General features: G+C 41.5%; 4 protein-coding genes across 12 annotated transcripts; 2 read left to right on the forward strand and 2 right to left on the reverse strand.

Annotated features, from left to right (window-relative positions):
• The first annotated feature begins 15,070 nt into the window (after positions 1 to 15,070).
• On the forward strand, positions 15,071 to 16,811 carry LOC105471149 (polyadenylate-binding protein 1-like 2). 3 transcript variants are annotated; one of them, XR_011618479.1, is made up of 3 exons: positions 15,087 to 15,864; positions 16,156 to 16,222; positions 16,456 to 16,811. XR_011618479.1 is itself a non-coding variant. In XM_011723504.3 (2 exons), exon 1 carries the CDS (start codon positions 15,221 to 15,223, stop codon positions 15,821 to 15,823), a length of 603 nt encoding a protein of 200 aa, XP_011721806.1. In that variant the 5' UTR covers positions 15,071 to 15,220; the 3' UTR covers positions 15,824 to 15,864; positions 16,156 to 16,811. The 3 variants fall into 3 exon arrangements, 1 of the variants encoding a protein (XP_011721806.1); XR_981015.3 differs by having other exon boundaries at positions 15,088 to 15,864; positions 16,156 to 16,274; XM_011723504.3 differs by having other exon boundaries at positions 15,071 to 15,864; positions 16,156 to 16,811.
• A 57,795-nt stretch (positions 16,812 to 74,606) lies between these two features.
• LOC139360596 (poly(A) binding protein cytoplasmic 1 like 2B) lies at positions 74,607 to 77,172 on the reverse strand. 3 transcript variants are annotated; one of them, XR_011618094.1, is made up of 3 exons: positions 76,440 to 77,172; positions 76,082 to 76,148; positions 74,607 to 75,848 (listed from the first exon to the last, which is right to left on the reverse strand). XR_011618094.1 is itself a non-coding variant. In XM_071088355.1 (2 exons), the coding sequence occupies exon 1, from the start codon at positions 77,081 to 77,083 to the stop codon at positions 76,481 to 76,483; it is 603 nt and encodes a 200-aa protein (XP_070944456.1). In that variant the 5' UTR covers positions 77,084 to 77,172; the 3' UTR covers positions 74,607 to 76,148; positions 76,440 to 76,480. The 3 variants fall into 3 exon arrangements, 1 of the variants encoding a protein (XP_070944456.1); XR_011618093.1 differs by having other exon boundaries at positions 76,030 to 76,148; XM_071088355.1 differs by having other exon boundaries at positions 74,607 to 76,148.
• Positions 77,173 to 77,984: 812 nt separating this feature from the next.
• On the forward strand, positions 77,985 to 207,910 carry LOC105470440 (doublesex- and mab-3-related transcription factor C1). 5 transcript variants are annotated; one of them, XM_071089122.1, is made up of 10 exons: positions 77,985 to 78,253; positions 78,335 to 78,471; positions 79,160 to 79,384; positions 134,313 to 137,808; positions 204,129 to 204,286; positions 204,586 to 204,644; positions 204,959 to 205,092; positions 205,985 to 206,045; positions 206,230 to 206,377; positions 207,362 to 207,910. In XM_071089122.1, exons 5-10 carry the CDS (start codon positions 204,223 to 204,225, stop codon positions 207,472 to 207,474), a joined length of 579 nt encoding a protein of 192 aa, XP_070945223.1. In that variant the 5' UTR covers positions 77,985 to 78,253; positions 78,335 to 78,471; positions 79,160 to 79,384; positions 134,313 to 137,808; positions 204,129 to 204,222; the 3' UTR covers positions 207,475 to 207,910. The 5 variants fall into 5 exon arrangements, with proteins under 5 accessions (XP_070945223.1, XP_070945222.1, XP_070945224.1 ...); XM_071089121.1 differs by having other exon boundaries at positions 77,985 to 78,471; XM_071089123.1 differs by having other exon boundaries at positions 77,985 to 78,471; positions 79,270 to 79,384.
• Positions 142,360 to 143,245, reverse strand: LOC112423650 (uncharacterized). The gene is made up of 3 exons (XM_024787632.2): positions 143,116 to 143,245; positions 142,763 to 142,926; positions 142,360 to 142,501 (listed from the first exon to the last, which is right to left on the reverse strand). Exons 1-3 carry the CDS (start codon positions 143,218 to 143,220, stop codon positions 142,360 to 142,362), a joined length of 411 nt encoding a protein of 136 aa, XP_024643400.2. The 5' UTR covers positions 143,221 to 143,245.
• Positions 207,911 to 225,750: the final 17,840 nt, after the last annotated feature.

Raw genomic sequence — 225,750 nt, forward strand, 5'->3', positions numbered from 1 at the left:
GAGGGTCCTGACTGTTAGAAGGAAAACTAACAAACAGGAAGGACACCTACACCAAAACCCCATCAGTACATCACCATCATCAAAGACCAGAGGCAGATAAAACCACAAAGATGGGGAAAAAGCAGGGCAGAAAAGCTGGAAATTCAAAAAATAAGAGCGCATCTCCCCCGGCAAAGGAGCGCAGCTCATGCCCAGCAATGGATCAAAGCTGGACGGAGAATGACTTTGACGAGATGAGAGAAGAAGGCTTCAGTCCATCAAATTTCTCAGAGCTAAAGGAGGAATTACGTACCCAGCACAAAGAAACTAAAAATCTTGAAAAAAAAGTGGAAGAATTGATGGCTAGAGTAATTAATGCAGAGAAGGTCCTAAACGAAATGAAAGAGATGAAAACCATGACACGAGAAATACGTGACAAATGCACAAGCTTCAGTAACCGACTCGATCAACTGGAAGAAAGAGTATCAGCGATTGAGGATCAAATGAACGAAATGAAGCGAGAAGAGAAACCAAAAGAAAAAAGAAGAAAAAGAAATGAACAAAGCCTGCAAGAAGTATGGGATTATGTAAAAAGACCAAATCTACGTCTGATAGGGGTGCCTGAAAGTGAGGGGGAAAATGGAACCAAGTTGGAAAACAGTCTTCAGGATATCATCCAGGAGAACTTCCCCAACCTAGTAGGGCAGGCCAACATTCAAATCCAGGAAATACAGAGAACACCACAAAGATACTCCTCGAGAAGAGCAACTCCAAGACACATAATTGCCAGATTCACCAAAGTTGAAATGAAGGAAAAAATCTTAAGGGCAGCCAGAGAGAAAGGTCGGGTTACCCACAAAGGGAAGCCCATCAGACTAACAGCAGATCTCTCAGCAGAAACTCTCCAAGCCAGAAGAGAGTGGGGGCCAATATTCAACATTCTTAAAGAAAAGCATTTTAAACCCAGAATTTCATATCCAGCCAAACTAAGTTTCATAAGTGAAGGAGAAATAAAATCCTTTACAGATAAGCAAATGCTTAGAGATTTTGTCACCACTAGGCCTGCCTTACAAGAGACCCTGAAGGAAGCATTAAATGTGGAAAGGAACAACCGGTACCAACCACTGCAAAAACATGCCAAAATGTAAAGACCATTGAGGCTAGGAAGAACTACATCAACTAATGAGCAAAATCACCAGTTAATATCATAATGGCAGGTTCAAGTTCACACATAACAATCTTAACCTTAAATGTAAATGGACTAAATGCTCCAATTAAAAGACACAGACTGGCAAACTGGATAAAGAGTCAAGACCCATCAGTCTGCTGTATTCAGGAGACCCATCTCACATGCAGAGACATACATAGGCTCAAAATAAAGGGATGGAGGAAGATTTACCAAGCAAATGGAGAACAAAAAAAAGCGGGGGTTGCAATACTAGTCTCTGATAAAACAGACTTTAAACCATCAAAGATCAAAAGAGACAAAGAAGGCCATTACCTAATGGTAAAGGGATCAATTCAACAGGAAGAGCTAACTATCCTAAATATATATGCACCCAATACAGGAGCACCCAGATTCATAAAGCAAGTCCTTAGAGACTTACAAAGAGACTTAGACTCCCATACAATAATAATGGGAGACTTCAACACTCCACTGTCAACATTAGACAGATCAACGAGACAGAAAGTTAACAAGGATATCCAGGAATTGAACTCATTTCTGCAGCAAGCAGACCTAATAGACATCTATAGAACTCTCGACCCCAAATCAACAGAATATACATTCTTCTCAGCAACACATCATACTTATTCCAAAATCGACCACGTAATTGGAAGTAAGGCACTCCTCAGCAAATGTACAAGAACAGAAATTATAACAAACTGTCTCTCAGACCACAGTGCAATCAAACTAGAACTCAGGACTAAGAAACTCAATCAAAACCGCTCAACTACATGGAAACTGAACAACCTGCTCCTGAATGACTACTGGGTACATAACGAAATGAAGGCAGAAATAAAGATGTTCTTTGAAACCAATGAGAACAAAGATACAACATACCGGAATCTCTGGGACACATTTAAAGCAGTGTGTAGTGGGAAATTTATAGCACTAAATGCCCACAAGAGAAAGCAGGAAAGATCTAAAATTGACCCTCTAACATCGCAATTAAAAGAACTAGAGAAGCAAGAGCAAACACATTCGAAAGCTAGCAGAAGGCAAGAAATAACTAAGATCAGAGCAGAACTGAAGGAGATAGAGACACAAAAAACTCTCCAAAAAATCAATGAATCCAGGAGTTGGTTTTTTGAAAAGATCAACAAAATTGACAGACCACTAGCAAGACTAATAAAGAAGAAAAGAGAGAAGAATCAAATCGACGCAATTAAAAATGATAAAGGGGATATCACCACCGACCCCACAGAAATACAAACTACCATCAGAGAATACTATAAACACCTCTACGCAAATAAACTGGAAAATCTAGAAGAAATGGATAATTTCCTGGACACTTACACTCTTCCAAGACTAAACCAGGAAGAAGTTGAATCCCTGAATAGACCAATAGCAGGCTCTGAAATTGAGGCAATAATTAATAGCCTACCAACCAAAAAAAGTCCAGGACCAGATGGATTCACAGCTGAATTCTACCAGAGGTACAAGGAGGAGTTGGTACCATTCCTTCTGAAACTATTCCAATCAATAGAAAAAGAGGGAATCCTCCCTAACTCATTTGATGAGGCCAACATCATCCTGATACCAAAGCCTGGCAGAGACACAACAAAAAAAGAGAATTTTAGACCAATATCCCTGATGAACATCGATGCAAAAATCCTCAATAAAATACTGGCAGACCGGATTCAGCAACACATCAAAAAGCTTATCCACCATGATCAAGTGGGCTTCATCCCTGGGATGCAAGGCTGGTTCAACATTCGCAAATCAATAAACATAATCCAGCATATAAACAGAACCAAAGACAAGAACCACATGATTATCTCAATAGATGCAGAAAAGGCTTTTGACAAAATTCAACAGCCCTTCATGCTAAAAACGCTCAATAAATTCGGTATTGATGGAACGTACCTCAAAATCATAAGAGCTATTTATGACAAACCCACAGCCAATATCATACTGAATGGGCAAAAACTGGAAAAATTCCCTTTGAAAACTGGCACAAGACAGGGATGCCCTCTCTCACCACTCCTATTCAACATAGTGTTGGAAGTTCTGGCTAGGGCAATCAGGCAAGAGAAAGAAATCAAGGGTATTCAGTTAGGAAAATAAGAAGTCAAATTGTCCCTGTTTGCAGATGACATGATTGTATATTTAGAAAACCCCATTGTCTCAGCCCAAAATCTCCTTAAGCTGATAAGCAACTTCAGCAAAGTCTCAGGATACAAAATTAATGTGCAAAAATCACAAGCATTCTTATACACCAGTAACAGACAAACAGAGAGCCAAATCAGGAATGAACTTCCATTCACAATTGCTTCAAAGAGAATAAAATACCTAGGAATCCAACTTACAAGGGATGTAAAAGACCTCTTCAAGGAGAACTACAAACCACTGCTCAGTGAAATAAAAGAGGACACAAACAAATGGAAGAACATACCATGCTCATGGATAGGAAGAATCAATATCGTGAAAATGGCAATACTGCCCAAGGTAATTTATAGATTCAATGCCATCCCCATCAAGCTACCAATGAGTTTCTTCACAGAATTGGAAAGAACTGCTTTAAAGTTCATATGGAACCAAAAAAGAGCCCACATCTCCAAGACAATCCTAAGTCAAAAGAACAAAGCTGGAGGCATCACGCTACCTGACTTCAAACTATACTACAAGGCTACAGTAACCAAAACAGCATGGTACTGGTACCAAAACAGAGATATAGACCAATGGAACAGAACAGAGTCCTCAGAAATAATACCACACATCTACAGCCATCTGATCTTTGACAAACCTGAGAGAAACAAGAAATGGGGAAAGGATTCCCTATTTAATAAATGGTGCTGGGAAAATTGGCTAGCCATAAGTAGAAAGCTGAAACTGGATCCTTTCCTTACTCCTTATACGAAAATTAATTCAAGATGGATTAGAGACTTAAATGTTAGACCTAATACCATAAAAATCCTAGAGGAAAACCTAGGTAGTACCATTCAGGACATAGGCATGGGCAAAGACTTCATGTCTAAAACACCAAAAGCAACGGCAGCAAAAGCCAAAATTGACAAGTGGGATCTCATTAAACTAAAGAGCTTCTGCACAGCAAAAGAAACTACCATCAGAGTGAACAGGCAACCTACAGAATGGGAGAACATTTTTGCAATCTACTCATCTGACAAAGGGCTAATATCCAGAACCTACAAAGAACTCAAACAAATTTACAAGAAAAAAACAAACAACCCCATCAAAAAGTGGGCAAAGGATATGAACAGACATTTCTCAAAAGAAGACATTCATACAGCCAACAGACACATGAAAAAATGCTCATCTTCACTGGCCATCAGAGAAATGCAAATCAAAACCACAATGAGATACCATCTCACACCAGTTAGAATGGCGATCATTAAAAAGTCAGGAAACAACAGGTGCTGGAGAGGATGTGGAGAAATAGGAACACTTTTACACTGTTGGTGGGATTGTAAACTAGTTCAACCATTATGGAAAACAGTATGGCGATTCCTCAAGGATCTAGAACTAGATGTACCATATGACCCAGCCATCCCATTACTGGGTATATACCCAAAGGATTATAAATCATGCTGCTATAAAGACACATGCACACGTATGTTTATTGCGGCACTATTCACAATAGCAAAGACGTGGAATCAACCCAAATGTCCATCAGTGACAGATTGGATTAAGAAAATGTGGCACATATACACCATGGAATACTATGCAGCCATAAAAAAGGATGAGTTTGTGTCCTTTGTAGGGACATGGATGCAGCTGGAAACCATCATTCTTAGCAAACTATCGCAAGAACAGAAAACCAAACACCGTATGTTCTCACTCATAGGTGGGAACTGAACAATGAGATCACTTGGACTCAGGAAGGGGAACATCACACACTGGGGCCTATCATGGGGAGGGGGGAGGGGGGAGGGATTGCATTGGGAGTTATACCTGATGTAAATGACGAGTTGATGGGTGCAGCACACCAATATGGCACAAGTATACATATGTAACAAACCTGCACGTTATGCACATGTACCCTACAACTTAAAGTATAATAATAATAATAATATATATATATTCATATGAGAAAAAAAAAAAGACACACAAGAAGTGACAAAAGCGAGCATCCTCGTCTTGTTTCTGATCTTAGGAAACAGCTTCCAGGTTTTCACCACTGAGTATGTTAGCTGATGGTTTTTCATAAATGCCCTTTATCATATCAGAGATTTTTCTGCTATTCCTAGTTAGCTGAGTGGTTTTCTAATTGTAGAAGAGGGCTAACTTTTGTCAATTAAATGATTTTCTGCATGTATTGAGATAAGGCTGTGCCATTTTTTCTTCATTCTATTAATAAAGTGTATTACATTGATTGATTTTCATGTGTTGAACCATTCTGGTATTCCTTAGATAAATCCCACTTGTTCCTGGTTTATAATTATTTTAATGTATTGTTGCATTTGGGTAGCTAGCATTTTGTTGAGAATTTTAAAATCAATAGTAATAAGGTAGTAGTAGTCTATTTTTTTCGCTGGTGGGATTCTTTAACTAGCTTTGACATTTTATTTTCCTCTTTTTAATTTGGTTTTGAGATCTCCCTCAGGAGGATGGCTAAAAACTCTAGCCCTTCCAGTCAGGGCTTCAAGGTATTTGGTCATGAATGTTTACAGTATATCTTTTACAGGATACTTCTTTATCCTGGTGAATGGCCTAATTCCTAAGGGTCTGAACCATGACCAGATTTCCCTCTCACAGAAAACTTGTTTTCACTGGTAGACATCATGTGGCTCCTGTCTGATCTGTGTCCAGTTTATTCCTACCAAGATAGATACTCTCTAGGAGAGCCCTGACCCAGAAAGAAGTTAGGTTTAGGGGTCTTGGTCAGGTAAGACAGGGTAGGCAACTCAACAATACACATAAAATTAAAGAAACAGCATATTCATTTAGTTGTTATTCATTGCTTTCTTTCATCATAGTTTTGTAGCTTTCCTAATATAGGTCTTGTATATATTTTGTTATATTTATACCTATGTATTTCATTTTTTGAGTATGCTAATGTAAATGGTATTTTGTCTTTTTAATGCACAAACATCAATTTTATTTTTCGATAATGGCAATAAGCAATGCAAAAAGGAAATTAAAACAATTATATTTATAATAGCATCACAGAATAGCAAACAAATATATAATTGTTTATAATATTTATTATAAACAATTCTATTTATAATAATATCACAAAAAATACTTACCAATATATTTAGCAAAATAAATGCCAAACCTATGATCTGATAACTACAAAACATTGCTGAAAGACATTAAAGAAGATAAATGGAAGAACATTACATGTTAATAGATTGGCAGACTTAAGATGTTAAGATGCCACTACCCTCCAAATTCATCTGCAGATTAAAATTCCACTTCATTTCTTGTATATAGGAAAACAGCTGACATTTTTCATATTAACCTTGTATATATATTTTTAATTGTTATTGAGTCGAAGTTTCACTCTGCTGCCCAGGCTGGAGTACAGTGGCGTGATCTCAGCTCATGGCAACCTCCGCCTCCCAGGTTCAAGCGATTCTCCTGCCTCAGCCTCCCGGGTAGTTGGGATTACAGGTGCAGGCCACTGTACTCGGCTGATTTTTTGTATTTTTAGAGAGACGGGGTTTCACCATATTGGCCAGGTTGGACTTGAACTGCTGACTTCAGGTAATCTGCCCGCCTTGGCCTCCCAAAGTGCTAGGGTTACAGGTGTGAGCCACAATGCCTGGCCATTAACCTTGTATTCTTAAACCTTGTTATAACCATTTATTAGTTCCAGGAGGTATTTTTTGTTGACTCTTTTGGATTTTTTTTACATAGACCTTGTCATTTGTGAACAAAGACAATTGCATTTATTCCTTCTCAATATATATACTTATATTTTTATTGTCTTATATAATTATCTAAGACTTCCAGTAAAATGTAGAAAGCAGTGGTGAGAGGGGACATTCTTAGCCTTGTTTCTGCTATTAGAAGGCTAGCTTCAAATTTCCAACCATTTAGTATAATGTTAGCTGTATTTTATTGAAGAAACTATTTACCAAGATGAGGAAGTTATCCTCTATGTCTTGATTATTTGGGGTTTTGCTAATGAATGAGAGCTGGATTTGGTCAAACACTTTTTCCTCATCTACTGATATAGTCATGTGATTTTTCTTCTTTAGCCTGCTGAGGTGATGGGTTACATTAATTGATTTTATTTTAAAAAATTAAGTAACTGATGTTATAATCAAATATATATATGTAATGAACAATATGAAATTTAGATATATGTATAGATTGGGGAAAGTAAATCAAACAAATTAAAATATTCATTACTTCACATATATTTTGAGATGAAAATATTTAAAATCTACTTTCCCCAATTTTTAAGTACACAATACAGTGTTACTAAATATAGTTTCTGTGTCATACAAAAGATCTCTTGCACTTACTCCTCCTGTCTGCATTAATTAATTTTGGATTTTTTTTTAATTTAACTTTCATCAGGATTAACTGCCCTCTAGTGGCCCACCTTAAAATGTGAAGAAATGTGGCCCTTGTGGCCAACATTATTAGAGATTCATTAAAAGGTAAAAGGCTTGTGTTGCTTTTCAAAGCCCAAAAAATTCAATTAAGGTTTCAGAAGTGGATGTCAATGAACAGCAGTCTGTTTGGAAAAGAGGATATAGAAAGATGGAGGAGAGGCTAAGGGAAGGGGAGGGGTGCTAATATCCTTATTTTATGGGAAACTGACGAAGGTGTATGCTAGAAACTGAGAGTTAAGCATATCACTTAAAGTTACTAGAGTCACCAACAGAAGAACTAAAGATCAAAAGATATAAAAATTGCCAGAAAGAAAGAGAGGGCAGATTGAAGATAGTGTGAGTGAGTTAAATCCTCCTCTCTGGTAGAGGATGGTCACTTGATGATGTCTGAAGTTGGTGAATTATTGAATTAGCAGATTAGGCATTTTCTTTAGATATAAGGAGGTAATGGTCAGAACACTGCAAACAGAAATTGTTAAAGTGGTCTACTCTGGGAAGCACAGTTGGAGAGCAGGAAATGATGGGACCTTGAATCTTTGCTTTTTATCATAAGCTCTTTTGTACTTTCTGATCATCCCTATTATATTTACCATGCATATATATATATATACATGTGTGTGTGTGTGTGTGTGTGTGTATTTAAATTAAGAACAATTATTTGGAGACAGTTCTAAAAAGATGATCTGTATGGGAGGAAGCTCCAAGGTTAATCACCTTGACATTAGCAAGATTTTACCACATCGAAGGAGATTTCATTTTACATGTATTAAACAAAGTGAAAACCTAAAATTGATCAGCAGCTCACGATACTGGATATCAGCCAACTCACGCTTCAGTAATCCATGAATGCATCCCATCACAATGGTGAATATTGGTAATATTGTTCCAGAGACATCATGGAGACATCAAAGTGTGTTCGGTAGCCTGTAGCAAAGAAGCTGAAGGAGTATATTACCTTACAGTAAATTACCTCTCAAATGGCCCCCAAGATGTTGCTCAAAAGGATGAATAGCAGTTGACAGAAAATTCTCTCCCATCTCAATATCCCATTTTTGTTGAGATCATGTTATTAAATCTTCTGGGTGGTTTCCTTGAGTACAGAAAATGCCATGCTTTCATGTGTTAATTAATGTGCAAGACCCTGGGCCTCCAGAAAATAAGTAAGTGGATCATAAAAAGGTCCTGTGGTTGGGACTAGCACGGAAAAGCTCAATGAGAGTGTGAGCTACGCGAGTTCAGGCCAGAGAACCCAGAGGATCAGACTCCCTCTGTACTGACACTTTGCTCCTGGTTAGAGAGAAAATTTCAGGCTGCCTGGAGCACCAGAAAGACAAGACACTGGACCTTCAAAAACCAGCTGAACAAGCACATCCCCAGGACAGAGGGCAATAAGATTAATAAGGAGTCTCTTGTATTGGGCATTGAATGCATGTCAGGCACTGTGAAAAACATTTACCATACATTATCACTTGTTATCCTTATAAATATCCCTTTCTACAGATGAGGACTCCAAAGCCAAGATGGAAAAAAAGGGGGTTAAAGTACCTTGACCAAAGTAAGCACAACTATTAAGTCACGGCCTGGGGTGTATCTGTAGGTATATTGTTATAAAATCAGTTCTGTGAATTGCCTAAACTTATAACAAAGAAGGGCATGAGTTAAAGCTTTAAGCGTGTGTTAGAAGGTGAATTGGTTCTCAGAGAGAAAAATATCTGGAATGCTGTGTAAAAACCATCAGTCAATACAGCCCTTTGGCTCGGTTTCTAAGCAGAGCTGGGGCAAAACTACTTGTTACAAAGGAAATTTGTAAGATGCTTAATTAAGGTTTCTGAAATTCAAACTCTGAGCACACACAGAGGCTCAAGAGTGGTTAAGTGTTTTGCTCTGAAATTCAGCTTACCAGCCAATCTGGCTCCAAGGCCCATCTCCTTTTGTTTGCACCAAAATGACGAAAACAAACCTGCTTTTCTTGCCTGGTAGTAGCACATTCTGGAAATCCCCTTAAATCTGCTTATATAGATACAACTCATACTTGTTAATGGTTGTATAATAATCCTCAGAATGGCTGCACTGCCAATGTATCAGTCATTCCTCAACTGATGCATACTTGCTCTGTGCCCTAATTTGCCCAATATGAATGTTTCTGTGATAAACACATACATATTTCATCATGTCCTGGGGTTCTTATCTCTCCAGGACTCACTACCATTCCATCCCTGCCCCATATACAAATCTGTCTCCGTCAACTCTTCACTTTATAAGGACCCAAAGGACCGTTTGCTAAATTTGTTGTATTGACTCAGGACAACTTAGTAATCATTGTTGTCATTTATTAAACAACAGGGGCATATCCAAACGCTTTCCAATCCTCCCGAAATAACAGCCTAAGGCTGACGGTTTTTGTTGGCCTGTATCTCATAATTATTTTTATTTAGAGGAATTTGGTAGTGGTGGGGTTGGGGTGGGAGGTGGCGTGTGGACGGTGCGAATTGACAGAAACAATTTCCCTACACCAAAATACAGGTGTTTTCATTCTCTATGCCCCCAAACACCCTCCCTGCAGCTATGCAACGAGCAATTCATGGGAAGAGGCTTCCTTACATAGACCCCTGTTTTTGGTGTTTTGATTTACTTTTGTGTGTAGAGTTGATCTGTCCCTCTTCCCATTGGTGTCCTCCCCCACACCCACCCCCAGTCCTCTTCCTTCTTCCTTCTTTTCTTCTCTTCTCCTCTGCTCTCTGAACTGCATTCCCACTCCTTCTGATTTCTCCCTCCTGAAAGGAAAAGGGAGATGGGCCACATGAAATAGCAGAGCAGTGCCTACCCCACTCTTTGAAGTTCTCTGCATCTGAACCTCTCTCTCTTTTGAAAGCTCCACTGAGAAATTATCAGCAGGCGAAGTCCAAACCCAAGCACACAAAGTTGTTGTTGTCCCATTTTAAACCAACTCCCATGCATTGTACAGCTAGGAGCATGAGAGCAGAGTCTCAACGAGGACATTGAGGCTGGTGATGAAAAGCCTTGGCGAGAAGTTTAGACACGTTTGGACATGCAAGGACTTAGAGAGGAGTCCTGTTCACTGTCCAGTCCTTCTGAATCTCCTTTGCTGGCTTTTGTTCTCCACCCAACTTCTAAATGTCAGAGTATCTCAGGGAGTAGCCCTGTACCTTCTTCTCCTGGCTATACTCTCTCTGGGTGATCCTATTCAGTTTTGTGACTTTAAACCCTAACTGTGTCCTGTTGTCTCAACAATTCTGTTTCTCCAGCCTCTATGGATGACAAGCAGACTTCAGTAACTAAGCCTGTGCAAATAGGAGTTCTTGACACACACACCCATCTATCTTTCTGCCTTCTCCAAATCTACCATGCCCACTCTCTGTCTTTCCTATGACCGTACATAGACCTCTGATGAGGATGTCCAAGAAAACACTCTCGTAGTAATCGTTCATTTCTTAAGTTTGTTCCCTGGTTGCCTCTAATCCACTCGCAAGTGCTGTCTCTCCCACTTCCAAAACACCATGTGAATCCATGCACTAGTCTCCACATTGAGGCTTCCAGTCTGGGACAAGCCCCTGCTCTCTCTGGACTGGACTACTGCAAGAGCCTCCTAACTGGTCTCCCTGCTTTCCTTTGTGCCCTGCCCACTTGTGATATTGCCCACACAGAAGGGCTAGAGAGAAACCACTCAATAAGCATTAGATTATGCTACTACCTGCTTCAATCCTTTCTCTGGCTCTCCTGAGCCCTCTGAAGAAGAACCAGACTCTTCATCATGGCACCACCCACCACTGCACCTTCCTCCCTTTCTTTCCTCTATCCCCGCTCACACTGGGCTCCATGCAACATTGGCACCCTTTCTGCCCCCACTCCCACCCCCAGTACCCTCTCTTTTCTGCCACAGGGCCAGGGGAATTGCTGTTCCCTCTGCTGGGCAGGTTTCCCCCTTGGTTCCTTGAAAGACTGGCGGCTCATCATTGTCCTCAGAAAGGCCTTCCCTGAGCTTCGTGTCTCCCGTTTTGCCACTTTTCTGGGGTTCTAGGCAATATGTACCAAATCACCTTGTTTATATGCCCGAGAGCATTCACAGCAACCTTTAACTGTTTTCATATTCCCTCATCTGTCCATTGTCTGTCTCCCCACTAGAAAATGAGCTCCCTGAGTGCAGGGACAGTCTGGCTGGCAGAATACTCGGTACATAGAAGACCCTCCAGGAATATTTCTTGAATCACTGAATAAATAAAATCAGCAGCACTTCCTCCCACAGGAAAGGAAACTTCCCCTCCCTCTGTTGAGGCTCCACAGGGTTCTTTATTTTTGCCCCTGTCACAGTGTGTAGTGGTCAGAACACATTCCATTTGCAGGTGGCAGAAACTGACCACAAAGCAACTTTAAAAATAAAAAACAAAAGGGAGGTGGAAACTCGACTCCATGGAAGCCCCTGAGAAAGGACTTGGGGAGCAGTCCCAGCTGTGTCCTTGTCTCTTTGGTAGCCCTGTTCCTGTTGCTAGAGCTTCAGGATCCTAGGAATTGTTTTCAGGTTTGGGGATTTGCTAGCCATAGCATGACTTCCCTGAACTTCCTTCTCCTGCTGTTTCACTGATTTCGGTTGGCTCTGTGTACTGGAAACCAACACCAGAGAAGGAGATCTTGTTGAGTCCTGGTCCTCGACTTGGTCTTCCTTGTCATTTCTGTTTCCTAACAATGGGCCGAGAAGCTCTTCTCATCCTCGCCACATCCCCTACCCCTCTGCGAGCATGGCTTCCCCCTTGGCCTCTGCCTTCTCAGGTCCCTCTTGGACACCAACCTGGAAATGGCGAGGCACAGCTTCATCTGTTCCCTGCCTGCAAGCAACCTAGACCCCCAGGAGATGGCTCTTAACAGCAGTGACAGTGATCACCTTGGTCAGGCATGCGCTGTACAGCAGGCTTTTCCTAGGTCTCTGTCCCTTGCCTTTGCTGGCTCTAGCCCTGCCTACAGGCAGAGAGCTGGACTTTGCAAGCTGGAGAGGTACATGTCTGTGTGTCTGCTTCTCAGCCACCTTGGGATGCTTTCCAGCCAGCGATGAAGAGTTCTCACTGCCTCGCACCCCACAGTGACTCAGTCACTTCCTCAGGTTCACGGTTGTTCTATCATGTATGACGGACAAGATCCAGCCATCACTGCAACCACAGAACACGGCTTTACTTACCCAAACAAGGCAGAGGAGGAGAGGATGAGAGAATATGTGCCGGGCAGGTGAAATTCCATGGCCACCATAGTCCAATCACATAGCACTTACAGTCCTCTGCTGACACTTCTGTTTTCTGTGGGGGCAGGCTGAGCTTTAGCAGAGTGCAGGCATCCTGAGGGAAGGCACTATGGTTTTCTCTTTTTAAATATCTGGCCCCACTGGCTCACGGTAAATGTGAGACCCCTATTTATGGAATGAAAAGGGACAGAGGGAAGGATTGTTCAGACTCTTTTTGAATTGGTCACATCTGACTTTCTTCCTTGTGTTCTGTCAGCCCTGTCTTGGTTTTGTACGTGCGTGTACGTGTAAATGTGCACTTATACATGCACATTGATGTTTAATTTGTACTCATTCTAAAGTTCTGATCATACTGCTTCCCTCCTTGAACACGCTGAGTGGTCCCTGTGACCTTGGGTATACAGTCGAAGCACCTTAGCTTGACTCTCAGGGTCCCACACCTTCCAGCCCTGTCTGCTACCATGTACTCTTGGAGACCATGAGCTCTGGCCCTGCCAGATTATTAGGCATGGCCAGAATGCCTTCCTTCCTGCCTTGACATGGTGGACTGCTCCTCATGTTTCAGAGCCCACCTCGGGGGTTCTGTCTTTGGTGCAGCCTCACTTAATTGCTACCAAGAAGAGTTAGGGGTTGGTTCTCCTTTCTGGAGGAAGCGGGACTGTAGCTTCTGTTACATTCAGCTCTCATGGTGGCTCCCTTGTCTATACGCCCAGCATCTGGCTCTGTGTGGCCTCTCTGCTCTCACCACACACACACTGCTCACCTCTTCTCACCCTGCTCCACACCTCCGACACATCGACACTCCCTGCTCACTTAACACATTGTGGGCCCCTTAGCCCCCAGTACCAAGTACCTGATAAGCTTTCCATAAATATTAGCTGGTGATCTGGGACCAGGCACTTCATTCTAGAGAGAGAGCTCAGGTTTTGTTTTGGTTTATCTTTTGAACCTGAATATGTACTTCTTGGTCCAGGTTGGGAACCTCAGCGCCTTGAGAGCAGAGCCAAGAATAAACAAGTGCCTGGCTCTGGACCAGGCCCTGTTCCCAGCCCTGGGTTTGGCTTTCCTCACCTTATCATTGAGGACAGTACTAGGGACAGGGTGCTCTTGATTCCACCACTTCCAGACTGCATGTCCTGAGGCCTTGAGTGTATCCTCAAGGCCACCCCAGCCTCTCCTGCAAGGTACTTGATTTAATCATTTAAACGTTCCACTATGTGGAGAGAGGGGATACAAATAACGCTCCCTTCCGAATCGAACCCTTATCCCTTCGGTCTACAGCGCAGCCCTTTCCCTGGCGCCCTTTTCATAAATATCCAGGCGACCCGAGGGGCTGAGCACTCCCGCCCCCGCTCCCGCTCCCGCCCCCGCTCCCTCTACTGCTGGCGTCCTCTCCCACCGCCCGCGGCCCCGCGGCCCCGCGGCCCCGCGGCCCCGCAGCAGCCACAGGGGGAACCAAAGAGACAGAAGCCTTCCCAGCTGCCCGGACGACAGACGCCAACACCCCCCGCCCCCCACCACACGCTGCCTGCCCGCCCGCGCCCCGCACCCTGCGCGCTAGCCCACGACCGAGCGGCGGCGGCAACAGCAGCTGGCTGCAGGCTGCTGCGACTCGCACCGGCGCGCTCCTGGCAACACCTGCCATCCCAGGTGACTTGAACTCGCCAGTTCGGTTCCCCTGCGCCAGCTCCCGCTTGCGCATCGGGTCTGGATTCCGGCACCCACCGGCCCTCCTGCCCTCCCCCGCCTCTCCGTCCCCCAGCTCGTGGGAAGGGAGGTCGCGGCAGCGGCCCGGCAGCAGCGGCGACCGTGGCGACAGCAGCGACAGTGGCGGCGGCGGTGGCGGCAGCGGCTGCGGCGGCGGCGGCGGCGGCGGCGGCGGAGGCTGCGGCGGCGACCGTGGCAGAGGCCGTGGCGGAGGCCTCCGTGGCGGAGGCGGAAGCAGAGGTGGAGGCTGAGGTGGAGGCCGAGGCCTCAATAGAGGAGGCAGCATCCGAGGCCACCCCTGGGGAGGCGGAGGCCGCCCGGGCGGCATCGGCGGTGGCGGTGGCGGAGGGCAGCGCGGCCGAAGCCGCCGCCGCAGCGGAGGCTGCAGGGACCCCCTTGGGGGAGGCGGATGCGGATGCGGATGCGGATGCGAATGAGGGGGTGGCGGCCGCTGTGGCGTCTGCGGCGGCCGCCGCCGATGCAGATGCGGATGCTGAGACCCGCGGGGGCTGTGAGGGGAACCCAGATTTTCCGATGGCCTCCCTGTACGTGGGCGACCTGCACCCTGAGGTGACCGAGGCAATGCTGTACGAGAAATTCAGTCCAGCTGGGCCCATCCTCTCCATCCGCATCTGCAGGGACAAGATCACCCGCCGCTCATTGGGCTACGCATATGTCAACTACCAGCAACCGGTGGACGCCAAGCGGGCCCTGGAGACCCTGAACTTTGATGTCATAAAGGGCAGGCCAGTGCGCATCATGTGGTCCCAGAGGGACCCGTCGCTCCGCAAGAGCGGGGTGGGCAACGTCTTCATCAAGAACCTGGGCAAGACCATCGACAACAAGGCGCTGTACAACATCTTCTCGGCGTTCGGCAACATCCTTTCCTGCAAAGTGGCCTGTGACGAAAAGGGGCCCAAGGGCTACGGGTTCGTGCACTTCCAAAAGCAGGAATCCGCGGAGCGGGCCATCGACGTGATGAATGGCATGTTCCTGAACTACCGCAAAATTTTCGTCGGGAGATTCAAGTCGCATAAAGAACGAGAGGCCGAAAGGGGAGCCTGGGCCAGGCAGTCCACTAGTGCTGACGTCAAGGATTTCGAGGAAGACACCGACGAGGAGGCCACCTTGCGATGAAGACATCCCAGGAGCTAGCCAGCCAGCAGAGCCAAACCTTGGTTCACACCCGGTTTACAACCCCCCACCCCCAGCCCTCCCCCGCCAACCCACCAGCAGTGTATTTATTGTATTGGGAGTGCAGGTCTCTCTCTCTCTCCCCCTCTCTGCTCCCCCCTTCCTATTTTCTCTCGCCACCTCTCCTCTCCTTCCCTTCCTCTCCCCCGCCCACCCCTACCAAGGGCGTTGTGAATAATCTTACTAATCTGTGCCATTTGTAGGTTAAAGGCTGCCTCTTCTCCCTGTGGTTTGGTTTAAAAAGCATTTTCATTCTCTCTTTGTTTACTGCACAGGTGATGCCATTTCATGGTAGAAACATCAGAAAGGAGAAGGATGTTAGATGAGGGAAGAAACAAGAGAGTAATTGCTCCCCTGGTCCTACTCCCCAGAGAGAACCACTTTTACCTTTTTGGTGTGCTGCTTTTCCAGGCTCTCTTCTCTCCCTCTCTCTCCTTTGCTCACCCCCACCCCGCCTTCCCTTTTAACACACTGTTATAGAATGGTTCATGTATGTGGTGTTTCTTAACCTGCTTTTCAGCAACTAAAACCAAACAAAAATCAACCCATTGAACTTCTTTCCATGTTATCAACAGGCTTATGAAACGTCATCTTCAGTGCCTGCAGAGTGCTCCAGTGTATCCGTGGACCTTAACATTTCTGTAATCATTCCCACGTTGTTGGACATTCAGGTGGTGCCTAGTTCTTTCCCTGTGTTTAAGACCAACATTGCGTGCTCTGTGCTTTGATGAGTGAATCCTTCCTTGTCAAGCCAAATCTTTGCCAGCATCCCGGTGGGGTGGTCTCCTTAACTGTGGACTTGCAAGATCCACATAGAGACATTTTAAAGACTTTTCCTGTGTGTTGCCAAAAGGCCCCCTTCATAAGCATTGTACCGATTTGCACTCGTGCCGGCCAGCGCAGCTAGTAAAGAGTATGCCCGTTTCCCCTGCATAGTCTCTTGGTCACCGTAATTGATGGTATGTGTGTGTGCATGTGTGCGTGTGTGCCTGTGTGTGTGTGTGCGCGCCTGTGTGTGTGTGTGTCTTGGCCAGCTTGGCAGGCTGCAAAGGGTATTTCGCTGTCCTCGGTGGTTTTGCTGGAATCAAGCACTGCTTATGACCCCATGCCCTGTGCCCAATTGCTGTCCTTTTCCCTGTTGTCAGAAAAGTAATTCAGCGTCATTGCAGGAAAAAAAATAATCACAAAGCAGACAAGTCACCAGAAGAAAATTAAAGTCACCAGTAATCATTTCTGATGATTACACACACATTCCAGAAACATTTTCGTGCACACCTCTCTGAGATTTTCAAGAACTACCTGAAACATTTTTGTCCGTAGGTCTAGTTTTTTTCTTATGCATATATCATATATGTATATTATGGTGTACAGACCGTTTTTATATCTGCTTTTCACACGTAAATGTGTGTGTATTTATACATACGCATACTCTTGAACTTCATTTCATGTCATTAAAGATGCTTTTAAAATATTTTCTCTGGCTCTTAATATTCTATTGAATTCATGACTAGGTAGAAGGTTAGATATATATGTGTACATATGTATCTATGTCTATATCTCTGTGTGTTTGTGTGTCTTATGTATGTTTTAACTCTTTTCTCATTGTTGAACATCTAGGTTGTTTCTGTTTTTCCTTTATGTAATCTAAAGCTGCCATGAAGTTCCTAGTGCACAAAGCATGCTGACTTTCAAGATTATTTCATGATGAGTCATTGCTAAAAGTAGAATTCATGTGTCAAAGTATATGGGCAGTTTGAATGTTTTTTGGAAGGGAGGAAGAATGTGTTATTCAATGGCCATCTGTAATTATAGTACAAGTTCATCTTCATGAGGTGCATCAGTGTTGTTACAGGACCCAGATACCTGGATGATTTTCTGCACTTGCTATTACATTTGTTTCTGCAATTCACCAGTATTTTCTCAGGGACATAGGAACTTTTTTGTTTTTATTTATGTTATACATTTATTTTTATACAAATTGTACCAAATTATAATAGAAACTATTTTTTTAAATTGCTAATGTAAGAAAAGAAAGTTGAAATCCTAATACCCCTCCTAATACCACTACTTGACAAAATAAATTTTCAATAATAGGTATCTACCTACCTTTATAACACAATATGCATTGTTTCGTTAGAGGGTGTTTCACTATTACAATTATCCGGGATCATCTCTGTAAATCATTAAATATTGTCCTGCAATTCTGTTGTTACATATATTCTGTCATTGGGATAAGCTATGATTTCTGCAACCAAGTATCCTTTGGGGCTATGTTTAAAAAGATTCTGATTTTTTTTCCCTTGTAAGATCAGTTCTATGATGAACAACTTTTTACCTGAATGTCTAGGTATATTTTACTGTTTTTTATTCCTTACTAGTGGAATAACAGAATAATAGACATGAACATGTTAAATATTTTTCTTGGTCTTTGTATCCACTAGTTCGTATCCACTAGTTTATATCCACTACAGTGGTGGATATAAACATGTAGAAAAGTGCATGTATCACATCCCATCTTCTTAAATTGATCAAAGTATTTTTTAAGTTTTGTTAAGCTGAAAAAGCTTACCAATTTTTCTATTATTTCATTTTATAAACATTTTTAAAGACAGAGATCTAGTACATTAAAATATAGATCAAAACCACTTTAGATTTTTTTTATACAGGCTGCTACTATCCATCCATAAGCATTTAAAACCAATTATAGAATTATACTGAGCATATTTTGCCATGATTTGTTTTTCAGTATCTTGCAACATCTAAAACATCCATGGCTATTCAGTTTTCTCCTGAAACAATCATTGTGTAAAACTGGAATTTTATTTAGGAGTTTACCTATTAAGGATATTAAAGTAGTTGTTAAGATTTCCCCCATTAAACCCAAGGTATGATGAACAATTTTGCAGTTGAATTGCCTCCCTCTCCTAGGGCAAAGCGTTTGATATTCCTTTGCTTTGCACGGGGTGTAAATGAACAATTAAAAAATTAAGACAAGCATCAGAAATAATGATTTTAAGAGAACAAAAAGGAGCACCTTTTAAAAACCACTTAGAAATAAAACAGTCTTACAAACTCTAAAGTGAATAAAACAGAGCCCCTGCCTCGGTGGAAGAAACAAGCTAATTTATGATGTTTAATACTTTGATGCAGACCCTTCATTCAGTTCAAAGCAACTTTGACAATTTGGCAAAGCTGAAAAACAAAGAAACCCTTGTTTTAGGGTTTATTCTTGTAATAGCAATAAGGATTGCTATTATTTCTTAATATAAGTTATATGTTAAAATACATCTGTTACTTTATTTGTTTAGCCCATCACAGAAGGGGTTCGGAAATAACCCTCTATGCACCAAAGCTAACAGCTACTGGTATGACACGAAGGGTCCATGTTCAGTACACAGAGAGATCTGTCCTTAGCTTTAATCCAATCAGAACAAAATTATTCTTATCATTACTGGGAAAATAAGCTAAGAGTAATGCAAGAGAGAGAGAGGCAAATCAGTTTATCAGTTTCTACAAAGAAGACAGCTGGAATTCTGATGAGGATTGTGTGAAATATATAGATCGATTTGTGTACTATTATCACATTAAAAATACTGTTTTCCAATTTATGAACATAGAATGTTTTTTGTATAGAACATTTTTCTTTCAACAACGATTTGTAGTTTTCAGAGTAGCAGTTCGCAATTACTGGGTTCAATTTTTTAAGTATTTAACTCTTTTGATGCTATTGTAAAAAGAATTGATTTCTTAATTTCAGTTTTGGTTTGCTCATTGCTACTGTATAGAAATACAATAGATTTCTGTATATTGACCTTGTGTCCTGCAACATTGCTGAAGTCATTTATTAGTTCTAATATATATTTGGTGAATTTTCTAGGATTTTCTATATAAAGTCATGTTATTACAAAGCTATAGTAATCAAAACAGTTTGATAGTGGCATAGAAACAGACACATAGACCAGTGGAACAGAATAGACAGCTCAGGAAAAAAAACCTAGGCATATATGGTCAACTAATCTTCAATAAAGGCACAAAAGATACACAACAGAAAAAGGATAGCCTCTCCAATAAATGGTGTTGGGAAAACTGGATATCTGAATGAAAAAAAAAAAAAACTTGGATGCTTATGTTACACCATACAGAAAAATCAACTCAAAATAGATTAAAGGTTTAAACATAAGACATGAATCCATAAAACTCTCAGAAGAAAACACAGAGGAAAAGTTGCTTTGGTCTTGGTAATGATTTCACGAACATGACACCTAAAGCACAGACAATAAAAGCAAAAATAAACAAGTGGGAATACTTCACATTAATAAGTTTCTAAGCAGCATAAAATCAAAGAATGAAAAGGCGACCTAAGGAATGAAAAAAAATTGGGAAACATATCCAATAAGGGGTTAAAATCCAAAATACATAAGGAACTCACACAATTCAATGGCATTAAAACAAAAACAAAAACAAAAACAAAACAACCTGAATTAAAAATTGGCAAAAGACCTAAATGGACATTTTTCCAAGGAAGATTTTTAAATCACCAACAAGTACATGTAAAGGTGCTCAACATCACTAATCATCAGCATCAGGGAGATGAAAGTCAAATTCACAATGAGACAACACCTCACACCTTTAGGATGTCTATTATCAAAAAGGGAAATGATAGCAAATGTTGGCAAGTATGTGGATAAAAGAGAATCCTTACACATTGTTGGTAAGAATGAAAATGGGTGCAACCATTATGGAAAACGGTATGTAGTTTTCTGAAAAAATTAAAAATAGAACTACCATATAATCCAGAAGTCTCACTTCTGAGAATATATCCAAAAGAAAGAAAATCACTATCTGGAGGAGGCATCTACAGTGCCATGTTAATTGCAGCATTATTCATGATAGACAAAATATAGAAACAACGTAAGTGTCCACCAGCAAAAGAATAAAGAAAATGTGGTGTTTATACACATGGAATATTACTCAGCCTATGAAAGAAGGGAAGTCTGTTTTTTGTGACAACATGGATGAACCTGAAACACATTATCCTATGTGAAATAATCCAGACACTAAAAGACAAATACTGCATGATCTCACTTATATGTGGAATCTGAAAAAATGAACTCATAGAAATAGAGAGAAGGGTGGTTACCAGGGGTTGGTGGCGGGGTTGGGGAAAATGGGAAGATGTTGGTCAAAGAGTACAAATTTGCAGTTATAAGGTGAGTAAGTTCTGGAGACCTAATGTACAGCATGGTGACTATAGTTCATAATAATCTATAGTATACTCAAAATTTTCTCAGATAGTAGATCTTAAGTATTCTCACCACAAAATAAAAATTGTGTGAGGTGATGAGCATATTAATAAGCTTGATTGTGGTAAACATTTCACAACACATACACATATCAAAACAACAGCTAGTACACCTTGAATATGTAAAACTTTATTTCACAATCATATCTCAATTAAGTGAAAAAAGATCACATCATCTGTGAATAGAAGTAATTTTAATTCTTTCTTTCCCGTCTGGCGGCGTGTTATTTCATTTTCTTGCCTAATGACCTTAGCTAGAACGTCCAAATATGATGTTAAATAAAAGTGGTAAAAATGAATATCCATGTCTTGTTCCTAATGTTGGAGGAAAAGTACTAAGTTTTTCACCATTAAGTATGATGCTTACTGTGGGGTTTCTGTAGATCATTTTTTCAGACTGAGGAAGTACTCATCTATTCCTGAATTACTGAGTGTTATAAAAGAGTTTTAGATTTTACCAAATGCTTTTTCTGGATCTGCTGAGATAATCCTTGTGAGTTTTTTCCCCCATTGTTCTAATTATCTGGTATATAACATTAAGTAATTTTCAGATATAAAAACAATGTATAACTCCTTGGATAAATTCTGTTTGGTAATGGATAATCGTCTTTATGTATTATTGAATTCAGTTCGCTAGTATTTTTAATCTAAACATTATTGTGGTAAGGTATGCCATAACATGAAATTTACCATGTTAACCATTTGTCAAGTTCAGTGGTATTAAATACACTCACAATGCTGTGCAACTTTCACTACTACACATCTCCCAAACTGTTTCATCATCTCAAGCTGAAACTCTGTGCCGACTAAAAAGTAACTAACTATTCCGTATTCCTCCCTTGCCCCAGCCCCTGGTAAACACTATTCTGCCATTCTGTCTGTAAAAATTGACAATTCTAGGTGGGTCATACAAATGGAATCACACAACATCTGTTCTTTTGTGTCTGACTTGTGTCACTTAGCATAGCATCTTCAAGGTTCCTCCATGTTGTAGCATTCATCAGAATTTCATTTTTTAAGGTGAAAGAATATTTTGTTGTATGTATGTACCACATTTTATGAGAAAGTATTTTTAATTGTGGTGAGAACACAAAACGTGAGTTCTGCTCTCTTAACAAAAAGTTTAAATGTACAATACGTTATTGTCGACTATAGATACGATGCTATCCAAGCATATCTCGAGAGCTTATTCATCATGCTTGACTGAAACTTTATGCCCATTGATTTCATTTTCCCACATTCCTGCCCCTAGCAACAACCATATCACTCTTTGATTCTATTAATTTGACTATTTTAGATACCTCGTATAAGTGGAATCATGCAGTATTTGTCTTTCTGTCACTGGCTTATTTCACTTAGCATAATGTCCTCAAGATTCATTTATGTTGTCACATATTATAGAATTTTGTTTGTGTTTTTAAGACTGAATAGTATTCCATTTCATGTATATACTACATTTCTTTATTCATTCATCCATCGATGGACATTGAGGTTGTTCTCCCATATTTGCTATTATGAATTATGCTGCAGTGGACATAGGAGTGTTAATTTACCTTAGAGATCTTGATTTCAAGTCTTTTGGATAAATATCAGAAGTGGAATTGCTGGATCATATGGTAGTTCTCTTTTTAATTTTGCAAGAAACCTCCATATTATTTTCCCTAGCAACTGTACTATTTTGCATCACTACCAACAGTGTGCAAGTGTTCTCTTTTCCCCACATCTTTGCCTATATCATTGTCTTCTGTTTTTTATAATATCCTTTATGAGAGATGTGAAGCAACATTTCATTGTGGATTTGGTTCGCATTTCCTGGACGATTAGACATGTTATTACCTTTTCATATACCCATTGGCCATTTGTATGTCTTTTGAAAAAACATCTGTTCAAATTCTTAGCCGATTTTTTAAATTCAGTTACAGGTTCCTTTACAGTTGAGTTGTAGGTGTTTCTTATATATTTCATAAATCAATCCCTTATCAAATGTGAGGTTTGCAAATACTGTCTCTCATTCTGTAAATTGCATTTTCACTCTGTTGTTTCCTTTCCTGTTCAAAAATCTTTTTAGCTTAATGTAGTCCCACTTTTTTATTTTTTATTTTTGTTCCCTGTGCTTTCGGTGTTATATCCATGAAATCATTGCCAAAACCAACGTTATGAAACTTTTTTCTTATGTTTTCTTATAAGAGTTTTACAGTTTCAGGTCTTGTTTTAAGTCATTTTTAGTTGACTTTTGTGTATAGTGTAAGATAAAGATGCAATTGTATTCTTTTGCATGTCAATATTCGGTTTTCACAGCACCATTTATTGAAGAGGTTGTCCTTTCCCCAATGTATATTCTTGGCACCTATGTCATAAGTGAATTGATTGGAAATGTGTGAATTTATTTCTGGGTTTTCTATTCTGTTCCATTGGTCTATGTGTTTGTTTTTATGCCAGTATTATGCTGATTTGGTTAACATAGCTTTGTAGTATGATTTGAAGTCAGGTAATGTGATCCTTCCCACTTCAATGAAACTGATTCCATGTTCTCCTGGGGTATAGAAAGTTTTCAATTAGTTTTTGGTTTCTCGAAAAGGAAATTTGTCCATGAATTCAGGCTCAACTGGTGTGTTTGTGGGGGAAAGGAGAGTTTCTACTTCACCATGTTGTGAACCCTGGGTTTTGCTACTATTTTGTTGATGATTTTTTTTCCCTAAAGAAATGAGTATATAAACATGTCTACATTCACAAGACATATTGTTTTGTAGTCTTCTTGTGATATCTCGTTTGGTTTTGTTATCAGGATAATATTGGCCTAATAAAAGAATTGCGAAGTGTTTTCTTCCTCTCTGTTTTCTGGAAAATATGGTAATAATTTGGTATAAACTTTTCTGTAAATGATTGGTAGCATTAACCTACGAAGCCATCTGAGTCTGGGCTTTTCTTTGAAGAGAGTTTTGAAGATTTTATGTACTAACTCAACCTCTTTATTTATTGTAGGTCCATTCAGATTTTAGGTTATTTTTTGAGTCAGTCTCTAGTTTGTGTCTTTGAACGAATTATTCCATTTCCTGTAAGTGATCTAATACATTGGCATACTATTGTTCATAGTTTTCCCTTACAGTCCTTTTTAAGTTTGTAAAGTTAAATTCTATATACTTTTCTTCATCCTTATTTTATTAATTTGATTCTTATCACTTTTTTCTTGGTCATTTTAGCTAAATGTTTGTCAATATTGTTGATCTCTTCAAACAACCAATCTTAGGGTTTATTGATTTTTCTCTGTTGTTTTGCTGCTCTCTATTTCATTAATATCTTAATATCTTCTGTAATCTTTTATTATTTCCTTTCTTCTGCTTGCTTTAATATTAGTTTGCTCCTCTTTTTCCAGTTTATTAAGTGGAAGTTCAAGTTATTACATTAGGATCTTCTTTCTATCTTAATATGGCATTTATGGCTATCAGTTTCCCTCTAATAACTGCTTTAGCTGCGTCCCATGTTTGGAATAATCTGTTTTCAATATCATTCATCTCAAAATATCTTTTTTTTATTTTTTAATTTTTTATACTTTTTATACATTTTTATTTTTTATTTTTTATTTATTTTTATTTTTTAAATTATACTTTAAGTTCTAGGGTACATGTGCATAATGTGCAGGTTTGTTACATATGTATACTTGTGCCATGTTGGTGTGCTGCACCCATCAACTCGTCAGCACCCATCAACTCGTCATTTACATCAGGTATAACTCCCAATGCAATCCCTGCCCCATCCCCCCTCCCCATGATAGGCCCTGGTGTGTGATGTTCCCCTTCCCGAGTCCAAGTGATCTCATTGTTCAGTTCCCACCTATGGGTGAGAACATGCGGTGTTTGGTTTTCTGTTCTTGTGATAGTTTGCTGAGAATGATGGTTTCCAGCTGCATCCATGTCCCTACAAAGGACACAAACTCATCCTTTTTGATGGCTGCATAGTATTCCATGGTGTATATGTGCCACATTTTCTTAATCCAGTCTGTCACTGATGGACATTTGGGTTGATTCCAAGTCTTTGCTATTGTGAATAGTGCTGCAATAAACATACATGTGCATGTGTCTTTATAGCAGCATGATTTATAATCCTTTGGGTATATACCCAGTAATGGGATGGCTGGGTCATATGGTATTTCTAGTTCTAGATCCTTGAGGAATCGCCATACTGTTTTCCATAATAGTTGAACTAGTTTACAATCCCACCAACAGTGTAAAAGTGTTCCTATTTCTCCACATCCTCTCCAGCACCTGTTGTTTCCTGACTTTTTAATGATCGCCATTCTAACTGGTGTGAGATGGTATCTCATTGTGGTTTTGATTTGCATTTCTCTGATGGCCAGTGATGATGAGCATTTTTTCATGTGTCTGTTGGCAGTATGAATGTCTTCTTTTGAGAAATGTCTGTTCATATCCTTTGCCCACTTTTTGATGGGGTTGTTTGTTTTTTTCTTGTAAATTTGAGTTCTTTGTAGGTTCTGGATATTAGCCCTTTGTCAGATGAGTAGATTGCAAAAATGTTCTCCCATTCTGTAGGTTGCCTGTTCACTCTGATGGTAGTTTCTTTTGCTATGCAGAAGCTCTCTAGTTTAATGAGATCCCATTTGTCAATTTTGGCTTCTGTTTCTGTTGCTTTTGGTGTTTTAGACATGAAGTCCTTGCCCATGCCTATGTCCTGAATGGTATTACCTAGGTTTTCTTCTAGGGTTTTTATGGTATTAGGTCTAACATTTAAGTCTCTAATCCATCTTGAATTAATTTTCGTATAAGGAGTAAGGAAAGGATCCAGTTTCAGCTTTCTACTTATGGCTAGCCAATTTTCCCAGCACCATTTATTAAATAGATAATCCTTTCCCCATTTCTTGTTTTTCTCAGGTTTATCAAAGATCAGATGGCTGTAGATGTGTGGTATTATTTCTAAGGACTTTATTCTGTTCCATTGGTCTATATCTCTGTTTTGGTACCAGTACCATGCTGTTTTGGTTACTGTAGCCTTGTAGTATAGTTTGAAGTCAGGTAGCGTGATGCCTCCAGCTTTGTTCTTTTGACTTAGGATTGTCTTGGAGATGTGGGCTCTTTTTTGGTTCCATATGAATTTTAAAGCAGTTTTTTCCAATTCTGTGAAGAAACTCATTGGTAGCTTGATGGGGATGGCATTGAATCTATAAATTACCTTGGGCAGTATGGCCATTTTCACGATATTGATTCTTCCTCTTCATGAGCATGGTATGTTCTTCCATTTGTTTGTGTCCTCTTTTATTTCACTGAGCAGTGGTTTGTAGTTCTCCTTGAAGAGGTCCTTTACATCCCTTGTAAGTTGGATTCCTAGGTATTTGATTCTCTTTGAGGCAATTGTGAATGGAAGTTCAATCATGATTTGGCTCTCTGTTTGTCTGTTACTGGTGTATAAGAATGCTTGTGATTTTTGCACATTAATTTTGTCTCCTGAGACTTTGCTGAAGTTGCTTATCAGCTTAAGGAGATTTTGGGCTGAGACAATGGGGTTTTCTAAATATACAATCATGTCATCTGCAAACAGGGACAATTTGACTTCTTCTTTTCCTAACTGAATACCCTTGATTTCTTTCTCTTGCCTGATTGCCCTAGCCAGAACTTCCAACACTATGTTGAATAGGAGTGGTGAGAGAGGGCATCCCTGTCTTGTGCCAGTTTTCAAAGGGAATTTTCCAGTTTTTGCCCATTCAGTATGATATTGGCTGTGGGTTTCTCATAAATAGCTCTTATAATTTTGAGATACATTCCATCAATACCGAATTTTGAGAGTTTTTAGCATGAAGGGCTGTTGAATTTTGTCAAAGGCCTTTTCTGCATCTATTGAGATAATCATGTGGTTTTTGTCTTTGGTTCTGTTTATATGCTGGATTAGGTTTATTGATTTGTGTATGCTGAACCAGCCTTGCATCCCAGCGCTGAAGCCCACTTGATCATGGTGGATAAGCTTTTTGATGTGCTGCTGGATCCGGTTTGCCAGTATTTTATTGAGGATTTTTGCATCGATGTTCATCAGGGATATTGGTCTAAAATTCTCTTTTTTTGTTGTGTCTCTTCCAGGCTTTGGTATCAGGATGATGTTGGCCTCATCAAATGAGTTAGGGAGGATTCCCTCTTTTTCTGTTGATTGGAATAATTTCAGAAGGAATGGTACCAGCTCCTCCTTGTACCTCTGGTAGAATTCGGCTGTGAATCCGTCTGGTCCTGGACTTTTTTTGGTTGGTAGGCTATTAATTATTGCCTCAATTTCAGATCCTGCTATTGGTCTATTCAGGGATTCAGCTTCTTCCTGGTTTAGTCTTGGGAGAGTGTAAGTGTCCAGGAAATTATCCATTTCTTCTAGATTTTCTAGTTTATTTGTGTAGAGGTGTTTATAGTATTCTCTGATGGTAGTTTGTATTTCTGTGGGGATGGTGGTGATATCCCCTTTATCATTTTTTATTGCGTCGATTTGATTCTTCTCTCTTTTCTTCTTTATTAGTCTGCTAGGGGTCTATCAATTTTGTTGATCTTTTCAAAAAACCAACTCCTGGATTCATTGATTTTTTGGAGGGTTTTTTGTATCTCTATCTCCTTCAGTTCTGCTCTGATCTTAGTTATTTCTTGCCTTCTGCTAGCTTTTGAATGTGCTTCCTCTTGCTTCTCTAGTTCTTTTAATTGTGATGTTAGAGTGTCAATTTTAGATCTTTCCAGCTTTCTCTTGTGGGCATTTAGTGCTATAAATTTCCCTCTGCACACTGCTTTAAATGTGTCCCAGAGATTCTGGTATGTTGTATCTTTGTTCTCATTGGTTTCAAAGAATATCTTTATTTCTGCCTTCATTTCATTGTGTACCCAGTAGTCATTCAGGAGGAGGTTATTCAGTTTCCATGTAGTTGAGCAGTTTTGATTGAGTTTCTTAGTCCTGAGTTCTATTTGATTGCACTGTGGTCTGAGAGACAGTTTGTTATAATTTCTGTTCTTGTACATTTGCTGAGGAGTGCTTTACTTCCAATTATGTGGTCAATTTTGGAATAAGTGCGATGTGGTGCTGAGAAGAATGTATATTCTGTTAATTTGGGGTGGAGAGTTCTGTAGATGTCTATTAGGTCTGCTTGGTGCAGAGATGAGTTCAATTCCTGGATATCCTTGTTAACTTTCTGTCTCGTTGATCTTTCTAATGTTGACAGTAGGGTGTTAAAGTCTCCCATTATTATTGTATGGGAGTCTAAGTCTCTTTGTAAGTCTCTAAGGACTTGCTTTATGAATCTGGGTGCTCCTGTATTGGGTGCATATATATTTAGGATAGTTAGCGCTTCCTGTTGAATTGATCCCTTTACCATTACGTAATGGCCTTCTTTGTCTCTTTTGATCTTTGATGGTTTAAAGTCTGTTTTATCAGAGACTAGTATTGCAACCCCTGCTTTTTTTTGTTCTCCATTTGCTTGGTAGATCTTCCTCCATCCCTTTATTTTGAGCCTGTGTATGTCTCCGCATGTGAGATGGGTCTCCTGAATACAGCATACTGATGGGTCTTGACTCTTTATCCAGTTTGCCAGTCTGTGTCTTTTAATTGGAGCATTTAGTCCATTTACATTTAAGGTTAATATTGTTATGTGTGAACTTGATCCTGCCATTATGATATTAACTGGTGATTTTGCTCGTTAGTTGATGCAGTTTCTTCCTAGCCTCGATGGTCTTTACATTTTGACATGTTTTTGCAATGACTGGTAGCAGTTTTTCCTTTCCATGTTTAGTGCTTCCTTCAGGGTCTTTTGTAAGGCAGGCCTGGTGGTGACAAAATCTCTAAGCATTTGCTTATCTGTAAAGGATTTTATTTCTCCTTCACTTATGAAACTTAGTTTGGCTGGATATGAAATTCTGGGTTTAAAATTCTTTTCTTTAAGGATGTTGAATATTGGCCCCCACTCTCCTCTGGCTTGTAGAGTTTCTGCCGAGAGATCTGCTGTTAGTCTAATGGGCTTCCCTTTGTGGGTAACCCGACCTTTCTCTCTGGCTGCCCTTAAGATTTTTTCCTTCATTTCAACTTTGGTGAATCTGGCAATTATGTGTCTTGAAGTTTCTGTTCTCGAGGAGTATCTTTGTGGCATTCTCTGTATTTCCTGAATTTGAATGTTGGCCTGCCCTACTACATTGGGGAAGTTCTCCTGGATGATATCCTGAAGAGTGTTTTCCAACTTGGTTCCATTTTCCCCCTCACTTTCAGGCACCCCAATCAGATGTAGATTTGGTCTTTTTACATAATCCCATACTTCTTACAGGCTTTGTTCATTTCTTTTTCTTCTTTTTTCTTTAGATTTCTCTTCTCGCTTCATTTCATTCCTTTGATCCTCAATTGCTGATACTCTTTCTTCCAGTTGATCGAGTCGGTTACTGAAGCTTGTGCATTTGTCACGTATTTCTCGTGTCATGGTTTTCATCTCTGTCCGTTCGTTTATGGCCTTCTCTGCATTAATTATTCTGGTTATCAATTCTTCCACTCTTTTTTCAAGATTTTTAGTTTCTTTGCACTGGGTACGTAATTCCTCCTTTAGCTCTGAGACGTTTAATGGACTGAAGCCTTCTTCTCTCATCTCATCAAAGTCATTCCCTGTCCAGCTTTGATCCATTGCTGGCGATGAGCTGTGTTCCTTTGGAGGGGGAGATGCGCTCTTATTTTTTGAATTTCCAGCTTTTCTGCCCTGCTTTTTCCCCATCTTTGTGGTTTTATCTGCCTCTGGTCTTTGATGATGGTGATGTACTGATGGGATTTTGGTGTGGGTGTCCTTCCTGTTTGTTAGTTTTCCCTCTAACAGTCAGGACCCTCAGCTGTAGGTCTGTTGGAGATTGCTTGAGGTCCACTCCAGATCCTGTTTGCCTGGGTGTCAGCAGCAGAGGCTGCAGAAGATAGAATATTGCCGAACAGCAAGTGTACCTGTCTGATTTTTGTTTTCGAAGCTTCCTCTCAGAGGTGTATTCCACCCTGTGAGGTGTGGGGTGTTGGTCTGCCCCTAGTGGAGGATGTCTCCCAGTTAGGCTACTCAGGGGTCAGGGACCCACTTGAGCAGGCAGTCTATCCGTTCTCAGATCTCAACCTCCATTTTGGGAGATCCACTGCTCTCTTCAAAGCTGTCAGAGTCGTTTTCGTCTGTAGGGGTTTCTGCTGCTTTTTTTGTTGTTATTGTTGTTGTTTTTGTTGTTTAGCTGTGCCCTGTCCCCAGAGGTGGAGTCTACAGAGTCTGGCAGACCTCCTTGATCTGCTGTGAGCTCCACCCAGTTCGATCTTCCCAGGGCTTTGTTTACCTACTTAAGCCTCAGCAATGGCGGGTGCCCCTCCTCCAGCCTCGCTGCTGCCTTGCGGTTGGATGGCAAACTGCTGTGCTAGCAATGAGGTCCCTCCGTGGGCGTGGGACCCTCCCAGCCAGGTGTGGGATATAATCTCCTGGTGTGCCTGTTTGCTTAAAGTGCAGTATTGGGGTGGGAGTTACCCGATTTTCCAGGTGTTGTGTGTCTCTGTTCCCCTGGCTAGGAAAAGGGATTCCCTTCCCCCTTGCACTTCCCAGGTGAGGCGATGCCTTGCCCTGCTTCAACTCTCGCTGGCGGGGCTGCAACAGCTGACCAGCACCAATTGTCCGGCACTCCCCAGTGAGATGAACCCCGTACCTCAGTTGATAATGCAGAAATCACCTGTTTTCTGTGTCGCTCGCGCTGGGAGCTGGAGACTGGAGCTGTTCCTATTCAGCCATCTTGCTCTGCCCCCCCATCTCAAAATATCTTATAATTTCCTTTGTGATTTTTGCTTTGACTCAGTGGGTTTTTATCAGTGTGTTTAATTTTCATATATTTGTGAAAATTCCAAATTTCCCTCAGCTATTGATTTCTATTTTTATTTCATTTTATTTGGAGAATATACATTGTATAATTTCAACTATGTTAATTTATGTGGTTTGTTTAATGCTCTAAAGTATGGTCTACCCTGGAGAATGTTCCATGTGCAATTGAAAAAATGTTTGTTTTGCTATTGTTTGGTGGGATGTTCTCTAGATGTCTCTCTGGTCTATTTGGTTTATAGTGCATTTCAAGTTTTCTATTTCAATGTTGATATTTGCCTGGTAGTTGTGCCTATCCATTATTAAAAATGATGCATTGAAGTTGCCCACTATTGTTGTTGAATTTTATATCTCTCCTTTTAATTTATCTTAGTTTTCGCTTTATTTGTTTTAAGGCTGTGCTGTTTGGTGAATGTGTTTATAATTTTCTTCCTTCCTGAGGTAGTAAAACATATTTCATTATAATATCTCCCCTTATCACAGCAATATTTTTACTTTAAGTCAATTTTGCATATTAGTGTAGCCACTCCACACTACGTATGCTTTCTTTACATTTATTTATACCTTTCAATCTACAGTGTGACTCCTGTAGAAAATACATAACTGTATTTTGCTTTTTAAAATCTCATTTGATTATCTCTGCCTTTTGATTACATTGTTTATTTAATCTATTCACATTTAATTTTATTATTGAAAGAATTGGATTTACACCTGCCATTTTACTGATTTAAAACAAATTTTATGTTTTTCTGTTCCCATATCTCTTCTTTACTGTTGTTTTTTGTAGTAAGTGAATATTTTCTAATGTGGCATTTTTATTACTTTACCAATTTTCTTCACAGCATATTTACCTTAATTTTTCACTGTAATTTTTTTATTGTTTGCTTTGAGGTTTGCTATATACTTTTTTAAAATTAATTTTTAATTTTTATGGTCACATGGTAGGTATATATATTTATGGGATACATGAGATATTTTGACACAGGTATAAATGTGTAATAATCACATAAGGGTAAATAGGGTATCCATCAACTCAAGCATTTATCATTTCTTTGTGAAACAAATATTCCAATTTTTAACTATTTTAAAGTGTATAACCAATTATTGTTTACTGTAGTCATCCTGCTATCAAATACTAGAATCTATTCATTCTCTCTAACAAAATTTGTGGACTCATTAACCATGCCCACTTTCTGCCCCCACCCCACTACACTTCCCAGGCAATGATAACCATTATTCTGCTCTCTATCTCCATGAGTTCAGTAGTTTTAATTTTTAGCTCCCACAAATGAGTGAGAGCATGTGAAGTTTGACTTTCTCTCCCTGGCTTATTTCACTTAACGTAACGATCCCCAGTTTCATGTTGTTGAAAATGACAGGATAACATTTTTTTAAATGGCTGAACATTACTCCACTGTGTATATAGATCCCATTTTCTTTATTTATTTACCTGTTGATGGACACTTAGGTTGCTTCCAAATCTTGGCTATTGCGACTAATGTTGCAATAAACATGGAAGTGCAAAAATCTTTTCAATACACTAATTTTTAAAGGTATACACACAGCAGTGGGATTGTTGGATCATATGGTAGTTTTATTCTTAGTTTTTTAAAGAACCTCCAAACTGTTATCCACAATGGTTACACAAATTTGCATTCCTGTCAAAAGTGCATAGGGGTTTCCTTTTCTCCACAACCTCATCAGCATTTGTTATTGCCTATCTTTGGATAAAAGTCATTTTAATTAGAGTGAAATGATATCTCATTGTAGATTTAATGTGCATTTCTCTGATAATCAGTGATGTTGAAAACGTTTACATACCCCTATTTTCCATTTGTATATCTTTTTAAAAGAAATACATATTCAGCTATTTTACCTATTTTTTTTTTTATTATACTTTAAGTTCTGGGATACATGTGCAGAAAGTGCAGGTTTGTTACATAGGTATACATGTGCCATGGTGGTTTGCTGCACGCATCAACCCATCAACTACATTAGGTATTTCTCCTAATGTTATTCCTCCCCTTAGCCCCCAACTCTCCAACAGGCCCTGGTATGTGATTTTCCCCTCCCTGTGTTCATGTGTTCTCATTGTTCAACTCCCACTTATGAGTGAGAACATGTGGTGTTTGATTTTCTGTTCCTGTGTTAGTTTGCTGAGAATGATGGTTTCTACCTTCATCCATGTCCCTGCAAAGGACATGAACTCGTCCTTTTTTATGGCTGCATAGTATTCCATGGTGTATATATGCCACATTTTCTTAACCCAGTCTATCATTGATGGGCATTTGGGTTGGTTCCAAGTCTTTCTATTGTGAACAGTGCTGCAATAAACATGCATGTGCATGTGTCTTTATAGTAGAATAATTTATAGTCTTTTGGGTATATACTCAGTAATGGGGTTGCTGGGTCAAATGGTATTTCTGGTTTTAGATCCCTGAGGAATCATTACACTGTCTTCCACAATAGGTTGAACTAACTTACACTCCCACCAACAGTGTAAACGCTTTTCTATTTCTCCACATCCTCTCCAGCATCTGTTGCTTACTGACTTTTTAATTATTGCCATTTTAACTGGTGTAGGATAGTATCTCATTGTGGTTTTGATTTGCATTTCTCTAACGACCAGTGATTATGAGCTTTTTTTTATATGTTTGTTGGGCACATAAATGTCTTCTTTTGAGAAGTGTCTGTTCATATCCTTTGCCCACTTTTTGATGGGATTGTTTGTTTTTTTCTTGTAAATTTAAGTTCCTTGTAGATTCTGGATATCAGCCCTTTGCAAGATGGATAGATTGCAAAAATTGTGTGCCATTCTGTAGGTTGTCTGTTCACTCTGATGATAGTTTCTTTTGCTGTAGAGAAATTCATTAGTTTTAATTAGATCCCATTTGTCAATTTTGGCTTTTGTTGCCATTTCTTTTGGTGTTTTAGTCATGGAGTCTTTGCCCATGCTTATGACCTGAATGGTATCACTTGGGTTTTCTTCTAGGGTTTTAATGGTTTTAGGTCTTACGTTTAAGTCTTTCATCCATCTTGAGTTATTTTTTTTGTATAAGGTGTAAGGAAGGGGTCCAATTTCAGTTTTCTGCATATGGTTAGCCAGTTTCCCCAACACAATTTGTTAAATAGGGAATCCTTTCCCCATTGCTTGTTTTTGTCAGGTTTGTCAAAGATCAGATGGCTACAGATTTGTGGTGTTATTTCTGAGGACTTTGTTCTGCTGCATTGGTCTACATGTCTGTTTTGGTACCAGTACCGTGCTGTTTTGGTTGCTGCAGCCCTGTAGTATAGTATGAAGTCATGTAACATCATGCCACCAGCTTTTTTCTTTCTGCTTAGGATTGTCTTGGCTATATGGGCTCTGTTTTGGTTCCATATGATATTTAAAGTAGTTTTCTCTAATTCTGTGAAGAAAGTCAGTGGTGGCTTGATGGGAATAGCATTGAATCTATAAATTACTTTGGGCTCTATGGCCATTTTCACAATATTGATTCTTCCTATCCATGAGCATGGAATGTTTTTCCATTTGTTTGGGTCCTCTCGTTTCCTTTAGCAGTGGTTTGTAGTTCTCCTTGAAGAGGTCCTTCACATTCCTTGTGAGTTGTATTCCTAGGTATTTTATTCTCTTTGTAGCAATTGTGAATATGATTTCACTCATGATTTGTCTCTCTGCTTGCCTATTATTGGTGTATAGGAGTGCCTCTGAGTTTTGCACATCGATTTTGTATCCTGAGACTTTGCTGAAGGTGTTTATCAGCTTAAGGAGATTTTGGACTGAAGTGATGGGGTTTTCTAAATATACAATCATGTCACCTGCAAACAGGGACAATTTGATTTCCTATTTTCCTAATTGAATATCCTTTATTTCTTTCTCTTGCCTGATTGACCTAGCCAGAACTTCCAACAATATGTTGACTAGGAATGGTGAGAGAGGGCATCCTTGTCTTGTGCCAGTTTTCAAAGGAAATGCTTCCAGCTTTTTCCCATTCAGTATGATATTGGCTCTGGGTTTGTCATAAATAACTCTTATTATTTGGAGATATTCCATCAATGCCTACTTTATTGAGAGTTTTTAGCATGAAGGGGTGTTGAATTTTGTCAAAGGTCTTTTCTGCATCTGTTGAGATAATCATGTGGTTTTTGTCATTGGTTCTGTTTATGTAATTGATTATGTTTATTGATTTGCATACGTTGAAGCAGCCTTGCACATCCCAGGGAAGAAGCCTACTTGATCGTGGTGGATAACCTTTTTGATGTGCTGCTGGATTTGGTTTGCCGGTATTTTATTGAGGATTTTCACATTGATGTTTGTCAGGAATAATGGCCTGACATTTTCTTTTTTTGTTGTGTCTTTGCCGGGTTTTGGTATCAGGATGATGCTGGCCTCATACAATGAGTTAGAGAGGAGTCCCTATTTTTCTCTTGTTTGGAATAGTTTTAGAAAAAAAAGATACCAGCTCCTCTTTGTACCTCTGGTAGAATTCAGCTGTGAATCCATCTGGTCCTGTGCTTTTTTGTGTTCATCGGCTGTTAATTAGTGCCTCAAATTCAGAACTTGTCATTGGTCTATTCAGGGATTTGACTTCTTCCTGGTTTCATCTCAGGAGGATGTATGCATACAGGAATTCAGCCATTTTTTCGAGATTTTCTAGCTTATTTGCATAGAAGTGTTTATAGTATTTTCCGATGGTAGTTTGTATTTCTGTGGGATCGATGGTGATATCCCGTTAATCATTTTTTATTGTGTACATTTGACTCTTCTCTCTTTTCTTTATTAGTGTGGCTAGTGGTCTATCTATTTTGTTGATCTTTTCAAAAAACCATCTCCTAGATTCATTGATTTTTTAAGGGTTTTTCGCGTCTCTATCTTTTTCAGTTCTTCTCTGATCTTAGTTATTTCTTGTCTTGTGCATTTGTTTGCTCTTGCTTCTCTAGTTCTTTTAATTGTGATGTTAGGGTGTTGATTTTAGATCTTTCCTGCTTTCTCCTGTGGGCATTTAGTGCTATAAATTTCCCTGTAAACACTGCTTACCTGTATCCCAGAGATTCTGGTATGTTGTGTCTTTGTTCTCATTGATTTCAAAGAGCTTATTTATTTCTGCCTTAATTTCGTTATTTACCCTGTAGTCATTCCAGAGCAGATTGTTCAGTTTCCATGTAGTTGTGCAGTTTTGAGTAAGTTTGTTAACCCTGAGTTCTAATGTGATTACACTGTTGTCTGAGAGACTGTTATGCTTTTCATTCTTTTGCATTTTCTGAAGAGCGTTTCACTTCCAATTATATGGTCAATTTTAGAATAAATGTGATGTGGTGCTGAGAAAAATGTATATTCTGTTGATTTGGGCTGGAGAGTTTTGTAGATGTCTATTAGATCTGATTCAACCAGAGCTGAGTTCAAGTCCTGGATATCCTCGTCAATTTTCTGTCTTGTTGATCTGTCTAATGTTGACAGTGGAGTGTTAAAGTCTCCCACTCTTATTGTGTGGGAGTCTAAGTCTCTTTGTAGGTCTCTGAGAACTTGCTTTATGAATCTGGGTGCTCCTATATTGGGTGCATATATATTTAGAATAGTTAACTCTTCTTGCTGCATTGATCTATTTACCACTGTGTAATGCCCTTCTTTGTCTTTTATGATCGTTGTCAGCTTAGAGTCTGTTTTATCAGAGACTGAGATTGAAACCACTGCTATTTTTTGCTTTTCATTTGCTTGGTAAATATCCCTCCATCCCTTTATTTTTAGCCTTTGTGTGTCTTTTCACATGAGATGGGTCTCCTGAATACAGCACACTGATGGGTCGTGACTCTATCCAATTTACCAGCCTGTGTCCTTTAATTGGGGGCATTTAGCCCATTTACATTTAATGTAAATATTTTTATATGTGAATTTAATCCTGTCATTATGATGTTAGCCGGTTATTTTGCTTGTTAGTGGATGCAGTTTCTTCAAAGTGTCAGTAGGCTTTACAATTTGGTATGTTTTTGCAGTGGCTGGTACCGGTTTTTTCTTTCCATATTTAGTGCTTCCTTCAGGAGTTCTTGTAAGGCAGGCCTGGGGGTGACAAAATCTCTCAGCATTTTCTTGTCTGTAAAGGATTTTAATTCTCCTTCAGTTATGAAGCTTAGTTTGGCCCGATATAAAATTCTGAGTTGAAAATTCTTTTGCTTAAGAGTGTTGAATATTAACCCCAACTCTCTTCTGACTTGTAGAGTTTCTGCAGAGAGATCCCCTGTTAGTCTGGTGGACTTCCCTTTGTGGGTTTCATGGCCTTTCTCTCTGGTTGCCCTTAACATTTTTTTCTTCATTTCAGCCTTGGTGAATCTGATGATTATGTGTCTTGGGATTGCTCTTCTCAAGGAGTATCTTTGTGATTTTCTCTGTATTTCTTAAATTTGAATGTTGGCCCGTCTGGCTAGGTTGGAGAAGTTCTCCTGGATAATATCCTTAAGAGAGTTTTCCAATTTGGTTCCATTCTCCCCATCACTTTCAGGTACACCAATCAAACGTAGGTTTGGTCTTTTCATATAGTCCCATATTTCTTGCAGGCTTTGTTCATTCCTTTTCATTCTTTTTTCTCTAATCTTGTCTTCATGTTTTAGTTCATTAAGTTGATCTTCAATCTCTGATATCCTTTCTTGCACTTGATGGATTCAGCTACTGATACTTGTGTATGCTTCACAAAGTTCTCGTGCTGTGTTTTCCAGTTCCATCAGGTCATTTATGTTCTTCTCCAAACTGGTTATTCTAGTTAGCAATTCATCTAATTTTTTTCAGTTGTTTACTTCCTTTCATTGGGTTAGAATATTCTCCTTTAACTCAGAGGAGTTTGTTATTACCCACCTTTTGAAGCCTACGTCTGTCAGTTCTTCAGTTTCATTCTCTGTCCAGTTTTGTTACCTTGCTGGCAAGGAGTTGTGATCCTTTGGAGCAGAAGATTCATTCTGGTTTTGGGAATTTTCAACCTATTTGTGTTGGTTTTTCCTCACCTTCATGATTTATTTACCTCTGATCTTTGATGTTCGTGACCTTCAGATGGAGTTTCTGTGTGAACATCTTTTTTTGTTGATATTGATGCTATTCCTTCTGTTTTTTAGTTTTCCTTCTAACAGTCAGGCCCCTCTTCTGCAGGTCTGCTGGAGTTTGCTGGAGATCCACTCCAGACCTTGTTTGCCTAGGTATCACCAGTGGAGGCTGCAGAATAGCAAATATTGCTGCCTGTTCCTTCCTCTGGAAGTTTTGTCTCAGAGGGGCACCTGCCAGATACCAGCCGGAGCTCTCTTGTATAGGGTGTCTGTTGACCCCTGCTGGGAGGTGTCTTCCAGTCAGGACACATGGGGGTCTGGGGTTCACTTGAGGAGGCAGTCTGTCCCTTATCAGAGCTCAAGCACTGTGCTGGGAGATCTGCTGTTCTCTTCAGAGCCAGCATGCAAGAAAGTTTAAGTCTGCTGAAGCTGTGCCCACAGCTGCCCCTTCCCCCAGGTGCTTTGTCCCAGGAAGATGGGAATTTTATCTATAAGTCACTGACTGGGGCTGCTGTCTTTCTTTCAGAGATGCCCTGCCCAGAGAGGAGGACTCTAGAGAGGCAGTCTGGCCACAGTGGTTTTCCTGGGCTCTGCCCAGTTGGAAATTCCTGGTGGTTTTGTTTACACTGTGAGGAGAAAACTGCCTACTCAAGCCTCAGTAATGTCGGACCCCCCACCTCCCACCAAGCTGAAGCATCCCAGATCAACTTCAGACTGCTGTGCTGGCAGCAAGAATTTCAAGCCAGTGGATCTTAGCTTGCTGGGTTCCATGGGGGTGGGATCCATTGAGCTAGACCACTTGGTTCACTGGCTTCAGCACCCCTTCCAGGAGAGTGAACGGTTCTGTCTCTCTGGCATTCCAGGTGCCACTGGGGTATGAAAAAAAAAAAAAAAACTCTTGCAGCTAGCCCAGTGTCTGCCCAAATGGCCGCCCAGTTTTGTCCTTAAAACCTAGGGCCCTGGTAGCATGGGTGCCCAAGGGAATATCTTGGTCTGCAGGTTGTGAAGACCATGGTAAAATTGTAGTATTTGAGTAGGAGTGCACCATTCCTCATGGCAGGGTCCCTCATGGCTTCCCTTGGCTAGGGGAGGGAGTTCCCTGACCCCTTGTGCTCCCTGGGTGAGGCAATGCCCCACTCCACTTTGGCTTGTTGTCCACGGGCTGCACCCTCTGTCTAACCACTCCCAGTGATATGAGCTGGGTACCTCAGTTGGAAATGCAGAAATCACCCACCTTCTGTGCTGATCTACCTGAGATCTGCAGACTGGAGCTGTTCCTGTTTGGCCATCTTGCCAGCCACCTTATTTTGCCTGTTTTCATGGGATTACTAGATTCTTTTCCTATTGATTTTCTTGAACTCCTTATGTATTCTGGTTATTAATCTCTCATCAGATGGATAGTTTGCAGATATTTTCTCCCATTTTGTGGATTGTCTCTTCTTCTTGTTGATTGTTTCCTTTGTTGTGCAGAAGCTTTTTAACTTGATGTAATCCCATTTGTCCATTTTTGCTTTGTTTGCCTGTTTTTGGGTATTGCTCAAGAAATAATTGCCCAGACCAATGTCCCAGACAATTTCCCCAAAGTTTTCTTTTTAGTACTTTCATAGTTTGAGATCTTAGATGTAAGTCTTTAATCCACTTTGATTTGATTTTTGTATAATGGCAAGACATAAGGGTCTAGCTTTTATTTTCTACATAAGGATATCCAGCTTTCCCTACACAATTTATTGAAAAAGTTGTCTTTGCTCCAATGTCTGTTCTTGACGCTTTTGCCAAAAATGAGTTTACTGTAGATGTGTGGATTGATCTTTGGGTTCTCTATTCTGTTCCACTGATCTATGTGTCAGTTTTTATGCTATTATAATGCCATTTTTGATCACTGGAGCTGTGTGGAATAATTTGAAGTCAGGTAATATGATTCTTCCAGTTTTGTGCATTTTGCTCAGGATACCTTTCTTCAGAGTCTTTTATAGATCCCTATACATATTAAGATTCTTTTTCTAGTTCTGTGAAGAATGTCATTGGCATTTTGTTAGGGATTGCATTGAAACTATAGATTGTTTTAGATAGTATGAACATTTTAACAATATTGATTCTTCCAATCTATTAACATAAAATTTCTTTTCATTTTTTGTGTCATCTTTGATTCCTTTAATCAGTATTTTACTGTTTTCATTGCAGAGATCTTCCAGTTCTTTGGTTAAGTTAATTCCTAGGTATTTTATTTTATTCATAGTATTTTAAATGAATTACTTTCTTGATTCCTTTTTCAGATTGTTCACTGTTGGCATGTAGAAATGTTACTGATTTTTTAATGTTAATGCATCTTGCAAATTTACTGAATTTATCAGTTCTAATAGGCTTTTTGGTGGAATCTTTAGGTTTTTCCAAATATGAGATTATGTCATCTGCAAACAAGGATAATTGGGCTTCCTTCTTTTTAATTCAGATTCACTTTGTTTCTATCTCTTGTCTGATTGCTCCATCTGGGACTTCCAGGACTATGTTGAATAACAGTGGTAAAATTGCACATCCTTGTCATGTTCCAGAACTTAGAGGAAAGGTTTCACTATTTCCCCATTCAGTATGAAGCTAGCTGTGGGTCTGTTATATAATACTTTTATTGTGTTGAGGTTTTATCTTTCTTTACCCAGTATTCTGAGGGTTTTTATCACAATGGATTGTTGAATTTTATCAAGTGCTTTTTCGACATCAATCAAAGAGATCATTTTTTTTTTGTCATTCTGTTTACATGATGTATCGCTTTAACTGATTTCTGTATGTTGACACATTCTTGCATCCCTGAGGTAAATCCAATTTGCTCATGAGGTATTTGACCTGCAATAAAAGGTGCACACTCAGTCTTGCCAGGTGTCTACAGTTAAAGTGAGGACATTGATTGGAAAAGAATGAGACGATACAACTTGAAATGGGGACATGTGGGAGGATGCTGATGAAGCTGGAGACACTGAGCTCATAGAGTCTGATGAGATTTTCTGTCAGAAGAAACAGCCAACCCACCCCCAGTGGTGACAACATCCCCTCCCCCACCTATGCTGCCATCAGTCTATCCACCTTTTTCTGAGGAGATTAACCATGCAGTGCCCAAGGCAACAATGATGGCCTCACCTGAGGCAGTTGCCAGGAATGACAATGCTAATTCTTTTCAGGACCCACCCCCAACACCTCTGTTTGTTTCTAGACCTGTAACTAAACTAAAGTACTGGCAGGCCCCTAGAGGTGAGGTTCAGAGTGTGACCCATGAGGCGGTATACTATACATCAAAAGAACTGCTTGAGTTTTCTAATTTATATAAGCAGAAATCTGGAGAAAAGGCATGGAAATGGATATTAAGGATGTGGGATAATGGTGGAAGGAACATAAAGTTGGATCAGCCTGAATTTATTGATTTGCACCCACTAAGCAGGGATTCTGCATTTAATATTGCAACTCAGGGAGTTAAAAAAGTATCTAATAGTTTTTTGGCTTGGTGAGCTGAAATATGATCAAAAGATGGCCCCCTGTGAGTGAGCTAGAAATGCCTGATCTCCTTTTGTTTAATGTAGAGGAAGGGATCCAAAGGAATGGGGAGATTGAGATGCTATAGTGGATTAGTCACTTTAGACCTACTCATCCCAGGTGGGAGAGTCCAGAAGACATACCCTTCACCAATACCTTGTGAAATAGATCGTGAAGGGAACACCTGCATCCTTGAAGAGCTCTGTGATTGCTATTCTCTGTATGGCAGCTCTTACAGTGGGAACTGCAGTCACTCAATTACAAAATTTAAGTGGGATGGGAATAATTGCATCCTGAGGTGGCAGGGGCCAAGGAGTGGCCCTCAACCTTCAAAGGCAAGGTGGCTGTAGCTACCATAATGGACAGCAAAGGCAAAGCAGCAATCTGAAAACTCTGACTTGTGTAGAACTCTGGCATTGACTAGTTAATCATGGTGTTCCTAGAAGTGAAATTGACAGGAAGCCTCCTGCATTCTTATTTAATTTGTATAAGCAGAAAACTTTCAGATCAAGTGGACTAAATGCTAATTTGAACTATAAAAATAGAGAATCATGTCCCCTCAATCAATTTCCAGATTTGAACCAGTTTATAGACCCAGAACCCCTTGAATGAAAGGGAAGCCATGTCCCCTGGAGGAAGGACCCCACTCTACTACTGACAATTTATACTGTTAATCTTTCTCCAATCCTTCCCCAAGAGGACCTTCAGTCTTTTACCAGGGTAACTGTGCATTGGGGAAAGGGGAAGAAGCAGACCTTTGGGAGACTACTGGACACTAGCTCTGACCTGACGTTGACTCCAAAGGATGGAAACGTCATTGTGGTCCTCCAATTAAAGTAGGGGCTTAAGGAGGCCAGGAAATTGATGGAGTTTTTGCTCATATCCAACTTACAGTGAATCCAGTGGGTCCTTGGACTCGTCCTGTGGTCATTTTCCCAGTGCCAGAATGTAAAATCAGCATAGATATACTTAGCAGCTGGCAGAACTCCCACATTGGCTCCCTGATTGGCAGAGTGAGGGGTATAATGGTGGGAAAAGCCAAATGGAAGCCATTAGAGCTGCCTCTACCTAGAAGAATAGTAAAACAAAAACCATATTGCATCCCTGGAGGAACTGCAGAGATCAGTACCACATCAAGGACTTGAAAGATGTAGGGATTGTGATTCCCACCACATCCTCATTCAACTCCCCTATTTGGCCCATGCAGAAAACAGATAGATCTTAGAGAATGACAGTAGATTATCATAAGCTTAACCAAGTGGTGACTCCAATTGCAGTTGCTGTACCAGATGTGGTTTCAATGCTTAAGCAAATTAACATGTCAACTATTATGTAGCCATTGATTTGGCAAATGCCTTTTTCTCCATTCCTGTCCATTAGGCCCACCAGAAACAATTTGCCATCAGTTGGAAAGGCCAGAAATATACCTTCACTGTCTTAACTCAGGAGTATACCAACTCTAGCTTTGTGTCATACTCTTGTTTGGAGATATCTCCATTGCTGTTACCTTCCACAAGATACCACACTAGTCCATTAAACTGATGACATTATGCTGATTGGACCCAGTGAGCAAGAAGTAACAAACACACTGGACCTATTAGTAAGACATTTGTGTGGGTGGGATGGGAAATAAATCTGACTAAAATTTAGGGGACTTCTGCCTCAGTGAAATTTCATGGGGTCCAGTGATGTGGGGCCTGTTGAGATATTCCTTCTAAGGTGAAGGATAAGTTGTTGCATTTGACCCTTCCTATAACCAAGGAAGAGGCACAATGCCTCTTGGGCCTATTTGGATTTTGGGGGCAACATATTTCTCATTTGGGTGTGTTCCTGTGGCCCATTTATTGAGTGACCTGAAAAGTTGCCAGTTTTGTGTGGGGTCTAGAACAGGAGAAGGCTCTGCAACAGGTTCAGCTGCTGTGCAAGCTGCTCTGCGACTTGGGCCACATGACCCAGCAGATCCAATGGTGCTTGAGGTTTCAGTGGCAGATAGGGATGCTGTTTGGAGACTTTGGAAGGCCCCCATAGGTGAATCACAACAGAGGCCTCTAAGATTTTGGAGAAAGGCTCTGGCATCTTCTGCAGACAACTACTCTCCTTTTGAGAAATAGCTCTTGGCATGTTACTGGGCTTTGGTATAAACTGAATTTTTGACCATGGGTCATCAAATCACCATGCAACCTGAACTGCCTATCATGAACTGGGTGCTTTCTGACCCATCTAGCCATGAAGTGGGGCATGCACAGCAGCATTTCATTATCAAACGGAAGTGGTATATATATGATCGGGCTCCAGCAAGTTCTGAAGGTACAAGTAAGTTATATGAGGAAGTGGCTCACATGCCCATCTTCTCCACTCCTGCCACCCTGCCTTCTCTACCCCAGCCTGCACCAGTGTCCTCATGGGGAGTTCCCTATGATCACTTGACAGGGGAACAAAAGACTGGGTCCTGGTTTACAGATGGCTCTGCATGATATGCAGTCACCACCTGGAAGTGGACAGCTGTAGCACTACATCCCCTTTCTAGGACATCCCTGAAGGACAGCGGTAAAGTGAAATCTTCCCAGTGGGCAGAACTTTGAGCAATGCACTTCATTGTGCACTTTTCTTGAAAAGAGAAATGGTCAGGCATGCGACTATATACTGATTCATGGGCTGTAGCCAATGGTTTAGCTTGATAGTTGGGGGCTTGGAAGAAGCATGATTGCAAAATTGTTGACAAAGATATTTGAGGAAGAGGTATGTGAATGGACCTCTCTGAGTGGTCAAAAACTGTGAAGATATTTGTATCTCATGTGAGAGCTCACAAAAGGGTGACCTCAGCAGAGGAGGATTTTAATCAAGTGAATAGGATGACTTGTTCTGTGGACACCACTCAGTCTCTTTCCCCAGCCACCCCTTTCATCACCCAATGGGTCCATGAACAAAGTGGCTATGGTGGCAGGGATGGAGGTTACACATGGGCTCAGCAACATAGACTTCCACTCACCAAGGATGACCTGGCTCTGGCCACTGCTGAGTGCCCAATTTCCCAGCAGCGAGACCAACACTGAGTCCTTGATATGGCATCATCCTCGTGGTGATCAGCCAGTTACTTGGTGGTGGGTTGATTATATTGCACCTCTTCCATCACGGAAAGGGCAGCGGTTTTTCTCCACCAGAATAGACACTTACTCCGGATATAAGTTTATCCACCCTGCACTCAATGCTTCTGCCAAAAATACCGTCTGTGGACTCATGGAATGCCTTATCCACTGTCATGGTATTCCACATAACATTGCCTCTGACGAAGGCACTCACTTTATAGCTAAATAAGTGCAGCAGTGGGCTCATGCTTGTAGAATTCACTGGTCTTACCATGTTCCCCATCATCCTGAAGTACTGGACTGATAGAATGGTGGAATGGCTTTTGAAGTCACAATTACAATGCCAAGTAGGTTACAATACTTTGCAGGGCTGGGGCAAAGTTCTCCAGAAGGCTGTACATGCTCTGAGTCAGCATCCAATATATGCTACTGCTTCTCTCATAGCCAGGATTCATGGGTTCAGGAATCAAAGGGTGGGAGTCCTATCACTCACCATCACCCCTAGTGACCCACTAGCAAAATTTTTGCTTCCTCTTTCTGCCACATTACATTCTGCTGGCCTAGAGGTCATAGTTCCAGGGGGAGGAATGCTGCCACCAGGAGACACAACAATGATTCCATTAAACTGGAAGTTAAGATTGTCACCTGACCACTTTGGGCTCCTTCTATCTTTAAGTCAACAGGCTAAGAAGGGAGTTACAGTATTGGTTGGAGTGATTGACCCATACTATCAAGTTGAAGTCAGTCTACTACTCCACAATGGAAGTAAGGACGAGTATGTATGAAATACATGAGATCTTTTAGGGTGTCTCTTAGTATTACCATGCCCTGTGATTAAGGTCAATGGGAAACAACAACAGCCCAATCCTGGCAGGACTAAAAATGGCCCAGACCCTTCAGGAATGAAGGTTTGGGTCACTCCACCAAGTAAAAAACCATGACCTGCTGAGGTGCTTGCTGAAGGCAAAGGTAATACAGAATGGGTGGTAGAAGAATGTAGTCGTCAATATTAGCTATGACCACGTAACCTGTTGCAGAAATGAGGACTGTAATCATCATGAGTATTTTCTCCTTATTTTGTTACAAGCATGTTTGTGCATGTATATACTTATATTAAGAAAACACCTTCATTTAATTTCCTTTATTTTTCCTTTATCATGTGACATTAGATTTATTGACTTCCTATCAGAATTTAAGTGTTGTTAATTTTGTGTATTAGCATTTAGGTTAAGGATTGGTGTGTTTCCAGTTGTACAAAGGACAGCTGTATTATGTTAGGCATAGTTTTGACCTTTTTAATGTATTTATTTGAAGATTATGCATGATTTCAGGAGATTGTATGGGTTCAACTTAACAAGGGGTGGACTTGTGATAATTAATATTGAGTATCAACTTGATTGGATTGAAGGATGCAAAGTATTGTTCCTGGGTGTCTGTGAGGGTGTTGCCAAAGGACATTAACATTTGAGTCGGTGGACTGGGAGAGGCAGACCCACTCTCAATCTGGGTAGACACCGTCTAATCAGCTGCCAGCATGGCCAGAACAAAGCAGGCAGGAGAGGGTGGAAGAGCAGACATTCAGAGTCTTCTGGTCTCATGTTTCTCTCGTGCTGAATGCTTCCTGCCCTTGAACATTGGACGCCAAGTTCTTTAGCTTTTGGACTGACTCTTGGACCTACACAAGCAGTTTGCCAGGGGCTCTTGGGCCTTTGGCCACAGACTGCACTGTTGGCTTCCCTCTTTTTGAGGTTTTGGGACTCGGACTGGCTTCTTTGCTCTTCAGCTTTCAGATGGCCTATTGTGGGACTTCACCTTGTGATCATGTGAGTTAATATTCCTTAATAAACTCCCCTTTATATATACACCTCTATCTTATTAGTTCTGTCCTGTTAGAGAAACCAGGCTAATACAATGGGAAATAAGTCTTTACAATATTGTAGTATATCTCCCCTGAGAACAGTTGGGTCGTTTACTTTAGTTCCCATATACATGGGCCTTCCAGTTATAATGTCATGAGGGGATAGATGATGTTTTCCATAAGGGATAGATCACAATGTAAATAGTACCAGGGGGAGTGCTTTTGGCCAGGGGAAGTGAAACAACTCTAGGAACTTAGCCAATTGTATTTTAATTATTCCATTGGTCCATTCCATTAGCCCTGAGGACTAGGGGTGGTAGGCACAATGAAAATATTAATATATGGGAGAAGTTTTGAAAATATTTTATTAACCTGGTCAGTAAAATGAGTTCCTTTATCACTATGAAGTTCAGAGGGGACTCCCAATAGTGAAATACTTTTCTTGAATAGGATTTTTCCAACTGCCATTTCAGTCCATTGCCTGCAAAGAAAAGCCACAACCCATTGGGAAAATATGCAGATTATTACAAAAACATAGTTGTAACATTGACATGATGTCAGATGGATAAAATTAAATTTCCATGTATCAAAAGGTCCAGCTGCAAGGAGAAAATGACCATGGGCCTTTTGGAGGGGATTCCCTGGGTTATGTTTTGGACAAACAACATGCTGAAAATAAACCTTTTCTGCCACCATGAAGGACAGTTTCCAGTAATATTTTTTACACCAGGATATTATTTTATGTGAATTCCAATGTGTCAGATTATGAATATGTTCCATAAGGGGCACCTGACATCCTATTGAAATAATGGGTTTAGTATTAATTATGTCCATATCATATTTCAGTTTCAGGATAAAAGTATCCTCCTTTTTGTTTCCAAGTAGATTTTTCTTTTGGTGGGGCTACGCCTTGGGACTTTTTAAACATGATTTTAAGTGACTCAGGTTTTATGGCCATTCTGTGGATCTGGGCTGGGTGGCTCAAATGCTGCTCTTTTAGCTGTAGTGCCTATAAATTGGTTACTCCGACTTTCAGTGGTGTCCAACTTAGAGTGACCTGGAACTTTCACAATCATGAAAAGTTTTGATTTTAGAATTGTTGCTAACAGCTCTTACACTTTTCCATTTTTATGGGTTGTCCCAAGTAGGTTAAAGATCCTCTCTCCCTCCATAGCATCCTAAAGTCATGGGCAACCACAAAAGTATAGTGACTATCAGTGTATATATTCATAGTCCTTTCTTTTGTAATTCAATTGACAAGCTCAGGTCAGGGCAATCGATTCAGCCACTTAAGTTAATCTGGCTTTGGGAAGAGGACTGACTTCAATGACCTCTAACGAGAAAACCATGGCACTTTCCTCTCTAAAACTACCATCCTCCCATCTTAAGTAAGACCTATCTGTAAACCACTCTATCTCAGCATATTCAGTGGCATCTATTGTAGGTCCATCCTGGAGGTGAGAAATTGGTCAGCTGTGAGAATACATTCATGAGGGGTATCATCAGAAGGACCTGGTAATGTAGTAGTCAGGTTAAGATTGTTAGAAGGAAAAATGGTAATATTTGAAGATGAAGTAAGTAAAACTTCATAGGAGCTTAACCTATTGACAGACAGGTATTGAGCATGGTGAGAGTTTAGAAGGGTTTCAAGAGAATGTGGTGCAAACATGGCAATAAAGGAACTCATAATTATTTATTCAACAGACTTGTACAGAAGGGTAGTGGCTGAGATGTCTCACATACTGGGAGGCAGCCCTTGAGCCACTGGGCTTGGCTGTTGGCTATAGCATCCTATAGGTCTCCGATGATTAGCATGTTTCTGAGTTAGTACCCAATATGAAGAGGGAGAAAGGTAACTTGTAATTAGGGTGCCCTATGGCTGGAGTATTTGTTAGGGTTTAGTTTATTCATTGTACGACATATTGTTCATCTGGACCCCACATGGTGGGATCAGGCTGTTCATTTTTTAGGTATGTATACAGAGGTTGAGCTATTAGGGAGAAATTTGGTATCCAGTTTCTACAATAGCTGGCCAGTCCCCAAAACTCTCTAAGTTGTTTCTTTGTGATGGGCATTAGGAAAGCTAAATTCCTGTCTCTATTAGGGGTAATGCTGAATCCCTCCACTGAGATACTGTGCCCCAAATACTTAACTTGGGGCAAGCATAGCTAGAGTTTGTCTTTGGACACTTTGTGCCCCTTATTAGCTAATTGAGTAAGTATAGACTATCATCCTGAGAAGAAGAGAGTGTGTCTGAGCAAAGAACATCATCTACATATTGATTGAATGTCGAGCCCTGGGGAATTCTTAAATTCTCTAAATCAGCTTTTAATAGTCGGGAAAAATAAGTGGGGCTCCCTGAATATCCTCAGAGCACCACACTCCAGGTATATTTTTCTTTACAAGTGAAGGCAAATATGTATTGGCTGTCTGAATCTACAGGAATGCTAAAGAAAGTACTACAGAGACCCACAACTGAGAAGTACCGGCTGGTAGCAGGCATAGCAAACAGAAGGGTATGTGAGCTAACACTAGACACTCTGCAAGACTGGGAGCTCAACTTGCATTGTAATTAAGCCAATGGCAGGATGAGGTTGTGCATTTGATTTCAGCAGTTTCAACCTTATGGCTCTAGTTGTTAAGAGCACACCTAGAAGAACTTATGTCATTTATGTGGTGCTTGAGCTGAGAATTCAAATCCTTGAGCTCATCTTCTTTTCATTACTTTGTCCAGTAATATTAGGAGCAACCAACTAACATTAGTATATTCCTTAGTTTTCTGAATGCGTTTAAAAGTATCATATACAGAGTAACTTAGCTCCTTGCTTCTTACAAGTGGTTGATTAGGTGAATTCAGTGCAAATACTTTGTGTATCTCTATAAACAGTTCGTGTCACAGACTATCAGTGCTCCCTTTATTACTAGGAATAGTCATTAGTGTTTTTAAATCTCATTGGATTAGACAACCAATTCCAGAAACCCTAGAAAAAAATTCAGAAATTTTTTCCTAAAAATTCTGTTTTCTAGAACAACTCTCAGTACCAAAAATTGTTATTAGTCATGATTCTCCCAAGACATAGAATGAATAGGAAATGTATATTATGGGAACTGGATCGTGTGATTATGGATGCTGAGAAATCCCACTATCTGCCATCTGCAAGCTGGAGAACCAAGGCTGCCAGTGATGTAATTCAGTCCAAGTCTGAAGACCTGAGAAGCAGAGGGACTGCTGGTGTAAATCCCAGAGTCCAAAGGGCTGAGAACCAAGAGCACCAGCATAGGAGGGCAGGAGAAGATAAATATCCCAGATCAAGAAGCAAGGGAAAATTCACCCTTTATCCACCTTTTTGTTCTATCTGAGCCCTCAGTGAACTGGATGATGCCTGCCCACACTAATGAGAGCAATCTTCTTTACTCATTCTATTAATTTAAATGCTTATCTCTTCTGGAGACATCCCCACAAACACACTCCGAAATAATTTTTTGTCAGTTATCTGGGCATCCTTTAGCCCAGTCAGATTGACATTTAAAATTAACCATCACAATCTAAAATCGACAACCACAATCTCCACCGTAAGCAATTTGAAGAAGAATGAAATAAACCCAAAGCAAGAAAAAGGAAGGAAATGAGACAAGTATAGCAGAGATAAATAGAATAGAGAACAGAAAAAAATAGTCGTTAAACAAAATCAAGAATTGGATCTTAGAAAAGATCATAAAAATGGACAAGACTTTTGTCAAATTGATGAAAAAAGGGAAGTCACTGATGACTAAAATATGAAATGAAGAGGATATTATTACCAATTTTATAGAATTTAAAAGGATTATAAGAAAATACTATGAAAATTGTATACCAAAAATGGATAACCTAGGTACATGAAAAAAATCCTAAAAACACACAACCTATCAAGACCAAATGATGAAGAAATAGAAAATATGAAATGACCTAAAATTAACAGAGATTGAATCAGTAATCAAAACCCCACCCCCAACAGAAAATCCCAGATGTCTTCACTGGAGAATTCTGTCAAACATTTAAAGAAGAATTAAGACCGATTCTTCTCAAACTCTTCCAAAGAATTGAAGAGGAAGAAACACTTCCAAATTAATTCTACAAAACCAGCATTACCTTGATACCAGGTCAAAGACACTGCAAGAAAAGAAAATTACACACCAATGTCCATGATGAACATTGATGCAAAAATCCTTAAGAAAATACTTGCAAACTGAATTCAACAGCACATTAAAAAGGTTATACACCAGGAACAAGTGGGATTTATTACTGGAATGCAAGAACTATTCAACATACAAAAATCGACAAACGCAATACACCATATTACCAGAATAAAAACAAAAGCTACACGATTATCTCAACTGATGCATCATGGTGGTTTGGATCTGTGTCCTGCCCAAATCTCATACTGAATTGTAATACCCAATGTTGGAGGTGGGGCCTGGTGGAAGTTGACTGGATCATAGAGGTAGATTTTTCATGAATGGTTTAGAACCACCCCTTTGGTGCTATTCTTGTGACAGACTTGTAGTGAGATATGGTTATTTAAAATTGTGTAGTACCCCCTCCACCCTTCCTCCTGCTTTGGCCATGTGAAGTGCTGGCTTCTCCTTTGTCTTCCACCATGATCTAAGCCAAGCAGATGCTGCCATGATTCCTGTACAGCCTGTGGAACTGTGAGCCATTAAACCTCTTTTCTTTGTAAATTTTCCATTATCAGGTATTTCTTCATTAGTGAGAGAATGGACAAATACAATGCGGAAAAAGCATGAGCCAAAATTAACACCTCTTGCAATAAAAACATTCCACAAATTAAAAATAGAAGAAAATTACCACAACATAATAAAAGTGATGTATTAAAAAAAGTGAGCATCATACTCAATGGTGAAAAACTGAAACCTTTTATCCAACATCTGGAATAATATAAGGATGCTCATTCTTGCCACTTCTATTCAACACAGTAATGGGAGTTCTAGCTTGAGCAGTTTGTTGAAAAGAGAAGAAGGAGGATGAGGAGGAGAAAAGGAAAGAAGAAAGGAAGGAAGAAAGGCAGGAAGGAAAAAAGGGTGTCTAAATTTGAAAGGAAAAAAAATCTGTTCACAGGTTACATGATCTTATATCTAAGTAACACTAAAGATTCCACCAAAAAGTATCATAATCAATAACAATTTCAGCAAACTTAAAGGATATACAATCAACACACAATCAGTTGTGTTTCTATACACATAGAGTACATAAACTAAAGGGAAATTAAGAAAGTAATTTCATTTATAGTATACAAAAGAATAAACTACTTAGGGATGAACTTAACTGATAAGAAAAAAAGCGTACATTGAAAAGTAAAAAAAAAAGAATATTTGAAATAAATTAAAGAAGAAAACAATTAATGAAATGATATTCTGTGTTTATGAATATCATAAGACTTGATATGGTTAAGATGTTAATACCAGCCAAATTAATCCACAGATTCAGTACAATTTTATCAAAATCCCGTCAACATCGTTTGTACAAATAAAAAAAAAAAAATCCATCCTAAAACTTACTATGGAAATACCAGAACAATTCTGAGAAGAAAACAGTGGGAAATGTCACAAGTCCTAATTTCAAAACTTAATACGGTGCTACAATAAACAAAATATTATAGTATTGGCATAAAGACAGACATATACACCAATAGCACAGAATAGAGATCTCAGAAAGAAATTCTTGCATATAAGATCTAATAATTTTTGACAAGGGTGTCAAGACCATTTGATATAGGGAGTACAGTCTTTCCAGAAAATGGTGTTTGGAAAACTGAATATCCACATACTAAACAATGAAGTTGGATTCTTACCTTAAACCATGTACAAAAATCAACTCAAAATGGATTGGTAACATCAATGTAAAAGCAGAAACTATAAAACTCTTAGAAGAAAATATAAAAGCTTCATAGCATTGGATTTGGCAGTAATTTCTTGGCTACGACACCAAAAGCACAGGCAGCAAAAAATAAATAAATAAATAAAAATAGATAAGCTTCACATTAAAATTAAAAAAAATTATTCATCAAAGGATACCAGCAATGTGGTGAAACCCACAGAATGGACGGAAATATTTGCAAATCATATATCTGATAAAATGTAGTATGAAAACTATATAAGGAACTCTTACAACTCAACAAAAACCAGCAAAAGAAAAAAAGAGACATAATCCAATTTTTAAAATGGGTAAAGGATTGAAATAAACATTCCTGCAAAGGCACACAAATGGCCAATCAGCATATAAAAAGTTGCTAAACATCACTAATTATTAGGTAAATGCCAACCAAAGTCACAATGAAATTTCAGTTCACATCCATTAGGATAGCAATTATCACACACACACACACACACACACACACACAGAGAGAGAGAGAGAGAGAGAGAGAGAGAGAGAGAGAGAGAAGATGGAAAGAGAGAATAACAAGTGCTGACAAGAATGAGGAGAAATTGGAACACTTATCCATTGATAGCAGGAGTGTACAATGGCACAGTAACTATGTAGAATAATTTCACAGTTCCTCAAAGTATTAAAAATATAATTACTGTATGATCCAGCAAGTCTGCTTCTGGCTATATACCCAAAATATTTAAAAACAGTAACCCAAACAGACACTTGTGCACCAGTATTCACTACGGCATTATTCATAGTTAATAAAAGGTGAAAACATTCCAAGTATTCATTGATAAATGAATGGATAAACAAAATATGGTATATATTACATTGGAATATTATCCAGTTGTAAAAAGGAAGGAACTTTGACACATGCTATATAACATGGATCAATTATGAGCACACTGTGTTAAGTAAAATCAACTAGTCATAAACAGGGCAAATACTATATGGTTCCACTTATGTGAGGTACCTAGCGTAGTCAAATTCATAAAGACAGACAGTTGATTTGTGTTTGCCAGCATCTGAGAGGAGAGGAAATGGGAGTTATTCCCTAATGAGAGCAGTTTCAGTTTGAAAACTTTCTGGAAAGAGATGGTGGTGTTGTTGCACAGCTGGAGTGTTAGTCGTCTTAGTGGCTCTTTATTCACCCTGGGCGAGTGCACAACGGCAAGGTGGCATGAGGGAGGCCACAGTGGAGGAAGGGCTTGGGTAGGCTGGTGCTTGACTGTGGGTCCCCTCTGCTAGAGCACTCTACTGGTTTGGCACCATCTGTTATCACAGGAGCTATGCTCCACTACAGATGTTCCCACACCAAATCCTTTGGGCTCCACACTGGCTAGAGTTCTGCCCCTACCACTTCTCTAAGCAGCTCCCTCTGACAACTCGTGTCCATGGTGGTCAAGGGGTCTCCACCTGCTGAGATTCAGGAGGCTTGTGACAAGATTGGATGGGTCCTTGCCTGCTCAACTTATCCCTTCCGTAGGAGTCGTTATGGGCCAGGTGTGACTCCTGGTGCATGGTAGCCCGGTGCAGGGTTCCCAGCTTCCCCCGGCTTCAGCCCAGCATCTGTGTCTTCCTCCATCTGCTCTCAATGCCTTCCCTCTTGAAGATCTGCTAGAAGTGCACCAGTCTTCCTGATGTCCTGGTACTTCAGTGGGAGATGTTCCTCCTGGCTACCTCTAGCTGCCCATCTTGGAGAGCTATCAGCACTTTGACCATATGATCCCATTTTTTCCTGGTCTCTATGTTTCTGCTAAGAAATCTCCTGTTAGTCTGGTGGGGAATCCCTTATAAGTGACTAGACACTTCTCTCTTGCTGTTTTTAGAGTTCTCCCTTTGTGACTGGCTTTTTATGTTTTGACTATAATGTGCCATGGAGGAGATCTTTTTTAATTGCATTTTTTCAGAATCTCTGAACCTCCTGTATCTACATGTCTAAATCACTTGCTAGAAGGGGAAAATTTTTTTACTATTATTACATTAAACAGATTTTTCTACCCCTCTCCTTTCCTCTTCATCTTCTGGGATATCAAAAATTTGAGTGTTTGCTCACCTAATGGTGTCCCATATATAACATAGGCTTTGTTTATTCTTTTTTACCTTTTTAAAAGAATTTTTGTCTGAATGGGTTATTTCAGTAGACCTGTCTTTATATTCTAAAATTCTTTCTTCTGCTTGATCTAGTCAGGCCAGTCCTTAGGTTATTAGGAGCCAGAAGTGAGTGGATTCCTTCAGAGGTGGTAGAGGCAGTTTTGGCGGGCTCATCCTAATGTCCCTAGGAGCAGCGCTTAGATACCAGTGATGGTAGATGTGGTATGGCAGTCCCCAGCCCCCCAGGATAATATGCTCTGGAACTACAGAGGTCATAGCTAAGCTGGGAAGGCCTGAACTAAGCCTTCCTGTTGGTGAATGCAGGTATGTGCTTTGGTAGGTAGAGATGGCGTAATCTTCAGGCCCCCAGAATAGTTCTTTGGTGGGGGCAGCAGCAGCTGTACTGCAGCCCTGCTGCTAGGGAGGCTGGGGTTCCTGTTTAGTGGCAGCATCCATAGGCAGGTGGCTAGCAAGGACACACCTCAGCCTCATATGCGGTAGCCTGTTTTCAGGGCACATGTAAATGTGCAGCACTTCTGCTACTGGGAGCAGCAGTGTCACTGCCAATGGCTCATGCTTTGGCCTTGGCAGCAGCAGCCAGCACTAGCAGTGTCTGTGGGTGGGGGACGTTAATGGGCTTCAGGGATATGGAGATACAGGGGCTGCTGGGCCTCAGGGCCTGATGCAGCCATGTGGGGCCTAGGCTCACAAAATGATGCCGTGCTATATCTGCTTAGGGCTCAGGTGGTGTTTGGGACCCAGCATGAGCTCCTTCTATGTAGAAATGCCATCATGGGGTCTCTAGGCAGCTCTCTATTTTATCTCAGAACCTGCAAGGGTCAACGGACTCTCCTGTGGCTAGGATTACAGGAATCTGTGGTGGGAATTTGAACAGTGGGGTTCTCTCACTTGCTCTTTCCCCATATTGGAGAGCCACTTCAGGATCCCTGCCCATCCCAGAGAAGCAAGCTGCCTCTCTTTTTATTTCTTCCTTGACTTAGGTGTTTTCCTTACTTCTCTGCTGAATGCCAGTGTTCTCTCTTAGACGATCTATTGAAAGTGTGATTATCTACTTGCTATTTTGGTTTTCTTCACGAAGGAGGTAACAGATGCCTCTAATCAGTCATCTCAAAGCCCTTTTTAGTAACCATCAGAAATTGTATTTTTTCTAATGTGTGCATTTAATCCTATAAATTTTCTTCTAATTTATTGCTTTAGTGCTTCCCACAGCTTTGATGTGATTTATTATTATTTTCATTCAGTTCAATAGTTTCTTTGTCAAATTTCTCTTCACATGTCCCTTTTGACTTCTGGATTATATGGAAACTGTTGTTTACTTTCCAAGTGCTTGGTGCTTTTTCTGCTACCTTTCTGTTACGAACTTTTAGTTTGATTCCATTGTGGTCCAAGAACATACTCTGTATGATTTTCATTATTAAAATTTGTTGAGGTTTGTTTTCTGGCCCAAAATATTGTATATCTTGATATAAGTAACACTGGCATTTGAACTGAATGCATTCTGCTGTTGTTATCTGCAGTGTTCTGTAAAAGTTGATTAGATCATGCTGTTTGATGGCATTGTTGATTTCTTCTACATGATTACTGATTTTCTTTCTAGATCTTCTCTCAATTGTTGAGAGAGGGGAGTTAACTAAAATTGTGGGTTTCTCTACTTCTTTTTTTAGTTCTATCATTTTTTGCTTTATCTATTTGCAGCTTTGACGTTTGCTCCATACACATTTAGGATTGCTATATCTTCTGGTGAACTGACCTTTCTACCAAAACATAGTGTGCCTTCCTCTCTCTGGTAATTTTTTTTTGCTCTTACGTGTACTTGATCTGATATTAATACAGCCACTCTTGCTTTCCTATGATTAATGTTTGTACCATGTATCTTTTCTATTATTTTATTTAAAACCTGTCTATATGATTATACTTAAGGTGAGTTTCTTCCAGATAACAGAGATTGGGTCAAGGTTTTATTCCACCGCCAATCTTTGTATTCTAATTGGCATATTTAGGTTATTTCTATTTCACAATTTTTACTTGTTAGTGTTTTTGTCTGTCATTATGCTTTTGCCTTTCTTTCATTCTGTTTGTTCTCTCTCTGTTTTCTTTTTCTGCCTTCCTGTGGATTACTTAAACATTTTTTAGAATTCCATTGTGATTTATCTGTAGTGATTTTGAGTGTATCTATTTTTATATCATTTTAAATAAGTGTTGCAGGTATTTCCTGTTTACTTAAAAAATTATGGTAATATATACAGAATAAATTTTGCCATTTCAACCATTTTCAAAGTGTACAATTCCATGGCATTAATTACATTCACAATGTTATGTCACCATCACCACTATTTATTGCCAAAAATTTTCAGCACCACGAACCAAAACTGTAAATTCATTAAGCAATAACTCTCCTTTTTTGGAAGGAGATGTCAGAAGGAATAGAAGTTTCCAGACTTTCCTCCCCCCTTCAATCAAATGACCAACTAGAACTATCCACAGACAAAAACACCTTATTGAAAATCTCAAAATGTGGAAATAAGCCCGAGTCACCTGCACATTCCATGGAAGAGAATAGAAACCTGCATTAAATATGTAGGCAAAATGGCTTTGTTTGACTACATCACCACTTCCTTTACCCCAAGTTGGCTCTGTGCCACATAGAGAGGATTCCCCATGGTAGTCTACAGTGGGAAAAGAGTTTTGGGGAGGCAGATATCCAGCTTCCCTAGCATTCTCTGATGCTTCCCAGGAGGCTCACTGCATTTGTAGGGAGAAACTACATGAATAGACCCCCTGGGGCCAGATAGAAAAAACAAAGGAAAAGGAAGGACCCACAAAAATAGCATACAGATTTTGATGAAAGCTCAGTGTACCTGCCAGCAGTGACACTCAATTACAGTATTAGCTACAGTATATCTCACTCACAATGTTAAGCTGGTCACTCCCAGAAAAAGTGGAAAGTACTATCTTGCTTCAATTCCAAGATGGCCAGCCTCCAGGTCCAGCCTCAGACCCTACCCCAGGCTCACTCTTAGGAAGAAGACCCCCATAACAAATTTTCACAACAAGCAGCCACTAGATTTCTGACACCCAAGAGCTTAATCATCATTCGTCCACAGCCTCACAGCCCATCTCCAGACCCCACTTAGGGAGGGAGATGACTTTTGACAAGAAGTGGGCACAAGTTCTGCACAACTGAGAGTTTAATCAGGGCTCCTCTTGACCTCAAACTTTACCACTAGACCCACCCAGGGAGGGAGAACCACTGCAGTGAATTCCAACAATAAGCATGTATTAATTCTGCCACACCCTGGAGTTTAATCCCTGCACCTCAGAGCTCACTCCCAGACCCCACCCAAGGAGAGAGGCAAATTTCAACTGTGCATTTCTACTGCACATAGCACTTGGTCTATTTATTCCAATCTACTTAACTGTGGTGCCTCTTGGCAACTCTCAACTGCTGAACCCAAATGGCAGTATCTTCCGTCCAGGGAATACATGCTGTAGTCTATTCTGAATCAGGAGATTGCAATGCCCTTACACCAGCTCAACCTGGTAGCAGATGTTAGCTAACGGTCTTGCTGGATAGCAGAGTGTAGCCAGCTGCCCCATATGAATTCAGAGAAAAGTCAGCAGCAACCCAAACATCTAAAGAACCTGAAAGCAAGCTCTGTATGCCCCAGGTCATCATCAGCTGGCCCATCCAGAGCCATAGCCTAGACTAACAAGTGAATGTCTATCCTTGCCAAACAACTCCTGTAAAAACCAGAAAAGATGTCTGTCTCAACAAATACACCCACACAAGGGCACAATACAAAGATTCAGAAAATCGAGAAACCTCTGAAAGAAATGAACAAAGCTCCAAAAATGGACACTAAAAAAGGGAAATTTACGAAATTATAGAAAAAGAATTCAGAATATTCCTCTTAAAAATCTCAGTGAACTCCAAGAATATATGAATACTAAGTGAAATTTGGAGATCAATACATGAACAAGAGAAGTTTGACAAAGAAACAGAAACAATTAAAAACAAATAGAAGTGCTAGAGATAAATAATGCAATGACTAAACTAAAAAAGGCAATGCAAAATGTCTACAGCCAGCTAGATCAAGTTGGTGGAAGGATCAGTGAACTCAAGGACAAACACTTGAAATTACTCAATCAGGGAAGTAGAAAGAATAAAGGATGAAGAAAGCCTACAGGAATTATGGGACATCATCAACAGACCTAACCTATTGCATAATTGGCACTGCAGAAAAAGAAGAAAGAGATACAGGGCTAGAAAAAAAATATTAGAGAAATAATTGGTGAACACTTTCCCATTCTGGGGAAGGAAGTCAACATCCAGGTACAAGTATTGCAGAAGTCACCAATTAAATTCAAACGAAGGGGAGTTCATCAAAACATACTATATGCAAACCATCAAAAATCAAAGACAATGAAAACATCCTGAGAGCAGCAAGAGATAAAATATGCATTACACACAAAGGTGTCACAATATGACTATTAGTGGACTTCTTGAGATAGTAAGATGATATATTCAAGTGTCAAAGGGAAGAAACCTGCCAACCAATAATACTTTATGCATCAAATCTTCTCTTCAGAAATAAGGGAGAAATAAAAATGTTCCCATACAAACAAAATCTAAGGAAGTTCATCAGCACTGGATGGTGGATGCTTTACAGGAATTGCTACAAGAGAGTTATTTAAACTAGAAAAAAAAAAGGCTGTTAATTAATAGCAGAAAACTTACCAACGCATAAAACCTAGTGGTATAACTAATACACAGTGATATTTATAATACTCTAAGACTGTAATGGTAGTACGTAAAGTAATGTTATCCCTAGTACAAGCATAAAAGGACAAAATTGCTAAAAACAACTATAGCTAAAATGAATTTTCAAGAGATGCATATTGCAAAATAACATAAATTCAGACATGAAACCTTAAAATGTGGGGAGTGAGTAAAAGTGTAGTGTTACTGTATGCAGTCAAAGTTAACATGTTATCAGCTTGAAACAAATTGTTATAAATGTAAGGTGTTCTATTTATGCTTCATAATAAACAAAAAACTCAAAACTCTGTAGGAGATGCACAAAACAAAAGTAAAAGTAATTCCAAAGTACCACTTCAGAAAATCATCAAACCATAAAACAGAAATCAGCAAGAGAAGAAAGAAACAAAGTATGTGAAAAACAACCAAAAAACAATTAACAAAATTACAGTGGTAAGTTCTTACCTATCAATAATTATCTTGAGTAAAAATGGACCAAATACTCTAATCAAAAGATATAGAGTGAATGAATTGATAATAAAATAAGACCCAACTGTATGTTCCCTATAAAAGCCACTTTATCTTTAAGGACATATATATACTGAAAGTGATGGGAAAGAAAAAGCTATTTCACACAAATGAAATTCAAATGAAAGCAGGAATAGTGATAGTTATATTAGAAAAAACAGACTTTAAGTCAAAAAGTATAAAGAGACAAAGAAGGACATTATATAATGATAAAAAGGTCAATTCATTAAAAGGATATAATTGTAACTATATATGCACCTTACAATGAAGCACCTAAATATTTTAATCAAATATTAAAGTCTCGGAAGGGAGAGATAGATTGCAATACAATAATCATGGGGGACGGCAATACCCTATTTTCAGTATTGGACAGATTATTCAGACAGAAAATCAAAAAGGAAACATTGTACTTTAGTAACATTTAGACCAAATGGAGCCCATAGACATATACAGAATGTGCCATTAAAAAACAACACAATACTCATTCTTCTCAAGTGCACAAGGAACACTCTCCAGGACAGATCATGTGTTAGGCCACAAAATGAGTCTTAGCAAATTTAAGAAGATTGAAATAATATCAGGTATCATTTTGACCACAATAGTATGAAAATAGAAATCAATAACAGGAGGAATTTCAGGATATACTCAAATACATGGAAATTAAACAATATGCTCCTGAACAACTAACAAGTCAACGAAGAAATTAAAAAGGAAATTTTTAAAAATCTTGAAACAAATGAAAATGGAAACATACTAATACTTGTGGCGCGCAGCAAAACCAATTTTATGATGAAAGTTTGTAACAATAAATGCCTATACCAAAAATAGAAAGATCACAAACAATGTTACACCTCAAAGATTTAGAAACAAACAAATAAACAAAAAACCCATTAAACCCAGTGTTAGCAGACGGAAAGAAACAGTAAAGATCAGAGCAGAAGCCAGGTGCGGTGGCTCACACCTGTAATCCCAGCACTTTGGGAGGCCGAGGCGGGTGGATAACCTGAGGTCAGGAGTTCGAGATCAGCCTGGCCAACATAGTGAAACCCCGTAGCTACTAAAAATACAAAAATTAGCCGGGAGTGGTGGCACACACCTGTAGTCCCAGCTACTCAAGAGGCTGAGGCAGGAGAATCACTTGACCCCGGGAGGCAGAGGTTGCAGTGAGCCTAGGTTGCACCACTGCACTCCAGCCTGAGTGATGGAGCGAGACTTTGTCAAAAAAAAAAAAAAAAAAAAAAAGAGGGGCTGGGTGCGGTGGCTCATGCCTGTAATCCCAGCACTTTGGGAGGCCGAGGCAGTCAGATCATAAGGTCAGGAGTTCGAGACCAGCCTGACCAACAAGGTGAAACCCCATCTCTACTAAAAAATACGAAAATTAGCTGGGTGTGGTGGCACATGCCTGTAATCCCAGCTACTCGGAAGGCTGAGGCAGGAGAATAGCTTAAACCCGGGAGGTGGAGGTTGCAGTGAGTGGAGATTGCGCTGCTGCACTCCAGCTTGAGTGATAGAGTGAGACTTTGTCTCAAAAAAAAAAAAAAAAATCAGAGTAGAAATAAATAAACTAACAAGAGGCTGAAAAAAAAAAAAGATCAACACAATTAAGAGTTGATTTCTGAAAATGTAAATAAAGTCAACAAACCTTTATCCAGAGTAACCAAGAAAAAACCAGAAAAGATCAAATCAAACCACAAATGAAAGTGGAGACATGGCTGACACCATAGATATACAAAAAAATTAGAAGAGACTGTATATGTCAAGAAATTGGATAGCCAGGAAATGGATAAATTCTTAGACACATACAAACTAACAAGACTGAATCATGAAGAAATAGAAAATCTGAATAGACCAATAATGAGTAGGGATATTGAATCAAAAATAAAAAGTGTACCCATCAAAGAAAAGCCTAGGACCTGATGGCCTCACTTCAAAATTCTGCCAAGTATTTGAAAAAGAACTAATACCAATTCTTGACAAACTTGTTCAAAAACTCAAAGAGAAAGAAATACTTCCAAATGCTTTTTACAAGTCCAGCATTACCTTAATACCAAGCCAGAAAAGAATATCACAATAAATTTATTTTTTACATTTCTGGAGATTGGGAAATCCAAGTTCGAGGGGCCACATGTGGTGAAGGCCTTCTTGCTATGTCATAACATGGTGTAAGGCATCATATGACAAAGGGGCAAGAGAATCTCAGCTCAGATATCTTTTTCTCTTCTTATAAAACCATCATTCCCATTTTGGGGCCTCCACCCTGATGACTTTATCTAATTCTAATTACTTCCCAAAGATCCCACCTCCAAATACCACAAACATTTGGGGATTAAATTTCTGACACCTGAAATTTGGAGGACATACTCAACGCCAGAAAACAAACTCAAAACACATTAAAAATTATGCACCATGAGCACATGGGATTTATTCCCATGATGCAAGAATGTTTCAACATTTGCAAATCAATAGTGTGGCACATTACATTAACAGAATCACGGATATAAATTATATGATTATCTCATTAGATGCAAAACAAGCATTACACAAAATGCAGCACTATTTCAGAATTTAAAACACTCAACAAACTAGATATAGAAGGAATTCACATCAACACAATAAAGACCATACATAATAAACCCAAAGCTAACATTATACTCAATGGTGACAAATTGGAGCCCTTTCCTCTCTAAAATTAGTAATAAGATCAGGATGCCCACTCTTATCACTTCTATTCAACATATTAATAGCATTGGAACTCCTTGCCAGAGCAATAAAGCAAAACAAAGAATTAAAAGGCATCCAAATAGGAAAGAAAAAAACTGTCACTGTTGCTGACAACAAAATATTATATATATAGATGATGTAGTTTGGATGCTTGTCCCCTCCAAATGTTATGTTGAAATGTGATCCCCAATGTTAAAGATGGAGCTCAGTGGGAGGTGTTTGGGTCATGGGGCCAAATCCTTCATGAATGGCTTAGTGTCCTCCCCAGAGTAATGAATGAGTTCTTGCTCTATTAGTTAATGTGGGAACTGGTTGTTTAAAAGAGCCTGGCATCTTTCTTGCTTTCTCTCTTGCCATGTAACATGCCTTTTCCCCCTTCACCTTCTGCCATGATTGCAAACTTCTTAAGGCCTTCACCATAAGCAGATGTTGGCACCATGCTTCTTGTACAGTCTGCAGAACTGTGAGTCAAAATAAACATATTTTCTTTATAAATTACCCAGTCTCAGGTATTCCTATATAGCAACTCAAAATGAACTAATATAATAGGAAACCCTAAACACTTCACCAAAAATCTGTTAGAACTGATGAGCAAATTCAGTAATGTTGCAATATACAAAATCAACACATAAAAATTAGTAGCATTTTTCTACACTAACAAACTTTCCCAGAAAGAAATCCAGAGAACAATCCCACTTACAGTAGCTTTAATGAAATAAAAAAGTTATGAATAAATTTAACAAAGGAAGTGAAAACTCTTATGCCAAAAACTGTAAATATTAATAACAGAAACTGAAGAAAGCACAGGCAAATGGAAAGATATCCTGTGTTCATGAAATGGAAGAATTAATATTGTGAAAACATTCTATTTTAACTACCAAATTGACTACCCAAATCAATCTATGGATTCAATGCAAAACCTATCAATATACCAATGTCATTTTTCATATATATGGGAAAAACAATCTTAAAATTTACATGGAATTACAAAAAGCTATGAATAGCCAAGACAATCATAAATAAAAACAGAACAATGACAAAAATAAAAAGCTGGAGGCATCACATGACCTCATTTCAAACTATACTACAAAACAATAATAATTAAAACAGCATGATACTGGCATAAAAATAGACCCACACTGACCAATGGAACAGAATTGATAGCCCAAAAATGAGCCCATGCATTTACAGTCAACTGATATTGGACAAAAGTAGCAGGAATATAAAATGGGAAAAAGAAAGTGTCTTTAATAAATGGTTTTGGGAAAAAGAAAAATGAAATTGGACCCTTTTCTCACACCATATACAAAAATCAACATAAGATGAATTAAAGAACTAAACATAAAACCTGAAACTGTTAAACTACTATAAAAAAATCATAGAGGAAAAACTACATAACATTGGTCTCAGCAATGCCTTTTTACATTTGACCCCCAAAGTGCAAGCAACTAAAGTGAAAGTAGACTAATGGGATTACATCAAAATAAAAAGCTTGTGCACAACAAAGGAAACAATTAACAGAGTAGGGAAACAATGTACAGAATGAGAGAAAATATTTGCAAACTATACATCTATCAAGGGGTTAATATCCAAAATACATAAGGAACTAGTCTGATAAGAAATGGGCAAAAGACATTGATAGACAATTCTCAAAAGAAGACATAAAAATGGCTAACAGATACATACAAAAATGCTTGACATCACTAATTATTAGGAAGATGCATATTTAAGCCACAATGAGGTATCACCTCACACCAGTTAACATGGCTATTATCAAAAAGACAAAAGGTAAAACAAATGTCAGTGAGGATGCAGAGAAAAGGGAATCATTGTATACTGTTGATGGGAATGTACACTAGTAGAGCTATTATGGAAAACTCTATGGAAGTTCTTCAAAAGTTAAAAATAGAATTATATAACTCAGCAATCCTACATCTAGATATTTACTCAAATATTTGAAAGCAGTTATGTTGAAGAGATGTCTGCATATCCATGTGCATTGCAGTACTAATAGCCAAGTTACAGAATCAATCTAAGTGTCCATCAGTGGATGCTTGGATAAAGAAAATGTGGTATATATACACAATGAAATACTATTCAAACTTTAAAAAGGATGAAATTCTGTCATTTGCAACAACATGGATGGTATTGGAGAACACTGTGCTAAGTGAAATAAGCCAAGCTCAAAAAGACAAATACTGTGTTCTCACTTATATGTGGAGTCTTAATCCATTGAACTCATAAAATTAGGGAGTAGAATCATAGCCACCAGAGTCTGGGTGTTGGGGGAATAGAGAGACGTTAATCAAAGGCTACAAAGCCTCTGATAGGAGTAATACATCTGCTGCACAGCTTGGTGAATATAGCTAATAACTGAGTGCTGCACATTTCGATACCACTGAGAGTAAATCTCAAATGTTCTCATCACAAAAAGTCAAATATTTGAGGTGATGGATAGATTAATTAGCTTAATTTAGTCATTCCACATTGTTTTAAAAAATTACAACATCATTTTAAACAGTGTAAATATAATAAATATGCAGGTTTCACATCCCATAAGCACTGTATTTTGAGTTTAGTTTTAAAAAATCTATGTATAAGTGAGCCCATGCAATTCAAATACCTGTCCCACAATAGGACATTTGCAAGCTGAGGTGTAAGAAAGCCAGTTTGAGTCCCAAAACCTCAAAAGTAGGCAAACTGACAGTGCAGCCTTCAGTCTGCGGCCAAAGGCCCGAGAGTCCCTGGCAAATCACTGGTGTAGGTCCAAGAGTTCAAAAGCCAAAGAACTTGGAGTCCAATGTTTGAAGGCATGAAGCATCCAGCATGAAAGAAAGATGAAGGCTGGAAGACTCAGCAAGTCTTCTCTTCCAGCCTCTCCTGACTGCTTTATTCTAGCTGCACTGGCAGCTGATTAGATGGTACCCACCCAAATTGAGGGTGAGTCTGCCTCTCCCAGTCCACTGACTCAAATGTTAATCTCCTTTGGCAACACCCTCCCAGACACACCCAGGAACAATACTTTGCACCCTTCAGTCCAATCAAGTTGACACTCAACATTAACCATCACACCCATCTTGTTACAAAAAAATAAAATAAAAATGAAATTAAAAAAAGGTTTTGATAAAAGATCCATTCCACAGTGCATTCCCTGGCGATGAGGTTTCTGTTCATAATTTACAGCCCAGAGGTTTTGTCTGTTGGAAGAGACACTTAACCAAAGACTCCCTCCAACCTTGCCAACTCCAGTGGAAAGACCTATATTAGGTACTATTGACTAATCTGTGTACAGCAAAATTAGAGGGTATGGACTCGTTCATTCACATCTCTCATCTTAAAAACGCACAACTTTCTGAGTGAGCTGTAACTCCCACCAAAGATTTTCACCTCCAGTCACTAAACAGTGATGATCTTTGACCCAGAACTAGAAGGGGACTGACTATAGCTGTTTTGGACTGCTTTAACTCAAGACTCTGAACCAGGTCTGTATACAAATTAACACCTATGTTTATCGTATAATAGTCACTATAATTATTGTCCTAAAGATACTGGCAGTTTTTATAGTCTTATGCAGAGAGGAACATGTGCCTTGTCTGTTTTAATGTCCTTTTTAGTAGTTAAAATGAATTTCACAACTTCACTTCTACTTATCCTCTGTCCATATGCTTTCTTGCCACTGCCACCCACTGTTGCCCATGAAACAAACCTGTTTCTACAATGGGCCCAGGATTATGTAGACAGATTACAATAAGATGTCTGATGGATATGCAGACTCATGCCTCTTTCCAGTGGCTCTAGCCTGCCATGGTGGGTATCTCCCTTCCAAGGTCAGCACTGGATAGAATACCAAAATTTTAATACATCACAGAAATAATCTGGCATCCTTAGCACTGACATAAGAAAAGACAATATGTATCATTGACCTATTAATAACACAGAAAAGGACAAGGGACATGGAGAATGCTTTTCAATGTTGTGAATGTTGTGGCTCCATTATGTTGTGAATGTTGTAGCTCCATACATTATGTTGTGACACATACCATGGTGTCCCTGCCACCTGCCATGGTGGATATCTCCCTTCCAAGGTCAGGACTGGATAGAATACCAAAATGTTATTACATCACAGAAATGATCTGGCATCTTTAGCACTGACATAAGAAAACACAATATGTATTGTAGACCCATTAATAACACACTAAAGGACAAGGAAATGGAGAATGCTTTTCAATGTTGTTAATGTTGTGAATATTGTGGCTAAATTATTATAGTACAAAGCACTGACTGGCATGCCACTGACTGGATGCAGTGACTGAGCATTTATTGGCTAGCTAAAAATGGGATATATGGCCTTGTGGCACTAACTTATGGATGTGGTTGCTCTTACTCTCACTGGACACGTTCTGTATTCCAATGGTACAATCACTTAGCTTCTATCTTTATACCATAAATGAGAATTGAAAATTTCATATGGCATATAGAGGACTTAACAAATGAAACCCAAAAGGCCCTAATTTATAGTTGATTAGTATCTCCTTGCTAAACAATGAGGTCTCACTTATGAGAAAAGCTGTGCTGTAAAATTGTATGACCTTGGACATACTCCCTTCAGAAATAAGGTAGAAATAAAAATGTTCCCATACAAACAAAATCTAAGGAAGATGATTTTCCCAAGGGTATCCTGTACCACCATAAAAACTGACTGTTGTGTTTATAACCCAGATTAATCAATAACATTACTTGACTTATGACTGATATGAAAACACAAATAATCAAGCTTTCAGACCCAAAACTCTCACGAATCAACTGCTTAAGTGGTTGGTTTGGGTCCTGGGGAATTTGGTGGCAAGAGCTACTGATTATAATAGGAATAATAATAACTTATGTTCTGCCTTGTTTTTTCTTACCATATTGTTAAGGCATATGTTTCCAACTAAGTCAACATGCAACCAAAAAGTTAGAATAATGATTGCCCCAAAATTTGCTCTGATTGAGGAGGCGGTAGCATAGCCTGAACCAGTTTTGAGGATTGCTTTCCCTTTGTTGCTATAATCTGGCCTTGGTTCCTTTTCTCCCCTGTTTTTTCTTTCTCTCCTCCTTCTGTTTCTTTCTCTCCATGAAACATGACCTCCTAGGAATGAGCCTTCTTGCAATGAGGGACCTAATCTTCTAGGAATAAACCATCCTAGTGACGAGTGATCAGATGAAACCTGTGAGTAGAGATTCATTTTCTTCTGCAATGCTTTCTCTAGAAGATTTTGAAGAACAGTGGGGAAATGTGAAAGAAAAACAGAATTTAGGGACCCCAAATTCATTATGCCAAAGGGAGAGTTAGGCTTGGGAACTGAGTCATGCCAAAACAAACTGCCTTCCTTTTGTTCTTAAACAGAGAGCTGCAATGACAGAAGGCCACATATCCCCCTGAGTGGCCTTCCTCACAAACTGCTCAGAAGGAAATTCTCTGTAGGCCCCAAAATCTTTCATGATACATATATCCCCAATAAACTAACCTTAAAACAGAGTTCTGTTGAATCTCGCCCTGACAATGTAAATTAACAGCTTACCTTTACAGGCATGGAACACAGACAAGACTAGAAGCAATCTTTTTGTCCACCCTGAGACAAATGCATAATTGACTTCATCCACTACTTTATGGTTACTTTATCTTATGTAAAATGTAGATATACTGAGTGTGAGATGAAGGCGTAATTGACAATCATCTTTTTGGTTTACAATCCTATACCAGTTTCACCATTGTACATTAGAAGCACAAAACTTCTTTTGTTTTTTATTATACTTTAAGTTCTAGGGTACATGTGCACAACGTGCAGGTTTGTTACATATGTATACATGTGCCATGTTGGTGTGCCGCACCCATTAACTCGTCATTTACATTAGGTATATCTCCTAATGCTATCCTTCCCCCTAACCCCCAATAGGACCCCGTGTGTGATGATCCCCTTCCGGTGTCCAAGTGGTCTCATTGTTCAATTCCCACCTATGAGTGAGAACATGCGGTATTTGGTTTTCTGTTCTTGCGATAGTTTGCTGAGAATGATAGTTTCCAGCTGCATCCATGTCCCTACAAAGGACACGAACTCATCCTTTTTTATGGTTGCAGAGTATTCCATGGTGTATATGTGCCACATTTTCTTAATCCAGTCTGTCACTGATGGACATTTGGGTTGATTCCAAGTCTGCTATTGTGAATAGTGCCGCAATAAACATACGTGTGCATGTGTCTTTATAGCAGCATGATTTATAATCCTTTGGGTATATCCCCAGTAATGGGATGGCTGGGTCGAATGGTATTTCCAGTTCTAGATCCTTGAGGAATCGTCACACTGTTTTCCACAATGGTTGAACTAGTTTACAGTCTGACCAACAGTGTAAAAGTGTTCTTATTTCTCTACATCCTCTCCAGCACCTGTTGTTTCCTGATTTTTTAATGATTGCCATTCTAACTGGTATGAGATGGTATCTCATTGTGGTTTTGATTTGCATTTCTCTGATAGTGAGTGATGATGAGCATTTTTTCATGTGTCTGTTGGCTGTATGAATGTCTTCTTTTGAGAAGTGTCTGTTCATATCCTTTGCCCACTTTTTGATGGGGTTGTTTGTTTTTTTCTTATAAATTTGATTGAGTTCTTTATAGGTTCTGGATATAACCCCTTTGTCAGATGAGTAGATTGCAAAAATTTCCTCCCATTCTGTAGGTTGCCTGTACACTTTGATGGTAGTTTCTTTTGCTGTGCAGAAGCTCTTTAGTTTAATTAGATCCCATTTGTCAATTTTGTCTTTTGTTGTCATTGCTTTTGGTGTGTTAGACTAGAAGCACAAAACTTCTTAATTTCACAGTGTCACAGTTAGCGAGGAATTTGCCTCAGTATGAATTTTGCATTGGGTCTCACCCACATCTGATTTAAATGAGGCTCTGGGCTTTGGGCTTTTGAGTTGATGCCGAAAGGAGTTAAAACTTTTAGGACTATTGGGGTGGAATAAATTTTTTTATATTGTGAGCAGGACAGTAATTTAGTGGGTCTGGGGTGAAATGTTGTGGTTTGAATGTGTGCCCCAAAATTCATGTGCTGGAAGCTTAATCCCAAATGCAACAGTGTTGAAAGGTGAGGCCTAATAAGAGGTGATTAGGTCATGAGGGCTCTGCCCTCATGGATGAATTAATGTTATCATGAGGGTAGGTTAGTTATTTTGAGAGTGGCTTTGTTATAAAAGTGAATTTGGACTCTTTTGCTCTCTTGCTGTCACCCTCTCTTACCCTTACACCTTCCACAATGAGATAACACAGCATGAAGATCCTCAGAAGATGCCAGCACCATGCTCTCTTAGACTTCTCAGCCTCCAGGGCCAGGAGCCAAACAAATGTATTTTCTTGGTAAATTACTCAGCCTATGGTATTCTGTTATAGTCATACAAAACAGGCTAAGGCAGCATTATTACCATTATGGAAAGCAAAATCCAAGCAGCAATCAGAAGGATCTGACCCACACAGACCTATGGCATTGGCTAATTAAGCATGGTGTTCCTAGAAGTGAAATAGATGACAAGCCTATTAAATTTTTACCTAATCTATATAAGCAGAACATTTCTAGGTTAAGTAAACAAAATTTTAACCTGAGCCATAAAGTCACAGCCTGCTTCTCAATCAAGTCCCAGATTACAGATCCAGAACCTTTGAAAGAAGGGGAGGCGAGGTCTCCTTTAGGAATAACTCCAGTACATTACTGAAAATTTGTACTGTTAATCTTTCTCCCAGCCTTCCCTAAAGGACCTACAGCCTTATACCAAAGTAAATATCCATTGGGGAAAGGGAAATAATCAGACTTTGCAGGGACTGCTGGACATTGGCTTTGAACTGACACTAATTTCAAGGACCTAAAATATCACTGTGGCCTTCCAATAAGAATATTGGCTTATGGAGGTCAGGTGATCAATGGCGTACGTCACTGTGGGTCCAGTGGGTCCCCAACCCATCCTGTGGTTACTTTCCCAGTTCCAGAATGCATAACTTGAGTAGACATACTTACATGCTGGCAGAATCTTCACATTGGCTCTTTCACCTGTAAAGTGAAAGCTACTACGGTGTGAAAGGCCAAATTTAAGCCATTGGAACTGCCTCTACCTAGAAAAACAAACCAAATGCAATACCTCACTGGAAAAATTGCAGAGAGTAGTACCTTCATGAAGAGCTTGAAAGATGCAGGGGTGGTGATTCCCACCACATCTCCATTTAATTCTCCTATTTCACCTGTGTAGAAGACGAATGAATCTTGGAGAATGACAGTGGATTATTATAAGCTTAACCAACTGGTGACTCCAATTGCAGCTGCTGTGCCAGATGTGGTTTCATTGTCTGAGCAAATTAACACATCTTCTGGTATCGTGTATGCAGCTATCTGGTATCTTTTCCTCCATCCCTGTCCATATGGCCCACCAGAAGCAGTTTGCTTTCAGCTGGCAAATCCAGAAATACACCTTCACTGTCCTATCTTGAGGGTATACCAACTCTAAAGCCCTATGCCAGAATTTAGTTCAAATGGATCTTGATCACCTTCCCCTTCCACAAAATATGCTGGTCCACTACATTGATGACATTATACTGATTTCACCTAGTAATTGAGTAGCAGCAACCACTCTAGGCTTATTGTTAAGACATTTGTCTGTCAGGGAGTAAGAAATAAACCATAAATAAAATTCAGGGGCCTGCTACCTTAGTGAAACTTCTATAGGTCCAGTGGCATGTTGAGATATCACTTCTAACATGAAGGATAAGTTGCTACATCTGGCCTCTTCCACAACTAAGAAAGAGACACAATGCCTGGTGGGCCTATTTGGATTTTGGAGGCAACACATTCGTCATTTGGGTGTGTTACTCTGGCCCATTTACCAATTAACCTGAAAAGTTGCTAGTTTTGAGTGAGGCCCAGAACAAGAGAAGGCTATGCAACAGGTTCTGGCTGCTCTGCCACTTGGACTACATAATCCAGCAGATCCAATGGTGCTTAAAATATCAGTAGCAGATAAGGATGCTGTTTAGAGCCTTTGTCAAGCCGCTATGGGTAAACTGCAGCACAGGCCCTTAGGATTTTGAGCAAGGCCATGTCGTCATCCACAGATAACTACTCCCCTTTTGAAAGACAATTCCTGGCCTGCTGCTGGAACTTAGTACAAACTGAATACTTGATCATGGGCCGCCAAGTTACCATGTTACCCAAGCTGCCCATCATCAACTGGGTTATATCTGACCCACCAAGCCATAAAGTTGGGCATGCACAGCAGCACTCTATCATAAAATGGAAGTGGTATATATGTGATCAGGCTCGAGTATGTTTCAAAGGCATAAGTAAGTTACATGAAGAAATGGCCCAAATGCCCATTGTCCCAATCTGCTCCTGCTATATTGCCTATTTTTTCAAAGTTTCCTGGGTCTACAACTTGCAGGCAGTAGACTTCTCAGCCTCCAAAACCATGTGTGCCAATTCCCAAAATAAATCTGTTTCTCTGAGATATACATTGGTTCTGTTTTTCTGAAGTACCCTAATACAGAGATCTTTCCCTTTAATATGCATGCATATCTACATTTATAAAAGTGTGAAAAGGAATACAACAACACTTTAAATGTGGTTTTTACCCAGTGGTAGGATTACGCTGCTTCTTCATTCTGTTCAACTATACATTATGATTCTAGGATTTGTTTGCCCAGAAAACAGAAATGAAAGAAAAAAATGTTATTACAAATCAAATTTTAAAATATAAATTACATATTTATCCACTGAAAACATAGCAAAATTGAAATAATTATAATACCTAGTTTAGAGCCTTTTGCAGAGAACTGGGTACCCTTTTAGAATGGAAATAACAGAGTAACCGTGTAAGTTGACACAACTTTATAAGTGGGAATTTGACTATGAAGTATAAGTTCTTAAAAATGATCTATAATTTTGTTTTTAATGTTAGAAGTATCTGTTATGGAAACGATTATGGATATAACTGTAAATTTAGGTAAAAGACAGTCAACATAGTGGTCTGAAATTAAAGGATAATTGAGGACAAATAAAATTTCCAACAATGTAGGAATGAAAAAAATGAGCGAATTCATATACATAATAAATATTCAAAGACCATTTTAAATGATATTAAAAAAACATGAAAATATATGAGGTCTATTATTAAACAAAGATTCCAGGAAAATGTAAAGATGTAAAGCATGATTTGGTATTGTGTATATATATATATGTAAATCATAATATGTAACAATATGTACATATTGTACAATGCTGTCTCTCTCTCCGTGTGTGTATATATATATATATAGGTATGTATGTATATGTATATAATATAATCCTAGAAAGCTACTGACCAAAACATTAAAAGCAACACTAAAGATAGGGTTATAGGTAGTTTTAAATTCTTTTTCTTATAGCCAGAAATTGCTAATATTTTGTAATAAAACTTTATTTTCTATTTAATTGAAAAAGTGTAAAAATTAAAATCATATGTACTATATAGCAGCAATGGGGTACTCCATATTTGTTTGTAAGAATGTTTGTTCAGGAAACAATACTGAATGAAAGCAATGATTTCAGCATCAGAATATTCTTAGCAGCTTTGGTTTCAATGAGGAAACACCAGAAACAACAAACACCCAAATCTATCAAAATTGGAGGAGAGATGAAGGTGAAATCTATTGAAATAGATCCATGGCATAGATCAAAAGGTTGGCAATTATTATATATGGATAGGAGAATGATTACTAATTTTTATTTTTCCTATGAATGTTATTTGATTTCTTTTAAAAGTGAAGTTTCATTATTTGAATAACAAAACAAAACTTTTAAAAAAATTAAAAAGAAAAACAAAAAGTGAGATATGGTCCTCATAGCATTACATTGGCAAAAAAAAAAAAAAAAAATCCAAAGTTTAAAATATCCAAAGAGATACTTGTGCAGGAAATGGACATTCCCTAAAGTACTAGTGGAAATATAAATTGGTGTATTCAGGCTACTTGATAATATAGTTAAAGAATATTAAAAGGTTTCTACTTTTCAACACCCCTTTTAAGTATTTATCTTAAGTAAATAATACAAGAATGCTGCTGCAGAATTATTTACCACAGATTCATGTTTCTGGGAAAAATTTAGAAACTACTTTTTAAAGCCCAACGTGAAGAAACACTTAAAAAAACAATTCTGATCCACTTATACAATGGCAGTGAGTTGCAGGAGAATATTTAGTAGCAAAGGATGTTTTAGATGTATTTACAATATACTTAAATAAAAATTTTGACAGAATACTTTCACTATGAACACAGAATATACATTTAGTATAGAATATATTCAGTATGATTTTATAATGGTTTTAAAATTTACAAAAGGCAAAGCCTGCAAAGGCATAATCTCTTTAAAGTGGCTATTGTGCATATATAATATGTGTGTCTTTTTAAAGTAACGCACTTGTAAAACGAAATAATTTTTTAAAACTACAAGCCTAAATATTTTCCCATAACTTAAAAAAATACTAACTTAAGGAGATGGTAAAGGAAATATGCATTCTCTTACACTGTTGGAGGGCATAAACTTTGTGGAAGAAGCATTTGGCAGCAGAGAGCAAGGTATATAAGGCAATTAAATATTTCTTGATGCCAGCAAACATTCAGCTCCAAATGTGTTACGGAAAAGTCATAGCCATTTAAAAAATATATCGAGGGCAGGATTTTGGAAATTATAGTTCATCTGTAAAATGAAACACTAAGTAAAAATAAAATTATAGGAGACTATTAAAGAATTTGGAAAGATGGTAAGTAAAATTTCTTATGCTGAAAATATACCATAATGAAACATACATCCTATATTACATTTTTGGAGGTATTAGTTATTTTCATGTATGTCTCAAATGCTTCAAAAGTTTTTTCTATTTTCGTCAAGTGGTAGAATCAAGAATGATTTTCAATTTTTTCTTTAGAATATTTTAAAAAATGCTTTTAGTTGATAATGTATTGTCTGCATAAAGATGAATGTTTAAAACAAATAGAAACAAAAAATCTCAAATTATAAGTAATTTAATATCAAGTCTCAAAAACTGTACAGGTATCCAGGTACACTCACAATATCTGCGTAGTTTATGAGGCTAAATTGGTACTATCTTTATCAATGGTCACTTACTAAAGAAGGAAAAAAAAAGATTTTAAGCCTCCCAATCTTTTCATCCTTCAATTATACTATGAACGTTTGTTCAGGAAATAAACATGAATGTAATGTTTGTGCACTGTGATCCTGTTGGCAGCTTTGGCTTGTGTAAGAAAACAAAATGAAACAACCCAGATGTCCAACAATTACTTAAAACAAATATATCCCTATATCTATATCTAATATGTACATATATCTATCACTCTATCCAGCCCAATCACACATTAGAGCACTAAACATCCATGAAAACTATTTTAGAAGAATATTTAATGACATGAAAGTTCAAGAATATCTATAAATCTATGTCTATAATATATATTTATGTGTGAAAAAGCAGATATTGAAACAGTATATACAATAATTTCACATATATATCACATAAAAATACGGGGCAGATACAGATGAAAATGTTTCAGGAATGTATAAGTAATCATCAGAAACGATTACGGGTGACATTAATTTTTCTCTGTTAACTTGTCTGCTTCGTGATTATTTTTTTTTCCAGCAATGACGCTGAATTACTTTTCTGACAAAAGGGAAAAGGACAGGAAGTGGGCACAGAGGAAGGGGGTATTAAACAGTGTTGGATTGCAGCAGAACCACCGAAGACAGCGAAATACCCTTTGGAGCCCGACAAGCTGGCCAAGACACACACACAGACACACACACGCACGCACACACACAGGCACACACGCACACATGCACACACACATACCATCAATTACGGTGACCAGGAGACTATGCAGGGGAAACGGGCATACTCTTTACTAGCTGCGCTGGCCGGCACGAGTGCAAATCGGTACAATGCTTATGAAGGGGGCCTTTTGGCAACACACAGGAAAAGTCTTTAAAATGTCTCTATGTGGATCTTGCAAGTCCACAGTTAAGGAGACCACCCCACCGGGATGCTGGCAAAGATTTGGCTTGACAAGGAAGGATTCACTCATCAAAGCACAGAGCACGCAATGTTGGTCTTAAACACAGGGAAAGAACTAGGCACCACCTGAATGTCCAACAACGTGGGAATGATTACAGAAATGTTAAGGTCCACGGATACACTGGAGCACTCTGCAGGCACTGAAGATGACGTTTCATAAGCCTGTTGATAACATGGAAAGAAGTTCAATGGGTTGATTTTTGTTTGGTTTTAGTTGCTGAAAAGCAGGTTAAGAAACACCACATACATGAACCATTCTATAACAGTGTGTTAAAAGGGAAGGCGGGGTGGGGGTGAGCAAAGGAGAGAGAGGGAGAGAAGAGAGCCTGGAAAAGCAGCACACCAAAAAGGTAAAAGTGGTTCTCTCTGGGGAGTAGGACCAGGGGAGCAATTACTCTCTTGTTTCTTCCCTCATCTAACATCCTTCTCCTTTCTGATGTTTCTACCATGAAATGGCATCACCTGTGCAGTAAACAAAGAGAGAATGAAAATGCTTTTTAAACCAAACCACAGGGAGAAGAGGCAGCCTTTAACCTACAAATGGCACAGATTAGTAAGATTATTCACAACGCCCTTGGTAGGGGTGGGCGGGGGAGAGGAAGGGAAGGAGAGGAGAGGTGGCGAGAGAAAATAGGAAGGGGGGAGCAGAGAGGGGGAGAGAGAGAGAGACCTGCACTCCCAATACAATAAATACACTGCTGGTGGGTTGGCGGGGGAGGGCTGGGGGTGGGGGGTTGTAAACCGGGTGTGAACCAAGGTTTGGCTCTGCTGGCTGGCTAGCTCCTGGGATGTCTTCATCGCAAGGTGGCCTCCTCGTCGGTGTCTTCCTCGAAATCCTTGACGTCAGCACTAGTGGACTGCCTGGCCCAGGCTCCCCTTTCGGCCTCTCGTTCTTTATGCGACTTGAATCTCCCGACGAAAATTTTGCGGTAGTTCAGGAACATGCCATTCATCACGTCGATGGCCCGCTCCGCGGATTCCTGCTTTTGGAAGTGCACGAACCCGTAGCCCTTGGGCCCCTTTTCGTCACAGGCCACTTTGCAGGAAAGGATGTTGCCGAACGCCGAGAAGATGTTGTACAGCGCCTTGTTGTCGATGGTCTTGCCCAGGTTCTTGATGAAGACGTTGCCCACCCCGCTCTTGCGGAGCGACGGGTCCCTCTGGGACCACATGATGCGCACTGGCCTGCCCTTTATGACATCAAAGTTCAGGGTCTCCAGGGCCCGCTTGGCGTCCACCGGTTGCTGGTAGTTGACATATGCGTAGCCCAATGAGCGGCGGGTGATCTTGTCCCTGCAGATGCGGATGGAGAGGATGGGCCCAGCTGGACTGAATTTCTCGTACAGCATTGCCTCGGTCACCTCAGGGTGCAGGTCGCCCACGTACAGGGAGGCCATCGGAAAATCTGGGTTCCCCTCACAGCCCCCGCGGGTCTCAGCATCCGCATCTGCATCCGCGGCGGCCGCCGCAGACGCCACAGCGGCCGCCACCCCCTCATTCGCATCCGCATCCGCATCCGCCTCCCCCAAGGGGGTCCCTGCAGCCTCCGCTGCGGCGGCGGCTTCGGCCGCGCTGCCCTCCGCCACCGCCACCGCCGATGCCGCCCGGGCGGCCTCCGCCTCCCCAGGGGTGGCCTCGGATGCTGCCTCCTCTATTGAGGCCTCGGCCTCCACCTCAGCCTCCACCTCTGCTTCCGCCTCCGCCACGGAGGCCTCCGCCACGGCCTCTGCCACGGTCGCCGCCGCAGCCTCCGCCGCCGCCGCCGCCGCCGCCGCCGCCGCCGCAGCCGCTGCCGCCACCGCCGCCGCCACTGTCGCTGCTGTCGCCACGGTCGCCGCTGCTGCCGGGCCGCTGCCGCGACCTCCCTTCCCACGAGCTGGGGGACGGAGAGGCGGGGGAGGGCAGGAGGGCCGGTGGGTGCCGGAATCCAGACCCGATGCGCAAGCGGGAGCTGGCGCAGGGGAACCGAACTGGCGAGTTCAAGTCACCTGGGATGGCAGGTGTTGCCAGGAGCGCGCCGGTGCGAGTCGCAGCAGCCTGCAGCCAGCTGCTGTTGCCGCCGCCGCTCGGTCGTGGGCTAGCGCGCAGGGTGCGGGGCGCGGGCGGGCAGGCAGCGTGTGGTGGGGGGCGGGGGGTGTTGGCGTCTGTCGTCCGGGCAGCTGGGAAGGCTTCTGTCTCTTTGGTTCCCCCTGTGGCTGCTGCGGGGCCGCGGGGCCGCGGGGCCGCGGGGCCGCGGGCGGTGGGAGAGGACGCCAGCAGTAGAGGGAGCGGGGGCGGGAGCGGGAGCGGGGGCGGGAGTGCTCAGCCCCTCGGGTCGCCTGGATATTTATGAAAAGGGCGCCAGGGAAAGGGCTGCGCTGTAGACCGAAGGGATAAGGGTTCGATTCGGAAGGGAGCGTTATTTGTATCCCCTCTCTCCACATAGTGGAACGTTTAAATGATTAAATCAAGTACCTTGCAGGAGAGGCTGGGGTGGCCTTGAGGATACACTCAAGGCCTCAGGACATGCAGTCTGGAAGTGGTGGAATCAAGAGCACCCTGTCCCTAGTACTGTCCTCAATGATAAGGTGAGGAAAGCCAAACCCAGGGCTGGGAACAGGGCCTGGTCCAGAGCCAGGCACTTGTTTATTCTTGGCTCTGCTCTCAAGGCGCTGAGGTTCCCAACCTGGACCAAGAAGTACATATTCAGGTTCAAAAGATAAACCAAAACAAAACCTGAGCTCTCTCTCTAGAATGAAGTGCCTGGTCCCAGATCACCAGCTAATATTTATGGAAAGCTTATCAGGTACTTGGTACTGGGGGCTAAGGGGCCCACAATGTGTTAAGTGAGCAGGGAGTGTCGATGTGTCGGAGGTGTGGAGCAGGGTGAGAAGAGGTGAGCAGTGTGTGTGTGGTGAGAGCAGAGAGGCCACACAGAGCCAGATGCTGGGCGTATAGACAAGGGAGCCACCATGAGAGCTGAATGTAACAGAAGCTACAGTCCCGCTTCCTCCAGAAAGGAGAACCAACCCCTAACTCTTCTTGGTAGCAATTAAGTGAGGCTGCACCAAAGACAGAACCCCCGAGGTGGGCTCTGAAACATGAGGAGCAGTCCACCATGTCAAGGCAGGAAGGAAGGCATTCTGGCCATGCCTAATAATCTGGCAGGGCCAGAGCTCATGGTCTCCAAGAGTACATGGTAGCAGACAGGGCTGGAAGGTGTGGGACCCTGAGAGTCAAGCTAAGGTGCTTCGACTGTATACCCAAGGTCACAGGGACCACTCAGCGTGTTCAAGGAGGGAAGCAGTATGATCAGAACTTTAGAATGAATACAAATTAAACATCAATGTGCATGTATAAGTGCACATTTACACGTACACGCACGTACAAAACCAAGACAGGGCTGACAGAACACAAGGAAGAAAGTCAGATGTGACCAATTCAAAAAGAGTCTGAACAATCCTTCCCTCTGTCCCTTTTCATTCCATAAATAGGGGTCTCACATTTACCGTGAGCCAGTGGGGCCAGATATTTAAAAAGAGAAAACCATAGTGCCTTCCCTCAGGATGCCTGCACTCTGCTAAAGCTCAGCCTGCCCCCACAGAAAACAGAAGTGTCAGCAGAGGACTGTAAGTGCTATGTGATTGGACTATGGTGGCCATGGAATTTCACCTGCCCGGCACATATTCTCTCATCCTCTCCTCCTCTGCCTTGTTTGGGTAAGTAAAGCCGTGTTCTGTGGTTGCAGTGATGGCTGGATCTTGTCCGTCATACATGATAGAACAACCGTGAACCTGAGGAAGTGACTGAGTCACTGTGGGGTGCGAGGCAGTGAGAACTCTTCATCGCTGGCTGGAAAGCATCCCAAGGTGGCTGAGAAGCAGACACACAGACATGTACCTCTCCAGCTTGCAAAGTCCAGCTCTCTGCCTGTAGGCAGGGCTAGAGCCAGCAAAGGCAAGGGACAGAGACCTAGGAAAAGCCTGCTGTACAGCGCATGCCTGACCAAGGTGATCACTGTCACTGCTGTTAAGAGCCATCTCCTGGGGGTCTAGGTTGCTTGCAGGCAGGGAACAGATGAAGCTGTGCCTCGCCATTTCCAGGTTGGTGTCCAAGAGGGACCTGAGAAGGCAGAGGCCAAGGGGGAAGCCATGCTCGCAGAGGGGTAGGGGATGTGGCGAGGATGAGAAGAGCTTCTCGGCCCATTGTTAGGAAACAGAAATGACAAGGAAGACCAAGTCGAGGACCAGGACTCAACAAGATCTCCTTCTCTGGTGTTGGTTTCCAGTACACAGAGCCAACCGAAATCAGTGAAACAGCAGGAGAAGGAAGTTCAGGGAAGTCATGCTATGGCTAGCAAATCCCCAAACCTGAAAACAATTCCTAGGATCCTGAAGCTCTAGCAACAGGAACAGGGCTACCAAAGAGACAAGGACACAGCTGGGACTGCTCCCCAAGTCCTTTCTCAGGGGCTTCCATGGAGTCGAGTTTCCACCTCCCTTTTGTTTTTTATTTTTAAAGTTGCTTTGTGGTCAGTTTCTGCCACCTGCAAATGGAATGTGTTCTGACCACTACACACTGTGACAGGGGCAAAAATAAAGAACCCTGTGGAGCCTCAACAGAGGGAGGGGAAGTTTCCTTTCCTGTGGGAGGAAGTGCTGCTGATTTTATTTATTCAGTGATTCAAGAAATATTCCTGGAGGGTCTTCTATGTACCGAGTATTCTGCCAGCCAGACTGTCCCTGCACTCAGGGAGCTCATTTTCTAGTGGGGAGACAGACAATGGACAGATGAGGGAATATGAAAACAGTTAAAGGTTGCTGTGAATGCTCTCGGGCATATAAACAAGGTGATTTGGTACATATTGCCTAGAACCCCAGAAAAGTGGCAAAACGGGAGACACGAAGCTCAGGGAAGGCCTTTCTGAGGACAATGATGAGCCGCCAGTCTTTCAAGGAACCAAGGGGGAAACCTGCCCAGCAGAGGGAACAGCAATTCCCCTGGCCCTGTGGCAGAAAAGAGAGGGTACTGGGGGTGGGAGTGGGGGCAGAAAGGGTGCCAATGTTGCATGGAGCCCAGTGTGAGCGGGGATAGAGGAAAGAAAGGGAGGAAGGTGCAGTGGTGGGTGGTGCCATGATGAAGAGTCTGGTTCTTCTTCAGAGGGCTCAGGAGAGCCAGAGAAAGGATTGAAGCAGGTAGTAGCATAATCTAATGCTTATTGAGTGGTTTCTCTCTAGCCCTTCTGTGTGGGCAATATCACAAGTGGGCAGGGCACAAAGGAAAGCAGGGAGACCAGTTAGGAGGCTCTTGCAGTAGTCCAGTCCAGAGAGAGCAGGGGCTTGTCCCAGACTGGAAGCCTCAATGTGGAGACTAGTGCATGGATTCACATGGTGTTTTGGAAGTGGGAGAGACAGCACTTGCGAGTGGATTAGAGGCAACCAGGGAACAAACTTAAGAAATGAACGATTACTACGAGAGTGTTTTCTTGGACATCCTCATCAGAGGTCTATGTACGGTCATAGGAAAGACAGAGAGTGGGCATGGTAGATTTGGAGAAGGCAGAAAGATAGATGGGTGTGTGTGTCAAGAACTCCTATTTGCACAGGCTTAGTTACTGAAGTCTGCTTGTCATCCATAGAGGCTGGAGAAACAGAATTGTTGAGACAACAGGACACAGTTAGGGTTTAAAGTCACAAAACTGAATAGGATCACCCAGAGAGAGTATAGCCAGGAGAAGAAGGTACAGGGCTACTCCCTGAGATACTCTGACATTTAGAAGTTGGGTGGAGAACAAAAGCCAGCAAAGGAGATTCAGAAGGACTGGACAGTGAACAGGACTCCTCTCTAAGTCCTTGCATGTCCAAACGTGTCTAAACTTCTCGCCAAGGCTTTTCATCACCAGCTTCAATGTCCTCGTTGAGACTCTGCTCTCATGCTCCTAGCTGTACAATGCATGGGAGTTGGTTTAAAATGGGACAACAACAACTTTGTGTGCTTGGGTTTGGACTTCGCCTGCTGATAATTTCTCAGTGGAGCTTTCAAAAGAGAGAGAGGTTCAGATGCAGAGAACTTCAAAGAGTGGGGTAGGCACTGCTCTGCTATTTCATGTGGCCCATCTCCCTTTTCCTTTCAGGAGGGAGAAATCAGAAGGAGTGGGAATGCAGTTCAGAGAGCAGAGGAGAAGAGAAGAAAAGAAGGAAGAAGGAAGAGGACTGGGGGTGGGTGTGGGGGAGGACACCAATGGGAAGAGGGACAGATCAACTCTACACACAAAAGTAAATCAAAACACCAAAAACAGGGGTCTATGTAAGGAAGCCTCTTCCCATGAATTGCTCGTTGCATAGCTGCAGGGAGGGTGTTTGGGGGCATAGAGAATGAAAACACCTGTATTTTGGTGTAGGGAAATTGTTTCTGTCAATTCGCACCGTCCACACGCCACCTCCCACCCCAACCCCACCACTACCAAATTCCTCTAAATAAAAATAATTATGAGATACAGGCCAACAAAAACCGTCAGCCTTAGGCTGTTATTTCGGGAGGATTGGAAAGCGTTTGGATATGCCCCTGTTGTTTAATAAATGACAACAATGATTACTAAGTTGTCCTGAGTCAATACAACAAATTTAGCAAACGGTCCTTTGGGTCCTTATAAAGTGAAGAGTTGACGGAGACAGATTTGTATATGGGGCAGGGATGGAATGGTAGTGAGTCCTGGAGAGATAAGAACCCCAGGACATGATGAAATATGTATGTGTTTATCACAGAAACATTCATATTGGGCAAATTAGGGCACAGAGCAAGTATGCATCAGTTGAGGAATGACTGATACATTGGCAGTGCAGCCATTCTGAGGATTATTATACAACCATTAACAAGTATGAGTTGTATCTATATAAGCAGATTTAAGGGGATTTCCAGAATGTGCTACTACCAGGCAAGAAAAGCAGGTTTGTTTTCGTCATTTTGGTGCAAACAAAAGGAGATGGGCCTTGGAGCCAGATTGGCTGGTAAGCTGAATTTCAGAGCAAAACACTTAACCACTCTTGAGCCTCTGTGTGTGCTCAGAGTTTGAATTTCAGAAACCTTAATTAAGCATCTTACAAATTTCCTTTGTAACAAGTAGTTTTGCCCCAGCTCTGCTTAGAAACCGAGCCAAAGGGCTGTATTGACTGATGGTTTTTACACAGCATTCCAGATATTTTTCTCTCTGAGAACCAATTCACCTTCTAACACACGCTTAAAGCTTTAACTCATGCCCTTCTTTGTTATAAGTTTAGGCAATTCACAGAACTGATTTTATAACAATATACCTACAGATACACCCCAGGCCGTGACTTAATAGTTGTGCTTACTTTGGTCAAGGTACTTTAACCCCCTTTTTTTCCATCTTGGCTTTGGAGTCCTCATCTGTAGAAAGGGATATTTATAAGGATAACAAGTGATAATGTATGGTAAATGTTTTTCACAGTGCCTGACATGCATTCAATGCCCAATACAAGAGACTCCTTATTAATCTTATTGCCCTCTGTCCTGGGGATGTGCTTGTTCAGCTGGTTTTTGAAGGTCCAGTGTCTTGTCTTTCTGGTGCTCCAGGCAGCCTGAAATTTTCTCTCTAACCAGGAGCAAAGTGTCAGTACAGAGGGAGTCTGATCCTCTGGGTTCTCTGGCCTGAACTCGCGTAGCTCACACTCTCATTGAGCTTTTCCGTGCTAGTCCCAACCACAGGACCTTTTTATGATCCACTTACTTATTTTCTGGAGGCCCAGGGTCTTGCACATTAATTAACACATGAAAGCATGGCATTTTCTGTACTCAAGGAAACCACCCAGAAGATTTAATAACATGATCTCAACAAAAATGGGATATTGATATGGGAGAGAATTTTCTGTCAACTGCTATTCATCCTTTTGAGCAACATCTTGGGGGCCATTTGAGAGGTAATTTACTGTAAGGTAATATACTCCTTCAGCTTCTTTGCTACAGGCTACCGAACACACTTTGATGTCTCCATGATGTCTCTGGAACAATATTACCAATATTCACCATTGTGATGGGATGCATTCATGGATTACTGAAGCGTGAGTTGGCTGATATCCAGTATCGTGAGCTGCTGATCAATTTTAGGTTTTCACTTTGTTTAATACATGTAAAATGAAATCTCCTTCGATGTGGTAAAATCTTGCTAATGTCAAGGTGATTAACCTTGGAGCTTCCTCCCATACAGATCATCTTTTTAGAACTGTCTCCAAATAATTGTTCTTAATTTAAATACACACACACACACACACACACATATATATATATGCATGGTAAATATAATAGGGATGATCAGAAAGTACAAAAGAGCTTATGATAAAAAGCAAAGATTCAAGGTCCCATCATTTCCTGCTCTCCAACTGTGCTTCCCAGAGTAGACCACTTTAACAATTTCTGTTTGCAGTGTTCTGACCATTACCTCCTTATATCTAAAGAAAATGCCTAATCTGCTAATTCAATAATTCACCAACTTCAGACATCATCAAGTGACCATCCTCTACCAGAGAGGAGGATTTAACTCACTCACACTATCTTCAATCTGCCCTCTCTTTCTTTCTGGCAATTTTTATATCTTTTGATCTTTAGTTCTTCTGTTGGTGACTCTAGTAACTTTAAGTGATATGCTTAACTCTCAGTTTCTAGCATACACCTTCGTCAGTTTCCCATAAAATAAGGATATTAGCACCCCTCCCCTTCCCTTAGCCTCTCCTCCATCTTTCTATATCCTCTTTTCCAAACAGACTGCTGTTCATTGACATCCACTTCTGAAACCTTAATTGAATTTTTTGGGCTTTGAAAAGCAACACAAGCCTTTTACCTTTTAATGAATCTCTAATAATGTTGGCCACAAGGGCCACATTTCTTCACATTTTAAGGTGGGCCACTAGAGGGCGGTTAATCCTGGTATCAAGCTTGAATCCTTTCTTTTACTGGATTTTATGAACTCCTGAAAGGTATGCCACATTTGAGGGTTTTTTTTTTTAAGTTTATTCATTAAGTATTTTTTTAATTTTTTGTTGGTACATAGCAGGTGTATATATTTATGGGGTACATGAGATGTTTTGATAGACATTTAATGTGAAACAAGCACATCATGGAGAATGCAGTAACAGTCCCCTCCAGTGTTTATCCTTTGTTTTACAAGCAATCCAGTTACACTCTTTTAGTCATTTTAAAATGTACAATTAAGTTGTTATTGACTGTAGTCATCCTGTTTTGCTATCAGTAGTGTGTCTTATCCATTCTTTCTATTTTTTTATGTACTTATTAACCATCCCCACCTCACTCGCCAACACCCCACTAGTTTTCCAGCCTCTGGTAACCGTCTTTCTACTCTCTATGCCATGAGTTGAACTGCTTTCGTTTTTAGATCCCACAAATATGTGAGAACATGCGATGTTTGTCTTTCTGTGCCTGGCTTATTTCATGTAACATAGTGATATCCAGTTCCACCTATGTTGCTGCAAATGAGTGGATCTCATTCTTTCTTGTGGCTGAATATTACTCAATTGTGTATATATACCATGTTTTCTTTATCCATTCGTCTGTTGATGGACACTTAGGTTGCTTCCAAATCTTAGCTATTGTAAATAGTGCTGCAACAAACATAGGAATGCAGATATCTCTTCACTTTACTGATTTCTTTTCTTTTTGGTATATACTCAACAGTGGGGTTGCTGGATCATATGGTATATCAATTTTTTGTTTTCTGAGGAACCTGCAAACAGCTTTCCATAGTGGTTTTACTAATTTACATTCCTACCAACAGTGTACAAGGGTTCCCTTTTCTCCACATCCTCGCTAGCATTTATCATTGCCTGTCTTTTGGATATAGGCCATTTTAATTGAGGTGAGATGATATTTCACCGAGGTTTTGATTTACATTTCTCTGGTGATCAGTGATGTTGAGCATCTTTTCATATGCCTGTTTGTCATTTGTATGTCTTCTTTTGAGACATGTCTATTCAGATCTTTTGCCCATTTTAATCTGATTGTTAGATTTTTTTTTCCTATACAGTTTCTTGGGTTCATTATATTTTCTGGTTATTAATTCTTCCTCAGATGGATAGTTGGCAAATCCATTCTGCGTGTTGTCTCTTCGCTGTGATGATTGTTTTATTTTCTTGCAGAAGCTTTTTAACTATATGTGATCCCATTTGTTTGTTTTTTCTTTGGTTTCCCGGGCTTGTTGAGTATTACCCAAGAAATTTTTGCCCAGTCCAATGTCCTGGAGAGTTTTTCCAAAGTTTTCTTGTAGTAGTCCCATAGTTTGAAGTCTTAAATCTTTAAGTATTTAATCCATTTTGATTTGATTTTTGTATATAGTGAGAGATAGGGTATGGTTTCATTCTTTTGCCTATAGATATCCAGTTTTCTTAGCACCACTTATTGAAGAGACTGTCTTTTCCCCAGTGTGTGTTCTTGCCACCTTTGTCAAAAAACGAGTTATCTGTAGGTGTGTGGGTTTGTTTTTGGGTTCTCTATTCTGTTCCATTGGTATATATGTCTGTTTATATGCCAGTACCATGTTGTTTTGGTTACTGTAGCTCTGTAGTATATAATTTGGAGTCAGGTAATGTGATTCCTCCAGGTTTGTCCTTTACCTTAGGATAGTTTCGGCTATTCTGGGTCTTTTGTGGTTCCATATAAATTTTAGGATTGTTTTCTCCATTTCTGTGAAGAATGTCATTGGTATCTTGATAGGGATTGCATTGAATCTGTAGGTTATTTGGGGTAGTATGGACATTTGAACAATATTCATTATTTCAGTCCATGAGCATGGAATATCTTTTCATTTTTTGTTGTTGTTGTTGTTGTTGTTGTCTTCTTCAATTTCCTTCATCAGTGTTTTACAGCTTTTATTATGGAGATCTTTCACTTATTTGGTTAATTCCTAGGTATTAATTTTATGTGTGGCTGTCGTAAATGGGATAACTTTTACAATGTCTTTTTCACATTGCTCACTGTTGGCATACAGAAATGCTACTGATTTTTGCATGGTGATTTTGTATCCTGTAAGTTTACTGAATTTATCGGTTCTAATAGTTTTCTGGTGGAGTCTTTGGGTTTTTGCAAATATAAGATAATGTCATCAGCAAAGAAGAATACTTTGACCTTTTCCTTTCCAATTTGGATGCCCTTTATATCTTTCTCTTGTTTGATTGCTCTAGCTAGAACATCCAGTACTATGTTGAATAACAGTGGTGAAAGTGGGCATCCTTGTCATGTTCCAGATCTTAGAGGAAAGTCTTTCTGTTTTTCTCCATTCAGTATGATACTAGCTGTAGGTCTCTCATATGTTTCTTTTATCTCCAGTTTTTGTGAGGGTTTTTATCATGAAGGGATATTGAATTTTATCAAATGTTTTTCAGCACCAATTCAAATGATCATATAGTTTTATCCTTCATTCTGTTGATATGATGTATCAAGGTGATTGATTTGCATATGTTGAACCATCCTCGCATCCTAGGGATAAATCCAACTTGGTCACGATGAATGATCTTTCTATTGTATTGTTGAATTCAGCTTGCTAGTATTTTGTTGGGGATTTTTACCAATATTCATCAGAGATATTAGCCTATAGTTTTCTTTTCTGATGTGTCTTTTTCTAGTTTTGGTATCAGGGTAATACTGGCCTTGCAGGATTAGTTTGAAAGTATTCCCTTCTCCTCTGTTTTTTGAGATAGCTTCAGTAGGATTGGTATTAGTTATGGTGTAAGGAAGGGGTTCGGTTTCAATCTCCTGTATATGGTTAGCCAGTTATCCCAGCACCATTTATTGAATAAGGAATCATTTCCCCATTGCTTTTTTTTGCCAGCTTTGTTGAAGATCAGATAGTTGTAGGTGTGCAGCCTTATTTCTGGGCTCTCTATCCTATTCCATTGGTCTATGTGTCTGTTTTTGTACCAGTAACATGCTGTTACTGTAGCCCTGTAGTATAGTTTGAAGTTGGGTACCATGTTGCCTCCAGCTTTGTCCTTTTTTCTTATCGTTGACTTGTCTTTTTGGGCTCTTTTTGGGTTCCAGATGAATTTTAAAACAATGTTCTCTAGTTCTGTGAAGAATGTCAGTGGTAGCTTCATACGAATACCATTGAATCTATAAATTACTTTGGACAGTAGGGCCATTTATTGATATTGATTCTTCTTATCCATGAGCATGGAATGTTTTTCCATTTGTTTATGTCATCTGTAATTTCTTTGAGCAGTGATTTGTAGTTCTTTTTGTAGAGATCTTTCACTTTTCTGATTACCTGTATTCCTAGGTATTTTATTCTTTCCGTGGCAATTATGAATGGGAGTTTGTTCCTGATTCGGCTCTCGTCTTGACTGTTGTTGGTGTATAGGAATGCTAGTGATTTTTGTATATTGATTTTATATCCCGAGACACTGCTGAAGTTGTTTATTAGCTTAAGAAGCTTTTGGGCTGACACTATGGGGTTTTCTAGATAGAGGATCATGTCATCTGCACACAGGGATTGTTTGACTTCCTCCCTTCCTATTTGGATGCTCTTTATTTCTCTTGCCTGTTTGCTCTGGCCAGGACTTCCAATAACATGTTAAATAGGAGTGGTGAGATAGGGCATTCTTGTCTTGTGCCAGTTTTCAAGGGGAATGCTTCCAGCTTTCGTCCATTCAGTCTGACGTTTGCTGTGGGTTTTTCAAAGATGTCTCATTATTTTGATGTATGTTCTTTCAATACCTAGTATATCAAGAGATTTTTAACAAGAAGGATTGTTGAATTTTATCAAAAGCCTTTTCCACATCTGTCAAGATAATCACGTGGTTTTCATCTTTAGTTCTGTTTATATGATGAACTATATCTATTGATTTGCACACGTTGAAACAACTTTGCATCTGAGAAGTAAAGCCTAGTTGATTGTGTTGGGTAAGCTTTTTGATGTGTTGCTAGATTTGGTTTGCCAGTATTCTGTTAAGGATTTTTGCATCTATGTTCATCAAGGACATTGGCCTGAAGTTTTTTGTTTGTTTGTTTGTTTGTTTGTTTGTTTTTGTATGTGTCCCTGCCAGGTTTTGATATCAGGATGATGTTGGCCTCATAGAATAAGTTAGAGAGGAGTCCTTTCTCCTCAATTATTTAGAATAGTTTCTGCAGGAATGGTACCAGCTCTTCTTTGTACATCTAGTAGAATTCAGCCATGAATCTGTCTTGTCCTGGGCTTCTTTTTTTTTTTTTTTTTTTTTTTTTTTTTAGGCTGTGTGGTACAGACTCAATTTCCAACTCATTATTGGTCTGTTCAAGGATCCAACTTTTTTCTAGTTCAGTCTTGGGAAGGTGTACGTGTCCAGGAATTTATCCATCTCTTCTAGATTTTCTAATTTGTGTGCATAGAGGTGCTCATAGTATTCTCTGATGGTTACTTGTATTTCCATGGGGTCAGTGATAATATTCTCTTTGTCATTTTTGATTGTATATATTTGAATCTTTCCTCCTTTCTCCTTTATTAGTCTAACTAGTGGCCTATTTTATTAATTTAAAATAAATAGCTCCTGGATTTGTTAATCTTTTTATGGCTTTTTCTGTCTCAGTCTCCTTTGGTTCAGTTCTGATTTTGTTTATTTGTTGTCTTCTGCTACCTTTGGGATTGGTTTGCTTTTGGTTCTCTAGTCCTTTTAGTAGTGATGTTAGGTTGTCAAAGTGAGATATTTCTAACTTTTGATGTGGGCATTTAGTGCTATAAATTTCCCTCTTAACATTGCCATAACTGTGTCCCAAAGATTCTGATATGTTGTATCTTTTCTTCTCATTAGTTGCAAAAAACTTTTCGATGTTTGCCTTTACTTTATTATTTACCCAAAAGTCATTCAGGAGCAAATTATTCAACTTCCATGTAGTCGTGCGATTTAGAGTGAATTTCTTCGTCTTGATTTCTAATTTGATTGTGCTGTGGTCCAAGAGATTGTTTATTTTGATTTCAGTTCTTCTGCATTTTCTGAGGAGTGTTTTACTTCTGATTATGTGATCAGTTTTAGAGTATGTGCCATGTGGCAATGAGAAGAATGTACATTCTGTTGTTTTGGGGTGGAGAGTTCTGTAGATGTCTATCAGGTCCATTTTATTCAGCACTGAGGTCAGGTCCTGAGTGTCTTTGTTAATTTTCTGTCTCGATGATTTGTCTAATATTGTCAGCAGGGTGGTAACGTCTCCCGCTATTATTATGTGGGAGTCTAAGTCTCTTTGAAGATTTCTAAGAACTTGCTTTATTAATGTGGGTGTTCCTATATTGGGTGCAGATATGTTTAGCATAGTCAGATCTTCGTGTTGAATTGAACTCTGTATCATTATGTAATGCCCTTCCTTGTCTTTTTTGATCTTTGTCGCTTTAAAGTCTTCTTTGTCCGAAACTAGGATTGCAATCTTTGCTTTTTTCTGTTTTCCATTTGCTTGGTAGATCTTTCTCAATCCCTTTATTTTGAGCCTATGGGTGTCATTGCAAACAGTATAAAAGTGTTCCTATTTCTCCATATCCTCTCCAGCGTCTGTTGTTTCCTGACTTTTTTTTTTAATTTATTTATTATTATTATACTTTAAGTTGTAGGGTACATGTGCATAACGTGCAGGTTTGTTACATATGTATACTTGTGCCATGTTGGTGTGCTGCACCCATCAACTCGTCATTTACATCAGGTATAACTCCCAATGCAATCCCTCCCCCCTCCCCCCTCCCCATGATAGGCCCCGGTGTGTGATGTTCCCCTTCCTGAGTCCAAGTGATCTCATTGTTCAGTTCCCACCTATGAGTGAGAACATGCGGTGTTTGGTTTTCTGTTCTTGTGATAGTTTGCTAAGAATGATGGTTTCCAGCTGCATCCATGTCCCTACAAAGGACACAAACTCATCCTTTTTGATGGCTGCATAGTATTCCATGGTGTATATGTGCCACATTTTCTTAATCCAGTCTGTCACTGATGGATATTTGGGTTGATTCCAAGTCTTTGCTATTGTGAATAGTGCTGCAATAAACATACGTGTGCATGTGTCTTTATAGCAGCATAATTTATAATCCTTTGGGTATATACCCAGTAATGGGATGGCTGGGTCATATGGTACATCTAGTTCTAGATCCCTGAGGAATCGCCATACTGTTTTCCATAATGGTTGAACTAGTTTACAATCCCACCAACAGTGTAAAAGCATTCCTATTTCTCCACATCCTCTCCAGCACACGTTGTTTCCTGACTTTTTAATGATCGCCATTCTAACTGGTGTGAGATGGTATCTCACTGTGGTTTTGATTTGCATTTCTCTGATGGCCAGTGATGATGAGCATTTTTTCATGTGTCTGTTGGCTGTATGAATGTCTTCTTTTGAGAAATGTCTGTTCATATCCTTTGCCCACTTTTTGATGGGGTTGTTTGTTTTTTTCTTGTAAATTTGTTTGAGTTCTTTGTAGGTTCTGGATATTAGCCCTTTGTCAGATGAGTAGATTGCAAAAATGTTCTCCCATTCTGTAGGTTGCCTGTTCACTCTGATGGTAGTTTCTTTTGCTGTGCAGAAGCTCTTTAGTTTAATGAGATCTCATTTGTCAATTTTGGCTTTTGCTGCCGTTGCTTTTGGTGTTTTAGACATGAAGTCCATACTGCAGATTCAATGCCATCCCCATCAAGCTACCAATGAGTTTCTTCACAGAATTGGAAAAAACTGCTTTAAAGTTCATATGGAACCAAAAAAGAGCCCGCATCTCCAAGACAATCCTAAGTCAAAAGAACAAAGCTGGAGGCATCACGCTACCTGACTTCAAACTATACTACAAGGCTACAGTAACCAAAACAGCATGGTACTGGTACCAAAACAGAGATATAGACCAATGGAACAGAACAGAGTCCTCAGAAATAATACCACACATCTACAGCCATCTGATCTTTGACAAACCTGACAAAAACAAGAAATGGGGAAAGGATTCCCTATTTAATAAATGGTGCTGGGAAAATTGGCTAGCCATAAGTAGAAAGCTGAAACTGGATCCTTTCCTTACTCCTTATACGAAAATTAATTCAAGATGGATTAGAGACTTAAATGTTAGACCTAATACCATAAAAATCCTAGAGGAAAACCTAGGTAGTACCATTCAGGACATAGGCATGGGCAAAGACTTCATGTTTCCTGACTTTTTAATGATTGCCATTCTAACTGGCATGAGATGGTATCTCATTGTGGTTTTGATTTGCATTTCTCTAATGACCAGTGATGATGAGGCTTGCCCATTTTTCTACTGGTCTTTTATGGAATTCTAGGGCATCTTTTGCAGCATTTGAATCTTGAATCACAGTTAGGAAGGCTTTCCCTGGAGCTCTAAAGTTAGAAAGGAATTCTTCCACGTTGCTTTTAAGTGCTTTTTATTATTATGTTTTACATTTAAAAAATTGATTCCTCTCTGGTTTATCCTGGTATACAGTGTGAAGTATGAATCTACTTTATTTTTTTCATACGGCTACCTGGTTGTCCCAACTGTTTACTGAATTATTCACCTTTTCTCCAACCAATTTAAGATGCCATCTTCATCATATCCCAAACTTCAATATGTATTTGTTTTTACTGATGAATATTCTATTCTGGCATCCCCAGTGTCTATTGTATTCACCTTTATGTCCATGTGTACCCATTGTTTGGCTCCCACTTATAAGTGAGAACATGCAGTATTTGATTTTCTGTTGCTGCATTAATTGACTCAGGATAATGGCCTTCAGATGCATTCATGTTGCTGCAAAGGACATGATCTCATTCCTTTTATGGCCACATAGTATTCCATGATGTATATGTATCACATTTTCTTTATCTGATCCACTATTGATGGGCACCTCGGTTGACTCCATGACTTTGCTATTTTCAGTAGTGCTGCAATGAGCATACAAGTGTGTCTTTTTATATAATGATTTCTTCTTTTGCTTCGGGTTTATGTCCAGGAATGGGATTGCTGGGTTGAATGGTAGTTCTATTCTTAGTTCTTTGAGGAATCTCCAAGCTGCTTTTCACAGCGGTTGAACTAACTTAAATTCCCACCAATAGTGTATGAGCATTCCCTTTTCTCCCCAGCCTCGCCAGCATCTGTTATTTTTAGTCTTTCATAACAGCCATTCTGACTGGTGTGAGATATCATCTCATTGAGGTTTTGGTTTGCATTTCTCTGATAATTAGTGATATTGAGATTTTTTTTCACATGTTTTTTGGCCACTTGTTTGCCTTTTTGAGAAGTGTCTGTTCATGTCCTTTGCCCACACTCTAATGGGGCTGATTTTTCTCATTGATTTGTTTAAGTTCCTTATAGATTCTGGATATTAGTCCTTTGTCGAATGCACAGTTTGCAAATATTTTCTCTCATTCTGTAGGTTGTCTCTTTATTCTGTTGATGGTTTCTTTTGCTATGCAGAAGATCTTTGGCTTAATTAGGTCCCACTTGTCAATTTTTGTTTTTGTTGCATTTGCTTTTGAGGTCTTAGTCATGAGTTCTTTACCTAGGCCAATGTCCAGAAGAATTTTCCTAGGTTTTCTTCTAAGATTTTTATAGTCTGAGGTCTTACATTTAAATGTTTAACTTGTCTTGACTTCATTTTTCTATATAGTGTGAGGCAGTGGTCCAGTTTCATTCTTCTGCATGTAGCTAGCCAGCTATCCCAGCACCATTTATTGAATAGGGTGTCCTTTCCCCATGGTTTATTTTGTCAACTTTGTCAAAGATCAGTTGGGGGTAGGTGTGTAGCTTTGTTTCTGGGTTCTCCATTCTGTTCCATTGTTCCATGTATCCATTCCTGCACCAATACCATGCTGCTTTGGTTACTGTAGCCTTGTAGTATAGTTTGCAGTCCAGTAATGTGATGCCTCCAGCTTTATTCTTTCAGAATTGGTTTGGCTATTCAGGCTCTTTCTTTGGATCCATATGCATTGTAGAATAGGTTTTTTCTTAATTCTGTGGAGAAAGACGTTGGTAACATGTTAGGAATTGTGTTGAATCTGTAGAGTGCTTTGAGTGGTGTGGCCATTTTAATGGCATTGATCCCTCCAATCAGTTTTTCCATTTGTTTACATTGTCTGTGATTTCTTTTATCAGTGTTTTTTAGTTCTCCTTGTAGAGACCTTTCACCTTCTTGGTTAGATGTATTCCTAGGTATTTTGGTTTTTCAAGGCTATTGTAAATGAAATTGCGTTCTTCATCAGGATGCTTTTCCTTTTAACTCTCTAACCTCACCTCCTCTTGTTCTATCCCTCATTCACTCGGCTCCAGCATTAGTGACCTTGCTGTTTCTCCAACATGTCAACCGCATGTCTGCTTTAGGGCCTTTCTTTAATTCTTGTCCCTGCCTGGAACACTATTTCCCCAGATATTCACTTGGCTAGTTTCCTCACCTACTTCCAGTCTCTACTCAACCTCCACCATCTCAAGGAGGTCAACTATGATCACCGCATTTAATACTGCAGCCTAACTACCTTTCCCCAAGTACTCTCTATCTCTACTAAACTTTTTCTTTTTTCTTTCATGGCACCGATCACCTTACAACATACAATACGTATTTTACTTATTTAAGTTACTTTTTACTGTGTGTCTCCCTCTGCTAAAATATAAGCCCCAACCAACAAGGGCAGGGATCTTGGTCTGTTGTGTTCAGTGATATGTCCCAAGTGCCTAGAAAGGCACCTGGCACATGGTAGGGATCTAGGAAATACTTGTTGACTATAAATGTCTAGTTTGGTGTGATCCTTCCAGAGGTTTTTCTATGAATTTACATATGTATATGCAATCCTAGAAAAAATAATAATAGCAATGGAATGAGTTTTTATATCTCATACATGAACTTCAAGACAACTCAGGTGTTGCCTCCTACCAACCTGTTCCTAAAATTCCCCTCAATCACAGCACCTAGTACACTGTATTGTAATTGTCTAATTACTTCTCTGTCTCCCTCACTAGACTGTGAGTTCCTTGTGGGTAGGAACCATGGTTTTTCCAACTCTGTATCCCCAGGGTTGGCTCATAGTGGCACATAATAAACATTGAATGGATACATTTATGAATAAATGACACCTTGCCTGGAAGAAGAGTAATTCCACTTCCTTGATATTGTGGTCGTCTATTTTAGAGCTGTGTCTTATTCTAAGCAAGCTCAGTATATAAGATATATGAAAACTCAGGCCAGGCACGGTGGCTCACACCTGTAATCCCAGCACTTTGGGAGGCCGAGGTGGGTGGATCACAAGGTCAGGAGTTTGAGACCAGCCTGACCAACATAGTGAAACACCGTCTCTACTAAAAATAAAAAATTAGCCAGAGGAGGTGGCATGCACCTGTAATCCCAGCTACTCAGGAAGCTGAGGCAGGAGAATCACTTGAACCCAGGCAGAGATTGCGGTGAGCCGAGATCTCACCACTGCACTCCAGCCTGGGTGACAGACGGAGACTCCGTCTCAAAAAATAAACAAATAAATAAAAATGAAAGAAAACTCAGCTTTACTCAAAAGATGTAATGGTTTGCTTTGAAACTGTGAGGTAGTTAATTCACAAAGCTATTCACTGGAGGATATTTTTTCTAAATACAATGGCCTTAAGTGCAGAAGAACAGAAGGGTGCCATAATAAGACAAATCCATCCTCCCTTCATCCCAGGATTAGTGTTTGGCAGAGGCACGAATATTACATGTCTGAAGGTAAGGTTGCCTGCCTGATGTCATCCTCAAAATGCTAGAAATGCAGGGCCACCCCTACCCCAGCATCCCAATTTCTGGTATTAACATGTTATCAAGAAGGGGAAGGTAACTAAAGTTTACTTAGATTCTATTATGTACTAGATATGTTCCACATGTTAGTCTTATTTAATCCTAAAAAAGAACTCTTCGAGGAAGACAATGATATTCCTATCTTATCAATGAGGATGCTGAGCTCCGAGTGGTATATTGCCTATGATCACACAGAACCAGAATAAAGGCAAACTAAAGACTTAATATTAAGTGTGTTTCTTCGAGTCAATTCCCATATTTCAGACTCACTATTCAAACAGTGTCGTCAAGCTGGAGGTATGACCTAAAGCAGCACAGTGTTGAGAGTCCTGTTCTAGACATAGGTTATTCAGTAAGATAGGGACACAAATATAGACCGAGGATTTTCACCAGGATGGGTGGATTGGAAGGAAGTTGTTGGTGAGAAACGTTCAGTATGCTGGCAGAGTGGGAAAGAGAGGTTGTGAGGGTAAGTGTAACCCAAGAAGCAGAAGTGGGAGGCAGGAAATGTAGCAACTGCCTCAGAGGCAGCTGTCATGATGGTACTGAAAGAAGATTGCTGCCAAGTGTTATTTACGAATTGTGGCTTAGGGTTTCCCAGTGCCATGCTGAATTTAGTTTGTGATGTTCTAAAAGATGGCAGTAAGGTAGGTACGGGGCGCAGATTGTTTCTCCTGTAGTCCTGGATTTTTTTCTCTGTTTCCCTTTTGGGAAATTTTTAATTTCTAAAAAATTTTGTAGAGAGAGGGTTTTGCTGTGTTTCTCAGGCTGGTCTCAAACACCTGGTCTCAAGTGATCCTCCCGCCTCAGCATCCCAAGTACATGGAATTACAGACATGAGCCACTGCATCAGGCCTTGGAAAATGTTATTGTAGTAAAGTATATATAGCATAGAATTTACAGTCTTAACCCTTTTATTATTGTTATTATTATTATTATACTTTAAGTTCTAAGGTACATGTGCACAACGTGCAGGTTTGATACATAGGTACACATGTGCCATGTTGGTTTACTGTACCCATCAACTCGTCATTTACATTAGGTGTTTCACCTAATGCTATATACCTCTGCCAGCCCCCCACCCCCTGACAGGTGCCGGTGTGTGACATTCCCTGCTCTGTATCCAAGTGTCCTCACTGTTCAATTCACACCTGTGAGTGACAACATGCGGTGTTTGGTTTTCTGTCCTTGTGATAGTTTACTCAGAATGATGGTTTCCAGCTTCATCCATTTCCCTGCAAAGGGCATGAACTCATCCTGTTTTATGGCTGCATAGTATTCCATGGTGTATATGTGCCACATTTACTTAATCCAGTCTATCATTGATGGACATTTGGGTTGGTTCCAAGTCTTTGCTATTGTGAATAGTGCCACAATAAACATATGTGTGCATGTGTCTTTATAGTAGCATGATTTATAATCTTTTGGGTATACACCCAGTAATGGGATGGTTGGGTCAAATAGTATTTCTAGTTCTGGATCCTTGAGGAATCACCACATTCTCTTCCACAATGGTTGAACTAATTTACACTCCCACCAACAGTGTAAAAGCAATCCTGTTTCTCCACATCCTCTCCAGCATCTGTTGTTTCCTGACATTTTAATGATCGCTATCTGAACTGGCGAGATATGTAGTTTTGAGGATTGTGGTTTTGATTTGCATTTATCTGATGACCAGTAATGATGAGCATTTTTTCATGTGTCTGTTGGCAACATGTATGTCTTCTTTTGAGAAGTGTCTGTTCATGTCCTTTGCCCACTTTTTGATGGGGTTGTTTTTTTTCTTGTAAATTAGTTTGAGTTTTTGTAGATTCTGGATATTAGCCCTTTGTCAGAGGGGAATATTGCAAAAATTTTCTCCCATCCTATAGATGGCCTGTTCACTCTGATGGTAGTTTCTTTTGTTACGTAGAAGCTCTTTAGTTTAAGTAGATCCCATTTCTCAATTTTGGCTTTTGTTGCCATTGCTTTCAGTGTTTTAGACATGAAGTCCTTGCCCATGCCTTTGTCCTGAATGATATTGCCTAGGTTTTCTTCTGGGCTTTTTATGGCTATAGGTACATTTAAGTGTTTAATCCATCTTGAATTAATTTTTGTATAAGGTGTAAGGAAGGTATCCAGTTTCAGCTTTCTACATGTGGCTAGCCAGTTTTCCCAGCACCATTTATTAAATAGGGAATCCTTTCCCCATTTCTTGTTTTTGTCAGGTTTGTCAAAGATCAGATGGTTGTAGATGTGTGATATTGTTTCTGAGGACTGTGTTCTATTCCATTGGTCTATATCTCTGTTTTGGTACCAGGACCATGCTGTTTTGGTTACTGTATCCTCGTAGCATAGTTTGAAGTCAGGTAGCATGATGCCTCCAGCTTTGTTCTTTTGACTTAGGATTGTCTTGGCAATGTGGGCTCTTTTTTGGTTCCATATGAACTTTAAAGTAGTTTTTTCCAATTCTGTGAAGAAAGTCATTGGTAGCTTGATGGGGATGGCATTGAATCTATAAATTACCTTGGGCAGCATGGCCATTTTCACGATATTGATTCTTCCTATCCATGAGCATGGAATGTTCTTCCATTTGTTTGTGTCCTCTTTTATTTCCTTGAGCAGTGGTTTGTAGTTCTCCTTGAAGAGGTCCTTCACATCCCCTTGTAAGTTGGGTTCCTAGATATTTTATTCTCTTTGAATCAATTGTTAATGGGAGTTCACTCATGATTTGGCTCTCTGTTTGTCTGTTATTGATGTATAAGAATGTTTGTGATTTTTGCACATTGATTTTGTATCCTGAGACTTTGCTCAAGTTGCTTATCAGCTTAAGGGGATTTGGGACTGAGATGATGGGGTTTTCTAAACATACAATCATGTCATCTGCAAACAGGGACAATTTGACTTCCTCTTTTCCTAATTGAATACCCTTTATTTCTCTCTCCTGCCTGATTGCCCTGGCCAGCACTTCCAACACTATGTTGAATAGGAGTGGTGAGAGAGGGCATCCCTGTCTTGTGCCAGTTTTCAAAGGGAATACTTCCTGTTTTTGCCCATTCAGTATGATATTGGCTGTGGGTTTGTCATAAATAGCTCTTATGGAGAATACTGAATTTATTGAGAGTTTTTTTAGCATGAAGCATTGCTGAATTTTGTCAAAGGCCTTTTCTGCATCTATTGAGATAATCATATGGTTTTTGTCTTTGGTTCTGTTTATATGCTAGATTACATTTATTGATTTGCATATGTTGAACCAGCCTTGCATCCCAGGGATGAAGCTCACTTGATCATGGTGGATAAGCTTTTTGATGTGCTGCTGGATTCGGTTTGCTAGTATTTTATTGAGAATTTTTGCATCAATGTTAATCAGAGATAATGGTCTAAAATTCTCTTTTTTTGTTGTGTCTCTGCCAGGCTTTGGTATCAAGAGGACGTTGGCTTCATAAAGTGAGGTAGGGAGGATTCTCTCTTTTTCTATTGATTGGAATAGTTTCAGAAGGAATGGTACCAGCTCCTCCTTGTACCTCTGGTAGAATTCGGCTGTGAATCCATCTGGTCCTGGACTTTTTTTTGGTTGGTAGGCTATTAATTATTGCCTCAATGTCAGAGCCTGTTATTGGTCTATTCAGGGATTCAACTTCTTCCTGGTTTAGTCTTCGGAGGGTGTATGAGTCCAGGAATTTATCCATTTCTTCTAGATTTTCCTGTTTATTTCCGTAGAGGTGTTTATAGTATTCTCTGATGGTAGTTTGTATTTCTGTGGGATTGGTGGTGATACCCCCTTTATCATTTTTTATTGCGTCTATTTTATTCTTCTATCTTTTCTTCTTTATTAGTCTTGAGAGCAGATTACTTTTATTGATGTGCGTGTGTTGAACCAGCATCTTAGATCCCAGAGATGAAGCCAACTTGATCATGGTGGATAACCTTTTTGATGTGCTGCTGGATTCAATTTGCCAGTATTTTATTGAGCATTTTCACATGGATGTTCATCAGGGATATTGGTCTAAAAATCTCCTTTTTGGTTGTGTCTCTGCCAGGCTTTGGTATCAGGATGATTCTGGCCTCATAAAATGAGTTAGGGAGGATTCCCTTTTTTCTATTGATTGGAATATTCTCAGAAGGAATGGTACCAGCTCCTCTTTGTACCTCTGGTAGAATTTGGGTGTGAATTGTCTGGTCCTGGATTTTTTTTTTTTTTTTTTGGTTGGTAGGCTATTAATTATTGCTTCAGTTTCAGAGCCTATTTTTGGTCTATTTTGATATTCAACTTCTTCCCGGTTTAGTCTTGGGTGGATGTATGTGTCCAGGAATTTATCCATTTCTTTATTATTTTCTAGTTTATTTTCATAGAGGTGTTAGTAGTATTCTCTGATGGTAGTTCGTATTTCTGTGGGATTGGTTGTGATATCCCCTTTATCTTTTTTTATTGCAACTATTTGATTCTTCTGTCTTTTCTTCTTTATTAGTCTTGCTAGTGGTCTGTTTTGTTGATCATTTCAAAAATCCAGCTCCTGGTTTCATTGATTTTTTGAAGAGTTTTTGTGTCTCTATCTACTTCAGTTCTGCTCTGATCTACTTATTTCTTGCCTCTGCTAGCTTTTGAATTTGTTTGCTCTTGCTTCTCTACTTCTTTTAATTGTGATGTTAGGGTGTCGATTTTAGAACTTTCCTGCTTTCTCTTGTGGGCATTTAGTGCCGTAAATTTCCCTCTACACACCGCTTTAAATGTGTCCCAGAGATTCTGGTACGTTGTATCTTTGTTCTCATTGGTTTCAAAGAACATCTTTATTTCTGCCTTCATTTTGTTATGTACCCAGTAGTCATTCAGGAGCAGGTTGTTCAGTTTCCATATAGTTATGTGGTTTTGAGTGAGTTTATTAATCCTGAGTTCTAATTTGATTGCACTGTGGTCTGAGAGAGAGTTTGTTGTGATTTTTGTTCTTTTACATTTGCTGAGGAGTGCTTTACTTCCAATTATGTGGTCAATTTTAGAGTAATTGCAATGTGGTGCTGAGAAGAATGTATATTCAGTTGATTTGGTGTGGAGAGTTCTGTAGATGCCTATTAGGTCTGCTTGGTGCAGAAGTGAGTTCAAGTCCTGGATATCCTTGTTAACGTTCTGTCTCATTGATCTGTCTAACATTCACAGTGGGGTGTTAAAATCTCCCCTTATTATTGTGTGGGATTCTAAGTGTCTTTGTAGGTCTCTAAGGACTTGCTTTATGAATCTGGGTCCTCCTGTATTGGGTACATATCTATTTAGGAGATAGTTACCTCTTCTTGTTGAATTGATCCCTTTAACATTATGTAATGGCTTTCTTTGTGTCTTTTGATCTTTGGTAGTTTAAAGTCAGTTTTATTAGAGACTAGGATTGCAAACCCTGCCTTTTTTTTCTTTCCATTTGGTTGGTAGATCTCCCTCCATCCCTTTATTTTCAGCCTATGTGTGCCTCTGCACATGAGATGGGTCTCCTGAATACAGCATACTGATGGGTCTTGACTTTTTATCCAATTTGCCAGTCTGTGTCTCTTAATTGAGGCATTTAGCCCATTTACACTTAAGGTGAATATTGTTATGTGTGAATTTGATCCTGTGATTATTATGTTAGCTAGTTATTTTGCACGTTAATTGATTCAGTTTCTTCCTAGCATCCATGGTCTTTACAATTTGGCATGTTTTTGCAGTGGCTGATACCAGTTGTTTCTTTCCATGTTTAGTGCTTCCTTCTGGAGCTCTTGTAAGGCAAGCCTGGTGGGGTGGTGACAGAATCTCTCAGCATTTGTTTGTCTGTAAAGGATTTTATTTCTCCTTCACTTACAAAGCTTAGTTTGGCTGGATATGAAATTCTGGGTTGAGCATTCTTTTCTTTAAGAATGTTCAATATTGGCCCCCACTCTCTTCTGGCTTATAGGGTTTCTGCTGTGAGAGCCGCCATTAGTCTGATGTGCTTCCCTTTGTGAATAACTCGACCTTTCTCTCTGGTTGCCCTTAACATTTTTTCCTGCATTTCAACCTCGGTGAATCTGACAATTATGTGTCTTGAGATTGCTCTTCTAGAGGAGTATTTTTGTGGTATTCTCTGTATTTCCTGAATTTGAATGTTGGCCTGCCTTGCTGGGTTGGGGAAGTTTTCCCAGATAATATTCTGAAGAGTGTTTTCCAACTTGGTTCCATTATCTCTGTCACTTTCAGGTACACCAATCAAACATAGATTTGGTCTTTTCACGTAGTCCCATATTTCTTGGAGGCTTTGTTCATTCCTTTTTATTCTTTTTTCTCTAACCTTGTCTTTTTGTTTTATTTCAATAATTTGAGCTTCAATCACTGATACCCTTTCTTCCACTTGATCGATTCTGCTGTTGAAGCTTGTGCATGTGTCACGAAGTTCTCATGCCATGGTTTTCAGCTCTATCAGCTCATTTAAGGTCTTCTCTACACTGCTTATTCTAGTTACCCGTTCGTCTAACCTTTTATCAAGGTTTTAGCTTCCTTGTGATGGGTTGGAACATGCTGCTTTAGCTCAGAGAACTTTGTTATTACTGACCTTCTCAAACCTACTTCTGTCAACTTGTCAAAGTCATTCTCTGTCCAGCTTTGTTCTGCTGCTGGTGAGGAGCTGCAATCCTTTGGAGAAGAGGCACTTTGGTTTTTAGAATTTTCACCTTCTCTGCTCTGGTTTTTCCCCATCTTTGTGGTTTTATCTACCTTTGGTCTTTGATGTTGGTGACCTACAGATAGGATTTTGGTGTAGATGCCCTTTTTGTTGATGTTATGCTATTCCTTCCTGTTTGTTAGTTTTCCTTCTAACAGTCAGACTCCTCAGCTGCAGGTCTGTTGGAGTTTGCTGGAGGCCCACTCGAGACCCTGTTTGCCTGGGTATCAGCAGCAGAGGCTGCAGAACAGCAAATATTGCAGAACAGCAAATATTGCTGCCTGATCCTTCCTCTGGAAGCTTTGTCCCAGAGGGGCAGCTGCCTATATGAGGTGTCTGTCAGCCCCTACTGGGAGGTGTCTTTCAGTTAGGCTACACCGGGGTCAGGGACCCACTTGAGGAGGCACTCTGTCCATTCTCAGAGCTCAAATGCCATGCTGGGAGAACCACTGCTCTCTTCAGAGCTGTGAGACAGGGACGTTTATGTCTGCAGAAGTTGTCTGCTGCCTTTTGTTCAGCTATGCCTTGCCCACAGAGATGGAGTCTATAGAGGCTGGAGGCCTTGATGAGCTGCAGTGGACTCTGCCCAGTTCGTGCTTCCCAGCCTTTTTGTTTACCTACTCAAGCCTCAGCAATGGTAGACGCCCCTCCCCCAGTCAGGCTGGTGCCTCGCAGGTCAATCGCAGACTGCTGTGAGCAAGCAGTGAGCAAAACTCCGTGGGTGTGGGACCCACTGAGCCAGGCACGGGAGAGAATCTCTTGTCTGCTGGTTGCTAAGACCTTGGGAAAAATATAGTATTTAGGTGGGAGTGTCCTGTTTTTCCAGGTACAGAGTGTCATGGCTTCCCTTAGCTAGGAAAGGGAAATCCCCTTACCCCTTGTACTTCCAGGGTGAGGTGATGTCCCACCCTGCTTCACCTTGGCCTCAATTGGCTACACCCTCTGTCTAACTAGTCCCAATGAGATGAACCAGGTACCTCAGTTGAAAATGCAGAAATCACCCGTCTTCTGTGTCAATAATGGTGGGAGCTGCAGACTGGAGCTGTTACTATTTGGCCATCTTGGAACGGAGACCCAACCCTTTTAAAGTGTACAATTCAATGGCATTAATTACATTGGCAATATTGTGACACCATCACCAGTATTTTTCCTTTTGTGTCTGGCTTGTATCCCTGAGAATAATGTTTTCCAGGTTCATCCATGTTGTAGCATGTATCAGAACTTCATTTCTTTCCATAGCTAAATAATATTCCATTGTATACACCTGCCATATTTCATTTGTCCATTCATCTGCTGATGGACCCTTGGGTTGTTTCCAACTCTTGGCTATAGTGAATAACGTTGCAGTGGACATTGGTGTGAAACTATCTGTCTCACATTCTATTTTCAGTTATTTTGGGTGTATTTTCATAGGAGAGAAATTACCAGGTCATAAGGCATCCTATGTTTAACTCTTTTAAAATTTATTTCTAACTGATATAATAGCTGTGTATATTTATGGGGTACAATGTGAAGTTTTGATCTTTGTATACATTACAGAAAGAACTCTTTGAGGGATGACAAGCTTTTCCACAGAGGTGCACCATTTTACATTCCAGTCAGCAATGTGCAAGAATTTCAACTTCTGTACATCCTTACCAATGCTTCTTATTTGCTTCATGAAAAGTTGTTTTTAAATTATAGATGTGTATGTAAAGTGTTAATGGTGGTATCTCATTGTAGTTTCCATTTCCATTTCTCTCATTTATTAACATGGTTGCTGAGCCCATTGATTTGAGACCTTTCTTCATAGAGGTGTTTTTACTGCTACGAAATTTCCCAAGTCTTTTTTTTTTTTTTTTTTACCAGCATCTCACAACTTTTGATACGTTGTGTTTTCCTTTTCAGTCAGTTCAAAACACTTGCTAATTTTCATTATGATTTCTTATTTGATTCATAGGGTAATTGAAAGCACATTATTTGGTTCCCTAATATTTGTAGATTTTCTGAATATCTCTCTTGTTAATTTCTAAGTTAATTTTATTGTATTTGGTTGAAGAACACACTTTGTGTTACTGGAATTGTCTAAAATATGTTGAGACTTGTTTTATGGCACGGAATACAGGCTCTCTTGGTAAATGTTCCACGTACTCTTGAAAATAATGCATAGTCTTCTGTTGTGGTGTGAAGGGTTCTACATGTGACAGGTCAAGTTGGTAATAGTGATGCTCGAGTCTTCTATATTGTCATTGAGTTTCTGTCTCCTTGTTTACAAATCAGTATATAGAAGGGTATTGAAATCTTTGTCTAGAATTGTTGATGCAGCTATTTCTCTGTGTAGGTCTATTCATTTTTGCTTCATGCATCTTGAAGCTCTGTTTTTAGGTGCACAAACACAGAATTGTTATCTACTCATCAAAAATTCACTGAGTTGTCATTATGACATGATCCTCTTTATCAATGGTAATATTCTTTGTTCTGAAGTCTACGGTGTCTGATATTAATATAACAACTACGTCTTTATTGTGATTAGTCTTAGCATGGTATACTGTCCCCACCTTTACGTTTAAGCTATGATGTGTCTTTATATTTAAAATGGGTTTCTTATGGACAATATACAGTTGAGTCTTGCTGTCTTTTCCAGTCTGGTAGTTTTTGTCTAGTAATTGGCATGTTGGGAACATTTATATCCAATGTAGTTATTGATATGGTTAGGTTTAAATTTACCATCTTGTGTTACGTTTTCTATTGGCCTCATGAACTTGCTCCCCTTTCCTTCTTTTTGGCCTTCATTTTTGAAAGACATTTTCACTGGGCATAGCATTCTAGGTTAGCAGTATTTTTCATTTAGTACTTCAAAAATGTTGCTCCAGTGTCTTCTTACTTGCATTTTTTCTGATGAGAAATCTGCTGTCATCCTCATTTCAGTCCCTTTGTATGTAATGTGTGGCCCCTCCGTCATTCCTGACTGCTCTTCGGATTTTTTTCATTTTGACTGGTTTTGTAAAATGTTATTGTGATGTGCCTTAGTGTAGCTTTCTCTATGTTTCTTGTGCCTGGTGTGTGTTGAGCTTCTTGGATGTGTGTGCTTAAAGTTTTTAGCAATTATGGGTAGTTTCCAGCTGCTATTTATTCAAGTATATTTTTTCTGTCCCTCCCTCCTTTATTTTGTCTCTTTCAGGGCCAACAATTGCACATATATTTGGCTGTGTGACATTGTCCTGTAGTTCTCTGTTGCTCTGTTCATTTTTCTTACATTTCTTTCTTTATACAGCTTATATTCCCATGTCCTTAAGTTCACTAATCTTTTTTTCCTGCAATGTTTAACATACTGTTAATCCCATCCAGTGCATTTTCCATCATAGATACAGTAGTGTTCATCTCCAGAAGTTTGATTTGCATTTTTTTTCTGTATCCTCCATGTCTTGACTTGACTTTTGAGCATATGAACTACAGTTATTATAACTTTTAATATTCTTCTCTTCTAATTTAAGCATCTGTGTCAATTCTGGGTTACTTTCAGTTGACTGATTTTTCTCCTTGTTACTGTCGTGTTTTCTTGGTTCTTTGTTTGTTTGCTAGGTTTTAATTGGATGCCAAGACATGAGGAGTTTTACGTTGTTGAGTGCCAAATATTTCTGTATTCTCATAATTTTTCCTGAGCTTTGTTCTGGGATGCAGTTAAGTTGCTTGTAGTTTCATACTTTGGGGTCTTGCTTTTAAGGTTTGTTAGATGAGACCAAAGCTGTGTTTAGTCTAGGACCCATTACTCTCCACTGGTTAGGTAAATCTCTTTTCAGCACTTTGTATGTTGCTCAGAGAATTGAGAGACTTTCCAGTTTGATAGTTGAGAATAGGCACTATTCCTAGCCTTGTTAAAGTACCAGGTACTGTTCCCTCTAATTCCTTTGCATGGCTCTTTCTTATCTGGGGCAGTTTCCTTACATGCTTATGTTGATCAGTACTATGAGAGGCTTTAACTAAGAATGTATCAAGTGTCTATTTCTCTAGATCATCATCATATTAGCTAACTTTTATTAAACACTTCTTATACAGAACATAATCTGTAGTTAGACTGGGGTTAATCCCTTCTGTTCCTTCTGTTGTAGTATGAGCTGTTGATGAACAGGCCTGTGCTAAGCATACCAGTTTATTTAATATATTATTCCCATGAAGAGAATGCTGTTATTATTATTCTCATTTACAGATAAAGAAACTGAGGTACAGAGAGTTTGAGTAACTTGCTCAAGGACAGACACAGATAGTAAGTGGTAAACTGAAATTTGAACCTAGTTGGTTTGACTTCAGAGATTGAACCTAAATTGCAAATCATCATGTACTAGGATGATTGGAAATACAATCAGGATGCAAGATGATGATAAGCCTGCCATTCCATATCTGCCCCATAGCAGCCAATCAGCCTCTAATACACAATCAAGTCCCTCCCTCTAAACGAAGGGCAAGGAAGTAGTGGTGGCAGATGGGAGGAAGGAAAGAGAAGATATGTATAAATATTGTGCCATCACAAATTGCCATTATTCTGTTTTTCCCCCAGAGCCCCTTAGTCTCCCGTTTTTGAGGTGGTACCCAATTCTTTGTAACAAATATGGGAGCCTAATGCCAGTGTTGCTGCCCTGCCAGTACGGGTGCTGATAAGGTCTCTTGTGCAAGAAGCAAAGACCTCCAAGGGATAGTAACAGTTTTGTCTGGGGCCACCAGTACTGGCCTTATGCTTATGGGGATGGAGTTTAGGGGCTATTTTCTCTTGTTTCATGTATCTCATTTAATGAAAAAGAGCTTCCTTCTCCATCTCTGTATCCACATGCTGAAGTGGACTATAATGCCTAAGAATTTCCTCTCCTCAGCTATCACATGTCCCAGAAAATGTGCTCACATTCTGCTCTCCCTTCGCACATCCAGCCAGACACTTCCCCTCCGAGGTCTGTCTTCTGATTTGATTTATTTTCTCGTAAGTATTCTATACCTTCTCCCCAACCAGGTAAAAAACCTTTTAATCCCCTTGAGGTTACATCTTCCTTTTTCCCTTCGTGAAATGACAAATTGGCTCTTGCAAACATTTAACTGGAGCACTCTGGCAAATGCTCGTTCTTGATTCCAGACATCCTCCAAATCAGAATGATCTTTGTATATGGTACCTTCATAAGATATATCAGGAACAGCATGGCAGTAGGAACACAAGATAGAGTTTGTGCCTCCGTGTCTGTGAAATACTGCCCTAGGAACTGACTGCTTCTTTTGCAGAGGGCACTATCACAATTTTTCACTGACACTTACTCCTGAACCCTGAGCATTGGTCACTGCTTCTTCCACCTGCCTCTAATCAGTAGGCTGCAAGCACCTTCCAGAACATTGGTGTACCAGCACAGACCAGTTTTAATCAGTGTTTCCTCTGTTTGTAACTTTAGACCAGCAGATGCCACCAAGCCTCATACCTCTGTCAATCTCAATACCGCCCCAAATGCAGGAACTTCTGGCTATTATTTTCTTGTTTCCTCTCCATGTCTGACTCTGCCCAACTCTTTTCTTAAAAGCATTCTGGCTTTTTGTTTCACACTTTAAATAATTCTCCCCTATATCCTCCCACTTTGTTTTCAGTGTTCACTCCAGCTCCTTTTCTTAATTGTAGCAATACAAGAGAACTAGGTATCATTCCTTATTTTTACCTAGTTCACCTAAAGACACCATAGTCCCACAGCATTTTTTCACTAGATGATTCTCTTATTGTCATACCCCAAACCCCATATAGACCTGGGGGCAGAGACCTCATTCTCTTCATTTCCTGGATTAATACAACACAGCAGTTAAGAGCTCCAGCTCTACAGTAACAGCTCAGCTTCCAGTTCGAATCCTAGTGTTTCCACTTACTAGCTGTGTGATCTTGGGCAAGTGAATTCACCTTTCTAAGCCTGTTTTCTTATTTATAAATAAAGACAATAAGCCCTTTCTACTTTAATTGTTGTGAAGATCAAGCTTAAATGATGTAACAGGGCTGAGTGTGGTGGCTCAGGCTCGTAATCCCAGCACTTTGGGAGGCTGAGGCACGAGGATCATTTGAGCACAGGAGTTCAAGACCATCCTGGGCAACACAGCAGCACCCTGTCTCTACTAAAAATAAAAAATAGCTGGGCATGGTGACATGTGCCTGCAGTCCCACCTACCCAGGAGGCTGAGACACAAGGGTGGCTTGAGTGCAGGAGTTTGAGGCTGCAGTGAGCTATGATCATGCCACTTCACTTCAGTCTGGGTGACAGAGCAAGACCCTGTCTCAAAAAAAGAAAAAAATGAGGTAACATTTAAAGTGTCTAGTATTGATCCTACCAGAGGAGAACCCCCACACAAGTATTATCATTATTGCTGTTACTTTCAGATTATGACTCCTTCACTCTCTTAGAAAAGCCCTTCCTCCTCTGAAGTTTGACTCAAGACAGCTACCGAGAGCCTAAATAGAATATAAACAAAGAACTGTAGTAAGATGCAGAAGACAGAAGTGGAATGTGGTTACAGCTTCCAGAATATGTAACAGAAAAACATATCCAAGTTTCTCTCTTCTTGAGCACCACCATGTGGTGCAACTAGAAATGTAGGACCACAATTTGGGGATGAGGCTGCCCTTGAGGAAGAGACTTGGAAGGCTTCCGCTGAAAAGTAGTAAGAGAAGTTATGAGTATGGATGAGACAAAGAAGGGAGGAAGAGTAGGAAGAAAACAGGGCAACGGCAGAAAATTGGAGTAATAAGAGTCTAGACTGCCTTCAAAATAAAATGTCCCTTTAACAGACATCTGGTGACTATGGATCCCATAGGAAATAAGACAGTGTGTGAAGATAAGTGAGCATGTGCACGGGCCAAGGAATAGAGCAGGACAATCTGAGTTACTTCTCCTTCTCTCCCTCCCTGCCCTCTTCTTTTCTCTCTCCTTCCTCATTTTCTCAGTGTTCCCCTTTCTCCCCATTTTATTCTTATTCATCAATCCATCCTTCCATCCATGGAGCCATCCATGATACCTCCATTCACCACTGGAACTGGGGACAAAAAATAAGTAAGCCACAGGCTCTGTTCTAACAAAGGTCACAGTCTGTGGGATGGGTAGGCTGGAGGCAATTAAGCAGATCTTTATAATATGTCAGTGCTCATCACCCAACGATCACCAGGAGCACGCCAGAAGTTGAACAAAGTTGGGTTTATTGCTTGTTGTATTAAGGGAGAATGCACCCCATGGGAAACTGCATAGCAACTCAGCAGGAGGGCATTAGAAAGGACTTAATAGGATTTGGGCAAACTTTGCATTAGATGCTTTTAAGGAGCAGAGGCAATCCTATGATTGGGTATCTTAATAAATCTTATCTAGAATGAAGGAAGAATAACTGATGCCTAGGCTGTAAGTGGCAAAGAAGCAGCAGTTACCAACAATATATAGGTGTTCCTTTTTTGCTGCAGCCTCGCCAGCATCTATCGTTTTTGGACATTTTAATGATAGCCATTCTGACTGGTGTGAGATGATGTCTCATTGTGGTTTTGATTTACATTTCTTAGATGATTAGTGATGCTGAGCATGTTTTCATGTTTCTTGGCTGCTTCTACATCTTCCTTTAAGAAGTGTCTGTTCATGTCCATCTGTTTTTCTTTTTTTTTTTTTTTTTAGTGAAACTATTTGTGTTTTACTTGTTGATTTGTTTAAGTTCCCTATAGATTCTGGATATTAGGCTCTTGTCACATGCATTGTTTGCTAATATCTTCTCTCATTCTGTAGGCTGTTTACTCTGGTGATAGCTTCTTTTGCTGTGTGGAAGCTCTTTAGTTTAATTCAGTCCTGCTTGTCAATTTTTGTTTTTGTTGCAATTAAATTTGGAGACTTAGCCAAAAATTCTTTACCAAGACTGATGTCCAGAAGAGTGTTTCCTAAGTGGTCCTCCAAGATTCTTACAGTTTGATGTGTTATAGTTGAATCTTTGATCCACTTTGAGTTAATTTTTGTATATGGTGAAAGGTGGTGGTGGGGTTCCAGATTCAATTTTCAGTAAGTGGCTAGCCAGTTATCCCATCTTTATTTATTGAATAGGAAGCCAAGTCCTTTCCTCATTGCATGTGTTTGCCAACCTTGTCAAAGATCAGATGGTTTTAGATGTGCAGCTCTATTTCTAAGTTTTCCATTCTGTTCCATTGGTCTATATGTCTTTTTTTTATCAGTATCAAGCAGTTTTGGTTCCTGCAGCTTTATAGTGTAGTTACAGAGGTAACCCCATCAGGCTAGCAGTAGTCCTATCGGCAGAAACCTTACAAGCAAGAAAAGATTGGGGGTCTAATTTCAGTGTCCTTACTGAAAAGAAGTTCCTGCCAAGAATTTCATATGCTGCCAAACAAAGCTTCATAAGTGAAGAAGAAATAAAATCCTTCTGAGACAAGCAAATGCTGAGGGAATACATTTCCACTAGGCCAACATTACAAGAGATTCTTAAGGGAGTGCTAAACATGGAATCAAAATAATGACACCTGCTACCACAAAAGCACCCTTAAGCACATAGCTCACAGGCAGTATAAAGCAACTACGCAGTCAAGTCCACATACCAACCACCAAACATCATGATGACAGGATCAAAATCCCGTATAAGAATACTAACGTTGAATATAAATGGGCTAAACACCCCACTGAAAAGACACAGAGTGGCAGGCTGGATAAAAGGACAAGACCCAACCATCTGTTGTCTTCAAGAGACCTACCTCACATGCAGTGACACCCACAGGCTCAAAATAAAAGGGTGGAAGAAGATCTACCATGCAAATGGAAAACAAAAAAGAACATGAGTCACTGTTCTTATGTCAGATAAAACAGACTTTAAACCAATAGAAATTAAGAAGGACAGTGAAGGGCATTACATGACAATCCAACAGGAAGCCTTAGCTATCTTAAATATATATGCACCCAATATTGGAGAGCCCAGATTCATAAAATGAGTTCTTCTTGGCCTATCAGAAGACTTAGACAACCACACAATAGTAGTGGGAGTCTTCAACACCCCACTATCAGCATTAGAAAGATCACTGAGGCAGAACACTAATTAATCAAGAAACCTTGGACTTAAACTTGACACTTGACTATTTGGACCTAATAGACCTCTATGAAACACTCCACCCAACAACCACAGAATATACATTCTTCTCATGTGCATAGAAAAAATATTCTAAAATCAACCATGTGCTCAGTCATAAAGCAAGTCTCAATAAACTCAAAGAAATTGAAATCTCACCAAGTGTACTCTTGGACCACAGTACAATAAAAATAGAAATCCGTATCAAGGAGATCTCTCAAAACTACACAGTTTTTTAGCATTTTAGATGCTAGATATGATACGTTGACAAACTGCAACACAGGCAATTAACAGAAATGAAATGATTAGATGGCTGTAGATGTGTGATGTTATTTCTGAGACCTCTGTTCTGATCCATTGGTCTATTTATCTGTTTTGGTACCAGGATCATGCTGTTTTGGTTACTGTAGCCTTGTAGTATACTTTGAAGTCAGGTAGCGTGATGCCTCCAACTTTGTTCTCTTTGCTTAGGATTTTCTTGGCTATGCGGGATCTTTTTTGGTTCCATATGAATTTTAATGTATATTTTTTCTAATTCTGTGAAGAAAATCAGTGGTAGCTTGATGGGGATAGCATTGAATCTATAAATTTCCTTGGGCAGTATGGCCATTTTCATGATATTGATTCTTCCTGTCCTTGAGCATGGAATGTTCTTCCATTGGTTTGTGTCCCCTTTTATCTTGTTGAGCAGTGGTTTATAGTTCTCCTTGAAGAGGTCTTTCACATCCCTTGTAAGTTGGATTCCTAGGTATTTTATTCTCTTTGTAGTAATTGTGAATGGGAGTTCACTCATGATTTAGCTCTCTGTCTATTACTGGTGCATAGGAATGCTTGTGATTATTGCACATTGATTTTGTATCCTGAGACTTTGCTGAAGCTGTTTATCAGCTTAAGGAGGTTTTGGGCTGAGATGATGGGGTTTTCTAAATATACAATCACGTCATCTGCAAACAGAGACGATTTGACTTCCTCTTTTCCTAACTGAATACCTTTATTTCTTTGTCTTGCCTGATTGACCTAGCAATACTTCCAACATTATGTTGAATAGGAGCGGTAAGAGAGGGCATCCTTGTCCTGTGCCGGTTTTCAAAGGGAATGCTTCCAGTTTTTGCCCATTCAGCATGATACTGGCTGTGGGTTTGTCATAAATAGTTCTTACTATTTTGAGATATGTTCCGTCAATACCTAATTCATTGAGAGTTTTTAGCATGAAGGGCTGTTGAATTTTGTCAAAGACCTTTCCTGCATCTATTGAGATAATCGTGTGGTTTTTGTCGTTGGTTCTGTTTATGTGATGGATTACGTTTATTGATTTGCACATGTTGAACCACCCTCTTGGATCCCAGGGAAGAAGCCGACTTGATCATGGTGGATAAGCTTTTCGATGTGCTGCTGGATTCAATTTGCCAGTATTTTATTGAGAATTTTCGCATCGATGTTCATCAGGGATATTGCCCTAAAATTCTCTTTTTTGTGTGTGTCTCTACCAGGCTTTGGTATCAGGATGATGCTAGCCTCATAAAATGTGTTAGGGAGGATTCCTTCTTTTTCTATTGATTGGAATAGTTTCAGAAGGAATGGTACCAGCTCCTCTTGTACCTCTGGTGGAATTCGGCTGTGAATCTGTCCGGTTCTGGACTTTTTTGGGGTTTTTTTGTTTTTTGTTTTTTGTTTTTTGTTTTTTGTTTTTGTTTTTTTTTTGGTTGGTAGGCTATTAATTATTGCCTCAATTTCAGAACCTGTTGTTGGTCTATTCAGAGATTCAACTGCTTCCTGGTTTAGTCTTGGGAGGGTGTATGTGTCCAGGAATTTATCCATTTCTTCTAGATTTTCTAGTTTATTTGTGTAGAGTTGTTTATAGTATTCTCTGACAGTAGTTTGTATTTCTGTGGGATCCGTGGTGATATCCCCTTTATTATTTTTTATTGTGTCTATTTGATTCTTCTCTCTTTTCTTCTTTATTAATCTTGCTAGCAGTCTACCTAGTTTGTTGATCTTTTCAAAAAACCATCTCCTGGATTCATTGATTTTTTGATGGGTTTTTTTTGTGTCTCTATCTCCTTCAGTTCTGCTCTGATCTTAGTTATTTCTTGCCTTCTGCCAGCTTTTGAATTTGTTTGCTCTTGCTTCTCTAGGTCTTTTAACTGTGATGTTAGGGTGTCGATTTTAGATTTTTCCTCCTTTCTCTTGTGGGCATTTAGTTCTATAAATTTCCCTCTACGAACTGCTTTAAATGTGTCCCAGAGATTCTGGTACGTTGTGTCTTTGTTCTCATTGGTTTCAAAGAACATCTTTATTTCTGCTTTCATCTTGTTATTTTACCCCCAGTAGTCAGTCAGGAGTAGGTTGTTCAGTTTCTATGTAGTTGTGTGGTTTTGAGTGAGTTTATTAATCTCAAGTTCTAATTTGATTGCACTGTGTTCTGAGAGAGAGTTTGTTGTGATTTCTGTTCTTTTACATTTGCTGAGGAGTGCTTTACTTCCAATTATGTGGTCAACTTTAGAATAAGTGTGATGTGGAACTGAGAAGAATGCATATTCTGTTGATTTGGTGTAGAGACTTCGGTACATGTCTATTAAGTCTACTTGGTCCAGAAGTGAGTTCAAGTCCTGGATATCCTTGTTAACCTTCTCTCTCTTTGAGCTGTCTCATATTGACAGTGGGGTGTTAAAGCCTCCCATTATTATTGTGTGGGAGTCAAAGTCTCTTTGTAGGTCTCTAATGACTTGCTTTATGAATCTGGGTGCTCCTCTATTGGATGCATATATATTTAGGATACTTAGCTCTTGTTGTTGAATTGATCCCTTTACCATTATGGAATGGCCTTGTCTCTTTTGATCTTGTTGCTTTAAAGTCTGTTTTATCAGAGACTAGGATTGCAACCCCTGCTTTTTTTTCTTTTTTTTTTTCTTTCCATTTGCTTGGTAGATCTTCCTCCATCCCTTTATTTTGATCCTATATGCATCTTTACACATGAGATTGGCCTCCTGAATACAGAACGGTAATGGGTATTGAGTCTTTATCCAATTTGCCAGTCTGTGTCTGTTAACTGGGGCATTTAGCATCTTTACACTTAAGGTAAATATTGTTATGTGTGAATTTGATCCTGTCATTATGATGTTAGCTGGTTATGCTGTCCATTAGTTGATGCAGTTTCTTCGTAGCATTGATGGTCTCTACAATTTAGTATGTTTTTGCAGTGGTTGGTACCAGTTGCTCCTTTTCATGTTTAGTGCTCCCTTCAGGAGCTCTTATAAGGCAGGCCTGGTGGTGACAAAATCTCTCAGCATTTGCTTGTCTGTAGAAGATTTTATTTATCCTTCACGTATGAAGCTTAATTTGGCTGGATGTGAGATTCTGGGTTGAAAATTCTTTTCTTTAAGAAAGTTGAATATTGGCCCCCACTCTCTTCTGGCTTGTAGGGTTTCTGCTGAGAGATCTGCTGTTAGTCTGATGGGCTTCCCTTTGTGGGTAACCCGACCTTTCTCTCTGGTTGCCCTTAACATTTTTTCCTTCATTTCAACCTGAGTGAGTCTGACAATTATGTGTCTTGGGGTTGCTCTTCTCAAGGAGTGTCTTTGTGGTGTTCTCTGTATTTCCTGAATTTGAGTGTTGGCCTGCCTTGCTAGGGAAGTTCTCTTGGAGAATATCCTGAAGAGTGTTTTCTAACTTGGTTCCAATCTCCCTGTCCCTTTCCGGTACACCAATCAAATGTAGATTTGGTCTTTTCACATAGCCCCATATTTCTTGGAGGCTTTGTTCTTTTGTTTTCACTCTTTCTTATCTAATCTTATCTTCTCACTTTATTTCAATAATTTGATCTTCAATCACTGATATCCTTTCTTCCACTTGATGGAATCGCCTATTGAAGCTTGTAAATGTATTACAAAGCTCTTGCACCATGGTTTTCAGCTCCATCAGGTCATTTAAGGTCTTCTCTACACTGTTTATTCTAGTTTGCCATTTGTCTAATCTTTTTTCAAGGTGTTTAGCTTCCTTGCAATGGGTTAGAACATGTGCCTTTAGCTCAGAGAAGTTTGTTATTACTGACCTTCTGAAGCCTACTTCTGTCAACTTGTCAAACTCATTCTCCATCCTGTTTTCTTCTGTTGCTGGCAAGGAGCTGAGATCTCCTTGGCAGGAGAAGAGGCGCTCTGTTTTATGGTATTTTCAACTTTTCTGTTCTGGTTTCTCCCCATCTTTGAGGTTTTATCTACCTTTGGTCTTTGATGTTGGTGACCTACAGATGGGGTCTTGGTGTGGATGTTCTTTTTGTTAATGTTGATGCTATTCCTTTCTATTTGTTACTTTTCCTTCTAACAGACTCCTCAGCTGCAGCTCTGTTGGAGTTTGCCAGAGGTCCACTCCAGACCCTGTTTACCTGGGTATCACCAGCGGAGGCTGCAGAACAGCAAATATTGCTGCCTGATCCTTCCTCTGGAAGCTTCATTTTAGAGGGTCACCTGCTGTTTCAGGTGTCTGTCGGCCCCTATTGGGAGGTGTTTCCCAGTGAGGTACACAGGGGTCAGGGACTTTCTTGAGAAGGCAATCTGTCCATTCTCGGAGTTTGAACGCCATTCTGAGAGAACCAGTGCTCTCTTCAGAGCTGTCCGACAGGGATGTTTAATTCTGCAGAAGCTGTCTGCTGCCTTTTGTTCAAATATTCCCTGCCCCCAGAGGTGGAATCTATAAAGACAGTAGGTCTTGCTGACTTTCAGTGGGCTCCACCCAGTTCGTGCTTCCCAGCCGCTTTGTTTACAGGATAAGCTACTCAAGGCTCAGCAGTGGCAGATGCCCTTCCCCCCATCAAGCTGCAGCATAGCAGATAGATCTCAGACTGCTGCAATAGCAGTGAGTAAGGCTCTATGGGCATGGCCCCTGCCAAGCCAGGCATGGGAGGGTATCTCCTGATCTGCCAGTTGCTAAGACTGTGGGAAAAGTGCAGTATTTGGTCAGGAGTGTACCGTTTCTCTGGCTACAGTCTGTCATGGCTTCCCTTGGCTAGGAAAGGGAAATGCCCCAACCCCTTGTGCTTCCTGGGTGAGGCAACGCCCAACCCTGCTTCATTCATCCGCTGTGAGCTGTACCCACTATTCAACCAGTCCCAGTGAGATGAACCAGGTACCTCAGCTGGAAATGCAGGAATCACCTATCTTCTGTGTCAATCTCGCTGGGAGCTGCAGACCGAAGCTGTTTCTACTTGACCATCTTCCTAAGTCAGCATCTATTTATTTATTTTCTAAGACAGAGTCTAACTTTGTCATCCAGATTCGTGTGCAGTGGCATGATCCTGGCTCACTGCAACCTCCGTCTCCCAGGTTTGAGCGATTCTTCTGCCTCATGAGTTAGCTGGGAATACAGGCAGGTGCCACCACACCTGGCTTATTTTTGTACTTTTGGTAGAGACAGGGTTTCACCATGTTGGTCTGGCTGGTCTCGAACTCCTGCCCTCAAGACATCTGCCTGACTCAGCCTCCCAAAATGCTGGGATTACAGGCATGAGCCACCATGCCCGGCCCTACCTTTTAAACTGTTTAAAGGGGTGGCTATTAAATTTTGGCCAGAAAGGAGAACAAGGGATTATAAATCCTAGAACTAGTGAACTTCAGAGTAATAGCTAGAGTCTGGGAGAAAGTACAAAATAATTTTTGCTTTTTTCTTAAGTGGTAGAAGAAAACCATAGGGGAAGCAGAAAAAAGATAAAAAGATCATGTTAATGTTCCAGAGGGTGACACAGCCTAATAGGCCATAGGACTGGTGAAAAAAAGTGCTGGAAAAAAATCAGAAAATTCATCTCGTTCTGCAGTTTTGGGAAGAAGTTGTCCACTTCCAAAGTAGGTGGTTCATTCTATAGTTTTGGACGGAATCTGTCCATTTTTGAAATCAGCTGCTTCTGAAGAATTTCTAAGAATCCTCAGTTTGAGGTTCCCTAATGGAATGGGCTTCCAGTAGTTGGGACAAAATGGTGTATTTTTTTCTAATAGGCAGGTATGATTCCTAGATCTATTCTGTGTTGTTTTATTGTTGTGTCAGTTATTAGCAGTGCCTAATAAGGTCTTTTTCATGGAGGTTCAAGGGCACTTTTCCTTTTATGTCACTTCCAAAAGACTAAATCTCCCAGTTACAGATCTTACAGAAGCTACTTAGGTGGGGTTTTGGAAATGAAGCTTGTACTTGGTGAAACACCTGGAAGCATCATATGATCTCTTGTATTCAGGCATATTGTAGTGTGGCAGAAAGTAGGACTGGAAGCAATTTCCAAACGTGTGGGGCAGTCTGATAATTAACTCAGGAGTAGAGAACTTGCAGGGCCCGAGGAGGATTGATCTTATTGTCATCAAGGCCAGTGGAAATAGTTCAGTGCTTGGAAGTTTAAGGATACCTGAGAGCTTTGAAAATTCTAAATTGAGAATTATGTTAGCTCTCTTTATTTTTTCTGCAGCCTGCAGATGATAAGGACAGTGGAGTTCTGAATAAAAGGTAGTAAATTATTCTTTAATAATAGTTCTAGTGAAATATGTGTCCATGTTACTGAAGAGATAAGTTGGAATTCTCCAACTTTTGAATGTAAAGTAATTTAAAAAATCATGACAGCCATAGCTGTTCAACTAAGACAGTGCACCTACCCTAAGAACGAAAAACAATAGCCAGAACGTATTTATGGATCGATGCTGAAGGCACTTGTGGAAAATCCATTTGGAGGTGTTCAAAGAGGCCTTGAGGTTTTGGTTCTGTTCCACGTCTTGCCTGCATAGTCTTGCCAGGATTGTGTCATCAGCCAGTAGATATGCATTGGAAACTTTCTTGACAATATTCTTAAAATTACTCAACTAATATTGAATGCTTCAACATCATGGCCAACTTATCTCTGCAATTGTGAGAAATATCATGAAGCATTTTTTGTTTAAACTCCACTTTTATTATGGCCATACCTCTAAGTGCAAGTAAAAGATGTCAAGGATTTAAGATTTATATCCATTTTATAGGGCTTCCTGTAAGGAGAGAAAACAAAGTTTAGATATAGAGAAACATTTTGATAAACACACACACTAAAGAGAGTGACAGTGTGGCTGATTTGAGGACTCAAGCCCTAGACAATATTATCAAGCCACATGAATAAAGAGCTGGGATGTATTAATCCAAGTGATGGAAATGAAGATGGGACTGACTCCTATATTAAACAAAATGATCTCTCATTTAGGCAGCCAGGAAAAAATAATCTCCTCATGAAGATTGATTCACATTTTGTTTTGTTTTTAGGGTACCTGTCAAATGAAAAACCTAATTCATGTCAAAATGTCCCCAAAAAAGGCCATAGCAATTTTCAAATTGGCCCTAGTGAAATTGTGTCAGTTAGGGACAAGTACACATGCTAACATTACAATGAGAAAACATGAAGGAAACAGGTGTTTGTCCTGGAAGAAATGCAGTTTTAGATAGAATGACTCCATAAGAAACAACAGTCTATAAGGATGGCACTTCTGTAACCTAGTGTCTGTGGAATTTGGTGCAAGGCCAGTTGCCACCCATCAGAGGCCAGACAATACCAGCTATTCTGGGCAAGTAAAACTGAACAAAGCAGTTTTGACAAACTGACACAAACACAAGACTACAGAAAAGGTCCTTAAAACGTTTTGATATGGTGACCTGAGACAATGTAGGTCTGAAGAAAAACGGTCTTGGGAGATCTTCTGAGCTTCTCAGTCCAAGGGACTGGCTTGCAGACAGACTTACCGAGTTTATGCCTATCCTCCTCCACTCAGTAACCATTTTACAGACAAATGACACTTAAGATACTAAACAAGCAGACTGACCATAAGAGCAGCTTTAGAAGGCCAGAAAGCAACTGCACCAAGGAACAACACAAATTTGACCAGTGAATCAAACAAATCCCAAGAGACTGTATTCCTAGGAAACCGAAATAAGTCCAATGATGGAAGGATTCAATAAACCCAACGATGAGGAGATTCAAAGGTTAATTCAGCATCAACTTTCTACCAGCCATGGGTAAGATGACACCTTGAACAGGTAGCGACAACAAGGGGTCTCAGATATGCACACTCTTATTGAGTTGACGGTTCAGGTCCAATACAGTAACAAGTTCAGCTGAATCCTGGCTGGAAACCCTGTTTGCATAAATAATTTCCAGGCAACAACCAGCAGGATCTGATCAAAATATGAAAAATAGAACTACCATACAACCCAGCAATCCCACTGCTGGGTATCTATCCAAAGGAAAAGAAATCAGTATATCAAAGGAATACCTGCACTCACATGTTTATAGCAGCACTATTCACAATAGCCAAGATATGGAATCAATCTAAGTGCCCATCAGTGGAGAATGGATGAAGAAAATGTGGTATGTACACACAATAGAATACTATCTGATCATAGAAAAACATAAAAATCACATCAGTTGCAGCAACGTGGATGGAACTTGAAATAAGTGAAATAAGCCAGGTTCAGAAAGACAAATTTCACATGTTCTCACTTGTATATGGGAGCTAAAAAAGTTGATTTTAAGAACATAGAGAATAGACTGATAGACACCAGAGACTGGGGAGATTGGGTAGGGGGGAAGGGGGTATGAAGAGAGTTTGGTTATAGATACCATCATACAGTTAAAAGAATTAAGTTCTAACGTTTGGATAGTGAATTAGGGCAACTGTTCTTAAAACCAATACAGTTTACATTTCCAAGTAACTAGAAAAGAGGGGTTCAAATGATACCAACACATAAAATGATAAACACTCAAGGTAACAGGCACTCCAGTTACCCAGACTTGATCATTATACATTCTTTGCATGTAAAAAACACCCACATGTACCCACATGTATGTAAGTTTTTCTATGTCAGTAAAAGGGATAAAAAAGAAAGTATAGGAGACAACCTTCGTGATAATAGATTAGGCAAAAATTCTTACATGTGGCACTAAAAGGATAAAGAAAGAAAAAAATACCATTAAAAAAAAACTGATAAATTGGACTTTGTCAAATTTAAAAACTTTTGCTCTTGGAAAGACCCAAGTTAAGAGTGTGAAAAGACAAACCACAGAATAAGAAAAAAATATTTGCAAAGCATATATTTGATAAAACATTTGTGTTAAGAATATATAAAGAATTCTCTGCTGGGCACAGTGGCTCATGCTTATAACCCCATTGCTTTCTGAGTTGCCTTTTTGATTTCTTGTTCATCTATTTCATAATTGGTGTCTGAAATTGCTACTGATTTCTGTATGTCAATTTTGTATCTGCAACTTTACTGAATGTGTTTAATCAGTTCCAATGGTTTTCTGGTGGGGTCTTCTCTTTCTTCTAGATATAAGATTATGTTGTCTGGAAGGAAGGATATTTTGACTTCCTTTTTTCCAGTTTGAAAGACTTTTTTTTTTTTTTTTTTTTTTTTTTTTCAGTTTCTTGCCTGATGGCTCTGGCTAGGACTTCCAGTACTGTGTTGAATAGAAGTGGTGAAAGTGGGCATCCTTGTCTTGTTCTAATTCTTAGTGGAAAGGCATTTAATTTTTCCCCATTTAGTATAATGTTAGCTATGAGTTTGTCGCATATGGGCTTTATTATTTTAAGGTTTTGTCCTATGCCTACTCTGTTGAGAGTGTTTTATTTTATCATGAAAGGGAGTTGAATTTTGTCAAATGTTTTTTCTGTGTCTATTGAGATGATCACATGGTTTCTGTCCTTCATTCTGTTGATGTGATGCACCATGTTTATCGATTTCTGTATGTTGAACCACCCTTACATCACTGGAATAAATCCACTTGATCATGGTGTATTTTCTTTTTGATGTGCTGTTGGATTTGGCTTACCAGTATTTTGCTGAGGATTTTTGCATCTAAGTTCATCAGGGATATCGGCCAGTAGTTTTCTTTTTTTGTTGTGTCCTTGTCTGGTTGTGGTATCAGGGTAATGCTAACCTCATAGAATGAGTTAGGGAGAATTCACTCCTCTTTAATTTTTTGAATAGTTTGAGGAGATACCATTGTTTATCAAATTCAAACACAAAATAAAGCCTTTAAACAAAAGAGGCCCATAGGTGACAATAAGGATCCCTGACACCCAAATCGCCAAGATCTCAAACAGACTCTCTGACACTAGAAGCTGAGATTTAGGCTTCCTTGACCACTTAGTAGCAGGGAAAACTGTTTCAGAACTATAGGTTATCTATACTCTCACCACTTCTATTCAACATAGAACTGGAAGTCCTAGCCAGAGCAATCAGACAAGAGAAATAAATAAAGGGCATCAAAATCAGTAAAGAGGGAGTCAAACTGTCGCGGTTTGTTGATTATATGATTGTATATCTGGAAAACCTGAAGGACTCCTCCACAAAAGCTTCTGGAACTGAAGCACGAATTCAGCAAACTTTCAGGATACAAAATTAATGTACAAAAATCAGTAGCTCTGCTATACACCAACAGCAACCAAGCTGAGAATCAAATCAAGAATTCAACTCCTTTTACAATAGCTGCAAAAATAAATAAAATAAAATAAAATAAAATAAAATAAAATAAAATACTTGGAATATACCTAACCAAGGAGGTGAAAGACCTCTACAAGGAAAACTACAAAACACTGCTGAAAGAAATCACAGATGACACAAACAAATGGAAACACATCCCATGCTCATGGATGGGTAGAATCAATATTGTGAAAATGACCATACTACCAAAAGCAATCTACAAATTCAATGCAATTTCCATCTGAATACCACCATCGTTCTTCACACAACTAGAGAAGATAATCCTAAGATTCATATGGAACCAAAAAAGAGTCCGCATAGCCAAAGCAAGACTAAGCAAAAAGAACAAATCTGGAGGCATCACATTGCCGGACTTCAAACTGTACTATAGGGCCATAGTCACCAAAACAGCATGGTACTGGTATAAAAGTAGGCACACAGACCAATGGATCAGAATATAGAACCCAGAAATAAAGCCACATACTTACACCCAACTGATCTTCGACAAAGCACACAAAAACTGAAGGTGGGGAAAGGACACCCTGTTCAACAAATGGTGCTGAGATAACTGACAAGCCACATGTAGAAGAATGAAACTGGATCTTCATCTCTCACCTTATACAAAAATCAACTCAAGATGGATCAAGGACTTAAATCTAAGACCTGAAACTATGAAAATTCTAGAAGATAACATGAGAAAAACCCTTCTAGACATTGGCATAGGCAAAGACTTCATGACCAAGAACTCAAAAGCAAATGCAAGAAAAACAATGATAAATAGGTGGGACTTAAACTAAAAAGTTTCTGCACAGCAAAAGGAATGGTAAACAGGCAAGTCACAGAGTGGGAAAAAAATCTTCACAATCTAAACATCCGAAAGAGGACTAATACCTGTAATCTACAAGGAACTGAAACAAATTAGCAAGAAAAAGACAAACAATCCCATGAAAAAATGGGCAAAAGACATGAATAGACAATTCTCAGAGAAGATATTCAAATGGCCAGGAAACATATGAAAACATCACCAATGATCAGGGAAATGCAAATCAAAACCACAGTGTGATACCACCTTACTCCTGCAAGAGTGACCATAATAAATAAATAAATGAATAAAAATAGATGTTGTCGGGGATGCGGTGAAAATGAAACACTCTTACACCACTGGTGGGAATGTAAGCGAGTACAAAGCACTAGTGTGCAACTAGTACAAACAGTGGAAAAGAGAAGTGTGGAGATTCCTTAAAGAACTAAAAGTAGAACTACCATTTGGTCCAGCAATCCCACTACTAGGTATCTACCCAGAGGAAAAGAAGTCATTATATGAAAGAGATACTTGCATATGCATGTTTATAGCAGCAAAATTTGCAATTGCAAAAATATGGAACCAGCCCAAATGCCCATCAATCAGTGAATGGATACCACTCAGCCATAAAAAGGAATGAAATAGTGGCATTTGCAGCAATCTGGATGGAATCGGAGATCATTACTCTAAGTGAAGTAACTCAGTAATGGAAAACGAAACATTGTATGTTGTCACTCATAAAAGGTTGCTAAGCTATGAAGATGCAAAGGCAAAAGAATGATACGGTGGACTTTGGGGACTTGGGGGGAAAAGGTTGGGAGGGGGGTGAGGGATAAAAGACCACAAATTGGGTACAGTGTATACTGCTTGGGTGATGGGTGCACCAAAATCTCACAAGTCACCACTAAATAACTTAGGTAACCAAACACCACCTGTTCCTGAAAACCGTATGGAAATAAAATGAAAATGAACTCTAGGATGAATGGCCCAGAGGTATCCCTTTCTGGGGCAAATGCTGGGCCATTGATTTTATATGACTCTCCCACTAAATGGCCTCTCTAGCTTCCCCAAATTTTGTCAATGGAACCGATAGCTCTATATAATAGAGACTTGGCCACCTTTGGTGCCACCTCCGGGGTCATATAGCCATATACAGCCCTGGTGGTCCATTGGTTCCCTCATAATACTCAACACTTTCTGGCCTTACTCAACACAGGTTCTTTGGTCACTTGAATTGCTGGGGATCCTTCCAAAATGAAGCAGAGGATTCTTTTTCACCAAGGTGGATTATGGGCTATAGAAGCAAGGGTATGCAATCCCCTGCCAACCCTCACCATTGAGACCATTACTCTGTGTGATTTTTACCATGGTCATAGCATCCATTAAATTCAACAGCCTGATAATTTGCATTGATGCCCTGACTCAAAGAACAACAAGATGGGTCAAACTAAAAATGGTTGTGTTAATTATTGGAGCCAAATGGACCCCAGTAATACTTTCCATATGGGTGAAATTTGTCAATCCCCGCAAATACATGAATATATTTGGACTCCAAGTCATGGATTCCCAACTCTGATTCCCATTTCCTGAGCACAATCCCCATACTCTATTTCTGTTTCCTTTTTTTTTTTTTTTTTTTTTTGACCCAAATGCAATCCACAAAGAGTTGACACCTGGACCCAGGGCAGGATAATACACTGGGATCCACTGGCCATAGATGGAACAGTAAAATATCCAACATAACTTTTCTATTTTTTCTGGAATGCAGGCACTACCACTTTCTAAGGCTTTCCACAGTTATGATGCATTTAAAGGTTAGCTAATTTCAGGCCCTTCCTAACAAGAAATAAAAGTGTTGGCCTATAGACCCATGCCTACCACCATGTAGATCTTGCAGAAAGGAGAGAAAGATGGCTGTCACTGACCTAGCTATGCCTGATATGGCTGATGGCTTGGATCTGGGACACAGTTTCCTCTACTCAATGCCAGGCCACCAAGGCAGTATTGCACCCACAGTGTCATCTCTATCCACAGTGTACAACTAGTCCTCTACAAAACCATAGACTAGGCATATGAACAGTATCCTGACCAGCCATCAGGATGAACGAAAAATAACGTGGTCCTACACTGGTAGTGCTCCCTGGAGCTACCTTTAGCGTAGTTATGATGATAGACTTTCTGACCTTGACCTGTGCCTCCAAGTCCTGGATTTGGCTCAAGAGTCATACTGGCCCTGGGAGGCCATCGCCACATCCTAGATGATGACTACAGTCCAACCAACCAAAGTATCTCAAAGGATGACCACAGACCAAACAACCACCACCTTCTAGACTCCTGGGTCATAACTCTCTCCTTCCCCATCCTCCTCATTGTGTGCATAAAACCACACTATTAAGACCAGCTTCACTAGAGTTTCCATACTCACCCTAGTAGAACAATGCCCATTACCACCAAGACTAAAACTTTGCCCCCGTGTGCCTCCCGAGGCAAGGCTACTGCTTGAGGCTACCTACCCCCTGTGCTAATCTGTGTGTATTCACAGCTGAAGTTACATCCCAAAGGCGGGACCTCACACAATGCAAGGCCTGCTTCCTGCCCCCACAAGCAGAGCCCCCTCTTATTTGCTGACCTGAAGCTCATGAAACAAACCATAAAGCCATCCATACCAAACGTTATCGTTTTAAGGCCTTGGGTTTTCCTCTATGCTGTCCAGGTCCAGATCGAGGGGATGCTGATGTCTCAGGTCTGGTACCAGGCCCATGATTCCAGGTCAGGCAATTATCCAAATGCATGTGGTCCTATATGTTTTCCTATGCCCACATAGCATAAGCGGACATAATACCCCACACAATAAAGAAACCCTCAGGTAAACTTGAGAGTGGCATGTGCCAGTCTCCTAGATGACTCCCGCCTGCTAAGCTCACTCTTAGAAACCTCACCTGCACATTGCTAACGCTGCTCTTCCTCACTCCACTCACTCCTCACCCGCCCCTCCACTCTGTGGGCTGTCAGAAATTGGTCCGTTTCCCCTCCCCTGACACTATTAAAAACTCCTACAGGGGGGTTCCTTTTCCTGTATATATTTCCAGGTGCTCCACTCCCTCCCCCACGCTTCCCTTTCCCTTCCTCTGGGATGCCCCCACTTTAACTACCCCTGAGAGAATAATACACCTTTGAAATACTTGAGATAATTGCTGGCTCTGGTGTGGAGTGTGCTTGACACTGATACCTTTAAGAAGAGGGGAGCAGCAGACCTCACAGCTAGCCAGGTCGTCGGGCTGTACCACCGTCGATAGGAGAATAAACGCACTGTGATGTATTTGTACAATGGAATACCACTCAGCAATAAAAACAAACAACCTGTCAATACACACAACAAAAAGGATGAATCTCAAAAAAACGTTAAGTTGAGCAAAAGAAGCCTGAAATAAATGAGCACTGTGGTTCAGTTTCTATAAAGTTGTGGAAGAGGCAAAATTAATCTGCGGTAATAGAAATCAGAAAAGGGGTTGGCACTGGAGGGAGGGGTGGGTGGATACTGACTGACTGCAAAGGAACACAAAGGAACTTTCTGGGGCGATTGAAGTCCTCTCTATTCTGATCTGTGTGACAGTTACCAAAGTGAATACATTGGACAAAAATCAACCATCTCTATACTTAACCATTTGAATTTGTGCATTTTTGTGTATGTAATTTATACTCCCAATTTAAAGTGCTGCCAGTATAAGAAAAGCAATAAAAAAAAAAAACTGCTACCCCAACTTACTTTTTGTTTTATATTGTTTTCCGCACTTTTGTTCTCAATCTTTCTGTTTATTTTTATTTATTTATTTAGTTAGTTAGTTATTTATTTATGTAAACGTCTTTCTTGGTTCTCATTTTAAAAATACAACCCGAAGGTCTCTTTTGGATTTTTGGTGAGTTTAGCAGATTCACAATTACATTTACTATAATTATTTTACATTAAGACTTACTCATGCCATATTATTTGGCCATATATGAACAACCCATAGCTCAACAGCCTGAGACATATTTGGAAGCTACAATGAACAGAGCTGGGATGGAACTATATGGGTGATCCTTGTTCCCTGACCAAAGTCAAACTGAACTTGCCAGTTGAGAATTTTCTTATGGATGGAACAAAATAGGACATGCAGCTGCTCTTATGCAATTTTGGATAGTAAGAACTCAGGGGGAACTTACCATAATGTAAATTATGCATATGATAAAGATATCCTAATTAGAACAGTGTTGTGTTGGCTCAAGACAAGATAAATAGATCAACAGAAAAGATCACAAAGCCCAGAGACAGACCTTTGCATGTAGGGAATTTGATAAGTGTAACATTTTTTGGCACTGCAAGTCAGTGTTGCAATGATGAACATTTGATGGGAAGTACATACTTCAAACCCCCCAAATAAAAAGCCCCGCTCCAAAGATGACCACTCTTAAAAGGTTGACGAGTAGCCCTTTAGACTTCTTCTGTGCATTTACACTAGTATTTTTACGCACAGAAATGTATAATTGAGTTTTGCTTTGTGTTACTAAATAATGACAATCCTATATATTATTCCTCAACATTTTATTTATTTATTATTTTTTTTATTATACTTTGAGTTCTAGGGTACATGTGCATAACGTGCAGGTTTGTTACATATGTATACTTGTGCCATGTTGCTGTGCTGCAACCATCAACTCGTCAGCACCCATCAACTCCTCATTTACATCAGGTATAACTCCCAATGCAATCCCTCCCCCCTCCCCCCTCCCCATGATAGGCCCCGCTGTGTGATATTCCCCTTCCTGAGTCCAAGTGATCTCATTGTTCAGTTCCCACCTATGAGTGAGAACATGCGGTGTTTGGTTTTCTGTTCTGGTGATAGTTTGCTAAGAATGATGGTTTCCAGCTGCATCCATGTCCCTACAAAGGACACAAACTCATCCTTTTTTATGGCTGCATAGTATTCCAAGGTGTATATGTGCCACATTTTCTTAATCCAGTCTGTCACTGATGGCCATTTGGGTTGATTCCAAGTCTTTGCTATTGTGAATAGTGCCGCAATAAACATACATGTGCATGTGTCTTTATAGCAGCATGATTTATAATCCTTTGGGTATATACCCAGTAATGGGATGGCTGGGTCATATGGTACATCTAGTTCTAGATCTTTGAGGAATCGCCATACTGTTTTCCATAATGGTTGAACTAGTTTACAATCCCACCAACAGTGTAAAAGTGTTCCTATTTCTCCACATCCTCTCCAGCACCTGTTGTTTCCTGACTTTTTAATGATTGCCATTCTAACTGGTGTGAGATGGTATCTCACTGTGGTTTTGATTTGCATTTCTCTGATGGCCAGTGATGATGAGCATTTTTTCATGTGTCTGTTGGCTGTATGAATGTCTTCTTTTGAGAAGTGTCTGTTCATATCCTTTGCCCACTTTTTGATGGGGTTGTTTGTTTTTTTCTTGTAAATTTGTTTGAGTTCTTTGTAGGTTCTGGATATTAGCCTTTTGTCAGATGAGTAGATTGCAAAAATGTTCTCCCATTCTGTAGGTTGCCTGTTCACTCTGATGGTAGTTTCTTTTGCTGTGCAGAAGCTCTTTAGTTTAATTAGATCCCATTTGTCAATTTTGGCTTTTGCTGCCGTTGCTTTTGGTGTTTTAGACATGAAGTCTTTGCCCATGCCTATGTCCTGAATGGTACTACCTAGGTTTTCCTCTAGGATTTTTATGGTATTAGGTCTAACATTTAAGTCTCTAATCCATCTTGAATTAATTTTCGTATAAGGAGTAAGGAAAGGATCCAGTTTCAGCTTTCTACTTATGGCTAGCCAATTTTCCCAGCACCATTTATTAAATAGGGAATCCTTTCCCCATTTCTTGTTTCTCTCAGGTTTGTGAAAGATCAGATGGCTGTAGATGTGTGGTATTATTTCTGAGGACTCTGTTCTGTTCCATTGGTCTATATCTCTGTTTTGGTACAAGTACCATGCTGTTTTGGTTACTGTAGCCTTGTAGTATAGTTTGAAGTCAGGTAGCGTGATACCTCCAGCTTTGTTCTTTTGACTTAGGATTGTCTTGGAGATGTGGGCTCTTTTTTGGTTCCATATGAACTTTAAAGCAGTTCTTTCCAATTCTGTGAAGAAACTCATTGGTAGCTTGATGGGGATGGCATTGAATCTATAAATTACCTTGGGCAGCATGGCCATTTTCACGATATTGATTCTTCCTATCCATGAGCATGGTATGTTCTTCCATTTGTTTGTGTCCTCTTTTATTTCACTGAGCAGTGGTTTGCAGTTTTCCTTGAAGAGGTCCTTTACATCCCTTGTAAGTTGGATTCCTAGGTATTTTATTCTCTTTGGAGCAATTGTGAATGGAAGTTCATTCCTGATTTGGCTCTCTGTTTGTCTGTTACTGGTGTATAAGAATGCTTGTGATTTTTGCACATTAATTTTGTATCCTGAGACTTTGCTGAAGTTGCTTATCAGCTTAAGGAGATTTTGGGCTGAGACAATGGGATTTTCTAAATATACAATCATGTCATCTGCAAAGAGGGACAATTTGACTTCTTCTTTTCCTAACTGAATACCCTTGATTTCTTTCTCTTGCCTGATTGCCCTAGCCAGAGCATCCAACACTATGTTGAATAGGAGTGGTGAGAGAGGGCATCCCTGTCTTGTGCCAGTTTTCAAAGGGAATTTTTCCAGTTTTTGCCCATTCAGTATGATATTGGCTGTGGGTTTGTCATAAATAGCTCTTATTATTTTGAGGTACGTTCCGTCAATACCGAATTTATTGAGCGTTTTTAGCATGAAGGGCTGTTGAATTTTGTCAAAAGACTTTTCTGCATCTATTGAGATAATCATGTGGTTCTTGTCTTTGGTTCTGTTTATATGCTGGATTATGTTTATTGATTTGCGAATGTTGAACCAGCCTTGCATCCCAGGGATGAAGCCCACTCGATCATGGTGGATAAGCTTTTTGATGTGTTGCTGAATCCGGTTTGCCAGTTTTTTATTGAGGATTTTTGCATCGATGTTCATCAGGGATATTGGTCTAAAATTCTCTTTTTTTGTTGTATCTCTGCCAGGCTTGGGTATCAGGATGATGTTGGCCTCATAAAATGAGTTAGGGAGGATTCCCTCCTTTTCTATTGATTGGAATAGTTTCAGAAGGAATGGTACCAGCTCCTCCTTGTACCTCTGGTAGAATTCGGCTGTGAATCCATCTGGTCCTGGACTTTTTTTGGTTGGTAGGCTATTAATTATTGCCTCAATTTCAGAGCCTGCTATTGGTCTATTCAGGGATTCAACTTCTTCCTGGTTTAGTCTTGGAAGAGTGTAAGTGTCCAGGAAATTATCCATTTCTTCTAGATTTTACAGTTTATTTGCATAGAGGTGTTTATAGTATTCTCTGATGGTAGTTTGTATTTCTGTGGGGTCGGTGGTGATATCCCCTTTATCATTTTTTATTGCGTCAATTTGATTCTTCTCTCTTTTCTTCTTTATTAGTCTTGCTAGCGGTCTGTCAATTTTGTTGATCTTTTCAAAAAACCAACTCCTGGATTCATTGATTTCTTTGGAGGGTTTTTTTGTGTTTCTTTCTCCTTCAGTTCTGCTCTGATCTTAGTTATTTCTTGCCTTCTGCTAGCTTTCGAATGTGTTTGCTCTTGCTTCTCTAGTTCTTTTAATTGTGATGTTAGAGTGTCAATTTTAGATCTTTCCTGCTTTCTCTTGTGGGCATTTAGTGCTATAAATTTCCCACTACACACTGCTTTAAATGTGTCCCAGAGATTCTGGTATGTTGTATCTTTGTTCTCATTGGTTTCAAAGAACATCTTTATTTCTGCCTTCATTTCATTATGTACCCAGTAGTCATTCAGGAGCAGGTTGTTCAGTTTCCATGTAGTTGAGCGGTTTTGATTGAGTTTCTTAGTCCTGAGTTCTAGTTTGATTGCACTGTGGTCTGAGAGACAGTTTGTTATAATTTCTGTTCTTGTACATTTGCTGAGGATTGCTTTACTTCCAATTATGTGGTCAATTTTGGAATAAGTGCGATGTGGTGCTGAGAAGAATGCATATTCTGTTGATTTGGGGTGGAGAGTTCTATAGATGTCTATTAGGTCTGCTTGCTGCAGAGATGAGTTCAATTCCTGGATATCCTTGTTAACTTTCTGTCTCGTTGATCTGTCTAATGTTGACAGTGGAGTGTTGAAGTCTCCCATTATTATTGTATGGGAGTCTAAGTCTCTTTGTAAGTCTCTAAGGACTTGCTTGATGAATCTGGGTGCTCCTGTATTGGGTGCATATATATTTAGGATAGTTAGCTCTTCCTGTTGAATTGATCCCTTTACCATTAGGTAATGGCCTTCTTTGTCTCTTTTGATCTTTGATGGTTTAAAGTCTGTTTTATCAGAGACTAGTATTGCAACCCCTGCTTTTTTTTTGTTCTCCATTTGCTTGGTAAATCTTCCTCCATCCCTTTATTTTGAGCCTATGTATGTCTCTGCATGTGAGATGGGTCTCCTGAATACAGCAGACCGATGGGTCTTGACTCTTTATCCAGTTTGCCAGTCTGTGTCTTTTAATTGGAGCATTTAGTCCATTTACATTTAAGGTTAATAATATTATGTGTGAACTTGATCCTGCCATTATGATATTAACTGGTTATTTTGCTCGTTAGTTGATGCAGTTTCTTCCTAGCCTCAATGGTCTTTACATTTTGGCATGTTTTTGCAATGGCTGGTACCGGTTGTTCCTTTCCATCTTGAGTGCTTCCTTCAGGGTCTCTTGTAAGGCAGGCCTAGTGGTGACAAAATCTCTAAGCATTTGCTTATCTGTAAAGGATTTTATTTCTCCTTCACTTATGAAACTTAGTTTGGTTGGATATGAAATTCTGGGTTTAAAATTCTTTTCTTTAAGATTGTTGAATATTGGCCCCCACTCTCTTCTGGCTTGGAGAGTTTCTGCCGAGAGATCTGCTGTTAGTCTGATGGGCTTCCCTTTGTGGGTAACCCGACCTTTCTCTCTGGCTGCCCTTAAGATTTTTTCCTTCATTTCAACTTTGGTGAATCTGGCAATTATGTGTCTTGGAGTTGCTCTTCTCGAGGAGTATCTTTGTGGCGTTCTCTGTATTTCCTGGATTTGAATGTTGGCCTGCCCTACTAGGTTGGGGAAGTTCTCCTGGATGATATCCTGAAGAGTGTTTTCCAACTTGGTTCCATTTTCCCCCTCACTTTCAGGCACCCCTATCAGACGTAGATTTGGTCTTTTTACATAATCCCATACTTCTTGCAGGCTTTGTTCATTTCTTTTTCTTCTTTTTTCTTTTGGTTTCTCTTCTCGCTTCATTTCATTCATTTGATCCTCAATCGCTGATACTCTTTCTTCCAGTTGATCGAGTCGGTTACTGAAGCTTGTGCATTTGTCACGTATTTCTCGTGTCATGGTTTTCATCTCTTTCATTTCGTTTATGACTTTCTCTGCATTAATTACTCTAGCCATCAATTCTTCCACTTTTTTTTCAAGATTTTTAGTTTCTTTGTGCTGGGTACGTAATTCCTCCTTTAGCTCTGAGAAGTTTGATGGACTGAAGCCTTCTTCTCTCATCTCATCAAAGTCATTCCCTGTCCAGCTTTGATCCGTTGCTGGCGATGAGCTGTGTTCCTTTGGAGGGGGAGATGTGCTCTTATTTTTTGAATTTCCAGCTTTTCTGCCCTGCTTTTTCCCCATCTTTGTGGTTTTATCTGCCTCTGGTCTTTGATGATGGTGACGTACTGATGGGGTTTTGGTGTAGGTGTCCTTCCTGTTTGATAGTTTTCCTTCTAACAGTCAGGACCCTCAGCTGTAGGTCTGTTGGAGATTGCTTGAGGTCCACTCCAGACCCTGTTTGCCTGGGTGTCAGCAGCAGAGGGTTAGTTGAAAATACAGAAATCACCGGTCTTCTGTGTCTCTCGCGCTGGGAGTTGGAGACTGGAGCTGTTCCTATTCGGCCATCTTGCTCCGCCTCCCTCAACATTTTAAAACTCAAGAATAGATGTTTTTTCACGTCATACCTGTATATCTTCCTTAATCTGTCAACTTACACACGGTAGTTAGTCACAGTGTAGTTTTTAAAAAGCATTCTTACTGATGAATATTTCTGTCATTTTCAATTTTGGTAACCATTATATACAAGACAGCAATGACAATTCTTGCACACATCTCCTTGTGCATAGGATTGGGTGGTTCTCTAGGATTAGGGTCGCCAGAGTTAGCAAATAAAAGTACAGGAAACCCAGTTACCTTTGAATTTCCCATAAGCAATGAATAATTTCTTAGCATTTAGTAAGTGTTTTAGCACAAGAATGTCTCAAATATTGCATACAGGACACACTTATACTAAAAAAGTGTTTGCTGTGAATCTGAAGTTCAAGCTTAACTGGGAGTCCATTATTTTATTTGGTACCAATATGAAGGATGAATACCTGTAAGTGAATTTTTGTTGTTGAGTGTATATGCATTTAATATTGTGCAGCTGATTGAAAGTCTTTACAATGGCGTTTTGCCATATTTGATATTAATCTACTTAAAAGATGGATTTGCTGTATGTTGAGTAAAGAATTGTATCTCTTTGTTGTTTTATGAGTATTTCCCTGATTGCTGGTGGAATCAAAGAATTTTCTTTTTTCGATTCTCCTGCATCAGCCTCCCGAGTGGCTGGGATTACACGCACACACCACCACGCCTAATTTTTGTATTTTTAGTCGAGGCAGGATTTCACCATGTTGGCCAGGCTGGTCTTGAACTCCTGACCTCAAGAGATCTGTCCGCCTCAGCCTCCCAAAATGCTGGGATTACAGGTGTGAGCCATTGTGCCCGACCTGAAGATTTTGTTGTTTGTTTGTTTTTTATTATTATAGTTTAAGTTCTGGGGTACATGTGCACAACATGCAGGTTTGTTGGCCATCTGAATTTCTGACTCTGGGGAGTAGGTTCATATGTTTTGCCCATTTTCTACATTTTCTTTACTTTTTTAGAGCAGGCTAGCATGGGCAGTGTGTAGGGTGGTAAAGGGAGGCAGGGCATAGGCCTATGCTGCTGCAGAGAGAAGCAGAGAGAGAGCATGAGGAGAAGGAAGCTTGAATGCATCACTCAGTCTGAGTATGCCTAGCAAGCACACTGCTCTCAGCTTGGGTCATCCTCTGGCAGTCCCTCTTCAAAAGTGTAAAGCATTTTGGCCTTGGCTTTTCCTCTTTCCTTGGCCTACAGAGGCCCTCTCAGGTCTGTCTGTGGACACAGTAGTGGATTGGATAGCTTTTTGGTGAGGTTGGGTGACTTTCTCATGGGGAGAACAGAGAGCAGTTGTGAGCAAATACTACAGTGGGGAGCGATCCAGGGAACAGAGCTCTTCTTCACCTCACAGGCTAAAACCCTCCACATAACCAGCAGTTGGGTTCAGTGGGCAATGTAGAGAGGATTCTATAGTACTTACAGTATCTTAATGAGAGTCTGCAGCCAAAGACTCACCAGTTACAGTTTTTGTTTTGTTTTGTTTTGTTTTGTTTTGTTTTGAGACAGAGTCTCGCTCTGTCACCAAGCTGGAGTGCAGCAGCACAATCTCAGCTCACTGCAGCCTCTGCCTCACAGGTTCAAGCGATTCTCTTGCCTCAGCCTCCCGAGTAGCTGGGACTACAGGCACGCGCTACCACGCCCAGCTAATTTTTGTATTTTTAGTAGAGACGGGATTTCACCATGTTGGCCAGGATGGTCTCGATCTCCCGACCTCGTGATCCGTGTGCCTCAGCCTCCCAAAGTGCCGGGATTACAGGCAAGAGCCACCGCGCCCCGCCCATTGCAATGATTTCTAATGCATATCTCTTGTTTCTGTTGTCTGCATTTTCCAGGCTTCTTTAAATATAAAAAGCCCTTATGGAAGAAAAACCATGTGAATAATTTGATCGATAATGACAAGACATTTGATGCAATTTAAAGTACATTGGCAAAGAAGAATAAGAGGAAGAAGATGAAGGAGAGGGAGGAGGAGTTGGCGGCAAAGGTGAAGAAGAAAGCCTGCTAAAAAGTTTGGTTCACAGGGAAACATCTCCAGGTTGATAAGTGGTATGTGAGTCGGGGCCCAATCAAGAGAGAGAAACCATGCAGGTTATTTGGACAGAGCACAGTGAATACAAAACATAGCTAAGGGGTAGAAGGAGGTTACCTACTAAAAGGCGTAAAAGAGAACTTAGAGAACTTTAAGGGGTCCAGGAGTAGCAGTTGCAATAGAGCAGCTACTACCTCTAGGATGAGGAATAGCAGGCAATAAAGGAGTAGGAGAGTTCACCGTCCCTCCCCAGCTGAGAATCAGACCTCTTTGAAGAGGATGTGGCTGCCAAAAGAACTTGCAGCCTGCCAGTGGTGTGGAAACTTACCAGAGAGTGTGGGCCTTTGCTAGTCTGTGGAAGAGACCACCAAGGCAGGAAGGTGGTGGGCGGTGGTCGTGCATGCGAAGGCTGGAGCTGCTCAGAGGCAACTGATAGTAGGGAGATCATGGTCTGGAGGTGCAGCTGGAGCTTGCCTGCACTGGTCTCTGATCTCCTTCAGTGAATATCATCAAACGGGAGACTGCTACTAGGAGGAGGGACAAATTTTCCTGCTGGGATTTGTAGAGTCACCCCCAGTGCTCTCTATGGCCAGAGCCTAACATTCTGTTAGCTGGCATAGGAGAAAGATTCACAAGGATCACCTCTAGTGTGACAAAGCAGGGCAAAGAAGGAGTAACTTGGACTTGACAGACAATATGTTGATAAATGTCACAATCGATATCCGAAACCAACAACATATTTACCCCAAATGAACAGAGTACTTTCCGCGAAGAGCGGGAACAAGGACAACAAAAAAGTTTCACATCACCACTATTAGCTAACAGGGTACCACGGTCCTAGTCAGCGTGATAAGAAAAGGGAAAATGAATATTGTATTAACAATATGCAGAGATTGTGATTGCCTACCTAGAAAACGTGCGAGAATCCACTGAAAAAGCATTCTGATTAAGGAGAGGTGATATTAAGATGGCCGTATGCCCCAAAGTATACAAAACCAGGAGGCTTCCTGTATGTCAGAAATAAGTAATTAGAAGACATAATGGGAAATACACAATTCATAGCAGCAATGAAACTAAAAAGACTGCCAAACTTAAAGACAAACGTAAGAATTATGCAAAAGCTATATAAAGCAAACTAAAAGGTGACTGAAGTATTCTGATTAAAAAGCAGAATCAATGGAAGAAGATGAAGAACATGCTATATTTTGTGGCTGAGGAGCCTCCATCTTCTCGTGTTAGTGAGATGTTATTTATTCTCACAGTAAACTATAAGTCCTAAGAAATTCTAGTTAAAATTCAAGCCAGGGATTTTTTTTTAACTTGAAAACTTTGATTTTGAAGTTCTTATAGAGGACAACATTTTCCAAAATATTTTGAAAAAATTTTGTAAAAGAAGAATAGTGAGGGGAGAATTAGTTCTACTCACACAAAAACAATTTCTAAATCTTTACAGCAGAATTAGCAACAACAGAATTTAGATCAATGGAAGAAATTTGAAGTGCAAGCGTGGACATTATATGGAAATTTAGTACATGTTATTGCAAAGTATAACAATTGCTATATAAAAGTCGACCGTAAGCCGGGCGCGGTGGCTCACGCCTGTAATCTCAGCACTTTGGGAGGCCGAGGAGGGCGGATCACGAGGTCAGGAGATGGAGACCATCCTGGCTAACACGGTGAAACCCTGTCTCTACTAAATATACAAAAAATTAGCCGGGCCTGGTGGCGGGCGCCTGTAGTCCCAGCTACTCGGGAGGCTGAGACAGGACAATGGCGTGAACCCGGGAGGCAGAGCTTGCAGTGAGCCGAGATTGCACCACTGCACTCCAGCCTGGGCGACAGAGCCAGACTCCGTGTCAAAAAAAAAAAAAAAAGTCACCATAATCCCAGCACTTTGGGAGGCTAAGGAAGGCGGGCTTGAGGTCAGGCGTTCAAGACCAGCCTGGCCAACAGGGCAAAACCCCGTCTCTACTAAAAGTGCAAATATTAGCCGGGCGTGATGGCAGGCGCCTGTAATCCTAGCTACTCAGGAGGCTGAGGCAGGAGAAGCTTGAACTCAGGAGGCGGAGGTTGCAGTGAGCCGAGATCGCACCACTACACTCCAGCCTGAGTGACAAGAGCGAGACTCCTTAACAACAACAACAACAACGTGACCGTTTTGTTATGTGTGAGGAGGCTGTGCTGGTTACTGTCTAGAAAGGTTAGGATGAAAGAAAGGAATGCTAAGTTGTACCACATGATACAATAAGAGAACGCACTTGCTGGAGTGGAGGAGTCTTCTTGCTATTTATTTGCAGGCTTCCTAGCGGCTGACCTCAAAGCAGGAGTCCATTTAAGGTCCCCAAATCTCAGATGAGAGTTGAAATGGGAGCGCGCTCTGTAGAGAAAGGATGAGGCGCAGTGACATGGGAGTAAGAGAAGTAAGAAGAGGATGTCATTATGCGAATGGTGGTTTGGAAAGTCAGATTACAATTAACAATAACTTTCCAGACTGTGTAGGAGAGAAATAATACACAAGAGAACTGATGTTGTGCACCCCAGATCCACTGATCATAAAGAAAAGGAAACATATCTTCAGTTCTCCATGGAGGTCACTTGTTTCCCGGGTCCTTCCTCCACATCTCGATGACCACACGGTGCAAGCAATGTAGATACGATGTACGCTATAATAATGAAACGAACGCAAAGGAAAACTCACTAAGTGGTTACTCTAGGCCAGGCACTGAGCAAAGCAGCTTCAGGTAGATGATCTGAAGAGGAAGCTGCAGAGGCAGCCGCCGGACAGAAATGCCTACGCTCTTAGGGAGTATTCTCCACAGGAGAGAAGGAGGGATACGAAGATAATCCAGAATGATCGGATTCATCACAACAGGTAACAGTCATTAAGCGCTTCCACTGGGCCTGGCTTCTAGGCTTATGGTCTCTTTCAAGCCTCACATGAGCAGCCCCACCTCTGGGAGCAGCGCCCCCGCATCCCTCAGGCTCTAGCCTGCGGTACTGTTTTCTGCCAGAAGAGGCACTGCGGGGCGGCGCCCGCCCATTCCCACAGCTCCGGGAAGACCCGGGCGGCGGAGGCTTAGCCCCCTCCCCTCCGGCTTCCTCCTCTTCCTCCTGCCGGTCTGAGGGCGGCGGTCTCCAACTCAAGACCCTGGGGCTCCGGGTCTTCTCAGCAGCCGCCGCAGCAGCCGCGGCGACGTCACTGTCCTCGCGGCCTGGCACACAGCGCTCAGGCCGCCGAATGCCCGTGGACGCGCATCTCTTCCCAGAGTTCCTGCTTCCTGGGCCAGCCAAAGCCGCAGGTGAGAACGTCCGCGGTAGAGGTGACACCCAGGGCCTGCGGGTCTCAGAGGCCCGGTGGCCTCCTCCTCTCCTCCTTGCCTAAGAAACCCCCATGGGGGCGCCTGCAGCGGGGACAGCAAGTGCTCCCCGGAGCCCTGGGAGCACTTCTTCTGAGGCGTGGAGCCCCTGCTCAGGTGCTTCTGAAAGTTCCTTTGTAGACCCCAGAAACCCCTAGGCAACTGTCTGCCCCGCCCCGCGCCCCCGCCGCCCCCGCAGCCTCCCGCCCCCGCCCCCGCAGTACCCCGCGGGCCCCCAACATCCCCGATGCGCATGCCCAGGGGCCCTGTGAGCTAGAAAGTAGCTGAGCTGGTGCAGTACCTGCTGGTTAAGAACCGGAAGACGGTGGCGATCAAAAGGGCAGACATGCTGAAGTATGTCATCAAAAGGTACAGGAGCTTCCTCCCTGAGATTTTCAAGGAAGCCTCTGACCTCCCCGAGTTAGTCTTTGGGTTCTATCTGAAGGAACTTGATTCAGCAGAGCACTCCTATGTCTTGATCAGAAAAATCGATCCTGCCCTGGTTTGGGGCCTGACAGGCGACCAGGGCACACCAAAGACCCGGCTCCTGATGATTACTCTGGACTCCATCTTCATGCAGGCCAGCTGTGTCCCCGAGGAGGTGGTCTGGGAGGTGTTGAGGGTGTTGGAGGCACATTTCGTCTAAAAAGCATTTCGTCTTTGGGGAGTCCGTGAAGCTCATCACCAAAGCTAGTGTGCAGCAGAAGTACCTGGTGCACAAATAGGTGTCCCACAGTAATCCCACGCTCTAGGTATTCTTGTGGGGGCTCTCAAAGGAAACAAGACAGATGGAAGTCCCGAAGTTTGTGACCAAAGTGAAGGACACCCACCCCGGTTCCTTTCCGTGGCAGTAAATGAGGCATTGAGAGAAGAGGAGGAGATACCCCGTGCCCGAGATGGCAGCTGCCGTTGGTGACGTGACAAGTGGCAGTGTTAGTGCCAGTTCCAGTTCCAGGGCCTATGCCATGGCTGAAGCAAGCATCAGCACCAGCACCAATGCAAGTGCCAGTTGCCAGTGCCAGGGCTAGAGCCATGGCTGGAGCAATTATCAGTACCCGGGACAGTGCCAGGGTGGTTGCAATCTCAGGCTAGCGTCAGGGACTCCTCCTGCCAGCAGTGAAGGCTGAGGCTGAGTCTTCACTTTGTTTTGCTGTAGATAGTCAAAAGGGCCCCACAGCAGTGGGCGCTGGGGTCCTGACTTTTCGAGAGTCGAAGGGTAGAGTGGGGTTAGGGAGAACCTGCCGCCCATGGTATCTGTGTTCCAGTTCTATTTGTGTTTCTCAGTGATTTAGCTTTCAATTTGCATATTGCAAAGTTTTGTTTGCCTTAATTAACTTGTTTTATAATGACGATCAATTTACAGGAAGTAAACTGGTTAAAACTACATGATGGCAGAATTGTATCAAAGTTGGAACAAACGCCATCCTTAAGCATTTTTTCAAAATCCTTTGTTCCATAGACACTTGATTGAGTACTTAAGTTGAACATCTAGGTTTATGAATGACATTGGTCAAATGTTTTATTTTTCTCTGTTTCGGTTTTAGCAGGAGAGATTTGCTGTTTCATAAAAGAAATTGGGAGACTATCTCATTTTATGCCTGTAACTTATTATAGCATTGGAATAAGCTGTTCTTTGAAGGTTTGAGAGACTTTACCAGTACAATCCTTCCCCCCCTCCAAATATAAAAAGATAAAATAAAAAGCCGGTCAGTGTCTGTTGCACAAAATTACAACCGCTCTCTGCTTGTATTTGCCTAGTGCTCCAGAATGTAGGGAAAAATAAAAATTCAATGAATTAGACACCTTGCTCATCGACTCATTTATTCAACATACATTTACTGACTACCTACTATATGTGAGGCACTGTGCCGGGCGCTGCAGATACAGGAATGCACCAGACTCAGCCTCTGCCCCACATCTGAGAGTCTAGATGGGGCTGTCATGTAAGTAAATCAGCCAGATGTGGCAGTTTGATGTATTAATTGCTGGGATGAGGATAAGGACCAGGTGGTATGGGAGCCTAGAGGTGAGACACTTAACCCTGGGTGGCGGATGTCTGGGAACAAGGAGGGCTACCCTGTAGTGAGATGCCATCTGAGATCTGAAGCACTGAAGGAGTAGTAAGTGCAGTGTGTCCCCGAGGCAGGGTATTGTGGGCGTCGGGAGCAATCCATGTTCTTCAGTGGAACTGGAAGGTTAGAATTTCGGGAGACTGGGGAGAGGATCTGGGGGTGGGGACCTGTACAGGAGCCATGATCCTCAGTTGGTGGACTTCATGGCTGAGAGATTAAAAAATAATAATAATAAAATACACGTGTAGTGGAAAGTGACTCTTTGGAAAGCAGCTGCTCTTGGCTCTTGGATGAGCCAGAGAAAAGACTCCACCTGTGGCATGCCTAGAAGCTGTCCTGGACTCTTGTCCCTGTGCAGTTTCCACAGTGCACACAGCAGGTGCTTTATATTCAGCATCCGTAAGGAGCGATGGGCAAGAGGGTAAGTGTTGCCCTCACCGGAGCTGATTCCCAGAAGCCACTGAGCAGATGTTCGCCCCTGAAGCCTGGGAGAGACAGAGCTCAGTGGGTTATATGACTACAGTTAGTTGTTGTTGTTTTAAGAAACAAAGGCCTAGATGTTAGAATGGATAAGTTACCCTGTTTATATCAAGGGAAAACTGTTTGTCGGGGTGAGAGAGAAGTCTAGACTAGCCTGGAGCGAAGCCAGGAAGAGCCTTGATGGCTCTAACCTGATTTGGGGGGCCCAGGAAGCTATGGAGGTTTCCTGAGCAAGGAAGGATCTGATGAAGGCCAAACCCTACCAAAATTACAGTGGCCAGCACCAGCGTGGTTTTCAAAGGACCAGTATTCTCCATGCCTTAGAATGGTCCTGGTGGGTATAGTGATCATAATAACTAGCCTAAAATTATCTTCAGTTCTTAGAGATTGACGTGCATGTTTTACATCCCTGCCCGTTGGCCTTGCACAGCCTTTTTGTGCCCTTCGTCACAAACACCGTGGGATCCTGGCACCAGTTCTCTCAGGGCCTACCCTAGGATATGTAGGATCCAGATAATATTACGTTGTAACCCCTCACTCGCATTCCTCTGCTGGCGTCAAGGAAAGGCTGGAGGTGGTGGTGGTGGTGGTGGTGGGGTGGTGCAGCGGGGGTGGAGGTATCATAATATGAAAACATGCAATCTGAGGTGAATGGGGAAAGGGTTTTGGAAGGGCTCTGTCTTAGTTTGGGGTGGGGATAGTGGGAGCCGATTATGTGTACCTCAATCTGAGGCCTTTCCTCCAAATCCCAAGCCACCTGCTCTCCATTTGAAGCCAATAAACATTGTCAGGTATGAAGGGTGTATGCATTTGGGCAGGGAGAGATGATACTTTTTCTGCGTTGTTACACTGAATTGCCCTCCTCAAGGCCATAGCAAGATACCTGTGGAAAAAGCATTGTCTATAGGCCACAGTCCTAACAGATACTTAGGAACAAGCAATGCTGTCCCATGACTATAACCACATACATGAGCCCAGATACGTATATATGTCTTAAGCTCCTCTCCATCTCCAACAGCCAACCCTATCCCAACTAAATAATTTTCTCAAGAGGTGTAAAAAGATCTTGACCCATAAAACCACCAAACACTTCCAGATTTATTTCAGTCTTAATGAGAGAGAAGCAAGAGAGTGTGCCAGCAGGGAGGATGGGTCAGCCTCCTGTGGGAGTGGGTCCTCGAGAGTGTTGCTCTCCCCTGGGCATGCTGAGACACTAGAGCTGCCCAGCCTGCAAAGCCGAGAAGCCCACTCTGGGAGCACCAGTGGGACTCAGCTCCTCATTCAGAAAGTAAGCAGATCAAAGTAATTTGACGTGGGCCCTTATGAGGGCCTCCCACCCATTACTGTGTGTCTGAAAGGCCCGCCGTCTCTCCATTGACCTTGGTGATTGCTTGTGTTGCAATTTCTAACAGGTTAAAGGAAGAAGTATGCTGCAACCCCCTTTGCAGAATTCTCCTGCTGATACTATGTTGCAGCACATATCAAGGTCACCTTAGGAGGGCAAAAGAAAAAAGAATGAAGCCCTCCTCTTATGAAAACGAACAATGCGTAGTTGAAGACGAGGCCGTCTGTTGGAAGGGCTCTCTGTCTTGCGGTGGCGTAGGGGGGCCTGGGAACTCTTTGTCAGTATAGGGGTTAACGCCTTTTCTGAGATCCACAGATTCTTCCTCCACATGACCCTCCCACCTCTGCCCGTAAACACCGCCCAGTTTTCCTCAGCTATGAAGATGGTGTGCATTGCTAGGGGAAAGAGAGATGTTATTCCGTCCTCATTCCTGCATGTGAGATGTTAATCCGTCCTCATTCCTGCATGTAAGTGCCTCACCAGGGTCAGAGCCGCCAGCTGTGGAAAATTCATTGACTGGCCACAGCCCATTGCCACCAGGACCCAGGAACAAGCAGCGCTGCCTCGAGGAGGAGGGCGGACAGCCTAAGGAAGATGCTAGCTCTCTCCCTCTACAACCCCACCGCTGCCAAAGCTGACCACCCCCAGTTCACCCGACGTGTTGAAAGTTCCATCAAATGCCACAAAGCAAAAACAGTCAAGCGTGCCAGCATTTATTTCAGGTCCGGTGACTGGGACTCTGCGGCGAGTTAGGGGCATGGAGCATCAGAAGGGGCTTGGTCACCGTTCACGGCTCTGTGTCTGTGGCTTCGGTGGTCTCAGATTCTGAGTGTCTGGTATCCTCCCCTAGGGAGGAAAGCAGAGTGACAAGTAGACCCTTGGGAGCCTTGGGGATTTCTGGCTTGGCCTGAGGTTCTCTTGGTGGAAGAGGAAGGGGAGGCGGATGGGCTTGGTGGTGAGCATTGAGAGAGGCAGGGGTTGGCTCCGAAGGAGCTCTCGCCTGAAGCACTTGGTGAAACATGCCAGGGCTCTCTGGAACCGGCTCCTCCAAGACCCTCGCAGAAGAGCAGGTTCCCTGGGCAAGGCTGTGCCACTGGATGGGTCCTCCGTGGCATCAGACGCAGCCACCCATTCCTCAGCGTCTTTTTGTGGCCCTTTCACATTCTAAAAGCCAGAATAAATAGCCAGATCCTAACGGTCCCTCCCATCCCTGGCTTCCTTCACCCCATCCAATAACTGTTGTGTGCATCTCTGGCCCTCTTCCAGGGGCTGGGGATGCAGCAGTGACCTGCACAGACCAAAGCCCAGCCTCCTAGGGGACATTCCAGAACAATGGAGGGAAGCCAGACTCACCAGGTCAGCAGGTGGAAGGAAGGGAGTGAAGATCATGCTTCCGGGAGTGTGTGATGTGCCGGTAGGGACCAGCAGGACTTCATTGAAGACATCGGCGAAGCTCATCACTCTGCCGGGTGTAAAGAGGCCGAAGGCCTGCCCCCTCCACACCCCATTCAGCCCCTCTGCCCCTGCCTCATCGTCCCTCCCTCCTACAGCCTTGTGCTCCAGTAGGGGATACATTTTTGGTATGTCACATTCGGTCTGTTCCTGTGTTTCTTACTCCCACTCCTCCAATCTTTCTTTCCTTTGTTTCTTCCTCCTGGCCCTCCCAGCAGGCTCGAGTCACGTTTCTGCTTGCCGAGCAAAACAACCCCGAGGGTCCTCCTCGAGAGAGCATGATGTGTAGAGGTCTTCTACAGGTAGTTCATTGTATTTGGCAATGAATGATTCATTGCATGCCAAGGTCGCCCATGGTCCTAGTTTGCCATGAGTGGGACCATTCCAGGTTTAAAACTTAAAGGCCCCTGTCCTGGGAAAGCTCTCAGTCCCAGGGAAACTGGAACGGTTGGTCACCCTACTTCATTCATGTGGACACTATTGTCACATTACTGTGCACTGTTTTTCTCACATTTAATAGTTGAACCTTACAGATGAAATTGTAAGAGTGATCCTGATACATAAGACGTAGACATTTATGAGTAATCGGTGTGTATTGAAGGCTCTTTATATCTTCATAGTGTGGAGGTAAATGCAGCATTGTGTGTTTGCCCCCAAATACATATCCACCAAAAGCCTATGATTGGACCTCAGCCATCACATCTGCTCTTGGGGTGTCACCCCAGAGTTCTAGATGGACCCAGAATTGCAGAGAGACAAGGGCAGGGGAGGGAGCCGGGAAAGAGGTTAACATGACCGCAGATGCTGCAAATGGGATTCACACGAAGATGTCCTTGCCAACAGCCAGGCCATCGCTGGCTTTGTAAGGTAATGGGATGATCAACATTAGAGGTGTTGAAGCACAGCCTGAGCGGTCACTTGTACAGTATGCTGCAGAGAGGAGGGTTCAAATGGTTTCAGACAGCCCTGTGATTCATAGGATTCGTGTGCAAATCAGAGGTAAAGAGCCCTTAGCTTTCATGTAAAGACATAATTCCCCCTGATGTGTACAAAATCCTGTGAATTTCCAGGCAAGTGTTGTGAAATACTTAGAAATTCCTCCAAGAAGTGAGCAGGTCTCACTGTCTGTCCTATCTCCCCTTTCTCTCCTTCAATCTACCCCAGTTAGATTTTCTCCTACACCACTCCACTGAAACTTAGGAGTTAATTGAGCATGAAGCAATGAACAAGTGCAAGTAGTGTTTCTTATAGTTGTATATGACTAGCTATGTGATTCGAATGAACAAACCAGCAAGTTGTGTTTAAATGCTTGATAAAAGCTGGGTTTAAATTGTTACCTTAAAAATGGATAGAAATGAAGACCCAAATAACTACACTGTCATCTCCCAGCACAACTTTCATTCTCATATAAAGAAAGTCGTTTTCTAAGTAGGAAGGTTGTTCCAAAGTGCTGGAAATTCCCAGGAAGAAAGGCCCAGATTTTGTGGAGCTTCCACCTGTCTCCTTGTAGACGCAGCCAACTGCCACCAGGTGGCAGAACAAGACGAGAAAAACTGCCCCACGCAGTCCCTGAGCCCCTTCTGAGGCAGTTTTTGGGTGAGTTTTCTCAGGGGCCGGAATCAGTCCTGGGGAACCATCCCAAGGATCTGACCTCTTAAGATATTCCAGGGTGCACCCAGGGCCTTGTCCAGGGTTTCTGACATCTATGATGACGCTTAAGGCGGTGACATCGATCAGCAGGGCCTCTGGGCTGGGAGACCCAATTCACCTCCTCCTTAGTAACCCTGGGATGTGGTAGTAGGTGGCTTTAGGCAGGATGCGGGGCCAGTTGTATCTGTCAGTGTGTCAAGGTAGTGACATCTGTGATTCTGCAGGGACATTTGGACAGCAGAGAATCAGAAACGCCAGAAAGTGAGGGTCTGCAACAAAAAACCTTGCCAACTGCTGTGGACTGAATTGCGTTCCCCCACTCTGCAATTAATACATTGAAGCCCTGACCGTGTATGGGACTGTATCTGGAGCTAGAGCCTTTAGGAGGCAATTAAGGTTAAATGAGGTCATAAGGGTGGAGCCCTGCTCCGACAGGATCAGTGTCCTTATGAGAAGAGACGCCACAGGGCTCATTGTACGTGTCATATCTCGAGGTAGTGACAACTGTGCTTCTGCAGGGACATTTGGGCAGCAGGGATGTCTCCTCTTCTCTGCACTGCATGCACCCAGGAAAGGCCATGTGACGTCTTAGCAAGGAGGAGGCAAACCATGAGGAGAGCCTTCAGCAGAAACCAAATCGGCTAGCACCTTGATCTTGGCCTTCCCAGCTGGCAGAACTGCGAGAAAATAAATGTCTGTTGTTTAAGTCACCCAGCCTGTGACATTTTGTTACGGCAGCCCGAGAAGACTAATATACCAACCTAGTGATTTTTCAAAGAAATGAGACCCGGGCTGGCCCAGGAGGCCAGGCTGCTCAGTCCCCGAAGCCTGATGGCGGGTGAGGTGGACAACCCTGTTGTCCCGCCCAGTAACATTTCCTTTTCTTTCTGAATCTCCTCTGAGAAAATAAGCTGCCTCTGTGCAACTGCCTTGAATGGACCCAGAGTTCTGCAAAGAGTCAGGGAGGGGCTATGAGTGATGGTGATAAGACCCGCCCCACACCACCCTGCAGATGGATGGGATTTATATCGAGAAAGGCTACCATGTCAGCCCCCAGCTTTATACCATGTCTCCCTCAGCTGAGATTAAACAAGTGTGTAGGGATTCAAGAAAAAGTTGATATTTTAAATTTGGAGTGGATGTTACAGGGAGTAGGGGTCAACTGGATTTTGCCAGCCCCGAGATTGAACTGGATAAATTACAGGTAAATTATATGTGTGAAAGCACTGGGTACGTGAGAGGATCTCAATACAATTTTGTTGACTTGCAAGCGAGTTTCGCAGAAGCTCCTGCAAGAGGGGAAGTGATTCTTATGATTACAAACAATAACAGTTTCTTTTTATTAAAGACCTAGTAAGTACAGGTATATCACCTGTTTACAATATTGTCTTATTTATGCAAATAATCCTTGTGTCCGAAAACAACACAGATAAAACGGTAGTCTCCCTTGTCCACCCCTCTCCGTCACCAACCCCTCAGTAATGGTTTAATATGTTTCCTCAAAAATTCCTCAATCAATGCATTTACATACACATACATGCACTAATAGAAACCTATGCTTGTCTTTTATGGGGCCATAAGATACATACTGGCTCATGATGCACGTATTGTGTGGCACTTGATTTTTGCATTTTACAGCAAGTCTGGGTGAACTTCTCCTGTCAGTTCATGGAGAACTGTCTCATCATTTTAAACTTCTACACAGTGTTCTAAGTGATATGCCATAATTCTTTAACTACTTTCACACACAACGACCTTCACATTTTTCCCCAGCTTTTAAAGTTCTCAAAAGTTTTTCCAATATCTTTGTTCGCAGAGGATGTGTTGCCCTAGAAGAGATACACAGAAATGGAATTCTGGCACAAAACCCTAGAAATATTTCAACACTGAGTAACCATTGATAAATGGATCTGAAAAGAGGTGGCAGCAATTTCTTCTCAGGAGCAGTGTAGGATAGTGTTCATTGTCCTTCACCGTCTCTCTTGATGTTATTTGTCCCTTGAAATATTTGCTAATCTGGTGGTTGATATATGAAAGGTTTTGAGACAAAGCCTTCCTTACAGAATCTGTGAAGGTCCAGGACTGGTCATGTCTGCAAGCCCATACTCAGATGTCGCCTCCAGTGGGCCGGTTGGGGAGAGGCCGAGAAAGGCACAACAGAGTACAACAGAGAGTGACAGGAGGAAGTTTCGGGGTCCATGAGGAGGCTCAGACAGGACACCCACTCAGCCTTGGGGATGTTAATGGAGTCAGTGGAGGTTTCCCAGAGGATTAGATGCCTGAAATGTGTGAGGAAAGCATTCAGACAGGGAAAGGGAGAGGAGGAACAGCGCTTGAAGCACAAACACCAGGCCACTGAGGTGATTTTGGAAACTGCAAATAAGCTGACCCAGTTTCTATTCTGTGCACTTGTAGCAGTCAAGATTGGCTACCATGAAGCGTGCCGGATTAGAAACGTGTGTCCCAGTGGAGACCCCGAGTTCCTCTGCTGCAGTTCTCTAGAATGAGGGTGCTCAACCAGGGGCTAGCCTGAGTTCCAAGGTCCAGGCCTTGAGGATCTTCTGGGTTGCGTCTAGGCCCTGGCCTAGAGTTTCTGAAGTCTGTCATGGGACATAAGATAGGGATATATGTGTGTGTGTGTGTGTGTGTGTGTGTGTGTGTGTGTGTGTGTGTGTGTGTGTAGTCTCCTAAGGACCTAGCCTGGGAGACTCTAGTCAGCTGCCCACCCATTCTGTAGCTCTGGGATATGAAAAGAAGCCATTTTAGGCAGGGTGAGATGCCAATGGTGTCATGCAGTATCTTAGGGGATAGTGAGGGTACCCTTAGAGGATACTGAAAATACTTGCATTAGGGCTCATGGGAGGCATAATAGCCCCCAGGGCACTTGCAACTAGGCAACTGGCTGACACAGCAGGTAGCTGTGAATGTAACAGTCCCCTAAGCCACAGGGTCACCAAATGTCTGAGAAGAACAAGAATTTGGAGATCATTTAGCCAAAGATTTCAGAATGTCAATAGGGCAATGGAAGCTCTGAAAGGTATAGCACCTTGCTCAACACAGAGAGAAAATGTATCACTATGGTGAAACAGTGAAGTGAGGGCACTGTGACTAACACTGACAGATGAAACCTGTCTTCCCCTGAACCTGAGAAGTTCTAGAAATCAACAGCCTGTGCAAATGGGTCATCACAGCAAACCGCCTGAGGAGGTTCATGGCAGCCAGGTCCCAATCAGCAGCAGTGTTGTGCTTCTGAGGATATAATGTGTGAGGGTGTTTTGGTGTGTGAATCAGCCTCTGATGGGTGGTGAACAGGGGGCTCCAGGCTGGCGTTCTCTCTCTCTCTCTCTCTCTCTCTCTCTCTCTCTCTCTCTCTCTCTCTCGTGTGTGTGTGTGTGTGTGTGTGTTCTAGAGGTGAGGTCCCCTTGTCACCAAGCCCTGCTCTATTAAATCCCACTATGACCACTTGGGTTTCGACTTCGACTGCTATTTTCCAAGTTATGGCCCCTCGTAACCCACCGGATTGGTTGGAGGGTGGTATCATTGCAGCCAAGGGTCCTCCCTCTGAGCCCAAGGGAAGGAGGGAACAAGGTGGCCTCAAATCTTGTCCCCTGGGCCTGAGCCTTTTAAGCTGCAGTGGTAGCTTCATCCATATGTGTGTCCCACACAGTCTCATATCCCTTGCCCTACCTATATTCAGCCAGCCCAGATTCATTTCTGGACTGGAGAAAAGGCCTCAGCACCTCCAGGAAGACAGCTCTGAGTCCAGACATTGAAAACATCTGGCCCCTGCTGAGCGGGAGGCTCTGGGCTCCAAGCTAGAGGAAATAAAAGGAATACTTCTCACCCTTATCCCAGATCGGAGAGTCCAGGCACAGCAAAGCTCTAGTGGACACATGCTCATTGATTCGTTTTCTTCAATAAAGATTTATTGGTGCTATGCCGTAGATAAAGCCCTGTGTCCAGGTACTGGCTGTTCCAGGACTAACAAGGCAGAGCTCATGCTCCAGAGATGAGAGCCCAGATGAGGACAGTTGTGCAAATTAACCTGCCAGAGGGGGCAGTCTAGCACGAGAAATACTATGATAGAGAAGGGTACACAGTATGTTTGTGTGTTAGTCAAATATTTCATCATATAGATAGGAAAATGGAAGCCCAGAAAGGTATAGCAACTTCCTCAAGGTAACACAGAGAGAAAATGTATTACTATGGTGAGACAGTCAAGTGAGGACACTGTGCTTGGGACTGGCCTAGTGGAGAGGAGACATGTTACCAAGGGAAAAAGGACGTGTTCTTTTTGAGGGTAGGAACATCAGAGATCAAAAGAACAAGTGAAAGGCTGAGCAAGGAAATGGTGGCTCCAGAGGAGAGCCATAATGCAAAGGCCCTGAGGCAGGGCAGAATTAACAGTCATTTTCGAGGGTCCTGAAGGCAAATTTTAGCCATACTGTGGAGGAAGACGAGGCTGTAGGAGAGGAACAGAGTTGAGATGTCCAGATGGAAAGTCTGAGGGATGAGAGACGATGTCCTGGATAGAAAGGGGCTCTTACAGAATCATCTCATTTGGATCTGGGTGGTATAGAAGGAAGCCTCCATTACTGGTCCAGGATGAGTCCTGGGCTCCCGTCCCTGTGCAGTTTTCTACAGTGCATACACTGGGCCTTCTAAACACACCAACTCTAAAGTGCAATGGTGAGGTCAGAGTGATGCCCACCCAAGCTGTCCCCTAGAAGCCAGTGATCAGATACCATCCTGTGTGGCTGGGGAAGCTGGCAAACAGTGCATAATGAGGACATTGATATGGGTTCATCTAGAATGAAACCAGGATGACATAAAGAAGGGCTGGGTTTCTAGTAGGGGTCAAATGAGTGCAAAGAGGCAGAGTTGTGGGGTTAAGATATTGGAATCAGGCATCGGTGAGAGGGGAAGGTAGAGAGAGAGAGAAAGTGAGGAGAGGGAGAGGAAGGGAGTGACAGAGGGAGAGAGGGAGGAAGGGATGAATGGGGGCAGGGAGGAAGAGAAGAATCTAGGGAGGGAGGGAGGAGAGCATTTGGTCCTTTGCATAAGGGATATGGCCTATGAGCTGCAGCCTGCTGGGGCTGCCTCCCTCACACCAGAATTTTTGGAAAAGTATCCACTCTGTTGGGCCTCTCTTCCTGGAGAACAGATGCTTTTGTCCTACTTGCTAGGAAGATATTTTTCCTGCACTGTTTTTGGGTTTTGGTTTTTGTTTCTTGGCACTGGAATGACCCGGAGTCACCCGGGAGCTCCCAAGAGGAGGATGCAGAGTCCCAGGTCAACTCTATTACTATTCATGTCTGCCACTTACTGAGGGCCTAAAACATATCACACACTCTCTCGTGTGGATTACTTAAGCCGGCACTTATCTTTCCAACGGTCCTGGAAGTTCAATGTCAGTCAAATTTTACAGAGCTCTAAACTGGGGCCGGAGACTTCAAGATACTTGTCCAAGGTCACACAGATATTTACTGAAAAAGCTGGGACTTGACCCCAGGTCTGACTAAAACATGGGTGCACCATGCACCACCCTGGCACCCAAGCTGGCACCCAAGAACCCCTCCCAGCCTTAATCGAGCCTTCTGTGTCTTGCACCCAGTCCCTAGCCCCCAGATATTCCTGCTGTCTTAATTGTTATTGACTACTGCATAGAAAAACTACCCCAAACCTTTCAAGTTAAAATGATAAGCAGTTTTTCTCTGAGAGTTCTGCAGATCAGGGATCCGGGTATGGCTTAACTGGATCCTCTACTTCCCAGTCTCTCACAAGGCTGCCAGCCCAGGGACAACAGTCTCATCTGTAGGCCTGACTGGGGAAGGGTCGACTTCCAAGCTCACTCATGTGGCTGTTGGCAGGATCTAGTTCCTCATCTGTAGGCTCAACTGGGGGAAAGACAGACTTCCAAGCTCACTCATGTGATTGTTGGCAGGATTTAGTGGGTCGCTGGCCTGAGGGCCTCAGTTCCTCTATGGCTGTTGGCCAGAGGCTTCCATCAGCTCCTCGCCAGCTGGCCTTCTCCATCTGGGCAAGCACGCATACAAGAAGAGCCTGAGGGAGAGAATGAATGCCAGCAGGTCAGAAGTCACAGTCCTGTTACAGCCTAAGCATGGAAATGACACACCATCACCTTTGCCAAATTTTGTTTGTTAGAAGCAAGTCACTAGGTCCAGCCCACCCTGAAGGGGAGGGAATCCCATAGGAGGAGCATGGGTGCCAGGAAGGGGGATCCTTGAAAGCCATTCTGGAAGGCTGCCCACCACACCTGCTCCTGCACCCACCTCAGTATAGTGAGTCCCTTTGGGTATCAACCGCCTTGACGGAGCAAATGGTTGATGGGCCACCTTCGACTGTGCTATGTGGCCTGCATCTATCTGATCCCACCTCTCTTCCAGCAGACCCAGGACTCGAGTCTGCCTGGCCTTGCCTTCCTCCCCATCCCTACCAGCTACTCCCCGCCACTGAGCCCGTGAGATGTCACAGCAGCTGAAAATGGACCTGCTCCCTGTGACTGAAGCACAAACCCATCACTTGGGTGGGACTGGGACCCAGGATGGTGCTCCAGGCCTCTCCTGGTAAAAGAGAGGTGAAGAGCTCAGCTCTCCCACTGAGACAGGGTGCACCTCAGGAGAACACGGGTGTAGGTGGGAGAGGCCTGGGTCCAGGGTTATCTGTGAAAGCTGCTGAGATGTTCTTGCTTTTGCCCTCTGGGTTGGGATTCTGGGTAGAATCCCCCCATGTTCTCCAGCAGGCATCACAGAAGCATCTCTAAAGCAATGCAGGAGCACCCATGCCAGAGAAGGAGCTGCTCTGAAGCTGCATGGAGACCCAGAGGTGTTCAGATGCCTAAGATTGGGGACCTACTCTAGGGAGGAGAGGAGTGAGTATAGATTGGGAATGATTTGTGTGTCTCCATAATGTATTTAACTCAAAAGCAGAGAGAGAGATGTGAAGCACATATAGCAAAGCATTTTTAAGTAGGGATGGTGACTGCTCTATTCTTCTCTCTGTTTTTCTGTAGGTTTGAAATATTTCAGTAGTACAATACTCTAAAAGTAGAAAACAGAAGAGAAGGTGGGGCTCTCAGGACCCCAACACTCCACATTTCCCCGACGAGTCTCAGAGCCAAATGTGTCAAGCTAGGGGGTGGCATGGTGAACTTGTGAGTTTCCTAGGAACCCAGTAGTTCCATTAGGCCATGGGGATCGGGACTGCAGGTGGCTGGACTCCCACGGCAGAACCTTAGCCAGGAGCAGAGCCATCCCAGAGAAGCCTGGGCTTTTTCTAGTTCTGGGAAGCATCCACCAGACTCAGCTCTTCCTACTGCTGCTATTTTCTTGCAATGTATATCAGGGGCAGCTGACAAAGAGACACGGTATCATAATAAGAGATAAACAACCTGAGGTGATGGATGAGGCCATGTGTTGGAGGGGCTCTCTCCAAGGTTGGGGTGGGGGTTGTTGTGCTCAAATTATAACTTAATGCCTCTGAAGCCTTTCCTGTGCATTCTACGACATCTTCTTTCCTTCTGACCTCACCTCCTTGTTCCTCAACCTACAGCCCTCCTCCCCGGCCCAAGGGTTATCACTCAGTCAGTGCACATCAGCCACCCTATATGAAGTGTTTGAAACCAGTAGCTGTTTACTGTCCATCAACCATTGTGCTATTGCAAAAGTGACTGGGGGACATGCAGTACTGCTCCAAGGCACAAGGACAGCAACCCATTTAGCTAGGTACCCTGTGCCTAACTCTCTCTCCACAACGACCCCCTTCCCTGCCACCTCCACCGAAAGAGGCAAACCATAAATCACAGGAGGTGGATCCTCATGTAGAGAGGGACATCAAATATAACACCAAAAGAGTCAAGTGTGCCAGTATTTATTTCAGGCCCACTGGGGTGAGCAGGGTCATGAAGCAGCAGAAGGGGCTCAGTCACCGTTCACGGCTCTGTGTCTGCAGCCCCCGTGGTCTCAGCTTCCAAGTGTCCGGTAACCTCCCCTAGGGAGGAAAACAGAGGGACAAGTGGACCCTTGGGAGCCCTGGGGATTGTGGCCTGGCCTGAGGTTCTCTTGGTGGGCTTGGCGGTGAGCAGTGAGAGAAGCAGGGGCTCTCACCTGAAGCACTTGGTGAAACATGCCAGGGCTCCCTGGATCCAGTTCCTCCAACACCCTCTCAGAAGAACAGGTTCCCTGGGCAAGCCTGTGCCACTGGATGGGTCCTCTATGCTGTTGGCAAAATAAACCAAGGGCATAGTGTCTTCAGCTGAGCCAGTCCTGTTCAGGAAAATAGGGAAAAATCATTCTAGCCAGCACTAACATTGCTTCCTTCATTCATCAGGTGTTCGCCGAGGGCCTGTTATCTGCACACCAGGATCAGTTGCAGGTACTGGGGATACAGCAACGAACTCTAGAAATCTAGATCCCAGCTCTCCTGGGGCTGACTATCTGCCACACTGGAGGGAAATCAGGCTCACCAGGTCCTTGAGAGTTTGCTCTTCCTTGAGAAGGCTACAAACTGGAGCTGCCCACCTTGCAAAGTTGAGCGCACCAGTCTGGGGAATGCGGCTTTCTCCATACAGTCAGATCAGGACTCAGCAGCAGCAGGAATGCCAGTGAAGTTCATGTTTTCTGAGAAGTGCGATGTACATGTGGTGTCTGAAAGGATTTACTGTCAGAGGCCAGCAGAACTCTTCATTGTGCTGGGCCTCTGGTTCAAGGCCTGTCCCCTTGGTGAAAATCCATCCGCCTGTCCTTGGCCTGGATCTTCACCCTCTCCTCCTGTAGATGAGTACGCTCTTTTCAAGCAGTTGATACATTCTCATAAACTCCTTCAAGTGCTGAGCTGCCTCATTGACTAGTATCATCGCTTCCTTTTCCTCTCTCCCAAGTGTGCCTTGAACCCACTCTAATCAGCTTCCAGTCCCACAACGTGACTCTCACATAGATGATTAAATGACTAATTGCAAGTGATGTTTTCTGATTTTCACATTACTCTACTTATATAAGCCTAAAGACTAAAGGAAAGATCTATTTGTGCATCGTTATCTTTAAGGTTTACTGAAATTCAAACCGGGGTACTTGCCAATTATATTTTTCCCCTCACCAGCTCCATCTTCATGTGAAGAAACTCAGTGAGTAGACAACCCTGAAACTACTCCTAAATTCCCAGTGAGCAGAACCCCAGCATTGCTGGGGATCCACAATCAAACTCCAGGTTTCTCTTCTGTGCATTAGTGGAAGCCACCGTAGGGCGCTTGAGGGAAGCATGGATGTGGAAAACTGTGTCTCACAGAGCCCTGAGATTTTTAGCTGTAATTTTTGAGTCGGGCTGCTCAGTCAAGGCTCAGGCTCAGCCTACAGGAGCCTTCCAAGGTCCTGGCCTTGAGGATGCCCAAGGGTTTGTCAAGGGCTTGACAGAGCCCTTTTAGGACCCTGTGATGGGCCTTGAGACAGTGGCATCTGAGCCGCCAGGCCTCTGGTCTAGGAAGCATCAGTTTTCCCACCCTACTTCTAGTTAAGATTGGTGTCAGGAGGAAGAAAGAATTTGGGGATGCACCATAGGGTAAATATATTTAAACCGTTTAATCCCTGACAAATGGCACTCCAAATGTGGAGTGCACATTTGGTGCATAGCGTGAATCTGTGCCAATTCACACTACCAGCGTCAGAACCTCAGTATATGATACCCGATTGGTATCATTATAATTTTAAATGTTTCTCAAGTTGCAGTTTGAAAAGTGGAATCACATTGTTATCTTAATTCCATTATGACTTGTGATGTGGAGCTCCTCTTCCCTTCATAGTGGCCGTTTGTATTTCTATAAATGGCCTGCTCAGATTGTTCGTTAGCTTTTTTATTGTTGTTTGTTCTCCCATGCGTTTCTTGAGCTGTCTCATCAAAGCTCTCTGTATATTGCAAATACGATTATTTAGTCTGTTATAATTGAAGAAGATGTTTGCTCCCAGTCTCTCACTTCTGTTTGCATTTGATTTCCTGTGTCTTCTTGTATGGACACTTTTCATTTGGGGTGTTCATACAGGCTGCTTTATTCAGGCCTCGCCACAACCAGGTGAGGTTGTTAGTATTTACCTCAGTTTTCTTTTTGTTTGGTTGGTTTTCTTTACATTTAATGAATACTTATTGAGTTAGGTGTCAGAGATACTCTGCACACTGGGGACAGAATCACCATAGTTCCATGCGCCAAGATCACAATGAGGACTGGCGGCACAATAATGAGCTCTACCCTTACAGAGCTTTCCACCTGTAAGAGTTTCAGGTACACTCTTAAACTTTTTTTTTTCATTCACGATTTAAAAATGTATTACTTACAGATAATTGTACATATTTATGGGGTACCGTGTGATGTTTCCATCCCTGTATACATTGTATAATCATCAAGTCAGGGCAATTACCATATTCATCACTTTAAACATTTGTCATCTCTTTGCAGTGTTAACATTTAAAATCTTCTAGATTTAAAATCTTGAAGTATACACTACATTGGTATTTTCTATACTCGCTCTACTGTGTAATAGAACACCAGAACTCGTTCTTTACATCTAACCCGTAACTTTTTACCCTTTACCAACCCCTCCCATTGCCCCACACCCGCTTCCCTCCCCAGCTTCTGGTAACCACTATTCTAGTTTCTGCTTCCATGAAATCAACTTTTCAAGATTCCACACCTGAGTGAGGTCATGTGGTGTTTGTCTTTCTGTGCCTGGCTTATTTCACTTAACATAATGTCCTCCAGGTTCATCGATGTTGCCTCAAATGACAGGATTTCATTTGGTTTTATGGCTGGATAGTATTCCATTGTATATACAAGCCACACTTTTCTTTATCCATTCATCTGTAGATGGGCATTTAGGTTGATTCCATATCTTGGCTATTGTGAATAATGCTGCAACGAACACAGGAGTGCAGATGTCTCTTCAACGTGATGATTTCCTTTTCTTTCACTATATACCGAGTAATGAGATTGCTGAATCACACAGCAGTTCTATTTTTAATTTTTTGAGGAATCTTCACACTGTTTTCCATAATGACTGTAGTAATTTTCATTCCCACCAACAGTGCATAAGTGTTCCTCTTTCTCAACATCCTCTCCAGCATTTGTTACTTTTTGTCTTTTTGATAACAGCCATTCTAACTGGGGCGAAGTGATATCCTATTGTGGTTTAGATTTGTATTTCACTGATGATTGGTGATGTTGAGTGTTTTCATATATCCGTTAGCCATTTGCACATCTTCTTTTGAGAAAAGTCTATTCAGGCATTTTCCCCAATTTCTAATTGAATTATGATGAATTTCGCTATTGTTTGGGCTCCTTATATATTCTGGATATTAACCCCTTGTCAGACGTATAGTTTGAAAATACTATTTCTCTCTTTCTGTAAGCTGTCTCTGTACTCGACTGATCGTTTCTTTTGCTGTGCAGATGTTTTATAGTCTGATATAATCCTTTGGATCTATTTGTGCTTTTGTTGCCTATGCTTTCGAGGCCTTACTGAAAAAAAAAAAAATCCTTGCCCAGTTCAATTTAGTGAAATGTTTCCCCTATGTTTTCTTCTAGAAGTTTCAGAGTTTCAGGTCTGACATTGCAGTCTTTAAGCCATTTTGATTTGACTTTTGTATATGGTGAGAGATAGGGGTCTGGTTTCTTTCTTCTGATTGTGAACATACAGTTTGTCCAGAACCATCCATTGAGGAGACTGTCCTATCCTCCATGTATGTTCTTGGCTCCCATGTAGAAAATCAGTTGGCTGCTAATGCGTGGATTTATATCTGGATTCCCTGTAACGTTTTATTGGTCTATGTATCTGATTTTATGTCAGTGTCCTGTTGTATTGGTTGCTTTTGTGTATTTCGAGGTCAGGTAGTGTGTTGTCTCCAGCTTTGTTCTTCCTGCTTGTGACTGGTTTGGCTATGAGCATCTTTTGTGGCTCCATACAAATCTAGGATTTTTTTTTTCTGTCTAGACTGTCATTGGTATTTTGACGGGGATGTCAAATGTTGAACATGGAGATCACTTTGGTTACTACGGACATTGTAACAATATTAATTCGTGCATGAATATGGGATCTCTTTCCATATATTTTTGTCCTCTTCAATTTCTTTTATCAGTGTTCTACAGTTTTCACTGTAGAGATCTTTCATCTCCTTGCTTAAGTTTATTGCTAGGGATTTTATTTTATTTTAGTTTTTTGTAGCTATTGTAAATGGAATTACTTTCTTGATTTCTTTTTCGGATAGTTTGCTATTGGCAAACAGACATGCTACTGATTCCTGTATGCTGATTTTATATTCTGCAACTTTACCAGATTCACTTATGAGTTCTGATAGTTACCTGGTGGAGTCTTTAGGGTTTTCCCTGTATAAGACCATGTCATCTGCAAACAGGAACAATTTGACTTCCTGCTTTCCGGTTGGATGCTGATATGCTTTGGCTGTGTCCCCACCCAAATCTCATCCTGAATTGTTGCTCCCGTAATTGCCACGTGTTGTGGGAGGGACCTGGTGGGAGATAATAAAATCTTGGGGGCGGTTTCCCCCATACTGTTCTCGTGGTAGTGAATAAGTCTCATGAGATCTGATGGTTTCATAAGGTGTTTCCCTGTTCGTTCAGCTCTCATTTTCTCTCTTGCCTGCCGACGTGTATGATGTGCCTTTTGCCTTCCATCGTGATTGTGAGGACTCCCTAGTCATGTGCAACTGATAGTCCATTAAGCCCCTTTTAAAAAATTAAATTAACCAGTCTCGGGTATGTCTTTATCAACAGTGTGAAAACAGACTAATACAGGTGCTCTTTATTTCTTCCTCTTGCCTAATTGGTCTGGCTAGAACTTCCAACACTAAGTTGAATTTAAGTAGTGAAAGTCAGCATTCTTTTCTTTCTGAGAGAAAAAGCTTCCAACTTTTTCCTAATCAGTATGATATTAGCTTTGGGTTTATCATATGTGGCCTTTATTTTGTTGAGGTATGTTCCTTTTATGCCCACTTTGCTGGGAGTTTCTATCACGAAGGGATGTTGAAATTTTTGAATGCTTCTCAGCATCTCTTGAAATGAGTGTATGGATTTTGTCCTTTGTTCTATTGATGTGAGGCATCACTTTTATTACTTTGCACATATATTGAACCAACCTTGCATCCCTGGTATGAATCCCACTTGGTCATGATGGAAGATATTTTTAATGTGTTGCTAGTGTTTGGTTGAGGGTTTTCGCATCCATGCTTATTAGGGATATTGGTCTTTAGCTTTCTTGTTTTGTAATGTCCTCGTCTGGCTTTGGAATTACAGTAATGCTGGCCTCATAAAATGTTTTTGAAAGTATTCCCTCCTCTTCATTTTTGTTTGTTGTTTTTAGCCTTTGAGAAGAATTGGTACCAGTTCTTTACATGCCTGGTAGAATTCACCAGCTAATCCATTAGGTCCTGGACTTTTCTTTGATGGGAGAGTGTTTACTCCTGCTTCAATGTTATTATTCCTTATTGTTCCTGTTCAGGTTTTCTATTTCTTTGTGATGCAATCTTGATAGCTTGTATGTGTTCAGAAACTTACTTCTTTCTTCTAGATTTTGAATTTCTTGGCAGATGGTTGTTCATGATAGTCTCTTATCATCATTTCCACCGCTGTTGTGCCAGTTGTAATGTTTCCTTTTTTTATCTCTATTTTTATTTGAGTCTTCTCTCTGTTTTCCTAAGTTAGTCTAGCTAAAGATTTGCCAATTTCTTTATCTTTTAAAAAGCTAACTCTTTGTTTTTTGATTTTTAAGTTGTTTTAAAAAAATCTCTATTTTGTTTATTTCTGCCCTGATCTTTGTTATTTCTTTTCTTCTGCTAACTTTGGGTTTTTTTGTTCTTTTTCTAGTTCCTTGGGGCATAATATTAGGTTGTTTATTTGAGATATTTCCACTCCTGTTACACAGGCATTTATGTTATAAACTTTCCTCTTAGAACTGCATTTCCTGTATGTATTCTGTGGCTTTTGGATGGAATGATCTGTAAATATATGTTAGGTCCATGGGGTCTAGAGTGCAGTTTAATGGCAACATTTCTTTGTTAATTTTCTGTTTGGATGATCTGTCCACTGCTGAAAGTGGGGTATTAAAGTCCCTCACGATTATTGTATCATGGTCAATCTCTCCTTTTAGGTCTTTTAATATTTACTTTACATATTTGGATGCCCTGGTGTTGGGTGCATATATTTACAACATTTATAAATATATATATTTTTACAATATATATATGTTTACTTTATATATATTTACTATATATATTTACTATTATATTTATAATATATATTTACAGTTGTTAAAAATATATTTAACAATTAAATATATATTACAAATGTATTACAGTTAAAAATATATATTTTGTAATATATATTACTATATATACAATTGTTAAAAAACGTATGTATATATATACAAACATATATTTACAATTGTTATATCCTTTTGCTTTATTAACCTGTTTAACATCATATCAATGGCCTTCTTTGACTTTTTCTTTTTCAGTCTATTTTATCTGATCTAAATAGAGGTACTCCCACTCTGTTTTGGGTTCCATTTGCATGGTATGTCTGTTTCCAACCCTTTGGTTTCAGTCTGTGTGTGTCTTTGTCGGTGAAGTGAGTTTCTTTTAGACAGTATATAGTTGGGGCTCGTGTTTTTAGCCACTCTATGTCTTTTAATTGTAGAACTTAGTCCATTTACATTCAAGTTTATCATTGACAGGTAAAAGTTTAACACTACCATTTTGTTACCTGTTTTGTTTTTATTTTTATTTTTGTAGATCTGTTCTTCCTTTGTTCTGCTCTTACCGTCTTCTTTTGCTATTATGTGGTTTTCTCTAGTAGTAAATTTTGATTCCTTGCTATTTATATTTTAGTGTCCCTATTATAGGTTTTTGCTTTGTGGTTACCATGATGCGATGTACAAAATATGTCTTATAATTACAACAGGTTATTTTAAACAGGTAGCAGTTGAACTTTAATCACAGGAAAAATGAACGAAAACAAACTCTACACTTTAACGCGTCCCTCCAGCCACACTTTGACTTTTTGATGTTTTAAGTTACATCTTTTTTATATTCCTATCTCTTAACCAATTGTTGTAGTTATTACTGTTTTGAACAGTTTTGTCTTTTAGATTTCATACTTAAGATGTATTTGGCAACCCGCGATGACAATATTACAGGATTGTAAATTTGCCTGCTTTCTTACTATTACCCGCGAGTTTTATACCTTCATATATACTTTTGTTACATGTTAGTGTTCTTTTCTAGCATTTCTTGTAAGACAGGTGTTGTGTTGATGATTTTTCTCACCTTTTTTCTTTTCTGTTTTTTCTTTTTGTCTCAGGAAGTCTTTTTCTTTCTTTTTTCTTGGAAGGATAGCTTTGCTAAATACGATATTCTTGACTGACAGTTTTTTCCCCTTCATCACATTGAATGTATCATTCCTCCCTTTCCTGGCCTGCAGGGTCTGTGGTGAGAAATCCACTGAAAGCTGTATTGGTGATCCATTGAGTGTGATATGTTGTTTTTGTTGTTTTTCTCTTGATGCTTTGAGCATTTTTCTTTGCCTTTGATTTGTTTAAATAATTTGAATTTGGTGTGCCTTGGGGAATTTGTCTCTGGGTTGAATTTTATTTGTGACCTCTGAGCTTCCTGTACCTGAATGCTATGATCTTTCTCCAGATTTGGGAAATTTCAGCCATTATTTTTCTAAATATGCTTTCTAGACCTTGTTTTTTTTATTTTTATTTTTATTTTTTTGGTCTTCTTCAGCAATTTCTATTATGCAGAACCTAATTTTCTTGATGATGTCTTATAATTCTTAAAGGCCTTCTTCCCTCTTTTAAAATGCTTTTGTCCTTTTCCTCCTCTATATATGTTCTGTCTTGGAGCTTGCAGATTCTTTCCTCTGTTTGGTCAACTCTGCTGTTAAACCTTTCTAATGAGGTTTTCAGTTCAGTTGCTGTATTCTCTATTTAGGGCTTCTGGTTTTTTTTTTTTTTTTTAATTGTTTTTATTTCTTTGTCAAACTTTTTGTTTTGTTCCTGGATTGTTATTCAAATTTTATTTAATTTGTTGTCCATATTGTCATGTACTTCCCCAAACTTCTTTAGGATTATTCTGAATTGTCTGTCAGACATTCCATAGATGTTCAGTTTTACTGGGTCTGTTACTGGAGTTTGGTTGGTCTCTTTTGGCATGTCATATTTTGTGAGTTTTCACAATCCTTGTCTCTTTATGTTGATGTGTGTGTGTTTGAGGAGATGCCCACCTCTTCCAGGTTTTGCAGCTGTTCCTTGGTGGTGTTAAACCTTTACTACTTAATATTGGAACTTAATCCCTGGCCGGCTGTTGCTTTCAGTCTGGAAAAGACTTACTGTGAGCACCAGAACTTAAATGCTCCACTGGAGCTATGTTGCTGCCCTGCCACTATTTCTTGGTCTGGGGAAGACTTAAGTGAACACTGGCCCATTATTGACAACGTTTTAGTTCTTTCCAGGACAAGGGAAGGCTCCAGGTGATCACATGGGCTTAGTGGGAAATCTGGCCAGGGATTTGGGCCTTCCTGTGTGTTGCGCCCCCAGCAGTGCTATGGCTCTGGCCAGTCTCCTCAGCAATGGCATGCCTACTGATTGTGGCACAGAGCAGCTGTGAAGATCCACGTCAGAGTTGCTGTGATCAGTGCACCCACTTTCTCTTCCCAATTCACCCCAGGTGTTTTAGCTCTCTTCCGGAACTCTGAAGGGTACCCGTGGCATAGGGCTGGAGGGGATTTCCCATGAAGATTCCCAGACTGATGGGGAAGTCACATGTCCACCTCCAATTCCCTCCTCCCACCTCAGAAATTGTGGGTCTAGAGAAATTCTCTGTGAGTAGCATTATGCTGGTTTGGGGGAGGAGGTGGCACAGTCTAACGTGACTGTTGTTCCTCTTACTGGTTGTGGCTTTTCTCAATTTTGTCATCCCAGAAAGTTTCCTTGTTTCTCCCCCAAGTTCTAGTGAAATCAGGGTGGTTTTCTTGTCTTTGATTAATTTGTAGTTATACTTTTGTAGGAAGAGTGATACTGTGGGATCATCTGTTCAGCCATCTTGCTGACCTCACTCCTCCTATTTACCCCAGTGTTCAAATGCAGAAAGCCAGGCTAAGAAAAGATGCAGGGATTTGTCCCTAGATTCTAATCCAAGATCCCAACCTATGTGCGCCTAACTGGAAAGCTATACAATGACGTGGGCCCATGGCAGGCTATGGGCCAACGTTAAAGCCCTATTCATACTGGCCTCCTCCTAGACACAGAAGGAACACAGCATGTAGCAGAGCAAGCCTTCTTTTGTCCTCAGAGGAGAGTGCCTACTTCAAAGCCCACGAGACAAGGAATGGCAGAAGAAGGGGCACAATAATGGGCCTGCTGGACAGGACACTGTAGTGAGGGTTGGGAGATCTAAGGGCCAGGACAAGACCCACCACTAACTGTGACTTTGTCTAAGTAACTGGCTGTCTCCTGGCCACTTCTCTAATAACCAGATAATAGTTCTGAGCCACCGTTGCAAGTGTGGGAAAGGTGAGTTCTTTGATCCCAGCTGGAATAAAAGGAAAGGGGGTGAGATATACCTCCAGCAATAATTTCAGCAGCCCATAGCTCTTATCAATGCAAACTCTCAGGCTTAGCAGCTATTACTAGTATCATCATGTAAATGACTGCTGCTGGATGATGATCTGGGGACAAATGGCATCCAAAGCTTATCCCAAAGGGCCTGATCTCAAGGAATCTGATGGATGTTGCCTCTAGGCCCAGTACAACACCAGCTGCTCTGTGGAGGGGGCATCCCATGTAATCTTCACAACCCCTCTGTGAGACGCTTTCTTTCCTGCCCCCACAAAGAGTAATGGCAGCGGTCCTTCTCAACCACCCAGGACTGCTGTGAGGAGTAATGAGAAAACTCCCAACAGCCCTGGAAGATATTAGAAAGTGAGATACACCCGCCCTGTACCCACAACAATAAACAAACAAACAAACAAAAAAACAAGAACATGAGGAGCACGGTGCAAGTTCAACAGATTACTCATCCAGGCAATTGCAGAAAACATACCGGAACTGTGTATTATGAGATAAATGGTCATCAATATTACTACTAATCATTAAATGCCCACCGATGATACTATTCACAGTGGAGTTACAAATGCCACCCAAAGAATCCATAGCTCCTGTCCTCTCAGTAGATATGGGAAGTCAGTGTTACTGGGGACCAGGTTTTGCCTGGCATGCCCCCACACGTTGTATCCCATCCAGTTCTCACAGCAAGCAAATAAGTTACGTCTAGCTCCTACCTCTGGGAGGAGGCGGTTCACCCTCCCCTCACAATCCCCAGAGGACAGTGATGAATAAGTGAACCAAGGCCAAAGCCTCCTAATCTATGCTCCATGGTGTGTGCCAACGGTTAATGATGTCTCTGCAATACAGGTCTTGTCCACCCTTAAGTGGCCCATTAGAGCCTGGGACAGCCTACAAATATTACCCAACACGGTCGAGCACCACCAGTTTTGAGCCTCACCTTTGCACCATACACCAAAACATACATGTGCTATCGCGTATGTAAAAAAACTGCAAACCAAGCTGAAACAAGAACAGGATGTGTATAAATTTCCTGAATGGGTTAGAATTCTGGTTATTTCCTGTGTAATTGCCAAGTATGTTCAACGTAGCTTCTCAGCAACCCATCAGCTGTATGAATCTTAGCAGAACCGAAGACTAGACCCGATTTCTTCAGCCTTTCGCTGAATTCTCCTCCTCTGCATGTGGTCCCGATTTTGGTCAACGGTACCCCAGGGCCACAAGTCACTCAAACCAGAAACCTGGGTGTCATCCTTGGCCCCTCTCTGGACCTTGCCCCAGGCCCACCTCCAACCTAAGACAGCACCATTCTGTCTATCCTATGAAAAGCCTCTTTCAAATAATGCCACTTCCCTCCAAACCCTCTTCCACTTATTTTCCCCACAAACTTTAAAACCCACGAGTGAGTGAGTGCATCTTCTTTGGGTACGCTTTCTCCCTATGCCCATCTATTTTCGGACTGAGACTATGGGTGTCTAAAGATGGCCAGTGAATGAATAAAATGACTGGCAGGGTCACGGAAACAAGCAAAGCCCACGTTGACCCTCACTGGCATGATCTCATTACACTTCCTCATGCTGGAGTCCCAGGAAAGCCAAGTCCCTCTTTGTAATCAGTGCACGGAGGATGGAGGGATCAGTCTTTTATGAGAGTGGTCTTGGAGCGGGTGCTCTCCCTTGGGATGGCTTAAAGGTTGAGCTGCCCACCCTGTGATGCTGAGGGCACCACTCTGGGGGATCCGGGGAGATGCAGCTTTCCCCCTACAGGAAATAAAACAGATGAATGTGATTTGATATGACCAATGTGAGGTCCCATCACTCATTAGTATGTGTCTGGAAGGCCCATGATTAGGCTCCATCTTTTGTAGGAGACCAGCAGTCTTCCGACTGTTCTCAGGAGTACTCTGGAGGTCTGTAGAATTACCTCAGGTGACCGTGGGGAGCACTGGAGGAGGGGCACAGCAGATGCAGTTTTTTCCCCATTAAGTCACACTGTCATTTTTACCAGTCAAAACAATTCCCCAGTGGGTGCAGTGTGGGAGGAGATTGGGCACTGTGTGGTGGGAACTGCCTCCAGGCACCCTGTTACCTGGGAACCCTGACTCCATGAATGTTTTAGCTTTGTTGCATGTAGGACTGCAAGTACAGTGTCCCCATCACCAAGAGCATGGGCTGTAACTCACAGTCCATTAGGAGCCCCTAGATTTCTAGTTGGTGACAGTGGCTCTTAGACTGCATTGCTGTAATGGAAGGGTCCTTGCCTCAGATCAACCAGGGACTGTATCTTGGCTCCCTCTTGTGCTGGCGATGCGACCTCAGAATGGTGAGCCCACCACTCACCTTGATCCGGATGGTGGAATAATAAAACGAAAACATGTGATGCTCCTGTAACACAGCAGTCTGGGTAACATTTCGTGGAGCTAAATACAAATGTTCCTACCTCGGTAAGGTTGCCCAGGATTCACGGGAACGTAGCACCGGAGAGATTGAGAATGGGTGGGGCAGAAAAACAAGCTTAATCTCTGGCTCATTTACACAGTCCAGTGGTCTTCTGTTCACCGGAAGTGCTGGGTGATCCTGGAGCAGTGGAATTTCTGACCCCACACCTTCTTCTGAGGCACTGTCCACTTTACTGACCTACCTGAGACATCCCTCAGGCACGGGGATTGTCAGGTGATGTAAACATGGGTCGGGGGCAGGTATAAGCAAAGGAAAAGAACTCGTAACTCGGGGACAGTCATATTTCAGAAACAAAGGTGTAAAGCTGACGACCCATGCCTTCCCCTATTGCTGACCTGTCTTTTCCCCTTCCTGCATGTGATTGCCCTGTATGCTCAAATGGTTCATCATGCAATGGGTAATGGGCCTCCTCCCGAGATGCACCAGCATCTGTTTTGTGTCGCTATAACAGAATACATGAGACTGTGCGATTTGTAAATAAAAAAAAAAAATTTATTTAGCTCATGGTTCTGCAGGCTGGAAAGTTGAAGGGCGTGGCCCTAGCTTCAGGTGAGGGCTTGTGTGCTGTGTCATAATGTGGCGAGGAAGGCCAAGGGGGAAGCGGACACACGCAATGAGAGGAAACCCGAGGGACATCCTGGCTGTATAGCAACCTACTCTCTTGGGCACTTTGTCCATTCCTGTGAGAACTAATCTAGTCTCGCCAGAGCAAGAACTCACACACTACTGTGAGGAGAGCACCAAGACACCTACGGGGACAAAGGTGGAGCCCTCATGACACCAACAACCTTACACTAAGCCTCACCTCCCAGCACCACCACCTTGGGGATGAAATTTCAACATGAGTTGAATCTCCTGTGCATACAGGACTGGCAGAGGAAAGCATCTTCTGCTGTGAGGCTGCAGAGTCCACCCGTCTGCACAATGAGGAAGGCAGAGACGTACACATGGTCCATCCAAGCCAAGAGGGCCTGAGGTGGACGATGGCAGCTAGAGGTCGAATCAGCAGTGGAGGTATTCCTTTCAGGAGATGATGGGTAGGAGTGTGGGAGTCAGTCAGCATCTGGTGGGTAGTGGGCATATGGTTCTGGGCAAAGCAGACTTGGACAATGTTAGGGTCAGATTGGAGAGCCCTGGACAGAGTGTGGTGCTGGGGAGAAGGGCTCCTTGTTGCTGAATCTGGCTGCCTTTAAATCCCATCTCTGCCACTTGGGTTTCAAGTGTGACTGCCAAGTTGTGCCCTATCCACCAGATTTCCCCACATCATTCTTTGTTTCAACAAGTATTCACATCCTAAATACACACACACAAGCACAAGCATGCCCATGCACACTCTCCCTGACACTCCCTTCCCAGTGCAATGACTGAGCTCATGGTTATGACAGCAGCTATGAAGGAACGAACGCCCAACAGGCCCCCAGCCCTAGGGAGGTGGAACGCTGCTCCGCTTTTGGACAGGGCTAAACCCAATGATGTGAAGTCCTAGCCCCTTTTGGAGAAGCAGCGACATGGAGCTGAACTTCGCCCACTGAGTGAGTTAGGGCCCAGCTCAGGAGGACAGAGGCATTGTGGGGAGATAGGTGGTACCTGTGCCATCGAAAAAGCTGCAGAGACATGGGATCTAAAGAATTCCATCACTCCATAATTAGCAGCTTCATCTGTTCAGTACTTATGGGTCTCACTGTGGCTGTTCCCTGGGAATATAGGAAAAGGGGCTGTGGGACTTCCAAATGCTGTCGCCTACCTGAACCTTATCCCATCTGGATTTCATTTGAGCTTAAAGGCCCTGGACCTCTGAAGAACCAGAGGGTGAGTAATTCACCCAGCAGGCCCTATGAAAGCATTTTTATTTCTCCCTTGGCTTTGCATAGAGGACTCCATGAGATGGGGGAGGGGGAGAGAGAATTTTGGTGTTCCCGTGTCCCAGTTAAGCTTCTTGACGCTAAAAAGCACATCCAATATCCTTGTCCATTTACTTTGGCGACTCCTGGTGTTGCAGTTTTTAACGGGGCCTCCTCCATGGTTGTTAGTTAACAGGGACAAGTATGCTCCAATCCCCCTTTTCAGAATTCTCCTGCTGATCCTATGTTGCAACACATATCAAGGTCACCTTAGGAAGGCAAAAGAAAAAAAATAAAGTCCTCATCTTATGGAAAGGAAGAATGCATAGTTGCAGACAAGGCCGTCTGTTGGAAGGAGTCTCTGTCTTGTGGTGGAGTAGGGGGGCTTGGGAGCTCTTTGTCAGTATAGGGGTTAACGCCATTTCTGAGATCCACAGATTCTTCCTCCACATGACCCTCTCATCTCCGAATATAAACACCGCCCAGTTTTCCTCAGATATGAAGACCATGTGCATTGCTGGGGGGAAGAGAGATGTTATTCCGTCCTCATTCTTGCATGTGAGATGTTATTCCGTCCTCATTCTTGCATGTGAGATGTTATTCCGTCGTCGTTCCTGCATGTAAGTGCCCCGCCAGGGTCAGAGCTGAGAGCTGTGGAAAACTCACCATTGATTGGCCACAGCCCGTTGCCACCAGGACCTAGTAACAAGCAGCGCTGCCTAGAGGAGGAGGGCGGACAGCCTAACAGGGCTAAGGAAGATGCTAGCTCTCTCCCTCCACAACTCCACGGCCGCCAAAGCTGACCACCCCCAGTTCACCCGACGTGTTGAAAGTTCCATCAAATGCCACAAAGCAAAAACAGTCAAGCGTGCCAGCATTTATTTCAGGCCCGGTGACTGGGACACTGGGGCGAGCACCGTTCATGGCTCTGTGCCTGTGGCTCCAGTGGTCTCAGACTTCGTGTGTCCAGTATCCTCCCCTAGGGAGGAAAGCAGAGTGACAAGTGGACTCTCGGGAGCCCTGGGGATTTCTGGCTTGGCCTGAGGTTCTCTTGGTGGAAGAGGAAGGGGAGGCGGATGGGCTTGGTGGTGAGCAGTGAGAGGAGCAGAGGCTGGCTCCGAAGGATCTCTCCCCTGAAGCACTTGGTGAAACATGCCAGGGCCCTCTGGAACCGGATCCTCCAAGACCCTCACGGAAGAGCAGGTTCCCTGGGCAAGGCTGTGCCACTGGATGGGTCCTCCGTGGCGTCAGACACAGCCACCCATTCCTCAAGGTCTTTTAGGGGCCCTTTCACATTCTGAAAGACAGACTAAATAGCCAGATCCTAACGGTCCCTCCCATCCCTGGCTTCTGTGACGCAACTGTTGTGTGCATCTCTGGCCCTCTTCCATGGCTTGGGGATGCAGCACTGACCTGCACAGACTAAAGCCCAGCCTCCTTGGGGACATTCCAGGACAATGGAGGGAAGCCAGACTCACCAGGTCATCATGTGCAAGGAAGGGAGTGAAGATCATGCTTCCAGGAGTGTGTGATGTGCCGGTAGGGACCAACAGGACTTCAATGAAGACACCTGCGAAGCTCATCACTCTGCCGGGTGCAAAGAGGCCGAGGGCTTGCCCCCTCCACGCCCCATTCAGCCCCTCTACCCCTGCCCCATCATCCCTCCCTCCTATAGCCTCGTGCTCTAGCAGCAGATACATTTCTGGTATGTCACATTCCGCCTGTTTCTGTATCTCTTACTCCCACTCCTCCAATTTTGCTTCTTCTTCCTGGCCCTCTCAGCAGGCTCGAGCCACGTTTCTCCTTGCCGAGCGGAAAAAGCAGAGGTCTTCAAGCTGGTGGTGAGTCGTGATTTGGTGGGGATGCCACAGACCAGAGTGTCCATGTGGGTGCTCTCCTGCCTTTGATTCACAGGATTATGTACATGGTTGCCCTGGGCAGGTGTATGAGTCCAAATGAGTTGTCACAGCAAGGAGGGTGAGCTGGGTAATGGTATTCAGAGTCCAAATCAGCAGCAGTTTTCTTTTCAGAGGTTTGTGTGAGACTCCATGTCTGTGTAACGGTCAGTATCAGGTGGTTTAGGGCCTGGAGGGCTTGGAAAATGTGAGAGAGAGAGTGAGAAGTGAAGGGCCTGGCCTGGGGTGACTTGAAAGTAGAACAGCCAAGCAGCCTGGGCAGGATAGGGAGACCCCGCCCCCACAGAACATTTCAAAAGTAGCTTGGCATGGTGGCACACACCTGTAGCCCCAGCTACTCAGGAGGCTGAGGGGGGAGGATTGCTTGAGCCTAGGAGGCGGAGGCTGCAACGAGCCATGATCGCACCACTCCGCTGCACTCCAGCCTGGGAGACAGAAGGAGACTCTGTCTCAAAAACAAACTGATAAATCAAAGAAACAAACAAAAGAAAGTACAACAGCAGAGGTGAAAGTTCCCTGTTGCCTAGTTTTGCTATGTCAAAATCAGGCTTTGACATTTGGGTTACAAGCAATGCTGCCAAGTTATGCCCCCTGTTTACTAACCAGGTCTGTGGGGTCTGCACCGCTGACTTCACAGGAACTCCCTGCAAACAGTACCCTGAAGGGAAAGTGGAAGTAGGTGGCCTCAGAGTCTTTTATTTGGCTTTTGAAATAATAGTGCTGTTTAGGAAAGCATCTCTTACATAACCCTGAGGCTACAGAGCTGATCTCTGTGAACCTATCATGGGCCGTGCCCTGAATGAGGCTCTGCTTCAAGCTCTTCTGTGAGGGAGAAACTGAGAGAGGCATGAATGTAACAGGGAGTGATGGAGAGACGATCGTGGGGCTATGGGAGGACTGGGGAGGCGGGCAGTCACTCAGTCTTGGGAATTGGAACGGAGTCAGTGAAGAGTTCCCAGAGGAGGCGTGCCTGAAAGGAGGGACAAAAGAAGTTGGTCAAGAAATAGAGAAAAGGGAGAGCATCACAAGTAGAAGTCCAAGACAATACCGTGAATTTTTGCAACTGAAAATATGTAGGCCTGGTTTTCTGTTCTAGGGTTTAATAGAAGTCAAAGTCAGTCACAAGATTCCAGTACAGGAGTCTGAAAACCTGTGCCTCACAGAGACAGGGAACCCTGGTTTTTGAGAACCCAAAGTGTAATGTTTAATAGAATTTTGATAGCAGTCCATTGATCACTTTTCCAGTGTGAGTCATGCTTCATGTGTCCTACCTAAGATATCATTGCCTAGCCTCACAACAGAGATGTTCTCTTCTGTTGTTTGTAGGTTTTAATATTTTGCAATTTACACTTGGATCTAGGATTTATTTTGAATTAATGCCTGCAAGAAGTGTGAATAATGTTGGGATGAATGGTGAGATGTTGAAGTTTTTTGGGTCTTCCATAAAGAGATCTACTTTTTCCAGCACTATTAGTTGTCAGCTAATTTAATTATCTTTGAGCCTTTATTAAAAATCAACTTACTATATATATGTAAGTCTATTTCTAGCCCTTCTTCTATTTCATCCAGTGATCCCTATGTGAATTCTTAAGGTTATACCAGGCTGTCATGATTACCATGACTTCACATTAAGTCAGAAACTTTGGTGATGTAAGTCCTTCATGTTTGTTCTTTTCCAAATGGCTTTGGATCTTCTATGTCATTTTCATTTATATATAACTTTGAGAAACAGTTCTTCACTTTATTGATGATTATGGCGAGCCTATAGATCTGCATACAGGTCTTTCACATATTACATTAAAATTCTCAATAGATACCTCATTTATTTTGCTATAACTATAAATGACATTTTAAATAATGTCATCTCCAATTATTTGTTCCCAGGATGTTAAAAGACAGTGGGTTTTTGTATGTTGAGTTTCTGTCTTGTAACTTTGTTATGTGACTTGTTAGGTCTAAGAGATGTTTATCCCCGCATTCCTTAGTATTTTGTATACAGACTGTCATGCTGTTTGTAAATGGAGAGTTTTTTTTTTATTCCTTCCTGTTCAACCTGTATGCCTTTTATTTATTTTCCTTGGCTCATTGCACTACCTGGGGCCTCAAGTACAATTGTGTACACATAGTAAGAGTTTGCCTTATTTTTAATCTTATGGGAGAAGCATTCAGTATTTCACCATTAGGTATGGTGCCAGCTGCAGGCTTTTTGTAGGAGCACTTTATTAGGTTGAGGACGTTGCTTTCTGTACTTATCAAGTGGTTTGGGTTTTTTTGGTCATGAATGGGTGTTTCATGTTATCAAATTACTTTTCTGTTATATATCTTGATAATAACTGTTCTTTGCTTTTGTTCCATTAATGTGGCGAAATACATTCACGGATTTTTAATGGTAAAATGACCTTACATTCCTAGGACAGCCAGTGCTTGGCAATAGATTACTTTTTTCATATATTATTGGATTCAAGTTGCTAAAATTTTATCAAGGAGTTTTGTATCTATGTTCATTAGGATCACTGGTTTGTAGTACTTTTTTTTTTCTTCTGGAATCTTTTTTCTATCTTTTTTTAAATAAAAGTAATGCTGCCATCATAAAATGAATTGGAAAGTGTTCTCTCCTGTATTTTCTAAATGTGTTCTTTTAGGACTACTACTATGTTTTCTTTAAATGTATGATACTGCTCACCAGTAAATCTATTGAAGACTGAAGTTTTCTTTATGATTTATAAATTTGATTTTAAAAAGTCTCCACATAACCATTCTTTTAACCTTAACAAGGTCTTTAGGGATGACCACCAATTAATTATATGTAGTTATTAGAAGAGTGTGCTTAAAAATTTTTCCTCAGCTTTCAAATGTCTTCTTTTCTTTTTTTTTTAATTTTTATTTTTCTTTATTTCCTCTAAAAAAAAAAAAAACGGGACACATGTGCAGAACGTGCGGGTTTGCTGCATAAGTATACATGTGGCATGGGTGGTTTGTTGCACCCATTGACCCATCCTCTAGGTTGCCTCCCCTCATCCCCCACCCCCCAACAGGTCCTGGTGTGTGTCGTTCCCCTCTCTGTGTCCATGCGTTCTCATTGTTCAACTCCCACTTATGAGTGAGAACATATGGTGTTTGGTTTTCTGTTCCTGTGATAGTTTGCTGAGAATGATGGCTTCCAGCTGCATCCATGTCCCTGCAAAGGACATGATCCCATTCCTTTTTATGGCTGCATAGTATTCCATGGTGTATATGTACCACATTTTCTTCATCCAGTTTATCATTGGTGGGCATTTGGGTTGGTTCCAAGTTTTTGCTATTGTAAATAGTGCCTGCAATAAACATACGTGTGCATGTATCTTCATAGTAGAATGATTTCTATTCCTTTGGGTATATACCCATTAACAGGATTGCTGGGTCAAATGGTATTTCTAGTTCTAGATCCTTGAGGAATCACCGCACTGTCTTCCACAATGGTTGAACTAATTTACATTCCACCAACCGTGTAAAAGTGTTCCCATTTCTCCACAGCCTCACCAGCATCTATTGTTTCTTGACATTTTAATAAATGGCCATTCTGACTGGCATCAGTTGGTATCTCACTGTGGTTTTCATTTACATTTCTCTGATGATGAGTGATGTTGAGCTTTTTTTCATATGTTTGTTGACGGCGTAACTGTCTTCTTTTGAGAAGTGTCTGTTTGTATCCTTTGTCCACTTCTTGATGGGAGTGTTTGCTTTTTTCTTGTAAATTTGTTTAAGTGCCCCGTAAATTCTGGATATTAGCCTTTTGTCAGATGGGTAGGTTGCAATAATTTTCTCCCATTCTGTAGGTTGCCTGTTCACTCTGATGATCGTTTCTTTTGCTGTGCAGAAGCTCTTTAGTTTCATTAGATTCCATTTGCCAATTTTGATTTTTGTTGCAGTTGCTTTTGATGTTTTCATCATGAAGTCTTTGCCCATTCCTATGTCCTGAATAGCATTGCCTAGGTTTTCTTCTAGGGTTTTGATGGTTTTGGGTTTTACATTCAAGCCTTTAATCCATCTTCAGTTAATTTTTATATGAGGTGTGAGGAAGGGGTCCAGTTTCTGTTTTCTGCATATGGCTAGCCAGTTTTCCCAGCGCCATTTATTTAATAGGAAACCCTTTCCCCTTGTTTTTGTTAGGTTTTTTGAAGATCAGATGGTTGTAGATGTGTGGTGTTATTTCTGCAGTCTCTATTCTGTTCCATTGGTCTATATGTCTGTTTTGGTACCAGTACCATGCTGTTTTGGTTACTGTAGCCTTGTAGTATAGTTCGAAGACAGGTAGCATGATGCTGCCAGTTTTGTTCTTCTTGCTTAGGATTGTCTTTGCTATACGGGGTCTTCTTTGATCCCATATGAAATTTAAAGTAGTTTTTTTTTTTCTAGTTCTGTGAAGAAAGTCAATGGTCTTGATGGGAATAGTATTGGATCTATAAATTACTTTGGGCAGTATGGCCATTTTCACGACATTGATTCTTCCTATCCATGAGCATGAAATGTTCTTCCATTTGTTTGTGTCCTCTCTTATTTCCTTGAGCAGTGGTTTGTAGTTCTCCTCGAAGAGGTCCTTCACATTCCTTGTGAGTTGTATTCCTAGGTATTTTATTTTCTTTGTAGCAATTGTGAACGGGAGTTCACTCATGATTTGGCTCTCTGCTTGTCTATTATCGGTGTATAGGAATGCTTGTGATTTTTCCACATTGATGTTTGTATCCTGAGACTTTGCCGAAGTTGCTTATCAGCTGAAGGAGATTTGGGGCTGAGACGTTGGAGTTTTCTAAATATACTGTCATGTATTTTGCAAACAGAGACAATTTTAGTTACTCTCTTCTTATTTGAATTCCCTTTATTTCTTTCTCTTGCCTGATTGTCCCGGCCAGAATTTCCAATTCTATGTTGAATAAGAGTGGTGAGAGAGGGCATCCTTGTCTTGTGCCAGTTTTCAAAGGAAATGTTTCCAGGTTTGTCATAAATAGTTCTTATTATTTTGAGATACGCTCCATCGATACTTAGTTTATCAAAAGTTTTTAGCACGAAGGGGTGTTGAGTTTTATTGAAGGTCTTTTCTGCGAGTATTGAGACAATCATGTGGTTTTTGTCATTGGTTCTGTCTATGTGATGGATGACGTTTACTGATTTGCGTATGTTGAAATAGCCTTGCATCCCGGGGATGAAGCCAACTTGATCGTGGTGGAAAAGCTTTTTGATGCGCTGCGGTATTTGGTTTGGCAGTATTTTATTGAGAATTTGTGTATGGATGTTCATCAGGGATATTGGCCTGAAATTTTCTTTATTTGTTGTGTCTCTTCCAAGTTTTGGAATCAGGATGATGCTGGCCTCATAAAATGAGTTAGGGAGGAGTCCCTTTTTTCTACTGTTGGAAGTACTTTCAGAAGGAACAGTACCAGGTCCTCTTTGTACCTCTGGTAGAATTTGGCTGTGAATCCGTCTGGTCCTGGGCTTTTTTTGGTCAGTAGGCTATTAATTAGTGCCTCAATTGTAATTTTCCTTTTAATGTGGTGCATCACATTAATTAATTTGCATGAGTTGAACCATCCTTGCTTCCCAGGGATAAATCCTGCTTAGTCATGGTGAACGATCCTTTTAATGTGCTCCTGAGTTTGGTTTGCTCGTATTTTGTTGAGAATTTCTGCATCTATGTTCATCAGAGATATTGTCCTCCTGCTTCCTTTTCTTGAAGCGTTTTCATCACACTTTGGTATCAGGGTGACCCTGGCCTCATAGAACAAACTTGAAAGCATTCTCTCTTCTTCAAGCTTTGGGAAGCGTTTGAGAAGGTTTGGGGTTAATTTTCTTTAAATGTTTGGTAGAATTCACCAGGGAAGCCATCTGATCCTTAGCTTTTCTTTAATGGGAGGTTTTTGATTACTGACTCAGTCTCCTTACTCTGTATTGGACTGTACAGATTTTCTGTTTTTTAATGATGCAGGCATGGCTGGTTGTATGTGTCTATGAATTTATCCACTTGTGGACTGACCCAATTATTGCTGCGTAATTGTTCACAGTTGTCTCTTATGGTCCTTTTTATATTTCTGGCATCAATTGTAAAGTCTCTTCTTTCATGTCTGATTTTATTTCCCTGATTCTTCTCTCTTTTCTTCTTATTTAGTCTGGCTAAAGGCTTGTTAATTTTGTTTATCTTTTCAAAAAACCAACTCTTTCATTGACTATCTTCCTGTGGTCTTCTATTCTCTATTTTGTTTGTTTCTGCTCTAATTTTTATTATTTCATTCCTTCTGCTAACTTTGGAGTTAGTTTGTTCTTCTTTTCCTAGTTCCTGGAGATAAAAAATAAATTTAGACCAGGTGCTGTGGCTCATGCCTGTAATTCCAGCACTTTGGGAGGCCGAGGCGGGCAGATCACGAGGTGAGGAGATCGAGACCATCCTGGCCAGCATGGTGAAACCCCGTCTCTACTAAAATACAAAAAATTAGGCGGGCGTGGGCGCCTGTAGTCCCAGCTACTCGGGAGGCTGAGACAGGAGGATGGCTTGAACCCAGGAAGCAGAGGTTGCAGTAAGCTGAGATTGCACCACTGCACTCCAGCCTGGCAACGGGGAGAGATTCCGTCTCAAAACAAAACAAACAAAACAAAACAAAACAAAACAAAATAAAATAAAATAAAATAAAATAAAATAAATAGAATAAATAAAATAAAAATAAAAATAAATTTAATGGACATCAATATATTTTGTTTAAATCCATGTACTTGATGTTTGTTTTCTATTTTCCCATTTGTTCTTTACTCCTCTCCTCCGTTTTTTTCATCTCATCACTTTTTCGTTGGGCGTTTTAGGAATCCGTTTGTCTTCACTACTGTCTTATTAGCTCTATATTTATTTCAATTTATTTAAATGGTTGCTCAACTTATCACACTCTATCTTCAAGTAATACTATACCATTTCACATACAATGTTTGAATCTCACTAGAGTATACCTTATTTTTCTTCTCTTTTTTTGCAGTGCTATTGTTACGCATTTTATTTCTACATTTGCTATAACTTATGTATGTTATAAACATCATTCCGCTTTGAAGTTAGTTTGTTATAAACCATCAGTTGTCAGTTGTCATTTATATATATATATATATATATTTTATATATATATTTTATTATATATATATATATATATATTTTTTTTTTAATGAGGAAAATGCTATCTTTTGTATATAGCCATAGGTTTCATTCATTCCTCTTGGTCAATCCTAGTTTCCACGTGGTATCATTTTACTTCTGCCTATATTTACTTCTGTCTGTATATTTTTTGGAGAGAAATGGCTGTTCACATCTTTTGCCCATTTCTCAATGAGATTATATGTTTTATTATTAATTTCTAAAACTAATCTCTATAATCTAGATACAAGTCACTTATAAGTTATATGATTTGCAAATACTTTCTCCCATTCTGGGGCTTCTTTTTTCACATTCTTGATGGTCTTATTAATTGCAGCAAAAAGTTTTTAATTTTAATGAAGTCCTGTTTATCCTATCCCATTGTAGTTTTGGTTTGCATTTCTCTGATGATCAATGATGTTGAGTACCTTTCCATATGTCTGTTTGCCATTTGTATGTCTTCTTTTGAGACGTGTCTATTTAGATCCTTTGACTATTTTTTAATCGGATTATTACATTTTTTCCCTATAGAGTTGTTTGAGCTCCTTAGGTATTGTGGTTATTAATCTCTTGTCAGACAGGTAGTTTGCAAATATTTTCTCTCCCATTCTGTGGGTTTGTCTCTTTACTTTGTTGATGAACAAAGGATTCCACTCGAGACTCCTAGTTTCATTGATTTTGTCCCCATGGTTTTCTATTTTCTATTTTCTTTTCATTGTTGATGGTTTCCTTTGCTGTGGCAGAAGCTTTTCAACTTCATGTGATCCCACTGGTCTATTTTTTTTTCTTGCTTTGGTTGCCTGTGTGTGTGGGGTATTACTCAAGAAATCTTTGCCCAGTGCAATATACTGGAGAGTTTCCCCTAATGCTTTCTTTTAGTACTTTCACAGTTTGAAGTCTTAGATTTAAGTCTGTAATCCATTTTAATTTGATTTTTGTATAAGGTGAAAGATAGAGGTCCGGTTTCATGCTTCTGCATATGAATATCCAGTTTTCCCAGCCCCATTTATTGAAGATACTCTTTACCCTAGTGTATGTTCTTGGCACCTTTGTGGAAAATGAGTTCACTGTAGGTGTGTGGATTTGTTTCTGGGTTCTCTATCCTGTCCCATTGATCTATGTGTCTGTTTTTATGCCAGTACCATGCCTTTTCGGTTGCTATAGCTCTGTAGTATAATATGAAGCCAGGTGATATGATTCCTCCAGTTTTGTTCTTTTTGCTCAGGACGGCTTTTGCTCTTCTTTTGGCAATCTGTAGATTGTTTTGGATAGTATGAATATTTTAACAATAATAGTTCTTCCAGTCAATGAACATGGAATAGCTTTTCATATTATTGCAATCCCCTTCAATTTCTTTCATCAGTGTTTTACAGCGTTCCTTGTAGAAATTTTCACTTCCTTTGTTAATTCCTAGGTATTTTATTTTATTGATAGCTATTGTAAGTGGGATTTCTTAATTGATTTCTTTTCCAGATTGTTCACAGTTGGCAGTGATTTTCGTATGTTGATTTTATACCCTGGGACTTTACCGAATTCGTTTATCAGTGCTAATAGTTTTTTGGTGGGGTCTTTAGGTTTTTCCAAATATAAGATTATGTCATCTTCAAACAAGGAGCAAACAAGGATAATTTGGCTTTTTCCTCTCTAATTTTGACCCCCTTTATTTCTTTCTCTTGTCTGATTGCTCTAGCTAGAACTTCCAGTACTATGTTGAATAACAGTGTTGAATGTGGGCGTCCTTGTCATCGTTCCAGATCTTAGAGGAAAGCCTTTCAGTTTTTGCCCATTCAGTATGATCCTAGCTGTGGGTGTGTCATATATGACTTTTATTATGCTGAGGTATGTTCCTTCTATACTCAGTTTCTTCAGAGTTTTTATAATGAAGGGATGTTGAATTTTATCAAATGCTTTCTGAGCATCCATTGAAATTATCATGTTTTTGTCCCTCATTCTGTTGATATGATATATTACATTGACTGATTTGCATATGTCGAATCCTCCTTCCATCTTTGGGATAAATCCCATTTGGTCATGATTAATTATCTCTTTAATGTGTTGGTGAATTCGGTTTGTGAGTGAGTATTTTGTTGAGAATTTTTTGCATCAGTGTTCATCAGGGATATTGGCCTATAGTTTTCTGCGTGTGTGTGTGTGTGTGTGTGTGTGTGTCTTTGTCTGGTCTTGGTATCAGGACAACACCGGTCTCATAGAATGAGTTCAGAAGTATTCCCTCCTCCTCTGCCTTTTGAAATAGTTTGAGTAGGATTGGTATTTGTTCTTCTTTAAATGTTTGGCGCAATTCGGCAGTGAAGCCATTGGGTACCAGGCTTTACTTTGCTGGAAGACTTTTAAATTACGGCTTCCGTCTCATTACTTGTTATTGTTCTGTTCAGGTTTTAAATTTCTTCGTGGTTCCATCTTTGTAGGTGGTATGTGTGTAGGAATTTATCCATTTCTTCAAGGTTTTCAAATTTATAGGCGTATAGTTGCTCACAGTAGCCTCTAATGATCCTTTGAATTTCTGCACTATCAGTTGTAATGTCTCCCTTATCATCCCTGATTTCATTTATTTGGTTCTTTGCTTTTATTTCTCATTTATTCTGGCTAAAAGTGAGTCCATTTGGTTTTTCTTTTGAGAAAACCAACTTTTCATTTCATTGATTTTTTTTTTTTTTTTTTTTTTTTTTGAGATGGAGTCGCGCTCTGTCGCCCAGGCTGGAGTGCAGTGGCGTGATCTCGGCTCACTGCAAGCTCCGCCTCCCGGGCTCAGGACATGCTTCTGCCTCAGTCTCCCGAGTAGCTGGGACTACAGGCGCCCGCCACCGAGCCCGGCTAATTTTTTGTATTTTTAGTAGAGACGGGGTTTCACCGTGGTCTCGATTTCCTGACCTCGTGATCTGCCCGCCTCGGCCTCCCAAAGTGCTGGGTTTACAGGCGTGAGCCACCGCGCCCAGCCTCACGGACGTTTTGCATTGTTTTCTTCGTTTAGATTTTAGGTATTTCTGCTCTGATCTTTATTGTTTCTTTTCTTCTACTAATTTTGAGTTTGGTTTGCTCTTGCTTTTCTGGTTTCTTAAGATGCATTGTTAGGTTGTTTATCGGAAGTTTTTCTACTTTTTTTATATAGGGGCTTATAACTATAAGCTTCCCTCTTAGTATTGCTTTTGCTGCAACCCATAGGTTTTGGTAGTTTGTGTTTCCACTGTCATTTGTTTTAAGACATTTTTCAATTTCCTTCTTAATTTTTTCATTGACCCACTGGTCATTCAGGAACACATTCTTTAAATTGCACATTTTTGTGTAGTTCCCAAAATTTCTCTTGTTATTGGTTTCAAGTTTTATTCCATTGTGGCCACAGAAGATACTTGATATTATTTCAATTTTTTGAATGTTTTAAGACTTGTCTTGTGGCCTAACATATGGTATATCCTTGAGAACTTATCCATGTGCTGAGGAGAAGGATGTGTATTCTACAGCTGTTGGAGGAAATGCTCTGTAAATATCTATTAGGTCCATTTGGTCTATCATACAGAGCAAGTCCGATATTTCTTTGTTGAGTTTCTGTCTGGATGATCTGTTCAACGCTCAAAATGGGATGTTGACGTCTCCGACTATTGTTTGTCTTTCAACATGTTAAGTCCTTTAGTTTGTTTCCACGATGCTTGTGGTTTTGCAGAGTATAAGTTTTGCACTTTCTGTTAGGTTTATTCCTATGTATTTTATTATTTCTGATACTATTGCAAATGGAATTGTTTTCTTAATTTTGTGTTCAATGTCCTTTTTGCTACTCTGTAGAAATAGAAATTATTTTTGTGTATTGACATTGTATTCCTTCACCTTGCCAAATTCAGTTATTCTCTTTAAAGTCTTTTAGTGGATTCCTTAAGATTCTATAATTACAAGATGATGCCATATCCTAATAGAGGTAGTTTTATGTCTTCATTTCCCATCTTTTTGAAAACCAGTTACCATGGCCACAACCCTCAATACATTGTTGAGTAGTAGTGGCTACATCAGGCATCCTTGTGCTGTTTCAGACATTAAGGGTAAAAGATTCGGTCTTCTGCCATTAAATCTGATGTTACCTGTGGGTGTTTCCATAGGTGCTCTTTATCAGTTGGAGAAAATTTCCCTTCTATTCCCAGTTTTTTTTTTTTTTAAGTGTATTTCTCTTGACAGGCTGTTGAACTTTTTCAAATGCTTCTTCTGCATAAATTGAGATGAGCTCGTGCTTTTTGAATGATTATCCGTTCGTATGATAAAATCTGTTTATTGATGGGTAGCTGTTAAAGCAACCTTATGTGCCTGAGATAAATGCCACTTGGTCACCGAGTATAAATTTTTTTTTATGTTGCTGGATTTGGTTTGCCAATATTTTGTTGGGGATTTTTTCTCTCCTATTCATAGTTTTTCTTTTGAGTCTATATATGATTTGGTTGCCAGGCTTTTAAGTTATGAAGTTTTCCCTCCTCTTCTATTCTTTTGGAAGACATATTGAAGAATTGCTATTAATTCTTATTTACATATTTAGTAGAATTAAGCATTGAAGCCATCTGAGCCTGATCTTTTTTTCTGGGTAGTTTTTTTTTTTAATTACTGTTTCATTCTGTTTCATTTTTATCAGTCTATTTGTCTTGTCTATTTCTCCTCCAGTCAGTTTGCATGGTTTATGTCTACCTAGAAATTCATCCATTTCATCTAAGCCATCAAATCTATTGGCATACAATTGTTCATATTATTTCTTTATAATCCTTTGTATTTCCATAATGTAGATAGTAGTGTCTTCTCTTTCTTTCCTGATTTCAGCAAATGGTGTTTTATAGCCCACCGTATGGTCTATCCTGGAGAACGTTTCAGGTGTACTTGAGAGGAATATATATTCTGATGTTGTTGGGTGTAGTGTTCTATAAATGTCTGTTAGGTCCATTTGATTTATTGCTTTTTCAAATCTAGTATATCCTTGTTGATAATCTGACTAGCTTTTCTATTCATTATCGAAAGCAAGGTATTGAAGTCTCAAACAATGATTGCTGAATTATCTATTCCCCCTTTCATTACTGTCAGTGTTTACTTCAGGTATTTTGGTGTTCTGTTGTGCAGTGCAAATATATTTATAATTTATATATCTTCCTCTTCACACTTTTATAATTGTAGAATGTTCATGTTTTATCTCTAGTCGTATTTTGTGTTTTAAACTCTGTTTTTTCTGGAGTTGACAAAACTACTCCAGCTCTCTTGTGGTTGCTGTTTTCAGTGTATTTATTTTCTCATCCTTTTACATTCTGTTTGTGCCTTTGAATCTGAAGTGTGTATCTTGTAGACAGCATCCAGTTCAATCATGTGTTTACTGCATCCTGCCAATATCTGCTTTAAAACACATTCGTATTGTTCAGTCTATTCACACTGAACTTAATGTAATTACTGTTGGGGTAGAATTTATGCCTGCCACTTCTTGTGTTTTCTTTCTCACGTCTTAATGTTCCTCTGTCCCTGCACTGAGGTATTCTTTTCTGCTAAACAGATATTGTCTCATATACTCTATTCATTTCCCTGTTGTTTCTTTATTGTATTTTTGAGTTGTTTTCTTAGTGGTTGCCCCACAGTTCACATTTTAACTTAAAAGAATCTAGTTCAGATTGATACCACCTTAATTTCAATATTATACAAAAACCGTGACCCTATAAAGGCTCAAGAGTCTCTCCTCCTTTGTGCTACTATTGTCATAAAATTACTTCTTTATACCTGTAATGCCCATCTAGATAGTTCTATAATGATTGCTTTATGCAACAATTGCCCTTTAAATCAGGTAAAAGAAGGGAAGATTTACAAACAACAATACATTCGTACAGTCTTTTATCAATGCTGTAGTAGTTACCTCTAGTGGTGTTCTTATTTGTTCATCAGGATTTGAGTTACTGTCTGCTGTCTTTTCCAGATTTCCCTTTAATGTCTTTTTGTAAGGGAAGTCTGCTGATGATACATTCTCTCAGCTTTTCTTTATCAGGGGACAGCTTTACTTCATCATTTTTCAGGGATAGTATTTCTGGATGGAACATTCTTGGTTAACTGTTTGTTGTTGTTGTTGTTGTTTTCCTTAACCCCTTTGACTGTGACTTGTCACTACCTTTTGGTCCCCTTGGTTTCTGATAAGAACTCAGTTGTTAATCTTACTGGGGATCCCTTGTATGTGGTGAGCTGTTTTTCTTTGCCGCTTTCCACATTCTCTCATTGCCTTTGATTTTCAACAGTTTGACTAAGATGTGCCACGGTGAAGACTTTCTTGAATTCATCCTCTTTGGAGTTTCTGTGGTTCTCATTTGTGTCCATTAATAATTTGAATCAAACTTGGGGAGTTTGGGCCATTATTGTTTCAAATGTTCTCTCTTTCTTGAGTTCCAATTATGTTAGACATCATTCTCATACTTCTCTTTAATTCTTTTCACATGGCTTCCTTTAGTTGTTTGAACATATTTACAATAGCTGATTTGAAGTCTTTTGTTAGTAAGTCCAATGTCTGGGCTTCTCTCTGTGTGTTCCATACTTTCCTGTTTCTTTGCACATCTCATAAGTTTTTTGTTGAAAACTGGACACTTTAAGGAATAGAACGTGGCAACTCTGAAATTCAGATTCTCCCTTCTTTCAAGGTATTGTTGTTATTGTTTGGTGCTATTAATCCTGCTGTCATTTGTTTGTTTAGTGACTTTTCTGAACTACTTCCGTAAAGTCCGTATCCTCTGTTATGTGTGGTTCCTGAATGCCCTGCTTGGTTGGCTTAGTGGTGACCTGGTGATTGGACAGAGATATCTTTATATGCCTGGAAAAGTTAAGTTTCCCAGTCATTGCCATGGGGTTCTGTGCATATGTTGGACATGCCTTCAACTCGCAGCCAGGCAATCGACAACTCTTTCACAGAGCCTCAAAGTAAACCAGAGTTGGCTGTTTAGGCACCTTTTGGGTCCTTGCAGACCATGTCATAGTCATAGGCAAGTGTCTGGCCTTCTAGATTCCCAGGAATAGGTAATCGCTTTTAAAAGTTCCAATGGACACCTCATTACCTAGATTTCCTTTTAAGGTATTGGTTAGCCTATTGTGTGCCCCAAGTGTTATACATTGCCTGAGGCAGCTGCAGTGTTGAGCAACTGCCTCCAAATATTTTTGACAAATGCATCCAGGGAAAAAGGCATTTCAAACTGGGCGCACTCTGAGTCACTCCAAATAAAGACAGCCATGTAAGTAGGGCCTTCCAGGGAACTACCAGACAGATCAAATAATGACAATTCTCGGGAATGCGGTTTTGCAGGAGCTCCAACCCTGTTCTCTTCCTTCTGGTGGCTGCCAGGCTGCTGGTTTTCACCATGATTGCAGGCTGTTGGTATTCAAGGCTACCATGGAGTTGCATAAAGGGCCACGAGGATAGGGCTAGTTGAAATGTCACATAGTTCACTGTTCCTGCAAAGATACTGCTGTTTTTCTTGAATAAACATGCCCAAGTTGCCCCTCAGCTTTAGGTGAATTTGCAGGTTTCCAAAACCATTCATTTTGACCATTTTTGCCAGTTTTCTCACTGCATTTACGAAAGGGAGAATTTTTAGAGGTCCTTGCATTGCTGATTTTGCTGACTCTCTGAACGACTTTTCATTATACCTGCCCATGAGGGTGTTTGTTGTTAGGTGGTCCTCTGTGCTTGGAACTTACGTATCTCTCAATAATCACTTTATGGGTTACCGACCATGTGAAAGGGACCACAACCGGAGCTCTAGAAGCAAAGACGTATAGCTTACCACCTTTCATCTCAAAGTTGTCATTCTCAAGTAGATTCCATTTAACCAAAACATTTAAAACCTTATGATCACCAAGCCTGAACCTGATCACCAAATTATAACTTAATTCAGTAAAATGGGGGCAGGGATGGAGGATCAAGGATGTGGGCTGTTTTTGACCACCATGTCTTAAATATAACCAGGCCTTTACCTGCATATTTGGCAGCAGCCTGGCTAGTGTCTCTTGTCACAACTAGTTTTATTCCTACTCACTTCAGAAGTGGCTGGGAGCCTCGGTGAGTAAGAGTGCAGATGAGGTGCTGCAGAGATCTCCCATATGAAGAGCTAGAAACTGAAATTTATTTCAAAAACTGGGCTTGGTTTTGAATAACTCCTTAGCACCAACCTAGGATTTCCCACTGAAATGGCTTGATTTCTATTGATGCAGCCCACCACCTGGGCAGTTATTAATAGGCCCTTGAGAAGAAAGCAGCAGGGACCCAAGAGACTGCTCTTTACACCACAGCATGGAAATATAACTCCATCCCTCTCCTTTTGAATCAACCTCTGCATGTAAACAAATGTCACATGGTCATTGATCAAGGATCCCGTTGGTAACCTAAGACTTGAGTTTACATAGAATAACCTGTCTCTGAAACCCTTTGAACTGAAGCTGCTAACTTACTCACAACCTGTTTGTTGAGGGCGTGACTTCTCAAAGTATTCTGGTGCCTTGGATCAATATGTCTGGAAAGATGCCAAGAGCCTTCAAATGACAGTATAGTGTTTAAGAGTCAGACAAATTTTACTCTGAATCCAGGCTCTGCCACTTTCTTTGCCGTGACCATGGATAAATGACTTAGTTTCCCTCAACCTCAGATTCCTAACTTGCAAAACTGAGGATAAGACTAAAGGGATTGTGGGAAATAAAGATGACAACACATGTAAAGCATGTGGTGCACTATCCGGCAGCTAGCTAATGCTTCAAAAAATATTAGGTTTAGTTTCTATTGAGCAATGTCTTTTTTATTTTTATTTTTATCATACTGTAAGTTTTGAGGTACATGTACAGAACGTGCACGTTTGTTACGTAGGTATACATGTGCCATGGTGGTTTGCTGCACGCATCAACCCATCATCTACATTAGGTATTTCTCCTAATGCTATCCCTCCCCCAGCCCCCGCCCCCTGACAGGACGGGGTGTGTGATGTTCCCCTCCCTGTGTCCATGTGTTCTCATTGTTCAACTCCCACTTACGAGTGAGAACATGCGGTGTCTGGTTTTCTGTTCTTGTGTTAGTTTGCTGAGAATGATGGTTTCCAGCTTCATCCATGTCCCTGCAAAGAACGTGAACTCGCCCTTCTTTTTATGGCTGCAAAGTATTCCATGGTGTACATGGGCCACATTTTCTTTATCCAGTCTATCATTGATGGGCATTTGGGTTGCTTCCAAGCCTTTGCTATTGTGAACAGTGCCGCAATAAACATACGTGTACATGTGTCTTTATAGTGGAATGATTTATAATCCTTTGGGTGTACACCCAGTAACGGCATTGCTGGGCCAAATGGTATTTCTAGTTCTAAATCCTTGAGGAACCGCCACACTGTCTTCAACAATGGTTGAACTAATTCACACTCCCACCAACAGTGTAAAAGCGTTCCTATTTCTCCACATCCTCTCCAGCATCTGATGTTTCCCGACTTTTTAATGACTGCCATTCTGACTGGTGTCAGATGGTATCTCACTGTGGTTTTGGTTTGCATTTCTCTAACGATCAGTGATGATGAGCATTTTTTCATATGGTTGCTGGCTGCATGAAGGTCTTCTTTTGAGAAGTGTCTGTTCATATCCTTTGCCCATTTTTTGATGGAGTTTTTTTTTCTTGTAAATTTGTTTAACTAATTTGTAGATCCTGGATATTAGCCCTTTGTCAGATGGATAGAGTGCAAAAATTTTCTCCCATTCTGTGGGTTGCCTGTTAACTCTGATGATAGTTCCTTTTGCTGTGCAGAAGCTCTTCAGTTTAATTAGATCACATTTGTTAATTTCGGCTTTTTTGCCATTGCTTTTGTTGTTTTAATCATGAAATCTTTGTCCATGCCTATGTCCTGAATGGTACTGCCTAGGTTTTCGTCTAGGATTTTTATGGCTTTAGGTCTTACATTTAACTTTTTAATCCATCTTGAGTTAATTTTTGTATAAGGTGTAAGGAAGGGATCCAGTTTCAACTTTCTGCATATGGCTAGCCAGTTTTCCCAACACAATTTATTAAGTAGGGAATCCTTTCTCCATTGCTTGTTTTTGTCAGGTTTGTCAAAGATCAGATGGTTGTAGATGTGTGGTGTTATTTTCAAAGACTCTGTTCTGTTCCATTGGTCTATATGTCTGTTTTGCTATCAGTACCATGCTATTTTTGTTACCACAGCCTAGTAAAATAGATTGAAGTCAGGTAGCTTGTTGTCTCCAGCTTTGTTCTTTTTGCTTAGGATTGTCTTGGCTATGCAGCCTCTTTTTTGGTTCCATATGAAATTTGAAATAGATTTTTCCAATTCTGTGAAGAAAGTCAATGGGGATAGCATTGAATCTGTAAATTACTTTGGGCAGCATGGCCATTTTCACGATATTGATTCTTCCTATCCATGAGCATGGAATGTTCTTCCATTTGTCTGTGTCCTCTTTTATTTCCTTGAGCAGTTTGTAGTTCTCCTTGAAGAGGTCCTTCACATCCCTTGAAAGTTGTATTCCTAGGTATTTTATTATCATAGTAGCAATTGTGAATGGGAGTTCACTCATGATTTGGCTCTCTGTCTGTTATTGGTGTATAAGAATGCTTGTGATTTTTGCACGTTGATTTCATATCCTGAGATTTTGCTGAAGTTGCTTATCAGCTTAAGGAGATTTTGGGCTGAGACGATGGGGTTTTCCAAATATACAATGATGCCATCTGCAAACAGAGACAATTTGACTTCCTCTTTTCCTAACTGAATACCCTTTATTTCTTTCTCTTGCCTGATTTCCCCGGCCAGATCTTCCAATACTATGTTGAATAGGAGTGGTGAGAGAGGGCATCCTTGTCTTGTGCCAGTTTTCAAAGGGAATGCTTCCAGTTCTCACCCATTCAGTATGATATTGGCTGTGAGTCTGTCATAAACAACTCTTATTATTTTGAGAGACGTTCCATCAATACCTAGTTTATTGAGAGTTTTTAGCATGAAGGGCTGTTGAATTTGGTCAAAGACCTTTTCTGCGTCTGTTGAGATAATCTTGTGGCTTTTGTCATTGGTTCCGTTTATGTGATGGATTACGTTTATTGATTTGTGTGTGTTGAAGCAGCCTTCCATCCCGGGGATGAAGCCGACTTGATCGTGATGGATAAGCTTTGTGATGTGTTGCTGTATTTGGTTTGCCAGTATTTTTTTGAGGATTTTCGCATCGATTTTCATCAGGGATGTTGGCCTGAAAATTCCTGTGTGTGTGTGTGTGTGTGTGTGTGTGTGTGTGTGTGTGTGTGTATGTGTCTCTGCCAGGTTTTGGTATCAGGATGATGCTGGCCTCATGAAATGAGTTAAGGAGGTTTCCCTCTTTTTCTGTTGTTTGAAATAGTTTCAGAAGGAATGGTACCAGCTCCTCTTTGTACCTCTGGTAGAATTCGACTGTGAATCCTTCTGGTCCTGGACGTGTTTTTGTTGGTAGGCTATTAATTACTGCCTCAAATTCAGAACTCGTTATGGGTCTATTCAGGGATTTGACTTCTTCCTGATTTAGCCTTGGGAGGGCGTATGTGTCCAGGAATTTATCAATTTCTTCGAGATTTTCTAGTTTGTTTGCGTAGAGGTATTTATAGTATTCTCTGATGGTAGTTTGTATTTCTGTGGGATCGGTGGTGATGTCCCCTTTATCATTTATTATTGCGTCTATTTGATTCTTCTCTCTTTTCTTCTTTATTAGTCTGGCTAGTGGTCTACCTATTTTGTGGATCTTTTCAAAAAACCTGCTCCTGAATTCATTGATTTGTTGAAGGGCTTTTTGTGTCTCTGTCTCCTTCAGTTCTGCTTTGATCTTGGTTATTTCTTGTCTTCTGCTAGCTTCTGAATTTGTTTGCCCTTGCTTCTCTAGTTCTTTTAATTGTGATGGTAGGGTGTCAATTTTAGAACTTTCCTGCTTTCTCTTGCGGGCATTTACTGCTATGAATTTCCCTCTACACAGTGCTTTAAATGTGTCCCAGAGATTCTGGTACATTGTGTCTTTGTTCTCATTGGTTTCCAAGAACATCTTTATTTCTGCCTTCATTTCGTTATTTACCCAGTAGTCGTTGAGGAACAGGTTGTTCAGTTTCCATGTAGTTGTGCAGTTTTGAGTGAGTTTCTTAATTCTGAGTTCTAATTTGATTGCACTGTGGTCTGAGAAGCAGTTTGTTACTATTTCCTGGTTTTTTTTTTTTTTTTGCATTAGCTGAGGAGTGTTTTACTTCCAATTATGTGGTCAATTTTAGAATAAGTGCGATGGGGTGCTGAGAGGAATGTATATTCCATTGATTTGGGGTGGAGAGTTCTGCAGATGTCTATTAGGTCTGCTTCACTCACTATTATTGTGTGGGAGTCTAAGTCTCCTTCTAGGTCTTGTGAGGTTGGGTGCTCCTGTATTGGGTGCATACATATTTAGGATAGTTAGCTCTTCTTGTTGCATTGATCCCTTTACCATTATGTAATGCCCTTCTTTGTCTCTTTTGATCCTCATTGGTTTAAAGTCTGTTTCATCAGAGACTAGGATGGCAACCCCTGCTTTTCTTTGCTTTCCATTTGCTTGGTAAATCTTCCTCCATCCCTTTATTTTAAGCCTATGTGTGTCTTTGCCCGTGAGATGGGTCTCCTGAATACAGCACACCAATGGGTCTTGACTCTTTATCCAACTTGCCAGTCTGTGTCTTTTAATTGGGGCACTTAGCCCATTTACATTTAAGGTAAATGTTGTTATGTGTGAATTTGATCCTGTCAATATGATGCTAGCTGGTTATTTTGCCTGTTAGTTGATGCAGTTTCTTCATAGCGTCGATGGTCTTTACAATTTGGTATGTTTTTGCAGTGGCTGATACCGTTTGTTCCTTTCCCTGTTTGGTGCTTTCCTCAGGAGCTCCTGTAAGGCAGCCCTGGTGGTGACCAAATCTCTCAGCATTTGCTTGTCTGTAAAGGATTTTATTTCTCCTTCACATACGAAGCTTGGTTTGGCTGGATATGAAATTCTGGGCTGAAAATCCTTTTCTGTAAGAATGTTGAATACTGAGCCCCACTCTCTTCTGGCTTGTAGGGTTTCTGCAGAAAGATCCACTGTTAGTCTGATGAGATTCCCTTTGTCGGTAACCCGACCTTTCTCTCTGGATGCCCTTAACATTCTTTCCTTCATTTCAACCTTGGTGAATGTGACGATTATGTGTCTTGGGGTTGCTCTTCTCAAGGAATATCTTTGTGGTGTTCTCTGTATCTCCCAAATTTGAATGTTGGCCTGTCTTGCTAGGTTGGGGAAGTTCTCTTGGATAATATCCTGAAGAGTGTTTTCCAACTTGATTCCATTCTCCCTGTCACCTTGAGGTACACCAATCATATGTAGGTTTGGTCTTTTCACATAGTCCCATATTTCTTGGAGGCTTTGTTTGTTTCTTTTCACTCTTTTTTCTCTAATCTTGTCTTCTCACTTTATTTCATTGAGATGATCTTCAAACTCTGATATCCTTTCTTCCACATGATTGATTTGGCTATTGATACTTGTGTATGCTTCACGAAGTTTTCGTGCTGTTTATTTCAGCTCCGTCAGGTCATCTACGTTCTTCTTTAAACTGGTTATTCTAGTTAGCAATTCGTCAAACCCCTTTTCAAGGTGCTTAGCTTCCTTGCGTTGGATTAGAACATGCTCCTTTAGCTTGGAGGAGTTTGTTATTACCCACCTTCTGAAGCCTACTTCTGTCAATTAGTCAAACTCATTCTCCATCCAGTTTTGTTCCCTTGCTGGTGAGGAGTTGTGGCCCTTTGGAGGAGAAGAGGCGTTCTGGTTTTTGGAATTTTCAGCCTTCTTGTGCTGGTTTCTCCCCATCTTCGTAGATTTATCTACCTTTGGTCTTTGATGTTGGTGACCTTCTGATGGGGTCTCTGAGTGGACATCCTTTTTGTTGATGTTGGTACTATTCCTTTCTGTTTGTTAGTCTTCCTTCTGACAGTCAGGCCCCTCTCCTGCAGGTCTGCTGGAGTTTGCTGGAGGTCCACTACAGACCCTGTTTGCCTGGGTATCACCAGCAGAGGCTGCAGAACAGCAAAGATTGCTGCCTGGTCCTTCCTCTGGAAGGTTCGTTCCAGAGGGGCACCCCCCAGATGCCAGCCAGAGCTCTCCTGTCTGAGGTGTCTGTTGGACCCTACTGGGAGGTGTCTCCCAGTCAGGATACATGGGGGTCAGGGACCCACTTGAGGAGGCAGTCCTTCCCTTATCAGAGCTCGAACACTGTGCTGGAAGAACTGCTGCTCTCTTCAGAGCTGTCAGGCAGGGACGTTTAAGTCTGCTGAAGCTGTGCCTACAGCCGCCCCTTCCTCCAGGTGCTCTGTCCCAGGGAGATGGGGGTTTTATCTAAAAGTCCCTGACTGGGGATGCTGCCTCTTTTTCAGAGATGCCCTGCTCAGAGAGGAGGAATCTAGAGAGGCAGTCGTCCTTGCTGAGCTGCGGTGGACTCCGCCCAGTTCGAACTTCCAAGCGACTTTGTTTACACAGTGAGGGTAAAACCGCCTACTCAAGCCTCAGCAGTGGTGGACGCTCCTCCCTGCACCAAGCTCGAGCATCCCAGGTCGACCTCAGACTGCTGTGCTAGCACTGAGAATTCCAAGCCAGTGGATCTTAGCTTGCTGGGCTCCGTGGGGGTGAGATCCGCTGAGCCAGGTACTGGAGGGAATCTCCTGGTCTGCTGGTTGTGAAGACCATGGGAAAAGCGCAGTATCTGGGCTGGAATGTACTGTTCCTCCCGGTACAGTCTATCACAGTTTCCCTTGGCTAGGAAAGGGAAATCCCCCGACCCCTTGTGTTTCCTGGGTGAGGCGACACCGCACCCTGCTCCGGCTTGCCCTCTGTGGGCTGCACCCACTGTTCATCCAGTAGCAAGGAGATGAACTGGATACTTCAGTTGGAAATACAGAAATCAGCCGCCTTCTGCGCCGATCTCGCTTGGAGCTGCAGACCGGAGCTGTTCCTATTTGGCCATCTTGCCAGATCTCCCTGTGAGCAACCTCTTAATGCCATGAATACCCAGTCTGTTTTAGTGACCCAAATTAAGAGATTTGGAATCCAGTTGCCTCACCTGACCAACAGTGAGCTGCTTTTCCCCTGTGTTTCCATGGACATAAAGTGGCCAGGGAGAGAGATCTTCCATGTTCACGACTCTCCCTGATATGCTTAGTGATGCTAGGTGACAACACGATCAATTCTCCTCAAATTAACGCATTCACGTAATGGCCAGTTTGCCACATTTACTGAATCTCCTGATTGTCATTTTAGCAGCTTTCACAGGAATACTCATTTTTGGTTATTAAAGATGAAATATACCTTTCCGAATATTACCTCAATGGAGGTGGATATACCTTAGGAATTGGGGGAAAATCCAGAATTAAAGACTGAGAATTTTCTGAATTATTATTTTTTCAATCCAAAATCTGGCATTTTGCATATGATAGAGTTCCTTAAATATTCTTGATATGTGTGGGAGTCTTTCAAATACCATTAAAAAAATCTGTTCAACATACATACTTTCTTTTTTTCTTAGTGTTCTCTCGCATTTTTTCAGTGGCTTTATCAGACAGAATTGTTTATTTTGATTGAGAATAAAGACGGTTGACCAAATGCAGCTGGGATGTGCCTCTTCCTCAGAGAGGAAGCAAAATGTTAAGTAAATCTGCACACTTCAAACACATCTTTTGAGAGAAAACATGGGAATTCAATAAAGGGGCAATGGAAGACACTGTGGTGGAAGAGGGAGGAAGCGGGACTGCCTGTTTGGTATTGCCGGGTGCCACGACTGGACCCTGGACACAGACTGGACCCGAGGAAGGGGTGAGTGAAGGAACCCTAGGACCCCACATTCCTGCTGTGGACCTCTGAGATCGTAGACACAGGAGTTCCCTTTGAGGGACTGGCAGGCAGGGTCGCAGGGAGAAGATGCAGAGGCACTGCTTGAACCTGTGTGGAGCCCAAAAGGCTTCTGTGTGTTGGGCAGCTGCAGCAAAACAGGGCTCTAGGTGCCCACCCCCAAGGCTCTGTGTCGTGCCCTAAGCGACTGCAGCTCCTACTGTCTGCTGGACTGGGAGATAGCAGAGTCCAGGCTCGCTCATGTGCCCAACACAGGCCCCACTGCCATTGCCACAGGACCAAGGTGCATCTGAACCACATGCCCCCGTGTTTGCCCCTGCTTCCCAAGATTGCCTGCCTGGCTGTTTCTGTGGCGGTGGGAGTGGGGGAGGTCAGGAGGAGTGGGGGAGAGGGAGGGGAAGGGGGTGAGGGAAGAGGAGGGAATTCTTCCTAATTCATTCTACAAGGCCAGCATTACCCTGATGCCCAGACCAGACAAAGGCACAACGAGAAAGAGAAAACTGCCGGCCAGTATCCCTGACGAACACAGGTGCAAAAATCTTCAACAAAATACTAACAAACTGAATCCAACAGCACATCAAAAAGATGATCAATTGAGATCTATCCCAGAAATGCAAGGATGATTCAACACACACAAATCAATACATATAATATGTCTCATGAACAGAACAAAGATCAAAAATGGTATGATCAGCTCAGTAGACGCAGAAAAAGCATTTGACAAAATCGCAGCATCACTTCATGACAAAAACTCTCAACAAATTAGGTACAAAAGGAGCATACCTCAACATAACAAAAGGCTATATGTAACTAACCCACATCATACTGAATGGGGAAAAGCTGAAAGCCTTTTCTCTAAGAACAGGAACAAGAGAAGGATACTCACTCTCACCGCTCCTATTTAACATAGTACTGAACGTCCTCCCAGAGCAGTTAGGCACCAGGAAGACATAAATGACATCCAAACGGAAAGAAAGGACATCAAATTGCACCCCTTCACAGGTGACCTGATCGGATAGATCGAAAACCTAAAGACTCCCCGAAAACTCTTTAGAACTGGTAAACAAATTCAATAGAGTTGCAGGATACAAAATCTGCGTGAGAAAATCAGTAGTGTTTCTATGCACCAATAATGAACTAGTAGAAAAGGAAATCAAGAGAGCAAACCCTGCAGCCATAAGAAAGAATGAGTTCATAGCTGGAAGCCATCATTCTCAGCAAACTAACACAGGAACAGAAAACCAAACACCGCATGTTCTCACTCATAGGTGGGAGCTGAACAATGAGAACACGTGGACAAAGGGAGGGGAACATCACACACCAGGGCCTGTTGGAGGGGAGTGGGGGGAAAGGGGAGGGAGAGCATTAGGACAAATACCTAATGCATGTGGGGCTTAAAACCTAGATGACGGGTTGATAGGCGCAGCAAATCACCATGGCACATGTATACTTATGTAACAAACCTGCACGTTCTGCACACGTATCTCCGAACTTAAAGTAAAACTTAAAAAAAAGCCACTCCATTTACACTAGCCACAAAAAAAGTATCTAGGAATAAATGTAACTAAGGATGTGGTAGATCACCACAATGAAAACTTCAAGACACTGACAAAAACAATTGAAGAGGACACAAAATAATGGCAAGGCATTCCATGCTTATGGATTAGAAGAATGAAAATTGCTTAAATGACCATATTACCCAAAGCAATCTACAGATTCAATGCAATCCCACCCAAAATACCAATGATATTTTTTACAGAAATAGAAAAAAAATCCTAAAATTCATATGGGACCGCAAGAGACCTCAAATAAACAAAGAAATCCTGAGGGGGAAACAAACAAACAAACAAACAAAGCTGGAGGCATCACTCTGCCTGACTTCAAAATATACTATAAAGCTATAGTAACCAGGACATCATGATATTGTCATAGAAACTTAAAGGCTTAAATGGAAAACTTGAAACTATAAAAATAACAAAGGAGAGAAGCTTCAGGGCATTGTTCTAGTAGGGCAAATATTTTATGGGCAAGACTACAAAAGCACAGACAACAAAAGCAAAAATACGCAAATGGGACCATATAAAACCAAAAAGCTTCTGTATAGCAAAGGAAACAATCAATAGAGTGAGGAGACAACCTGTAGAATGGGAGAAAATACTTAAAAACTAATCGTCCGATAAGAGACTAATATCCAGAATACACTAGGCTTTCAAAGAACTCAACAGCAAAACTCCCCTAAATAATACTATTAAAAATGAGCAAAGGATCAGAATAGACATTTCTCGAAAGAAGGCATACAAGTCACCAAGAAGTTTATGGAAAATTGCTCAACCTCACTAATCATCAGGAAAATGCAAGTCCAAACTACCATGAGATATCCTCTCACCCCAGTTAGAATGGCCATTATGAAAAAGACAAAAAGATAAGTTTTGGCGAGGATGTGAAGAAAGGGGAGTTCTTTTTTTTTTTTTTTTTTATACTTTAAGTTCCAGGGTACATGTGCACAACGTGCAGGTTTGTTACATATGTATACTTGTGCCACGTTGGTGTGCTGCACCCATCAACTCATCAGCACCCATCAACTCGTCATTTACATCAGGTATAACTCCCAATGCCATCCCTCCCCTCTTCCCCCTCCCCATAATAGGCCCCGGTGTGTGATGTTCGAAAGGGGAGTTCTTACACATTGTTGGTCCCAGTGTAAATTAGTGCAGACATCATGGAAAACAGTATGGAGGTTTCTCAAAAAACTGAAAACACACCTACCATATGATCCAACAGTCCCTCAACTGGGTATTTATCCAAAAGAAAGGAAGTCGGTGTATCAAAGAAAGATTTGCTTTCCCATGTTTGTTGCAGCACTATTCCCAATAGCTAAGGTACGGAATCATCCTAAGTGTCCATCGACGTGAATGGATAAAGAAAATGTGGTATCTATACACAATAGAACATTATTCAGCTACCAGAAAGAATGAAGTCCTGTCATTCGAGGCAACATGAATGAACCTGGAGGATTTTATGTTAAGTGAAACAAGGCAGGCACAGATAGACAAATACCACACATCCTCACTCATATGTGGAAGCTGAAGGAAATTGGGCTCGTAGAAGTAGAGAGTAGAGTTGTGGTTACTAGAGGCTGGGAAGTACAGAGGGGAGGGGAGGATAGGGAGAGGTTGGCTAATGGATACTACATTACGGATCGATAGGAGGAATAAGTTTAAGTGTTCTATAGCACTGCAGGTTGAATACAGTTAACAGTATGGTATAGTATATGTTTAAAAAAAGCTGGAAGAGGGGATTTTGAATGTTTCCAGTGCAAAGGAATGATAAATGTTTGAGGTGATGGATACCCTAATTACTCTGGTATAGTCATTACACGTTGAATAGATGTATCAAAATATCACTCTGTACCTCATAAATATGCACAACTATTATGTGTCAACTAAAACATAAAAGAAAAAAAAGGAAGACAAATACCACATGATCTCACTCATGTGGAATCTTACAAAGTTGATCTAATAGAAGCAGAGAGTAGAATGATGGTTGCCAGAGGCTGGGGGTGGCGGGGCTTGCGGGGGATATGGCAAGGGAAGATGTTGGTCAAAGGGTACAAAGTTCCAGTTAGACAGGAGCAAGGAGCTTTAGTGATCTATTGCACAGCATTTCTAGTTAAAAATAATGTATTACATATTTTGAAACTGCTCAAAGAGTAGATTGTAAATGTTCTCGCCACAAAAGAATGATAGGTAGGTGAGGAGACGGATATGCTAATTAGCTTCGTTTAATCATTCCACATTGTATACATATATCAAAACATCATATTCTACCCCATAAATATATATAATTATTATTTGCTTTTTTAAATAAAATAAATCTATAGAGACTGCTGCTTCTGGGAAGGTGGTGTAGTTGTACATTTCCCTATTCTTCCCACTAAGTACAACTTAAAATTCGAGACACTATATATAAAACAAACATAAGGCTGAAAGTGGAGAGGAGAAAGCAGAGCAACTGAGGACCTCAGAACGATATGGTGGTGAGTTCCTTGGGTTTTGTTTTTGCCTGATATATCCCAAAGTTGGAGCTGAAGAAACCAGCTACTAGGGAATTCCAAAATGCACAGGCAAAACAAAACAAAGCTAAACAAAACAAGCGAAGAAACGAAGAAATAAACCTACAAAAGCCTGTTCTTCCTAACCTAAGGATCAGAAAAGAGGCAACCCAACAAGACAGAAAATATTTTCACAGTAACTGCTCTACTCCAGTTGAACGCCTCGGAAAACTCTGTGGCCCCACTCATGCCGGCAAAGATCTAGCGGGGGACATGGACTTCCACATTCATTTCCATGGGCAGAGACGAGAGCCCCTTCGCGCTACCATATCAGCAGGATTATGTGGAGATCTCCAACATATACCCCCACCAGGCCGTAAGGAGGCACCCCTCTTTGTCCCTGCTGGGATGATGTCAGGATTTTCACCACCGCTCCATGTGAAGGATGACACTGAATCCATGGGCTAAAGAGAAAATCTTCCAGATGTAAATTAGGAGAGCCATTATGGAAAACAGTATGAAGGTTCCTCATAAAGTTAAAATAGAACTACCATATGACCTAGCCTTCCCACTTCTGGGACTGTATTCAAAGGCTATGAAATCAACATGTCAGAGAGGTGTCTGCACTCCCATCTTCACTGCATCACTATTCACAATAGCCAAAATTTACAGTGAACCTAAGTGTTCATCAGCGGATTAACGAATAAAGAAAATGTGGTCTATATACACCATGGAATACCGTTCTGCCATGTAAAAGAAGGAAATCATGGCATTTCCATGTGTGGAAGGTGAAAAAGTCGATCTTTTAGAAGTAGCGAGTGGAATGGTGGTTACCAGAGGCTGGAGTTTGGGGGAGTGGGGGAGATGTTGACCAAAGGGTGCAAAATTTCAGCTAGGCAGGAGGAATAATTTCAAAAGATCTCTTCTTCACCATGATGACTACAGTTAATAACAATATGTCGTATACGTGAAATTTGCTGAGAGTAGTTTTTAAGTGTTCTCACCACACACAAAAAACGGTAAGTATGTGAGGTAATGCATATGATAATTACCTTGATTTAGCCATTTCACAGTGTATACTTATTATCAAAACATCATGCTGTACACCACAAATATATACAATTTTTATTGGCCGATTTAAATAAAAAGAATACTGAAGACTGAGTCTCCCAGGACTTCAGAAAGTGAATTGAACTGAAAGGAAATGATTATAAGACATGTCAATATCTGTGATGCAAAGCTAAACCATTGTTGAAAGGAAAATTTATGCCATTAAGTGCTTCCATTAGACAAATGAAAAATTATCAAAGCAGTAATCTATGATGTCACTACACTAAACTAGAAAAAGAGGAGCAAAAGAAGCAGAAGGAAGGAAATGTGAAAGATAGGTAAAATAATCAATGAAATGGAAACCCGAAAAATAACAGAGAAAATCAATAAATAAAAACCGAGGTCTTTAAGAAGACCAGTAAAACATACACAATTTAATAAAGACTGACAAAATAAGCCTGTGATGATTCACTGCGTTTGTGCATATTTACTGAATGACTTTAATAACTATAGTTGTGAAACTTTTCATATAGTCGACTTTAGGAAGCTAAGCCCTTATGTTTTCAATATGAATCATACAATGGAAAGAAGAAATAAAAGAAACATTGGACTCTTGATTTAAATCACAACAAAATCTGATTTTTGAACTAACAGCCAGATCCCTGTCTTTCATCATACAAATGAGTTTCTCCAATGTCTTCCACAATTAACTCAGTTTCCTTTCTGAGAGGTAGACATGATACCCAAATAACTGTACTATGAGTTCCATTTATCATGCTACGAACATGTCTTTGCAAATTGGAAAGTTCTTGGAAAGGAAATTTCCCATGATTCATGTAATGCTAAAAAGAAGGTTGTTGAAATTTTTTACACTTTGAATCAATTATTCTTCCATACTGTTAGAAAAGTCTTGTATTACATGGACATTTGAGTGGCGACTTAGGTGAAGGCCTTCTGCCTTTTGTAAAATATTATATATAACTCATAATTTTCTATTATGTGTTATGTAACTGAAATAACAATACCTTTTTATGATGTCTCCACAAAAATGTTTGTGTGTGTGTGTGTGTGTGTGTGTGTGTGTTCTACAAGATCCAAGCCATTTTTTAATTGGCCAAATTCATAACCTCAGATCCTCTTAATAATTATCATAAACTGCTTTTTTTGCTATTGCTGACCAATCAATTCTAACTTCAGGCAATGAATTTTGTCAATCTGATTAGACTGTTAGAGGGGAAATTCTTATCAAATTCATCATGTATTTGTTTACCTTTCTCTTAATATTGTCCACTTTTTTCTCTTCACATTTCTTTCAACAAAACAAATAAACAGCTTGTACTCTTTCTCTGCCACAGCAAATGCAACATCAACAACAACGAGGTGGGGGAGGGGGAGAGATGAGCTTTTTTACATCAAAATGCCCATCCATAAAAGCAGAAATGAATTATAGTATTAGAGAAATCACCGTTTTTTTTAACCAACAAAGTAATAATCAAATCAGGCAAGAGCCCTGAATGAATACTAAGGCCAAGAGGTAAAATTTTGTTGGAGAGCAGAATATCCGCATGTCATCGAAATATCATGACAGACTACTTATTAACCACAACAGGAGAAAAGTACCTTCCCAATGTAGTACTCTGTCTGAAAAATACCGTAATTAAGTGATAAAACTGAAGAATACAAACCGCATCACCGATAACCAGAGAAACTGGCCTTAGGAGCCTCCAGATGTGATATAACGTGAACTGCTCGTCACCTTCTTAATATTCGTGCCCAAAGTGTCAAACATAAATATAAACAAGAGGCAAATATCAGACCAGCCCGTATTGTGGGACACTTTACATGACAACAGGCCTCAGCTCTGAAAAAAATGTCATCGTCATGGAAGGTTTAAAAAATTGGTTGGGGTACTGTTTGCAATTAGAGGACACTAAAGAGACATGACAACTGTGTGCAATGTACCATGCTTGACTGGATTGTTGATCCCCCAAAAAGTCTTTCAAAAGGATATTACGGGGACATTTGGTGAAATTTAAATATGAACTGTATGTGAACTTGGATGATGTTACCCCTTCATTGTTACATTTCTTCAATGTGATAATGGCACTGTGGTTTCATAGGAGTACATTGTAGTGTTTAGGAGGTGCATGCTGAAGTAACTGGTTGAAGTGTTTGAAACTCTTACGTGTTTAAGCAAGAAAAAAAAATTACTGAGAGCTAAAGCAATGAGATAATGTGAATCTAGGCATAAGATTGTTCACTGTATTACCCCCTCAGCTTTGTGTATTTTCAAAATGAAACGTTGAGGAAAATAGATTCCTCATATTTAGAGTTATGCACTGAAATGTTTACAAATCAAATAAGACACGTTAAGATATCCACATATGATTTTTGTACTTTTTTGATTTCTGATATTTGCTTGAAAATAATCTGGAGGACGGGGAGGGGAGAGGATATGTATGAAATGTGATTGGCCATGAGTCTTTAATGGTTGCAGTTGGGAGATGGATATTTGGAGGTTCCTTATGTTATCCTCTCTTGTGCTTTCGTTCTCAAAATGTGGTCCCTTACCAGTAGTGTTCGCATCATCAGGGAACTTGTTTGATAGGCAAACTCAGCCGGCATGGTGGCTCACGCCTGTAATCCCAGCACTTTGGGAGGCCCAAGCTGGTGGATCACCTGAGGTCAGGAGCTCAAGACCAGCCTGACCAACATGGAGAAACCCCATCTCTACTGAAAATACAAAAGTAGCCGGGCGTGGTGGTGACTGCCTGTAATTCCAGCTACTCGGGAGGCTGAGGCAGGAGAATCGCTTGAACCTGGGTGGCAGAGGTTGCAGTGAGCCGAGATCGCGTCATTGCACTCAAGCCTGGGCAGCAAGAGTGAAACTCCGTCAAAAAAAAAAAAAAAGACAAAGAAAAGAAAAGAAAAATGAAAAGAAAAGAGAAAAAGCAAAGCCAACCAAACTCTGGGTCCCACCCCAGACCTTGTTATCTGAGAATACAGATATGGAGCTCCGAAATCTTTGTTTTATCAAGCCCTCTGGGGCTTGATAATCAAGCTAGTGTTTTAGGACCACTGCTCTAATGCACCATATACAAAAAAATTAATACACCATAGCTAAGTTACATTTACTATGGGAGAGGAAAGCTGGTTTGACATTAGCAAAGCTGTAACTGGAAGGGGACCCGAGAGAGGTTTATGTATTGCTCATATATTTTGTTGTTTGTTCTAGATACTAATTGCATGCGTATATTTAATTTTTGAAAACTCACTAAGAGGCCTGGCTTGGTGGCTCACACCTGTAATCTCTGCACTTTTGTCTGGCGGACTGCTTGAGCCCAGGAGTTCACGATGGCCTGGGCAACATGGCGAAACCCCCCGTCTCTACCAAATATAGAAAATTAGCTGGGGATGGTGGCGTGTGCTTGTAGTCCCAGGTACTTGAGAGGCCGAGGCAGGAGGATTGCTTGAGCCCAGGAGGTGGAGGTTGCAGTGAGCCAAGATCACCGACACTGCACTTCAGCAGCCTGAGTGACAGAGTGAGGGGCTGCTTTTTTGTTTCATCTTTGTTTACAAATCAAATAAAGAAAGCAACCCAAAGAATGAAGGAAGGAAGGAAGGAGAGAGAGAGAGAGAGAGAGAGAGAGAGAGAGAGAGAGAGAGAAAGGGAGAAAGGATAAGAAAGAGAGAAAGAAAGGAAAAGAAAGAAAGAGAAAACTCACTAAGATATACATTTATGACTTTTTAACCGTTTGGATTATAAGATAAACTTTGCTGAAGGTTTTGGAAAAAACCTGGAAGTTACTTAGGCCAGGTACTCTAGAGATACTGGATTCTCCCATAACTGATCCACAGATTCAGTGAAAATGCAATCCAAATCTGTTACAACCGAATTTTTGGGAAACTTGAAATTGCATGCTAATTTATGAAGAAGGACAAAAGGCGTAAGACATGCGGGGGTGGGGGTGGCGTGGTGTAGGGAGACAGGAAGAAGAAAGGAAGGAAGGAAGGAGGAAAGGGAAGAAAGGGAAGAAAGGAAGGGAAGGGAAGGGAAGGGAAAGGAAAGAAAAGGAAATGAAAGGAAAAGGTAAGGAAAACACAAGGAAACAATACTAATATGGAAATGCTGGCAGCATTCCTTTTAAAATCCGGAACAACCCAAAGAAGCCCAATTTTGCTGTCGCTATTAGATCTTGTACTAGATTTCCTAGCCAGCGCAGTTAAAACACAACCAAACAACCAACCAAAAAACAAAAATCGCAAACAAAAAAACCCCATAACTTCAATTCTATTTCTACTATGCATAAACTCACAGATAATCCCAGAACGCCTACTACAGAGTTTAGCATGTTGACTGACTTTAAGATCAAGTCACGTTTTTAAAAGTTAAAGTCGTTTCTGTAAATTAGATCCAAATAGAAATTGTCCTTTTAAACAGACATCAAGTGCAAGCACAGCAACGATCTACAGTATCTTGGAATAAATACAATGAATGATGTGCAAGATCTAAATATACAAAAGATAAAACTAAAAACTGAACTGAAAGATTAAAACATTAAGGGCCCACGTAAGTGGAGACATCCCAAGTTGGTGAACAGGAAGGCTGAGTATTCTGCAGATAGTGGATTCTCCCCTAACTGATCCACAGATTCAGTGAAAATGCAATCCAAATCTGTTACAACTGAGTCTGGGGAGACTTGACATTGCACACTAATTCATGCGGAGGGACGAAAAGGCAAAGAATAGCAAAGACGTGTTTGGAGATGATGAATACCATGCAGGAGCTTGCCCTAGCCGATGTCAAGATGTATCATGAAGTGAGAAAATTTAGGACAATTTAGTAGTGGCACAGGAATAGACACATTTATCTGTGGAACATTACAGGGAGTTCATAAACAGAGACAAATACGGACGAAAGTGTTTCCAAGCATCGTTCCCTGGGGGTTGCAAAGTCACCACTGATTGGGAATCCGCGGCACAGAAATATGGATCGATCTTTAATCACATGCTGAATTTTTAAAAGGTAAATTACAAAATACCAAGTACGTGAGTTAAAAATGCATGCACACAAAATATTTCACACCCAAAGGGAGACCAATCTGGGAAACAAGCCTTGGGGAGTATAAAGCTCAACGATCACTTCAGGATTTCTTGACTGACCTAGTACAGGGAGCAGGAGAAGCTACATGGAGGTGAAGGGGGCGTGACCTCAGAACGTGAGCCTCAAGAGATCTCGAGGTTCATTGGTCGCCAGCCACAGCGGCGGGAGGTTGAAGGCAGCGCAAGAGCTCACTGGCCTTTGTGGCAAGGGCGGGAAGGGAAGCAGAAGCTGGATCTTCCCTCAGACCCTCTGACTGGTTCTGACTTGCTGGAGGCTGGGGCAACCACAGGTTGACATGAGAATTAGGCCCTCGTTCTCCACGCCTCTTATTTCCTCCCACCCTCCTGAGCCAGATTCCCAACTCTGCTACCTTCCGCTCTCTGCTACCTCAGCAGGGAACTCCCATCTGCTCCTGATGTCCCATCGCGCCCTCAGCTGTCCCGGAATCCCTTTTGGGAGGACCCCTTGCTCCAGCCCCCTGAGCCCCGGCCTTTGGCCAGTGAGGCAGGGCTCATGGGACTACTTTTGATTCAGAGGTCCGGGAGGGAGTGGATGATTGGGCTTCCTGAGGAAGTGGTGCGCTCCAGGGTGGTGGGACTGTGTGTGTGGTGTGGGGTGGGGTGGGGGTGGGGGGAGATGGTGTGCTCCAGAAAAATTGTTGAAGTGTGGAGAGGAATATGGAAGAGTTGGGGGAGACTGTGGAGGGAATGTGTGGGTTTGCATGAAAGCAGAAAAGGTGTGTCAGTCCAAGAGAAACACTACTGCACTGAGGAGTTTCCTATTGGCTAGATCAGAACCTGACACTTCATAGGAGGCTCAACAGGTACCTGCTGAATGAAGAATCAAGAGAATCGGCCGGGCCCGGTGGCTCATGCCTGTAATCCCAGCACCATGGGAGGCCGAGGCGGGTGGATCAGCCTGGCCAACATGGTGAAACCCCGTCTCTATTAAAAATTACAAAAAATTAGCCAGGCGTGGTGGCAGGCACCTGTAATCCCAGCTACTCGGGAGGATGAGGCAGGAGAATCACTTGAACCCGGGAGGCAGAGGTTGCAGTGAGCCGAGATCACGCCATTGCACTCCAGCCTGGGTAACAAGAGCGAAACTCCGTCTCAAAAGAAAAAAGAAAAAAAAAAAAAAAAAAAAAAAAAAGAAGAATCAAGGGGATGCATGAAGGGATGAATGAAATTAATAATTGAAAGAGGGCCAGGGATCCAGGAGAACAATACGATTTCATGGGATACAAGAGGGAAATCAGTTCAAAGGGGGAGCAAGGGAATAATTAAGTGTAAGGTGGGGTACAAGAAAAAAAATCAGCATGAATCAGCACGAAATGTGAGGGGAAAATTGAATATAGGGCATAGAAGAGACTGACAATGGAATTGAGTGCTGGGGGCACAAAATCCTGTGTGGGGAGTGAATGAATGCAGGAGGTTCGGAAGAGAATTGTTGAAGTGGATGCCAGGAATAATACCTGGGTTTGGCAGAGTGCAGGATGATACACAAGAAGGGGGTGTAGTAATGGTGGAAGAGGGCACGGGAGTGCATGTACATGCCTGAAAGTGGGGTCTGTGGTGAAGTGATGGTAAGCAAGGAGAATAATGACTGCATTGAATGGGTATGGGATCCTTGCCAAGAGTTTCTCGGGAAGGGGCTATGTGTGACTGGGGCTTCTGTGAAGGAGGCAACATGAGCAAGGAGGTCGCAGTGAAGGCTGGTGAAAACCGTGGGAGAAGAAGGGGAGGGAAGGCAATCTGATTCCAGCGGTGAGAAGGATGGAGAAGGAGCATTCAGCCACCTCAGATAGGGTTTTCCAAGGGCAGAGGAAGTACGCTGGGGGTAGGGGATCATGTGGCCATTCTGACCTCCACTCCTGACCCTAGAAGCATGGATCCCAAATAAATACCTGCTGCACCCTGCTGCCCCTCTGACTCTGAATGCACAGCGTGAGACTGGAGCCCCATGGGGGACTCAGCTTGGCCCCAGAAGAGCTATAGGTTGCTGTGACCGCTGCCACGACCATGGTATTACTGCCCAAATCAGCGGCCACAAGCATTTCTGCCTCTTCCAGGCCTGCGAGTGTCACAATTGTGCCCTCTTCTCATGAGTATGGTGTCTGAGATGGGGAGGGCCCAGACCTTCTCTAAATGGGACTAACCTTAGCCCCGCAATCCTTTACTTCAGAGAACACCTCAGGGTCTTGCCTGCTGTGAGTGCCTTGAAGAGGGAGCAGCGGGCACGGCCAAAGAGACACCTGGCTCAAGGACCAATAAGGAGTATGGCTGCCCCTCCCAAAGCTCCCATCCGTGTCAGGAATTTGACCATCAGAGCAGGAGTCCTCAGTGAGTGTTTCTGGCCAGGGAGGGAGCCAGAGTTTGGGTGGAGGAAGCATGAGTAGTTCTGTCACCAGTCCTGTCACAGAATTGCAGTGTGACCTGGGGCAAGTTGCTCCCCGGACCTTAGTTTGCCCAGGTGCAAAATGTCATCAATGTTATCTACCGAGTGTTTGCAGGAAGGAGAGAGCTGGGGGACAAGGGAACTGAAGAGCTCCTTGGTGAGATGAGACCTGAGACTGGATGTGGGGTGAAGTGGGGTGGGGTTGGGGGAAAGACTCATCAAAGCTGTTCCTGGTCTTTCACAGCTGGGAGGGAGAACAACATGCTGCAGCCCGAGACCCACATCTTCACAGCCTCCGAGGAGGTAAGGAGAGTCGGTGACCAGTCGGGCAGGCTCCCACCCAGCCACTGTCCAGACATCTTTCACTGTGTCCCAAGGATATGGGTTTCATCTCCAATCCTATCACCAGCTCACCATGTGACCTTGGGAAAAATCACTTCTCCTCCCTGGGCCTCAGTTTCCCCAGTTGCAAAATGAAAGGTAAGACTGGCTGGTCTTCAAGGTCTTCAGAGCTCTGACATTCTAGGCTCCTATCCTCATCCCAAAAGATGTCCACACCTCCTCTCTCCATGGCCGGCCTGGTACCTGACTGCAACCTGTGCTCTCTGCCCCTGCAGGGGAGCTCCCAAGGGGCTCTACTGCTTGGCCAGGCCCCAGAATCTTTGTCTCTGCCTCGTACTCCAGTGACCTTGGAGCAGCAACTGGTTTCTCCTTCTGGAGATCCCCACAGGCCCCCTGCCCTGCCCAGCATGTGAGTAGAGTGAGGACCATGGAGCAGGTTGTGTCTTGTGTGCCTAACCTTGTGCTTGATGCCATGGGAGATGGAAGGGGAAGAGCGGGAGGAGGAGGAGGAGGAGGAAGTGGAGGGGGGGAGGAGTAAGAGGAGGAGGAGGAGGAGGAAGAGAAGGAGGAGGAGAAGAAGGAGGAGGACAAGGCAGCACGTAATACTAACGGGCGAGGACAGGGCTCTCCTAGCTTTGCTATTTTCTATTTGTGAGACTTTGGACAAGTGACTTTATGTGTCTGAACCTCCATTTCCCTATGGATATACTGAGGACAATATTCTATACCCAGAGCATTGAAAAGAGAACTGGCACAAGGCCTGCCACATAATAGGGCTTCAACAAATGGGGGTTGTTATTCCACATGAAACAGGTGGATGGGATAGAAGGTCCTGCTGAAAGGTGGGGTCCACGCTGGTGAGGGCCACAGAGGCCCAGGGCAAAGTCCAGAGGCCATTAGAGAAAGCTTCCTGGAGACGAGCCATGCTTGTCCTTCAAGACCCATGGGGACTGGGCAATATGGAAGTGAGAACCAGTCCCTGAACAGGGACGGTAATCACATCTCTCCAAGTGCTTTGCAAATTAAAACACGGACACCTGTAATTTCCCATGATTTTCACCATTGCCCTGGGAAGGAAAGAGCTGGTAGGAATAAGCGTCCCTGTCAGGAAAAAGAGGTATGGAAAAGAAACCTGGCCAAGCAGGAGAAGGGACTTGCCCCAGCCGCAATGACTAATGGTCCAGCAGGCATTGGGATTCACACATCCAGATATTGCAAAATCCTGCCCCTCTTTCTGTCTACTGATAGTATGTGTCCACCAGTGGATTTAATCCCCTGGCCTCTCCTTTCCTTGTTTCTAGATGCTCAACTCTGATCCTCCAGCCCTGTGCCACCCTTGACCCTCTTCTACTGCAGCCACAGGTCCTGGGAAAGCAGTGGGGTCCAGAACCCTGGGAGGGATGGAGTTTAGTGGATGGGAAGAGCAGAAGGCCTTGGTGGGGGTGGGGGAGGAGGTTGAGGGAACACGGGGCTGAAGGGGCACTTGTCGTATTGGGAAGAGGTGTAGTTTCCCAGTGCCTATTCTCTCACGCACTTTCCTTTGCAGGTCCCCAAAGTCTCTGACCAGGCTTTGGTTTCTGCCCACTCAGAGTGGCAGCGGAAACTGGAGGCCGCTGAGGCTCTGCTGACTCTGAGAAACTCTGCCCAGGCCCCTCCTGACTCCATCTCCCTGCACCAGCCTTGCAACCCACCAGGTAGCCTGCTCCCTGAAAGGAGAACACAGGGTGGGAATAGCTGGGGAATGGGGGTCGTTGTGGTAAGCAGGTTCTAGCTGAAAAATCAGAGTCAGTAAGTTGAATCTCCTTGGGGCCAGGCACCCAAGCTCCTCAGTATGACTCCCGAGATGGTAGTTGAGCGCTGTTTACTGAATCTTCGGTTTATCGCGCTTTGTGCGCAACAGCAAGCGTTCAGTGCCCTGACGTCAAGAAAGAAGGAAGTTCAGGCCCTGAGAGTGGCAGGGACTTGCCCTCTCTGATATGCATGCAGCATATCAAGTGGAAGAACCGGCCCTCTTGACTTTCAGCCCAGGGTCTATGCTCAGCCCCCTGTGGCCTACTGTGGTCTGGGGAGGACATACAGAGGTGATAAAGGGCTTGGTCTGGAAGGAGGTCTGGTCTCTGCCTTCCGAGAGCATCCAGTCTAGAAGTGGAGCCTGGATGCCCTGGCAAGCTGTGTTTTGTGGTCAAATTTTAACGATGTGCCCAGAGAAGAGGGGCTGGAGGAGCTCCGAGGGGGATAAACAACTGGGGAGGCTGGGAGGGAAGGCTAGGCATTCCCAGATCAAAATGGTGAATGGAGCATGGTGTGTCAGTGAAGAAACACCCCTGGAGGGACTGCTGGAACAGAAAGGGATGAGGCTGGAGAGGGTACCAATCACAGAGGTCTGACAGGTCAGGCTTAGGAGGCTGGACCAGCAACTGTGGGTAGTGAGGAGCCAGGGAACGTTTTCTGAGCTAGGGAGAAGAATTTCACAGACCCCGAGCTTGACAAAAAGACTTGTGGTGGCTTTGATGGAAGGATTGGGGGAGGCGAGATGGGAGATGGGGAAATCAGAGAGGAAGAGGTCTATGCAACAGGCCAGGTGACAAATCTTTGGTTGGGCGGGACACATAAAACGAGTAGATCTGGAAGGGGATGTGGATGTGACCTGGCTCTGGCCCCTTCCTTTCTGTCCACAGCTCCTGCTGGAGATAAAGGATTCCAGCCTCCCAGCCCCTCTCTCCGCCCCAGGCCAGCCAGCTCCATCTCGCTGCCTATTGGACATCTGGGATGCATCTCCCTCTTGAGCTAGGAACCCAGGGGAGGAGGCCTCAACAGAGCACTGCCTATTTAGTATCCAGTTTCTGAATGTGCAAAATGGTTAACGTCCAAAACGCTTAACATCTTTTTTTTTTTTTTTTAAGCCTTCAGGTGTTTTATAAGCTTTTTATTATATGGGGCAATTCCTTGACTGAAGGTGGATATTCTTGTACCTCTATCCCTCACTCTTTTGGATGCCGGGGCCTTTTTCTGTTTCGTAAAGACAGGATTGTGCAATCTAAGTTGATCAGTCTCTCAGTGGGATTCTGTGTGGGTTCATATGCCAGAGTTTTTATTCGTCTTGTGATTGCTGACATACCTGTGCACTCATGTGCGTACCCATGCTTGTGGAAACATGAAGATGTTTTCACTTTGTGTCTAGGTTTATGTACGTGAACAAATAATAAACCCTTGTTGTTATAAGGCACTGTGATATACGGGTTGTTTGTTACCACAGTATAACCCAGACTATCCCGACTCTAACCGATTTGTTCAATTCATGTTTCCAAGTGAGAATCACCTTATCCGATAACTGAGATTTCCTAACATGGCTAGATAAGAAAATGGTAGAGGAAAAAGAGTAAGGTATTTATTCATTGAGCAATTAAGTACCTACCCTCTGCCTGGCATAGACTGTTTCCAGTTGCCCAGAGGGTCATAAGTGGCAATGTCTGTAGGATCAAGCAGATCATGTAAATGAGTAGAGCAGGCCCGATGGGCTCTGGCCAAACTGACAGTGTGTGCTCTACGTAAGCGGGCAGCTGCTACTTGGCTCTAGGCAATTGTTGCCATGCAGGGATAGCGACTCATGGTGGCCAAATTGGCTGGGTTTTCAAGAGAAGATGGAATTCTAGATTTCTATATAAAATCACTCAACTTGTAAGCATTGGCTCGGGTTTCTTCTTTAAGCCCTATATCTGGGCCAAACCAAACTTCCATGAAGGACAGTTTTGCCCAATGGAAATGCCGGTTTTATTCTAGACCAATGTGAATTTTACAGTGGAGGAAACTGAGGCCACTCAGGACAAGAAGAATCAAACAGGGGAAATGAATTAGACTCAGACCCTATTTTTGAAGGACCCATGAAATATGAGGAAGCACCACTACCTTTTATTTATTTTGTGCTCACCGCACTAAGCACATACAGCCTCACGGCAACTTTGCAAGTTAAGCATTATTATTGCCATTTTGCCGATGAGGAAACACACTCAAAGAATGACAGTGACTTGCAAAAGTGGTTTGGGGGAAATTTTTAGCCAAAGATCAGCGAACTCTCCCTTGTCTTTACCAGGCCCTGAATCAGCTAATAGTTCGATTTTTTAATAAAGCATTGAATAAAAGGCTCAAAACTCAAAGCAACAAACATCAGTCAGAGGGTTTTTCCAAAATAGTCCCTTTATTTCTTACTCAAGGTAACAATATGTAGTAATCGATCAGCTCTTTATTACCTGCAGTGGTTTCCCAGTCCTCTGCTGATATTCTAAACGAATGAAGACCTGGAGACCCCCACCAGGCAGAAAGAAAGCTCAACTGGACATGCCTCGATATGGGCCCTTTTCCTTGCTATTAGCTCCCTCCTTTCTTCCCTCCCAGTACTTTACCCAAGACAATTGATTCGGATGACATCCAGTTACAACTTGTCCTTTCTTTTTTGAGACCCCGAGAAGTCAGGATTCTTATATTCTTGATCTGATGGCAGAGAAACAAACGTGCAAAGTCACTCAGACTTGGAGCAAGACTAGACTGAAGTCCATCTCATACCTTCCTTCCTTCCCTGATTTGTTACTCGAACAAATGATCCCCAAGCCCCTCCTTTCGTAGTGATGGATGAACAAGTCCACATATTTCTGGAGGAATGAAGCGGTGGTACCTGGAAGAGGACTAAGATCCTGCTATGAAATTGTGTCCTAGGCACACCACAGTCCCACAGTTGACTTGGGTAAAAGAGGAGGCATATTTTGGTTAAAGGATGTGGCATGAGAAGAGGGAGGAAAAACAGAAATAAAGTGATGGGCATCAGGGGAAGGAGTGAGGCCCTTTTCCCTGTGCCCTTTTATTTTCCTGATGCCCCCCCTCCGCCCATACACACACAGACTTTTTCAAAAGTCTCATGACGGTGTATTTTTGGCATCTAAGGACATCTTTGTGAATGTTAAATATCAAACCTTTTTCATGTTCTTCCCTTTGCTGTGTACTACCCCAGTTCATAGATTTAAAACATCACTGTATAGAGCACTGTGAGTTATGTCTTGACTCGTGTACGTCACGTAACAGCACTGGTTAGATCTGAGCATACCCATCACATCAGAGCTTCTGTAGAGTGGATCAATTTCAAACATTAGTGTGCAGGTACAGGTTTAGCAACTGGCTCTCAGGGGGAAGGAAGGTTGGGGGAAATGCCCTGGGTTGTTGCACTTGCTGAATGCAAGATATCAAAGTGATATCAGTGAATGCAGAGTTGGGAAGAGATATATTTTTACCATTCGGATACCATAAATGTAAATAACCATGAGAACACAGATAACAGTACAAAGTAGAAAAATAATTAGGGATTGATTTTTTTTTTAGCATATATTATGTTTGTTTTCAATATAATTGATCTGATTGTTAGTTTATATAATGTAGTTTTTAATAATGGCTGTATTTAACAACTGGCTCACGAAATTCTTGAAAATCTTATGGTTGGCTCTGATGTTCCGGTAAGAGCCAGCTCCAGCACTCTGCCACTTTCAACCCTTGCCCAGAAAGACGGCTTTTCCAAAGTAGGTTCCACTAACACTGCAGGGCCATAAAGGGCTGCTACTGCTGGTTTCTGGCCAAGAACAGCCTAAAATGTGTGGGAAAGTGCTATTTTTAAAGTTAAAAATGGAAAGATCTGGGACAGATATTGAGCGGAATTCCCATTTATGTGGGGATGTGCATTCTTGGAGGGGGCCAAAGTCGGGTAGAGGTGAGTGGTAGGGATCTCAGAATTAGCAAAACCCATCCATACAGGGTTATATTCAACAGATTTCTCTTTTCTATTTTGTCAACAGATTTCTTAAAGGCTAAAGAAACGGCGGCAACTAGTATGGCCTGGCCATTGGATCTGTATCTCTCTCTCTCTCTTTAGAGAGACTGACGTTCACTACACTCCCTCCTCCTGCTTAGATAAATGCTGCATAAGCTATTAACACATAAACTTCTCCACCTTGCCTTTTTAAAAAACTTAAAAACATATCCTTGAGGCCACTTGATCGCCAAGCTGAGAACAGTGTTATTTCAGTGAATGGATGTACTGACCACACTATTATGCATCTTGTGAAGCATTTAAAGTCACACATATAAGAAAAGTTTCTATAAATGCCACTTGTTCCCCATGTTGAGAACTGTGTTATTTCAGTGAGTAGATGTGGTAGCTACAATGTAATGCATGTACTGAAGTGGTTAAAGACACATGAATAAACAAAGTTACTAAAAGTGAAAAAGGAGAAATCCTTGAGGCCGGCGTGGTGGCTCACGCCTGTAATCCCAACATTTTGGGAGGCCGAGGCAGGTGGATCACTTGAGGTCAGGAGTTTGAGACCAGTCTGGCCAACATGGTTTAACACCCTGTCTCTACTAAAAATACAAAAATTAGTCAGGCGTGGTAGTGGGCGCCTGTAATCCCAGCTACTCAGGAGGCTGAGGCAGGAGAATTGCTCGAACCTGGGAGGCGGAGGCCGCAGCGAGCTAAGATCGCATCACTGCTCTCCAGCCTGGGCAACAGAGCGAGACTCCACCTCAGAAAATAAAGAAATCCTTGGGATCACTCCACAATCCTCCCTGGAGACATCCCTCACTCCTCTCAACAGCTAGAGGGTACCCCATTGTGTGGACCTACCATGGTGTGGTCAACTGGTCTTCTATTGATGGACACTCTGGTTGTTTCTATTCTTGCTATTATTTTATTTTATTTTTTCTTTTAGTAGAAACGGGGCTTCACCATGTTAGCCAGGCTGGTCTCAAACTCCTGACCTCAGGTGATCCACCCGCCTCGGCCTCCCAAAGTGCTGGGATTACAGGCGTGAGCCACCGCACCTGGCTCTTGCTATTATTTTAAATATGGCTGCAATGGATAGGCTCCTGACATAATCTTTAGCAATTTTTATATCACTACGTCTTTGGGATTGATCCCTAGATGTACCATTGCTGCTTAAAAGGTGAAAACACAGGGTGTCTTGCTCATTACTGTCAAATACCTCTTCAAGAAGGATGGACCGTTTGCCTTTTCCCCATCAATATCGGAGAGAGAAAGTTTTCCCAGCATCTCACCAGTAGTATTGCCAGATTTTTGAATTCGCCCATCTGATAGGAGATAAATGACATATTAGTGCGTATGTTAACTTGCATTTCCCTTCATATGTGCAAGGTCGCACATCTTTTCCATATGGTTAAGAGAAATTCCTGTTTTCTTTATTCTTATGGACTTTTAGTTTACAGTTTTGGCCCAGTTAGTATAGGGGCCTTGGCATTTTCTCCTTTCCAAGAAAAGTTCTTTGTATCTTAGGGATATATTAGGACATTTACCTTTTCTTCTGATATAAGTCGTAAATCATTTATCCTGTTTGTCATGAATCGTTTTACCTCATTGATAGTGTTTTGTTTCATTGTTTGCCATGCAAAAGCAGTTTATGTTTCCTTAATAAACTTTATCAACATTTTGCCTTATACCTTTTGGGTTTTTAGACATAGCTAGGAAAGATTTCCCACTCTAAATGTAGAGAAGATTGTCTCCTGTCACACTGTAAACTCCGGTCCACTTGAAATGTATCCTAGTGTATGGTGTGAGGAAGAGATCCCATTTTTCCAATACCACTTGTTAAAAAGTTGCCCCATGGGAGTGATATCAGCATGACAGCAGTCAAGAAAGCTACAGGCCCTCCTTCCCTGATAGAGACATTAGGTTAACAACATTATATAAATCTAAGTACCTCTGTGAGAATTGTAGAGATCACTGGACAAGCTACAGCACATTGGCCCTTGTAAAACCAAGAAGGGATTCCTGTGACAAGGGTAGGAAAAATCCCAGCATTCAGCATACCCCTTGTGCCCCTCCCTCTACATGGTGTAGTGTGGAACACTAGGAAAAAAATAAAATCATGAATTCTGGGCCCCTCCCTTGGGATAAAAACAAGAGAGTGGACCATGCATACAACGTTCTGGCTTGTTTGGGGGCTATTTGAGGGACTACTTTCTGTCTTGCCTGACTTGGGAGGCTGAAGCAACCCAAGATAGATTCTGGAAGCTCCTGAAAACGAAAGTGCACAGCAGGTAAGAGCTGCAGTTGTGTAGGTAGACGCCAGGGGCAACAAGACATTACAAAAGGTTTGAGAGGTCCTAGAACCTCCAGCCAATTGGCGAAAGTCTTCCTGTGCACCAAGCTGGTATGCAAAGACTGGGAGAGGTGATTGTTTCTTCAAATGCCCAAATCCCAACAAAAGATTTCAAGACATACAAATCAACTGGTGATGGCCCAGTCACTGGAGCAAAACAACACTCCAGGAGCCAGCCCTAAAGAAATGTGGACCTAAGAGCTGCCTTGTTGCAGGAAGTCAGGGACCCCGAACGGAGGGACCGGCTGAAGCCGCGGCAGAAGATCATAAATTGTGAAGATTTCATGGACATGTATTAGTTCCCCAAATTAATACTTTTGTAATTTCTTACACCTGTCTTTACTGTAATCTCTGAACATAAACTGTGAAGATTTCATGGACACTTATCACTTCCCCAATGAATATCCTTGTGATTTCCTATGCCTGTCTTTACTTTAATCTCTTAATCTCGTCATCTTCTTTGTAAGTTGAGGAAGATGAATGTCGCCTCAGGACCCTGTGCTATTGTGTCAACTGCACAAATTGTTTGTAGAGCATGTGTGTTTGAATATGAAATCTGGGCATCTTAAAAAAAAGAGGCCGGGCGCGGTGGCTCAAGCCTGTAATCCCAGCACTTTGGGAGGCCGAGATGGGCGGATCACGAGGTCAGGAGATCGAGACCATCCTGGCTAACACGGTGAAACCCCGTCTCTACTAAAAAATACAAAAAACTAGCCGGGCGCGGTGGCGGGCGCCTGTAGTCCCAGCTACTCAGGAGGCTGAGGCAGGAGAATGGCATGAACCCGGGAGGCGGAGCTTGCAGTGAGCTGAGATCCGGCCACTGCACTCCAGCCTGGGCGGCAGAGCGAGACTCCGTCTCAAAAAAAAAAAAAAAAAAAAGAACAGGATAACAGCAATATTCAGGGAACAAGAGAGGTAACTTTGAACTGGCCACCAGTGAGCCGGACGGAACAGAGCTATATTCCTCCTCTTTCATAAGCAAATAGGAGAAATATTGCTGAATTCTTTTTCTCAGCAAGGAACATCCCTGAGAAAGAGAATGTGCCCTGAAGGTAGGCTTATAGACGGCCCCTTTTTAAGGCATCCAGTCTTTTATGGTCGAAGCCGAAGGGACGAAATAAGCCCCGGTCTCCGATAGTGCTCCCAGCCTTATTAGGATGAAAAAATTCCCACCTAATAAATTTCGGTCAGACAGGTTATCTGCTCTCAAACCCTGTTTCCTGATAAGATGTTATCAATGACAATGCGCGTCCGAAACTTCATTAGCAATTTTAATTTCACCTCATCCGGTGGTCCTGTGATCTCGCCCTGCCTCCATTTGCTTTGTGATATTTTATTACCTTGTGAAGTATGTGATGTCTGTGACCCATAGACTAGGGGACTTATGGGACACCATCAAGCAAACTAGTATATGCATTATGGTAATCTCAGTAGGAGAAGAGAGAAAGAGAGAGAGCTCATTCAAAGAAGTAATGGCTGAAAACTTCTTAAATCTGTGGGGAAAAAAAAAAAATTGACACACAGATCCAAGCAGCTCAAAAAAATCCCACCAAGGTTAAATCCAAAGAGAACCACACATTATACGCAAACTGCCTAAAGACAGATAAAGAGAGAATCTCAACAGCAGTAGGAGACATTTGGTCACATACAAGGCTACTTTCATAGTATCATAAATGGATTTCTGCGAAGAAACTTTGCAGACCAGAAGCAAGTAGGATGATATAATCAAAGTGTTGACATTAAAAAAAGATAAGAAGAAAGAAAGAAAGAAGCAAGCAAGGAAAAACAGGAAGGAAGGAAATGAGAAAGAAGAGAAGAGAAGAGAACAGAACAGAACAGAACAGAACAGAAAACAAAAGAAAAGGAAAGGAAAGGAAAGGAAAGGAAAGGAAAGGAAAGGAAAGGAAAGGAAAGGAAAGGAAAGGAAAGGAAATTGCTGACTCAGCTGTGTGGATGCACGACATTGGATTCTCCTTAGGCTCTGTAAGTCGTGGCAGGCTTCATCAGTGCAATGTTCACAGGGTAATTCTTAAACTTTATAGAGGGTAGCAGGTATATCAGTTCTTTTTGATGCGAAAACATTCATGTTTCTGACTTTGAATTGACAGCTTTCAGGGGAAGCATAATGGTTAGCGTTGTCACTATCAAAACTCTAAAAAGAAAAACTGAGATCTTTTTAATCTTGGTTACAGCATTCACGGCATGAAACTTACTGCTACTCCATATGGGTGTCTTTGTTTGGTGGGTTTTTTTCTTCTTCTTCTTCTTCTTTTTTCGCTTCTGAGGCTGAATATATATGTCTGGCTGAAGATTTGATGTAGTTCCGCCTTAAGCTGTGTGTCCTGTTAACAATAGGTACTGTACTGGGCTCCATGTGTCATTGGGGGTAGGACCTATATTTTAATACTGTTCCTAACATTTCATTTTACTAGCGAGAAATCTTTGATTTCATTTTTTTTTTTTTTGTAATTCTAGACACTAGATTATAGTTTAGCCATAACCGACGTTTTTAAAAAAGGGCTATATTTTCTTGCACAGTTGTTCAAAAAAGAGACAAGTTTCAGTCCTCAATGCTGTCTTTTGTTTTACAGGTACAAGTTTTCTAGCTCAGACAACTATGAAAAACTGTAGACTATTCGCGAGGTATTAACTCACAGACCCGCTGCGGGCAGGGGCTGTTTTCTAAGTTGTAGGCAGAGGGGGATTGGGATGGTACAGTATGCACAAACAGGTACTGAGCTGACAGACTGGAATTTTCTGTACTAAAATGTTACTTTGTATCAAAAGTTAAACAGACTTTAGTACAACAAATAAAGGTCGATTTCTGTAAAGAATAAAAGAAAGAAAACTGTCAACCCAGAACACTGACTCTGGCAAAACAGTTCTTTAAAAGTGAAGGAGAAATTATGACATTCCCAGATAAACCAAAGCTGAGGGAGTCATTACCGCTAGACATGCTCTGTAGGAGATGCTAAAGGGAGTCCTTCAAGTTAAAAGGAAAGGGCCATAGATGGCAACATAAAGCCTTACGAAAATAGGAATCTCTCCAGCCAAGGTAAATACATAGAAACATATAGTAACCTATAACATTGAAATTTTGGTGCAAGGAATTTAAATGACAAAAAAACATAAACCGTAGCTATAAATCTATGTGAATGGGTATAAAATACACAAAGATGTAATTTGTGACTCAACAACATAAATGGGGGTAGGGTGGGTATGGAGCTGTAAAGTGGTAGAGTTTTTCTATGCCATTTAAGTTCATTGTTATTTGTGTAAAATGGAATGCTATGAATTTAATACGTTTCATGTAATTGCTGTGGTAATGGCAAAGAACGTATCTATAGAGTATACACAAAGAAAATGAGAAGGGATTCAAAGCATATCACTAGAAAAGTATCAATGAACCAAAGTAAGGCAGTAGGAGAGAAAAGGAGGGACAAAAATAAGCTACACAGGGTGGAGCAAGATGGCGGAATAGAAGCTTACACCGTTCGCTGCCCTGCCCCCGTCCCCCCCTCCCCCCCGCGTCCCTCTGCCCCCGACGTCCTCCCCTCTCAACACTTCCTGCAGGAACACCAGATTTTAACAACTATCTGCACACAGAAAAGCACGATCACAACAACCAAAAATCAGGTGAGCAATCACAATGCCTGGTTTTAACTTTATACAGCTGAAAGAGGCATTGAAGAGAGTTAGAGAGAGGGTCATGATTCGCAGATGCCACCCCTCCCAGCAGAGGCCATGTTCTCCTTCACTTTTAAATAACTGTTTTGCCAGGATCGGTGTTCCGGGTTGGAGAGCCTATACACTTGAGGGAGGGAGAGCCAGAGACTGGGGGACTTCACACTGAACTCAGTGCTACCCTGTCATAGCGGAGAGCAAAGCCTTGCTGGGCTCCGCCAGTGCTGGTGCATGGAGGCAGCATTTGGACCAGCCCTAGCCAGAGGAGAATTGCCCATCCCAGCGGTCAGAACTTGAGACACAAGGACTGTTCAGCGGTGCAGCCTGGGGTTGGGGAGGGGTGCGGCAAGCACTCCCTTAGCCACCCCGGCTTGTGTCTCTACCTTAGTCCTCCGTCTCTGAGCCCAGCTCAGCACTAGGAGTTGCACCGGTAGTGCAGTCCTTGTGTCCTAGACTGCCTTTCAAGTTTAACCTAGGACCCTTTGTCCTGTGGTGGCAAGGCTTGCTGAGAAACTCAAGTTCTGACCGCTGGGATGGGCAATTCTCCTCTGGCTAGGGCTGGTCCAAATGCTGCCTCCATGCACCAGCACTGGCGGAGCCCAGCAAGGCTTTGCTCTCCGCTATGACAGGGTAGCACTGAGTTCAGTGTGAAGTCCCCCAGTCTCTGGCTCTCCCTCCCTCAAGTGTATAGGCTCTCCAACCCGGAACACCGATCCTGGCAAAACAGTTATTTAAAAGTGAAGGAGAACATGGCCTCTGCTGGGAGGGGTGGCATCTGCGAATCATGACCCTCTCTCTAACTCTCTTCAATGCCTCTTTCAGCTGTATAAAGTTAAAACCAGGCATTGTGATTGCTCACCTGATTTTTGGTTGTTGTGATCGTGCTTTTCTGTGTGCAGATAGTTGTTAAAATCTGGTGTTCCTGCAGGAAGTGTTGAGAGGGGAGGACGTCGGGGGCAGAGGGACGCGGGGGGGAGGGGGGGACGGGGGCAGGGCAGCGAACGGTGTAAGCTTCTATTCCGCCATCTTGCTCCACCCTGTGTAGCTTATTTTTGTCCCTCCTTTTCTCTCCTACTGCCTTACTTTGGTTCATTGATACTTTTCTAGTGATATGCTTTGAATCCCTTCTCATTTTCTTTGTGTATACTCTATAGATACGTTCTTTGCCATTACCACAGCAATTACATGAAACGTATTAAATTCATAGCATTCCATTTTACACAAATAACAATGAACTTAAATGGCATAGAAAAACTCTACCACTTTACAGCTCCATACCCACCCTACCCCCATTTATGTTGTTGAGTCACAAATTACATCTTTGTGTATTTTATACCCATTCACATAGATTTATAGCTACGGTTTATGTTTTTTTGTCATTTAAATTCCTTGCACCAAAATTTCAATGTTATAGGTTACTATATGTTTCTATGTATTTACCTTGGCTGGAGAGATTCCTATTTTCGTAAGGCTTTATGTTGCCATCTATGGCCCTTTCCTTTTAACTTGAAGGACTCCCTTTAGCATCTCCTACAGAGCATGTCTAGCGGTAATGACTCCCTCAGCTTTGGTTTATCTGGGAATGTCATAATTTCTCCTTCACTTTTAAAGAACTGTTTTGCCAGAGTCAGTGTTCTGGGTTGACAGTTTTCTTTCTTTTATTCTTTACAGAAATCGACCTTTATTTGTTGTACTAAAGTCTGTTTAACTTTTGATACAAAGTAACATTTTAGTACAGAAAATTCCAGTCTGTCAGCTCAGTACCTGTTTGTGCATACTGTACCATCCCAATCCCCCTCTGCCTACAACTTAGAAAACAGCCCCTGCCCGCAGCGGGTCTGTGAGTTAATACCTCGCGAATAGTCTACAGTTTTTCATAGTTGTCTGAGCTAGAAAACTTGTACCTGTAAAACAAAAGACAGCATTGAGGACTGAAACTTGTCTCTTTTTTGAACAACTGTGCAAGAAAATATAGCCCTTTTTTAAAAACGTCGGTTATGGCTAAACTATAATCTAGTGTCTAGAATTACAAAAAAAAAAAAAATGAAATCAAAGATTTCTCGCTAGTAAAATGAAATGTTAGGAACAGTATTAAAATATAGGTCCTACCCCCAATGACACATGGAGCCCAGTACAGTACCTATTGTTAACAGGACACACAGCTTAAGGCGGAACTACATCAAATCTTCAGCCAGACATATATATTCAGCCTCAGAAGCGAAAAAAGAAGAAGAAGAAGAAGAAAAAAACCCACCAAACAAAGACACCCATATGGAGTAGCAGTAAGTTTCATGCCGTGAATGCTGTAACCAAGATTAAAAAGATCTCAGTTTTTCTTTTTAGAGTTTTGATAGTGACAACGCTAACCATTATGCTTCCCCTGAAAGCTGTCAATTCAAAGTCAGAAACATGAATGTTTTCGCATCAAAAAGAACTGATATACCTGCTACCCTCTATAAAGTTTAAGAATTACCCTGTGAACATTGCACTGATGAAGCCTGCCACGACTTACAGAGCCTAAGGAGAATCCAATGTCGTGCATCCACACAGCTGAGTCAGCAATTTCCTTTCCTTTCCTTTCCTTTCCTTTCCTTTCCTTTCCTTTCCTTTCCTTTCCTTTCCTTTCCTTTCCTTTCCTTTCCTTTCCTTTCCTTTTCTTTTGTTTTCTGTTCTGTTCTGTTCTGTTCTGTTCTGTTCTCTTCTCTTCTCTTCTTTCTCATTTCCTTCCTTCCTGTTTTTCCTTGCTTGCTTCTTTCTTTCTTTCTTCTTATCTTTTTTTAATGTCAACACTTTGATTATATCATCCTACTTGCTTCTGGTCTGCAAAGTTTCTTCGCAGAAATCCATTTATGATACTATGAAAGTAGCCTTGTATGTGACCAAATGTCTCCTACTGCTGTTGAGATTCTCTCTTTATCTGTCTTTAGGCAGTTTGCGTATAATGTGTGGTTCTCTTTGGATTTAACCTTGGTGGGATTTTTTTGAGCTGCTTGGATCTGTGTGTCAATTTTTTTTTTTTCCCCACAGATTTAAGAAGTTTTCAGCCATTACTTCTTTGAATGAGCTCTCTCTCTTTCTCTCTTCTCCTACTGAGATTACCATAATGCATATACTAGTTTGCTTGATGGTGTCCCATAAGTCCCCTAGTCTATGGGTCACAGACATCACATACTTCACAAGGTAATAAAATATCACAAAGCAAATGGAGGCAGGGCGAGATCACAGGACCACCGGATGAGGTGAAATTAAAATTGCTAATGAAGTTTCGGACGCGCATTGTCATTGATAACATCTTATCAGGAAACAGGGTTTGAGAGCAGATAACCTGTCTGACCGAAATTTATTAGGTGGGAATTTTTTCATCCTAATAAGGCTGGGAGCACTATCGGAGACCGGGGCTTATTTCGTCCCTTCGGCTTCGACCATAAAAGACTGGATGCCTTAAAAAGGGGCCGTCTATAAGCCTACCTTCAGGGCACATTCTCTTTCTCAGGGATGTTCCTTGCTGAGAAAAAGAATTCAGCAATATTTCTCCTATTTGCTTATGAAAGAGGAGGAATATAGCTCTGTTCCGTCCGGCTCACTGGTGGCCAGTTCAAAGTTACCTCTCTTGTTCCCTGAATATTGCTGTTATCCTGTTCTTTTTTTTTTTTTTTTTTTTGAGACGGAGTCTCGCTCTGCCGCCCAGGCTGGAGTGCAGTGGCCGGATCTCAGCTCACTGCAAGCTCCGCCTCCCGGGTTCATGCCATTCTCCTGCCTCAGCCTCCTGAGTAGCTGGGACTACAGGCGCCCGCCACCGCGCCCGGCTAGTTTTTTGTATTTTTTAGTAGAGACGGGGTTTCACCGTGTTAGCCAGGATGGTCTCGATCTCCTGACCTCGTGATCCGCCCATCTCGGCCTCCCAAAGTGCTGGGATTACAGGCTTGAGCCACCGCGCCCGGCCTCTTTTTTTTAAGATGCCCAGATTTCATATTCAAACACACATGCTCTACAAACAATTTGTGCAGTTGACACAATAGCACAGGGTCCTGAGGCGACATTCATCTTCCTCAACTTACAAAGAAGATGACGAGATTAAGAGATTAAAGTAAAGACAGGCATAGGAAATCACAAGGATATTCATTGGGGAAGTGATAAGTGTCCATGAAATCTTCACAGTTTATGTTCAGAGATTACAGTAAAGACAGGTGTAAGAAATTACAAAAGTATTAATTTGGGGAACTAATACATGTCCATGAAATCTTCACAATTTATGATCTTCTGCCGCGGCTTCAGCCGGTCCCTCCGTTCGGGGTCCCTGACTTCCTGCAACAAGGCAGCTCTTAGGTCCACATTTCTTTAGGGCTGGCTCCTGGAGTGTTGTTTTGCTCCAGTGACTGGGCCATCACCAGTTGATTTGTATGTCTTGAAATCTTTTGTTGGGATTTGGGCATTTGAAGAAACAATCACCTCTCCCAGTCTTTGCATACCAGCTTGGTGCACAGGAAGACTTTCGCCAATTGGCTGGAGGTTCTAGGACCTCTCAAACCTTTTGTAATGTCTTGTTGCCCCTGGCGTCTACCTACACAACTGCAGCTCTTACCTGCTGTGCACTTTCGTTTTCAGGAGCTTCCAGAATCTATCTTGGGTTGCTTCAGCCTCCCAAGTCAGGCAAGACAGAAAGTAGTCCCTCAAATAGCCCCCAAACAAGCCAGAACGTTGTATGCATGGTCCACTCTCTTGTTTTTATCCCAAGGGAGGGGCCCAGAATTCATGATTTTATTTTTTTCCTAGTGTTCCACACTACACCATGTAGAGGGAGGGGCACAAGGGGTATGCTGAATGCTGGGATTTTTCCTACCCTTGTCACAGGAATCCCTTCTTGGTTTTACAAGGGCCAATGTGCTGTAGCTTGTCCAGTGATCTCTACAATTCTCACAGAGGTACTTAGATTTATATAATGTTGTTAACCTAATGTCTCTATCAGGGAAGGAGGGCCTGTAGCTTTCTTGACTGCTGTCATGCTGATATCACTCCCATGGGGCAACTTTTTAACAAGTGGTATTGGAAAAATGGGATCTCTTCCTCACACCATACACTAGGATACATTTCAAGTGGACCGGAGTTTACAGTGTGACAGGAGACAATCTTCTCTACATTTAGAGTGGGAAATCTTTCCTAGCTATGTCTAAAAACCCAAAAGGTATAAGGCAAAATGTTGATAAAGTTTATTAAGGAAACATAAACTGCTTTTGCATGGCAAACAATGAAACAAAACACTATCAATGAGGTAAAACGATTCATGACAAACAGGATAAATGATTTACGACTTATATCAGAAGAAAAGGTAAATGTCCTAATATATCCCTAAGATACAAAGAACTTTTCTTGGAAAGGAGAAAATGCCAAGGCCCCTATACTAACTGGGCCAAAACTGTAAACTAAAAGTCCATAAGAATAAAGAAAACAGGAATTTCTCTTAACCATATGGAAAAGATGTGCGACCTTGCACATATGAAGGGAAATGCAAGTTAACATACGCACTAATATGTCATTTATCTCCTATCAGATGGGCGAATTCAAAAATCTGGCAATACTACTGGTGAGATGCTGGGAAAACTTTCTCTCTCCGATATTGATGGGGAAAAGGCAAACGGTCCATCCTTCTTGAAGAGGTATTTGACAGTAATGAGCAAGACACCCTGTGTTTTCACCTTTTAAGCAGCAATGGTACATCTAGGGATCAATCCCAAAGACGTAGTGATATAAAAATTGCTAAAGATTATGTCAGGAGCCTATCCATTGCAGCCATATTTAAAATAATAGCAAGAGCCAGGTGCGGTGGCTCACGCCTGTAATCCCAGCACTTTGGGAGGCCGAGGCGGGTGGATCACCTGAGGTCAGGAGTTTGAGACCAGCCTGGCTAACATGGTGAAGCCCCGTTTCTACTAAAAGAAAAAATAAAATAAAATAATAGCAAGAATAGAAACAACCAGAGTGTCCATCAATAGAAGACCAGTTGACCACACCATGGTAGGTCCACACAATGGGGTACCCTCTAGCTGTTGAGAGGAGTGAGGGATGTCTCCAGGGAGGATTGTGGAGTGATCCCAAGGATTTCTTTATTTTCTGAGGTGGAGTCTCGCTCTGTTGCCCAGGCTGGAGAGCAGTGATGCGATCTTAGCTCGCTGCGGCCTCCGCCTCCCAGGTTCGAGCAATTCTCCTGCCTCAGCCTCCTGAGTAGCTGGGATTACAGGCGCCCACTACCACGCCTGACTAATTTTTGTATTTTTAGTAGAGACAGGGTGTTAAACCATGTTGGCCAGACTGGTCTCAAACTCCTGACCTCAAGTGATCCACCTGCCTCGGCCTCCCAAAATGTTGGGATTACAGGCGTGAGCCACCACGCCGGCCTCAAGGATTTCTCCTTTTTCACTTTTAGTAACTTTGTTTATTCATGTGTCTTTAACCACTTCAGTACATGCATTACATTGTAGCTACCACATCTACTCACTGAAATAACACAGTTCTCAACATGGGGAACAAGTGGCATTTATAGAAACTTTTCTTATATGTGTGACTTTAAATGCTTCACAAGATGCATAATAGTGTGGTCAGTACATCCATTCACTGAAATAACACTGTTCTCAGCTTGGCGATCAAGTGGCCTCAAGGATATGTTTTTAAGTTTTTTAAAAAGGCAAGGTGGAGAAGTTTATGTGTTAATAGCTTATGCAGCATTTATCTAAGCAGGAGGAGGGAGTGTAGTGAACGTCAGTCTCTCTAAAGAGAGAGAGAGAGATACAGATCCAATGGCCAGGCCATACTAGTTGCCGCCGTTTCTTTAGCCTTTAAGAAATCTGTTGACAAAATAGAAAAGAGAAATCTGTTGAATATAACCCTGTATGGATGGGTTTTGCTAATTCTGAGATCCCTACCACTCACCTCTACCCGACTTTGGCCCCCTCCAAGAATGCACATCCCCACATAAATGGGAATTCCGCTCAATATCTGTCCCAGATCTTTCCATTTTTAACTTTAAAAATAGCACTTTCCCACACATTTTAGGCTGTTCTTGGCCAGAAACCAGCAGTAGCAGCCCTTTATGGCCCTGCAGTGTTAGTGGAACCTACTTTGGAAAAGCCGTCTTTCTGGGCAAGGGTTGAAAGTGGCAGAGTGCTGGAGCTGGCTCTTACCGGAACATCAGAGCCAACCATAAGATTTTCAAGAATTTCGTGAGCCAGTTGTTAAATACAGCCATTATTAAAAACTACATTATATAAACTAACAATCAGATCAATTATATTGAAAACAAACATAATATATGCTAAAAAAAAAATCAATCCCTAATTATTTTTCTACTTTGTACTGTTATCTGTGTTCTCATGGTTATTTACATTTATGGTATCCGAATGGTAAAAATATATCTCTTCCCAACTCTGCATTCACTGATATCACTTTGATATCTTGCATTCAGCAAGTGCAACAACCCAGGGCATTTCCCCCAACCTTCCTTCCCCCTGAGAGCCAGTTGCTAAACCTGTACCTGCACACTAATGTTTGAAATTGATCCACTCTACAGAAGCTCTGATGTGATGGGTATGCTCAGATCTAACCAGTGCTGTTACGTGACGTACACGAGTCAAGACATAACTCACAGTGCTCTATACAGTGATGTTTTAAATCTATGAACTGGGGTAGTACACAGCAAAGGGAAGAACATGAAAAAGGTTTGATATTTAACATTCACAAAGATGTCCTTAGATGCCAAAAATACACCGTCATGAGACTTTTGAAAAAGTCTGTGTGTGTATGGGCGGAGGGGGGGCATCAGGAAAATAAAAGGGCACAGGGAAAAGGGCCTCACTCCTTCCCCTGATGCCCATCACTTTATTTCTGTTTTTCCTCCCTCTTCTCATGCCACATCCTTTAACCAAAATATGCCTCCTCTTTTACCCAAGTCAACTGTGGGACTGTGGTGTGCCTAGGACACAATTTCATAGCAGGATCTTAGTCCTCTTCCAGGTACCACCGCTTCATTCCTCCAGAAATATGTGGACTTGTTCATCCATCACTACGAAAGGAGGGGCTTGGGGATCATTTGTTCGAGTAACAAATCAGGGAAGGAAGGAAGGTATGAGATGGACTTCAGTCTAGTCTTGCTCCAAGTCTGAGTGACTTTGCACGTTTGTTTCTCTGCCATCAGATCAAGAATATAAGAATCCTGACTTCTCGGGGTCTCAAAAAAGAAAGGACAAGTTGTAACTGGATGTCATCCGAATCAATTGTCTTGGGTAAAGTACTGGGAGGGAAGAAAGGAGGGAGCTAATAGCAAGGAAAAGGGCCCATATCGAGGCATGTCCAGTTGAGCTTTCTTTCTGCCTGGTGGGGGTCTCCAGGTCTTCATTCGTTTAGAATATCAGCAGAGGACTGGGAAACCACTGCAGGTAATAAAGAGCTGATCGATTACTACATATTGTTACCTTGAGTAAGAAATAAAGGGACTATTTTGGAAAAACCCTCTGACTGATGTTTGTTGCTTTGAGTTTTGAGCCTTTTATTCAATGCTTTATTAAAAAATCGAACTATTAGCTGATTCAGGGCCTGGTAAAGACAAGGGAGAGTTCGCTGATCTTTGGCTAAAAATTTCCCCCAAACCACTTTTGCAAGTCACTGTCATTCTTTGAGTGTGTTTCCTCATCGGCAAAATGGCAATAATAATGCTTAACTTGCAAAGTTGCCGTGAGGCTGTATGTGCTTAGTGCGGTGAGCACAAAATAAATAAAAGGTAGTGGTGCTTCCTCATATTTCATGGGTCCTTCAAAAATAGGGTCTGAGTCTAATTCATTTCCCCTGTTTGATTCTTCTTGTCCTGAGTGGCCTCAGTTTCCTCCACTGTAAAATTCACATTGGTCTAGAATAAAACCGGCATTTCCATTGGGCAAAACTGTCCTTCATGGAAGTTTGGTTTGGCCCAGATATAGGGCTTAAAGAAGAAACCCGAGCCAATGCTTACAAGTTGAGTGATTTTATATAGAAATCTAGAATTCCATCTTCTCTTGAAAACCCAGCCAATTTGGCCACCATGAGTCGCTATCCCTGCATGGCAACAATTGCCTAGAGCCAAGTAGCAGCTGCCCGCTTACGTAGAGCACACACTGTCAGTTTGGCCAGAGCCCATCGGGCCTGCTCTACTCATTTACATGATCTGCTTGATCCTACAGACATTGCCACTTATGACCCTCTGGGCA

This window comes from Macaca nemestrina, chromosome X, assembly GCF_043159975.1.
Source record: "Macaca nemestrina isolate mMacNem1 chromosome X, mMacNem.hap1, whole genome shotgun sequence".
Lineage (NCBI taxonomy): Eukaryota > Metazoa > Chordata > Mammalia > Primates > Cercopithecidae > Macaca > Macaca nemestrina.

What these genes read in the sequence shown, in the direction of transcription:
- LOC105471149 (XM_011723504.3), top strand. Translation starts at nt 15,221, where the DNA reads ATGGCCTCCCTGTACGTGGGCGACCTGCACCCTGAGGTGACCGAGGCA.
- LOC139360596 (XM_071088355.1), bottom strand. Translation starts at nt 77,083, where the DNA reads ATGGCCTCCCTGTACGTGGGCGACCTGCACCCTGAGGTGACCGAGGCA.
- LOC112423650 (XM_024787632.2), bottom strand. Translation starts at nt 143,220, where the DNA reads ATGAGCTTCGCCGATGTCTTCAATGAAGTCCTGCTGGTCCCTACCGGC. An exon ending in TCCTTCCACCTGCTGACCTG is followed by an intron (nt 142,927 to 143,115) that starts GTGAGTCTGGCT and finishes TCTGGCTTTTAG; the next exon opens with AATGTGAAAGGGCCACAAAA. An exon ending in TGTTTCACCAAGTGCTTCAG is followed by an intron (nt 142,502 to 142,762) that starts GCGAGAGCTCCT and finishes AACTCGCCGCAG; the next exon opens with AGTCCCAGTCACCGGACCTG.
- LOC105470440 (XM_071089121.1), top strand. Translation starts at nt 204,223, where the DNA reads ATGGCTGCCCCTCCCAAAGCTCCCATCCGTGTCAGGAATTTGACCATC. An exon ending in CCCCCTGCCCTGCCCAGCAT is followed by an intron (nt 205,093 to 205,984) that starts GTGAGTAGAGTG and finishes CCTTGTTTCTAG; the next exon opens with ATGCTCAACTCTGATCCTCC. An exon ending in CTCTTCTACTGCAGCCACAG is followed by an intron (nt 206,046 to 206,229) that starts GTCCTGGGAAAG and finishes TTTCCTTTGCAG; the next exon opens with GTCCCCAAAGTCTCTGACCA.